At 36.3% G+C, this 288358-nt stretch overlaps 1 protein-coding gene and 1 non-coding gene across 3 annotated transcripts; one reads left to right on the forward strand and one right to left on the reverse strand.

Moving 5' to 3' along the window:
- Positions 1 to 48720: 48720 nt before the first annotated feature.
- On the reverse strand, positions 48721 to 207891 carry KCNJ3 (potassium inwardly rectifying channel subfamily J member 3). 2 transcript variants are annotated; one of them, XM_060152863.1, is made up of 3 exons: positions 207190 to 207891; positions 196525 to 196741; positions 48721 to 52030 (listed from the first exon to the last, which is right to left on the reverse strand). In XM_060152863.1, exons 1-3 carry the CDS (start codon positions 207889 to 207891, stop codon positions 51444 to 51446), a joined length of 1506 nt encoding a protein of 501 aa, XP_060008846.1. In that variant the 3' UTR covers positions 48721 to 51443. The 2 variants fall into 2 exon arrangements, with proteins under 2 accessions (XP_060008846.1, XP_060008847.1); XM_060152864.1 differs by lacking the exon at positions 48721 to 52030 and adding an exon at positions 87346 to 87390.
- A 76983-nt stretch (positions 207892 to 284874) lies between these two features.
- On the forward strand, positions 284875 to 285007 carry LOC132522487 (small nucleolar RNA SNORA72). Its single transcript, XR_009541231.1, has one exon. It is a non-coding gene; the product is annotated as a small nucleolar RNA SNORA72 (small nucleolar RNA).
- Positions 285008 to 288358: the final 3351 nt, after the last annotated feature.

Here is a 288358-nt window from a genome sequence, read left to right on the forward strand (position 1 = left end):
TATAGTTGTTATAAAATATTGGCTATATTCCCCGTGTTGTACAACATATCCTTGTAGCTTATTTTATACCTATTGGTTTGTACCTCTTATTCCCCTACACCTCTGTTAACCCTCCTCCCTTCCCTCTCTCCACTGGTAACCACTAGTTTGTTCTCTATATCTGTAGGTCTGCTTCTTTTTTGTTATATTCACTAGTTTGCTATGTTTTTTAGATTCCACATATAAGTGATATCATACAGTATTTGTCCTCCTCTGTCTGACTTATTTCACTTAGCATAATGCCCTCCAAATCCATCCATGTTGCTGCAAATGGCAGAATTTCATTCTTTTTAATGGCTGAATAGAATTCCATTTTATACATATATATATATATATATATATATATACCACATCTTTACCCATTCATCAGTTGATGGACACTTAGGTTGTGTCTGTATCTTTGCAAATCATGCTGCTATGGACATTGAGATGCATGTGTCTTTTCAAATTAGTGGGGTTTTTTGTTTGTTTGTTTGTTTCAGATATATACCCAGGAGTGGAATTGCTGGATCACATTTTCGTTTTTAGTTTTTTGAGAAACCTCCATACTGTGGAGGTTGGAAAAGACAAATTACATTCCAACCAACAGTGTACAAGGTTTCCCGTTTCTCCACACCCTCACCATTTCTCGTTTGTGTTGTTTTTGATGATGGCCATTCTGACAAGTGTGAGGCAAAGGCAGCAGAGCTTATCTTCAGGAGCCCCACAGGGCTGGGGGAAACGAAGACATGCCTCTTAAAGGACGCACACAAAATCTCACATTCATGGAGACCCAGGGCAAAAGCAGTAATTTGATAGGAGCCTGGGTCAGACCTACCTGCGGGTCTTGCAGGGTCTCCTGGAGAGGCAAGGGGCTGGCTGCAGCTCGCGTTGGGGACATACACACAGGCGGCCGCCTCACTTGGGAGCTCGTTTCAGCTGAGACACTGGAGCAGCCGCCATCGTGGGCGCCTCCTTGTCGCTCATTAGCACCGAGACCTAGCCCTGTCCAACAGCCTGTAGGGCCAGTGCTGAAATGCCTCAGGCCGAATAACCAGTAGGGTGGGAATACAGCCCCACCCACCAGCAGACAGGCTGCCTAAAGACTTCCTGAGACCACGGCTGCCTCTAGACACGCCCCTAGACACAGCCCTGTCCACCAGAGAGCCAAGACCCAGCTCCACCCGCCAGTGGGCAGGCACCAGCCCTTCCTGACAGGTATCCTGTACAAGCCTCTAGACCAGCCTCAGCTACTAGGAGGCCGGCACCAGATGCAAGAAAACCACAATCTTGCAGCCTGCAGATCTAACCACAGAAGGTCAGGCCCTATCCTGGGACCAGCTGGGCCCAGGCCTTGCCCACTAGCAGGCCAATGCAAGCGTTAGGACACCTGGGACCCCAAACCCAACTGTCAGAAATTGGTGTCCCCACCAGCAATCTGATACCAGCTTTTGATCTTTGGGCTCTGCAGCCAGACTCCAGGATCCTGCTCTGCCTGCCAGGAGTAACCTCAGGACTTGGCTTCACCCACCTGCGGGCGGGCAACAGGCCCAGAGGCTTCTGAACCCTGACTCCACCCACTAGTGAGCCAGCACCAGCTCCAGGGGCCCATGGGCTCCTGCAGACAGCTGCCTTGTGATCAGGCCCTGCTAACCAGCAGCCAGCAGCATAGGCACAAAGTGGAGATAGGCAATCTTCCCAAGAAAGATATTAACTTCTAATACATCGAAGTATCTCTTTCTGAAATAAAATGTGTAATATATGTTATAAAATAACAACTCCAACAATAAATGTATTTTTTAGTTCACTATGGCACAGAGAACACATAGGGTTCAATCAAAGAATAGAGGAGTGTACTACAAAAGCCTGTTATCAGATAAACAGAGTCTCAGTGTTTATTGACAAGGAGAGGCATGGGTAAATTAGAGGGCATGCAGGAAAGGAGGAATGAGATTTGAAATTTCTCATGTTTTATAAAGACATTAGGGTTTTGATCCTAATACTTTAGAAGATTGATTTGGGTAGAAGTTTCTCTCCATTGTATCACATCATAATATTAAATGACTGCAAGGGCCATACAGCGTATCAAAAACATTTGGATTAGGCTAGGTATTAAATAATACAAAGTGCTAATCCTTTGCATAAAGACTTTCACATCTGTTATCTGCACTTAGATTCATAGTCAGCCCACTGAACATGAACTAGGGGGTCATTTTATATAGCAATATGGAAAAAATAGTTCATTTAAATAAATAATAATAACAATAAGAAGGAATACTCATATAATACTAATTTATATCAAGTACTACTCTAAGATCTTTTCTATACGTTGACAAATTCAATTTGTAAAATAACCTACAAAGTAGATACTCTTTTATCCCCATTTTAGAGATGAGCACAGAGCAGATGAGTAATTGGTCCCAGGTCACATAGCTATTAAGTAGTGTAGTCAGGATTGGATTAGAACCCATACAGCCTGGTTCAAAGGTCCAATTCCATTTATATTGATCTGTACTCATTGATTTTGACTTTATAATAGTTTTCCCTTCAAATAATTAATGAGTTGTCCTTTTTTAAAAAATTCTTAATTTAAATAAAATTTTATTTATGTCTGACCCTTACCAATTTTTTCTTAGAGACTCAGTAGCAGAACCAAAACATGATCGCTAAGACTTGTATTCCTTAAGTGTAACTTGATATCACAAATGAAATCACTAGAATGTAGGCAGCCACCTCTGTTCAAAAGACAGATCTACTGAACTTAATAAAATATGTTTCTGTATTATCATACATCTTCTTGTTAAATATCAAATTATCTTTAATTTTATAAAACCAATTGTAGGCAAATAATAGCTTAACTTCAAATTATAATGTTAAGAAAAGGAAAAAAAGAAAGCAGAAGATTATGATACAGATATTTCAGCAAAACAGATTATTTATATAACACTATCTCTTCTATGTCTCAATTAAGTGCCCCACTTATGATGTGTGTGATTAGATATTTAAGCAATGAAAACTGATTATGGAAATGCAGTGCTTCCTCATACCTGTCAGAACGTAACCATTCAAGATTCATAGGCAATATCTGAGTTTATATCTTTATTCTATATTTAATTTTTTTGGATTTTTGCTTAATTTATCCCATATTTGCCTTTTCCCCACCTTAGTACAGAGTTATAGTGAGAGCTAACAGCACCTTGAGCAGCTGATGATAGAATAGCTCAAGCTGCTTTTTGATCTCTGATTAGTATAGGATCCCTAGATGAGAAATTAAATTAGATTTAGACTAAAAGAAATTGTATTCTAGGTAAATAAAAGCTTACACTATACCACAATATTGCAACCTGTCTATACCTCGGAAAACAGAAGAACTAGAAACAATTCCAAATGACCAATAAGTTGAGAATTTACCATTTGTTAGTTAAAATTACCAGAGAATTGTACTTTGTACTCAAGAGACTTTGTGCTAAATATAGTAGCTGTGAATATCAAATCAAGTAAAGGTGCATTGCTTATTTATATTTGGACCCATCAACTGGCAAAGGATTACATGTGATCCATCATCATTTAAAACCATTGTTTTATTATATAAGTTTCAGGTTTACAGCATTAAAATTCAACATCTGTACACACTACAAAATGATCACCACTCCAAGTCCAGTTACCAAATCATTTTAAGTGTTAGAAAATCAATGGTATTTTTATCATATTGAAATGCAACGTCTGTCTAATTCTAAAAAGAGGCAGTCATACACCTGTAAGTGTTTAAACTGATAGTGTTTACTGGTCTATAATGAGGCTGTGCAAATAGAAAATGTCACCTGTGATAAAAAATTCATATTAGTTGAAATATAAGAAAACATTCTATGTTGGTGAGAATGATTAAATTTGAAATACTGGGGTGACTATGAAATGTGAATTCTCTATCCATTTTGCAACCCGTATTATCCCTAATTTTGACTTTTTGTCTAACTGGGAAAATTAGAGTTTCTATCATTTTTTAAATTTCTGACAGTTTTCTATAGGACAAATATGCGAATTTCATAGTAATTTAAGTACATATCAGCAATGTTTATAAAAACAAAAAATTAAAACTCAATTCAGAAAAATCTGTTTTTTGGATACTCTTTGACAGAATCCAGGTCTTTTGATTTTTGGGGTTTTTTTGGGGTTTTTTTTGCGGTACGCGGGCCTCTCACTGCTGTGGCCTCCCGGATGCGCAGGCTCAGCAGCCATAGCTCACGGGACCAGCCGCTCTGCGGCATGTGGGATCTTCCCAGACCGGGGCACGAACCCGTGTCCCCTACATCGACAGGTGGACTCTCAACCACTGCGCCACCAGGGGAGACCCACGGTTTTGTTTTTGTCCACAAGCCAACCAATTAGAAATAATTACATGATGATCTTAGGGATAACTGGATTCCTCCTTGGAACATTGTTATTCTTTTTTCATATTTCTTAGTTATAAGCTCCGTGCCTCCAGGATTTTTAAAACTCGGTATTTTAATGATCGTGGATTAAAACCACAGCTATTTGGCACACAGAGAAGGTTTAATGCATTGCAGGAGGTACCATCAGCATGAACAGCATGGGTGAGCTTTATTAAAGTACTTTTGCCACCCTTTGCCTATAAAACTCAAGCTATTTTTAAACATTAGGCCTAATGTAGGTTGCTTTCTAGAAGTGGAATTCTTTGCAAAATTGCACCGTGCAAGTCTCTGCCCTGGGCATGTCAATGGATTTAAAACAAACAAACAAAAGAAATAGGAACAACAACAACGAAAAAACCCTCTTATTGTTTTAAACATTCTAATATTCTTCCTGTCTATATTTTCCATTTTTTCATAAACATATGTTGCTGCATTTAAATGGAGACAAATTATATTTTTAAAAAACGTGTTACTAAATTACGTGCTTTTGTCCTGCAGCATGTGTTCGATCCAAGCTTCATACAATTTTTCAGTTTTAGCTTACATCTGGTATTCTACATTTGATAACCCCATTTTGCCATAATTAAGTCTGGTTTTAGGAGATTCTTAAAAAGTTAGGTGATAGCACTAGATAATAAACAGATTGGACCCAAGTGATTTATGATCAACTTTTAGATTGATCTGGTTCTTGAAGTCAGATTGAGTCTTACATGTTCATCAGACTGAAATTATCCTGAATTTACCACGTTAGCTTTCTATATGGTATAGATTCTCACAGCATTAAAGAAGCAGGTTGTTCTTTAACGTTGTACATTTTCTGATAAAGCTTTTGGATGGGTGCTTAATGTAGGATATGGGAAAAAAAGTAAGGAAATAGAAAATCAGAGAAAGAGGACTAATTGTGTCAATTCACCTTTCTATCTACCTTTATATAGAGTTCACGGAGCATGAAATGAGGGGGTGTCTGATTTGTCCTTGTGGATACCTGCTGGAAAGCATTGTGTATTCAAGGATTGATTTTTGAATTTGCAGTAAAGAGGTTAAAAAGGAAGAACTGAAATAAAATGGTAGCATGAGGCACTTAGATAAAATTTAAAGAAGAATTTTACAATCATATTTAAGTAAGTTTTTAACTTTGTAAAGCTGAAAGGTAAATTACTAATCCACATCTCTCCCAGCCTAACCAAAGAAGATGGGAGTGCAGAGTATTAGAAAATCTATTGCCAAGAACAAGTGGGGTTTGGAAGCAGTCTGTCGGCCTATGCTCTAGAACAAAGAACCTACGGCGTAACAGAACTGAGATGCAATGGGAAGCATTGGCCTCAGGTTAGTAGATTCTGTCTAAAGTTTCCCCACTTCCTTGGTTCAAATATCATAATCTGTATGCTGTTCAAAGAACAAGAGCCCTTCCACGTTTTTTCTCTTGTCATTTACCTTATTTCCTAGTGCGGGACCGTATTCTGATATTTTTCATCTTTATTGGGACATTCCTGTAATCAACACAAACTTAAATTTGGTTCTAAATAATGCTGTCCAAATGCTGAAATGATACAACATTTTCCCTTTACCCAACCCTGAACTCTTACCTATAAAAGTGGTTCCTCTAAATGCCTGAAGCCAACCTGTTTGGAATTTTTGGTTTCCTTTTTTGTTTTTAGTTTCCCTTATCCTTTTGGATCTTAGTTTCCTTCCAGAACAGAAGAGGTCACCTGTCCCACTCTGGTGTTTCTCCTTTTCCTTTTGCTTACTTTTCCCTCAAGTCACCATTCCCCTGTGGATTTTCAGTACTCTGTGTCTGACACCAGCCTACCTACAGTGAGAAACAGTAATTATGAAATCTTATTGTGATTATTTTCTTTTCCTGGGAGGTTATTAAAGGATAGTGATCTTACATTTGTGCCTTCTCATCAATAAAAAAGCAACAAGCCTCTACTGGTCAGTTCTATATGAAGAATAAAAGAGTATGCTTTTTTTTATTCTTAGTCTCCCTAAGCAAGATAAAGTAGTAAGCTAACAATAATTGGAAACCCAACACTACTCTTAGGTGTAAAATAATAGCGAGAATTAAGTCCGCTTCCTGGGGTAAGCTGGTAAGAAGGAATAGGGGGAAAGAATACTGTGTAATTACTGATTTGCCATCCCAGGAACACTAATCATAGTACATATGTTACCTGTTTACATGATATCTTGAGGCCTGACCCAACCTTTTTGACTTTTCCTAGAAGAGTGGTATTGGAAAATTTCCAGTGCCATTTACACATAATTGAAAGAGTCCAGATGTTGAATCCAGCATTAACATATTAATTATTTAAAAATTTTTATTGGAGTAGAGTTGCTTTACAATGTTGTGATAGTTTCTGCTGTACAGCAAAGTGAATCAGCTATACGTATACATATATCCCCTATTTTTTTTTTTTTTTTTTTTTGCGGTACGCGGGCCTCTCCCGTTGCGGAGCACAGGCTCCGGATGCGCAGGCTCAGTGGCCATGGCTCACAGGCCTAGCTGCTCCGCAGCATGTGGGATCTTCCTGGACCGGGGCACGAAGCCGTGTCCCCCGCATCGGCAGGCGGACTCTCAACCACTGCACCACCAGGGAAGCCCTATCCCCTATTTTTAAAATTTCCTTCCCATTTAGGTCACCACAGATCATGGAATAGAGTTCCTTGTGCTATACAGTAGGTTCTCATTTAGTCGTCTGTTTTATACATGGTAGTGTATATATGTCAATCCCAATTTCCCAATCCCTCCCACCCTCCCAAAGGTATGGTAGCCATACCTTTGTCCTCTACATCTATGTCTCTATTTCTGCCTTGCAAATAAGTTCATCTGTATCATTTTTCTAGATTCCACATATAAGTGATATTGTACAATATTTGTTTTTCTCTTTCTGGCTTACTTCACTCTGTATGACAGGGTCTAGGTCCATCCACGTCTCTGCAAATGGCACAATTTCATTCCTTTTTATGGCTGAGTAATATTCCATTATATATATATACCACATCTTCTTTATCCATTCCTCTGTTGATGGACATTTAGGTTCCTTCCATGTCTTGGCTATGGTAAATAGTACTGCAGTGAGCATTGGGGTGCATGTATATTTTTGAATTATGGTTTCCTAAAGGTATATGCCCAAAAGCGGGATTGCTGGGTCATATGCCAGTTCTAATTTTAGTTTTTTAAGGAACTTCCATATTGTTCTCCATAGTGACTGTACCAATTTACATTCTCACCAACAATGTAGGGGGTTCCCTTTTCTCCACACCCTCACCAGCATATATTGTTTACAGATTTTTTGATGATGGCCATTCTGACCACTGTCAGGTGATAATAATTAGTGTTGTTGATTATCTTTTCATGTGTTTGTTGACCACTGTATGTCTTCTTTGGAGAAATGTCTATTTAGGTCTTCTGCCCATTTTTGGATTGCGTTCCTTGTTTTTTTTGATATTGAGATGCATGAGCTGTTTGTATATTTTGGAAATTAATCCCTTGTCAGTTGGTTCGTTTGCAAATATTTTCTCCCATTCTGAGGGTTGTCTTTTTGTTTTGTTTATGGTTTCTTTTGCTGTGCAAAAGTTTTTAAGAGTAATTAGGTCCTATTGTTTTATTTTTGTTTTTATTTTCATTACTCTAGGAGGTGGGTCAAAAAAGATCTTGCTGCAATTTATGTCAGAGTGTTCTGCCTATGTTTTCCTCTAAGAGTTTTATAGTGTCTGACCTTACATTTAGGTCTTTAATCCATTTTGAGTTTATTTTTGTGTATGGTGTTAGGGAGTATTCTAATTTCATTCTTTTACATGTAGCTGTCCAGTTTTCCCAGCACCACTTATTGAAGAGACTGTCTTTTTTCCATTGTATATTCTTGCCTCCTTTGTCATAGATTAGGTGACCATAGGTGTGTGGCTTTACCTCTGGGCTGTCTGTCGTGTTGCATTGATCTATATTTCTGTTTTTGTGCCAGTACCATACTGTCTTGATTACTCTAGCTTTATAGTATAGTCTGAAGTCAGGGAGCCTGGTTCCTCCAGCTCCATTTTTCTTTCTCAAGATTGTTTTGGCTATTTTGGGGTCTTTGTGTTTCCATATAAATTGTAAATTTTTTTGTTCTAATTCTGTGAAAAATGTCCTTGGTAATTTGCTAGGGATTACATTGAATCTGTAGATTGCTTTGGGTAGTGTAGTCATTTGCACAATATTGATTCTTCCAATCCAAGAACATGGTATATCTTTCTATCTCTTTGTGTCATCTTTGATTTCTTTCATCAGCATCTTATAATTTTCTGAATACAGCTCTTTCTCCTCCTTAGTTAGGTTTATTCCTAGGTATTTTTTTCTTTTTGTTGCCGTGGTGAACGGGATTGTTTTCTTAATTTCTCTTTCTGATCTTTCACTGTTAGTGTATAGGAATGCAAGAGATTTCTGTGCATTAATTTTGTATCCTGCAACTTTACCAAATTCATTGATTAGCTCTAGTAGTTTTCTGGTGACCTCTTTAGGATTTTCTGTGTATAGAATCCATATTCATTTAGAAGAATATGGGACCATAGAGACAGCTGAGCAAAGTTACAATTTTCATGAATTTCTTTTGTAGGTGGCAGACTGTGCAAATGCACTGCCCTCTTTTCAGCCACAAAACCTTCTTAAAAGTACACAGAAGGAATAAATTCATAACAGCAAAGAGAGTGAATAGGAGTGACTATTATAGAATAGGATTTTTTAAACTTCTAGAAAATATAAACCAGAAGCTACTGCATGGATGCTAAAGAGGTAGGGCCATGTGACTGTTGGTGAGAACCCAGCAGAGGATCAAGGTTCTAAAATTAGCATGTATATGCAGTGAAATGAAGGTCTGTCTATGAATTAACTGGATTACTCAGGGACAGTGACATTAGAATGAAATTGAATGTGAGCATGCTAGTGATGAACGATATTTGCCTAAGCAAAATATTAAAGTTATCCTCAAATTTCACAGCCAAAGTATAGACATAGATTTAACTGTGATCAAGGCTATAATGTAACATTAATTACCTTGACAATGTAAGCTTAAAAAGAATAAAGATAGTATATGGAAAGGGGGAAGAAAAGGGAAAGAATTTTAGAGACACTATCATTCTCATATTCAAAACAAGGATGTCAATAAATACTTCAAAGTGACTAAAAGAATACATAAAAATGCAATTATAATATTTAAAGTTAAGTAAGCAATAAGTACCAATAAAATAATCATATAACTATCAAACACTGAGAAGATGAGAGGGCAAAGAAAGAGGAGGTAAAATGAGATAAATCATTAGCTTTATAAGAGCAGTCAAGAAGTATTGCCTGAAGTTGATGAAATAAAAAAATTAACATAAAAATGGTTCTGAAGAACCTAGGGGCAGGATAGGAATAAAGATGCAGACATGGAGAATGGACTTGAGGACATGGGGAGGGGTAAGTGTGAGCTGGGACGAAGTGAGAGAGTGGCATGGACTTATATATACTGCCAAATGTAAAATAGATAGCTAGTGGGAAGCAGCAGCATAGCACAGAGAGATCAGCTCAGTGCTTTGTGACCACCTAGAAGAGTGGGATAGGAAGGGTGGGAGGGAGACACAAGAGGGAGGAGATATGGGGATGTATGTATATGTATAGCTGATTCACTTTGTTATACAGCAGAAACTAACACACCATTGTAAAGCAATTATACTCCAGTAAAGATATTTTAAAAATTAACATTAAACAGCATTATCTATAAATATGGAAGAAATCACTGAAAGAAACTAAAACACAAAGACTGTTAGAATTTTGCCTCAGGATAGGAGCACTGCAGTTGGAAAAGGTGGTCTTAAAGACATGATCTTAACCACAAACTCTTCTAGAATATTTGGTTGATATTCATTACATTTATTATGACAAACTAACAAAATCAGATTTATTTAACTCCTAATTTAGGTTTGACTCTAACATTTATTCTTCCTAAGCCACAGTTTTCTCAGGTCAAAATGAGCTAATGAAGGTAAACTGCTTAGCATGATGCCTCTTATCTAAAAAATAAAACATTTTTCATTAATATGGTTCTTCCCTTTATTAACATCATTTTCATTTTCTTGGGTGGCAAAGTGGTTGGTAGAGAGGAAGAAAATAAGTAATAAACGATGTGGTTATATATTCACATTATCATAACTAGTAAACCAGAACTCACTACTAGAAATAAATCCCAGATATTGGAAACCTGCGAACAGGAAAGTTCCTGCTATCTTGTGTAAGACTTGTGTAAGAATCTACACGACTGTACTCTATAAGCAGGCTGTTCTCGGATTTCTCTCTCTATCATTAACACCATCACAGAGTTTTGAGTTGTCCTAGGCAGATATATGAGCTGGAAGTAAGCATTAACACAGTGGTTGTGAAGGGTTATCACACCTCCATTACTGTCTAACTTGTTAAGCATGGAGAGGACTCAAGCCATTCTGATTCATTTAATATAAATTTTATGCAACCTACTAACAGGAAATGATATTTTCAATACTGCTTCAAATTTTTACTTGAAGTGCTTTCCATTTATTAGAAAAAAGAACTTCCGGTTTTTTAATGCATTGTTGTATTTAAGTGTAGGAGGTTTTGAATGGAGATGACATTAATTATAAGTAAGGCTAATTTAACAGATGGATAATAATGAGATACACTGAATCACCAACTGAGAGAAAAATACACACTTGAAGAATGATGATAACTATTCACTGGTAATTTGTAGGTTATGTGTCTAATATTTTCAATAATCAGCTTTAGAATACTAGTATCTTTATTAGGCAGTGTATCTGTATTAGGTAGTTATATATATGTGTGTATAAAATGTGAGTTATGCTTATAGAGTAGCCCCTCCTTATCTGTGGTTTTGCTTTCGTGGTTTCAGTTATCTGTGGTCAATTATGGTCTGAAAATATCAATTGGAAAATTCCAGAAATAAACAATTTGTAAGTTTTAAATTGAAGGCCAGGCCTTTCTGAATAGCACAATAAGATCTCATGCTGTCCTGCTCCTTCTGCCTGGGACCTGAATCATCCCTTTGCCCAGTGCATCCTGCCCATTAGTCACTTAGTAGTCATCTCGGTTATCAGGTCAACTATTCTGATATCTCAGTGCTTGTGTTCAAGGAACCCTTATTTTCCTTAATAATGACCCCAAAGTGCAAAAGTAGTAATGTTGGCAATTCAGATATGCTAAAGAAAGCAATAAAGTGCTTCCTTTAAGTGAAAAGATGAAAGTTCTCTACTTGAAAAGGAAAGGAAAATAATCATACACTGAGGTGGCTAAGATCTATGATAAGAAGAAATCTATCTGTGAAATTGTGAAGAAGAAAAAAGAAATTCATGCTAGAAGATGGTGGAGTAAGAAAATCCTAGGCTTGTCTCCTCCCACAGACACACCAAAATTACAACTACTTGTAAAGCAACTATCTGTGAGAATAAGCTGAAGACTAGCAGAAAAGATTTTTTGAAACCGAGGGTAAAAAGAAAAAGCCACATTGAGATGTTTAGGAGCAGTGGCAACATGGTCTCACTGGGACCCACACCCCTGGTGCTATGAACCACAGGCAGGAGGGGTGCATAGCCTCAAAGGTCCTCCCTGGACAGTGAGGGCTCTGAATCTGACATCAGGCTCCCCACCTTGGGGACCTGCACTGGGAAGGTGAACCACCATATGTCTGACTTTGAAAGCCAGCAGGGCTTACATCTGGGAGACCTGGAGGGCTGTAGGAAATGATGAATTTGCACTTGAAGTTCGCATGCAAAAACTCACTTGCTCCAACCCCCAGTACAGAAGCAGCAGATAACAAAGTTCCTGGGTCATACGTGAAGGTGCACACATATAATGGAAAATTTTCAGCCTGAAAAGGGAAGGAAATTCTGATACATGCTACAACATGAATGAATCCTGTTACATTAAATAGTAAGACACTATACTAAGTGATATAAGTCATTCAGAAAAGGACAAATATCATATGATTCCACTTTATAAGGTGCTTAGAATAGCCAAATTCACAGAGATGATTCAAGTAGAACAATGGTGGCTAGGGGCTGGGGAAAAGGAGAGTGACACTTTATTGTTTAATGATTATGAAGTTTCAGTTTGGGAAGATGAAACGTTCTGAAGATGGGTGGTGGTGATAGTTGCACAACAATGTGAATGTGCTTAATGTCACTGAATTATACTCTTAAATTTTAAAAATGGTATATTGTACATTATGTATGGTTATGCATCATTAATTTACCATAATTTTAAAAATTAAATGAAAAATTGAAAAACAAACCTGTTTAGAGGGTATCTAAACATGTATCAAATCAAAGGAATTTTTCTGAGATGATTATTTCTTAAAATATGACATTTTAATTATGGAGAGGGATTTGCTATTGCTCTAAACAATCATCAATATTGTAGTTCGCACAAAATGGAAAATATGTTGCAAGACATCCAAAAAGGAGTTGAAATTGACTTTCTCAGAAGCTATTCTTATTTTAAAATGTTTTGCATTTATTGGCATATAAGTCATTAAAGCTGTGGAAGAAACGCTCCAAATGCGGAGTCCAAAAAATAAATTTTAGATAGAAAAGCATAGCAAATGCATAATCTGGTACAGACAATTATAACTCTCAGAACTCCAAATTTCTAGAATGAATGTTTGTATCTTTTCTCTCTGCTGGGATTCAGCCTGAGGCCCTGAAGGACATTAAAACTTTTTTTCCTTTCTGAACACTCCTCTGTTTTATAATCAAAAAATATTTATTCTGGGCTTCCCTGGTGGCGCAGTGGTTGAGAGTCCGCCTGCCGATGCGAGGGACACGGGTTCGTGCCCCGGTCCAGGAAGATCCCACATGCCGCGGAGAGGCTGGGCCCGTGAGCCATGGCCGCTGAGCCTGCGTGTCCGGAGCCTGTGCTCCGCGACGGGAGAGGCCACAACAGTGAGAGGCCCGCATATCGCAAAAAAAAAAAATTATTCTGCTATATAGCATTTATTTTAAAACTTTTATAACGTATATCTGGATAAAACAAAGCTACCTTTCTTTTCTAGTACATTATGACATCTCTCAAAACAAATGATCAAACTTATAAACTTGTTCACCTAAACAACAGTGAACCATGTTTTTGTGAAATCCACTTTATTGAGGTATAAATTGCATTATACAAATTGAATCCGTTTTGAGTTGACAGTTCAAGAGTTTTGTCAAATGCATATACCTTTTAACCACTAACATAAGCAAGATATAGGAGATTTCTATCCCCTAAAATCTTTCCCCAACCCTGCCCAATTAATTCTAACCCCCTACTGTGGCCCTGGCAACAACTGATCTCCTTTTTATAACCATAGATGAAATTGTATAACATGTTCTGTTTGGTGTTGAGCTCCTAAAAGTAGAGAACTTTCTGGAAGAAGAAGAGATGTGGCAGAAGGGGAAGTCAGGGATATTTGAAGCACCAGAAGGACTTGACTTGCTGTTCTGAGGATGGAGGGGCTCAACATTACATCAATGCAGATGGCTTTAAAGAGCTGAGAGAGGCCCCTAGCTGTCAGAGGACAAGGGAACGAGTATGTCAGCCCTACAGCCACAAGAAACTGAACTGTGCCAATGACATGAATGAGCTTAGAAGATTCTCCCTCAGACAAGAAGAGCCCAGGGAGCCAACACTTTGATTTTCTCCTTGTGTGGCCAAGAGCAGAGGAATCAGTAATGCTCACCTGGGCTTCTAACCTACACATCTATAAGCTAACATGTGTGTTTAAGCCACAAAGTTTGCGGTAATTTGTTACAGCAACAGTAGAAAACAAGTACAACATGTAAAGCAAAAAGAAGAGAAATAATGATAATTGTAGGAATAATTAAAATAGGAAAGGACAAAAAAAAGAAATAACAAAAAAATGGAAAAACAAGCTTCTTTGAAAACACTCATGAAAGAGAAAAAATTAAAGTGAGACTGACTTAGAAAACAAGAAACCTACATACTCTTAGAAACATGAAAATAAAATGCTAAAAACTTAGACTAATAGATATCTAGATTTATTCAAAATTATTATATTTAAGAAGGTGGTTTGGGCATAAGTTTAGAAAAACAAATAATTAGAACATGAGTCAAAAATAGACACAAACATATACAGTGACATGTTTTATGACCAAAGAAATACCACAATTTAGTGGAGAAACAATAGTCTTTATCAAAAAATGGTGCTCAGTCAATTATATATCTATTAAAAAAAGAAAACAGAGCAAAACTTTGACCATTATCTCAAACCATGCATAAAAGTTAATTAGAGATGGATCTTAGACCTAAATGTTGATAATAAAACAGTAGCTTGCTAGAAGAAAACCTAGGGCAATAAATTCATAACCTTGGGATAGTAATGATTTTTTAAACAAGACACAGGAAGTAGTAACCATAAAAGAAAAACAATTTAAATAGCCTCTGTTCATCAAATGATAATAATAAGAGAATAAGAAGGAAAATCAGAATTGCAATAATATATTTGAATAAAATATATCCATAAAATTATTCAGCATGCATGGAAAAATATGTGCAACATCATTAGTCATCAAGGAAGTTCAAAGTAAAACCAAGAGATCATTATACTCCATCACAAAACTATAATTAAAAGGGCTAATGATACCAGATGTATGCCAAGGAAGAACATCTAGAACTCTTGTACATTTCTGGCAGGAGTTTAAATTGATATAAACACTAGAAAATTGGGTGTATATATATATATAAATTTATCATCATACATTTATGACTAGTGTATATGTCATTCTTCAATAAAAAGTTAAAAAGTAATGCTTGAGATAGACATAGTTATATGTAGTTATAAGAAAGTATTATAAACTACATTACAAAAATAAATTTGAAAAATAAAGAATTACTTCCTTAATCTAAATTGTGCATTTTAAAAACTGAATCAAGAGGATATTTTTCTCAATGCAATTAATTAGCAAAAGAAATTTAGGAGGTTTAAGGATTGAAAGAAAAAAAAACTAATTATTCATAGATGTTAGATTTTTAAACACAGAAAAATTCAAAAACAAAAAAAAATCATGAAAATTCATGAGAAATTCAGCAATATCATCAGTTATAAAATTTATATAAAATTAATATATTTTATATACCAGGAACAAGTTAACATAATTTTTAAAATCCTACTCTAAATACCTAAATTACTATAACATATCTATAAATAAGGAAATCAAATGTCCAACATCTAAATGTATAAATTAATAAAGCTTTATTAAAAGGCATGAAAGAAAGTAAAGAATGAGAAATACAACATTTTATGGAAAAATTCAACACTTTGGAGATAATAATTCTCTCCAAATTACTCATAAATTTAACGTAGCTCCAAAAGATATACCAGCAGGGTTTTTCATAAAACTTACCAAGCTATCTAAAAGGCATATAAAGAAATGCAAGAGTAGCCAAGACAATTTTAAAAAGTAATAAGTAACAGGAACTTGTCCATCATATTTCAAAATTTATCAACTAATTAAAACAATGTGGTTTCAGAGTAGTGTTAGCCAAGTATATAGTTGTGCTACAAAATAGAGAGACTAGTAAAAGACACACAAAAAATTCATGGCAATGTGGCATAAACACACCTCTGAATATTTTGGAAGGTGATTTTGGCAGAATGCTATGCATCAGCAAGGAAAGGACACACTCTTCCTATAAATGATACTAGGACAACTGGTTCTCCATATGGAGAATGATAAATTAGATACCTACCTCATACCATACTCAAAAATAAGTTCCAGATGGGTTAAATACCTATACATAAAAAGCAAAACATTGCAACATTTACAAGAAAATAAGTAAAAGCATCTTTGTGACATCAATGCAGGAAGATTTTTTTTTAAAAAAAAAAAGGACAAAATTATCCCTATAAAGTTAAAGGAAATCTACAGTCAGAAAAATATTTGCAATGCATATAACTAATGTAATTTTGGTAGTCATTCTCCTTGTGGAAACACAACATGTACACAAGAAGAGCTGTAAAGAATGCTAGGTGCAGCATTGTTTGAAATAGTGAAAAGAAGTGAAACTTGGAAATAATATAAACACATATATATTGATACATATATGTGTATATACACGTATGTACACATATGTATACATTTTCATGGTGCCAAGTTTAAATACAGTTTTATTTAAGACATTGCATTTTCCACTTAGAATAGACTGATTAAGATGCAATGCTATTTGTTACAAATTTGGGTCCTTCAGTGTTTTATTGTGTGGAACAATGTTAAATCTATGCTAAGGTTGACTTAACTCTTCAGTGGTGGGCCCAGAGGAGGCCACACCAGATTGAAGAACTCCACCACCGGGGAAGTCCCCTGGCCTGCCTCCTGTCCTCTGGAGTTTGGTAATGATGGAATTGCAGACTTTCTAGCTCTTTCTGCAACTGTTCAGATTCTTCCTTCTCTGGAGTCTGATTCTTTTCAAGCCAGTTGATGATTTCATTACACTTATCAAGAATTTTTGTTTGTCCTCATTGTTGATCTTGTCTTGAAGTTTTTCATCTTCAACAGCTGCTTTCATGCATAAGATTCAAGCAAATTCTTGGAAAACAATTTTTCCTGCTGCTTTTAATCTTTAGCTTTGTACTTCTCAGCTTCCTCGACCATATCCTCGGTATCTTTCTTGCTTTTATATGTATACATGTATATATATATATATATATATATATATATATATATATATGTATATGTATTCTACTTGTTGAAGTACATATAGGATAAACACACACATACATATATATATATAATTGATATATATATATGTGATAAAACCATAAACTGTAAGACTATTTGAATTAACTAATCTGATTTTTATAATACTCATGATCTAAAAGAATACTTACTAAATACATAGCAAAAGGGCAACAGAACTGTGGAGAAAAAAAATAGATTTAAAATTTATGCATAATGTTCTACTTTCATGAAAAAATTGAAGCAAAATTATATATTAACATTTGACAAATATTAGTGGGGCATACATGGATTCAGTTATATTTTATTCTGTATTTTATTACTATTGTTATTATTAATTTTCAAAGTATCAAAATAAGAATACTTTGTGTCAGGCTGCATCTCATAATTGATGCCCCTTTACCTATTTAATTTGATAGTTTCTATTTGAATCAACAGCTACATATAAAGGGTCTATTCTGTGCAAATTTATTTGCAAAGAGTAAGCATTACATATAAAATATTATCTTCATTCTCAAGCAATACTACATCATTATAAGTGATAAGTGTCATGAACTATGAAATATAAATGTATGACATGAAATGCAATGATATATGAATATGAAATATAAATGTAATAGGGCAGAAGAAACTGACACAAGTGAAGGCAATATAAATGTGCACAAATTTGTAATCTCAAATAAGCCTCAAAAATCAAAGAATTTGAAAAGAGCAATCAAGTGCATTACAAGAAAAGGAAACTAGATAAGTCAGCAAAGTGAACATTACTAGGGTCTATTTAACGAGGAGCTTCATTTAAAAGGAACAGATTTTGTATTCTGGAGCAAAGTGAGAGATAACCAGGGATTTAAAAGATGGTATTAGATGTTCATGGGTCTTGAAACTTGTCAGAGACATTAGTAGCTGATGTGTATATATTTCCTGGTTTCAACAAATTTAATCTCTCTTTATAATTAGACTTTATTTGATTGGTCCCACAATGGGGGTGGTTCCAGAGAGGCTGAATTCTGGTATCAACTTATTGTTGTCCAGAAGCTTCATCGTCAGATACAGGCTAGTTCAGAATGAGAACGAGGATGATGCTTCTACCCTTTAATAATATAAATCCTGCCTAACTTTCTACTCCCCAAATCTGTTTCCCATTAGAAATACAGATCTGCATCTCAGTGGAAGTTTAATAATTTCCTGATTAAAGGAGCCAGAGATTATTCCAAAACAGCACAACGTGGTTGAGTTGGTCAGAGTGTGTTTTATCTCCTGATCTTTCCTTTCTCCTGGACTTTTATGAGTTTATATCTGATTTGGACATTCCCCAGGTCTTCAGAAGTTCTCCCACATAGTCTTCCCTAATTCCCTCACTCCCCACCCTCTTGCTGGTTTATACTAGGAATGAACTTTTTTTCTTTTCATATAACTATGACTCTATATCTTCCAAGGACAGTTATAGATGCTTTTACTCTGAAACCAGACTGCCTGGGTTGGAATATGAGTTCTGTTAGTATCCATACAACCTCTGGCAATTTACTACATTCTTAAATTCTCGGTTTCCTCGTTATAATAAAAGATCTATCTCATAGGGTTTTTTCTGAACATTAAGTAAATTAATACCTGTTAAGCGCTTATAATAGACACTGGCACATGGTAAGTGCTCAGAATAATTAACTGTTTGCCCATCTGATATTTCTTTTACATTTCTTCCGGTAACCTCCTCTTATTTGTTTGCTCAACCTGATCTGAATATTTATGTATAGTATGCCTGCAGATTAATGCAAAATAGAAAGGTAATTTTAAATTAAATTTGGTTTCAGAATATCCATTTCTTAAATAAGCATTTTGTTCCTTAAATTTTAGAGTAAGAGTTGTTAGAAAGCTCTCTACTCCTTGTGTTGCATTAATTGAAAAGGGATTCTAAAATTAGAAAGCACTGCGTAATTAACTGTAAGAATTCTAATAATGAAATAACGCAAATATTGACTTACAAATTTAAATAATAAAAATATAGAGCATTGGGCTTCCCTGGTGGCGCAGTGGTTGAGAGTCTGCCTGCCGATGCAGGGGACACGGGTTCGAGCCCTGGTTCAGGAAGATCCCACATGCCGCAGAGCAACTGGGCCCAACTACTGAGCCTGCGCGTCTGGAGCCTGTGCTCCACAACGAGAGGCTGCGACAGTGAGAGGCCCACGCACCGCGATGAAGAGTGGCCCCCGTTTGCTGCAACTGGAGAAAGCCCTCGCACAGAAACGAAGACCCAACACAGTCAAAAATAAATAAATTAATTAATTAATTAATTTTAAAAAATAGAGAGAGCATTACCACCTCCAAAGCATTTATTATACCACTGATTTTTCATCATATTATTTTAATCCTTGACAATAATCAAATGTCCTCAGTTATAATGATATCTGTCATATTGCGAGTTCCCAAAGGATGGAAAATAGACTATCTCATTTTAGAATTCTCTGCCCTCTGAAATGCTATTGGGGATTGGCCATAATCATAAGAAACAAAGAAGGCTATATGAAATCTATTAATCAGAAACACCTACCCAAATTTTATAAGCACTATGGTTATTTTAATTTAATGCATCTTAAGTCATGTTTCTTGGAGTATAATTTACATAAAGTAAATATCACCTTTTTTAAAGCATGTGGTTCGATGAGTTTTGCCAAATGAATATACTACTGAAACCACATCATAATCAAGATACATTTTCATCACCTCAAACTTCCATCATGAACTTTGTACTCATTCCCTCCACCTATCCCAAATCCCTGGAAACCACTGATCTAATTTCTGTCTTTATAGTTCTGTCTTTTCCACAATGTCTTATAAATGCTATCATAAAGTATGTAGCCTTATAAATGATTTCTTTCACTTAGCCTAATGCTTTAGTGATTCATCCATATTGTGACATATATCAGTAATTCATTCCTTTTGATTATTGAGAAGTATTCCATTGTATAGAAAAACCACATTTGTTTATCCATTGCATGTTGGTAGTCATTTGGATTGTTGCCAGTTTTGGCAATTATGAATGAAACTGCTATAGCTATTTGTGTACAGGTCTTAATGTAGATATAAGTTTTCATTTCTCTTGGGTAAATACCTAGAAGTGGCATTGTTGGTTCATATGTTGTGTATAGTTAAATTTATAAGAAACTGCCAAACTGTTTTTCAACGTGCTGTACCATACTGTTTTCCCAAAACAATGTAGGAGAGTTCCAGTTGCTCTGCATCTTCACCGGGATTTGGAATTATCAGTTTTTCTAAATTTAAACATTACAGCAGATGTGTAGAATTATCTCATCATGAGTTTAATTTGCATTTCCTTCATGACTAATTATGCTGATCATCTTTTCATGAGTTTATTTCCTATGCATATATGCTCTTTTGTTCACATCTTTAGCTCTGTAATTTGTTGGGGTGTTTTCATTTTTATTATTGAGTTGTAAGAGCTCTTCATATAGTTTGGATAAAAGTCCTTTAACAGATATGTGTTTTGCAAGTATTTTCTGCCATTCCACTGGCAGAAAATATTTTTTTACAGTGTTTTCTGAAGAGCAGACATTTAAAATTTTGATAAAGTTTAATTTATTAGCTTTTTCTTTATGGTTCATGTTCTTTTTGTTCTAAGAAATATTTGCCTAACCTAAGGTACAAAAACTGTTACAGTTTTGTGTTTTACCTTTAGATCTATGTCTTCAAGTTAATTTTGTATATAATGTGATGTAAAAGTAAAAATTGACTTTTTGCATATGGAAGTTCATTTATTACAGCACCCTTTGTTCAAAAGACTATTCTTTTTCCTTTTGAATTAATTTGACCCCATTGTCAAAAATCAATAAACTTATATATGTGGGTATATTTCTGGACTCTGTTATGTTTCACTGATACATAGTCTTTCCTTTTCTAAAACAACACTGCCTTGAACTCTCTCAGCTTTTTTTTTCTGAAATGTTTTCATTTACAGCAAGTCTTGGGATTTAATATTCTGTGTTCTCCAATTTATTTGTTAGTTTTTAAATTTGCTTTGGGCATTCTGGTGTTGTCCATATAAATTTTATAATTGAATGGTCAATTTCTACAAAAAAAATTCAGGAAATTGGTTGAGAGTGCACTGATTCTATAGATCATTTTGGAAAGAATTCGATATCTAAACACTATTTTCTTCCAGTCCCCAATCATGGTACATATTTGCATTTACTTAGGCCTTCTTTAATTTATCTCCACAATATTTTGCAGGTTTTAGTGTAGAAATCTCTAAATCTTCCATCTTCTCTATATTATTATAAGAAGTATTGTTTAATTTCAATTCCCAATGTCTCATTGTAGTCTTCAAATAAAAAATCTTATATTTTCCTGTCCAAGCATGATGTCCCTGGGTAGGTGGGGGATGGAGGTTAATGCACAAAAGGAGAGACTATAGCTAACTTCATAGAGAATCTATTTATAAAGGCAAAATTAAAAACTAATGATATATGAAGCCCATTATAATTTTCTATTATCTTTTATAAGTCTACTTTAACAATGAACTCAAGATGGAAACTATAACAGTTTACATACTGGTCTTAGTTATCCTTCTGTGACAAAAGGTCAAAAATGGTCAGCAGTGGTAGGTTATTATACCAAAATTTTTTTTAAGTCTACATTATTTCTCATTCAAATATAAGGCTTTAAGATGTGAATAATATCACATTTGTATTCTAGCATTTTAACAAGTAATAACATGTTTTTGAAGAATCCTCTTCCATATTTAGAAATTGATAATGAAACACCCTAAAAAATAAAAGTAATGCAAAAATTATGCAATAATCTGCCAGAACTTTGAGATAAAATTCTCATCAATCTAGGTGTGAAATAAAGTTAATTGAATAAACATCATTTAAGAGTTATAAAAATAGCTGTCCAGTTTTCCCAGCACCACTTATTGAAGAGGCTGTTTTTTCTCCATTGCATATTCTTGCCTCTTTTATCAAAACTAAGGTGACCATATGTCAGTGGGTTTATCCCTGGGCTTTCTATCCGGTTCCATTGATCTATATTTCTGTTTTTGTGCCAGTACCATACTGTCTTGATTACTGTAGCTTTGTAGTATAGTCTGAAGTCCAGGAGCCTGATTTTTCTTTCTCAAGATTGCTTTGGCTATTTGGGGTCTTTTGTGTTTCCATACAAATTATGAAATTTTTTGTTCTAGTTCTGTGAAAAATGCCAGTGGTAGTTTGATAGGGATTGCATCTGTAGATTGCTTTGGGTAGTAGAATCATTTTCACAATGTTGATTCTTCCAATCCAAGAACATGGTATATCTTTCCATCTCTTTGTATCATCTTTAATTTCTTTCATCAGTGTCTTATATTTTTCTGCAGCCAGACACTATAAAACTCTTAGACGATAATATAGGCAGAACACTCTATGACATAAATGACAGCAAGATCCTTTTTGACCCACCTTCTAGAGAAATGGAAATAAAAACAAAAATAAACAAATGGGACCTAATGAAACTGCAAAGCTTTTGCAAAGCAAAGAAAACCATAAACAAGACCAAAAGACAACCCTCAGAATGGGAGAAAATATTTGCAAATGAAGCAACTGACAAAGGATTAATCTCCAAAACATATAAGCAACTCATGTAGCTCAATATCAAAAAAACAAACAACCCAATACAAAAATGGGCAGAAGACCTAAATAGACATTTCTCCAAAGAAGATATACAGATTGCCAACAAACACATGACAGAATGCTCAACATCACTAATAATTAGAGAAATGCAAATCAAAACTACAATGAGGTATCACCTCACACCGGTCAGAATGGCTGTCATCAAAAAATCTACAAACCATAAATGCTGGAGAGGGTGTGGAGAAAAGGGAACCCTCCTGCACTGTTGGTGGGAGTGTAAATTGATACAGGCACTACGGAGAACAGTACGGAGGTTCCTTAAAAAACTAAATTAGAACTACCATACGACCCAGCAATCCCACTACTGGGCATATATCCTGAGAAAACCATAATTCCAAAAGAGTCATGTACCACAACGTTCATTGCAGCTCTATTTACAATAGCCAGGACATGGAAGCAACCTCAGTGTCCATTAACAGATGAATGGATAAAGAAGATGTGGTACATATATACAATGGAATATTTCTCAGCCATAAAAAGAAATGAAACTGGGTTATTTGTAGTGAGGTGGATGGACCCAGAGTCTGTCATACAGAGTGAAATAAGGCAGAAAGAGAAAAACAAATACTGTGTGCTAACACATATATATGGAATCTAAAAAAAAAAAAAAAAGGTCCTGAAGAACCTAGGGGCAGGACAGGAATAAAGACAGTGATGTAGAGAATGGACTTGAGGACATGGGGAATGGGAAGGGTTAACTGATACAAAGTGAGAGCATGGCATGGACATATATACACTACCAAATGTAAAATAGATAGTGGGAAGCAGCCACATAGCACAGGGAGATCCTCTCGGTGCTTTGTGACCACCTAGAGGGGTGGGATAGGGAGGGTGGGAGGGAGGGAGATGCAAGAGGGAAGAGATATGGGGATATATGTATATGTATAGCTGATTGATTTTGTTACAAAGCAGAAACTAACACACCATTGTATAGCAATTATACTCCAGTAAAGATGTTAAGAAAAAAAGAGATAAAAATGTTGCCTCATAAAATAAAGATTGAGTTCAGTGGAAATATCCTACTATATATTAGTGTCAATAATTACATATTTGACCTTTCACAATATACATTTTTTGTCCATCTAAATACAAACATTTGGCTAATCTATATTTCTGAGGTCTTGGGGTATTATAATTTTATTTTCTGGCCCATATGACTCCACACTATTTTCAACTGAATGAGAAAATTACCTAAACTGTTCTGAAAGCTAAGATATGATTATGTTTTTATTAATACTTTTGTTTTGATTGAGGATGCTAGAGTTGTAAATCTAAATGTCATAAAGAAAATAGAAGGACAAAATTATGAAAGAAATATGAACAGATATTTCACTAAAGGGACTATAAGTTGGCAAAAAGAACATGAAAAAAGTTTGACATCATTAGCCATTAGGGAATGAAACCCTCAATGAGATATCACTACACACCTATCACGATGACTAAAATTTTAAAAATAATGAGAAAAACAAATGCTGGCAAGGATAAATAGTGACAAAAACAAATGCTAGCGGGAAATTCTAGATAACTTATACACTACCGGTAGAAATGTAAAAGAATACAGATAGTCTGGAACACAGTTTAGCGGTTTCTTAAAAACTAAACACGCAACTACTGTAACTGTGTTGCATTCACACATGGAATATCATTTAACAATAAAAAATAACAAACTTTTGATACATGCAGTGAGTTGAATAAATTTCCAAACAACTGTGGATGAGAAACCCAATCCCGAAAGGTTACATATTCTATATTTCTATTGCTATAACATTTTTGTGATAACAAAATTATAGAACTGGAGAACAGATCAGTAGTCACCAAGAGTCAGGGACAGAGTGGACATATAAGGATGTGGTGTAGCTCTGAAAGGTCAGCATGAGGGATCCTTGTGGTAATGGAAATGTTCTGCATCTCAACTATGTCAATGAACTCTATCTTATGCACTTGAAAATACAGTAGTAACATCCATTTATTGAAAAAATATATGTATATTTCAAGTATAAATTGAACAAGTGTAAATCTTATTGATCTGCAAAGACATTTGCCACGTGGATTTTTTACACTGTTTTTGTAAAGAGAGATGTTACTATTATATCATGCTTAAAGTGTTAATTTGTATGTGGCATTATTAATGTTATTAATAGTATCATTTATGTTAACAACAACCATTCAGTTTTTGCATTTATTTTTCCCAACTACTATTACTAATATCAATGTTTCTTTGATGAATATTCCTATCCATATTTATTCATGCTTTCTTCCATATTTTTTGTGAGATATATTCTCACAGGAAAATTGCTTAGGGGTTAAGTATGTTCTAATTTTTGAAATATACTGCAAAATTGCCATCCAGTAAAGTTTGTCATAGAACCTTCCCATCAAAAGTATGTGAATGTTTCCATGTATCCAGTATTAGTAGACCTTGAGGAGTGGCTACTAGCCAGGAAACTCACTTTGACAAACCCAGTGTAAAATTGCTAGCCATTATTGTGATAGAGACTAAGGGTATTCAAGTGATGAGAACTTTTTCAAGTTTGAATAACACAGAGTGAAGCAGAAAGATGGAAAGAGGGAATTTGCACTGCTTAAACACCTAAGAAAGAATTCAAGCCAAAATGGTGTAAAGTTAATGTAGTTTATGGACAGGTTGCTTTCTGGAAACAACAAATGATTACATTGCTTCAGATAAGTTAATATAACAAAAAAATCATCTGTGTGTTATTGTCTCAAATTAGCAATGTGTTACATATTTCAGCCTATAGTTTTGGGGAACATAATTCTGATGAGTTTAATTTTAGTGCCAAGTGATTCAGCCGCCAGGTTACATTGACCATGTCCCAATTCATTCCTCCTAGAGCTTCTCTACATGGAGCCATTGGGCTTATGTCCTGCTTTGCTCCACATTAGATCCGAGGTGTTTTCTGAAAGCAAAGAGATTTTGAAAGGGACAGACTTACTGTAGCTCAGCAGATCCCAGTGAAGACAGAAAGACACCAACAGAAGCTCACTAGCTTCAAAAAATATCATCAAGAAAAAGGCTTTAATTCTTCAAATGTAGTAGACAACTTATTGATAAACAATCTAGAGTTTGTTATTCTTTATTTTGGACGGATATAGCAGTTTTAGTGGCTCAATCGCATACAAATTATTTAGATAATCCTAGAAAATAAATTTTAAACATAGAAGTTGCCTTTATATCATTACACTTCGAAAAATAGTTTCACGGAATAGAGGGTGACATGCAGCTCACAAAGTTGTAAACACAGTCAGGTAGCCCTGGAATGTAATCCTGACTGAAACCATCCTTTTGCAGCTATGACATTAACAATCTATCACCTCTTTAATCTTTCTTTTCCTTATCTATAAAAGTCAAAAGAAAACCTGCCTTGCAGGGTTTCTGTGGTAATTATAGATAATGTTATATATGGTGCCTGACACAAGAAAGCTAATAAATAACTATTATTTACAGTGTCTATCATAAAGTTGGTCCTTACAGGTGATATCACCTAACAAGCTGAATTATTATTATGTACTGCATTATCTATGTCTGCCCACTAAACTGTAAGTTCCCTGAGTACAGAAACCATGTCTTATCTCTGTGCCCTATTATCTAACACATGGTTGTTACTCCGTAAATGTTTCCTGGGATCAAGGGGAAAATGCCTCAAATTCCTAAAACCACCTTAATATCAGGTGCAGGGATTACCATAATCAATTTAAGGATATGAATAAAATGTTTCTATGAGTAAGGTAGCCCATATAGATTTTATGTAATTTGATTTACCACTAGTATAATAGTTTTATAAAGCCAATCAATGTATCCAAAAAAAAAACCAAAGTTCAATTTTTATCACCCATTCTTATATGTAATTATTAATATCTTGGAACCTTACAGCCAGGGTTTGATAAATGTTTCCGAATTTAATTGCATATGTGTAGCCAAATCTACCCCAACACTTTAATAATTTCCTGAACCACTTTTAATGTATCACGAAGAAGCTAAACTGTATATTAAAAATCATAAAAGGAACATATTTTAAAACTCTATATATTATAAGATAATGGAGAAAAAATGATTGAGTATTGAGAATCACAGGTGAGAAATCAACCTTGACCTCCCTGTATTTCTCTCTGATGATGACATAATGTAGATGCAATACTGTTGACTAGCGAACTGATGCCAGTTGTAGTTACTTCATATGAACATGCCTAAATGCTATCAGTATCTTTGCTTACTATTTTTTATTATGTATTTATTATATTATATATGGTACATGTTATAACATAATACATTATTTGTTGCATTAATATTATATAATATTAAACTATTTTATATAATGCCAATTAAATATACATTTTTCTCATTACTATTGTATACTGTCTACTATTCACTTGCCTAAATAATCAGCACAGACCCACAAAGTATGAAAGTTTTGAGAACTTTCTGACCCTCATTTACTTTTTTATGAGTTTTAATTTACTCATCGCTTCTTCTATCACTTCATTCCTAACTTTTCACAGTACATGTGTGTATCTATTTGCATAGTCTCTAGCCTATCTGACCCTGCTCCCCACCTCCAGTAAAGTCTCTGCTCTTCATGAAGCAGGGCTCTCACAGTGCTGTCTTACAGACCTAAATCCTAAATGTGCCATATGGTTTATACTTCCAAGGTTCTGCTATAAAGATATATTTCAATGTGATGATTAATGTGATGAACTGTATTAATATGTTCTTAGGTAGAAATGGCAGGTGACAGTCCTCCTTGTGTAGGTCATTCCTATGCAGTTTTGAAGTGACCTTGTAGAGTAAAGGTCATCCACATTGCCGAGCGTTTCAGGCTATAAGGCAAGTGAAGTTAGAACCTCATGTCAGTTTCACCATCTATTCAACAGCATTTAGCTAGAAACACAGAAGCGGTTCTTTCCTCATATTTCCACATTCACAGCACCCAGACAATCATGAAGTTGAGACCATTCTCCCACTTACGTATTTCTTAAATCCCTTGTCTTCTATCCCACTAGCTTCCCTCTAACCAAGGAACTCATCATCATACTTTGCCTGAACACCCAATAGCTGCCTCACTGGTTCCTGGTACCTGAGTCCTTCTGTCATCACGTCTGTCAGGGAGACATCATGTAAATCACATCATTTTCACGCCTTTGTTCAAACTTCTTCAATGGTTCTCTTCACCTGAAAGAGAAATTTTCACATTTACTACATGGCATGCAGGGCCTTTGTCATTTGGCCCCCTTGCCCACCACTACCACCCCCAAGCTTTACGCTACAGGAATTTATAATTCTTTGCAGTCTCCAAAGCACAATTCCCATTTGCATTACCATCTTTGCATTTGCTGTTCTTTTCTCAGAAATACTCAACCTGACTTACTTATGGAAAAAATCTTACTCTTCTTTCAAGTCTTAGGTTACTGTTGCCTGTTCTGTGACACTCTATGTTGCTCTTACAAATCAACCTAATATCTTCTTCGATTATTTTCCCACCTCTTCTCATACATTATTCTCATTATTATTAGTGTCTTTATAATTTTTAATTTGCATACCTATCTAATAAACTGCATACTTTTTTGAGGACGGGGATTAATTATTGTCATCACTGTGCTCCTAGACACTAGCATAGTCATAGTACATATTAGGAGCTCAATAAATATTTGTTGAGTATATGAGTGCATGAAGGCCCTGGACTACCGCTCACATCCTAATTGCATGTACTAATGGCTAGCTCATTGCCTAATCAGCCCATACGATATTTTTCAAGACCCAGGGATCCAAGGGAAAAGTTAAAGTAGAAAAAAAGAAACATGGTCACTGTTAGTGACTAAATCATATTGCTGTGCTATAGAAACAATATTACCTAATATGTATCATTCAACATTTTCTAATATATAATATTTTTAATATTTAATATTGTCTAATGCTTTTATTCTGGGAAAGTTTCTAAAATATTTACATTCACATAGGTTAACTCAATTAATCTATAAGTGCTATAATTAGCTCCATTTTATAGATGGGGACTTGAGGGAATATTTCGTAGTTTGCCCGAGATCTTACAGAAGGTAAATGAAGAAGCAAGGATTCAAATCCAGGCAATGTAGCTTTAGAGATCTATCCCAATCACGTCACTATATCACTTTATAATTGGATGTAGTGTCACAAGATTTTGAGTCAGCTTGTTTCTAGGCCTGTCTGATGAACATTTGGTGAGTCCACTAGGAGTTATTTGCAAGACAGATTTTTTTTTTAACCTAAAAAAAGAATTAGAGAAAAGATTTCTGTGCTGAAGATAGCATAGTGCTGTCTTGGATAATAATTCCCCGGCAGGGGCAAGGAACCTGTGCCTGAGGGCTTAAGGAGACACAAACTCTAGGCTGAAAATAAAAAACTGTTTTCACACCAGGCACAAGGCATAAAGAGCTCTCAGATCTCCAGATGAGAAATCATGAGGGATTAACATTTATCTCACTTCTGCATAGAGCACAGCATGGATCTGGCCTGTAGTGCTATAGGACTGGGCTTCTAAAACTTTAATGCACTTGGATACACCTGTGGCATTGTTAACATACAGGGAAGGTTATTCACAAAATAACATGCGAAACAACGTACAAACCCCAAATGATCTACTTGAGTCTTTGAGTTGATTTTGACTTCCAGTGTTATTCAGAAACAACTGTGGGAAGTGGAAAGTTTTCCTTAAATCGTAAGTAAAATTTTGACAGTTTACATTTTCATGGCAATTTTGAACTACCAGTTGTGACCTCTGATAAACTAATTCTGACTTGAACCCCTCTCTCCATGAGCACTTGCTTTCTGCTTTACAACACTAACCTAGACAGGCAACTAAATCACTTTTGCTCATTTTTTCCCCAACTGTTGCATCCGAAGTTTTTAATGCATGGGAAATTTTAGTGAATATTTTGAGTGGTGAACAACTTTTATATGTCAGAAAAGCTTGCATGTCCAGTTATCCTTAAAAGATCTTTGGCCTCATCATAAGTGGGCATTTTTCTCTGGCCATCCTTCCCCAGAAACCCAGCCTTATGTGTCTTGTTGCCTGACTACTTCCCTTCCCACACTCCAATTTCTCCCTGCTTACAGCAAACTCCAAATTCCTTATTAGTGTTTTATGAATAACAGTATGGTTATTACTTTGTTTTGTACAGAACAAGGCATCAAAGGCCTAGACTTCCCCTCCCAGGGCAGTCACTCAAAGTACCCTTCCCAAATTAGAAACAATAAGTAAATTTTTAAAAATTCCTTCTTCATGGATTCTCTTGTGACAATAGTTAAAATAAATTTTTTACCCAAATAATAAAGAATATGCATTCTTTATTGTCAAACGTATGCATAGTACAAATCCATGTGTGTCACTAGGGTTTGCAAAGAAGAATCCCACTGGCTCTCATTATTTACAAAGAAATTGTCTCTCACCAAGGCTTTAAAATCAGTTTGATTAATTTGTTTTTTAATTGATTGATCTTAGCATTTTAAATAAAAAATTTAATTATTATATTTACATATATATTATCAAGTATATTTAATTTACTTGAATAAAATAATGTAACCACATACCAAATTGTTTTTATTTTCAGACAGTATTTTTCTTTTTTTCTTCAGTTTTGTTTTATTCCTCTTTATTCTTCTTCTTCACCCTATATTTCAGCCCTTATTTCCACCCTACTTGTTAATGAATGTCTTCCGGTACTATTCGTTGGAATGGAATGGAAACATAAATATAATAGAACCATATACTCGTATACATATGCAGAAGAAGGGAGACCAGTCATCTTCTCATTCAGATACATCCAGGGAATACCTCTGTATAATCTCATATAGCTATAATTAAATCATTTTAGTGACTTTTATATTCGACATTAAAATTTATAAATGAGCAGAAAAGTGAAAATCTATTGAATGACGCTTTTCCAAAAGCAATGAATTCATTCCCAAGTAATCAGCAAAAGCAATCAGTAAAACCAGACCTTTTAGAAACTTAAAACTATTTCATAAAAGCCAACATGCAAATCATTAAGATAACTACAGAATTGTGTCTTAAAGGATCTCACCATACTTTGTGGACTAACAACCAAAAATTAAAATTGTTGGTAACTGCTAAATTTAGTAGTAGAAGGCAATTATGTTTTCTCTTGGACAGAAGCATTGATTTAGAGATCAAAGTGTTTACAACTATGTTGTGAACTATATATTTGGAAGACTCATTATGCTTTTCTCTTCTTTTTTCTTTTTCTTTTTCTTTTTTTTTTTTGTGGTACGTGGGCCTCTCACTGTTGTGGCCTCTCCCATTGTGGAGCACAGGCTCCGGACACGCAGGCTCAGCGGCCATGGCTCACGGGCCCAGCCGCTCCGCAACATGTGGGATCTTCCCGGACCAGGGCACGAACCCGTGTCCCCTTGCATCGGCAGGCGGACCCCCAACCACTGTGCCACCAGTGAAGCCCTTCTCTTCTTTTTAATTGACATTACAAGGTGAAGCTAATCTTTCTTTTGCTAATCAAAAATCATAAATACTCTTCTTACAGTTACAGCATTATTACAACGTCATAATGAGTCACAGGCATCATAAATTGAATGCAGAATGGTTTAATAAAAAAAGTCCTCTGCATGCTAGCCGTTATTAATAAGTCAGTAGGCACAGTGCCAATTAACCTCCATGACCTAAATGGAAAAGGAATACAGGTTACTTTTGGCTGTTAGAACAATGGAAAAGACTACGCTAACATGTCAGTCCATAGGATGATTATAGGAGGGAAAAAGGAAGATTTTTTGAAAAAACACATCAAATTTGCCAGAGTCGAATCACAATTAATACATGTGTTTGTATGAAACTGTTTAAATAATGGCCATCTCATGAGCAGGAAAAAATGTTTCTGTTCCCTCTTTCACAGCAGTAACTCAATATTAGGAGAATAATACAGAAATTCACCATGGTTAGGAAAAAACTGTCTGATTTTATATCTCAATGCCTAGTTCTGAAATCTCCTGATATCAAATTTTTGCACAGAGCACATTAGTGTTCTGTGTGTTGGGATGCCGGAAAGTAAACTGCACTGCAACAGAGGTCTTTACCAGAATCTCTTGTTCTAAATCTCAGCTTGGTCCTTGGCTTTCTTTTCACAGTAGGAAAAAGCACTAATAGTGCTATCTTAGCCTCAGAGGACGGATGAGACACACTAATCATTTGCTATTTATCCCTTGGGTTTCTTGCTAATAGATGCTCTGTAGTGCTGAGACCCTAACCTATGGTAACATCTTTCATTTCAAAGATGGAGTCAACAATAATAGTCTGGAGATAATAAGAGATATGAGGACAGGAGAAATGTAGAATAGGTGTAGTGAACAATATGTATTTGTATGTAATAATTATGACCCTGGGCAATTATACAGAAGAAGTACATCCAATGAAAGTTAGGTAAATTTACAAGGCAAACAAACATGAGGTTAATAAAGCTATTTAATCACACCAAATTTACATCTGACCTTTGTCATTTATCCAAAGCAATATAGTAAAATGCTCTAATCACTATTTCTGTTTTATTTTCAGCTCTGGTTATGCAACTTAATATATTTCTTATACTGTATTTTCATGTCTGACAGAGTACACATTTTTCTCAGTTTATTGACATTGTGGTATTCCATATGGTTTATCCTCAATTTTTTTGGTTGCTTGGGACAGTCTTTTTGCTTGTTTGTTTTTTTACTTTCATGCAGTACACTGTATTGTGTTCCTTGCTAAAAGATTTTTAAAAAAGCTTTTTTTTCTTCATATATATTTCCAGGGTGTAGACTCAAACATAAAAATGCACAGTCTAAGTTGATTTTTGGTTTTATAACTCATTAATTCATTGTTATAGTTTAATAAGAATTTATTTGAATTTAAAAATTATTTTAATTTGCATTTCTTCCAATAATAGAAAGATTATCTGTGCTCATGTGATTATTTAGTTAGTAAATTCATCACATGAACACAGATACATAACACTGTATGCCTGTGTTAAATTATTCATCCACTTTGAAAACTTGCTAATTTTAAAGTTACAATAATCTAGACGGTCTGGTCATATCATAAGAATAGAGAAGTAGATCAATAGAACAGGTTTGATAATACAAAAATAAACCCTTACATTTGTGGTACATTGATTTTTCACAAAGGTGTCAAATCATTTTGGAAGGGAAAAGATGAACTTTTCAACAAAACGTCCTGGAACAATAAGATATACACATGCAGATATTTATATGTATCTCACACCACACACAAACATTAGCTTAAAATGCCTGACAGATTTAAATGCAAGAGTTAAAACTATAAACATATCATAAGAAAACAGAAGAAAATGTTCATGACTTTGATTAGTCAAAGATTTCTAAAATGTGATGCTAAAAGCATGATCCACTAAAAAATACGATAGGGCTTCCCTGGTGGCTCAGTGGTTGAGAGTCCGCCTGCCGATGCAGGGGACACGGGTTCGTGCCCCGGTCCAGGAAGATCCCACATGCCGCGGAGCGACTGGGCCCGTGAGCCATGGCCGCTGAGCCTGCGCGTCCGGAGCCTGTGCTCCACAACGGGAGAGGCCACAACAGAGAGAGGCCCGCATACCGCAAAAAAAAAAAAAAAAAACCCGATAAATTGGACTTCATAAAAACTAAAAAGTTTATTTCTAAGGACACCATTAAGAAAATGAAAAACAAAAGGGAAAATAATTATAATTCAGATATGGTAAAACTATTTGTATCTTATATATACAATTACAATTTGACCCAATAAAAATTAATAAAATCTTAAAATTGATATTTCATCAAATATATACTTAGCCACTAAGCGCTATGAGAAAATGCTCAATGTCATTAGTTATTAGGGAAATGTAAGTTAAACCACAATAAAATATCACTTTATGCCCTCTAGGATAATATATACTCAAACAGACAGTAGTAAGTGTGGTAAGGATATGGAGAAATGGGAACCCTCACACCTTGCTAGTGGAACTGTCAAATGGTGGACCCAATTTGAAAAACTGGTAATTCTCAAAATATTGAGCATAAATTTACACACAAACCAGCAAATTCACTTCTGGGATTCTTCCCAAAAGAAATGAAAACACAGGACCACAAAAAGATTTGTATGAGAATGTTTATTGCAGTATTATTCATGATACAGTAGCCAAAAACTGGAAGCAGCCTAAATGTTCATCAACAGAGTAATGGATAAACACAAGGTGATATAGCTGTACAATGGAATATTATTAATCAGCAATAGAAAAGAAGAAACTACTGATGTACCATGCAACAACATGGATGACCCTCTAAAGTATTATGCTAAGTGGGTGAATTCAGACACAAAAGACTATATTTTTTATGATTCTATATATATGAAATATTCAGAAAAAGGCAAATCTCTAAGAGACAGAAAGGAGATTAGTGACCGCCTGCAGGTGGGGTTTGGAAAAAATAGTGACTGCAAAGGGGAGATCTTTGAGGATAATGGAAAGATTCTAAAATTGGATCAAGTGACTCTTGCACAGCTTTGTGGATTTACTAAAAGTCATTGCTTGAGTGTTTAGAATGAGTGAATTTCATGTAAACTGCACTTAAACCAAAAGGGTTAAAAACCAAATTTCATGTGAACCCCAAAGCATTGCCATTGAATTCAGTGCAGAAACACAAAGTGTTTTGTGTGATATCATGAGTTAGTGATTGTAGCATAATCATGACTATGCATGACTTAAATGAATCATGCGTGTCTTAAATGAATCACACGTGTCTCTGTACTTTTTAGAGATTAATACCTGTATATGACTTTGCTCTCCAAAAATTCTGTACCTATTAAAACTTTGTTTTCTGTCTATGTTTACTAATACTCGCTTGAGGCTTATTTCAAGAAATATATTTTGGTGGCCTGGCAAGTTGGATTCGGAAGTGGGAGGAGAAACTGAAAATTTGGAGATAGGCCAGAGTCAGTTCACTGAGGACTGTGTTACCATGGAAAGGAATTTGAATTAATATATTAATTTGTCTACAAAGAATTTTAACTGCTAGAGCTACTCTTTCACTGAACATCAGTTTTATGTATCCTTTTCTTCCTATCATATATCTCTAAGGTAATAATTTAAAAGGACATAGAAAAAGAAATTACAATTATTGGAAGTTACCAAGAAAGATCTGCTTATAATATGCATATCTGGGAAATACCACATAAAATACATTTGTATTTCTGTATGACATTGGACAGACTTTTTTAGAATACCCATTAGTGCATTCAGAGTGATGCATCTTCTCAAGAGATGTATTGTTATCTATTTGGTGATTTAGACTTTGGCTTTGAAAAATCAGATAAAGGTCTAATGAAATATACTGAAAAAAATGATGCATACTAAACTGAGTTATCAAAATATAGAGAGAATTGTCCATTATGGGTAGTATTGTTTACAGCCCCCTTTCTTTTATCTTCTGTGCAATTTTTTAAGGAGGCAGTTCTTAGATGTCTTATCTTCCAGGTATCATCTTTCCAACTTGGTATATTACATATAAATGGTAGTTATCTATAAACCCTATCTACCTACCTATCTATATATTGTGCTTTTAGAACAACAAGAGGCCTACCCACATATACTTGTGAGTGTTTTTTTTTAAATTATTGTGATTGCTTTAGCTTAAGATCTTGGTGTTGACAGAAAATGTCCTACTAAAAATGAAATGTGTTAGGTAAAGTATTTGGTCTTTGGCAACCAATAACTCTTTACCATTGAGTAGTGTATTTGTTTATCAGGAGGCCATAGTTAAAGATACAGAGAGACAGTAAACTTAAAGGACAACATCAGCTCGAAAGAACCACAATTTGATACCCCCCATCTTCCTTTTATGGTGTCCAAAGTTGAAATACACTTATAAACCCAATCTGTTTCTAAGTTTCAACAAAGACCATAAAGATTGTAGCTTGGATCAATGGAAGGGTCAATTAAAACAAAATGCAAGATTTTTGCCTGTCCCCTCCTAATCACAAGGACATCACTTCTGGTAAAGACAGGGAAAATTTCTTTTATTAAAACAGTGGCAAAGTTAAAAATGTTGTTTTAGATGTAGTATTAAGATTATGCTGATCACTTAAAACAATCTGGAGTGTCTCATTCTCTATTCTCTGAAATTGCTTAATATTTAAATAAATTATTTCAAGACTGTTTGATAGAATTTATTAGAGAAACCATCCATCCATGGAGTTTTCTTTGTCTTAAGACTTTAATTTACTGGGACTTCCCTGGTGGTCCAGTTGGTAAGACGCTGCACTCCCAATGCAGGGGGCCTGGGAACTAGATCTCACATGCATGCCACAACTATGAGTTCACACACCACAACTAAGAGTCCACATGCTGAAACTAAGAAGTCCACATGCTGCAACTAAGAGTCTGCAGGCCACAACTAAAGATCCCATGTGCTGCAACGAAGATCCCTTGTGCCACAACTAACACCCAGCACAGCCCAAACAAATAAATATTAAAAAAACTTTAATTTACTGATTCATTTTCTATAATGATTATAGATTTATAATTTCTGTACATTTCTATGTCAATTTTGGCAACTGAAATATTTTCTAGAAAAAATTTCCATTTCATCTAAATCTTCAAAGGCATCAAAATAACGGTTCATAATTTCCTTTTCTTATCTTTTTATTAACTGCAGCATCTGAAGTGATACTCACCTCTTTATTCCTGATATTGTTTTGGTACCTACTTTTCCTTCTTGATCAATTTTGCAAGAGGTTGTCAAATTTTTAAATTTGCTAATAATCACTAATTTTTATTTGCTTTATGATTCATTAATTCTTGCTATTTTCTTGATTATTTTATTCATCTGATTTTCTTTGCTTTTATTATGCTCTTTTTAAATAGCTAACTTCTTGAGAGATATTCTTAGCTCATTAATTTTAATTACTTTCCTCTTCTAATATTTTCATGCACTTAAGGTATTAAATTCTCTTTTGCTTTAACTGCATTCTTAAATATAATCTATTCCCCATTACAATTTCTTCTATGAATGATGGACAATTTGAAGTGCTTTCTTAATTTTTAAACATATAAAAACTTCTGGTTTATATATGATAATCTCAATAGATGCAGAAAAAGCCTTCGACAAAATTCAACACCGATATGATAAAATCCCTCCAGAAAGTGGCACAGAGGGAACTTACCTCAACATAATAAAGGCCATATATGACGAACCCACAGCCAACAGCATTCTCAATGGTGAAAAATTGAAAGAATTTCCATTAAGATCAGGAACAAAACAAGTTTGCCCAATCTCACCACTAGTATTCAACATAGTTTTGGAAGTTTTAGCCAGAGCAATCAGAGATGAAAAGAAATAAAAGCATTTCAAATAGGAAAAGAAGAAGTAAAACTGTCATTGTTTGCAGATGACATGATGCTACTATACATAGAGAATCCTAAGATGTCACGAGAAAACTACTAGGGCTAATCAATGAATTTGGTAAAGTAGCAGGATACAAAATTAATGCACAGAAATCTCTTGCATTCCCATACACTAATGATGAAAAATCTAAAAGATAAATTAAGGAAACACTCCTATTTACCATTGTAACATAAAGAATAAAATACCTAGGAATAAATCTACCTAAGGAGACAAAAAACCGTATGCAGAAAACTATAAGACACTGATGAAAGAAATTAAAGATGATACAAACAGATGAAGACATATACCATGTTCTTGGATTGGAAGAATCAATAACGTGAAAATGACTATCGTACCCAAAGCAATCTACAGATTCAGTGCACTCCCTATCAAACGACCAATGATATTTTTCACAGAACTAGAACAAAAAATTGCACAATTTGTATGGAAACACAAAAGACCCCAAATAGCCAAAGCAATCTTGAGATAGAAAAACAGAGCTGGAGGAATCAGGCTCCCTGACTTCAGACTATACTACAAAGCTACAGTAATCAAGACAGTATGGTACTGGAACAAAAATAGAAATGTAGTTCAATGAAATAGGATAGAAAGCCCAGAGATAAACCCACACACATATGGTCACCTTATCTTTAATAAAGTAGGCAAGAATATACAATGGAGAAAAGACAGCCTCTTCAATAAGTGGTACTGGGAGAACTGGACAGCTACATGTAAAAGAATGAAATTTGTACACTCCCTAATACCATACACAAAAATAAACTCAAAATGGATTAAAGACCTAAATGTAAGGTCAGACACTATAAAACTCTTAGAGGAAAACATAGGTAGAACACTCTATGACATAAATCACAACAAGATCCTTTTTGGCCCACCTCCTAGAGAAATGGAAATACAAACAAAAATAAACAAATGGGACCTAATGAATCTTAAAAGTTTTGCACAGCAAAGGAAACCATAAACAAGACAAAAAAAACACCCTCAGAATGGGAGAAAATATTTGCAAATGATGCAACTGACAAAGGATTAATCTCCATATTATACAAGCAGCTCAAGCAGCTCAATATCAAAAAAACAAACAACCCAATGCAAAAATGGGTGGAATACCTAAATAAACATGTCTCCCAGGAAGATATACAGATTGACAACAAACCCATGAAAGGATGCTCAATGTCACTAATCATTAGAGAAATGCAAATCAAAACTAAAATTAGGTATCACCACTCACCAGTCAGAATGACCACCATCAAAAAATCTACAAACAATAAATGCTGGGGAGGTTGTGGAGAAAAAGGGAATCCTCCTACTCTGTTAGTGGGAATGTTAATTGATATAGCCACTATGGCGAACAGTATGGAGGTTCCTTAAAAATCTAAAAATAGAATTACCATATGACCCAGCAATCCCACTACTGGGCATATACCCTGAGAAAACCATAACTCAAAAAGAGTCATGCACCACAGTGTTCATTGCAGTACTATTTACAATAGCCAGGACATGGAAGCAACCTAAGTGCCCATTGACAGATGAATGGATAAAGAAGATGTGGCACATATATACAACGGAACATTACTCAGCCATTAAAAAGTAACAAAATTGAGTTATTTGTAGTGAGGTGGATGGACGTAGAATCTGTCATACAGAGTGAAGTAAGTCAGAAAGAGAAAAAGAAATACTGTATGCTAACACATATATATGGAATCTAAAAAAAAAAAAAGGTTCTGAAGAACCTAGGGGCAGGACAGCAATAAAGACGTAGAGGTAGAGAATGGACTTGAGTATACGGGGAGGGGGAAGGGTAAGCTGGGACGAAATGAGAGCATGGCATGGACATATACACTACCAAATGTAAAATAGATAGCTAGTAGGAAGTAGCTGCATAGCATAGGGAGATCAGCTCGGTGCTTTGTGACTACCTGGAAGGAGGGTGGGAGGGAGACACAAGAGGGAGAAGATATAGGGATATAAGTATACATATAGCTGATTCACTTTGTTATACAGCAGAAACTAACACAACAATGTAAAACAATTATATTCCAATAAAGATGTTAAAAAAAAAAAAGTTCAGTGGGCATGTATCTAAAACTTTCTGAGGATAGTTGGAACAGTAATTGCACACCCAGTACCATAGTCCTGGAAGAGAATGTGATGTAATTCAATACCAATATGTCCTCACTGGCATAGGAGTAACTTCTATCTGGAAGATGAATATGGAACAAAAAATGGTTCTACACTTTGGCAAATAAGGGGTCACCTGTTTCCTGTAAAGAGTTAATGACAATCAAGTCACAGTATGTGGCAATCTATTCAAACCATTCAGTTTGTTTACATGGAGGCCTGGTGCAGACGAGAGTCACTGAATTTTCTGCATTAGAACTAGTTTCCTCTTCTAGACTCAACTAAAATTATTCTATGACCTGAGTGTCTCATTCACAGATAAATACAAAAATAGTCCTCCTCTTGTCTTAAAAAATTATGAATATTTTATAATTCTTCTACAACTTGCGTATTTATTTTGAAATCATTTATATATGTGAATGCAAACAGCTAAAATAATTATTGTAGTCTCTTTCCTCCCTCTCAAACAAAGAGTATTATTTCTACATTTCAAACTTTCTGGGAATGTGTATAAATATATGTACACCAAAATATATCAGGTCATTTATTATTTTTAAACTATGATCTAGTTATTTTTAATGCACTGAATAGGTATGAATTCTAACACTAATTAAAGCAAGTACTTGGAATAGTGATCAGAGATTCAGATGTTTTTAAACTACTTTGAGATGGAGTTTGGCTGACTTGCTTTCTTATCTTCAGGTTTCTCACTATTGTTTCCCGTTTGGTTTTGGCCAAGTCAGCTACCAGTAAACATACTGAATACTCAGATAGTTCAGGAATGAATTTCTTCCAAGAAAGCACACTAAGTTGAAGAATTATTCTGAAAGAAAATGAAAGATAAACCTTTAATTAAAATTAAATCTATCTTAGTATGGCAAAAAAAATGTCTGCCATGCTTATTTCACTTTTCACTATATATAAATTAAGCCAGGGTTATATGGTGAAACCAAGTGGAGGTTGGCATTTGTCTAACCCAACCAAGATACTCAGAGAATACACTGTATCTGTGCCCATCATTCCAGATATTGATTAGGGAGGTCAATTCAATTTTATTGAAATTTCAAATGATCTATATGATTTGGGGGACACCAAGATATATACCATTGATTGGCTTTGTTTTTATTTCTCTTTCCCTAGATGTGGTAAAAGCTATAAATTAAAATTGTAAAGCAGCAACTCTGTTTTGTATCTTATCAAAGCTCACACCGTTCCAGGGATGTGGTCTACATTGGTGGGTCACTATGCTGAATCCCAAGGTTGAATGAAAGGGTCAATGCAAGAACATTTATTTCTTTGAGTGGTGTCTAACAACAATCAAGATTTTATTTCTCTGCAAATAATTATCGGAAAAAGACATTTTGTTGCATAAATTCTAAATCCTAGTGATTTAACCAGTGAATCTTTAATTATTAAATTTTAAATAATGGAAAGTCTATAATATTATTCCAGACTACTCAAATTTATGTGCCGACACCAGATATTGCTTTTTCTGAAAGTCCGTCTTGGATTAGAGATGAAAGGAGTTCTTCCTCTAAAACACATAGCTGATACAAAAATGACCTCTTGATTAGCAAGCTGCCAATATTAAAACTGTTATATTGTTTTAATATTTGCTTCTTCAGAGTTTGAATTTTACCATCTTTCTTTAAATCAAGTTAATGCTCTTAAATGTATCAAGTGAATGAAAGAGAGGAAATACACTTTCAAATAACACTTTCCTTTGGGGACCAGTTCAGGTAATTTGGAGTGCTTAATTGCAATGGTTGAGAAAAGAGACAATGTTGTGAAAGTATAATGAGAGCTAAAAAGATCTGAAATTGTTGGTTGTTCTTTGGGGAATTTCTAGCGTTTTCCTTTTCAGATAAGGGGAACTACATAAAATGATTTTCTTTTTTTCCCCCTACTTGCCAGGAGTGAAATATTACTTCAGTTATAGTATTTAAATTAACTTTACAGTAAGAATATTTTTTTTGTTTTTTTTTCTCATCTCTCTGTGTATTCAGTCTTACTTATATTCTCCTATAACATTTTGCAAGCCTCATAAATTCTGAGGGATGTAAGCTGTAAATAAAGTATAATGAAAAATATATTGATTCCAATGAAATAAAAATTGTGGAGTTTATTTATTTATCCCTTGTGTATATTGGAAGAATGAACTTTTTAAAATACATATCTGATTCCATCATCCTTTCAAAATCTTTAAAAGTTGTCTTCCACATAAAAACCCAACTATTTTTTGAGGGCTATAATGTCTTTTATGAATGGGTCCCTACTTACCTTTCTGATTATCTCCTATATTAATGTACTCCATGATCTAATGCACCCCATGATCATACCCCATGTTCTAGTCTTTCTGAGCTACTTATATTTGCAACACATGTTTTCCAAACTCTACGAATCTATAACACTGCTTCCTTTACTTCTCCTTTTCATTATCTATGTAATTTCTCCAAATCTCTGAAAATACAATCCCAGTAACCTTTCCTGCAAAATGCTTTTCAAGATCCTTCCACCCTCTTTAACCCCACCCCAATCCCACACCTGATATGAATTGGATCACTTTCTTCCTCAGTGTGCCCGTAGTATCCTATGCAGTTATGCTTCAAAACATTCAGAAGTATATTTTCATTAACAGTCATTTCTAACAAGTTTGAAAAGCTTTTATTACCTTCTGTAACTCTAGTGTATATCATAACACCTACAACATAGTAGGCACACAAAATTGACCAAACAAGTGTTTATTGATTTGAAGCTTTTAAGATGATGGGTCTCTGTGGACGTGGCAACCCTGAAGTTAATTTCAAACTGGATGAGTGCCCAGAAAGTTCATGTCAATGGACAACAGGTGGTACAGATTCTGCATAAGGTAAAATTGATTCCATCATCCTCAAGTAAGAGCTCCCTTATATAAAAGGCATGCTTGACAATTTGGAAAATATTAATATAAGGTATTGGGAAAAGAAACAAGATAAAATATATAACCAGTGACTAAAAAATAACTTATGGATTCAGAATACATTATTGGTATAAATACTGGTCATTCGCAGTTAGTGCTCCATTCCAACTGTACCAACATTTGATTCTCATCCAAGAGGGAAACTACCTGCTTCAAGACTAACTGTAATGTATACTTCTCCATGCAAACTTTTTTTTGTCCTCCAACTTAATCATCAATAATTATTTTATCCACTAACTAGCCTAAGATTTATCATTAATCTTACTTTCTTTAAGAAACTGTATATTTTATCACAGAATAGATCTCAATTTACCAAATATCTGCCACTTAATGTTTTCTTTACTGTTAAATATCAACTCTGTAAGTCATCAAGAATGGAAAGTGTCTGACATTAAACATGAGTCAACTTAGTCAAAAAACCACAGGTGGATGAGAGAGTTCATTCACATGTCCAAATCTAGATATTTTAAGAAAAATTCTGAATAATGTGAAATACAAATCTCAGAATGTAATGTAATATAGTTTCATACTATAAATCTTACATACAGGGAAAGTGAGAGCCAGTGAAGTCAAACCTATACAAAAATACAAGTCTATAATATAATTAATTGTCTTATTCTGTTAGGGGAAACACTGACTGAAACCGCCTGCCCTGGCCAGGCAAAGACAGTAACAATTTGCATGAGTTATCTTACAACAGAGATTGAACTAACAAGGACTAACAAGCCACCACCAACCACAAGAATACGGGAAAGGTCAAAAGGAGAAAGGAGACGCTAGTCCACATGTCCTACCAACACCCCAGAATCCTCCTCGCTGGAATCCATCTTGGCTGAGTGATTGCATGCACCACCAGAAGGTACCCTGAGTCATAATGATTGGCCAGAGACAATCCGGAAACTAATCCCATCACCATTAAACCCGAGACTGCAAACCACACAGCAGAGCAGTTCTGAGTTCCCTTACCCTGCTGCTTTCCGCCTGGGTGCTCCTTCCCAATAACGTCTCTTGCTTTGTGAGCATGTGTGTCTCCTTGGACAGTTCATTTCCGAGTGTTAGACAAGAGCCCACTCTTGGGCCCCCCTTCCTGCAACAATTCTGTGCACAATTTTCCTTTTAATACAAATAGCTTATGAAACCAAGAAGTCACTTCATCAGTGTAAGAGGGAGAAGAGATAAAAGTTGATGATAAAAACCAATCATTTATTTAGGAAGCTTTAACAAAAAAGGAAGCCATATATCTCATAGACTTTACAAGTCTTTATCACTGTAAGTCCATATCATTGTAATAATGGAATACTGGGTAGAAGACAGGTTATCAACTTTGATTTATAAAAATAAAACTTCATCTACGTGACATTTTCTGATTTCCCCTTCTCATTCAGTCAGCCACTGAAACGTAAACCTTGATCAAAATACCAACTCCCATGGGCCCATCCAATGTCTCTGCATACAGTTCATTGTTCTTTTGGTTAAAATACAATGGAATTTATTTTCTAAAGTTAATTTCTAGGTCACAAGCTTTCGTACATTTTAAGTGTCTATGTGGCACATATTTTTCTGCCAACAAATACTGACACTAGCTTTTAAGTTATGTACTGAAATTTAAATCCACCTTTGATATTTTTAAAGACCAAACCATAGGACGCTAACCAAGAAAAGTAGACTTGATGTACAAGCTTAGATTCAGGACATTGAAGTTATGGACGTTATTTTCAATCTATTTAATGAAACATTGCTTTGTTGTTTTATTTTGTTTGTTTTTTCCACTTCTGTGATGAACTGGAAAATAAAGCCTGGTCAGACATTTTCTCACAACTAGGACAAAAATAGACTCCTAAGAGAATAATTAAATAATGTCTTGTTAAATACGTTTCTTCACAAGGAAGGACGTCATTAATGAAAATAAACGCTGCCCCTATTTTTAAATATACTTAGATATGGGGGAAAATATTTTGTTGAAACTACATTCTTTTTATATAAAGGGGGATAAGTAAGAAAGATTAGTGAGATAGAATAACAGTCCCCAATGAAATCCACATCATAATCTCTGGAACCTGTGAATATGTTACCTTGCTTGGCAAAAGGGACTGGCATATGTGATTACGTTAAGGACAGATATAGGAAGATTCTTTTAGATCATTTATGTGAGCCCAGTGTAATCACAATGGTCCTTAAAAGTGGAGGCAGAAGGTAGAAGAGTCAGAAGAAGATATGACTATGAAAGAAAGGCACAAAGAGATGCAACTTTCTCGGCTTTGATGATGCAAGGAGAGGGCAATGAGCCAAAGAATATGGATGGCCTCTAGAAATTGAAAATATCAAGGAAATGAATTCTCTTCTAGAGCCTCCAGATAGAATTGCAGCCCTAGTAACGTACTGATTTTTAGCCCAGTGAGACCCATGTCAAACTTCTAGCTACAGGCTGTGGGATTATACATTCGTGTTATTTATGGTCCAAATTTGTGGTAATTGATTATAACAGTGATAGAAAACTAATACAGTTAAGCTGGCCTGTCTTCTCAAAATGGTAGATTAAATATAAGTATTTACTACTGCTACTTCCTGAAACTATTGAAACAATAGTAGAGGAATTTTAAAGGCATAGCAGGGAAAAAAGGTCAGGAAAGGAGACAGTAGCAAGAAGAACTCCTGAAAGTTTGTTTAATAAGCAGACTTTCCTTTGTTTTAATCAACTCAACTGGTCCTCAGAACAATGGCGGCCAGGTACCTCCTCTGTAGGAAGGTGATTAAAAGAGTCTTATCTTGGCAATGTCATTGACCTTAAAGAAGAAACCTAAAGATACTATCAATAACTTCCATAAATAGTCCTACCATGTCACTGAAAAGTGAAGACTACGTATGCTTGGACATACTGCATACAATTGCACAGAGCCTCAATAATCTTTTTAGTTGCCTCCATAGAAAATAAATTCAAAATCATATGTATTAAAAGATATTAGAAACAGAATGAAGGTAGAAGAAACATTTAAAACACACTATCAAAAATTTGAGAGAGCTAAAATCCTTCACTTATGATACAAGAAAAAGACCCTTTAAAAAAGGAAACCTTTAGAGAACAACAAAAAGTTCTTGAAAATTAAGACTACTCTATGAGAAATGAACATCTTGGAAGATAAGTGAAATCAAATAGATGGATATAAATGAAAGTCATAGATGATAAAATTAAGAAAATCTCCAAGAAAATAGAGAAAAGATACAAAGAGATAAATAAAAGAGGAAATGAGAATATTAGAAAATCATTCCAAGAGTTCTGACATCCAAATAATGAAAATTCCAGAAAGAAGGACAGAGGAAGATGGAAGGGAGTAAATAAAGGAAAAAAAACTTAAGAAAATTTTCCTGATGGGCATGAGTTTCCAGATTGAAAGCACATGGCAAAAGATTAAAATGGATGCACACTTAGGCAGAAATTTTGAAATTTTAGAACACCAGGGAAGATTAGAATATCCTATAAGTTTTAAGGGGAGAAATCAGTTTCACATAAGGGATTAAAACTTAATAGCATCAGACATCTCAATAGCAACACTGGAAACTAGGAGAAAAAGGAAAAATGTTGTTGAAATTCAGAAGGAACGCCATTTCTACACTAGTCCAGACTCTTAATATTAATTATTAGGGAAGAATTAATTTATTTAAAGAAATCAAGGTTTCAAAAAGTTTACTACCAGGTTTTTTTTTCCCCCTGAGAAACTCCTGGAAAATGTGCTTTATCAAAACCAAGGATTAGGGACTTCCCTGGTGGTCCAATGGTTAAGACTCCACGCTACCACTGTAGAGGGCACGGGTTCGATCCCTGGTAGTGAACTAACATCCCACATGCCGTGCAGCATGGCCAAAAAAGCAAAAAAAAGAAAAAGGAAAACCAAGGAGTAAACCAAGAAAACTGCATATTTACCATGAAACAGGGTTTCTATACCTAGAAAGAGGTGAATGGAATCCCCATGATGATGATAAAAGGAGATCCCAAGACAACAGCTATAAATTGAGAGAAATTTACAAAATTGAGCAGATCAGGATGCTTTGGTAGGGATTTCGTCAAGAAGAGAAAACTGTTCCAATATTTTATGTGTTTGAAGAATTAACAGGAAAGTATTTATAATCGGAAAGGACACTGTGGCTAAATTAGTGATAAGTACATGTATAAATAAGCAAAGAAAAAATGACTATCAACTCTAGGGAGGAAAAGGCTGTGAGGGTGAGTAAAATGATCAAAACATATGGGCTCAAATGCAGTAGAACTTAAAACACTGATAATTAACCTAATTAAAAATATGAAAACAATATAACAATATTGGGAATTTAGGGTAGGGTGTATGTAGTAGAGGTATGGTGGGCAGCAAGTTTTAGAAATAGAACCAGATCTTCATCTACCACTGTGTAAAGTAAACAGAAAATGCCCCCAAATGGAAAATCCAGAAGAAGCAATTGCATATCAGTAGAACCACCAAAGAGCGCAGAGACTACTCAGGTTTGTGGATTCTCTAAACAACCTGTCTGAGAATCAGTTTCTTCAAGTGTAAAATGGGGATAATCTCTACGATGTAGAGCTGTTGTGAAGATGCAAATACTATGTGCAAATCAGCATGCAAGTGATTGACTCGTGGAGCTGGGAAAGGATAAGCAAGAGTTATATTGGATACTGATCTTAGTAAGCAATGAGAAGAGATAATGGACCCTACCATATCTTTTGTTCATTGATCCTACACAGCCTGAATATTCAGAAACAGCCATGATTTGAAGAAAACTTTTCAGGTAAAAAAAATCATGATTTGGAAAAAAAATCTACTGGATGAGGAGGATCATCCTTTTTGAACTCCTCTAGGTCAGAAGCTACGGGAACTTGGCTTTGCAGATTAATTCTGTGAGGTGTCAGAGAGTTGGACATATGACATATTGAACTCATCTGATCTAAAATTAGGAAAACACTTTTTCTTTGAAACACTGTCAGAAAAAGTAACTGAGCGCTTTTCTAAAAGGTGATTTGATATTTAAACAAAATCAGGAAAACAGTGTATTTGTCTGCTTTACTTACTGTGGCTTTTGAGACTCAGGTTCAGCAAAGGGTAACATGGTCATGAAGCTTCCTCCAAGAAATGCAGGTCTCAAATAATCTGTATTATTAAATTCAGGTTCCATATTGCTGAAGCATCTCACCAGTAAGGAGCCAAAATAAAAGTAACCCTCAAGGAATGACTTATAATGATTTAAGTTTTCAATCATTTAATCATTGATTTTTAGGAGTTAAAAGTCTTATGATAAACCAAATCAAGTAATGTGAGTAATTAACTCTTGGGAAGTAGAAAAATGATGAGCACGCTACAGAAATTTAACCCAATCATATTTTGAAAGTTTAATACAGTTTTTATAAAACTGAACTTGCAGTATTGATTACATAAGTTTCTGCTTTTGTAACCTAAATGACCTTGTACATTTAAATAATAATAAAATGCATGCTGGACAATGCAATTAGTTTGATGCTAATCTGAATATGTACAACAGAACTCAAGCACATACTCGGAATAGAGCTCACAGATGTGCTGTGCAGTCACACTGAACTCTCTTCATGGTATGAAATGGTAGAAACTTTCATTCAAATAGAATGTAAGCCACCTTCCCCAGAATCTCACTTTTCCTCCCAGAGAAATCATCCATTATGGTTCCATTCTATTTCCACAAAGTGGCTCTTGAGTACTGAGACAACTAAATATTTTTCAGAATATTTAATGCCATATATGGATGAATTTAAAACAGCATAAGAATTTCTTCAGAAATAATCAATAATAAAATATCCTTATTTTTAGTTTAATATATATTTACAAAAGCATATTCACATATTTATGAGGATATTTAAATTGAAAATAGGCATTATCAAAATAATTGTGTTTTTTTAATTTACATCATTTTGATAAACAGAATGAAATATTTTACCATGACAGGAGCTATACCATGAAAATCCCATTAAAAGGGACTAGTTTCTAGTTAAGTTGAATTATTCAGTTCAATGAACACATTAGATTTTGCTTTTTTTTTTTTTTTCAGTCACCACACTGGTGGGCTGAAAATTATCTTGACTTAAGTTGACTTTTACTCCCTTTGATGTGAGCTCTTACAAATTCCTGAAATGGAAACACCAGAGGTTTATTTTTTATTCAGTCAATAAAATGCATAACTTTTCACTGCTAGGAAAACATGTCATGTACAGATTGAACAAATGTTACAGGAAATCACTTTGATGAGAAGTCCTACAGGCTAAAATATATGAAACTGAGATGACTTTGCTTGGAATGACCAGTGTCAAAAAAATCAGCAAAATGAGAAGAAAAAGCAATTCTTTATTTTTATCCAAATATATCAGACTTCATAATTTAGTTTCAACAAAAACGTAGAGTCACCATATATCATCCAAACCAGGACATTATAAGAGTGAAAGGGAGTATTAGTAATAATTACACAGGTACAACAGGTATAAACTGGAACTCTCCTGGGTAAACCGGGACCTATGATCAACTTAGCAATAGGGGTTAAACTGCAATTACATGCAGAAATCATACCTTTCCCATACATATGTGGGAAAGTTAAAGGAACAGCATTCACTAAGAAAAATTTGACAACAGTGGTTCTTTCTCATCATTCAGGTCTTTGTTCAAAGATCACCCCCTCCCTAAGCCAGTCACCTCTTCTAAAATAATCAATTCTTATTTCACCCAGTCATTTTCCATCACGTTACCGTTTTCCTTCCCTTAACTGATATTTTGACTCTGAAATTGTGTCATTTGTTTTTTGTCTCCCCTCCCCCCACTCCTACTGATATGTGTTTGAATGGGCAGTGACCTCCTCTGACTTAGTCATATCCAAATCTACAGGAGCTAAAAATGCCTAGAACATTAAAGACATGCAAAAATTTTGTTGAATGAATGAATGAATATATTTGGAGAGTTTATTTTTGGTCTCATAATCCTCTTGGTGCCAAAAACAAATTAAAATGACTCTCTAAATTAAATTATGGCTCTGTTTAGTTTTAAGTGGTTGGACTAAATGATCTGTGCAGTCTCTTCCACTGATAATAAATATACTGTGACCCCTGGGTCCCCTTCTCTCTCTGCTACTATTTCATTTCCTGTATCCAGTAAATAAGAAAGTTTGGGGGTAAGGGTTAGGGCAACCAGCTCTATTCACAGTGGTTGGATGCTCAAGGTTGATCATTTTGCCAGTAACAATTCCCTGGTATATGTTTGCACCTGCAGAATTTGGTTGATACAGAGGTAGCCAGAAGGTATTATTGTAGTCAATGATAGAATTGTTGATGTAATAAATTTCCAATACGAAAATCATCACAGGATTGCTAAAAACAATGGGAAATGGTAGGAGCCCAAACCAGCTGTTAAGGATTTACAATTTATAAGGAGAAGTAGATTAATTCTGGACAGACTTAGATTGCAATACCCCAAAAAGCTTTATAGGAAAATCCATGATATTCTGACAAGAAGCACTTGTAAATTTTCATTAAAATCTCTGCATTTCAAATCTTTATTTTTCATGTGTTCTTCTGAGGAACAGTTTTGATTCCTACTAATGAGTCATAAATATCAAACCTTTGGGTTCAAAAAATAGTACTGCTAAAATTATTTTGGTGGGCCAGAGATCCAAGACACCAATAAATTGAGTGTTTACCGAAACAAAACAAAACAAAAAACTCACATGGGTAAAATATCTTCAAGTTATCTGATTTTAAATTCTCTCAGGTATATACAAAACATTCCTTCGGAATTGAGTGACAGGCAAGGGATGAAATAGGTTCCCCAGGTGAGGAAAAGAGTCTGTCCTGCTATAACAAGTGCCACAAACAGGAGAATGGCATAAAAAGAGACTCAATGAGACATACAGATTTTACACATAAATACCTATCATCTGTTTCATTGTATTGTTTTATCTCCTCAAAGATAAATTACTGATTTTTAAAATGACAAAAGTTTGAGAAAAAGAGTGAAAATGTTACCAATTGACTCAGTTTGAAACAGGGACCATTAATTATGTAATTTCACACAGATTCCAATATATTCAATATAACTTCGCTACTGACTATTACAGTGATTCAACATTTGTTCAGAGCTCATATTTGTATTAGATCGTACGTAAAAGAGATTTCCAGACTTTAATCAGTCCAGGAAAGGACCAACTCTCAAAATGGCAATATTTATTTTTTCCCAGTACTAGCAACTTTTAAAAATCATAAGAAATTGTCAGCGTATTAGTATGCTTCAAAATTTACAAGTTAAACATATAATGGTTATATTTTTGCAGGGCCATAAGTAGCACAGACTTGTGTGACTCCCTCGTATAAAGAACAACTGAAAACCTTCCAGGACCTTAAACAGCAGAAAACATTAAATCAGATTTTAAAATGACAAATAATTTAAGGCTAAAATATTTGGTATTAATAATTAATGCCAGAAGCCTTCCTAGCCTAATAAAGTAAACATGCACAAGAACTACAACTTTGAACAAAACATCACAATTTTATCAGATATATGTATGTACGTGTGTGTGTATGTGTATGTATATATATGTACATATATGTGTGTGTATATATAAAACTATGTGTACACACACACACACATATATATATATAGTTTTATCACCCTGAAAGCTATCAATTCATGTTTGGCTTAATACGTATGTTAGAAATGTTGTGCAGGGTACTACCCCTTTAAATATATATATATACATTTTCCATAATATACAATATAAATATACCATATATAAATCATGCCATAAAACTAAATGTAAAATTTGCACATTATTGCATGCTTGATGTGATAATACATGCCCATTAATAAGAACTTCCTTCTGATGTCCTCCCTTCACAACTTTATCTTTTGCACATTAGCAATACTTGAAAAGGAAGGTTCTCAAATATGTATATATGACTGGGGGAAAAATGTACCTTTCAGATTCCTTAAAGAGGATTACCTCATCAGCCAAATATTGGACTATTACCAAATCAAACAGTAAATAATGCCTGAAGGGGTGTTTGGTTATGTGAATCTATCAGAGTTCATTTTTCTTAGTTTTGCCGGAAGATTCCCTTCCATCCTGGCTGCTCCTCCGGCCATCTTTTGAAGCTTTGGTGGCAAATCAGCCACTGACTGGCTCATGGGATCAGACAACATTTTGGTGGTTTTAGATACCAGTTTTTCTTCTGAGTTGCCAGGTACTGAACTTATTCGTTGAAGTTTCATGGGCAAATCACCCAAGCTGTAGGCTTTTTCAGAAGTTGTAGAACTCATTCTCAAGAGTTTTTTGGGAAAGTCTTCTCTTCCAGTAATTTTCTGCAGCTTAGATGGAAGTTTGGTACTAATGTCATCTAGTCCATCTAAGCATTCCACAGAATTATGTCTTTCTTTGCTGTTAGTTATGGCTGGTGCTATTAAAGGGGACGACATAAGAAGCATTTCCTCCTGTTCTTTCACACTGTAAGGTGGCGTGGGGACTTCAAATGTTGCATGGAACTGGGAGTAATCAACTTTAAAGAATCCTTCTTCTAAGGAAATTACAGGGAAAAAACGGTGGCCCCAAAGAACTTCATCTTCAGTGTATGATGTTCGAGCTTGACAAGTCATCCCTGAAAGCAAAAAGGAAGTCCTTGATAAATTATGCATAGTAGAAGCACATGTTAAGGCATTTTGAACTAAGGAATTCATTTTGCTTGTTAACTTAAGAAGGATACTTAACTGCGTATCACTTTCCTCTTCTGTAGAGTAAAATATAAAAAGCAACACCTGTCTTACAGTACTGCTGTGAGCATGAAATAAAATTACACGTACAGAAATGTAAAACGAGCCAAAATAGTTGGCATTTATAAATGAAAGCAAAGATAACCATCCCAAGTATTTGTTAAATGAATAAAAGTTGAAAATATTTCTATGTTGTATAATGTAAAGTCATTGTAGAGATTCCCTTCTTCTGGACCTTTAGGGCCAGAATGAACTTTTGTTCAAGTTTCAGAAACCCTATGCTAAAATCAGTAATCTGGGCCACTGTGATGTTGCAAGTTCTATTCCTGCTATACAAATTTCTGAAACTGGATGCTGGATATAAGATGTGAAATGCTGCCATTTATATATTATGTTCCTTGGATATCATTTATCTTATGCTACTCTGATTAACTCAATTCTGTTCTCATTAATCATATGTTAAGACTAAGTTACGCTTAAATCAGTCAGCCTCTGAATATTCCTTTGACTGGAAATATATGAATAAATTAAAGCCATATATTACCTTTCAGTTTTATATTAGTCAAAAGGTACAATTTTCTATAAGTTGCAAAAGTCATTACTGTCCTCTACCTTTACTATCAGACATCTATTAAAGGTTATTAAAATGTAAAATAATAGATGAATTTAAAAAATGCATCTTTCCAATAGTTAAGTATAATTTAAACAAGTAATGACAGTCTTTCTTCTTTCATCTCTATTCTCCCTTTGTCACTTTATAAATAATTTCTACTGTGTTTAAGCCTGGTATAGTTTGGATACAGAGATATTCTGTATTTTTTCCTCTGACTAGCAATCACACATGCAATACTTAGAATTAGAAATAAACTGCATAATTCAAAAACCATACTGAAGATAAATTAAATCCTTCACTGAATCATTCCAAAATCTTACCTTATAATTATTATCAGTTCTATATTACCAGGGAATCAGTTGTTATGATATATATATTGTCTTTTTCCAGACAGCTTTTAAAGAAATTTATGTAGAAAATAAATGCCCATCTCAGGCACTATGTTAGGTGCTCTCTCTCCATATTATTTCTAATCATCAATACCATCTTGATAAGAAAATATTTTTATGTCTGTTTTAAAGACAAAGAGTATAATGCTCAGAGAGTTTAAATCTCTTGCCCTTCCTGACACACAGATCTAGGAAGTTGTAGAGAAAAGTTGGTATTATTCTAACTTCTGTTTTTGTTGTTGTTTTTACTTTGCCATGATGTCTCTATTATTTTAGTTGGGAACCTGATTCTAAACAACTTATCAATCTCACTGTCATGGTGGAAATCTGACAGCGACCCAATACTAGTCTTCATAATCATTATCATATCAGGAGTAGCACCCAGAAATATTTATATGTGAAGATAACAAAATTAGACTAAAAAGTGATTTGTACATTTTATAGACATGCACACAGTATCATTCTGTATTTTCAAACAGATTTCTAGTTTCTGACAATATTTCATGAGAAAAAATTATAGAACATCACTTATTTAGAGAAGATAAAAAGTATATTTCCCAATATATTTACTTGGTTTTATTTTGAGATGTTTAAATATTAAGCAAACTACCTGGAATAAAGAACAAATATTGATGTTTTTATCCATTAGTATATGAAACAATAAAATGAGTAAGTACCCTTTATTGTTTACTTGAATAAGTACCCTTTAATTTCTCTCCAAGAGCAATCACTCTCATGAATTCCTTATGTATACTTGCCAGTTCAGGGTATTAATTTATATAAATTTATGAAAAAGGATCACTATAAATGCATGTATATATTAAGAGCTGAAGTAAATTAACATTATGAACTTTGTTCATTTATTTCTAACAACAGTAGATTACATATTGAAACAAAATTTGATTCCTATCACATTCTTAGCCCATATTTAGTGACTTTTTTCTTTACATTAAGAAAGGACTATGAAATTAAAAATAAAAATTCTGTCCCCATTATTTATCATTATAATGTACTGTGTTGCTGATCCCCAATGCCTACCCTGAGCTGTTTCATATGTAGTTATCAGAAGTCATAGAGAAGAACTAGAGAACCTTAAATGAAGGGAAAAAAATGGGGGAAATAAAATCTTGTAAAATTTTTACTTTGAGGAAACAGGATATTGATAATTAAGGTACTATGACATCTACAATGGAAACAGGTATTTCAAATGTTTGTTCATGTAAAAATACCTGTAAGCATTATTACTAAAATGCCAGTGGATAATTCTGACTGAAAAGGAAGGTAGGGATTTTATTCTACTATATGAAATTGACTTTACTTCCTTTCATAGCAAACTAATACTGGTGAGGCAACATTTTTATATAATTGAAAAATATATAAATTAGGCTTCCTATTACACTACTAAACAGCTTGTAAAAATCACTTAAAGCTCTCTGAGCCTCAGTTTACTCTTCTACATAGTAAGGATAACAATATCCTCTTACAAAGCTGTTGAGAGTTTGAGATAAGTGAAGTGTACAAAACAGTGTTTGGTATCAGGCAATGCTTCATCATAACTGCTTTTCTTTTTATCATTCTGTGGGTGATCATTTGCATTTCCTGTTTTCCCTGGAAATTAGTGATAATGTATTCATATAAGCGGAGAATTTTGACATATTAGTAATTTGTCCCATATTAGTAATATAGGATATTAAACTTAAAAATTGCTAGGTATCACATAGCAATTTTCTTTTGAAATGGTCAACTAAACATTCAAAATATTTCAAAACTACAGAAGAAGATACATTACTCATCTTCTAACTTTTTAGGGTTTCTCAACATTTTCCACCTAATTATCTAGAATAGCTGGGAAGACTAAGTATGGAAACTTGGGGTGTATTAAAAAGGCCTCGGCAAGGTGAGTGACTACAGTCCGCTATAATACTTTGGTAATGAAGAACATTTGCCAGCACTTTAACCTTTGTTTGTTCTTCTACTGTTCCTTTTACACTTTCATTAAAAGTAGGTACACAACTATCAGACATTTCCAATTCAACAACATCATCGTTTTAAAATCTGATTTCACCTCAGAATATTAATGTGCAATCAACATATGGATAATGATATGGAAACATTATTAATTGTATAACAGGAAGATCTCTATGATGGTCAATCTGCAGTTTAGACAATGTGCTAAAATAAGATGTAATTGAGAAACTACTTCTTTTTACAAGTTATCCCAAAAAAGTAACACCCAAAATGGTGTTGAAAATATAGAATACAGACTTCAATTGAGAAGATTTAAAGTAAATATAATTGTTTTCTAAGAACATGAATATATTACAGTATTCTTCCTTCTAGAATGCTTTATCTTATGATACTACTTACTCTAAGCCAAATTATTTAAAATAATCCATGCTTAGATTCATAATTACAAATGCCATTTGAATCAAAATAAATGCAGGTAAAAAGATACTATATGATTGCACCTCCTAACTGGCAATGTGACTGTTTGCATGTTTTAACCAGATTCCAGGCTTTAACAAATGTGATGAAAATCAACACGAGCTCATCTCTGTGGGAACTGGCAAAGCAACAGATGCTGCTTTAACTGGAAATAGCTGGGACTTTTGAATCCTTAGATGAAAAACATTTTGCGAAAAAATGACTTATCCTGTGCCTTGATTCATGGACAAAGAAACTATATGTTGTTGTTTAATTTATTCCAAAGTAGTGTTTCAATTTAAAATGATAGAGGCAATGTAGTCTAATCTCTTTATTTTTGACTTTTCTCTTTCCTGATTCTGCCTTTACATCGTTAAGTTCATCTCCCTAACTTAATTGAACATTAATTCAAATAAGAAGTATGAAAGCTTTTTGAGTGAAAATGTCAAACTGAATTGTTATTTTGACAAGTCCTTAATTAAACTTTCAGAATACCTCTAACTCAGTTGTTTTCTATTGTTTCTTCTGAACAGAGATGGTGCATATGTCACCTACGTGAGATGAGCACAAGATGGTTAAATGCAGTATAACTACAGGCCAAGGGGAATGTCTGGATGCTGCGACACAGAAAATACCAAGCAATCGATAACTTCTGCACAGCAGAGGCTTTATCTAAAGCTTACTCAGTATGGAAGTTGCTGAGGGCGTGTGGGGGGGTGGGAAGTTCTCCAATCACATGGTGGCTGTAGCTGCACTTTATCATGTGTGCACTAAACAAAAAGGAAAATAAAAGCAAATCTCCTTCAAACGAGCCGTGTTGTAATAATAATAATAGGTAACATCACTATAGGGCTTACTATGTGCCAACTATCTTTCTAAGCACTTTTTGGAATCTTCACAACTGTCTGAGGAAGGCATGTGAACCCCAGCTCCACCACTAATTAATACATGATCTTTAAAAAAACTACCAAATCTCTTAATCCTCAATTTCATCATCTGTAAAATTAAGGACCCCCCCTACTGATTTCACCTGAATATTCTGAGAATTAAGTGAAATTATTTAATAGATATATATACAATTAAGTTATATATGTAACTTACATATGTAATTTTATATATATATATATATATATATATATATATATACACATTGCTTGTACAATAAAAATTGGTCATTTTCATCCATAAGTCCCTAAATACAGGCTACATAACTCTACAAATTTCATTTATACACATACGTACACACAACTGAAATATTTAGCCAAGTAATAATATCTTAAATCTGTCCCCTTTGTCTATTTTTTTCTTTGAATTGGCAGTGGTCTTTGTAACTGAATTGACTACTAGCTTAACATGCACAGCATGGGCTATATCACAAAGTAATTTCCTAGTCCACCCTATGCACTGCTCTGAGGATTACTGAATAAGATCTGTAGCTGTGACTTCCCTAAAGCACTTCCAAAATTTCACCCATCCCCCTAGATGTAATAACTGTAAGGTTCACTTGGCATTCTCTGCATGCTCTCTATTGTGTTGCACTGAGCTGAACCCAAATTTAAACTATAAACTTTTTGAGGAAGCACACGATGTTTGGGACTTTTTTATCTTGTTTACAAAATACAAAGACCCCATGTACACTGCTGTTCAATAATACTAAGGTCATGGCACCAGGCTCTTCTGGGATATTGGTTGAAAAGCTAACTAAGAATACATAAATGGCTACCAGAAACTGCAGTTTTCAAAGAAATGGAATCTCTTCACTTTCAAAGTTCAACATATTTTGCTCAGACAGACTTTTAGTGAGGAGTAGAAGTTTCTGGCATACATTCAACCCAATATTATCCTCTATTATTTACAAGCATTTGGTCTTACAATGTGTTCTCAGACATCAGTTTGCTATTATTCCCTAAGCTAGGTCAAAGAAATCTAAAAAACTAAAAATAAAAACAAGAAGAAAAAGCCAATTATATTTGTTAGAAAATAGTTTAAAAAAAGAAAATAAAGTGTCAATAAGAAATTTAGCAATAAATGTTTCAAATGTACTACTTTAGGTTACTGAGTTCCCAGAAGAACAAAAGAAAAGAAAATAGACTTTTAACCATGACCAACAGAACAAAATGTTAGATTCCCAGAAAGGACTATAAGTGCAGGTGCTAAGGGTCAATGGCAGATGGACAATATGACAGGGAATTCATTATCATACTGCTGAAAATATATTTAAGAGAATCAAGGTAATATTAAGCAAAAGAACATGGGTTTTGAATATAAATGAGATTGTTGCTGTTTTAACCGTACATTATTAGTAAGACCTTAGGCATATTATTTCAATGATCTGAACTTTGTTTACTAAAAAATATCAATAGTAATAAGGGATAATAACATATTTATAAGGCTATCATGATTATAAATAATACCTACTTAATGGGTCTACCATATATCTAAAATAATAAAGGTTCAATAAGTGGTAGCTATTATCAATTATTATTATTATTGGGGTTCCAGCTAGTTAAAAGGTCATTTTAGATATATTTCAATTCTTTAGTGATCACTTTCTTTCTTAGAATCAACTCAAGGCAAATGAAATAATTCTCATCTTGTTAGTTTCTATTAACTTGATATAGACCATGTTGTCTATATTTATCTGGAGTATGAGGAAAGGCCTATATTACACACATAATGAACTGAGTCAATTCTAGCACTGTCAACCTGGCCTGCCCTGCACAAGTGTGACTAACTTTACAGTAGCAACTATTTCCCTCAAAATACAATTAACTTCTCTACTTTGTTGACAAGGCACTATCTTCAGCTCTCCACTCTCACTTCATACAGAAGCATTGCAGAATTTACCCAGCACACTTTCAAATGATTGTAACTCCCTTACCCTAACTGTAGAAGTGTTCCACTCTTGCTTATCTTTTCCTCTCTTCCTTCATGGTACCTATTAAAACATACTTTCTTGCATTGACAATGACAGAAACAAAACAAAGCTACCAAAATCCATTCATGCTATTGTTTTCTCCTGGTAAGATATGATTTTTAGCTTCCAAAGCATCTTAATGGTATAGGTATAATGTAACCTAATTACTGTTGGGAAATATCCTACATTATAAAAGGTATTTTTCAAAGGGAAAATGTAATAAATTTCTAGCTTAAAAGAAAACAGAACATCTTTCAGATAATGCTGGAATTTAATCATTTTGGTGAACATTATTCCTAGTCATTGGGAAGAAAAACTTTTGATATATTATCTGAAGCAATACCACCTGTCAACTTTAAAAAATTATTGCACACAAATTACAGCAATTAAATGCTTAGATTAATCCATTTTAAAAGATATTCTTGGGCTTCCCTGGTGGCGCAGTGGTTGAGAGTTCACCTGCTGACGTGGGGGACACTGGTTCGTGCCCCGGTCTGGGAGGATCCCACATGCCGCAGAGTGGCTGGGCCCGTAAACCATGGTCACCGAGCCTGCGCGTCCGGAGCCTGTGCTCCGCAACGGGAGAGGCCACAACAGAGAGAGGCCCGCGTACAGCAAAAAAAAAAAAAAAAAAAAAAAAAAAAAAAAAGATATTCTTAAAACTTTACTTTAAAAGGTCACTCAGAACCACTTTCTATAATGTATGGGACTCAATTGTTTGTGTTCCCTTAGAATTCATAGGTTGAATTTTCACCCTAAACCCTAATGTGATGATATTAGGCGGTGGAGCTTAGTAACTTTTGAATATGTGATATTTAAACTAAATAAATAAAATTTAGTCAAGAAATAAAAAACAAACCCCACAGTTACTAGCATGTCTTCCTAGTTCCTTCAAAATCTAGCTCTAAGTTATCACTATAGTTTTAGCTCTTTAAAAACCTTAACAACAATAACTACAACACAGCAAAATATATATGCCAGATCCTAAGTGTTTTCTATATGTATTATCGTATAATTCTCCCCACCACTCTATGAAGTGTGTACTATTCTTTTTTCATATGACAGACAATGATACTGAGGTATCAGGAGGGGGAAGTAGCTTCTCCAATGTCACATGACAAAGGATGGTAAATCCAGAGCCAGTTTTTTTAACCTCTATTCTATTCTGCTCCAATTTTCTTAAATGGATGACGTTCCTATTAGTAAGTACTGTTTTCCATATATATTACTTGGTTTATGCTATTTCAACTGCTTAAAATGTCCTCTTCCATCTCTCTACCTGTTGACATAATTCCTCATATTCAAAGCTCAGATCAAAGTGTCATTAATTCTATGAAGTCTTTCCCGATTTTTCTATTTTATTGTCTTTTAAATGTGTCTTATTGTCATGCACGTATGCACAGGCACACACATCAATATTCCCTGACCACTAGGTGTTGTAAATATCTCAATGATATACATAATTGACTTCAATCAGTGACAATACTTAACATTTATTAACATGTTAAACATCTCCTTTCTGCCAGGCACTCTTCTAGGTGCTGAATTACCAGGTGCTATGGCAATGGACTGAAGGATCAACCTCTAGACCTCCATGTTTAAACCTAGTCCTGAAAAATGAGTAGTAGTTTACCACATAGTCCACATCTACCATGTGAGAAAAACACATTCTGGGGTGGGGAAAGACTTGTGCACACATCCGGTTGTGTAAGGGCACAACCAGTTGTACTTGAATTTAGGATACAGTTCCTGTTTGTTCATTCATTACGGTTACATACAAATATCACATTAGAATAAGCTTCTTAGGAGAACTCTTATCCACCTTGGCATCGCTAGTATCCAACATGGTGCCAGGTATTAGATGCTCAATGCTTTCTTGGGGAGAGACAGTAGAAGGAATGGAGGAAGAGGAAAAATGGGAAGGTTAAAATGGCAGTGCAGGAAAAGTCAACTTTTTGAATGAATCAGAGCTCCCATACCCATTAGTAATTTATTCACCACCAGTAGAGATTGTCACCAACAAAAAAAGAAGGGATATAATTATTAATGAAATAGATATATGTCAATCTTGATTTTTTCTTTGCTTTTAAGGTGATGATCTATTAATTAATTCAACACATGAACTCAAAAATTGACTTTGAAACATCTATACTAAGAGCTTCTTATTTTAATTAGTAAAGTAGGGAGGGAAGAATATTAAAATATATATAATCACTGTATAGAATATGAATGATTCTTGCACAAAGAAGCAAGACACGCTTGCTAATAATAAATCACACTCAGTGATAACCAGTCTGTTATCCACTGAAACCACTGTTTTCTCCTTACATTTTTTTGAAATTGTACACTGACAGATGTACAACCAGATATATTTACTAGAAGTTAGATTTATCTGCATTTAACCGTTAAACCATACGATAATTAAATTACTTGAATATTTTGATACACTTGAATACCTGACCTCTAGTTAAATCTAAAGTTTTGAGGAAACTATCCCTTATGCAACTATAACTGATCACCTTAGAAAATGGAGCAAATCCATTTTTACCTGACAATTGAAAACTTATTTTCCCCTTAATTCATGAGACTGACTTTTTATATAGGTTGCTATATCTTTTTCAATCACAAACTATATCTATTTTTTTAACATCTTCTTTGGCAGAAATTCAAATACATTTTGTCTGCTTGCAGGCTTAGAACAGAGCCTGAATAAATATTTGCAATTCAGCAGTTGTTCTGGTTCTATGCTTTTCAGTAAAAAGTCAGAGAATTTTGCTTGTAATTTTGCCGTTACGTTATTTACAAAGACTAAATGAAAAATAAAGTCCCTATAATTTTATGGGAACTATTACTGAGTGGCTTTTATTTTAGGTATGAAAAATGCCATATCACAGTAATAATCACAAAATATATGACATTTTAGCACATGTATTTTAAAGGAAAATGATTGGGTTGAACATGTATGTACAAGTCTTCTGAAAGAATTAATTTTTCTGCCAGGACATAAACAGGTATTTCAAAGTCAAAATATTAAAAGTTTCAAAACAATGAGATATCACCTCACACAGGTCAGAATGGTCATCATCACAAAATCTACAAACAATAAATGCTGGAGAGGGTGTGGAGAAAAGGGAACACTCTTGCACTGTTGTTGGGAATGTAAATTGGTACAGCCACCATGGAGATGAGTATGGAGGTTCCTTAAAAAACTAAAAATAGAGCTATCATATGACCCAGCAATCCCACTCCTAGGCATATATCTGGAGAAAACCATAATTCAAAAAGATTCATGGACCCCAATGTTCACTGCAGCACTGTTTACAACAGCTAGGACATGGAAGCAACCTAAATGTCCATCGACAAAGGAATGGAGAAAGAAGATGTGGTACATATATACAATGGCATATTACTCAGCCATAGAAAGGAACAGAATAGTTTCTCATTTGCGAGACATGGATGGACCTAGAGACTGTCATACGGCATGAAGTAAGTCAGAAAGAGAAAAACAAATATCGTATAATATTGCTTATAAGTGGAATCTAGAAAAATGGTACAGATGAACTTACTGGCAAAGCAGAAATAGAGTCACAGTTGTAGAGAACAAACATAAGGATACCAGTGGGGGAAGTAGCAGGGGAGGATGAATTGGGAGGTTAGGATTGACATATATATACTACTATGTATAAAATAGATAACTAATGAGAACCTACTATTTAGCACAGGGAACCCCAACTCAGTGATCTGTTGTGACCTAAATGGGAAGGAAATCTAAAAAAGAGTGGATATATGTATACATAGAACTGATTCACTTTACTGTATGGTAGAAACTAACACAACATTGTAAAGCAACTATACTCTAATAAAAATGAAAACAAACAAAAAATGTTTCCCTAAACTACATAGTTTCTCATCTCCTTGGACAGTACTTTAAATTATTTGAATTAAACAAAATAAAATCACTTAAAGTAAAAGTCAACGATATAAAAATGCTGAGGAAAATAGCATATGAGATGCAAATAGTAACTTCCTTAAAATTGACATTTCAGAAAGGAAGTGATAACAAAACTCAGTAAGTTTATGCTAACATATAGTTCAACTCCTAAGACAGCCTAGATTTTTTCCCCAGGTTTTAAGTAAAAAATGATCTGTCTACAGCATTCTGTTAAGGTATCCAAGATCTGGAGGCAAAATTCTCAACTGGCCTGGTGACCTTGTGGGGAAATTTTATTGTATATATGTTTGCAGAAAGTTTTGACATTTATGAACAGAATTATTTATATCATATAAAAGATGCTAAGATATATAATACATAAAACTGTCTAATATTCAAAGGCTTGTTAATATTACAAGGGTCTAAATTAGGACGTAATAACCAAGGTCTAAATAAGGAAGGGAAAGAGAAAGGAGAGAAGGCAAGTGAATTAATCCACTTGGAATATTAAGACTCAAGCTCTCTGGCCAGAGGCCCACTTAGGAATCATAAGATAGAATTAATAATTGGTAAAGAAGAGGTTCATTTTGTGACTGTACATACCCACAGGTATCAATTTTTGTATAAGTCATAATTAGAAACTACTTTCTTATATATTCTACCTATTTTAATAGACTTGCAGCTACTGATGTTCATCCTTAGATACATCACTTTTTGAACAACAAAAACAAGGATCAGAAAATAACATCATGCAGTTATTTTATTTCAAGTAATATTTTATTCTTCCTGATAAACATTCTCAAAGTTAAACAAGGTTATATTTCATTCGATTGACCTGAAAAATATATGAAATGTGTATGATATTAACATAAAGGTATCCAAAATTATTCTAAGACTTTTATTCACTAATTTATGTCTTTAACAAAACTTCCATAGGAAAAACGATATAAATTTGTCTGCATTTAGGGGATGAGTCAAGAATAATAGAAATCTTTTAAACAAAATCAAAAGGAAGAATATTGGTGCTATTGATTTAAAAAAATGGGAAAGGAAGCTGATTGGTGGGATGAGGTGTGGGCAGTAAATTTTGTTTCAGACATGTTATTATGATGTAATGTAGAGAGTCTATAACAATATCCTCTAAAATTTATGTACATATATTCTAGAGTCTATGCTAAAATATTTAAATGAATTATTTTATTTTCAAAATCCCTGTGAAGTAGTTACTATCTCATTTTCAACTAATAAACCTGCACCTAATAAAAATGGGGGTGGTAAAAGATCTGAATAAACACTTCATCAAAGAAGATATACAGATGGTAATTAATCATATGAAAAGATACTCCACATTGTATGCTGTTAGGGAACTGAAAAGTAAAATAACAAAGAGATACCACTACACACCTATTAGAATGGCCAAAATCTGGAACACTGACAACAGCAAATGCTGGTGAGGATGTGGAGCAACCAGAAGTCTCAGTCACTGCTGATGGCAATGCAAAATGGTACCACCACTTTGGAAGTCGGTTTGGTAGCTTCTTAAAAACTAAACACACTCTTACCCTATGATCCAGCAATCAGGTTCTTTGGTATTTTCCCAAATGAGTTGAAAATTTATGTCCACAAAAAATCTGCACACAAATGTTTATCGCAATTTTATTCATAATTGCCAAGGCTTGGAAGCAACCTAAATGTCCTTCAGTAGGTAAATGGATAAACAAACTGGTGTGTATCTACACAAAGGAATACTATTCAGTGATAAAAATAAATGAGCTATCAAGCCACAAAAAGACATGGAGTAAACTTAAATGCATATTACTAAGTGAAAATAAGCAAATCTGAAAAGGCTACATACTTTATGATTCCAACTATATGACATTATGGAAAAGGTAATGATGGAGTGAGTGAAAAGATTAATCAATACAGCGTTTTGGGATGAACAGCTGATACACCAGGGATTTTTAGGGCAGTAAAACTATTCTGTATGATGTCTTTATATACTTGTCAAAACTTAGAATGCACAACACAAAAGGTGAACCCTAATGTAAACTATGGATGTAGGCTGACAAGGATGTGTCAATGTCGGTACATTGATTGTAAGTGATGAAGCCAGATTACTTCTGTTTTGGGAATTAACTTTTTCACACCTCAGGAGCCCTTATCTATGCTTATATGCTACATTTCAACCATTTCAGTATGCCTTAAAGATGAACCTAGGTACCATGATGCATATGGTGGGAAAAAAAAAAAAAAACTATTGACAGAGATGTACTACCAAATCTGTTTTCTTTAATAATTTCTAAATTTTGATTATTAGAATCCATAAAGGGGTCTTAAACACTTAAAAAATGTTTAAAACATTACTTTTAAGAGTGGAATGAAAAATCACATAATTAAACACCCTATTTTGTTGTTCTTAAATTTGTATATTCTAAACACCCTGCTCACCACATTAGGCAATACCTAGCCTATTCACATAAGTGTAAGTGGGCACATCTCTCTTACTGTGACTGTATTTTATCTCCACAAAATGAATGGATGCAAGAAATAGGTATGTCTTCTATGTAGACTAAGCTAATTTTCAAAACCTAAGTTTAATGCCAAAGTTTCCTCAAACAAAGATATAGTTATGTAATCATTCTTTAAAAAATATAAACAAAATTTCCCCTCTGTAATTTTAAAACATCATTATTGCTTATACCCTCTACAGGGGCTCCATTCCCTCTGATACTGACAGCTCCTAGTTATTTTAGGCTGTTCTCATGCTCTTTTTAATCTACTTCTTCCCTTAATCAATACATATACTCTTTTCTTTTTTTTTTTTCATATACTCTTTTCTTAATCTTCCTTCAGACATGAATTCTTTAAGTGCATATAATATCTAATAAACAGTGGAAGAAGTAGAACTTATTATAAAGTATTTATCATATACATTCTAAGTCTAGGACTGTTATGAAAATATTCTAGGATCTTAATGAAGAAATGTTCCTATGACCATAAGAGAGAGGAAAATGTACATAGACTATTTTTCAAGAGAAACGGAAAGTAAACATTCAAAGCCTCAATATGCCAGAGGTGGATTTAAGATGATACTTATGCAGCTTAAGCATCAAGGACTTTCACTAGCACAAGCCCTTTTCACTTTCATACACTTGGTTTCATAATGTTGTATTCTTTCTTCTTTAAAAAGACCTCCCCAAATGATGCAAGCACCCATCCCTGCCTAGATTTGCACCCACAAAGCGCTATAACATGCAGTCAAAGCAAGGCTCAGTGACAGAGACTGCATGCATAATCAAAAAGATTTGCCATTACTTTGGTGCAATTGTTTTATAATTTATCTGTTCTTAATATTTATTAACTTTGGAAGGAAATTACACATGCATACCTTTTATAGGCATGCCCTATTTCACCTCGAGTACACATCTTATCCGTACAAATTGCCCACTGAACACTGTCCTTCATCTGACATCATGTTTCCCCAGCCCAAAGCTAGTGCAGAAAACAGCCTTCCACAGCACCTGGCCATTAGCCTGAGGTCTCTTCCTCACAATTTCCATTCTTTGATTTCATGGAGAACCCAATAGATGTTTGTTATTAGTACTACTATTATTATCAAGATTTTAATATTAATTTTCAAGAACCAAGATCTTATTATACAAAACTATTTTTATAGTGAAAGGTTAAACTCTTTCATTTCCTTGGAATGCTGAAAAACCTCTACCTGATAAGAAGTAGCTGGTGTTTTATATTGAGGGAAATTTGTACATATCACCTGAAAAAAATGTGTAGCTCCACTCAGTGGGGGGTAATTGATGTGTATTATTCAGAGGTTGTGACACTGTCTGGCAGCGTTTTGTAGAAATCACCTTGACTGCTCCGTGGAGAAAATATCTGATCAGGGCAAGACTAAAACAAGTAGACCAGTTGGGAAGCTGTGTTAAAAGACAATGGCTGTGGAGATAGATTGAAAAGGCATTTAGGAGGCAAATTTAACAAGACTTGAAAACCGATTGGATTTAGAAGGTGAGAAAGACTGGAGACCACAATTTCATATTGTTAGAATGACGAAGATGGATGGACATACCATGAAATTTTACTTGTACTTCTCATAGGAAAGCGAAGATAAAAATAGTAAATTAAATCATACCCTTTTATTTTCTGAACTTTCTGATTAAATTTGTCTGACAGTTTTGTACCATCATGCCTGCCAACTTAGAGTCCTAGCAGCCAGTAGCATGAGAAAAATAATCATCCTCATCTAACCATGTGCCATTAAACTAAGAACAATTACTTCCAACTAAACTGTCTCTCCATTCTGCTAAGCTCAAAGGAAATGTTATGACTGAAATGTCTCCTCAAACCTCAAGTTTCTATATCTAGCATTAATTTCATTAATTATAGCTTCTTTGTTTTACTCCCGATCTGCTGACAAAGCACCAGCTGGGTCTCAGCCAACTAATTAGATTAAATACATTGAGTTTGAAATACATGAAGTGCATCTTAATGCAATTGTTTTTCCAAGGCTCCTTTCCGAACAAACAGGTATCAATAATCTTATAGTGATTTGGTGATGTTAAAATATAGCTTTGATGGAAGCCATTAACTTTCCTGTAATCAATAGAAATGTGTTGGAATACAGCCACGATTCACTGTTCCTTTTCCAGGAATATGAGAGCAAAATAGGCAAAGAAAACATGTACTTTATTAAGAACTCTGACAAAGAATTATGTCTACAGTAAGCTGAACAATCTTATTAGACTGAATAGCACAATTAAAGAAACTCAGAATAATTTGAGTTAGACAGGCCATAGGAAACATAATCTAAACACTACTTTATGTCAAAGAGGAAAATTGAGATACAGGAGCAACTGCCTGTAAAGGTGCCAGCCTCACCTATTTTCATTTATAACATGATTCAATTTATAGATGATTTCAACACTAGAAAAGTGAAATGGGAATGTGAGCTCAATGACCACCTAATCTGAACACAATCTAAAACAAAGCTTTGCTTTAAAATGAAGAGAGCTGTGATCTTATCTGCGTCATCCAGATTAATTCCATTCTCAGTATAGGTTTAATTACATTCTGAGTTACCTCTTATTAATTAACAGTTCTGGTTGTTAATAGAATATGTGAGGGGAACAGCCATCTGTCTCTCTCTTTACTGCCATCTTAAAATAATGTTTGTGTTTTAAACCTTGGTATACCTCTTCCGAGGTCCCATCAGCTACTTTCAACTAGGGCAAGGAGGCAAATAACAGAACCAGGATGGTATGGTGGGTGGTATAGAGGGTTTTTTAAAGTTTATTACTTTAGACCTAAATATTACATAAAATCTATTATATGTAAGACAGCATAGTTGGCATGACACATTTTTTAATACCGTGAATTGGTTAAGTAAATTCTACTTTCCACTGTCTTTTGTTTGAAAAATTCAAACTAAATATTTTATCCCTAAATCTATCTATCTAGCAATATAGAGCAAAAGTTCTTGATCTTGAAAGGATATAAGATTTTACATATCCAAAGACATGGACAAAAAGAGAGAGTAATAAGAGATTTTCCACCTCTGCTAGAGGCAGCACCATTCAAGGGAGCAGCTTGGGAGTGAAGCCTATGTCCTAACCTTGTGCTTCAAGCTAGAATAGAATAGCTCTGTTTTAACTGAACCAAGAGTCCATCTGAACTGCTGTTCTCATTGTCATTCCATGTTGACATTACTCAACCCTGATGGTACTAAAGAAGAATCTGATTACTTCAAATTCTTCAACCGGTCTTCCCAAATCAATACCCAGAAATGCCAGCACTCCTCCCTCATCCAGCAAACTGATGATCTTAAACATACTGGAAACTTTTAATTCAAACTTCCTTTCTTTCAGCATTTGAGAATCTACCCTACTCTACCTTGGTTGTTCTTGCATGTGGGAAGTGGGCAGGGCTGAAGTCACTGGGAGTTCTACTAGGCTACCTAAAGATTTTGATATCTATTAAAACATTTGGGTAGGTTTTCCAAGGTTCAGGTGCATGAGGTTTTCAGAGGGTGGCTCTTGTCAATGAAACCTACACACCCAGTGATCATGTGAAAAGCATGCTTTAAAATTTTTAAATGCATATGCTAACAGATAAGTAGTAGAAATTTTGAAAACAGAGTCATTCTGTTCTGGCCGTTTATTTAATCTTCTAGGACTTAATTTTAACACAACTAGAATGCAAATGTCAAACTCATGTCATCTATTTCATATGAAGGTTAATAGAGTATAGAAATGCACTCAAAAATGTGTTCTTGAATCTAACATATTGTTAGACTGTACTAACATATTACATGTTAGTGTGCATATATATATACATATGTTTTGTTATATATATAACAGAATATTATATATATAATATGGATATGGTATATATAACATACTAACATACTATTAGTCTTCTGACAGTCTGCTTATATTTTCTAAAATCTGAATTACAGAAAAAATATTGTCCTCTCCAGAATCTGATTATTAGAATCATTAATAGTGACATCAGAGAACAAGACTGCTTATTATGTTTATCATGAACTGTATGCCTTATAAAGTGCATTTATATTTATAAATGTCTTAAAATCTACTAGATTGGAATATATTACACTGGATATAGCATCTATATTAAAAACCTAATTATGGGGCTTCCTTGGTGGCACAGTGGTTGAGAGTCCGCCTGCCGATGCAGGGGACACGGGTTCGTGCCCCGGTCCGGGAAGATCTCACATGCCGCGGAGCGGCTGGGCCCGTGAGCCATGGCCGCTGAGCCTGCGCGTCCGGAGCCTGTGCTCCTCAATGGGAGGGGCCGCAACGGTGAGAGGCCCGCGTACCGCCAAAAAAAAAAAAAAAAAAAAAACGAAAAAACAACTAATTACGCATGAAATCTTTTAAATGTACCTGTTTAAATAAAATTGATAATTTTGTGAACATATGAAAGCAGCTATACATTTCCGTCTTCAATTTGTTTACTCCTCCCCATTGAACCTCTGTCCTCCAAATATCATTATCCTGTGAGACACCTAGAGGTTTAGCGCCTGCTATAAATTGTATTTCAAGTAGGGGTCATCACTGGAAAGGGGCAATGGTCTCTTCATACTTGACAAGCAGAGAGAGTCATCAGCGTGAGCAGCCTATTTAGTAGAATATCTGTTAAGCTGACTTAGGAAAAATATCACCTTTCAAAAGTCTTAAGGGAAATTTCTCAGTTAGAGCACTGAGCCACAGAAAAGTGATAGATTTTATCAACACACAAGTCAACAGGAATGAGGGGCTCTTCTGAGAACTTCTTTAATTGAAGTATAAAAGAAATGTATATCACTAGCCAAAAAACTAAGCCAAAAAGCAGCTCAGGTCTAGAACACTTTGCTTGGAGGAGTTAGGTTTTTCTCAGTAAATCAAGGAGGATATAAATTAATTAAAAGCTATGCTTACATTACACGATCAGAATGTGGAATAAAGGCAGATTTATTAAGTTGGAAGGAGTGAAAGATTTGATTTGGCAAAAGGTTATAATCTTAGAGAACAGAACGTACCAGTAATAAAGGGAAATGGAGATCTTGGAGGCTCAGGTACACACACATAAAACGAATGGAGATTTACACATTCTAACCTGTTCTTGAAAACGAAACTGTACAAGATGACCAGGGGCCCCTAAACCATGTATGCTGTTTTTGAGCAGTAATTACAAATGTACGCAAATTTAGTAAGTTATTCTGTTGCATGAAGTGTATCTGCTTTACATTAAAATGAAATTGCAGAAAATATCCCCCTAAACAAACACACACTTACACATATACAAATACATGTACAGGTAGGATTATCTTCAAAATAAAATGTCCAGTCAAAATATGCATAACAGAATTGGTACTCTCTGGACTCATCGTGCAGCATTTTCAGAGCAAGTCATGTTGCCGGAACACATAATACCTAATCTAAATACCCTGATTATTGAAGTGCTCTTGTCAAAGAGAAAAAACTGTTCAAAAGTATCTACATGTATCTATTTCTAGTTCAATACAAAATTAACTTTAACATCTCTTATCTCTGAAAAGCAAAGGTTAGTGACAATCCTTAAATTATGTGTGGAAACAGTTTTTTATCTGTGTGGGAAAGTTGTATCCACATTAAATTAAATTAGCAAAACTCCATGAACTGACGTTGTAAATGAATATCTTCATCAAATTCCCTTTTATATAAATAAAAAGAAAATAATATAGGGTTAAAAACTCTATAAATATTTTATAAGTATCAGAAAATTTTCAGATGCTAATAACATTTTAGGAAAAAAATCTGTTGTTGGTCAAATGCTATGTCCTCTGAACTACTCTTTAGGGACATTTTCACATACCTCACTGGGCAAAGACTATCCCTTATTCGTCTGTACCCTTGGTAATGATCAGGTGAGTCTAGTTGCATTTTTGGCCCTCAAAAAACAATTCATGGATCTTGAGTACCCAAGTGACCAAGGATGATATGGGGAAGTGAGTCAGACCCTCAGTCAGTCTCTCTTTCTCTCTTACTCTCCCCTCTAATTTAAATATGTACCATGCCTTCCCTATAAGGCCAAAAAATAAGAGAGAAGTATTACTGAGAACGTTTTCAACAAAACAAATGGTGAGTGAGTTCATGTTAGGTAATTTTACCACTGATCTTTAACTATTAAAATTTCTGTCCCAGCCCTGTATTCTTGGTTGAGTGTGAATGTACAATTAAGCTCGTTTGTGATAGATGATGGCTAATGAAAAATCTTGCAGGGTCCTTGGGGCCCCAAGTCTTCATTCCCATGACTAACTCCTCAAGATTGCAACTTGCTACTTAACATTTCTCATATTTTAGTTATGTCATTAATACACTTATTCAAGCATTTAGGTATTGACCATTGTACTAGGCACTGAATACAAATCGATCAATAAAAGAGGTTTGATTCCCCACTCTAGTTGATATAAGAGTATAATAAAGAATATATTTCTAAATACAACATTTCAATAAAATGTGATAATTTCCCTCTAGGAAATTCTGGAACACAAAGCTGAGGCACCCACCCAGGTCAGGGAAAGAAGGTCTCCAATGGTAGAGGGTATACAGAGGGATGATAATGAAAAGGTAAATTAGGAGGAAGATTATTCCAAGCCAAGTGATAGGAAAACTAGAGTGCCCAAAGGGGAAGCCAGAAAACACAACGAATGTATTGAAGAAAACCAGTTACGGACAAACACAGACTATTAAAAATAAGGAAGCAATGATGACATACCAAATAAGTAGGTAGTAACCAGGTCATAGGCATGAAACCATACTAAGCAGATTGAACTTTAAGGGAAACACATAAGCACTGAAGAATTTTAAATGTGTCACATACCTAGCAGGTGATCACTTCCCTTTCAGAATTGTTTGATTTCCCTTTCAAAAGTCTCCCTTAAGTAGATTGCACAGGACTGTTAGCACCAAATAATCCACATGACTATTTTCCCTTAAAGGGGTTTCACGTGTGGTTTACTACAGCCCTTTCAAGAAGACTCTATTACAGTCATTAGTTTACAGTAGTTGCTTTGGCCTGCATCCCCTGGAAGGTTAACTATAAACATGTTTTTGATATAAGCCATTTTCTAGTTCACAATTCCTCATCTGGTTTTCTTGTGGCTGGATTCTGCTTTCTGATTTCCATACATGAAAATGCATATTTATGATCTGTGTCATAAAATTTAAAAATATACAGTTTCCTGGGCTTCCCTGGTGGCTCAGTGGTTGAGAGTCGGCCTGGCAAGGCAGGGTACACGGGTTCGAGCCCTGGTCTGGGAGGATCCCACATGCCGCGGAGCAACTTAGCCCGTGAGCCCAACTACTGAGCCTGTGTGTCTGGAGCCTGTGCTCTGCAACAAGAGAGGCCGCGACAGTGAGAGACCCACGCACCGCAATGATGAGTGGCCCCCACTTGCCACAACTAGAGAAAGCCCTCGCACAGAAACGAAGACCCAACACAGCCAAAAATAAATAAGTTAATTAATTAATTAAATATATATATATATACAGTTTCCCTATATTTTAAAATGCATTTAAATATTTCTAAATAGAAGGAACACCACTGTAAGCAAGAGGTATATCTTAAGTTCTTTATAGATTGTTCACTGGTTTTATTTCAGTGATAGACCCACAATGAACCTTGACTTTTAAATAGTTTTGAAACGACTAAAATCTGGTGCAGTGTGACTTTGATATCTATTACATTAGGCATTCAAATCTTTGTTAAAAATGAAGGCTGGGGCTTCCCTGGTGGCGCAGTGGTTGAGAGCCTGCCTGCCAATGCAGGGGACACGGGTTCGTGCCCCGGTCCGGGAAGATCCCACATGCCACGGAGCAGCTAGGCCCGTGAGCCATGGCCACTGAGCCTGCGCATCTGGAGCCTGTGCTCTGCAACGGGAGAGGCCACAACAGTGAGAGGCCCACGTACCGCAAAAAAAAAAAAAAAAAAAAAAAAAGAAGGCTGATATTTAATATTTAAGGAGATTGGCATGAGTATTTCAAGAAATAATTTTATTAATTAATATATTCAACCTTTATATTTAATTAATTCATATATTAATAATTAATATAAGATAACTTAAGACCAAATAAACTTTTCTCAAATTCACATTCCTTTAAAACCAAAGCAAAGAGGCCAAATACTGCACACCAAAAATCCACTCGTTCATTCTACAATTATGTGAGTGCTTCCTTTGTGCCAAATACTAAAGGTCATCAGACCAGAGATAAATAAATAACACAAAACCCCTAATTCAATGGACATCACAGCCTTATATAGAAGCAAAATTATAAACAAATAGCTCACAAAAAAGCAATATGAATAAAGTAAGAAATATATGTACACATATTGAGATAACAGAAAAGAAAGTAATTAATATTGGTCTTTGTGGGTGAGATCAGAAACACCATTCAAGAAGAGAGACATATAGAAATTCCCTGGTGGTCCAGTGGTTAGGACTCCATGCTTTCACTGATGAGGGGGTGGGTTTAATCCCTGGTCAAGGAACTAAGATCCCTCATGCCATGCAACGTGGCCAAAAAAAAAAGGAGAGACATATGAACTGAGCTTAAAATATATGGAAAACTTATATGATTGAGAGGGGCAATATAAGACAAGGAATGGATATGATATATTCAAGGTTTAATGAAAGCAGTAAAATTAGAGACAGGTGATTACATGCGAGAGACAAAGGCATTAGGATCTATGAGATTACCATATGTTAGGTCCTTGAAAAGTATCTGTTGATTGAGGGGAAAAAAGAAAAGGTTGAATAAATAAAATCATGAATTATTACTGGACTTCATTCACTGACTAGATATGGGAAGTCTCTATGGTATCTCAGTCCACTTTACTTCACCCTGGCCTTTGTTTTTTATTCCCCTTCAATGTTCTAATTCTATATCAACATTAACTGTTCCTCGTTGTATCACTGTCTTTTTATCTTTCAGTTATTATTCATAAAATTACATTAGTGTACAGTAGGAAATGGATAAAAGAAAACTCAATGTTGCATATGCCTGATTTATATGGCATACTTTCTATTAGTGCTGTATCAATATTATTTTGCAATATAAATTGTGAAGCATCATCTGTTAAAGTTCCAAGCTATCAAAAAAATGGATATAACAGTATCATGTACTTCATTAAAATAATATCCTTCATGTTAGACAAAATCCCAAACTTCAATATTTTCACAAAATATTCAATGCTAAATTTAACTTATAGACTCAGCTACTGCTTAGTCAAGCTAAAAGCATTTATAATAAAGTACTATGAACTGTTTTTCTACTACACCAGATTTTTTTATCCTACTCTTTATGGGTATGCTGTACACTCAAATGCTGATGTTTTTAGAAAAGATATTTTTGCTATACTAATTTGAGCAATTAAAATATAGTTTTAACAATATCTTATTAGCATATTAATTAAAATAATGATTCATTTACTTGTGGCAATTAGAACCTTACTTTTGTAATCTAATAGGTATACTCTGTTCCCATGGAAACATAGTATCCATCATTACAATACAATGTTCGGAAACTGTGCTACATGGAGTTTCAACTACAGTGGCTAAACTGGTTACAGTTCATCTTGTCAACGAAGCAAAGGCAAATGGAAAGAGACTGGTTTTCTGGATAACAATAAACGGACAGATTGTCTTGGGTCCAATTCTTCTAGTATATGTCACACTCAATATTTCATTCTGTCAATGACAGAAATTGAATAAAACATATTTAAATGTTATCCTAGGTCAGTTAGAGCTGCTGAAATGGCCCAGTGGTTCAAGATAATTATAAGGCATAGAGATTGGAGATGAAAGTAGTATGCATACCTTCTTTAGTATTGTAGTGTTAATTTCACATAGTAAAAAAAGTAACAGACTTACTCCACCTCAGATATTTAAAAACCTGCTCAATTTCATTTGTAAACATCCACAGAGATCATGCTCCAAACTTAAATACTGGAGTCAGAAAAATATTACACTGCACCTGGTTTTTAATGTTTTTGTGGAGAACATCATTAACTTTGATAAGTGGACTGTAGGTAGTGAGGAGTAACAGTGGCATGCTGAGGTGTTCTAAGTCCATAGACTAAAAAGTAGCATGATGGCAGTCTTTGGTGTAGTTCTGCCAGAGAGATGCACACTTATTTGAAAAAATCAGTGCATTCTTGTTTTCTTTCTTGGAAAGGTTTTGGTGCAAGCGTTTCCATCCAATGACTGAGGCTGGTTTTCCTTTCTTGAAATCAGAAAGCCATCCCTAGAAAGGAGGAATATAAAACTAATGGAATTTTGTTTAAAGTACTCTGCAGACAATGATTTGTAGATAACTTGATTTTGAAAGGATACAGGAAAATATTCCTTTTAAATATGTTCAACATTTAAACCATTACAGTAGATTACTTTCTAATAGTCAATTGCCCAGTAATTGTACAATAGTCAACTGTCCATGAAAATAGTGCACTTCAAGGGGATAGTGTCCATGTTTTTGACTCATGTGTCCAATATCATTTTAACCCACAAAGAACTTGGGTATTTTGAAGAATTTTCACATTCCAGGTCTTGGAAAAGAAATGCACAAGATGAAACTCTGATTTCTTGTGCTGAAAAACAAGAAAACTGTCAAACTCTAATCGAAGGAGGACCATCAAGATGGCAGAGGAGTAAGACGTTGAGATCACCTTCCTACCAACAAATACATCAAAAATACATCTCCATGTAGAACAGCTCCTACAGAACACCTGCTGAATGCTGGAAGAAGACCTCAGAATTCCCAAAAGGCAAGAAACTCTCCATGTACTTGGGGTCCTGATGCTCTGGCGGGTGTCAGGCCTAAGACTCCGAGGTGGGAGAGCAGAGTTCAGGACACTGGACCACCAGAGACCTTCCAGCCCCACATAATATCAATCAGCGAGAGCTCTCCCAGAGATCTCCATCTCAACACTAAGACCTAGCTCCACTCAACAACCAGCAAGCTCCAGTGCAGGATACCCCATGCAAAGCAACTAGTAAGACAGGAACATAACCCCACCCATTAGTAGAGAGGCTGCCTGAAATCATAATAAGTTCACAGACACCCCAAAACACAACACTGGACGTGGTCCTGCCCACCAGAAAGAAAAGATCCAGCCTCATCACCAGAACACAGGCACCAGTCCCCTCCACCAGGAAGCCTACACAACCCACTGAACCAACTTTACCATCTGGGGGCAGAAACCAAAAACAACGGGAACTACAAACTTGCAGCCTGCAAAAACGAGACCCCAAATACAGTAAGTTAAGCAAAATGAGAAGACAGAGAAATACCCAGTAGATGAAGGACCAAAGAAAAACCCACCAGACCAAACAAATAAAGAGGAAATAGTCAGTCTACTTGAAAAAGAATTCAGAGTAATGATAGTAAAGATGATCCAAAATCTTCAAAATAGAATGCAGAAAATACAAGAAATATTTAATAAGGACCTAGAAGAACTAAAGAGCAAACAAACAATGATGAACAACACAATAAATGAAATTAAAACTTCTCTAGAAGCAATCAAAAACAGAATAATTGAGTCAGAAGAACAGATAAATGACCTGGAAAATAAAATACTGGAAATAACTACCACAGCAGAATAAAGAAAAAAGAAGGAAAAGAATTGAGAACAGTCTCCAAGACCACTGGGACAGTATTAAATGCACCAACATTCGAATTACAGGGGTCCCAGAAGAAGAGGAGAAAAAGAAAGGGACTGAGGAAATATTTGAAGAGATTATAGTTGAAAACTTCCGTATTATGGGAAAGGAAATAGGGAGTCAAGTCCAGGAAGTGCAGAGACTCATATGCAAGGTAAATCCAAGGAGAAACATGCAAAGACATATATTAATCAAACTAACAAAAATTAAATACAAAGAAAAAATACTGAAAGAAGAAAGGGACAAGCAAAAAATAACATACAGGAGAATCCCCATAAGGTTAACAGCTGACCTTTCAGCAGAAACTCTGCAAGCCAGAAAGGAGTGGCAGGACATAATTAACATGATGAAAGGGAAAAACCTGCAAACAAGATTACTCTAGGCAACAAGAATCTCATTCAGATTCGACGGACAAATTAAAAACTTTACAGACAAGCAAAGCTAAGAGAATTCAACACCACCAAAACAGCTTTACAACAAATGCTAAAGGAATTTCTCTAGGCAGGAAACCCAAGAGAAGGAAAACACCTACAATAACAAACCCAAAACAATTAATAAAATGGTAATAGGAACATACATATCGATAATTATCTTAAATGTAAATGGATTAAATGTTCCAACCAAAAGACATAGATTGGCTGAATGGATAGAAAAACAAGACCCATATATATGCTGTCTACAAGAGACCACTTCAGGCCTAGGGAAACATACAGACTGAAAGGGAGGGGATGGAAAAAGATATTCCATGCAAATGGAAATCAAAAGAAAACTGGAGTAGCAATTCTCATATCAGACAAAATAGACTTTAAAACAAAAACTACTACTACAGACAAATAAGGACACTACATAATGATCAAGGGATCAACCCAAGACGGTATAACAATTGTAAATATTTCTACACCCAACATAGGAGCACCTCAATACATAAGGCAAATGCTAACAGCCAAGAAGGGGAAATCGACAGTAAACACAATAATAGTAGGGAACTTTAACACCCTACTTTCACCAATGGACAGATCAACCAAAATAAAAATAAATGAGGAAACAAAAGCTCTAAATGATACATTAAACAAGATGGATTTAATTGATATTTATAGGACATTCTGTCCAAAAACAACAGAATACACTTTCTTCTCAAGTGCTCATGGAACATTCTCCAGGATAGATCATATCTTGGGTCAAAATCCAGCCTTGGTAAATTTAGGAAAATAGAAATCGCATCAAGTATCTTTTCCAACCACAACGTTATGAGACTAGATACCAATTACAGGAAAAAAATCGGTAAAAAAATACAAACACATGGAGGCTAAACAATACACTACTAAATAACCAAGAGATCACTGAAGAAATCAAAGAGGAAATCAAAAACTACATAGAAACAAATGACAATGAAAACACGACAACCCAGAACCTATGGGATGCAGCAAAATCAGTTCTAAGAGGGAAGTTTATAGCAATACAATCCTACCTCAAGAAACAAGAAACATCTCAAGTAAGCAAGCTAACCTTACACCTAAAGCAATTAGAGAAAGAAGAACAAAAAAACCCCAAAGTTAGCAGAAGGAAAGAAGTCATAAAGATCAGATTAGAAATCATGAAAAAGAAATGAAGGAAACAATAGCAAAGATCAATAAAAATAAAAGCTGGTTCTTTGAGAAGATAAACAAAATTGATAAACCATTAGCAAGACTCATCACGAAAAAAAGGGAGAAGACTCAAATCAACAGAAATAGAACTGAAAAAGAAGTAACAACTGACACTGCAGAAATACAAAGGATCATGAGAGATTACTACAAGCAACTATATGCCAATAAAATGGACAACCTGGAAGAAATGGACAGATTCTTAGAAAAGTACAACCTTATAAGACTGAACAAGGAAGAAATAGAAAATATAAACAGACCAATTTCAGACAAACACTGAAATTGAAACTGTGATTTAAAATCTTCCAACATACAAAAGCCAAGGACCAGATGACTTCACAGGTGAATTCTATCCAACATTTAGAAAAGAGCTAACACCTATCCTTCTCAAAATCTTGCATGATATAGCACAGGGAGGAACACTCCCAAAGTCACTCTATGAGGCCACTATCACCATGATACCAAAACCAGATAGAGATGTCGAAAAGAAAGAAAACTACAGGCCAATATCACTGATGAACATAGATGCAAAAATCCTCAACAAAACACTAGCACACAGAATCCAACAGCACATTAAAAGGATCATGCACAATGATCTAGTGGAGTTTATCCCAGGAATGCAAGGATTCTTCAATCTATGCAAATCAACCAATGTGACACACCATATTAACAAATTGAAGGAGAAAAATCATACGATCATCTCAATAGATGTAGAAAAACCTTTTGACAAAATTCAACACCCATTTATGATAAAAAGAACTCTCCATAAAGTAGGCACAGAGGGAACCTACCTCAACATAATAAAGGCCATATATGACAAACCCACAGCCAACATCATTCTTAATGGTGAAAAACTGAAACCATTTCCACTAAGATCAGAAACAAGACCACTAATATTCAACATAGTTTTGGAAGTTTTAGCCATAGCAATCAGAGAAGAAAAAGAAATAAAAAGAATCCGAATGGGAAAAGAAAAAGTAAAATTGTCACTGTTTGTAGATGTCATGATACTATACATAGAGAATCCTAAAGATGCTACCAGAAAACTACTAGAGCTAATCAATGGATTTGGTAAAGTAGCAGGATACAAAATTAATGTCCAGAAATCTCTTGCATTCCTATACACTAATGATGAAAACTCTGAAAGAGAAATTAAGGAAGCACTCCGATTTACCTCTTCAACAAAAAGAACAAAATACCTAGGAATAAGCCTACCTAAGGAGACAAAAGACCTGTATGCAGAAAACTATAAGACACTGATGAAAGAAATTAAAGATGATACAAACAGATGGAGAGATATACCATGTTCTTGGATTGGAAGAATCAACACTGTGAAAATGACTATACTACCCAAAGCAATCTACAGATTCAGTGCAATGCCTAACAAACTACCAATGGCATTTTTCACAGAACTAGAACAAAAAAATTTCATAATTTGTATGGAAACACAAAAGACCCCGAATAACCAAAGCAATCTTGAAAAAGGAAAATGGAGCTGGAGGAATCATGCTCCCTGACTTCAGACTGTACTACAAACCTACAGTAATCAAGACAGTATGGTATGGGCACAAAAACAGAAATATAGATCAATCGAACAGCATAGAAAGCCCAGAGATAAAGCTACACACATATGGTCACCTTACGTTTGATAATGGAAGCAAGAATATACAGTGGAGAAAAGACAGCCTCTTTAATAAGCGGTGCTGGGAACACTGGACAGCTACATTTAAAACAATGAAATTAGAACACTCCCTAATACCATACACAAAAATAAATGCAAGATGGATTAAAGACCTAAATGTAAGGCCAGACACTATAAAACTCTTGAAGGAAAACATAGGCAGAACACTCTATGATATAAATTACAGCAAGATCCTTTTTGACCCACCTCCTAGAGAAATGGAAATAAAAACAAAAATAAACAAATGGGACCTAATGAAACTTCAAAGCTTTTGCACAGCAAGGGAAACCATAAACAAGACGAAAAGACAACCCTCAGAATGGGAGAAAATAATTGCAAATGAAGCAACTGACAAAGGATTAATCTTCAAATTATACAAGCAGCTCATGCAGCTCAATATCAAGAAAACAAACAAGCTAATCCAAAAATGGGCAGAAGACCTAAACAGACATTTCTCCAAAGAAGATATACAGATTGCCAACCAACACATGAAAGGATGCTCAACATCACTAATCATTAGAGAATTGCAAATCAAAACTACAATGAGGTATCACCTCACACCAGTCAGAATGGCCATCATCAGAAAATCTACAAACAGTAAATGCTGGAGAGGGTATGGTGAAAAAGGATCCCTCCTACACTGTTGGTGGGAGTGTAAATTGATACAGCCACTATGGAGAACAGTATGGAGGTTCCTTAAAAAACTACAAATAGAACTACTATATGACCCAGCAATCCCACTACTGGGCATATACCCTGAGAAAACCATAACTCAAAATAGTCATGTTCCACAATGTGCATTACAGCTCTATTCGCAATAGCCAGGACATGGAACCAACCTAAGTGCCCATTGACAGATGAATGGATAAAGAAGATGTGGCACATATATTCAATGGAATATTACTCAGCCATAAAAAGAAACGAAATTGAGTTATTTGTAGTGAGGTGGAATGACCTACAATGTGTCATACACAGTGAAGTAGTCAGAATGAGAAAAACAAATACTGTATGCTAACACATATATATGGAATCTAAAAAAACTGGTTCTGAAGAACCCTGGGGCAGGACAGGAATAAAGACGCAGATGTAGAGAATGGACTTGAGGACAGGGGGAGGAGGAAGGGTAAGCTGGGATGAAGTAAGAGAGTGACATTGACGTATACACACTACTCAATGTAAAATAGATGGCTAATGGGAAGCAGCCGGATAGCACAAGGAGATCAGCTCGGTGATTTGTGACCACCAAGAGGGAGGGTGGAAGGGAGACGCAAGAGGGAGGGGATATGGGGATGTAAGTATACGTATAGCTGATTCACTTTGTTCTACAGCAGAAACTAACAGAACAATGTAAAGCAATTATACTCCAATAAAGATATTTTTTAAAAAAATCTAATGGAAGTGTGTAAAAAGACCACAGGAACCAGGTTGATAGGGTTAGTACCAATAAGAGATGGGTAATTACAGCATGAAAAAGAATAATTAGTACAATTAATAGAAACACTGAATGTACAAAAATCCATGAATTCATAATAATACTTAAAAACATATCTATCTATATAAATAGATATAGACAGATGCAGATATAAAGAGAGACAAAGTGTTCAAACGAACAAAATAAAAGAGAAAAAATAAAATTTCTCATTTTCATTGGAGGTAGCTGAAGCACCAACCCTTTACTATAAAAAATTGGTAATTAAATGGAAAATTTAAATTCAGGGTGTTTTGGAATGAATTGTGTCCCCTCAAAATTCATAAACTGAAGGCCTAGGACCCCATACCTTAGAATGTGACTGTATTACAAGACAGGGCTTTTAAAGAGGTAAAGAAGGTTAAATGAAGTCATCAGCGTGGGGCTCTAAGCCAATAGGACTAGTGTTCTTATAAGAAGAGAAAGAGAAACCAGATGTGCAAGAGCACAAAGAAAAGGTCATGTGAGGACATTGTGAGAAGACTGCCATTTGCAAACCAGGGAGACAGTGCTCAGGAGAAACCAAACCTGCTGACATCTAGGTCTTGGACTTGCAACCTCCAGAACTGTGACAAAAAAAAAAAAAATTAAGAGTGTTTTTAAGCCACTGAGTGCATGGTAATAATTTGTTATGGCAGCTCTAGCCAACTAATACACAAGGTAACTAAAAAACTCTAGTCATTAAGGGCAAATTTGTCTTTACAGTATCATTCCAGATATCAAATTATAAAAGAAACTACAAAATTAGAAAATTACCATGATTTTGCAACCCCAGGTGAAATAATGATTCAGGAAATGATCGTCAGTGGATACTAAAGTCATGAGAAAAGTTGATGGGGAAATTTACAATAGAAAAACCTGGCTGGGACCACCTGCATTCCTCAACCTATCTCCGTCACTAAAGTGGAACAAGCAGACGTTATGTGTGCCCTGATGTAATATGACATTAAGTACACAGCAGTAGCTTTGAAATATTTTTGTCAAAAAGATAAACCTAAATTGAATTAATTTTTTGACCTTCATTTCCAGTTCTCAGAAAATACACTAGATGCAGGTCTATATTCAGTAAGACCATGAGGGAGCATTCAGACAAGCTCAGAAATGTAGGACATTCTGCCCATCAATTGTTTTGGTTGTTTTACTTAGTTGACTGGGGGTAAGGGAGTGGGAGATTGGGCTGTATATATAAGGGACCCTTTGGCTTCTGAGGTTGAGGGGAAAGACATCAGTGAAAAACTGGTAAAATTCAAATGAAGTGTATAGTTTTTACCAATACTAACTTCTTTCCTTGGATCATTAAACTATGGTTATGTAAGATGGTAACATTAGAGAAAGGTGAGTGAAAGCTATTCTGCAACTTTCTGTAATATTTTGCAATGTTTCAATAACTAAAATTATTTCAAATTTGAAAGTGAAAAAAAAAAGAGACAATAAATGCAAAGTGCACAGTGTATTCGGCTCCTAATTTGAACATATCACCTGCAAAGGGATATTTTTAAAGACAATCTGGGAAATTCAAATATGAATTCATTATTAGATATACTTAATTTTTTAGGTATGATAATGGTATTATGAACGTAGAAGAACAAATTATTTTGGGAAAAAAAAAAACAAATATAAAGGACTTTCCTGGTGGTCCAGTGGTTAAGACTCCACGCTTCCACTGCAGGGTGCACGGGTTTGATCCCTAGTCAGGGAAGTTCCACATGCCAAATGGTGTGCCCAAAAAACAAATAAATAAAAAAAATAAATAAAATAATAATAATATAAAGGGGAATTCCGTGGTGGCTCAGTGGTTAAGAATCCGCCTGCCAATGCAGGGGACATGGGTTCGATCCCTGGTCCAGGAAGATCCCACATGCCACAGAGCAACTAAGCCCATGTGCCACAACTACTTAAACCTGAGCACTCTAGGGCCTGCGTGCTGCAATTACTGAAGCCTGTGCACCTAGAGCCCGTGCTCCGCAACAAGAGAAGCCACCGCAATGAGAAGCCCTTTCACTGCAACGAAGAGTAGCCCCCGCTCGCCACAACTAGAGAAAGCCTGCGCTCAGTAAAGAAGACCCAACGCAGCCAAAAATAAATTAAAAAACAAACAAACAAACAAAAAATACAGAAGTATTTAGAGATAAATGTTATGATGTCAAGGATTTGACTTTAAAATTCTACAGGAAGGAAAATTAGCACTGATTATGTTTCACTGATATTGGTTGAATCTGGGGATGGGTATATCGGAGTTCATTATAACATCCTTTCCACATCTGTGTTTGTTTTTAAAAAGTTTATATTCTTTAACTTTTGCTTGGTCATACAACCAGAACAGATTTCTGGGCTCATTCTCAGCCCCGTTCCACATCGTTCCCTGGCTGTTTGTTGTTGAGTGCCCCAACTGCTTCATGACCAGTGAGGGCTGCCTGGCAGTCTCTGTGCCCACTATGAGGACTGCAGGAGAATCTCACAAGGTAATAAAAAAAAGCTTTTGCAACTAAAATGCAAGTGCTATGGGATTTTTATTATATTAGCACACTACTGACAAACAAAATGTCAGATGCATCCATCATGTTGGTTGGGCTGACAAACAAAATACCTCATACTGGGTGACTTAAACAACAGAAATTTATTTTCTCAAAATTCTGGAGACTGGAAGTCCTAGATCGAGGCACCAGACAATTCAGTTCCTGGGGAGAGATCTCTTCCTGGCTTGCAAACGGCTACCTCCTCAATAAGGGCTCTTGTGTCCTTTCCTCTGAGTGTACGGCAGCAGGGGAGGGGGGGCTTGGAGAGAGAGAGAGAGAGAGAGAGAGAGAGATGGGGGGAGGGAGGGAGAAAGGTGTCTCTCTTCCTCTTCTTATGAAGCCAACAGTCCTACTGGATTAGGGTCCATCCCTCATGACTTCATTTAACCTTAATTACCTCTTAAAGGTCCTATCTCCAAATATAGTCACCTTGGGGTTTAGGGCTTCAACAAATGAATTTAGGGGCCGCAATTCAGTCCACAGCACATGTCAGTGGAATATTTGTTCTAACTCTCCCTCCACCACCAAGGGTGAGGGGACGAACATCTCTGAATGACCAAGCATGGCTCAGTATTTTAATATACGAACATGGAGGAAGAGACAATTACATAAAAATGATTATTTCAGTATCTAACAGACATATTAAATAATAGAACTACTTAGTTGATGAATAAATATGACTTTGGCTGACCAAGTTTTACCTTTCATAAGTTTTCTTGTTGCCCATGTTCTGAATCCCAATTGGATAAATGTAACACTTATTTGAGATGTGGTCTGTATATAAAGTATAGAAACAACCAGACAATAAAACAAAGGTTAAAATAAGACAATAGCATGAAATTAAAGGGGAAAGATTTAGCAATTAAGAAGCACTTCTAACAATGAAATCTATTAGAGCAGGGAAAGTTCTCCTGGGGGAAGTATAGAAGGCTTATGGGCCAAGTCATTTCAAATAGACTAGACAAAATAATCAAAAACGGCGTTAAGAGAACAGTCCCTCAAGAGAAAGATGGGGTGGGAGGTTGATTAGATAATGTAATAGAGCTGTCACATCTTTAAATGTCCATGATTCTAAAATTCTATATGACTTTTAGACAGTTTGATCACCCAGTAGAGACTTTAATTTCATATTTTATGGCATATTTAATAGGTGAACTGCAGTGATCATGCAAGCTTGGCCTGGCTTGCTCTCTGGGGCTTGGACTTTTGGCACTGCAATAACTACAGCTCTAACATAAACCTCAATGAAACCAATAATTACTAAGTAATCCCTGTGCAGAATTTCCATCAGACATCTAAGGCTCATAGCAGCACTGTTAATGTAGAATTATTGAAATTTAAATCAGAAGTGTTTATCCAACAGTGTGATGAGACAAAGTGACTTGAGACTGCTTATCATGATTAAGGCAGCAGATTGCAGGTTATTATTAGGATGATAAAGGAACATGAAATAAATGGGAAGAAAAACAAACGTGGGTTCTTATTATCTGCGGGAAGAAAAAGATTGTATCTTGAATTCAATTAATGCACTAAAATGATTGTGGCATCCTCTTGTTTTCTCACATTAGTCACGTCTATAACTGAGGACCTGCATGGATATGACATAATGCCTCAGGGCCAAATGACTTGCCAGGAGAACAAAAACAAAGTCCTGAGCTGTTTAAAACCTCTCACAAGGCTTTGTCTTTTAGATATGAAACTATTATTAGTGACGAAAGTAAAAGTCAATGAGAAATTGCAATAAGGATAAAGGACTAACTCACTTTAAATCCATATTTCAGAATATATCTATAGAATAATTATCCACACTTATATGAAAACGTCATCCCATGGAAATTTGTTTTTCCAAGACTTCCATAAACTGAAAGTTTAATGGTAAGTTATTTACTATAACATTTGCTGATGTATTCATAATTTTCTATTACTTTATAACCCAAAGTTATAAAGAATACTGCTGCTGGTCAATCAATACATACCTATTTATATTTATTAACTAGCACACATATAACTTATTACAGTCAATTTTTAGTTTTTATATTCTCAACAGTTCACATATCTTTAATAATATTTGTGGATGTGCTTTGTTTCCCCAACTCAAATATGACTTCCTTTGGCTTAGGAATCTCATTTATCCAAACACCACCTTGTGTGATTAGATAGATAGATAGGTAGACAGACAGATGGATATAGAGGTATAGAGGCATAAATATATGTATATGTAACTATGTATCTATAGTTGTATCTATAGCTACATATAGATAGCAGGCTTCAAAATGTAACACACAAGAAAAGTTAAAAACGAGTCAAAACCAAAAACAACTACGATTTCTTTTCTTTTGAGTCAGTGATAATCATACTGTAGTGTGAAAAATTTTTTAAATGTACAACTTTTTAAAACCTTTGATTAAGTCCCACAATCAAGAGTCCGTTTTGCATAGCATTATGTACAGCAATTTTTTCTCATTTACTGTAGCTTTTATATCTTTTTGTTTGATTATGTTAACTAATTTACTCCCTTACATTAAAAATATTCTGAATTTCTCCTAAAGGATTCCTTAATTATTTCAATTATAAACAACTTCGAGAATCTACTATGTGCCAGGCAAAGGAACACCCTCATGAAATACATATTCTAATGGGAAGAGAGACAAAAGATAAATAATTGAATAACATCATGCTAGGCAATGATAAGCTCTTTGAGGAATAATAAAGCAGTGTGATAGAGTATGCATCCATATGTCGGGTGTCAAGAAACACCTTCCCTGATGGACAGATGTATAAATAAAGTGAGCAAAGGGAACCAGCAAAATATCTGGCAGAACAGGGGTTCAACAAAAGGACAGCAAATGCAAAGGCCCTGGGTGGGTGTAAAGTTGGCAAGTATAAACAACAGTAAGGGGTCCTGTATGACTGAAGGGCAGAGTGTGAGGCTGTGAATGTTAAGAGTGAAGTCAGGGAGTCTGCTCATGTGGACCTTGTAGAATGAAGGGAGGAGACCAGGATATGAGGAAGACAGGAAGGGGATCTGTCCCCAGTCAAACCACATGAGTGCTTCAAATATGCCTACATGTAAGTACACATAAGGTCAAAACTGGGTTGACTTATACATTTTCCACCTATTCAGCATTGACTCTTTCTGGTGAACAAGGGCATGTATAATAAACCTATAAATCAATTACAAAGAAGGACACTGTTGAAAGCTGACTCTACAATCAATATTAATGTCTCATGCAGTTTTAGAAAGCAAAAAGAGGACATAAAGAACTGAATAAAATGCAGAACCTATTTGCTATTCAATTATTAATACAAGTCTTTGGAACAGAATTAGCTGTTGATATTTTAAAAATTCCTGAGTACTCTCTATAGCAGAATTAATAACCATGTATGTTTACCTTATTAGGACTGAGTTTAATTCAAAACATATATTGAAGAAGCTAAGAAGAACTTCTTCCTTAAGGAGAAAAAAGAAGGATACAGAAAACTAATTATATTGAAATATAGCTTTAAAGGAAATGTTTATATTGAATACAAGTCAAACAAATTAGGCAACTTTACTCTCCTATCTGCCTAACTCCTGGGGGCCACAGCAGCTATTCCTGCACTTTCAACATGCCATAAATACACCAGCCTTGCTTCTGTGGAAGTCATGGTGCTTACTTCAACTGTCTTACCTATTTATGGCTGTGATCTTTTCCAGAATTGCTTTCTGGCTCTAAAAGTATTTTGTTAAATTACCAGTTTACAATAAATCCTTTTGTTACCACTGTATTCCTAGGATTTACAAAGATCTTAAAATGGTCCTGGGTGGTCACCTTTCACAATAATGCACCTAACATCACTGATTGTATATTTTCACCCAAAGGCCCTGGAAGGCATTTCTACTGAGATAATTATAAAAGAAATAGACCGAAAAGTGAGCAAAAATAATTTTATCAGCTTACTATATTGATTTCCTCCTTTAACATACTTTATTTTTATATTCTACAAATCACCATGGCTTACACAATTATTACCCCTGTACATTATATTAAGCATGATATATTCGAAAGCTTTGTAATTCATAAAATGACATTTGTCCCCTAGGAATGGAGCTATGTCATCTATGTCAAAAGTCACACAATTAAGTAAAAACCAAGAGAAATCACTCAATTTAGTTAAAAAAGAAAAGCTACTCTTTAAAAAATGTGTGCATCAGGTAATAATATTGGCAGATGTTTTGAGGAAGTAATGACAGGATAGAAGAGAATGTGTGAAGACTGGAATCAGTGACACCATTTAGTTAAAGAGAAATGTAGTAACTGCACAGTGAGTGGCAACTGTGTAGACAGCACAACCAGTTGATCAGTATACACATCTTTAAAGCTACAAGTTGTGACTATTTATCTGGGGCATGTAAACCCAATTTTGAAACACACTATTATAAGGATAATGCATTTGTCTCTGACACAGTCGGGGTATAATGCGTAGTTCTTTATATGTGAGGAAGATACCAGTTGACACCATCAGAGTTTGTAACTCAAAATCTCCTCCACTCTTAACATTTTGTCCTTAGGGCAAAAAGGTTGCATTTATAAGATCAATCACAAGAGTTACGCATTTCAGTTTCTATAGTGAAATTTGTTTTAACTTACTGGATGATGTCAACATCTAATACATGTTATTTCATATTTTGCTGAGAAAATTATAAAACTGACCCCAAATAATAACAAATGTATCTTGAACAGTGGCATATTACCATATCTATCTAAAGTTATGCTTTATCAGAATTCACCAAAGTAAGCCAACACATGTAAGAAAAAGGGGGAAAAAATGACTTAAATTCAGATCCTAATAGAAGTAAATTCTGGCAAATAGACTGTGGAAAGAATCAGACAATGGAAAGGTGACTCTGATTCATGATTCCAGAAACAAGTGGAGCCGCTCTTAGAGGACCATGAATATCATGCTCTCCAAGAAGAAACTTCATGGGCAGTGGGTTCCTGTCAGCTACTCTTCAAGTAAGGCTTGTGGTTTGCACTTGGAAAAGACCGCTGTGCCAGGCAGAGAGAAACTGGGGCATGGCTGAAAGCTGGTTACTAATGAGGGCACACAGACTAGTGAAAACACAAAACAAAAAACATGGGACAGCAGCCCCTGATGATGACTAAGTATACAAAAGAAACTCTAGCCATCTGAAACAATGCTTAGGGGTGTGAAATCCAGCTACTTACTCTCTGTGTAACCTGGGTTAGTAAGTTAACTTCAATTCCTTACTAACGTCAATTCCTGCATCTGAAAAACAGGAATGTCGGTAATAATACTTAGCTTGTGGATACTGCCCGAATTAACGGAGACATTGAGTGAAAAGCAGTAACATATATGAGATACACAGGAAGTGCTCAATAAATGTTAGTTTTGATCACTATTATTGATAATGTCCATAATATGTGTAATGAAGCTTTTATTGCCCCTTTTCCAGCTTCATTCACTATGTCATATGTTAGGCAATCTGACATATGACATAGCAAAATAAAGTGTAGACAAGCTAATGTCTCTTCACCTGGGTTTGGGAGAACCAAATTAATCAAAACAAACTTTTGTAGAGCCCACATCAACTCCCAGAATTGTACTGTGCCTATAAGAACGAGAAAATAGAAAGATCTGTCAATGTTTAAAAAGATTCTTTAGTCTGAAAAAAGGGGGTTACCCTGGAGACTCAGAATCACTGTCTTACCATGAAACCAATATCCTACAAGAAATATGAAACAACTTTAGAAAGTTTCTAATTTTCCTTAACGGAACTCAAAATATTCTGCAGCTTTTACAATAGAATGGTCATAATACACTAGGAAAGCTTGGATTGAGATTTTTTTTTAAGATTTCTTTAAAATTAAAAAAATACATATGCATATATAGAAACACATATATATGTATATATATATATTAATTTTTGTCCTTATGCTTCTTTTTCAACTAACAAATAGGATACTTTCATTATCTTCCACACTGTGGCAAGGCAGTCTGTCAAAATTTGCTTGATTATATAAGTGCCTGTTTGATTCTACTGAGCTTTTGATTACAACTGCATTCATTTTAGAGATCAATTTAAGTAAAGTTTTACTTAAATTCTAAAATTGGTTCTTCTCATCGAGGGTGATGACATTCAAATTTTCTTTTGTTTAATAATCAGTCTAAGGAATAAATAAATGCTACTCAATTATTTTTGTAATGCTCTTAGAATAGGTCCTAAATTTTTTTTCAAGTTGATTCAAGGTATTTTGTATTTTTCATAAAGTAAATCGTTTTCCTCTTACAGAATTTTCTATCTAGTTGTCACCAGCAGGAAATGCTGCTAAGTGAGACTTTTCCCTTTGCCCATCAATTGACACCTAGGGAACAATCTAAAACCCAAGGAGGTTTTTAGCATTTTTTTAAATTTTTATTTTAAACAGAATTTCAAGTAACAGGGACCAAACCCTTCCTCCAGGCTTATTAAGTGTGGCAGAATTGGATGAAATACCACCAGTTTATGTTACACACCTGCAATTCTCCTTCTCCTATCCTTTTTCACTGACAGCTCAAAGCACACTGAAAATTGCTTCTTTCCTGGACATTTCTGAAACTTGAAGTCTTGCTGGAGCAACTCATGGTGATGGGACAAGAAGGGACAAAATGTGTGTGTGGGGGATGTCATGGTTAGCTGATAGGGGCCAAGCTGCTGCTCTCCAAGGAAGTGATGCTGGGGCTTGAAACAATGTTGAAAACTATTCCCAAACACTCCTATCTTTCCTGAGGAACTACTTCATTAGCAGAGGCTCCCAAAGCATAAAAGCATAAGGAACCACTTTAGAGGCATCACTCTCTCATCCCTATCACATTTCATACAAGCTGTCTTTTTTTTTTTTCAGGTTCATTTGATATTTTCTTGTTTTAATATATATTTTAATAGACGTATAGTTGATTTACAATGTTGTATTAGGGACCTAATTAAATTTAAAAGCTTTTGCACGGTAAAGGAAACTAAACAAAACAAAAAGACAACCTACAGAATGGGAGAAAATATTTGCAAACAATGTGACTGACAAGGGATTAATCTCCAAAATATATGTACAAATATATACAAGTAGCTCATACAGCTCAATATCAAACAAACAAAAAAAGAAGAAAGAAAAAAGTCAGCCCAATCAAAAAGCTGAGCAGAAGATCTAAATAGACATTTCTCCAAAGAAGACATACAGTTGGCCAAAAGGCACATGAAAAGATGCTCAACTTCGCTAATTATAAGAGAAATTCAAATCAAACTACAATGAGGTATCACCTCACACAGGTCAGAATGTCCATCATCAAAAAGTCCACAACCTATCATTTAACACCTGCCATGTCTCCTATCTTTCTTTTGACCATGCATTTCAGATTTAGGTGTCCCCAAAAGACTCTTTGTCTTTCCCCACGGCCTTTCCCCACTCAGGTCCCTCACCTGAATCCAGGTGTCAATCAGAGTATACCTGGGTTTAAGTGAGTCTTTTACACTGTGCTTAGAGTACTGCTTGGAACATAGTAAATATACAGTTAAATTAATAAATACATAAAGGTTGAAAGGAAGTTATCCAGGCTTTATTCCACACAGGAAAAAACCTAGTCATCCTATTTCTGCTCTGGACAAGAGAATGCAAGAGACATCATAATAATAAACTCTAAAATAAGCTTTAACTTGGAATAGCGGAAGGACCACACATGACGACTGGCAAATAAAATGCCTTTATTCTGATAAAATTTTATAAGAGAGTGAGTACCAGAGCACTTGCCAGGAAAGTAAGTTTTATGTATTTATCTATTATAGTTTCTTTTTACAGATCTAATTAATAGCTTACTCACAACTGAGCTCAAATTAATATTTAAATTACATTTCCATCTAGTTAATTTTGGTTTGATTTTTATTTTTTTTTCACATGAACTTTATATTTTTGAACATTTTTCAAATAGTAAACCAACTGTTACAGTACCATTTAATGATTTTTTAAAAATAAATACTGATTTGAGATGCTAAGTTTAAGATACGCTGAATCTATTTCTGGGTCTTCTGCTCTGATTAACTTTTCTTTCTGTTCCTATGATAGTATTATTTTAAGAACATAATCTCTTAATTTCATAAATTGCTTTAATAATTAGCCCTTAATTTAGCCTATCCAGTAGGACATGTTTTTAAATGTGCTCTTGTCTTGCCAGTTTTTCTTACTCTTTAACCTTAATGTAGAGAACAAGTCTTAATCACCTTTAACCATATTTAGTGCCCTGTACATATATATGTGGTATGGAACTAAATTTTGGAAAAATATAAGTAAATAACATAAAAATGTAAGTTAAATAAATATGCATATATATAATACACATTTTTTCAATGATGTGAAATTTCATATTCATTATGTGAAATAGGTAATGTTATTTCTTTATGAAGATTCATACAAAGGTATAAAAACTTGTATAAACTAGGTATGTAATACTAGTTCTTTGAATATCAGGTAAAGATAAAATATTTTATTCTAGGAAGTATGTTTATTATCAATCTATATTAGCACACAGTCAAGAAGGCTATGGGTTTCAGTTTAAAGTTAATTTTTAAAAAAGACAGTGGGGGACTTTCAAGATGGCAGAGGAGTAAGACGTGGAGATCACCTTCCTCCCCACAAATACATCAAAACTACATCTACATGTGGAACAACTCTTACAGAACATCTACTGAATGCTGGCAGAAGACCTCAGACTTCCCAAAAGGCAAGAAACTCCCCACGTACCTGGGTAGGGCAAAAGAAAAAAGAAAAAACAGAGACAAAAGAATAGGGATGGAACCTGCACCTCTGGGAGGGAGCTGTGAAGGAGGAAAAGTTTGCACACACTAGGAAGCCCCTTCATTGGTGGAGACAGGGGTGGGAGGCGGGGAGAAGCTTTGGAGCTGCGGAGGAGAGCGCAGCAACAGGGGTGCAGAGGGCAAAGCGGAGAGATTCCTGCACAGAGGATCAGGGCCGACCAGCACTCACCAGCCCGAGAGGCTTCTCTGCTCACCCGCCGGGGTGGGCGGGAGCTGGGAGCTGAGGCTCGGGCTTTGGAGGTCAGACCCCAGGGAGAGGACTGGGGTTGGCTGCGTGAACACAGGCTGAAGGGGGCTAGTGCGCCAGAGCTAGCCAGGAGGGAGTCCAGGAAAAAGTCTGGAGCTGCCGAAGAGGCAAGAGACCAATGTATCGCGAGGAGAGGATTCAGAGCACCACCTAAACGAGCTCCAGAGATGCGCATGAGCCGCGGCTATCAGTGCTGGAGACCAGAGAGAGGCATGAAACACTAAGACTGCTGCTGCAGCCACCAAGAGGCCTGTGTGCAAGTACAGGTCACTCTCCACACCTCCTCACCCAGGAGTCTGTGCAGCCCACCACTGCCAGTGTCCCGTGATCCAGGGACAACTTCCCTGGGAGAACACATGGCACACCTCAGGCTGTTGCAACGTCACGCCGGCCTCTGCCTCTGCAGGCTCGCCCCGCATTCCGTACCCATCACTCCCCGCGACCTGAGGCAGAGCCCCCTAATCAGCCGCTTCTTTAAACCCCTCCTGTCTGAGCGAACAGCAGACGCCAGAGGGCGACCTGCATGTAGAGGCAGGGCTAACACCAAAGCAGAACCCCAGGAGCTGTGCAAAGAAAGAAAGAAAGGGATATTTCTCCCAGCAGCCTCAGGAGCAGCAGATTAAATCTCCACAATCAACTTGATGTACCCTGCATCTGTGGAATACCTGAATATACAACAAATCATCCCAAAAATGAGGTGGTGGACTTTGGGAGCAACTGTAGAATTGGGGTTTGCTTTCTGTATCTAATTTGTTTCTGGTATTATGTTTATCATAGTTTAGTATTTAGAGCTTATTGTCATTGGTTGATTTGTTTGATTTGGTTGCTCTCTTCCTTTATTTTTAATATATATATATATTTTTTTTTCCTTTTTCTCTTTTTGTGAGTGAGTATGTGTATGCTTCTTTGTGTGATTTTGTCTGTATAGGTTTGCTTTTACCACTTGTCCTAGGTTTCTGTCTGTCCGTTTTTATTTTATTTTATTTTATTTATTTTCTTAGTATAGTTTTTAGCAATTGATATTATCGCTGGATTTGTTTATTGGTTTCCTTGCTCTCTTATTTCCTTTCTTTTTTATTACTTTTTTAATGTTAATAATTTTTTTAATTTTTCATTTAAAAACTTTATTTTATTTTATTTATTCTTTCTTTCTTTTTCTCCCTTTTCTTCTGAGTCATGTGGCTGACAGGGTCTTGGTGCTCTGGCCGGGTGTGAGGCCTGAGCCTCTGAGGTGGGAGAGCTGAGTTCAGGACAGTGGACCACCAGAGACCTCCCAACCCCACATAATATCAATCGGTGAGAGTTCTCCCAGAGATCTCTGTCTCAACGCTAAGACCCAGCTACATTCAATGACCAGTGGGCTCCAGTGCTGGACAACCCATGCCAAACAACTAGCAAGACAGGGACACAGCCACACCAATTAGCAGAGGGGCTGCCTAAAATCATAATAAGTTCACAGACACCTCAAAACACACTGCCAGACATGGTCCTGCAACCAAAAAGACAATATCCAGCCTCATCCACCAGAACACAGGCACCAGTCCCCTCCACCAGGAAGCCTACGCAACCCACTGAACCAACCTTACCCACTGGGGACAGACACCAAAAACAATGGGAATACGAACCTGCAGCCTGTGAAAAGGAAATTCCAAACACAGTAAGTTAAGCAAAATGAGAAGACAGAGAAATACGCTGCAAATGAAGGAGCAAGGTAAAAACCCACCAGATCAAACAAATGAAGAGGAAATAGGCAGTCTACCTGAAAAAGAATTCAGAGTAACGATAGAAGAGATGATCCAAAATCTTGGAAATAGAATGGGGAAAATACAAGAAACGTTTAACAAGGACCTGGAAGAACTAGAGAGCAAACAAACAATGATGAACAACAAAATAAATGAAATGTAAATTTCTCAAGAAGGAATCAATAGCACAATAACTGAGGCACAAGAACATAAGTGACCTGGAAGATAAAATAGTGGAAATAACTACTGCAGAGCAGAATAAAGAAAAAAGAATGAAAAGACTTGAGGACAGTCTCAGAGAGCTCTGGGAAAACATTAAACGCACCAACATTCGAATTATATGGGTCCCAGAAGAAGAGAAAAAGAAAGGGTCTGAGAAAATATTTGAAGAGATTATAGTTGAAAACTTCCCTATTATGGGAAAGGAAATAGTCAAGTCCAGGAAGCGCAGAGAGTCCAATACAGAATAAATCCAAGGAGAAACATGCCAAGACATATATTAATCAAACTATCAAAAATTAAATACAAAGAAAAAATATTAAAAGCAACAAGGGAAAAGCAACAAATAACACACAGGGGAATCCCCATAAGGATAAGAGCTGATCTTTCAGCAGAAACTCTGCAAGCCAGAAGGGAGTGGCAGGACATATTTAAAGTGATGAAAGGGAAAAACCTACAACCAAGATTACTCTACCCAACAAGGATCTCATTCAGATTCGACAGAGAAATTAAAACCTTTACAGACAAGCAAAAGCTAAGAGAATTCAGAACCACCAAACCAGCTTTACAACCAATACTAAAGGAACTTCTCTAGGTAGGAAACATAAGAGAAGGAAAAGACCTACAATAACAAACCCAAAACAATTAAGAAAATTATAATAGGAATATATATATTGATAATTACCTTAAATGTAAATGGATTAAATGCTCCAAACAAAAGACATAGACTGGCTGAATGTATACAAAAACAAGATCCATATATATGATGTCTACAAGAGACCCACTTCAGACTTAGGGACACATACAGACTGAAAGTGAGGGGATGGAAAAAGATATTCCATGCAAATGGAAATCAGAAGAAAGCTGGAGTAGCAATTCTCATACCAGACAAAATAGACTTTAAAATACACTATTACAACAGACGAAGAAGGACACTACATAATGATCAAGGGATCAATTCAAGAAGAAGATATAAAAACTAAATATTTATGCACCCAACATAGGAGCACCTCAATACATAAGGCAAATGCTAACAGCTATAAAAGGGGAAACTGACAGTAACACAATAATAGTAGGAGACTTTAACACCCCATGTTCACCAATGGCTATATCATCCAAAATGAAAATAAATAAGGAAACACGAGCTTTAAATGACACATTAAACAAGATGAACTTAATTGATTTTTATAGCACATTCCATCCAAAAACAACAGAATACACTTTTTTCTCAAGTGCTCATGGAACATTCTCCAGGATAGAACATATCTTCAGTCATGAAACAAGCCTTGGTAAATTTAAGAAAACTGAAATCATATCAAGTGTCTTTTCCAACTACAACATTATGAGACTAGATATCAATTTCAGGAGGAAAAAAATCTGTAAAAAACAAAAACACGTGGAGGCTAAACAATATGTTACTAAATAATCAAGAGATGACTGAAGAAATCAAAAGGAAAATCAAAAAACACCTAGGTCAAATGGCAATGAAAACATGACAACACAAAACCTATGGGATGCAGCAAAAGCCGGTCTAAGAGGGAAGTTAGAGCAATACAATCCTACCTCAAGAAACAAGAAACACCTCAAATAAGCAACCTAATCTTACACATAAGACAATTAGAGAAAGAAGAAAAAAAAAACAAACACAAGTTAACAGAAGGAAAGAAGTCATAAAGATCAGATCAGGAATAAATGACAAAGACATGAAGAAAATGAAAGCAAAGATCAATAAAATTAAAAGCTGGTTCTTTGAGAAGGTAAACAAAATTGATAAACCATAATCCAGACTCATCATGAAAAAAAGGGAGAAGACTCAAATCAATAGAATTAGAAATGAAAAAGGAGAAGTAACAACTGACACTGCAGAAATACAAAGGATCATGAGAGATTACTACAAGCAACTAGATGTCAATAACATGGACAACCTGGAAGAAATGGAGAAATTCTTAGAAAAGCTTAACCTTCCAAGACTGAACCAGGAAGAAATAGAAAATATGAACAGACCAATCACAAGCACTGAAATTGAAACTGTGATTAAAAATCTTCCAACAAACAAAAGCCTAGGCAGATGGTTTCACAGGCAAATTCTCTCAAACATTTAGAGAAGAGCTAACACCTATCCTTCTCAAACTCTTCCAAAATAGAGCAGAGGGAGGAACACTCCCAAACTCAATCTATGAGACCACCATCACCCTGATACCAAAACCAGACAGACATGTCACAAAAAAAGAAAACTACAGGCCAATGTCACTGATGAACATAGATGCAAAAATCCTCAACAAAATGCTAGCAAACAGAATCCAATGGCACATTAAACGGAGCATACACCATGATCAAGTGGGGTTTATCCCAGGAATGCAAGGATTCTTCAATCTATCCAAATCAATCAATGTGATACACCATATTAACAAATTGAAGAATAAAAACCGTATGATCATCTCAATCGATGCAGAAAAAGCTTTCGACAAAATTCAACACCCATTTATGATAAAAACTATCCAGAAAGTAGGCATAGAGGGAACCTACCTAAACATAATAAAGGCCATATATGACAAGCCCACAGCCAACATCATTCTCAATGGTGAAAAACTGAAACCATTTCCACTAATACCAAAAACAAGACAAGGTTGCCAACTCTCACCACTATTATTCAACATAGTTTTGGAAGTTTTAGCCACAGCAATCAGAGAAGAAAAAGAAATAAAAGGAATCCAAGATGGAAAAGAAGTAACTGTCAGTGTTTGTAGATGACATGATACTATACATAGAGAATCCTAAAGATGCTACCAGAAAACTACTAGGACTAATCAATGAATTTGATAAAGTAGCAGGATATCAATGAGTTTGATAAAGTAGCAGGATACTAGGACTAATCAATGAATTTGATAAAGTTAATGCACAGAAATCTCTTGCATTTCTATACACTAATTATGAAAAATCTGTAATAGAAATTAAGGAAGCACTCCCATTTACCATTGCAACAAAAAAAATAAAATACCTAGGAATAAACCTACCTAAGGAGACAAAAGACCTGTATGCAGAAAACTATAAGACACTGATGAAAGAAATGAAAGATGACACAAACAGATGGAGAGATATACCATGTTCTTGGATTGGAAGAATCAACCTTGTGAAAATGACTATACTACCCAATGCAATCTACAGGTTCAATTCAATCCCTATCAAACTACCAATGATATTTTTCACAGAACTAGAACAAAAATTTTCACTATTTGTATGGAAACACAAAAGACCCCAAATAGCCAAAGCCATCATGAGAAAGGAAAACAGAGCTGGCGGAATCAGGCTCCCTGATTTCAGACTATACTGAAGCTACAGTAATGAAGACAGTACGGTACTGGCAAAAAAACAGAAATGTAGATCAATGGAACAGGATAGGAAGCCCATAGATAAACCCACACACATCTGGTCACTTTATCTTTGATAAAGGAGGCAAGAATATTTAATGGAGAAAAGACAGCCTCTTCAGTAAGTGGTGCTGGGAAAACTGGACAGCTACTGTAGAAGAATGAAATTTGAACACTCCCTAACACCATGCAAATAAATAAACTCAAAATGGATTAAAGACCTAAATGTAAGGCCAGGCACTATATTACTCTTAGAGGAAAACATAGGCAGAACACTCTATGACATAAATCACAACAAGATCCTTTTTGACCCACCTCTTGGAGAAATGGAAATAAAAACAAACAAATGGGACCTAATGAAACTTAAAAGTTTTGCACAGCAAAAGAAACCATAAATAAGACGAAAAGCCAACCCTCAGAATGGGAGAAAATATTCACAAATGAAGCAACTGACAAAGGATTATCTCCAAAATATACAAGCAGCTCATGCAGCTCGATATCAAAAGAACAAGCAAACCAATCCAAAAATGGGCAGAAGACCTAAATAGACATTTCCCCAAAGAAGATATACAGATTGCCAAGAAACACATGAAAGGATGCTCAACATCACTAATATTAGGGAAATGCAAATCAAAACTGCAATGAGGTATCACCTCACACAGGTCAGAATGGCCATCACCAAAAAATCTACAAACAGTAAATGCTGGAGAGGGTGTGGAGAAAAGGGAACCTTCTTGCACTGTTGGTGGGAATATAAATTGATATAGCCACTATGGAGAACAGTATGGAGGTCCCTTAAAAACTAAAAATAGAACTACCATATGACCCAGCAATTCCACTACTGAACATATACCCTGAGAAAACCATAATTCAGAAAGAGTCATGTACCACAGTGTTCATTGCAGCTCTATTTACAATAGCCAGGACATGGAAGCAACCTAAGTGTCCATCAACAGATGAATGGATAAAGAAGATGTGGCACATATATACAATGGAATATTACTCAGCCATAAAAAGAAACGAAATTGAGTTATTTGTAGTGAGGTGGATGGACCTAGAATCTGTCATACAGAGTGAAGTAAGTCAGAAAGAGAAAAACAAATACTGTATGCTAACATATATATATGGAATCTAAAAAAAAAAAAAAGGTTCTGAAGAACCTGGGGGCTGGACAGGAATAAAGACACAGAGGTAGCGAGTGGACTTGAGGACACAGGGAGGGGGAAGGGTAAGCTGGGACAAAGTGAGAGAGTGGCATGGACATATATACACTACCAAATGTAAAATAGATAGCTAGTGGGAAGCAGCCGCATAGCACAGGGAGATCAGCTCGGTGCTCTGTGACCACCTAGAGGGCTGGGATAGGGAGGGTGGGAAGGAGACGCAAGAGGGAGGATATATGGGGATGTATGTATACATATAGCTGGTTCACTTTGTTATACAGCAGAAATTAACACAGTATTGTAAAGCAATTATACTCCAATAAAGATTTAAAAGAAAAAAAAGAAAGACACCATTGACCTCTCTGCTTCTGATAGAAAAGTGGTGAATAAAAGAAAAACCCCAAGCCAAAGCTTTCTATGGTAGATGTTGCTGAAACAAAAACCTGAGTACTCTGTTGATCCAATGTTACTTATTCTCAGCCTTGTATGCATGTTTCTGATAATTGCTTTTGTAGACAATTCACTTTGCCTCTCAATTTGGCAATTAACCTGATTATCTTATGTAATTTGCTTACTGTGTAGTCTAGCGCTGTTTAGGCGATATCATTCCCCCCTTTTCCCAGTTTTCTGCCTATTGAAATGAAGTCCTCATCGATCTGAGATATTGGGGAAATCCCTCTCACCCGGTCTTACTTATCTGACCGGGAAGATCAGAAGAAAGAACCGGGTGACTTATCAGGAGTTGAAGGTTTTCGTCCTGCTGCCCTTCCTCTGCTATGTGGTAAGATGCCCACTCTGGGCAGGGCTGCCTGCAGTGCCTAGAGATGGTGAAATAAGCTGATGGGGGAGCGTGAAGCAACTACTATTCCAATCTGCTTAGCCAACCCCAGCTACATCACTGTGACCTATGAAACTAAACTGTGTCATGTGTTTAGCTTTCCAGACAACTTATCTACCTACTTCTGACAATGATACAACATTTGCCACAAAAACTGCCCAGCATTAAGCCAGCAGTCCATGTATTTGATGGACATTTCACGCTTCTCGTCATCCTTAAATGGTATTGTCATTAAGAAGTGGCGTGGATTTTGAAAAACTACTCTGAAGAAGGTTGGGTTTTTTTTCTTTTTTTCTTTTTTTGCGGTACGCGGGCCTCTCACTGTTGTGGCCTCTCCCGCTGCGGAGGACAGGCTCCGGACGCGCAGGCTCAGCGGCCATGGCTCACGGGCCCAGCCGCTCCACGGCATGTGGTATCTTCCCGGACCTGGGCATGAGCCCGTGTCCCCTGCATCGGCAGGCGGACTCTCAACCACTGCACCACCACGGAAGCCCCTGAAAAAGATTTTTGATTGCACCTCCCTCACCTTCTTCTGATCCACACACCTTAGTAAAGGCAGTTTACTAAATATGGCAGTTTTCCCAAATAGTTCATCTTTTCTTGGTCATCTCTTGGGTAACGATGAGGACCACAGGGTTGAGGAGCTATAGAGACCTCTTTTTGAAACTTTCAGATCCCGTCGTACCATTCCTGCCCACAGTGCTTATTTTTCTCCTCTAATAACAGCCTCAGGCCAGCTTGGCAGGTAATTTCTGAGTGGCAGCCTGGCCAAAATGTGGCCTATGGAATTCAAACTTAATTCTGGTTCAGCCACCTGAATTCTTTTGTTGGGTTGCTATGGTCCTCAGGTCATAAAGATAATAATCACTAGGTTGAATACACTGATGTCTGAGTCCATGACAGAGACCCATGTGAGGCAAGGGGGGGTGTTATTAATGCATCTGAAACCCTCTTCCATCTGACACTCTGGATGAAAGGTCTGGATGCATGGAGAGGATGGTTAGAGGAAAGGTGAATTTATAGTTACTGGAACAAGATATGCTGATTTTATAGGAGTACAGGGAGAGTAACAATGCCAACATCTGGGGAGGGATCACGTTAGAACTCAGGAGGTTCAGAGCAGGGAGGGACATTAATGATCTTTCGCCTTTACAAGCCATTCTGGAGCCTTCGTCACAAAAAAAGAAAAACAGCCTTACACTCTCCCAAAGGGTAGTAAGCTGCTTACATGTAAATGACTCCTAGATCTGCCATTCCCCATGAAATGGTGGTGACCCTGACTTGATCTCCAGGTTCTATAACTTTAGAGAGAAGTCAATCAGAAGCATGAGAAGGTGGTCCCAGCTCCTGCAGCTCCCAGGCAAAATGCCTTTCAGCACCTCTAAGTGTCTCCCCACCTCCATTCCCATCTCTCTCACTAGGTTATTCCACGGGATGGATGAGTGCCACCTACCTGGTACATGGTTTAGAAAAATACTATAGGTCAGACTGACTGCCTTCAGACAATCCTTCTGAAGACACAGGCTGAACTAGAATTGGGGAACTTAAGATTTACCAGCTGGCCAGGAGGCCACGTTGGAAATACTGTTACCCTGTGTCCCCTGACTGACGTAGAGCATACTTGGGGTGAACAAGCATTGCAATTAACACCTTCCTTCCAGGGGCACCATGTTTGCCTCTGGGACTGTACTAGTTCTGTGGAAGCCAGACATTAACTTGTCTGTAAATTGCTTTGACTTGTACCTTACGAGTGGTCATAAGAGCCCTTCAAGTGTTTAAGGAAACACTACCAGTGGATCATGTAGTTCTCAGATGACTGTGGAGATTTATTGGGAATGGGACACCCTTAGTTACATGGGAAGCTCCCAGGAGGGATGAATGACTGACTTCTGGTACATTTACTCATTGGGTAGTTATCCCTACAATAGGAGCCATCCAATTAGGAAAAGTGGTAAGAAATGTGTCCCTAACTTTAGATGAAGTCATCAATGATACTACTTTGAACATAGAAGGCAGTTAGGTCAGTTTCAACTCACTGGCCAAGACTGTTATGGAAGATTGTTCTACAAATCCTTCTTTCAGACCAAGGTGGAACAGGTGAAATCCTTAATACACCTCTGTACCTGGAGTAATTCCTCTGAAAAAAAGAAAGGTTAATGCAGAGACTTAAAGAGAAAGTTGTGTGCCTTTCTAAAGTATATATATATATACTCTGGTTTTTATGGAATTTGTTCAGCTGGCTGAGTCTGGGACGACCCTGGGGGTCATGTTTGAGGTCAATACTGCAGGTTGGCTCCATGCCGCTGCTTGGAGTCCTGGCTTTAATTAAATGTTCTATGAGACAAATGGAACTAATATAGGTCTAGTCTCTTGATCAGATTAACCAGAGTGGCCCACAGGGTGAAATATTCATGTAAAAATTTGAATACAGATAAGAAAGTGTAGGGTTAAAGGGTATTTTGAGGGGAGAGGCAGTGTGCCAGGACTCTGAGCATCCCTGCATGTTCTCGCTGAGTGTGCCAAATGCAGAATTTATCCATCTCCTGATATGGAGCAGTTTTTCTAGTTAGTCACAGAAGCCACTAAGTAGGCCAAGTCCACCAGACTGTGACAACCACGTAGCCGCTTGCTCTCCAGTGGAAGAGGGATCTGCTTTTCTTCCATGTGCTGTGATATTTTCTGCTTGCTCAAAAAGTACTTGTCCCTGGGTTCCTCAGCTGTGAAACAAACCCACTGCATGTGCAGCATCTCTCTGGGCCCACTGCATGGCCCTAATGGGACATGGGAGGCATGGGGGACAGACAAATATGCCGATGCTCATGCCGCTTTCTGTGCCATGTGTAATAAGGTCCATTGTCTCCAATTGAGGAGTCTTGTGCCTTCTGCCAGCACGCATGTAATGGTGGTCAGCTGTCTTGTTAGCTTGCAAATAGGGTAAAATCAAGTTTCAGAACCTTCACAGTTCTTGAGAGAAACAACATTATTTTGAATGGGATATAACTGTATTCTATTTAAACATCTCTTCATTGTCTTCCAAAAAAATAACCTGAATATGTCCTTATAATTCATAAAAGGCACACTAGCTATAAGGTAGCTGGACTAGAATTTGACCCACAAATATGGACACAGAACACATTTTTAACTACTTTCCTGTATTTCCTTGTATGTTAATGTAGTTTAAAAACATTGGAATATTTTGCATTTTATTTAGTAAATTTCCCATGTCTGCATTATGTAATCCTGTTTATAGCTCATTAAACATCAACTTTTTCAAAGTCCTATTTTCTAAACTGGTAATCACTTTATTTAAATTTGACAAATATTATCATCATTCTCTTTAATTTGTATATGATATATAAACTTTTTTAAAACACACTATGTAACTGCAACATGCCCATGTTTCATATCACGTTCTGTCATTTGAATAAAGCAAACAGTTAAAAGGAGTTTGATTCACTATTAAAAATATTTATATTACAGTCCTTTCATTGCAAAGCTCCGGAAATCTAGATACCAAGAGTTTACAAAGTAAAAATACACTCTTTCAGTTACTTCTTACAATTTGTAATTCATAGGATGAGGCCACTTTGAAATTATCCCTGTACTACCATTGACAAATTAATCAAGAAGAGAAAAAGACAAATTTAAAATCATTTCAAAGTGTTATTGATATGTTTTCTGAAGCAGAAAAAGAAAAAAATACAGATACTTACAGATACCCTATTTTGAGTACAAAATAAGTCATCTTCATAAGACTTCTACTTCATCTTAGCCCAAGGTTCTTCTAATCCTTCCAGGTTTCTGCTCCTATCCAGCCACTTACACCATTTCAACAACAGAGCCACCACAGACTGACGGCACCACCTCAGGAACGCAGGAGGAAATTATTTTGCCCCAAATGTCCATCACTTCCTTTCAGTCCTCTCTTTAGTCTGTTATGTCAGGGTTTGTACAAAATACTGCACATTCAGCCCTATTTTTAAAAGTCTTTTCCCAGGTATTAAATCCACCTCTTTTGTACACATACCTATAGATTATGACTTTTCACATGCATGCATGTTCCAATTGCTGAAGGGACTTCCTAGGAAAATTGTTTGTTCTTCTCAGGACTCCTTTCATTAGTACTTCAAAAAAGGTCCCTCTTTGGGGCTGCCCTGGCGGTGCAGTGGTTGAGAGTCCGCCTGCCGATGCAGGGGACACGGGTTCGTGCCCCGGTCCGGGAAGATCCCACATGCCGCGGAGCAGCTGGGCCCGTGAGCCATGGCCACTGAGCCTGCGCATCTGGAGCCTGTGCTCTGCAACAGGAGAGGCCACAACAGTGAGAGGCCCGCGTACCACAAAAAAAAAAAAAAAAAAAAGTCCCTCTTTGGAGTTTTATATAGCTCCATCTAACTCTTTATTTCCTCTGTCAATAGTTGCTTTTTGTCAAATTTAAATAAAAGTTATTTCTTATCCTCATGTTTTGAAGTCTGATTTGGAAATGAACTTTTGGAAGAGAATCCATTTGCAATTTGGGAACTGCCTAAAATTTTATATTAAAATATAGAAAAACTCAAATGATGTAATAATGGAAAACTGATAATGCGTGATTATTTTTTATTATAGCCTATTTATGCTTAATGTTAAAACAGGTTAGGCCAGGATCAAATGGCTTCACAGGCAAATTCGATCAAACATTTAAAGAAGAGTTAACACCTATCCTTCTCAAACTCTTCCAAAATATTGTAGAGGAAGGAACACTCCCAATTTCATTCTACAAGGCCACCATAACCCTGATACTAAAACCAGACGAAGATATCACAAAAAATTACAGGCCAATATCACTGATGAATATAGATGCAAAAATCCTAAACAAAATACTAGCAAATAGGATCCAACAACACATTAAAAGGATCATACACCATGATCAAGGAATGCAAGGATTCTTCAATCTATCCAAATCAATCAATGTGATACACCATATTAACAAAATGAAGAATAAAAACCATATGATCATCTCAATAGATGCAGAAAAAGTTTTTTGATGAAATTCAACACCCACTTATAAAAACTCTCCAGAAAGTGGGCATAGAGGGAACCTACCTCAACATGATAAAGACCATGCATGACAAACCCACAGCAAACATCATTCTCAATGGTGAAAAACTGAAAGCATTTCCTCTAAGATCAGGAACAAGACAAGGATGTCCCCTCTTGCCACTATTATTCAACATAGTTTTGGAAGTCCTCGCCAAAGCAATTGGAGAAGAAAAAGAAATAAAAGGAATCCAAAATGGAAAAGAAGTAAAATGTCACTGTTTGCATGTGACATGATACTATACATAGAAAATCCTAAAGATGTTCCCAGAAAACTCTAGAGCTCATCAAAGAATTTGGTAAAGTTGCAGGATGCAAAGTTAATGCACAGAAATCTCTTGTATTCTTCTACACTAGCAACGAAAGATCTGTAAGAGAAATTAAGGAAACAATCCCATTTACCATCGCAACAAAAAGAATAAAATACCTAGAAATAAACCTACCTAAGGAGGCAAAGGACCTGTACTCAGAAAACTATGATACTGATGAAAGAACTGAAAGATGACACAAACATATGGAGAGATATAGCATGTTCTTGGATTGGAAGAATCAATATTGTGAAAATGACTATACTACCCAAAGCAATCTACATATTCAATGCAATCCCTATCAAATTACCAATGGCATTTTTCACAGAACTAGAACAAAAAATTTTACAATTTGTATGGAAACACAAAAGATCCTGAATAGTCAAAGCAGTCTTGAGGGAAAAAAATGGAGCTGGAGGAATCAGACTCCCTGACTTCAGACTATACTACAAAGGTACAGTCATCAAAACAGTATGGTACTGGCACCAAAACAGAAATATAGATCAATGGAACAAGATAGAAAGTCCAGAGATAAGCCCATGCACCTGTGGTCACCTAATCTATGACAAAGGAGGCAAGAATACACAATGGAGAAAAGACAGTCTCTTCAATATGTGGTGCTAGGGAAACTGGACAGCTACACGTAAAAGAATGAAATTAGAACACTCTCTAACACCGTACACAAAAACAAACTCAAAATGGATTAAAGACCTAAATGTAAGGCTGGATACTATAAAATTGTTAGAGGAAAACATAGGCAGAACACTCTATAACATAAATTATAGCAGGATATTTTTTGATCCACCTCCTAGAGTAATGAAAATAAAAACAAAAATAAACAAATGGGATTAATTAAACTTAAAAGCTTTTGCATGGCAAAGGAAGTCATAAACAAAACAAAAAGACAACCCTCAGAATGGGAGAAAATATTTGCAAATGAAGCAACTGACAAGGGATTAATCTCCAAAATATACAAGCAGCTCATGCAGCTCAATATCAAAAAAAAACAAACAATCCAATCAAAAAACGGGCAGAAGACCTAAATAGACATTTCTCCAAAGAAGACATACAGATGGCCAACAAACACATGAAAAGATGCTCAACATCACTAATTATTAGAGAAATGCAAATCAAAACTACAATAAGGTATCACCTCACACCGGTCAAAATGGCCATCATCAAAAAATCTAGAAACAATAAATGCTGGAGAGGGAGTGGAGAAAAGGGAACCTCAAACATTTAAATTGGTACCACCACTATGGAGAACAGTATGGAGCATTCTTTAAAAAGTTAAAAATAGAGCTACCATATGACCTAGCAATCCCACTCCTCGGCATATACCTGGAGAAAACCAAAATTTGAAAAGATACATGCACCCCAATATTCATTTCAGCACTATTTAAAATACCCAGGACATGGAAGCAATCTAAATATCCATCAACAGAGGAATGGGTAAAGAAGATGTGGTACATATATACAATGGAATACTATTCAGCCATAAAAAGAACAAAATAATGCCATTTATAGCAACATGGATGGATCTAGAGATTGTCATACTGAGTGAAGTAAGTCAGACACAGAAAGGCAAATATCATGATATCGCTTATATGTGGAATCTACAAAAAGGGTACAAATGAACTTGTTTACAAAACAGAAATAGAGTCACAGATGTAGAAGACAAACTTATGGTTACCAGGGAATAAGGGGCGGGGGAGGGATAAATTAGGATATTGGGATTGACATATATACACTACTATATATAAAGTATATAACTAATAAGAAGCTACTGTATAGCACAGGGAACTCTACTCAATACTCTGTAATGGCCTATATGGGAAAATAATCTACAAAAAGAGTGGATATATGTATATTTATAACTGATTCACCTTGCTGTACACCTGAAACTAACACACCATTATAAATCAACTATACTCCAATTAAAAAAAACAACAACATGTTAAGAACATGTCAAACGTTGGCACGCATTCCTCCAATTGGGAACATGGTTTTGAGTGTAACTTATCCAGATTTCAACCTCAACACCATTGTTGTTTAGTATGTGCACATGGATAAACTCTTCCATTCTCTCCCTCTGGAATTATTCATCAGTAAAATGTGGATAACATCTACTTTACAGGGATGGATGCTACGTAAATAGCACCTTGCATGGTACCTGGCACTTACTCGTCACAGCGGAGAATATTTGAGCTATTATTATCTCATGAGAAATTCAGCAGAAAATTTATCATGAGAATATGGTGGGATATGATTTCTCCTTCATCCTCAGTTACTTGACCACTTCTCTACGTTACAATAATGTGAAATATCTGCTAGAAAATCTGGAAATACAGAATTTTTGCAAATAAGGACAATGGAGGAAATAAAGAAAAGCCTGTGTGACTGACGAGCAAAGCACATGACATGATATCAGAAATAGCTCTGCAGTAAATTTACTGATTAGATTTTTAGCTAAAACTTGCACTTGTCTGTTAAGTTGAAACCCTTATAACTATTTTCTTAAAGGTATCCCACAAGCCTGTATACAGTCAGAATCCAATTTAATGTTCACTAACTATCTTTAGTGCCACATGATGTGTTGTGCTATTTTTCATGTATCATCGTTCACTGCATCTGAAAAACTACTCTTTGGAGTAGGTATTATTTTCATTATTTTATAAATAAAACCAATGCTCAAAAAATAAAATGTTTTGAGAAAAATCCTAGCTAATAAAATTCTAGCCCTCTAAATTTTTAAATAGCCCTAATAACCCCGAAATAAATCTTTCTTAGAAATATAAAAGCTTTAAAAAATACTTTAATATAGAATGCATTGAAATACTAAGATACTATCACAACTTTTAGATTTTGTAATCTTTCTTGTGTTCTTTTTAATTTTTCCTGCAATTCAAAAATAATATTTAAAATAGAATAATTTTAGTAATAAGAACAGCATTATTATTCATCTACAAGGTAATCAGCATTATTTACTAATTTTGTATTATACTTCAGCTCAAATGTCACTATTAATTTGACTACATTTCCTTTTCATGCCACAATACATCTATTTCTATAGGCATCTTGTTAACGAGATGCTCTAATTAACCATTTTCACTCTGATTTCAAATACATGACAGAGGATAAAAAAAGTCAGCACACCCCCATGTGAAAGTACACATTTTAGTAGCCAGAATTTAAATCCTAGGTTTTTGAAGTTATGATTAAGGAGATACAATAATTTAGTTCAAGGATGAAGGATAAAATCATAATTAAGAACCTGTGATCCAGATCTTCTAAGTTTTTCTCTGAAGCTCTCTGCTCAGAAACACTTTGGAGATACACAGCTCCAAACTGGCAATAGTAACTGAAAGTATGTATGAGATAACAGAACCAAGTCACAGCAGGGACCAGAACACCAGGCAGCACAACTCTGCTCCCTCCCCCCGGCCATACTGAATCATGTCTCCCCACATGGCGACTCTTCTTCTGTCCCCACCAGAACTTTCTATAGACAAAAAGACTACAGGCACAGTACAGCTGAAGAGTTGTTGTCAAAAACAAAAAACAAAACCCCTTTTAAAACCCTGATAACATCACATAATGGGTAGCAGGTTCTTTCTTCAAAGACACATATAAACATTTACACATTGGCCCTGACTGAAATACAGTCAGAATCAAATAGTCAGAGCAGGATCAAATTCCAAAGCAGCAGCATACACATCCAAACCACATTCATACATACTAAGAAGATGGGGCTAAGTTTAATTTTCGAGGTTCTGCTTTGTTTTAATTCTAGGTATAATACGAAAGGGGGAATATTGCAGGAGCCTGGGAAAACTGAGATAGGTAAACACAAAAGCTAACAACTGATGTATGTGTTGTTCTCTTTTAAAGTTGAGTAAACAGAAACAATAAATAAAAACTCTGTTATCTATATATAATCGTTAAAATTAAGAATAAATTTGCTAACACTTAGAGTTAGTTAGTGTTCCTCTTACTAAATTCTCACTATTTGCTAATTATTCTTTAAAATATTTAACATATATCCATTCATTTAATCCTAACGACAACCCTCTATAGTCAGTGGCATTCTATTTCTATCTTATAGATCCGGATAATGAAGCCAAGTAAGTTACCAAGTTAAGGTAAGTGACTTGTCCTTGGTCATGCAGTGAACACAAGTGGGCAAAAGTGGGATTTAAACTCAGGCATGTGGCAGAGTACACAGGCTTAACATTCACTTTATCTTCTACATTTGAGGCTTTAAAGAAAGTGAGAATGTCTACAACAGATTCTAAAAACACTACTGGCTGCCTCCTCCAAGTCATGTGGGATACAGATAGGCAGGAGGCTCTTGGGGACAGGAAGGTCATGGGAGCTTGCTCCTCTGACAGGGATGATACCAAGTGTCCTGCTTTGCACAGCCATCTTTTAATTAGGCTTTTATATTTTTTTAAACTTAAAACATAGTCTACACAACAAGCCAAAACTTCCTCTAAAGGCACTATGGAAAAGCACTACAGTAAAACAAAAAATATAGTTTTTAAATAGGATTCAAATATACTTTTGAAAATAATTGTTTGGTATTATCAAAGAGTATCAAGCTCTGTGAAACAAGAAAATCGGCCACAAGGAGAAGACAAGCTAAGTTGAGCAAGATATTATAAAAGAAGTTGGCAGAAATAAGGGGAAAATGCAAAATATCCTAAATACTAAAGCTCAATTAAAATCCATATCGAAGGCAATAAAAAGCAGAATTAGGAGAACCTACTGTATAGCACAGGGAACTCTACTCAGTGCTCTGCGGTGACCTAATGGGAAGGAAATTCAAAAAAGAGGGGATATATGTATACGTATATTTGATTCACTTTCATATACAGCAGAAACTAACACAACATTGTAAAGCAATTATACTCCAATAAAGATGTTTAAAAAATTAATTTTAAAAATAAAAACAAATTTAAAAAAACCTAAATTTTAAAAAAGAGCAGAAATAAAAACTGAAAATTAGTGATGTAGAGGAAAAACATAAGTATGCTGAACATAAAGAAGAAAGTCACTGAAAAAAAAGCTACAGTAAATATAATAGATATGAGGGAAGTAGAATGGTGGCGGGGGGGCCAACCTGAACCTATAGATCAAAATAAGTCACTGAACACTAGACAAACATAACACAAATGAAGGAATATGTACATATTTTCTTGACCTGTTTTTGAGTTTCAATGAAAGCAAGCTTTTTACTGTAGAGCCCAGATATTTGCACTGCTAATCCCCCTGCCACTTTCAAGACTTGGTACAAATGTCACCTTTTTGTTGACTCTGTCTTGACTATCTTATTGAAAATTACAACCTACTTCCTACATGATCCCACTCTGCTCTGTTTTTATTTATGCTTAGTGCTTAGCACATACTAATGTACAATATAATTTCTTATATATTATGACCAGAATATAGGCTTCATGAGGGATTGGAATTTTTTGTGCTATTCAGTGATAAGTCCCAAGAACAGAGAACAGTGCCTGACACATATTATGTATCAATTAAGTGTTAGCTTTATTAAGGAGTAAAATGCCCAGGAAGGGGTCAGAGGGCAGGACACATACACAGAAATATCAGGTCCCAAGAACCTACACTTGGAGAAGAACCAGAAAAGTGGCTGGCATGGTAGATGGGAGTCAAATAATGAGGAAGAGGATTTTATTCTAAGAATTCTGGAGACAGTTCTAGAGACAATAGGATTTACATGTTGAGTTGTCCAAGGTAAAAGAAGAGTGGATGTTTGAATCCAACAAGCAGAGTCTGGGAAACATCTAGGACCTGACCACATTATTGGCTTCTCTATCCATCCCCTTCTTCTATGCCACCCTCCCACAAATTTGTAAAATCATACATAGAATCCTCAAAGACGCCAATCTTATGTATTCAGCCCTCTTTTTCTCCCAGCCCAGCGTACACTTATGCATGCACACATGCATTCACCACACACACAGTCTGTTTCTCAGCCACAGCAATCCTGCTCACCACACACCAAATTTAAGACACATGGTTAAACTTTGAAGGTTCCTAGACAAAAGTTCCAACACTTTAATTATGTGAACTCTTCCCAAATACATCTAAAATTCAGGGCAATCTCAACAAGGTTTTTTTTGTTTTTGTGGGTTTTTTTTTTTCTTTTTTGTAGAACTTTTCAAGTTGATTCTAAAGTCCATCTGGAAGAAAAAACTGTGTAAGAACAGCCAAGATATTTCTGGAAAAATTAGAGTAATAAGGAAGGCTAGCCTTTCTTGATATCAAAACATACAAAAGGTTGCAGTGACTAATATAGTATGGTTTCAGTGCAGAAATAAGTCAATGAAAAACAATAAAGCCCATGAATATTGGAAGCTAAGCATTAAGATAAATGAACTATGACATTTGTTGCAACTTCATTTAATGTTAAAAAAAAGTAGAGACAACCTAAATGTTCAACCTAAGGGAGATGGTTAAATAAATCATCATACATACCATAAAATATGGTATATAGGGAAGAATGCCCACAATATATCTTTCAGGAAAAAAAAGCAAGTTATAGTATGATATTAATGGACATGTATATATGTATGCATGTGCATATATATATACATAGATACATACATATAAAATATGTTCCCATTTTTATAAAATAGTAACACTAAAACAGGAACAATAACAAAAATAAATGTATTTGCATTGTATGCATGGACATGGCTAAAAACACCAGAGAACACACTAAACTGTGAACAGTGAGGTTTGGGAAAGAGCGACTTCACTTTTTATTTTACAGAGTTCTGTGTTACTGGAAATTTTAAACAAAGGACATATTTCATGTTTTACTTTTGTAATTAAACGTATATCTGTACATGTATCATGGTATCAAATTTCAGGCTTTTTGAAGAATATCCATTATCTAATTTAAGTCTCACATCAACTTTGTGAAACACTATCACACATGTTAATATTCAATTTTACAAAATGAGTGAAGAAGTCAGAAGATGCTCCATAGGGTGTAATGGGAATGCTTAGGCACCGGAAAAGTGACAGCTGCCTGTATATGCCAAGCAGCTAGAACATTAGGTGATGCATAGTATGCCTCAGTAGGTGCTCAATGACACAAATAAGAGACAGATTATATTTATAGGCCAGTAGTCTAAACATCTAGTTTGAGGCTTTTCCTTCTCCTACACCCTGAGCAGGTGAGCCCTTTCTAGACACTCCAGAACAGGCTATGTGCCTTTTGGTCATCAGTGTAAATCTGGTTCGAGAATGGGTCTAGAGTAGACTCAGCCAGCTATAGCCACAGATCCTGAAGAAGTATTCTGAAAAGATTTTCTATCTTTTTTTTTTTTTTTTTTTTTTGCGGTACGCGGGCCTCTCACTGTTGTGGCCTCTCCTGTTGCAGAGCACAGGCTCCGGACGCGCAGGCTCAGCGGCCAGGCTCACGGGCCCAGCTGCTCCACGGCATGTGGGATCCTCCCGGACTGGGGCACGAACCCGTGTCCCCTGGATCGGCAGGCAGACCCTCAACCACTGCGCCACCAGGGAAGCCCAAGACTTTTCTATCTTTAAAGGAATAGTTTACACCATTGAATTTATTGTTCCTCCTAATAAATATATTTGATGACTCTTAAGTACCCTTCCAAATTTTAAGTAGTAACAGCAAAAAAACTAACAAAGTATTCAGTTGATAACCCAGGTAACCTACTTTAAATGGTGTCTGCACAGAGCCATTCAACTCTGCTATATAGTATCTTTTTTCATAATTACTATCACAAATTATTATTTCATAATTATTATTATAATCTTTTAACACATGATTTTAATTCAGTGACTCAAAAATGAGTGAGCAACACAGACTTCCATATTAGCTTTTCAAATATTAAATACTTTGCCTGCATTTGATGGAAAAACACGACCCAGGAACAGCAACTGAGTAAGGACCAAAAGGTGTCACTTCATTGAACAAGGTGGCTACTGTTTAAAAGACACAAAATAAGTAATTATGTCAACGTATCAGTGAATCACTGGGAGAAAATAATAAAGGCAGCTAACTGCGATACTTAAACATTGTCTAGACAACAATAATTGGAAAAATTGCATTTTTTTCCCTTTTGCATGAAGATACTCTGCAGGATATCTTAGATCCACAGAAATCCACAGTTCTATTGAGTATCTACCTGGTTTGGCATCTTTTCTTTTCTTACTGTATATCCTGAGTGCCATTCCTAAAATGAGTCTCTTTTTTGTAAATCTTCTACTTAGAAGATAGACTTCAATTACTTCAGATAACCTCACACGATTATGTAATTCAGCACTATGTCACAATCTTTGTTCAGACACTCAGCATAGTTTGCTGTTTAATCCATAACCCATGGTATGCAAGTGATAGTAGAAGAAATGCCAATGAAAAATTCTGCAGTTTAGTAGAAAATAATAATGGTCCAGGGTTTTGTGAATTAGTCTGCAAGGATATTCCAAAGGATGCCCTTCCCCTAGAATTTGAGTTACTGACATTCACACTCCAATGGGGAAATCTAATTCCTCAAAATCCAATTTCCCAGGTAGAAATCCAATTATTTAAGTCTTTCCTTACTCTGTAATGATGCTTTGGGCTCCACACTGATTTAACAGGGAGGATAAAAAGAAAATCACCTCACAAAGAAATGCAAAAATAAAACACCAGGGTTTCTTTTATTACTCCAAAAAAAGGTCTGCTTTTCAAGAGTCTAAAGAACAAAAATACCAATCATAACCTATTTCATCTAGACAGGTAGCAAATCAATATTATAAAGCACTTAAAAGACTTTTAGCCTACTAGATTGGCTCTGGAATACTAAATAAAAATGCCCTTAAGAAGCTAAAAGACTTGAAAATTTTTAAATAGGAAAAAAGTTATACATGAAGATAATAAAAAAAGGAAACAAATTGAGTTTTGGCATTTAAAGTTTCTGAAACATTTATAAAAAGAAGTATAATAAAGAATATTATTATATTAGAATAGTGAAATAGCCATAGGGAATTAATTTTAAGTGTTGATTGCCCACTAAACGAGAAGCAATACATATATATATATATATATATATATATACACACACACACACATACACACACACACATACTCACTATACACACACTCACTATACACATACATGTATATATGAACACATAGTATGTAATATTCATATATACAATAGGCAGTAAAATATAATTTCAGCTTCAAAGAGACAGTTTGACTTGATTTTTATTTTCCTAATTTGAGATTATAGATTTATGATCTCCAATTTTATAAAACACTCATTTTCCTCTAAAACTGTAGAAAATATATAATTGTACACCAAGCCAATTAAAGGAGGAATGAGAAAGTCAACATAATAGGCTTCCTTAGGCATAGAACATATGAAGAAAAAAATTAACAAAATTGAAACAGGTTATGCATAGATGAAATCAGCATATATTTTTCAATATTATAAATCTGAATATAATCTAGTAAAGTTACACGATGTCAACCAAAGTTACTTACTGTAGAGCATTGATTTGTGACAAGGGACATGCATGTTTCTGTTCAACTATGCATACTCATTTGCTAAAGTTAAAATATAGGCTTCATAGAGAAAAGAAAATTATGGTTGTTCAAAAAGTAGATTCTTCAAAATGGTAGTTTCAATCAGATTATTCCCAAATACTTGCAAATGTTACTAAAATGATAGCCTTCCTTGATGAAGTGTCCTGTGTAACATTTCTCCCTTAGTATTACAGACCTGTATCCCTGGCTTACTGTGAGTTTCCTGATGGCTGCAACATTGTTTTATACTCATTTTTATATACCATTACACAGTGGCTAGCATGCAGTTTGGGAATTAGGAAAGAAAACAATACATTGCAATCATTCTTTGATAGGGAAAGTGCTAGGCTTTTTAAAATGGATAGCAACACTTCATCATTCATTTGTATTTACTGAACACCTACTACATGCTGAGTATTGTGTACATATTTATGTCAACAGAACTAGGCACAAAATTACCTTTGAAAAGAATGAGAATTCAGAAGATTTATTTATTATTCAACAATATTTAGTGCTTCACATAAGTGGAAATATTCATCAAAAGTAATGATTACACTTGTTCATAAATGAGATCCAGTATGACTTTGAGGGCAAGATGCCACTTGGCAGGTTAATCCCCTTTGCTGGGGAAATGAAAAAAGAGAATGTAGCTGTGAGTGCTCTTCTAGATATATTTATTCCTGGATCACTTTTTTTCCTCCACTCAGTTGTACTGCAACATATTGCACACTGCTTTAACTTGGAACAAGCACCAACTTCAAAATTCAATTTGGAGAACCTTAAAAATAGACTGAACATATCATGACAAATCAAACGTTTTGAAATAACACTGTTGGCAAGGTGGCTTTTACTTAAAATTGAAAATGTTAACATTTTGCAAGAAGGTGAATTATTTTTCTTGGCAGATATGTTTTAAAGAACATTGAAAGGAAATACTGAATAAGAACAAAAGTTTCTAAAGTAAAATCAGTTCTCTTAAAGGAAATAAAAACATCAAAGAGAAATGACAACAAAATATATATTCTCTCCTATTTGACAAAAACAACTCAATCCGAACAATAGCTTCCTATCAATAAAGCAACAGAAGTTCTTACTTAGTGGCCCAAGATATAAATTTATATATAATCTGATTCTCCCAATTAGATTTGAACTGTCAGCTCCCAATTCAGCAAAACCAAACTTTCCTCATAGATAAGCTTGGAGGCATTTCCAGACACCTCCACCTTACACTGCTGGAAGAGAACACAAGAGTCCCTGAAAATAGCAAGGCACTTGCTTCATGAAAAAAAAAAAAAAAAGAATTACTATAATGTCAAGGCTCAGAATCTGCAGTATGACTGCCTAGAGGCATTAAATCCAATTACCTATGTTCAAATCATGGCTATTTCTTGTGGTACTATTCACTCATTTATTCATTCAACCAACAAATATTTGTTAAATGCCAGGCTCCTTGTACTAGCTGCTGAGCTTACAGACATATGTACTAAAGGTTAGTCACCAGTTTCTGGAAACTTAAATCCCAGCCCAGCTTCTGTGTGTGTGTGTGTGTGTGTGTGTGTGCGTGTGTGTGTGTGTGTGTGTGTATTTAAAAGAACTATCCAATAGCCAATACTTGGCAAACCTAAAATTTGAGAAGCTTAAGATGATAAATATTGTATGATGCAATGCTCTCATTCAGAAGATTTCTGTTTATAGGTTTTAAATGACAGATACTGCTTTTTGAAATAACTTTAGAAAACTTTATGCATGTAAGGAATATAATAAAGATTGAGGATCGTGTAGTCATGGTAAAGTCTCGCAATCACATTTTTCTGAATTTTTGTGGTATAGTATAGTCCTAGAAATCATGATTTTAAAAAGATGTGAAAAGGCAGAGCACTCGAGCACCGCAGTGTTCCTCTTTTTCATCTGCTCAGATATATGCGTACGGTTTCCAGCTTTCACCATAAATTGATGAGCGTGTGCCTGGAAGGCACAATCCTGATGGATTTTATGCAGTTGCCTTTGATTACTCAAAACGATTCAATGTCATCAGTGGATGTTTTCCACGGAGCAAAAAGAAGTGGTGAAAAGCAGACTGCAGGTATTGAACTGCCTCAAAGAGAGGGGAAAACACAACGCAAGCTCACCAATATAATTCTTATGATGTGACTTGCATTTTTCATTAGCTCACTTATTTCCCCAAGAACTTGCAGTCTTTTACTTTCAACAGCCATGATATGAATCCTTAGAAACTATACTATATTCTGAGGAAAGAAAAAATTGAGTCAGCCCGGTGCCTAAGTTTAAACTGACCATTTTAAGAAGCACTTTCCAATGCTCTATTTAGTACAACTCTGGGTTTTCATTTCCAATAAAATTTCATTTTATTTTTAATTCCCTTCTGAAAAATTATGCTAGGAGTTTGTGATAAAGAGTTCCTTTATCTTTTTCCTATTCCGTGATTTTGTTTAAAATCATAAATGGCAACTTTGTTCAGAAGACCTTTCTCTATTCAAATGGGTTGAAGTATGGTTGACAGCACGATAAACTAAGTTAATATTTTAAGATAGAACAGTCATGTCTAAAAACACACAAATAACTAAAGGAGAAATAAATAAACAAGGTCAATCATTCTGTGAGGCCACAAGACCTCTATCTTTGCCCTCGGCTATGATCAAAATACAGAATGGTTTTTCAGGCCAATACAATCACTTATCTGTGATAGACTGATTTAAACAAAATCTGCATTGCATAGAATTGCATAAAATTGCATAGAATTTTACACTACTTAAATAAGTGTGATTAAGTGCTAAAAGCAGGAGAATTCACACTGAAATAACTATATGAGCTCATAAGTTAGCCTGTCACAGCTCCATGGATTCTCACAGAAGACACAGGACTCCTGGATCGAGGACAATTAACTTTATTACTCACAGCAAAATCAGTAGCCAAAGTTTGAGCATCGGTGCTCTAGTTCCCTGAGCCCTAAATTCCACAAGGTAACCGAGAGGTCTATGAGGAGTTGTAAGTGCAGTGGGACATGCCATCAGAGAGGAACTCTGAGCTCAGGGAATCCTCTGCTCTTACATGCAAGCAGGAGGTGAGTTTCTGCTCTGCCCAGAGGGAGACCAAGTCTAGTTCAGGACTAAGTGATGCACTCCTAGGATGCATTTCCCTACTTTTCAGAATCAGCAGCTGCATAAACAATCCTGAGAAGGGGCATAGGTAAAGGATGGTTTGGCACATTCTGCAACACATGTAAGACGTCAAGTGGACCACGGTGGACTGCTGTGCAACAGATCTGAAAATTGATTTGTATGTACCTACAGTTGGGAAGCCCTATAAACAAAAAATGAAAAACAAACAAACAAACAAACTCATAGAAAAAGAGGTTACGAAAGTGGGGGGGTGAAGGGAGGGGAAGTGGAGAAAGGTAATCAAAAGGTACAAACTTCTAGCTATAAGATAAATAAGTACTAGGGATGTAATGTGTAACATGGTAAATATTATTAACACTGCTGTATGTTATATATGAAAGTTGTGAAGAGAGGAAATCCTAAGAGTTCTCATCACAAGGAAAAAAGGGTTTTCTATTTTTTTATTTTGTATCTATACAAGATGATGTTCTCTAAACTCACTGTAAAAAATCATTTCATGAAGTTTTGTAAATCAAATCATTATGCTGCACACCTTACACTTATAGAGTGCCGAATGTCAATTACACCTCAATAAAATAGAGGAAAAAGAAAGAAAATATTTTAGATTGAGAAATCTAAAATACATAACAAGCCAATACCAAAAAAAAAGTTCAAGAAAAAACTGTCCACTTCTAATTCCACTTTGCCTTCTGAAGAAGCTGCATAAGGACTGGAGCTTTTATTTGCTTTTTAGATTAATTTAATCTCAGGGAGTAACACAGAACCTGGCCCGTAATTGCAGGTTTCGATATTTTTAATGTATTTTTCTCGAATGAATAAATAAATTCTGTTTGCCAGTGCATTTGTCCCATTCTATTAGGCATCTTGCTGATTAACCATTTTGATCTGGTGTACTTCCGGCTTGAATCACCATCCTTGGCTGTGAAAAAATGTGACTTGTTCTTGTCAGATAATACTAAAGGCTTTCTGGTCTCTGCTTGGATGCCCTGGTTCCCAGACCCCTGCTTTAACTCTCCTGCCTTTATCTCCCTCAGAGCTTTTAGATCAGGAGTTTATTTCTGTTCTCTACAGTTGTACTTCCTTACTTCCTATTCTACCAGCTCTGACACCTGTCCATATTGGTTAAAAGAGCAGATTTCTTGGTCAGAGTCTAGTTTCAAAATCTGATTTAGTTAATCACTAGCTGTATGAACTCAGACAGGTCTTGTAATCTCTCTTCGACTCACATTATTTAAAATGATAATAATATAATACACCTCATGAAAATTAAATGAGGTAAAGCATGTGTCAACAGTTCGCTGAACAGGATGGACTCAGAAAGTTCAACGAGCAATAAGAAACTTTACGTTTTTAACATTATAGCTTTCCAAAATAAACTTTGTATGCCCCTTTCCTCCTCTTCCCTGGACAGAAATTGGGGCACATACTTTTGATTTTTAACCACTTTCAGAAGTTAATTAACAAGCAGTTCTTATATTACATATTTTAAACTACTAAAACTTTAATCTTAACCAATTAAAACTGCAATACTGCCCTAGATCAGGCACAACTAATAATTTCCAGAGGCCGACAGTGGAGGCGGGACTTCCCTTTTTTTTTTGGTATTCTTCCCTGTGTTTTCCCCTCCTCCTTTAAGTTCCACCTCCTCCTAGCCTCTTATCACTTGACATCTTCTGACTCCCCAGACTGAAGAAGGTGAGGAGAAACAAGAGGATAAGTTCAAAGTCTTATTTAACTAAGGCTGTCGAAATCCAAATACTAGTCATCTCTATTGGGGTACTTTTCTGATTTAGTCAAAGATCACCCTCTTACCCTGCTGGGGTCCTCCCACTATCCCATTCCGAGGCAGAAGGAGCAAAAACTCCCTAGCAGAACCCTCCGGACTCTTACTCAACTCCTGCTGTACATTTCAGAGAGCTTTTCTCTGCTAGGACCACCACCTTTGGAGGCATATAGATTTGAAAACATATGGCTTCTAATTGGAAACTCATCCCCTCAAACACCAGAATCTTAGTAATCAAAAAGAAGGAAACACTCTTAAATTTTATGATTACCCTTATAAAGCTGTTTGAGTTTTCTGAAGGGGGGGCAACTTTCTGCAAAGTACATAACCTCACAACAAAATTACAGTGAGAAATGAAAGACAAACGAAATAGCTAAATGTTAGTGTATCTATCATCCTGCCTCGCTAATCATTCATTTGGGAAGCCTCAGAGTAATTTAAGAGTGTCCATTTCAGGACGAGTATTAACAGGAATAATGAAAGCAAATGGAGGAGATAATTGAAGTTCATCCAACAATATAATTAGGAAAACATCAAAAGTGTCAGAAGAAGGTACAAGTTATGTTTGGTGTCTGTTGCTCTATTTCCCTAGTAATTTGGTTGTCAAAGTTAGATTCACTAAAGTTCAGGTTTGTTCCATACATGACTGTATTACCTGTGAAGGCAAAATAGGATATCTTTTTAGTTCTTTGTATTACTTTGTGTAATTTGGTCAACCTGTCTTGAAAGTTGTGCTATTTTTGGACTTTTGTCAGAATACTATCTGCTATCTATCTGTTCATGAAAGGGAGCCAAGATCATGCCCCATGATTACAGTGGTATTTATGAAACAGATCAGTTGCCTTCCCCTTTTCCTACATGTAGTAAAACAGCTGCTTGTTATTGAACAGATTGGAACTTGATTTCTCTGAATTTCTAAAATATTAGGATGTATTATTAATAATATTCTTACTAGAGAACTCTGATCACATTAGTATTCATTTTATTTACTTAAATTTTGCTTCAAATGCTCTCTGTCACAAATCTTTATTCTCTCCATCACACTGCCTTTAAATTTTTTTCTTCTATCTACCTATTTATTTTGAATATCCAAAGCCTTTCCTGTTTGGGCTCTTCAGTGTCGAAATTACACATTTCTGCACAGAATGTCAACAAAGATTTTAGATTCTAGAGGACAATGTGGAATACCTGGGTAAATATACATATCCATAATGCTGAGAACAGAGGATAAAGAAAATTATTTTCTCTATGTATGTTTTATGGCTAATTCTTCATTTTGTCAGGAAGAGTTTATGTTTTAATAAAATAATGATACCTAACCTTTGAATGGTGTTTTGTATATTTCAAGGCTTTTTTGAATGCATTATCTCAACAATCAGAGCAGGCTTCTATCCCTATTCAAGTCTATTACGATCATAACACGTAGAGTTAGTATTTTCCAAAGAAAGTAATTCTAGTTTCCAAGATCCCTTTGCTCCTCTTTTCCAATAAAGCCTTTCGTAAAGCAAACTCACACAATTCAGATTCCTAGATAAAGTAAATATGTATCCTTAGTGTTTTCCTCATATAAGAGCCCCATGATATTCCAACAAACAAAGTAAATTCAAAGAAATAGTGGGTTTAATTTCCTCTGGGGCCAATGAGTTCTTCACTTTAGCCTGATTACTATTAGGCCCTAGGTACACGGTAACTTCTGGGCTTGCTGGTTAGAAAGAAATCTAATATTCAGAAATCCTTGTGCTTTTTCTTATTGCAATATTATACAACTAAGAAAAAGTCTCAAGCTCTTTATGTCAAAGCTAAAGCTAGAAGTCCCAGCAGTGAGATTTTAACAATTTTGTTTTCATTTTTTATATTATTCTATTTTACTTTTTAAGTAAATTTTAAAAATCATGTTTGAAAAAAGAATTGGTGTTTGAGGAGGTAAGCAACAGTTGTCTGGAAAATTTATGTATGCACAAATCCTTATTCTCTAATAATGTTGAAATGAATAATGATGTGCTTAAAGTATAAAGATTTCAAGAATATAGCAGGTTACCTTCTCCAAAATTATTTATCACTTTCACACTTGAGAGAATCACTTCAACTGAAGGATGCTCCTCGTATGTCTTAACTTGCTGTTTTTACTCATATAGAGTATACTTCCCAGTCTGATTTTATCAGAGTTAAGGGTATTTGAGTGTATCTACTCCAGGAGATAGTCTGAAATTGTATCTTTGCATTTCCTAGAGCTGCAAACACAGTACTTTTCACATAATGAGTACTTAATAAACATTTTAAAAACTGAATTGAAACCAAAGACAAAAAATGTACCATTTTCCACATAAGTAATATATTTTACAAAACGTAAAATAATCTCTGAGCCTTCAGCTAATTAAGGGTTATGAACACAATATAACACAGGACAACCAATAATAGCAAAAGTTAACATTCACATCAACAAATATTTGACGAATCACGAATCACTCTAAATCAAGAGAAGATAACATAGTTTTGTTTAAAACCCTCTTATTCACACCAAGGCAAATTTTGGATAACATGTTTTCTCCAGGATTTCCCCATTTTTCATGGAGCATGCCACCTCACTTTTTGAAAATTATCCTTTCAAATATGTTTGACTAGTTGTTCTCCTACTTGAGTTAAAAAATGTCTCAAACTCACCTAGAGATATCTTTTCCTCAATCTTACAGACTATAGCAATACTAATATCAGAAAACATAAATATATTTTAAATTAATATTTTAAAAATAAGAAGAACATGTAGCCATGCAAAACACTTGTCTATTATAAATGTCACCAACCTCCTCAAATTTTCCCATCAATATTTATATAAAAGACTACGTTTGCTAGCAGACAAGCTGTGGAATCAAAGGAATAAGAGAAAATGGCAAAACATCCATTTAGATGCAAGAAGAATTTATACAGTACATTGCTTCTTCTGTAAAATGAGAAGACTGCCATTTTTCTCAATTGTAGCAGTACAGCACCACAATTCAAATTCTAGAATACCAGCAGTCTGTGGTGTACACCAGGACCACTCATGAGTTCATATTTAAGTAACCCATATCCACCCAAAAGCAACTGAATACAATAATTTGTAGTTTCTTTATTATATCTTCTCAATATTTCTGTTCTGCCTGGTACACATTTTGTATGAACTATATTCATGTAGATTGTACTTACCTTATTTATCAGTAAAGAATATAGATATGTGATATGTGTGTGTTTCTTCTTACTCTCTCTGATTGGCCTCCTTTACTGTATCTTAAATATTGGTTATCTTCAAGGTTCTTCTCATCTCACTTTCATGCATTTCATGGCAATATCAGCCACTCTCTTTTTTAAATTTCTTAACTTTCCAAACTGAAGAAATGGTGTGGACAAATGCCTAAGTCTTTTCCTGAACATTCTTCCCTCCACTCAAGGAGTTTTTTGACCAATTAACACAAGTATACTTTGGATTATATTACAAGGAAGGGTAAGATTACAGTCATGAACATCTTTGAATCTCATTTAGTTGGAAAGCACCGTGGAATGATAGTTGGAATACTTGAGATGACCACCAAAGGATATATGGCTTCTCAAAAGGCAGATAGAAGAAGTTGTTTTCCACTTAGAGGGAAAATCATGGGGAAAAAAATATGAATGCAGAAGGACACAGTGTAAGTTCAAGGAACCTGAGAAATACAGGTTGAATAGTGGGGAAAGTATGCCACACTTATCTACATCTAAATCCACCCAGATATGGCTTTTGTATCTATTAAATTGCTCGTCATGAGAATTGGACTTGGGGAAGTTTGAGAAAACTGAAAGAATAAGAAGAGGTAAATAGGGACTTCCCTGGTGGCAAAATGGTTAAGAATCAGCCTGCCAATGCAGGGGACATGGGTTCGATCCCTGGTCCGGGAAGGTCCCACGTGCCACGGAGCAACTAAGCTCATGTGCCGCAACTACTGAGCTGGTGCTCTAGAGCCCCTGAGCCACAATTACTGAGCCTGCATGCCACAACTACTGAAGCCTGTGCACCTAGAGCCCGTGCTACGCAACGAGAAGCCACTGCAATGAGAAGCCCGTGCACCTCAAGGGAGAGTAGCCCCCATTCACCACAACTAGAGAAAGCCTGTGCACAGAAACGAAGACCCAACGCAGCCAAAAATAAATAAAATAAAACAAATAAATTTATATATAAAAAAAAGAAGAGGTAAATAAACACCTCTGTAATGCTTGGAGCAGTCACATTCATATCTTGCTCCTAGTTCCCTAGGGTTTCTAAGCAGCATCCAATGGTTGCTGTGGTGGGGAAAGGGGAAAGGCAAAAGGAGGGAAGAACAAACAAGGTTGACTCAATCCCTGGTGCGGAGCAGTTCCATAAAGATATGTTGAAATTCTACTGAAGTTTTATTCAAAAAGACAGTGAAAAGGGCAAATAAGAGAAAAAAGTATTCTGAAAATCAATTCTTTTTCCAGAAAGAATGCTGGGAGAAAGAGCCATTAGTGAATGGAGGAGCTGGAAAAACAACAAGAGGAAGACAATGCAATGTCAGTAACATTTCATGTTACAGAAAATGCAAGGAGAATGAAATGGAACCTTAATTCCAAAACAGAATACAAAAAAATGTTTCCTTCATGTTCCAAGTATGGAAATCTTTTTCATCTCAATATATTTTTTAACTGTTTTTAAATTGACATACATTCTCTAGAGTGGCAGAAAAGACATTTATTTGAAGACTCAAAAAAAAAAAAAAGCCAAGCAATATCACCAGTTGTTCCCACTTGATATCTCGAGTCCTCTAAGTTGTATAGTAAACTAAATTTGAAAATAACAAATGAATATTCTCTGGTTTATATTTGCAAACATAACTATTAAATCTTCTGCTTCCCTTGTAACATATGCATTATACTTGATATACCATGGCTAATTCATCCTTGGTTTGCTCTTCATTAAAAATAATACACTTTCCCACCAGCAGTGCAAAAGAATGGACTTGAGGATATGGGGAGGGGGAAGGGTAAGCTGTGACAAAGTGAGAGAGTGGCATGGACATATATACACCACCAAACGTAAGGTAGATAGCTAGTGGGAAGCAGCCGCATAGCACAGGGAGACCAGCTCGGTGCTTTGTGACCGCCTGGAGGGGTGGGATAGGGAGGGTGGGAGGGAGACGCAAGAGAGAGGAGATATGGGAACATATGTATATGTATGACTGATTCACTTTGTTGTAAAGCAGAAACTAACACACCATTGTAAAGCAATTATACTCCAATAAAGATGTAAATAATAATAATAATACACTTTATAATTCAGCTTTTAGAAAATACTGTGCTAAACAAAGGAGTATATATATTTTCCCGTTTCATTCACTTGACTAAAATGAAACTCTTTTTATGATAATACCTTTATTAATGATGCACAGCAATCTTGATGCCATCAGAAAAGGTTTTGATTTGTTTTGTTTGGGCCAGTGTAATAAATAACAGAGGAATCTTGAAAATATATCTGCACCTCAATGGTACAAAATACAACAGCATTGAGTACTAAGAAACAATTTGACTGACTGGAAGTAACACGGGGAATGACATTTCATTCCTCATATAAATGGTGTCCAATAACCAATTGTTAGTTTTGTAGCTTTGGTGGATAACATCATTGATCCAAAAAACATTCCTCATGTCTACTAATACCCCATAAATGAGTAAAATATCTATAACTTTGAGTAATTTTTTTTCAGAAAGGGCCTTTAGTGTCCCTAAGTTCCCAAGGGTCTATAGAAGGAAAATTTTATAACTTTCTCACATCAGTTCTTAAAGTGAGGGGATAAAAAGTAAACACAATTTTCTAACTAGTGGTCATTTCAGTTCTAAATATATGGAGTCAAAACTCTATTTCAAAAGTTTCCATCATATTTTTAAAATAAGTTCATTCTGAGTGAGCACAGCGATTATATTATAGTCAATCCATTTCCTTAGAAGATGACATTCATATCACAACAGGTAATCCTAAAAGACAGATACCCATCAATTTCAAGATTGAAACTTTGAAAGGAGATGGTGACATTTCAAAGTTGGTCCAGACATTTAGTCATTAGTCTTAAATTCATTTGCCCTAAATATGATTCTTAAAGGCTGAATTGCATTTTTTTATATAAATAATTCATGTGCTGAAGCCCTAACTCCCAGTACCTCAGGATGTGACTACATATGGAGATAGGCACTTTAAATACGTAATTAAGTAAAATGAGGTCATTAGGGTGGGCCCTACTCCAATCCGACTGAAGAGGAAATTCAGACACAGAGACCAAGGATGAGCAGAGACAGATGAAATACTATGTGAGGACACAGTGAGAAAGTGGCCATCTGCAAACCAAGGAGAAAGACCTCAGAAGAAACTAAACCTGCCAACAGCTGGATCTTGGACGTCTAGTCTACAGAACGGTTAGAAAATAAATTCCTTTTGTTTAAGCTACCCAGTCTGTGGTATTTTGTTATGGCAGCCGTAGTAAACGAATACAATGATTTTACCACACATCTTTACCATTTACATGAAACTGCACATTTTATTTAATCATCAAATATTCTCTATGAGAGAACAGTTGATAGCAACATTTGGAGTAGGTTTCACTTACATAACTTTGACTTGTATTATCTGCTCTTAGCACACTTGGGTCACAGTCCAGGAAAGCTCTCCCACACCTAGTCCTCCTCTTCTCCCTCCTCCCCACCACCAGCAATTATTCCAACGGCAACAAAATCTCACTAGTGTGTTGTAGGCACTATTCTAAATGCTTTACATACTGAATCACTTCATTCTTGTGGTTCCACAGTTACTGTGATCATTTTATTAACTGGGAAGTAGACACAGGGAGGTAGGTAACTTGGTCAAAGGCACAAATCCAGGCAGCCCAACTGGGACTTTTTTTTGTTTTTTTTTGCGGTACGCGGGCCTCTCACTGTTGTGACCTCTCCTGCGGCGGAGTACAGGCCCCGGACACGCAGGCTCAGCGGCCATGGCTCACGGGCCCAGCCGCTCCGCGGCATGTGGGATCTTCCCGGACCGGGGCACGAACCCATGTCCCCTGCATCGGCAGGCGTACTCTCAACCACTGCACCACCAGGGAAGCCCGACTGGGACTATTTTTGACACCATAGGGTTTAAAAATAGCACTCTGCCTTTTAGAAAGTGAAGTTGTCTTCCATTTTGGCTTTATTATAAAAGCCAAATCTTTTATAAAAGTCATATCTGTTTTCTACTCAAAAGTTCTTTTTTTTTCTTTTATATAATGTCAATAACTTTTTGGTTCAGATAGATAAGCTAAATATAAATTTTGTCCAGTTTAGAAGTGGTCATAAATAATATTTGTGTGATAAGTGAGAACTTGTAAATATTAAACATTGTTTGAAAATCCTTGGTAACATTACCAATTGGAAAACCAAATTACCCTTGCCACAGTTATTGCTATATGATTAAAGTAATACCTTAAAATGCCTTAAAATTTAATGAGGTATATTATGAACTTCCAACTTTATCTCCCATAAAGAAAAAAATTTTTAAAAATGGATTTTAATTTAAAGTTTATAAAATGGAAAGAGTACCAAACTCTTCCATCATTTGTTCATATATCCAAGTTGAATTTCATTATGATATGTGTTTGAGAAATAGCTTACTGCACCAAATCCAATAAAAGAGTAGTAATCCAAATACACTCCCAGGCTGTAGCATACATAGAATTTAAACTAGGCATTTAAAAAATAGAATAATTGAAATAGTTACTAATGAGTTTCTTGTATGGAAAAGAAACACTGTGTCTTATAGTTCAGAAACCTAGAGTAGGGGCTTCCCTGGTGGCACAGTGGTTGACAGTCCACCTGCCGATGCAGGGGACACGGGTTCGTGCCCCGGTCCGGGAAGATCCCACATGCCGCGGAGCGGCTGGGCCCGTGAGCCATGGCCGCTGAGCCTGCGGGTCCAGAGCCTGTGCTCCGCAAAGAGAGAGGCCACAACAGTGAGAGGCCCACCTACCGCAAAAAAAAAAAAAAAAAGAAAAGAAAAAGAAAAGAAAAGAAACCTAGAGTATAAGCTTACCCGAGTTCAAATATGACTCCACCACTTTGTAGCTGTGAGATCTTGGGCAAGTTATTTAACCTCTTTGTTCCTCATTTTCCTCTGCTCTACAGGGATAATCTAGTGTCTACAGAGTTTTTATGATGATTTAACAAGTTAACATTTATAAGTCACTTAAAACTGTGATTTAGTCATGGTATCTTCTATATGTTTTTTAAAGACATAGAAATATTATAATTTTGTGGTTAATCCAGGAAGTTAGTGGTGGCAGAAACACATGTACTGAGAGCTGTTCTCTTACTGTGTCATGAAAAACCGTATTCCTATGTTTCCTTGTTTCTGTCTGATTCCAAGTGAAACAAAAAGTCCAAAAAACAAGGAACAGATCTGTGAACATTACTTAAAAAAAATCTGAAATCATGCAAAATGCACTGGGGGATGCAGATAAAAATCTTTTAATGTCTGTGCCTATTCCAACGCTCTTGAAATCCAAGCCATTTTTGTTGCTCCAAAGTCGCCTCCGAGTGTTTCTTCACCAAAACATGCTGAAAGTACTCTTTCATGATTTAAATGTGGAGCTCTTCATTCAAAAGGCATATGAAATTTTGGCTGAAGTAATGTAAGTTTAACCCTTATTCTCATTTTGTATTTTCACACACCCTGGTCAACTGAGAAAGGAAACAAAATAAACGGAAATACCTTGTAGTGACTGATCTGAGTAGAAGACTGTAAGAAACTATCTCTCTCCAAATCTTTCACTGAGGCAGATTGCAAGGGAACATTTTATTAGTTCCCATGCATGGCACCAGACAGGCAGTTGGGGACATAGTTTTATTAGCAGATAGTTTATCATGTCATTTTGCCTCCATTTTCAGATCTGTAAAATGCATGCTGGAGGTGAAAGTGTGTGTGTGTGTGTGTGTGTGTGTGTGTGTGTGTGTGTGGTGTGTGTGCACGGGCATTGTAGACATATGAATACTTATGCTATGTTTCACAACAGTTTAAAATGGATGTTTCACCCATTTTCAATCGCATGGAGAGTAAATAATTATGGCTAACATTTGTCTAGCACTTACCATGAGCCAATCACTGTCCTGAGTATCTTAAATATATTAATTCATTTAATCCTTTCAACATCCTTCTCAGATAAGCACTGTTACTATCGCTATTTTACACATAAGGAAACTGAGGCATAGAAAGGATAAGGAACTTGCCCAGAATTACATGGTAAGCAGATAGCAGAACCACATTTAACCAGGTATTCTGGCCCCATAGTTCTTCTTCTCAAGCACTATGGTGCTTCTTTAAACTACCTCATCAGATAACACTAACCAATAATCACTATGCACATGAGCAAGAAGAAGCTCCTAAGATATCACAAATTAAACAATAATTTGCTTAATTCAATTTCACTGACAGGCCAAATAATCACAAGAACAGCTTAAAAGGCACAAAGAATTATGTATCCATTTGAGAACATTTCACAGAACTCGAAACCACTGAACGTTCTGCCCAGCAGTACACACCGGTTCACCATTGTGAGCCTGACCCAATAAAACACTGAATAAAAGCAATTGAATTCATTAAGTCTCTACTGAGCTACCACTAAGTATAAGGTAGGCAAAGTGGGAGAAATAAACAGTCACAGATGAGTTGCACACTTAGATCATTCATCTCTATATGTAGATATAGCTACAGTAAATAAATTATGATACAGTTCAGACAAGTAAGAAGTATCCAAATATCTATTTTTTCCTTTAAGATCTATTTTTATCTTATTATATCTTCAGTAGCCAAGAAGCAAGCCAATCAGAAGCCAAGACCTTGAATGCTATGGAATTCTATCATTTCAGTAATTAAAATGCATATTACTTAAGTACAAATTTCTAAAGAGTCCTCGTGGCTAATTCTTGCATCTGTATCTTTGTTTTATTATTGTGTTGCTTCTTTTTTTCTCTAGACTGTTTTTACTGTCAACAAAAGACTAAAATTCAAAGGTTTTTGATGTTTTACTACTAATGTAACACTTGTAATCTGCATGTAAATAACTGAGCACAAGATTGTAGGGAAAAAGTTACAGTCATAAGGCTCATTGATTTTCCAGGGTGAATTAATTTCTTAGTGCTGCTATAACAATTTACCACAAATTTAGTAGTCTAAAACAAATTTATTACCTTACAGTTATATAAACCAGAAATCTGAAATGGGTCTCTCTGGGATAAAATCAAGGTATCGTCTGGGCTGCATGCCTTTCTGGAAGCCGTAGAGGAAATTAATTTCCTTGATTTTTTCCATCTTCTAAAAACTACCTTAATTCCTGGGCTCATGGCCCCCTTCCGTCTTCAAAGCCAGCAATGGTTATTTGAGTCCTTCTCACATTTCATCACCCTGACACTGACTCTTCTGATTTTCTTCTCCACATTTAAGGACCTCTGTGAATACACTGCACCGCCTCAAATAACTCAAGATACTCTCCCTAATTTATTTATTTATTTGGGGGGAGGGTAAAAGGAAGGATAGCTTTATTGAGGAAGCCGGCAATCCTGGGGCTAGCTTCTAAATAGATGTGCATAACATATATGAATAATACTTATGGATAAATCAAGAACATCACAACCACAAACCTCCTGTAGCCCACACCTGAGAGACTGTGCAAGCTGGAACTCAGGTGTCTCTCACTGGACCCATCCCCTCTCCCTCCAGCTAACCCACTTCAGCAATAATCAGGTTCTTCTACTCCGTCCCCACTTCTGTTGCCTTGATCTGAAGCCCATCTTCTTTTTGCTCTCCCTGTTCACTGTTACCAGTCTTTTCCTCTTCTAACATCCTTCCCACTGATGACAGTCAGTTCCTATGACGTTAATCCTATTACATCCCCTCTGACTAAAATAGTTCTCCATCACCTACGGGATAAAACTAAGTCATTTGAGAAAGTAATCTGCCTCAGTATCCAGCAGTCAAATCACTTGACACACAACCCTCTCTCTCACAACATATACACATACACATGTGCACATGCGCACACACACACGCGCGCACGTGCACACACCTTTCCATATTGAAATACTTATTGTGCACATTTGCCAGACCGTCTCCTACCTTTGTACCTTTTTTCCCTTTCATAAAAATCCCTTCTTTGTGTGCCTCAAAAACTCCTTTTAGTAATTCGGTTCAAATATTTCCTCGTGAGTAAATTCCTCCCTGGCCTTTCCAAGTAGGATTTTCCTTTTCTGTATCCCCTTACATAACAGCATAATTACTCTATTAGTGAGATTATCACATTATGCTGGGATATGTGTTCCCACATTTCTCTCTCTCTCTCTCTCTCTCTCATACACACACACACATGCACACACACGCACTCCTCTTGCCTCTTCTCCTCTCTTCCGCTCTCTCTCATTTCTCTTCCTCTCTGGAATTTGATCCCTTCAAGAGCAAGAATGGTACAACTATCACTTTTCAATCTATTCAACATGTAACTGGAGCTTTTGGTGGCACTTAATAAATATTGATGAAATAAAAGTAACATTATAATAATAACTATCACTTTCCAACATCCTTCACCATGCAGAGCTATAAAAAGTATCAGGTCACTGGCAGTGAATGGGAAAGTGGGGCATAGTGAAATAGAAACAAAAGATAAAGAGAATTTGTCAAAGTGACAGAAAAGAGGAAGATAACTTATGACTTTCACAGGATTGTTGACAGTTGTCTGGCTTGCACTGGGTCAGTAATTTTTGACGGCAGACAAAGTCAACTCATGCCCCAACTGCATCTTCCCAATTTGATGATGATGATGGTGCTTGTGTGTGTGTGTGTGTGTGTGTGTGTGTGAAAATTGGTTGAAAAGACTTCTGGAAAAATTTCTTTGGAACATTTAGAAACTGAGTGATTGGTATGTGTGATGTCATTTTAAAATAAAACATCAGAACATAATTCCACTCTTCTGAAAATCTAATTTTTTTAATGTGGAAGGATTTTCTCCTATTTATTGCCAATGGATTACTACAAAACAAAAATATACAAGACAAAAAATAATAAAAGTTTAATAATCTTGTGGAACATTGTTAAACATTTAATACTGTCATCTCTTTCCAGTATTATCAGCATTGAACTATATCTTCAGTGAGACTAGGATATTAATTCAATATAATCAAGAATAATTTTGTAAAGTACTTATCTGTCCTTACTGAATCATATTGTAGAGATATGATCACCTAATTGAAAGAATGTTTCCTGTATTAGGTATGGAAAAAACATGTTTTACTAAATATTATGGTTGAAAATTACCATGAAATGTCTGAAATCTTCAGTTTCAAATACACTAAATTTAATTAAATAGTTTATAAATTAATTCCTTAATTATATGTATGTCAATATATTCTGTGCACTTCTTTATCATGACCAACAGTGAGCAACTGCCTTTATTCAAGTTCCTTCCCCATCTATTCTCTAAACTTCCAGGCAGAGAGGGAGGATGAGAAAGAAAAACATGAGAGAGTTGAAGGGAAGAAGGCCTAAGAATTCCTTTCTCCTGTTCCATTTAAAAATGCTCATAGAAATTTTTTTTCAGTTTGCAGTTTGCTATGAACTGCAAAACAAAATAAGAAAAAAGCAAGCTCAGCATTTTGAAGAGAATTTTCGTCTATCTCATAGACAAGTCAAGTGTACCTAAACTCCATTGTCTCCCTCCCTCCTGGTACTTTTCCCATCTCCCCAGGTTGCCCTGGTTTAAACTCTTCTCCTTTCAATGTTCTATGCAATTACTTATGCCCAGTCATTTAGCAGAAAAGTTCTATACAATTCCAAAGGGACACATACTGAATTCCCTTGATTCTAAAATGAATGTTGTGTTACATAATGACATTAATAAAATGTATTTTAATTCAATTAGTATATTTAATAAAATCTTATTATGTGATTATTTTTAATGTTTACTTATAAAATATGCTATAAATTCAATCTTGAATTTTTTAGCAGTAGTAACTTTTAGGAAAGAAAAAAAATGAAGAATTTATGTATTTAGGAAACATCCAACATAGAAAAAGATAGACACCCAATTCTGTGAAGCAAACAGCCCTGTAATACAGGAATATGATACAAATAACATAGATGAGTGGTTTAGCAAAAACTCTTCTACAAAATACTGGTTGCTGAATAACAAAATAAACTGACCAAGCTTTTTTGAAATTATTTTTTAAAATTTCACCCAACAGGCAAGACACTGTTCTGTGATATTCAATAAGTATTATAAAGAAGGCAATTCTTTTATCTTAGAAGAAATAAAATTTAGCAAAAATAAAATTCAATGAGAGAGGTTAAAAAAGAGTAATAGCTGCATGGGATGTTCATTTGAATTTAATAACAAAAAAGTGCCTGATTATTATATTGTCATTATAAATGCTAAAAATAAGTGACATCCTTAAAAGCTAATCATGGTTTCGAAAAATTACTTTGCATTTGCTTTTGCTAACATGTTTAGAATTCTAAGTTCTAATTACAGAATTGCTTCAACACATTACTTATAAAATTGGTAATTTTAAGCAGGGTACTTGGTTTCCATCAACTGTTAATTATAGTGTTCCCACCTGATTTCACCATTTCATCAAAATATTTGCCCCTTTATTACTACAGTTAGTTTTTTATAATAATGGAAGCACATAATGCTTTAAAAAATAAATATTTCTCCATGAATGATTAATTTAAATAATTAAATCCTAAAATAAGTCAAAGATGTTGCAGGGAGTTATAATATTAGTCATTTGTGAATATAAAACTCTAAACCAATCAATTCTCTTACTTTGAATGTTTATATTATTGGGGTATAATAAAGATTGTACTGTATATAAATATTTGATACAAAATATTAAATTTACTCATCTGACCATAAACTACTTCAAGTTAAAACACTGAAGAAATGCAAATGGATAAGTATAGCCTTCTTTATCCAAGTGTTGTTAAGTCAGTGTTGGAGATGAAATGAAGCAGAGTTTACAGACATGGATATTAGTTTCCATCTGAGGGAACTAGTTCTACTCTAAAACATTTCCTTTAAAGCATTTGTCCTGGACCAGTGAGTTTTTTTTGGTTTTTTTGAGGATATGTGTCATTCCAGAAATTATGTGCTTGAAAGCAAATTATGATTGGCAAATGATAGAAGGTATACTTGGAAATAATTAGAATATTAAAGTTTAGTGTCCAAAATTTTTTCATTTAATAAAATCGGAGACCAATATCCATCCTTGGCCAACTTAATGTGACAAAACTACATTTGATGACGTTTTTTGCAGCTCACTGGGATGCCATAATTGGAAATATGAACTCTTAGGAAAGGACAGAGTTAAAGAAAACCCTCTAGCAATTATGCATTGGTGGTATTAACAGTTGTATAGTAAGTATAAAAATAGCTGAAGACTAATGAATTTGTATCTAAAAAATTATTCTCTGACAAAGTATTAAAGAAATAATGTAACATCTCATAATGACTACACAAATGTTTTTAGCAAGCATAATTTACATATTAAGATATGCTCTCAAGTATGAATATTAGACATTCAGTCACTTTAATAACCCTTTAAAACTTTTAAAAGTGCATAAAAGAAAAATATGCAACCCAAAAGGGCAAGGTCTGAATTATTAAAATAACATGAAAATACTAGTGATACCACATCAGAAACAAAAGGTGTTAACTGAAACATGACTTCACATAACTCTTAGCTCAACGGCTCTTGACATGTGGGAGAGAAATGAATTTGGCAGCACCACGGATCTGCTCAAAACCAAAAAGTATTCCAAAGAAACTCTGGAGCACAAAATCTCTCCCCAAACTCTAGGTACCTAATATTCTAATGCTTCCATTAGACTACTCCCGAACTCCTATTTTAAGAATCACACTTAGCTAACTACCTAGTACAATGGCCCATGATCCAAAAATATGCCAGATTTAACAACCATCCCTCAGACACACTCTTAAAATTCATCTTTTGGTGCTAATCTCAGCAGTTATCAGAACAGAAAGCAATCCCATGGTGTCATGCTTAGAAGAAATTCAGTAAATTATTCAAGGAGGTGCTTATGTATTGAAAGCAAAGACTACATTAAAATAAGTATAAATCAATTAATATAAATTAAAAGTTAATTTCAATTGTTAAAATATGTCATTTACCCCATATTGAATATAACTTTGAACCCAGAACCTCTTAGTCCCCATGTTTACTTCACTTTACTGCTTTGTCTCAATCTGTTCACTGGAATTTGCCACCGGACTTCCTAAAGGCCGATGATCTGTATATCAAAAAGCACTAACTATCCAATGATTTTCACAGGAATGATAATAAAGTAAATTTAAACTTGGAAATATTATTTTAACACAATACTGAGTTAGTATAAGTGTTTTCGAAAAAGAAATTTCAACACATTTGGTTAACTGCACAGTCGAATAATTATAACTTTCTGAGCTTTTTTAGACACCGAGATTGGTAAAGGCAAGAAGGCTTGAAAAGACTGCCACTGCCATTTCTGATCCGAACTACAAGAAATGGCCTCTGAAAACAGAAATCTAAGGATAATAATTCAGAATGATTCTCAGCTTTCGCATTGCTCTGATTTTCTGAGGTAAAGTTTAAAATCAATCAAATATTTTAGACGTGTTTTTACTTGCCAAAGTACACTTTCTTTTCCACCAATTAAGGGAAAGTAACAAGGAAAGTAAAAGGTTAAGATTACCATTCATCATCATACCGTCAAAAACCATATTTCAAGAACAAAAGCAACTGTTAACGTAGATTTTATATTACCGTGTTTCAACCATTCCAAATTCCAAGATGCATTTTTAATACCCATGAATTGTACATTACAGTTTTCTTTATTCCAGGAGTATGCAACAAATTAAAAAATAACTGAGATAAGAAAGAAATTGTTACCATAGTCATTCTCAGCTTTTATCTCTGTTCTCTCTCTTTTTTCAATGTACTATCCCAGGGAGAAAATAAATGTAAGGAGATGGGGATAGGGGAATGAGACTGATCCACTGAGTATATTATTTGGTATATAAAATACGAAAACATTCCTGCATCTTTGCAAACAATTTTAAAATCCTTTATCTCTGTTTAGATTTCTCCCTAAATTCAAGTTTTCATTACAGATGATTGGTTAATGTCAATGTTGGCTTATGACCTCACTCAAAACCAGTCATCTTTCTCAGTGTCAGTTTATGTATTTCCAGCATCCTGACACAGATTTTCTTTCATTTCCAGCTTGGTATCTGTTTCCCAGCACACATGGGCTAAATGTCCACAACCCTATGTGGTTTCTCTTATTAATCCCAAACATAAACAAGAGTCATTCAAACTAGTATATTATTCCTGATACTTTGTAACAAGTCACCCTTTGTGTGAAGCCACCACTAATTTTGTGCTCCAAGTTCTTTATTTCGTAACTTGTATAACCCACCTTGCTAGTATCAATTTATCCCGTAATGATTAGAGGACTCCACCACCTGACCTCAGTGTAAGGCTATGGTCTTGCCATCAATCAATGGCATTGTCTAGTACCTAGAGTCTACTTTCCTCTTGAAAAGTGTTTGTTTCTTTTCCACTGGACTCTCAGAACACTGTGACCATGTTGGATACAGCTGACACCAACTGTAATGGAGAACAACGGCTTGATAAATGGCCCAAGGTATAACGGGTTCTACCTTTTGGAATACACTACCTCTCAATTCTCAGAGTTAGGTCTGTCCTATTCTGCCTCCTTACCTTTATCTTTCCAGCTATCTGACCCCAGTAACTTTAAACTTTCATATAGATTCCTTCTTATTGCTATCAAGTTAGCTTTCCACAGCCTCATTCCACATTCATCAAGCAATCTCTCAATATTTTTATCTAGTACTTTCATAACTTCATTTCTTATATTTGATATGTTTGCAATTTACCTCATGTATGTGAGCTATAGATTCAAATTTATTTTTTTTCCAGACGACCATTTACTTATCCCAGCATCATTTATCAAAAGCCCTGTATCATTTATTAAAAAGCCCTGTTTGTGTGCGTGTGTGTGTAATAGACTAAATGCTTTTTTTTTCTTTTTTCATCTTCTGAACAAATTACTTTTAATGAATAACCTTTAAAATTTATCTTCATGAGGCTTATTGTTTATGAAAGGAAATTTAACATTTATTTTATCACAAATTTATCACATCAACCAAATTCTGCTGACACCTTCCAAAGTATGGTTTCAGTATTTTGCTCTAAGGGAGCTGTCATCCAGAGACTAGAGTAGGGAAAAGCAAAACTCCTTCTAATAAACTAGATAATGAAAATTACAGGATCTTTATGATTCCTAACCTAACCCTAATTAACTACCTCCCCAATATTTCAAAACACTAACAAGAACAATATTTTAAAATTAATCAGTCGTGAAATGAATAAAGTAACAAAACACAACCCCCTTAAATCAGAAAATCATCTAATTAGAAATGGTACAAAATAATCACGATACAATAATTCATCCTTAAAACACTGCAGGCAAGAAAGAGATAAAGAAAAAAATTAAAAAACAGAGGCAAAAAAAATCCTATTTCTCAGTTCCTTCAATCTGCTATATACACTGCTTCCAGTTTCCAAGAGCTGTGCTGGAGCAGAATATAGGACTAGGAAGATTTCACCAACATGAATTCTACTCATCTTTCCAAGAAGTCTCAGTGACACAAATTCTTAACTAATTTGTTTGGTGCACAATATCTAGAATTTCAAAGAAGACTGTTGAGACAGATGTGAAATGCAAAGATATGAACTAATGGAGAGTTTATGAGAAAGCGTAAAAATATTATATTTTTGTAAATATGTTTAATACTGAGAATTGTAAATTATTGAATTTCCTCAAAGTATGGAACTCAATTCAAAATTTCATCTCTCATTGTAGTACTTTTCCAGAGCTAGTGATAATATAAGTCTGTAGACATAATCACAATTAAAATTTTCTTTTAAAAGACTTCAATTTATTACTGAAAATGTATATATTATTATTTCATATTATTCCTCTATTGGCATTAAAACTACCAATAGAGGAATAATATGACTAAGCAAAGTTTATTAATAGTTTCAGGATTCATAAAGCTTCCCTTCCACCCATATCTGCAGTAATTCATATAACCACAGAATGTTGGGATTGGTATATAGAATCTATTACAAATGGAAAGAATGTCCAAGCAATTAAATAGGATTTGGATTTTCAGCTAAAATAAATTTGCTTTAATTATAATGACATTTATGCAATCTATGGCACAATTTAGTAAAAGTTATTGAAAAAGCAAAAGCAAGGAGATTTGGAGTTTAATTAAAAGTGACAGTTAAGGCCCATTCCAAATAACTTCCTACAAGAACCTTACCTAGTACAGCCAAGATATTAATAACCTACGAGTAGCTTAGTAACCCTCTGGTAGATACAATGATAAGGTCTAACACATACTTAAGATAATAGCTCAGTTTCAGCATTAACAGACAGTCCCTATGAAAATGAAAACTATAAATAAGAATGGATTATTTTCACTAAAACTTCTACTTTGAGTAACTTAGAAAATCCTCTAAAACCAATCTCATTTTCTTTGAGGATTGAGCTTTAGCATAATGGCAGAAGAAAATTTGCAGCTCATATCCATCTTAAGTTTCTTACCACATATTCTTTTACAAGTCATAATGATGTATCATGTCAGAAATATATTATAGTCTGACCCTTTAAAGTACGTTACTGTTTATATAAGGAACTAGAAACTGGTGTCAATTTTTTTAAAAAGTGTTTAGAATGAAAATGGTTAAATTGGCAAATGCAGAGATTTCCACACTTTCTTTCTTCATTGTTCCCTTCCTGCTTCAGTAATTTTTTCATTACCCTTTTATCCAAAAGAAATATCTACTTATGCTGTTCATTAAATAGTTAAATACAAACAACTTACTCATTATTTACGTCCTTAATAACTTGGTAGGCATTTGAAAAACTAGTAACATAAATCAAAAGAAAAATAGCATTTTATTTCATTCCTAAATAACCACAGGTACTTACTCTTGGCACGTGCACACCTGTTTGGCACCATATCTCAAATCCGGTAATCACTTTGAACATCACTACCTCCATTTTCTGTTCCACACTAACCTTCCTTCTGGTAATAGCTTTATATCACAGCACTGTCGAAAACCTACCCTTCACAAAGATATGACATCATCAAAAGTAATGTAATGCAGTCTAACGTTAAAACTGAACTAAGCTGAGCTAGTCGTTTGCAGGGTTTATGGCAAATGTTACTGTATTTTCCTTGAAAATGTAAAATATTCCACAGCCCCTGTGAGTTCAGTGGGGTACCTTGGCACATGGTTTGGGAACCACAGGGCTAAGGATGAATATAATCACAATAACAAAACTCAATGTTGGCACTCTAGGGATCACAAAGAATCATTCATTTCAGGGGATTCCCTGGCGGTCCAGTGGTTAAGATTTGGCACTTTCACTGCCATGGGCCCGGGGTTCAATCCCCAGTCGGGGAACTAATAGCCTATAAGCCATGCGGCCAAAAAAAAAAAAAAAAAAAAAACACTGAAAACAAACAAACAACAAAAAAAGAATCATTCATTTAAAAACTATTTATTTTATGCAGTAAGAAATGAACATCAAAGATCATTAAGGTGACAAATGCATATTGAGTGCCTGCCATATGCGGGCAGCAGCATGAGGCACTAGGAATATGGTGCAGAACCAGGCAGAAAAAGGCACTTCCTTCCTGGAGTTTACATTCTAGCAAAAACAACTAATGCAAAATATCTAAATAAATATTCATGATGTCATTTTATTTGTGGTAAGTGCTACAAAGGAAACTGACAAATAGCATAGGCTGATTTGAGAATAGATAAGGGTGGAGGGAGTCATGTTACTTTAAGGGATCCAAGAAGTCCTCCTTAAAAGAAGTAACAGTTGCAGTAAGCACTAAAGCAGTGAGTCTCAACGGAAAGTGAGTTTGCTCCCCATGGGACATCTGGCAAAGCTTGAAAACATTTTGGTTGTCATGACTGGGAGGGACGCGGCAGGCGCTCTAGTGGGTAGATGCCAGAGATGCCGCAAACATCCTACAATGCATAGCACAGCCTGCATACACCACCACCCGGACAAAGAATTATCTGACCCCAAATGTTCACGATGCTGAGAAGTTTTTAAATAGGTATGTATGTGGGTGTGTGTTTGGGGTCAGCGGGGATCAGTGGGCATCCCAGGAAAAGGGAACAGCACGTGCAGACTCCTAAATAGTAAGAATATAGTGCATCCACTGAACCAAGAGAGGGCTCGTATAGATGGAGGCTAGTGTAAACAATTGCAAATTCTCAAAATTCGCTCAAGAAAGGTAGGGGAAAATGTGATCAAAAAGGCTATTCTGTCTGAATAATCCTTAGGGTAAAAGGAAGAAGAGATTAGTGGCTGTAATTTTAATTATTCAAGGAAATGCCAGGCTGTGTGTAGTATTCAACTTTTCCTTCTGCTGTAAAATGTGACACAGCGAGGAAAATAAGTTATCTACACAAAGGCCTACACAGTGATTAAATGGCTGTATCATGGCTTGTGTTGGTCTCTGAGCAGCTGTGAGATTCTACAGTTGATCAAGCATAACTTGGTCAAACCAAAAAACCTAAAGGGACAAAGAAAGGAGGGCATTTTATGATCAGAAATGCTTTCACCCTTTAGCTTCCATTTTAAATGATTACTTTCATTACTTTTAACACTGGTATTTCTTTTATCCCAGAATATAATTGATATAGTTACAGTATTTTCATACTTAATTTGGTGATGTAGTAAGCTGACAACAGAAACTGATGCCACAACTGAGTACAGAGAGACTCGTTGTTTAAACGACGGCTTTGGATAATCCAGGTGGGATCCCCATACACCAGCTATAAAGTCAGACAGAGGCTATGATAAGCAGAATACACTCTTTAAAAAGTCCTCCTAATACGAGCAGCTGCACAACAGCGAAGAGAAAGAGAAAGGATGTGGTTTTCTATTAAACATCTAGTTTGTATGTGATAGGTTTAGAGCTAAATCTTCTCACTTGTTTATATTCAGCTTCTCAAATATCCTCATGTTAAGGCAGAGAAAACTGAGGCCATACAAGAAGTCACCTGTCCAAATCAGACTAGATTCATTCTGGTCATGGCATAAAAAAGAAATTAGAAAGGCACTGTATAACATATTTAACCTTTTAATAACCAGGTGAAAATCTCACAAAATTGATTGCCAGAAGTGTAAATCCCAAAGTTACTAATATAAATGTACTGGACTAGGTATTTTCATTACTTTATTTTATCATCATAACAGTTTTGGAAAGCTTTGGAATTGTCCTCGTGTTACAGATGAAGAAACTGAGGCTTGGAGAATTAAATAACCTGCCTGAGCAGATAATTCAAGGTAGAATGGGGAATTCTCTGCACTTTCAGCAGACCATCTGCAGGGAGCCCTTTCCCACCCCTCCCCAACCCATTTCCTCCAAAGCTTCCCAGCCTTCTCAATAACCAGTGGAGGTTACCTACAATATTTTTCAAGTCAATATGAAGTTTAATATGACAGCCACAGTTAGAAAGGATCTCATCCATTTTGATTTTCAATTTGTTTTCTGTTTTTGATACTATTTCCCAATGTGCAGGCCTCCAGGATTAGAGACCCTCTTACCATATCCCTCTGTGTTATCTCTTGACTGTTTATATACAAAATCCTATTCGTTTCTGCCAACAACCCTTGGAAATAGGAAATATTATCAATCCTGCTGCACACAAAAATGGAAACCAAGTTCCCAGGAGGTGAACTGGTTTTGCTGGGGACACTTTTGTAAATAAATAACTGTCAGGTCTTCAAACATCTAGTCCGGATCTCACTTACAACAAGTAACTGCTTCCCTCATCTTCAACCAGTCTTAAAATGCTGGCCCACTCTCTGGGGGGCATGTGGATACATCACCTATATACACTTGGTAAGACTGAATGAACCTCTAGATCAATCTCACCAAAATAAAAAACTTTTTCTTTTTTTTTTTTGGCAGTACGCGGGGCTCTCACTGCTGTGGCCTCTCCCGTTGCGGAGCACTGGCTCCAGACGCGCAGGCTCAGCGGCCATGGCTCACGGGCCCAGCCGCTCCGCGGCATGTGGGATCTTCCCAGACCGGGGCACGAACCCGTGTCCTCTGCATCGGCAGGCGGACTCTCAGCCACTGCGCCACCAGGGAAGCCCAATAAAAAACTTTTAAAAGTAGATACAGCATTTGTTACTTGATACATAATATTAAAGGTATTTTCTTCCTCACACTGAATCAGATCAGAGCCTTGCAAAGCAATTTCTTCAAAAGGCATATTTGTTTCCTATTTCTGCTGTAACAAATTACCACTAACTTAGTGGTTTAAACACAAATTTATTATGTTACATGTCTGGAGGTCACAAATATAAAACCAAGGAATTGGTAGGACTGAGTTCCTTCTAGAGGCTCTAGGAGAGAATCCATTCTTTGCCTTTTCCAGCCTCCAGAAGCTGCCCACATGCCTTGGTTTGTGGCCACATCAACCTAGTCTCCTTCCATCAGTACAACTCTTTCTCTACCTCCTACCTTCCTCTTTAAACTATAAGAACCCTTTAAGTGACATTGGGTCCATCTGGCTAATCCACGATCATCTCCCCATCTCAAAATCCTTAATTTATACATCTGCAAAGCCCCTTTTGATGTGTAAGGTAATATATTCACATGTTTGGGGGATTATGACATGGACATATTTGAGGGGCCACTTTTCTGCCTACCACAAAAGGTAAATTTTAAAAAGCAAGTATAATAAATAACCATATTTTACATAATTCTCACAAGCTCTGAGGCAGTTATTTTAAGAAGTTTAAAAAAACCTAATCTGATTCATATTTAATGGTAAAATCTAGACGCACTCCTTTCAAAGTACAGAATAGTAATAAAGTCAAAGGATATCATCTATTTTATTCAGTATACATGAGTGTCCTAAAAAGCATAATAAAACAAGAAAAATATTGAAAACATATAAGGATGGGAATATTATGAAGATTATGAGTCTCTCCAAATAAATATTATGAAAATTTCAAATATCCCCAAATAAATCTAAAAGTCCAATGAAATTCCAATCAGCATTCCAGAGAGTCTTTTTCCAGAAACTGATAAGCTGATGTAAGTTTTCAACACATACAGTGAAGTTAAAAAAAAAAGCAAGTAGCAAATTTACTTGCATTTTAAATATCAACAGAATAATCAAAATTTGTTTTTATGGATGCATACAGATATGATGAAAATAAAAACCTGTGCATGGTATTGATATATGTCATTTCAGAATAGTAATTTCCTTGGGGAAAGGAGAATGTGGAAAGAAAAATGTAGTTAGGTCTTAGTGATTTGTGTTTTTAAAACACAAAATTTCAAACAAACATTTCAAAATGTAAACAATTGTTAAGATTGGATAGTGGACACACAAATGTTTCTTCTTACCCATATGTTTGAAATATTTTATAAGTAAAATTAAATTGAAATAGAACCAATATGAAGAAGGCCCTTAAAGTATATTGCAAAAGGAACCAGCTCAAATGGCAAATCAATGGACTTTTAGAACCACATTGATATCAGAAGTGCAACATCCTTCTGGTACCTCTGAAAGTCAGTCATCTTAGTCCAAACACTAGACTGGGGTGCAGTTCAACTGTACAAAGGACTAAAATTGACATTAGTGTCCCAGCACTGTGAGTTTGTTCCAAAATTCAGCCTAATTCCACACAAATCTGGGCTTTACAGCCACGAGACTCACTCTGGGTTGGCTACAGACAAGAATGTTATAAAAGAGCATTTAATGGAACGATGAGGAGCACCATCTGTTCGTGAGTCAGCAAAACCAGGGAATTTCCATCATCTATTTTAATTCTTTGCTTATGAGCCTTGTTTTACTGCTGTCAGAGGCCTCTAGACAAACTCAGTCCAATCAACAGTGTAAGCTGCAAACTTAAAATCACTTAGCATAATGCCCTGAAGAAAAGGCTAAAAAAAGAGCTGTCAAGACAATCTAGAAGTACCCTTTTCTTTAAAACTGGATTTTTGAGCAGTTAAAATGTCCTCTTATATATTCAGCTTATTATTTAATCCAATTAAGAGAATCGGCATTTGTTTCATGGCAAAAAAGAAGCTTTTCCCTTTGTCACATCTCACCTGTTGTCCAAGATTGCAATCCCTCCAGGGACACCCAACAGTACTAAGCAAATGTACTTGGTTAGAAATAGCTCGGACATCACTACCTTGTGTGCTTTATGTCTTTAATTTGTATTCAATTGCATTTCAAATACTACCACTTCTCTGGAAGTCAAACTTGATATAAATTCTGAACAATGTTGCTGACCAAGTGCCATCCTCCCCACACTAAAATAATTCTGAAATTCTGAAGGATTCCCCACCAACATCCCTGCAAAAGCACTCTACTTAGATGTAGGGAATAACTGTCAAAAGATTCTCTATTGTCAAGAGATTTACAAAAATGCCTCAAATTAAGGAAACTTACTTAGTCAAGATTATATTCAATAAGCTTGAAATGTTGAGCATTTCTCCAACTTTAAGGGGAGAATTTTTAAGGATACCATCAAAATTGGAGATTAAAACTAAGCTTGCAAAATAGAGTGAAGTATCCAAATCTTTCTTCTATTTCATACTACTTAATAAGATCTCATGTGAAGAGGGAAAAAAAGCCAAAATGTGCACATTTGTAAGTTGGGAGATACAGAGACGAATATAAGAAGAGAAAAAGGGCAGAGTTTACTTGGTTGGGTGAAAATTGTATTTTAAGCTCCTATTCCTACTTTTGATAGTTTAGAGGCACTATTTCTGATAAAGGAACAGCCTGAACCAGATGTCGCAATACTAAACCTTCTTCCCTCAAAATATTCACTTCACTTGTTATACCGCTCTGCTGCTCACAAATACAAAATCAGCAGCTTTCCTTAGTTGCTCATCCAGAAAGTAAGAGCCAAAAAGAAAAAAAAATGAGGAATGGAAAGAACATTCTGTTGCATTCAAATATGTTGACTTATATTCTTCATTTGTAATATTTTATCTATTAATATGTTGTATTTCACTCTAAAAAAACTCATACTTGCTGTGAAAATATTTATATAATGCCTTGTCATTTAAAAGTACCTTTTAAATTCATTATTAATGTGTTTCTAGTGGCCGATGAAGTCATCATCATTTTTCTTTTTACTTATTTAATTTTCAAGGATAGAGAAGCCTAGAATTGTTAAGTTTTATAACTTTTCCAAGATCATATAGTTCCCCAGTAAATCTCAGAGAAAATCCTCTCACATATATCTTGGGCTCTTTCTACTATAAATTTCTTAGAATTTACAAATTTTAACAAATTCTTTTGTCCTAAATATTAAATTAAAATGAAAATAAAGGTATTTGTTCTCTTATACCACATAGCATATTTAATAAAAAATGGCACTATGAACATAGAACCTTCTACAGAAGCAGTTTTATAGAAATCTAATGTATGGATTTCTAATACATAAAAATATGAATTTATTCAATATTCACTGAATTATCAAACATGAGTCACAACTACACTAGAGGATATCAGCTCTTGAGTACACAGTACAGTGTTGTTTTGACAAATAAAATAATATGAATATAAAATGCTTAAGATAGAACTTTAAATATAGGAGGTGACTAAAATATATGATAATTGCTACAATCACCATCATTATTATTTATATTCATAGATAATAGCTAACTCCCTTTGGTACTGGTATCAAGTCCCATTGTATGTACACAAAATGAAGAATATAAGAAACTTGTAGAACAGAGGCACCATCTATATCTAAACATGAAATTCTCATTGACCTGAAGTGAGGAAGACAGAGATTAGATTCTAGGATTGATCAAATACTGATAATAAGGAGGCATGTACCATGTATGCTATTTATATAAAGATATAAACTGTCTGGAAATCCAGGAACCATAATGTAAAACTGCTGAAGACCATCAGAATAAAAGTAAAAAGTGAAGGTCCTCAAAGTGACATCTTTAGAGGCAGATGGTGTAGAAGAACAATAGCACACTTAAAACATAACAGAATTGGTGACAGAATCTTCCAGATATCTATAGCTATATTAATTATCTCCAATTCACAGATGAAGAAACTCTAGGAAAGTTTAATTAACTTATCTGATATCAAAAAGCTAGTAGAAGCCAGAGGCAAACTCCAAACCCAAACTGTCCAATCTATCTCACTAACCTTTAGATTAAATTATGTTATATTTTTTACATTTCTTTTGTGTAATTTCATTTCTATGTAAACTTAAAAGCAATAAAGAACATGTTAGTCTGGATTCAATACCAAACTATAAGGGAAAGCAGTTTTCTGTGGAAAAATAACACAAGTGAGAACATTAGGATGAAATGACTACCTCTGCCTTCAGGTTTTATGAACATAAAATGTTGACTACGGAGAGAAACAATCTAATATACTCCACCAAAAATTAAAATTATTTGAATTTGAGTAATTTTTGTGGCCACAAATATTCACAGGGAGTCTTAATCTTTTTTGGTATGAATTGCTTAGGCAGAATAATGTTTGTAAATGCATAAAATATCAGATTAAATAAAATATTCAAATAATATTTAGCATCAAAACTCTAAAAAGAAAACCTATGTGACAAAATTTGCCATACAAAAACTAGGCAACATTCTGAATTAAATGAAAAATCCAGAATCAATAATCTAAGCTTTCATCTCAAAAGCTAGGAAAATATGGTAACCCAACTCAACAAGAAATAGAAAAAAGGTAAAAAGAATGTTAATAAGAAGTCAATGACAAAAGTGGCAAATGTTAATAAGAAGTCAATGACAAAAGTGGCAGACCTTTATTGAGGGAACCTCAATAAAGTCAAAAGTTTATCTTTTGAAAATCTTTTAAAGTGTTGATAAATCTCATGCAAGACTGATGAATTAAAAATGGAGAAAATACATCTTACCAGTTATAGGAATGAAAAGAGAGGCATCATTATAGATGTTGCAGATATTACAAAGATAATGCTTGTAATACTTGCATCAATAAATTTGACAACTTAGAATAAATAAACAAATAATTGACAAAATTGATACAAGAAAAAGTAGAAAGTCTGCATAGTGCTATACCTGATAAAGAAATTACACTTGCAACCTAAGTTTCCTTCAATGGATAAAGGGATTAAGAAAATGTGGTAGATAGATAGATAGATAGATATCGAGAGAGAGAGAGATGGGAAGAAAGAAATGATGCAACCAACAAGGGCTTAGTTTCCAAAATATACAAACAGCTCATACAATTCAACAACAAAAAAACAAGCAACCCGATCGAAAAATGGGCAGAAGATCTAAATAGAACTTTTTCCAAAGAAGACATACAGATCGCCAAAAAGCACATGAAAAGATGCTCAACATCGCTAACTATTAGAGAAATGCAAATCAAAACTACAGTGAGGTACCACCTCACACCAGTCAGAATGGCCATCATTAAAAAATCTACAAATAACAAATGCTGGAGAGGGTGTGGAGAAAAGGGAACACTCCCTACACTGTTGGTGGAAATGTAAGTTGGTGCAGCCACTATGGAAAACAGTATGGAGGTTCCTCAGAAAACTAAAAATAGAATTACCATATGATCCAGCAATCCCACTCCTAGACATATATCCAGACAAAACTATAATTCAAGAAGATACATGCACCACGATATTCATAGCAGCACTATTCACGATAGCCAAGACATGGAAACAACCTAAATGTCCATTGACAGATGAATGGATAAAGAAGATGTGGTACATATATACAATGGAATACTACTCAGTCATAAAAAAAGAATGAAATAATGCCATTTGCAGCAACATAGATACAACTAGAGATAATCATACTAAGTGAAGTTAGTCAGAAAGAGAAAGACAAATACCGTATGATATCACTTATATGTGGAATCTAAAATATGGCACAAATGAACGTATCTACAAAGCAGAAACAGACTCACAGACATAGAGGACAAGACTTATGGTTGCCAAGAGAGAGGCGAGGTGGGGAAGGACAGACTGGGAGTTTGGGGTTAGTAGATGCAAACTATTAAATATAGAATGGATAAACAACAAAGTCCTACTGCATAGCACAGGGAACTATTGAATATATTCAATATCCTGGGATAAACCATAATGGAAAAGAATAATTAAAAAATGTATATATGTGTATAACTGAATCACTTTACTGTACAGAAAAAATTAACACAATATTTTAAATCAATAATACTTCAATAAAAAATAAATTAAAAAAGAAAAGGAAGGGCTTCCCTGGTGGTGCAGTGGTTGAGAGTCCACCTGCTGATGGAGGGGACACAGGTTCATGCCGCGGTCTGGGAAGATCCCACATGCCGCGGAGCAGCTAGGCCCGTGAGCCATGCCACTGAGAAAAAGATATAATGGAATACTAGTCAGCTTTAAAAAAGAAGAAAACCCTGCCATTTGCAACAACATGAATGAACCTGGAGGGCATTATGCTGAATGAAATAAGCTGATTTCACAGAAACAGAGAATAGAACAGTGGTTGCCAGGGGCTGGAGAAGGAGGAAATAGGGTGATATAGGTCAAAGGGTATACATTTTTAATTACAAGAGGAATAAATCCTGACGATCTAATGTACAGCATGGTGACCATAGTTAATAATATGGTATTGTACACCTGAGAGTTTCTGAGAGTAGATCTTAAGCATTCCAACCATGAAAAAAGGTTAATAACTATGTTAACTATGTGAGGTGATGCGTGTGTTAATTATCTTGGTCCTGGTAAACATTCCACAATGTATACATATATCAAATCAACACAGTGTACAATTTAAATACATCCAATTATATTTGTGAATTATTCCTCAAAAGATTAAGATAGCAACACTGCTTCAATAAAAACTCCAGACCCAGATAACTTCACTAGTGAATTATATTGAACATTTAAGGCAGAAATAATATCAATGTTAAACAAATTCTTTCAGACAGAGAAAAGGTCTTCCCAACTGGTTTCATAAAGCTGGTATAACCCCATAAACCAACTTGCCAAGGGATGGATGGATATTAAATACGTATATATATATATATATATATATACACTATATATATATACATGAAAAGTCCTAAGTAAATTCTAAATCAAATTTGTCATTATATAAAAAGGATAGTATATCACATATTGAAGTATTTATTGAAGGAAAGTTTTATTCAAGGTTTACTGAAGGAATGCTAGGTTGATTAAACACCCAATAATCAATGTGACTTAGACATCAATGGAGTAAATGAAAACAATGACTATTCAGTAGATGCAGGAATAGTATTTGATAGAAGTCAACACTTATTCTTGACACAAACTAGAAATAGAAGGAAACTTTGCAATTTTTCTATTAATCTAACACTATTCTAAAATAAAAAGTTTGTTTAAAAAATATATTAGTGGAAAGACTAGTAAAATTCAAATTAGGTATGTAGTAAGGAATTATTGAGTTAATGTTTTTTCTGGTTCTCACAATTATACTATAGTTATAAAAGATATTAACATAAAGAGAAGCTAGATGATGTGTAAGTGGGAATTCCCTATATTATTTATGTAACTTTTCTGTAAATATAAAATTATCTCAAAATAATGTTTCTTAAAAGAAAGGATAAAACAAATTTCATGGATAAATAAGCAGCTATGTATCATAGTATTGACATAAATATATTAAAATTTTTTTCGAAATATCATCTGAACGATGTTTAAAATCTGTCAATATATTAATGCCAAAATTTTTCCTCTCCCCCACCCCACCCTTTCAGTAGCCTCTGGAAGCCTTTTCCACCTCCATTTTTTCAAGGTTTTCAGATACACTATGTTTTCAAAATGCCATTTTAAAATTGTGAGTAAAAGGCATTCACATGGTTAAAACAAAACAAAGAAAAAAAAATGTCTCCCTGGAAATTAAAATTTGGGTGGAAGACAAGGTATTTATGCTCCAGTGCTGAGATCCAGAACTAATACTACAATGAAGATGATATCTTACCATCCTAAATCCAAGTAAAGGCAACAATAAATAAAGAAATAACAAATGAAATAAAGGAGACATTTTCACTAATGTTAGTGTCAACAAAATTTTAATAAGCCAGCTTGCTATTTCTAAGTGGCTTCAAGTCAATCAGAAATTCTGCTATTAATAAACATTACATAAATAAACATTTATGGGGCATCTAACTAATATAACCTGTATTGAAAGCATGGGGAGCTGTCATATTATTGGCCTTTGACCTCAAAATTATAGTTTTAGCAGACCATTACAAAGAATATTTCAATAGCTCAAAAAGGCTTGCTACAAAAACAATGGTCATTATATTATAATTCACTAGACAAAATTTGTGTGCAATAAGACAGGATTAAGGACTTCATCTGAGGTCAATAACAGTACTAATCAAATAGGATTGCTGTTTTAGGACAATAACTGGTACATAAGAACTGTTTAATATTACTTCTATTAAACTGTCTCATATACTGATTAGTTACATCTATTAAATGTTTTAGACATTATAATTTGTCATATTTCATGTATGTTTTCTTTACGACTGCCATTCATCTTTTAACTCTATTCATGATGTTTTTTGTTACAAAAGTTTTAATATGCATCTAGTCACATTTACAACAGCTTCCTTTACTTATTACACTTCTATATCCTTACATCCAATAGTTTCAATAGAATCCCAAACTTCCTAACACTTCATGTCTTACTAGAACAATTAGTATCCCAATTTTACAGTTGAGGAGACCAAGGTATTTAGAGGTACAAAGGTTTATACAGGATCTTACAAAGAGTAACTATTTCAGAAATGTTTGGACCTAACAAGCAATATGTGTTTGAAGAACTTTAGGAACTTAAAAAGAGTAAGTATTCAGGAAAGGCTACTGGTTAGCCATTACCATGATCACCATTATTATCATCAAATGAAGTTTCATAATATTTCCTATTCCTGCAGTTAAGGATACGCCAAATAGATAATTTTTAGTAAACTAATATTTTACATCATAGAGTTTAGTTTTAACTAGAAACATCTCTCTCCATTTCTTTAAGTTTTTTATATCTTTCTATAAAGCTTCATACTTTTTGTGTATCTTCCACCTTTCTTAAATTTATTCATATGTATTTTGCAGTGTGTGTGGTAGTTTATATTGTTATTATGAATGGATTTGATTTTCCATCACATTTCTTCATTGGTCATTGGTGTTGTAAAGGAAAACTACGTTTTTTGTTGTATTAATTTTTTAATGATAATAGTATATTTTAAAAGAAAAGTAATCTCAGTTTGAGTACACCAATATGTTGTTTCTGTATTCAAGATTATATTTTGTTCTGCACTCAAGATAACACCATGCAATTTTGTTTGCATGGATAGTTATAAGAAGGAATTAATTGAAATGAAAGAAACTATATTTCTTTAAATGTATTAAAAGCAATTTTAATAGATGTTACAGGCTGAACTGTGTCCCCCCAAAATTCATACGTTGAAGCCCTAATTAACTCCCAACACTTCAGAATGTGACTATATTTTCAGATAGCTTTTAAATGAGTAATTACATTGAAAAGAGATCACATATGGGCCCTGCTCCAATATGACTTATGTCATAAAAAGAAGAGATACTAGAGGCAGACACGGAAGGAAACCAAGTAAAGACACAGGGAGAAGATGCCCATCTACAAGCCAAGGTCTAACCCAGCTGAGACCTTGATCTTGGTCTTCTAGCCACTAGAAGTGTGAGAAAATAAATTTCTGTTCTTTCAGCCACCCAGTCTGCAGTACTTTCTGAGGCAGCTCTAGCGAACTAATGAAATAGAAGCAAACAATTAAGTCTTTTATTTTTTTCTGGAAAATATAATTCTATGATTTTACTACATATTATGAGAACTCATTTTAGTCTTTCAACCTTTTACAGTGAAATGTAACAAATACATAGAAAGGAGTACACAATAAAGATGTACAGTAAGTACCCTACATACGAACGGGTTCCATTCTGAGAGCACACTCGTTAAGTCCAATTTGTTCGTAAGTCCAACAAAGTTAGCCTAGGTACCCAACTAACACAATCGATTATGTAGTACTGTACTGTAATAGGTTTATAATACTTTTCACACAAATAATACATAAAAAACAAACACAAAAATAAAGAAAACATTTTTAATCTTACTGTACGGTACCTTGAAAAGTACAGTAGGACAGTACAACAGCTGGCATACAGGGGCTGGCATCGAGTGAACAGGCAAGAAGAATTACTGACTGGAGGGAAAGGAGGTGGGAGACAGTAGAGCTGAAGGATCGTCAGCAATAGGAGACGGGAGGGCAAGCTGCACGTAACAATGTACGCCAGACACCTGAACTAACTTACATGACTGGACATGTGAACGCATGTTCACATCTTTGAAAGTTAGCAACTTGAAGGTTCATATGTAGGGGACTTACTGTACACTGTAGCTCAATGGATGCAAATCACATAAGGTATGTTCTTTGTATGGAAAGCAATTAAGATAGATATTAATAACAAAGTTTAAATTGAAATGCCACATATTTGGGAAAATTATGAAATGAATTCTAAATACCCTAGCTTAAAAATGGTTAGAAAATAGAAAATATTTTTATATTTAATGAAAAACTACCTTATCCAAATTTGTGAAATAAAGCTAAAGCTTTCCTTAGAGAGGAATTTGTATCTTAGAGGGAAATGTGTAACATATATCTGAAAAGAAAAACGACTGGAAGTCAGCAGGCTAAACTTCTATCTCAAAAAAATAGAAAAATAAAAATTCATCAGAGCCTTATAATTTTAAAGCAATATGGATGGTAAAGAGTTTGTGCCATTATAATGATCGTATATGAAGCTCAATTTGCCAAGTTCCAAATACGAATTTTCAAAGTTTATTTGAAGAAAAATAATTCCTTATCACTGAAGGCAAAGGTGAAAAACACTCATTTCTCACTAGAAAATAAAGGCAATTATGAATTTTTTTTGTCATTCTAGCTACACAGCTTATATATCTTAGCATTCTACTCATGATCTATGAAGAGTTGCAATGAAGAGAAAACTAGCAAAGGCCTATGACTAATAACAAATCCACAAAGGTAAATCAAAGCCATGTCTTTAATTAGTTCTATCTTGTGATAAAGTTGTATAAGAGGCAGAAGCATCCACGGGATTGAGGATAAATTGATAATGTAGTGTTTTCACCATTGTTGCTTACGTGTTTGTTTGTCTATTTATTTATGCCAGGCTGACATGAAACAATGGAATTAGACCACAGTTCAGAACCTATTCCAATAAATGGTATAATTTCAAGGTAAGAATTCCCAGAAAGTCACATATAAGGAATTCTAATCAGTTTTGGAATATGTCACCATTGTATTAAGTGAAAACAAAAGGTTAAGTTTTTTAAAGTTCCATAATTTACACATTTGTTTTGTCTGAAAGTTTGTTCAGTATAGATATTTTAATTATATTAGCAATAATTAGTATTACAATACTATTATGAATTAGCAAAGCTTATAACCAAACCCTATAGATATTGAAGCTAAGAGGCTTTGTTAATTAATCACCTGATTAATTATAGCAGCATAATATAATTGTGCTCAAATAAAATATAAAGAAGGTCTTTACATGGCTCTTTTCCATTTATATGCTGAACATATTTATATAGGTCTACTGTTAAACATTATTCAAAGGGAGAAATATGAGAAAAAGATAACTTCTGAAAATGTAGCATCTTAATTGGATGTTAAGAGTTTTGAGTCTATAAAAAGGTAGTTGAGTGAATATTTATTTAGTGGCTAACATATACTCATCACCGTACTCTCAGAAATAATCTGTTCCCATTTTAGATGAGAGAAATAAGTATTAGAGAAGTTATGTTTCTTTACCACGATCATAACACTAAGCAAAAAAACCAAAAACAAACAAACAAAAACAGTACTCAACGACAGTTTAAAATACAGAAAAGCAAATGATAAAATATCTTGGGTTACAACCCTCTGAGATGAGTTACATTCTTGTAGAGTTCAACAGTTTGGGGTTATGTTTATGCAACATTATGACAATCAGATGCAACCAAAGATTATTTTACTTGTTTGTCCACAGCATACTCGCAGAACATTGACACTGACAGAAAACTGGGGAACCATCCTGAGAGTTGGCAAGCTAACTACCTTCATGAACCATGATAAAGCAGATCTCCTGAAACTTTTGAGCAAGTCCAACTTTTCCATGGACGTACAGATGAGCCTGCTACAAATGTAGATATCTGAGAAAACTTTAACTTTGGGGGGGTCATTTGCTATCAACTAAACAGATTTAAAAGGTCTTTTACTTGTCAGTGAATCTGTTGTTTAGTGGTGAGTGGCTAAATTCCTAAACGATAATTTATACAAAATTAATAGCTTCTATAAGAACAGATTGACTTGTATGTTGACACGAATTCATCCCACCATTGCCCATTCCAACCCAAAATAAAAGCAGTGATTCCCTTTATGTAGTGCATCTGGTAACTTTTAAAAATGAAATGAAAATGACTCCTGCTAATGTTGAATAATGAAAATATTAATAGTTCTCCTTGCAATGAGTCTGGTTAGCTGAAACCTGTGCAGTGCTTTGCAAGCTACTTCATTTTTCAACACTGAGCTACGGAAAAGTCAAGCAGCTAACAGAGAATTGTTAATATGTCCATATCTGTAGTATACTTACCAAATGTCTTATCTCCTAAAATCATATGAAACAATTTGTGTTTCCCAGTATATCAGTCTTCACACTGAAAGTTATAGTTAAAAGAAAAATTTGAATTTGATCACTGCTTCCTGAGCACGTAAATCATTACTTATTCTATTTTCATCTGAATAAAGAAAAGTATAGGTTTCTAAGAAATTTGTTAATCAATGTAGTTTTCAATGTACTCATATTTCTTCTAAACTAGATCTTACAACTGAATGAGTTTGGTTCCAATATATAAGACAAAGGGCACCAGTCATCCTAGAAATGTCACATAGAATTGCTTCCTCACTTGCTCTCACTGGATAATATCATACACCTCAACAATTGGAAAGGAAAAACTAGCCTCTACCATAGAACCCACGTATAATTTTCGACTTTTCAGTTCTTAAAGGGGACTATCAAGGTGAGCTATCACACCTCTAAGATGCCAACACATCTTTTAATTTTTACAGAAGTTTTATTTGAAAGGCTACTGTACCTCCAGCACATGAAAGAGAAAAAAGAAAAAGAAAACAGGCAATCAATCAATTTTAATTTGATTTTAAAATAGGAGTCACTTTTTAAAAAATATTGTTTAAATAGGCATATGTGCAATAGGTGTGAATTTGGTTCATGAACTCAAGTGGAAGAAAAGTCAAGATATTATTTTTTTAAATCAAAACAATCTTATATGGTTTATTTCTTCTTGTCACAAAAGAGTGACAGAAAATTCTAACTTACTTCTGTATTATATTTTGGGGTGGGACGTGGTAGAGGCAAGGACCCTTAATGATCTCTAGGGATTTACCAGAGTCCCAGGGAGACATATTTTATCCAGAAAACTTGAAGAAGAACTTTAAGTTTAGTGTGAACTGGTCACTGTGGGGATGTTCCCTAACCAAGCCCGTGTGTTCATTGAAGATGAGCTGCTTTCCTGCCTTGGGCACTGGAATCTCTCACCTTATTTCCCAAAGTCACAGTCCTTGGTATTTGGCTCCCAGTAGCCAAATATCACTCCATCAAACATCTGGCCTTCCTCTGGGGTTCCATAGGGTTCTGGGCTCAAAGTTTTACCATTTCTAAGACCTATAGCTTTAAGCCCATTTCTCTTGAGAAATTACCTTCATGTTGGGTTATTTACCCTTTTCAAATTCAAGCAACAGTCTCTTCTATCTTGTATCTGGAACAGGCATGAGATTGCAAGACTGTTTACTTGTAGTGAGGGTAGATGGGGGGTAGTGTAAGGAGAGCTCAGACTTTTAAGAACATTAATGTGGTGACTTACCACCCCACTTTACCCCCCTACTTCACCCCCCACTTTCCCACAATAGGGATAGAAAACAGATTAGATTAATTCTTCCCTAATGGGACCACAGCAACAACAATAAAAAAAATCCTGGACACTAAGTTTCTTCTTATGAATATACCTTGTTGCATAAATTTTATTTTAAAAAAAAGATAAAAAGTGAAGTAGAACACTAATTGAATTTTCTCAATTTCCCCCTCAATAACTCTTTAGCCTTACAACTCTTCTATTTTGCAAATCATTCTAAAAGAACTAGAGAATATAGCCTTAATCACAATGATAAATGAGTAAAAGGAATAATTGTTAACAGCTCAAAAGGTATACATTTTATGACAAGTGTAATACTGACTTCTCAAGAGAGGCATTTTTTTAAATTTATTTATTTTATTAATTTATTTTTGGCTGCATTGGGTCTTTGTTGCTGTGTGTGGACTTTCTCTAGTTGCGGCGAGCAGGGGCTACTCTTTGTTGCAGTGTGTGGGCTTCTCACTGTGGTGGCCTCCTGTTGCAGAGCACGGACTCTAGGCACGTGGACTCAGTAGCTGTGGCTTGCGGGCTCTAGAGCACAGGCTCAGTAGTTGTGGCACACGGGCTTAGTTGCTCCACAGCATGTGGGATCTTCCCGGATCAGGGCTCAAACCCACGTGCCCTGCGTTGGCAGGCAGATTCTTAACCACTGTGCCACCAGGGAAGCCCAAGAGAGGCATTATTTTCAATTCACTTCTTACTTAATAGACTATAAAGTACAACTCTAAAGTGGTTTATGCAATGAAAAAGTACTGCAAGTTTGGTATGTACCGCCTGCTGCACAAGAGTAATGTTCTGGGGCTTCCCTGATCTTTCAATAGCAACAGCCGGAAGTAGTTTCCTTGCTAGAAGCTCTTACTGTCATTTTACAACAGGCAGACTAGATTTTATTTCTATGATCTGAGTAGTGTGCTGTTATTCTCATTTAGATAAAAACACTGTCCAGGGCTTCCCTGGTGGCGCAGTGGTTGAGAGTCCGCCTGCCGATGCAGGGGACACGGGTTCGTGCCCTGGTCCGGGAAGATCCCACATGCCGCGGAGCAGCTAGGCCCGTGAGCCATGGCCGCTGAGCCTGCGCGTCCAGAGCTTGTGCTCCGCAACGGGAGAGGCCATAACGGTGAGAGGTCCAGGTACCGCAAAAAAAAAAAAAAAAAAAAAAAAAAAAAACACTGTCCATATAATTGCAATGTAATAAGTTAGGAAATACATTTCACAAATGATTTTCCAGGAAGTTATAACAAGAAATATCTGAGAGAAGAGTTTGGTGCTTATGAATTTCCTATGTCACTTCAGCCATCTTTATGAACTTTTTGTGCTCACTGTCATTCCTTTTCAAAATAATAAATTTCAAATAAATATATATTATATGTGTGTATGTATATCCTTACCACCAGTATGATAATGAGGATAATATCATTACATGTTTTTATAATTTTAGTATATGTTTGTCTAAGAATCAAAAATTTCATAAATTTCTCTAGGAGGGAACCAGCTAATAGATTATATGATATACATTTTATAAATAAAGTAATTAAAGTTCAGAGGGACTTCCACTTCCGGGAATATATAGTGAATATACTTATCCCTGTTTCTCCAGTTAAGTACAAGTAAACTCCATGGACATTATATATAAAGCAAACACAAGACAACTGAAAAAGAAAAAGGCAAAATGGCAGTGGATCTCAGGGCCCAAGGAAAGACAAGGTAATTAATTCACTGGGTTTCCTTTTTACTTCATATATACCCCAGACTTGGAACAAAAGAACTCACAACCAAGAAACACCAATGGGCACAGATATGAAAAGCCCCAACAAAAGCTTGCTCCCTCTAGCCAAAGGAAAAGAAAAAGGATAGCCCAGCAAGATGGAAAGCTGTTAGGCAATAATCTTACTCCAGTCAAACACCACAGAAAAAACTTTAGCACTACCTTCACCCCTGTTCTGTCAGTGGAGACCACATGGGAGCCTGGACTTCTATACCCAGCTGGCAGTAACAAAGTATCCCCCTCACTCCCATGCTGTTATGGTAGTGTAAGAGGAGGCCTATTAGAGAGACAGAACTTTTACCAGTAACCATGTCACACCCCTCCACCTATACAGTCAGTGGAGGCCACCTGGGGAGAAGTAAGGTGGCTTTGCTGCACCTCCCAGCCTGCAAGGTATCAGTGGAGGCCTAGTAGGGGGCCAGAATTCCCACTCCTGCCCATCAGTAAGGAGGAGACTCCAATGTCAATGGAGGCTTAGTGAGAACCTAGATTTCTACTCATACTTTACCTTCCCCCATCCAAGCAGTGTCAGAGGAAGCCACCTAAACTAGAGGTTCAGAGACCCGTAAAATGTCTATTTGTCACTACAAGAAACAGAAAGGTCTCAAACTGAATGACAAAAGGCAACCAATAGATATCAAACCAAGATGACAAAGATGTTGGAATTATCTGAGAAAACACTGAGAGCAGACATCCTAAAAATGCTTTAGTGAGCAAGTGTAAAGACACTTGAAACAAATTGAAAAGACAGTCTCAGCAAACAAGTAGAAGACATAAAGATGAACAAAATGGAAATTTTAGAAGTATAAAACACAACAACTGAAATGAAAATTACCAGGGACAGAGAAGGACATTAATTAATGATAAAAGAACCAATCCACCAAGAAGTTATAACAACCCTAAATGTGTATGTACCCAAACAGCATAGATGAAAAATATGTGAAACAAAATTTGACAGAAATGAAAGGAGAAGTACACAAATTGACAACTATAGTTGGAAACTCAAAAGTCCCTTTTTGTACCATTGATAGAACAATTACACAGAAAACTAGAAAGGATACAGAACAAGTTGAGACATCAGCCACCAACAGGAGCTAATCAACATTTATAAAATATTCCACTAATGAACAACAGAATATTCATTCATTTCCAGTACCCACTGAACCTGTAACAAGATATATCCAAACATTGACAACCAAACAACACACTTCTAAATAATTCATGGGTCAAGAAGAAATCTCAGGGGAAATCAAAAAAGCACACTGAACTTCATGAAAACGAAAATACAACATATCTAAATTAGCTCAATACAGACAAAGCAACACTAGCGGGAAATGTATAGCACTAAATGCATACATTAGCATAGAGGAAAGGCCTCCAATGAATACTCTAAAACCTTACCTCAAGAACCTAGAAAAAGAAAAGCAAAATAAGTGCAAAGAAGCCAAAAGGAAGGAAATAATAAAGATAAGAGCGTAAACGATGAAAATAAAAAGAGCTAAAAAAAAATCAATGTTGCAAACAGCTGTTTTTTTGAAACAATCAACAAAATCAACAAACCTTTATCAAAGGTCTAACAAAAAAAGAAGGAAGGTAAACATAACAAACATCAGTAATGAAACAAGAGCTATCACTACAGACCCTGTAGACATTAGAAGTTTAATAAGAAAATATTATGAACAATTCTACACACAAAAGTTTGACAACTTGGATAAAATGAACTAATTCCTTAAAAAAACACAAACTAGCAAAATACAGTATGAAATGGAAAATATGAATAGCCTTGTAACTATGAAGAATTTAATTCCTAATTAAAAATTCTCAAAATAGAAATCTTCAGGCTGGTTTCACTGGAGAATTCTACCAAACATTTAAGAGGAATTAACACCAATTCTACATAATCCCTTCCAAAAAAATAGAAGAGGAAGGAAGGACTCTCAAATTCATTTTATGAAGCAAGTATTACTCTATACCAAAACAAATACAGTACAAAAAATAAAAGCCACAGGTCAATATCCCTCATGAACATAGATGCCAAAATCTCTAACAAATATAAGCAAATAGAGTTCAGCAACATATAAAAATAATTATAAACCATGACCAAGTGAGGTTTATTCCAGAGATGCATAGCTGGTTCAATATTTAAAAATCAGTTAATATAATCTACCACATTAGCCCATTAAAAGAGAAAAATCACTGCATCATATCAATTGATGCCAAAAAATACTTGACAAAGTTTAACACTCATTCATAATAAAAACACTCAGAAAATAGGAATTAAAGGGGGAAATTCTTCAACTTTATAAAGAATATCTGCAAAAATTATAGGTAATACTATATTTAATGTTAATAACTGAATGCTGCTCTTTAAAATAGAGAATATGGCAAGAATGTCCATACCAATAACTCATAATCAACATAGCACTGGAAGTTCAAGCCTGTGCAATTATACAAGAAAATAAAATAAATGGCATTCACATCAGAAAGAAATTTAACTGTGCTTTTTCATAGATGACATGATTTTCTATGTAGAAAATTTCAGAAACTCTACAAAAAACATATCAATAAAAATTCTCCTAGAATTAATAAGTGAGTTCAGCAAGGTTATAGGTATGTCTTAGTCCATTCAGGCTGCTATAACAGAATTATCTTAGAATGGGTGGCTTATAAACAAACAGTTCTAGAAGCTGGGAAGTCCAAGATTAAGGCACCAGCAAATTTGTTGTCTGGTGAGTGTCTTCTTCCTGGCTCAAAGATGGCCATTTTACCTGTGTCTTCACAAGGGAGCTCTCTAGGGTCTCTTTTATATGAACACGATTTCTGTTCATGAAGGTTCCACCTTCATGACTGAATCAAATCAAAGGCTCTCTCTCCAAATACCATCACACTGAGGATTAGATTTCGATATATGAGTTGAGGGGGAGGGGGAGGACATCAAATATGCAGTCTATATCAAGGTAGAATATAAATATTTTAAAAATCTGTTTTATTTCTATATACTAGAAATGAACACATAGACACAATTTAAAAAGTATAATGCCATTCACAATCAATAAAAAAGGAAATACTTAGGAGTAAATCTAACAAAACACATACAGGATTTGTGTCCTGAAAAGCTATAAAATGCTGAGTGTATAAATCAAAGAATATCTACATAATGGGGAGACATATATTGTTCCTGAGTTGGCAGATAGTAAAGATGCCAATTCTCCCCAAATTGATCTATAGGTTTAAAGCAATTTGTATCAAAATCTCAGCAAGATGTTTTATAGACATAAGATTACTCTAAAATTTATATGGAAAGGCAAAGGAACTAGAATAGCTAAGCAACTTTGAAAAAGAATAGGGTGGGAAGAATCTATCTACCTGATTTTGTGACTTATTATAAAGCTATAGAAATAAGACTATTTGGTTTTGTCAAAGAAATAGACACATATATCACCGGAATTGATTAGAGAATCAAAAAACAGATCCACACAAGTATGCCTAACTGATTTTTTTTAACATCTTTATTGGAGTATAATTGCTTTACAATGTTGTGTTAGTTTCTGCTGTATAACAAAGTGAATCAGCTATATGTATACATATATCCCCATATCCCCTCCTTCTTGTGCCTCCCTCCCAACCTCCGTATCCTGCCCCTCTAGGTTTTTGATAAAGGTACAAAAGCAATTAAATGGAGGAAAGATGGCACTTTCAACAAATAGTGCTAGAGCAATTCAACATTCATTGGCATACATGGAAAAATGAACCTTGATCTTACACCTTATATAAAAATTAACTCGAAATTGATCACAGACTTACATGTAAAATGTAAAATTAAAAAACTATTAGAAAAAAATAGGAGACATTCTTTGGGACCTAGGGCCGGGGAAAGAGTTCTTATACTTCACTCCAAAAGCACAGTTCATAAAGGGGAAAGTTGATAAGTTGGACCTCATTCAAATTAAAAATTTTTTCCCTCTGAAAGATCCTGTGAAGATGATAAAAAGTCTACAGACTGGGTGAGAATTTTTGCAAACCACATAATCAACAAAAGACTAACGTCTAGAATATATAAAGAACTTTCAAAATTCAACATGAGCAATCCATGTAGTAGTGATGGAAATATTCTGTATCTTGACTGTTCCAATGTCACTATCTTGGTTGTGATACTGTACTGTAGTTTTACAAAAGGCTACCATTAGGGGAAATGAGGTAAAATGGTACATGGGATCTGTGTTACTTCTTAACAAGTACATGTGAATCTACAATGATCTCAAAATAAAAAGTTTAATTTAAAAAATTAAGGCTCAAAAATGTTAACTGGTTCTGAAATTGGCAAGAAAGATGCCCTAGCTGTTTCTTCTGAGTCACTCTGCCTGAGTTAATCAGACTTAAAATATAGTCATTCCTCAGTATCCACAGGTAATTGGTTCCAGGACCTCTGTAGATACCAAAATCTGAGAGGTTTCTCAATTCCCTTTTATAAAATGGGTAGTATTTGCATATAACTTACCTACATCCTCCCATATACTTTAAATCATCTCTAGAGTACCTATAATACCTGATACAGTGTAAATGTTATGTAAATAGTTATAAATACAATGTAAATGCCATGGAAATAGTTGCCAGTGAGTGGCAACATTTTGCTTTTTGGAACTTTCTGAAATTTTCTTTTAATATTTTCAATCCATGGTTGAATCTGTAGATGTGGAACCTGTGGATATGGTGGGCCAACTGTATAGCACAGAACCTAAACAAAAGCTTGAAATGAGAGAAGTAATCAGGAAGAAGGGCTGATGATTCTAAAACCGGCAGATCAATCAAGAGAAGAAGTCAAGTCAGAAGCAAGATCAAGAATAGGAGATCTCAGTCAAAAAGTAAAAGCAAAATGTTGTTTCCTGCCTAGACTATGGGAAAGCCAGAAAGCAGAACATTTGGAAACAGAAAATTACCTGGGAGTTTCAAATACTTGGCTACCTTGCTCTTGATGGTACATAACTTACTTCACTTTTCACTGGTTCAAAGGTTAATTCCTACGTAACAACTACCTCTCTCCCTCCAGGGACCAGTCTGGTTCAGAAATCAATTAAGAGGGACTTCCCTGGTGGCGTAGTGGTTAAGAATCCACCTGCCAATGCAGGGGACACGGGTTTGAGCCCTGATCCAGGAAGATCCCACATGCCGCAGAGCAACTAAGCCCATGTGCCACAACCACTGAGCCTGTGCTCTACAGCCTGCAAGCCACAACTACAAAAGCCTGCGCACCCAGAGCCCGTGCTCCGCAACAAAGAGAAGCCACCATAATGAGAAGCCCACACACTGCAACAAAGAGTAGCCCCCGCTCACCACAACTAGAGAAAGGCTGCAGGCAGCAACGAAGACCCAGTGTAGCCAAAAAAAAAAAAAAAAAAAAAATATCAATTAATGAACATTTATGCAGAGCCTACCAGAAATATTTAGCACTTGGGAAAGTCATTGCATAAAATCTGTCCTGAAGGATTTAAAAATGTAATAACAATACAAGTGCAAAATAGTTTATTATAAGTAATACCATTAATGAACATTAAGTTCAAGAGTACATAGGTTTGCAGGATAGCACATTGAGTTGTTCCACCACTTATGAGCTATGTACCTTTGCACAAACTTTTGAATTTCTTTGAGGTTCTCAGCTTCTCCATTAATAAAATTAGAATATTTTAAACATACAGTGGTTTTATAAGGATCAAATGAGGTGACAGACGTTGATTACTTGTACAAAAGTCAATAAAAATCAAGTCTACATGTAAATCTCATGTCCCAAGTCTACATTATAGAAGGAAAAGATCATCAGGTTAGAAGATATTTGACTAAAGCTTATCTTCTTGTATTCTGCAATTTAAATTGCCTTACAATCTTAAAAAATAAACAACTACATTCATCACATTTCCATCTTAAAATATAATGGTGTGCTTTTTGAAACCAGTAAATCTGCTTTCTTTTTTTTTTGTACCTATGAAAGGCAGGAGTTTGCCCAGATCCACATCTTTTAGACTCATCCTGATTGAACCTGAAATACATACTGGACTTCCTAATGGAAATATCAAATAGAACTCCATTACAAATTTGAACAAGAAATTTATGGAGAAAATGATCCTTATGAGGCATGTCATAATTGTAGGGCAATTGACTGAGTCCTTGATTTTTCCTAACTCTAAGCTCAATACTATAAAGAACCAAAGAGGTATTCATGTTAATTTCTAAGCCCTTTTATTGGCACACTTACTCTATTATATATTTATTTATGGTATTTAGATTCATTGTTAAAAAGTCAAGATACTTTTATTGTCATATACAAAAGCCTATATTTGTAGATATATACATTTTATAGATCACTTTAGCAAAAGTGAAACTATTCTAAAAATATATATATAAATAACTGTTAAGTGGCAGCCTGGATGGGAGGGGAGTCTGGGACAGAATGGATACATGCATATGTATGGCTGAATCGCTTTGCTGTGCACCTGAAACTATAACAACATTGTTAATCAGCTATACTCCAATATAAAATAAAAAGTTAAAAAAACCCTGTAAGGTATAATTATAAATATTTAGTGCACACAGAAAGTTTGTTTCATGACAAAACAATACAAATAAAATATTCCAATCTGTAATGTGAATATAATCAGATACTTTTCATCAAAGCAAGGTTATTTTAGAAAACATAAGACATCTAAATACACTATCTTGCAATATATACGTAGATGTCTTTATTTTTTCCTTAGAAACCTACATAATCTGAAATCAGTAATTCAAAGCCAGCCTTTTGTGATTTTAATTTTAAAAAACTTTAAAGTAAGTTAAATAGAACCCACAGGTGACATATATGCAGCATGTCTTATGAGTAGCAAATCTCAATTCCACAATTATATTATGTATTCATCTTTATTTTATTTGTTGTTGATATCAAGATAGCTATTCACCATTATTCTCAAAGAGTCATTTGCATAGCATGTTATCTCCCTCCCATCCCTCACTCTGTCTCTCTCTGTCTCTCTACTGTGCCAATTATTTGTCAATTTTCTTGCCCATTTAAACAATCAGGTTGGGGGTTCAGTGTTCTCTTCTACTTTGGGACTGGAGAGGTTTAATTAACAAATTTCTGTTTTACTCTCTAACCATTTGATTTACCTCTGTAGCTTTATTTCATTGTTCTTTTCTTTTTTTTTTTTTTTCCTGGGGTGTGTGGGCCTCTCACTGTTGTGGCCTCTCCCACTGCGGTGCACAGGTTCCTGACGCGCAGACCCAGCAGCCATGGCTCACGGGCCCAGCTGCTCCGCAGCACGTGGGATCCTCCCACACCGGGGCACGAACCAGTGTCCCCTGAATTGGCAGGCGGACTCTCAACCACTGCGCCACCAGGAAAGCCCTGTTCTTTTCTATTTTAAGTTGAATTCATTATGCCTTTTTTTATTTGCTAATAGGTACTATTAAGACTATAAATTTGCACACCACACAGGATTTAATTTGTGGAATTCTTGGTCATTTTGAATCAAATAGTCTGTAAATTTAGCTTGAATTATTTGAACTCAAATTTCATAAAGTAAATTGTTGCTTGTTTGATTTTTACATTTTCTAAACTTTTTAAATTTCCTGAGCTATAGATTGGGGTTAGTCAGGTAAAGAATATATCTTTTGCTATGAATTTTTATTTTTATTTCATGGTACCAAGAAATGTGGCCAAATGAGCATCAATTTTGGAAATATTTTGCAACTTTCTCCATAGCCTAATGTATGTTTAATGTTTGCAAATATTCTATAAATCTATAAAAGTTATTCTCTTGGGCTTCCCTGGTGGCGCAGTGGTTGAGAGTACGCCTGCCGATGCAGGGGACACGGGTTCGTGCTCCGGTCCGGGAAGATCCCACATGCCATGGAGCGGCTAGGCCCGTCAGCCATGGCCGCTGAGGCTGCATGTCCGGAGCCTGTGCTCTGCAATGGGAGAGGCCACAACAGTGAGAGGCCCGCGTACCGCAAAAAAAATAAATAAAAGTTATTCTCAGTAGGGTACCGTGGTCACTTTACAATACATATAATAAACTGAATTTGCTAATCTTCTTGAATAATATCTTCTATATATTACTTAGTTTTGCTGTTGTTTGATGTATTACTTTTGACAGAAATATGGTATCATTGTAGATTTGTCAAATTGCCCTTGTATTTTATAATTCATTTTTATTATTTTGTATTTGTTTTTGAGTCTCTTATATGTATTACCCAAAAGGTTTAAGCCCTATCTTCTGATGGACTGCTACGTTTAACAATTGTTTTTCTATTTGGTGCATTAGTCTCTAAATAATATATTACTTGATTTTTTAAAAATCATTGAGTTCATTTTACCTGGTACATCTTTGTCTATTCATTTGCTATAATAGCTTCATCTCCCTAACTGACTTCTCTTTGTCATTTTAAGCATCTCAGAGCTGTGTCATCTAAATTTAAGAGCCCCTTTCAAACAGGAAAAGCACCTCTGGTTTAGCAGTGTGGAGTCCTGAGGCTTCGATGGGCTTTGCCTGGCTCTTCTCTCAGTCCATACCCACATCATCTTTCCCTCAGCCCCACAGGAGAAAATTCTCACTTAACCTAAACAACTGTTCTCCCAGATTTATTGAGGTTACAAACACTGAAGCCAAGCAGAGGGGCAGAGGGGCCCACATGGACCACCTCTTCAGCAAACTGTCTTCAAGTATCCCTGTCTATCAGCCTCCCTAAGGGGAAGATTTTTGTGAGGTCCATAGGCAGCAATGTCTCTTTGCTCTGAAACAAATTTCAGTTTCGATATTTCTGTTCTGAATTTCTCTCCTCTGATTCCTCCCTTACTCCATTTCATTTGTTTTACGCACTTTAGAAATACATCAAAATGGCTTATTTACTGATTGTATCCTTTCCTGCTTCCCAGGATTCTTATATGGACTCACTTTTTTGCACATACATTTTTCTGTCATTTCCATGAAATTTGGACTAAACTCATGTTAAACCTGCCATCTGAAACCTCAAGTCAATATTCTAAGTTTTGTTTCCAGCTATGATTTTCCATATAGATATTGGGAATATTTTTTGCTCAAATTTTCATCCAGTTCTACCTGCTTCCACAGATTTGAATGAAGAAATGAGCATGTCCCAATATCAATAAAACAATTCTTATAATTTGTAACACAATCAATTCCTTGTCACCCATTTAAAGAAGACCAAAAAAAAAAAAAAAAGTCTAAGGTTGTAGGTGAGCAAAACTTTCCATTAAAATACAATACTGAACAATGTTATAGCAAAGCTAAACAGAATATATTTTTATTTCTATACAGGATAGTTTGAATTAAACTTATCAAACAAATGTGGCACAAAAGGGGTTTATACAGTAACCTGGAGATAATTAAGCAGTGCAGCATACTGGTCACCAGCACATGGTCTAGAGGCAGACCGCAAGGGCTCCTATCTCAAAGGTACCATTGGTTAGCTGTGTGGCTTTAGGGTTAACCTCTCTGACAATTACTTTCATCATCTGTAAAATGTGAAAACAGTGTCTCCCTAATAAGATAAGAGGTTTAAATAATATATGAAACACATAAAATAAGAACTAGGCTATAATAAGTGCTCAATAAATATTTCTTAAGATTATTAAAATATGTTTCTCAAAAAGTATAGAGGTAGCACTGACCAGAAATACAGACCATATATCCTCTCAACTTTAATTATTCCAGTTATAAGATTCTCTGGAAAGCTATGTCATAGTGAGTAAAATATTGTTATTAGGTACTCAGTACAAAAGCTCAAGAAAAATGACTGAACTCTTTGTCTTGGTCTTATTTGCAATTTGTCTTACTTTCTGTCTGGTAAAAAGCAGAGCCAGAACTGGTAGATTTGGTCAGTTCAAAATTTGTTGTTGATTTCATATCTTATGCCACAGTAAAATGATTTTATACTGATTTTATATGAGAAACTTCTCAGTTTTTGATTACATAAAACTTAAACCAAAAAAAAAAAAAAAAACTATGAAGGAGATTAAAGAGTCAGTGCTAAAGCAGACTCAAGCAAAAACTCACCATCTGTAGCAGGAGGACTTCTTAAAACCCAGGGGTGTCTTCTTACCCAACTGTCAACACCAGGAATTACGCCAAGGGGACAGATGCTAAAATTGGAAAGTCTCATCTAGGGCATGACATCAGAGCTCTACAATTTCTCTCTAAAAAAGCATCAGTAATCACAACGGCATCAAAGTATTAAGGAGAAAACAAAAGCACCCTCCCTAATGAAGAATGGCTTCCATTAAATAGTTATACTACTAAAATTCTATTAACAAAAATGAACATATTGGTTTGTGGGATGGGAAGTAAAATCTGTATTGAACTAGTTTCCAAGAGACCAGGAGGTATTTTTTTAATCATTGGCAACAACAGGGAACATATGATCAATCAGGAAAATAATAATAGCAGAAGCCATGCTAAAAATAGTTTCCAGTGACAGTGCAGAGTTGAAGAAAAACAATAAAGAAATCTCTCCTGCTGTTTTAACAATACAGAGACAGAGACCTGATAATGAGAACTGATAACTCAAAGACAGCAGTCAGAATTAAAAATGAAAAACAATCTATAATTAATACCATTACATGGGGAATTTATGATCCAGAAACACAGAAAGCCTTCAGTAAAACCTATTTCAAGCTTACTCAAGTATTGTTGAACCTGGATTTTTACTCCCTTTAGATTTTCACTTCTATCAGAGGAGGAATTTGGCTTTTAAGATTTCATAATCTTCAGCTGTTTGACAACCAAGCTGAATCTGAAACTGTACTTGCTGACTGGGGCTTTAGTTTCTAAAGCAGAGCTCGCAAACTCAAAGAGTGTCAAGCAGGTAACACGAATGAGTGAGGTCAACAGTCGGAGGACTGTGGGAAACTGGAGAGAGAGTGACCCAGGGACAGAGAATGGCTGCTATTCAGCTTGGCACAATAAAGCAAGCCTGGTATTGTTGAATCTCATTTTTCAAGAAAAATTTTGAAAATCCATACTTCTATTTGAATCTCCAAGTTATATAAGTGTTTTTAAAAAAAAAAAAAAAAAGAAATATCAAGCATTATTTTAAAACTATGGGCATCATATACATCAATAAACTAAATCCAGCACACAGATTGCCAGATGGTAATCTCTAGAAAGGTCTCCATTTTAAGTAAACCTCATAAATGTAAAGAAAACTGTTTTGTTTGTTTTGCTTTGTTTGGGAAGTATGACGATATAGCCATGCAAGCTGAAAATCATATGACTTTTTACATGAAGATAAAGCCCTGTGATTTGCAAATTCTGTTCAGTTTTTGTAAGTAAAAGATCTAAGCTGGGTAAGAAAAACTGGATTATAAAGCTTTATTCAGCACCCCAATATCAGAAGTAATTCTAGATTCTCTAGAAATGAAAGGAAAAATGACAAAAATCTAGCTCTTATTTTATTTCTAAAAGGTAAAAGAACAATATAAATTTCTACTTGTGTTTTAGGTGACAAGAAGCACTAAAGTAACCCAGACCGGTTATTAGCTTATTCAGTGTTTCAGAGGAAAATAAAATCATTAATAAGGACTGTGTTTTAAGGAGATAGGAGCTACTAAAGACAGCTCTATAAAAGACTCAAATAAATAAATCCTCTTTTCTCTTTAAATATATGAGTAAAAACAAACACCACCAATAAAAATAATCCAAAGAAAAGAGTTAATAAAAGAAGTACCATAGGTGAACATTTTGTCAACTTCAAATTTTACTTCCCTCCAGGAAACCCTTAGTATCCACTTTTATTTCATTTCATTCTAAGGCAAATTGATAAGCAGATTTTCTTCCCATCAGTCAGTCTTTCCATTTCTACACTTCACTGCTTCTCATTTCTATTTACAGAGAAGAAAACTCACATACATGCCTATAAGACACAATACCATATTAGTCAGTTGCCAAACGCAAATGAAAATACTGAATTATTTCCCCAATGTCAAGATAAAGGCAGAAAGAACATATTTGTCAAAGGATACACTGAAGATTATATCTTGAAGTATTAGCCTGAGTACTCTTCAGTATATTTTTATGCGCATTCTCCCCTAAGACTGAAATACGAGGTCCCGTGAATTAAGAGGTTTTCCACTCTGGCCGGTGAGAACAAGAACTCTCCCTGGCCATTTGTGATTTCTGGTTACTGGTCCCTCTAATCTTTTTCAGTGGTTCTTTCCCTCACCGGGGGTAGTTTCCCCATGCACATGAGCCTGAAGACAGTAGACCTCAGCAGATCTCCAAAGGTCTGTCTCTGTGCAGCTCTCTCCTCTGGAATATTCTTCCACTTTCATCTGTCTGGGCTCCCAGCTCCTTCCCTTCCCTCAGGGAAACCCCCAGGCCCCACCTGGTGCCCTCTCCCTGCACTGCAGTCTGGAAGCTGTGCAGGCATTAAGCAGGGGCAGTCGTGGGCTCACCTCGTTTGTTTTTTGTCTCTCAGGGATCACTGCCTTTCCTTGTCTGATATCCAATGTCCTGACAACTGTTGTCTAATACAGTGCATTCCCTTTTTAGATGATTCAGGCAGGATAGTATACTTCGTCTCTGTCACTCTGTTTGCATAGAAATTTTGGGGTTTTTTTCTTTCATATGTATAATTTTAAGAGTAAGAGTCTGATCTTTCCTCCCCACATTCATTACTCTTTACAGTTTCTATTCCCTTGTTAAATACACGCATTGTAAACCCTCAGAATTAGTAAGTGGTACTAGCATAAGTTAAACAAGCATGGCTACAAGCAGAATCCAATGTTAGGTCTTTCTGTTTTGTTCTGTTGCTTTTTTTTTTTTTTTTTTTTTTTGCTGTACACGGGCCTCTCACTGCTGTGGCCTCTCCCGTTGCAGAGCACAGGCTCCGGACGCACAGGCTAAGCGGCCATGGCTCACGGGCCGGCTGGCGGACTCTCAACCACTGCGCCACCAGGGAAGCCCTGTTTTGTTGCTTTTTACTTAGGACCAGTGACTCCCTGCCACTTTCTCCCACTCTAAAAAGGCAAGATACGCTGGCAGGAAGGTAATGGCTTTGAGTGTCTCTTAGTTTTGAAACAGGCTCTGGTTCTAGACATTAAAATGACCTGCATCAAGAGCTGCAATAATTAACTTTATGAGTTATTATACCAACAAATGAATGACAAGTTCAGGAAAACTCTATATAGTTTACAGCAACAAGAGAGAAAGAGAAAGGCACATAGGAAAGAGAAACTGCAAGAATGATTCAGAAGACACTGCAAATTTCCAAAAAATAATGCCACGTACATTGTACACACTGCCCTAGGACATTTATGGGGACACAGTAGCCTTCTCCTAACAGTCAAGAATTATAACTTAAAATTCATAATTGAGCTTATTATATATTTTATTGTATCAAATTAAAAGGATAGAGCTAAAATTCTAACCAGAATACCCTTCTGTGAAACAGTCCAGGAACTGTCACTCAAAATCAAAATTTCTCAGTTTTCTTTTGCTTCTCTTAAAAGATATTATGGAGGAAAATGTGAAAGATACACAAACAGTGACTTTTTTCAGAAAGTTTGACTATTCTGAAGGAAATAAATATTAAAATGATAAATAAATGAAGCCATCTATGATAATATATAAAGACAAACTAAATTCTCAGAGCAATTAGCAATGTGTCTACATATGCCAAGTTCTGCTTTTAAAATGGATTTCTTAACATTCAAAGATATTTTGTACTTACATCAATAATTCAAGCAAATTTAATTAACTATATCCCCGATGGAAACAAAATAATGTAGGATTTTACTAAGCATATTTCCAGGGTTTCCCTTCATGCTTGGAGAAAAGCTGCCACATAATTATGTCTCCTCTTACCCTGTAAGGCTGATTGCCTTACAGTCTCTGGTGGTTTGTGTCAATAGGAACACAGATTAAGATATTCATTCCCGTGACCTGGAGACAGGCCCACAATGGGGTGCAAAGTCCGGAGAGCTAAAGCCAATGCTATTACTTGACTGAACATAAACGGAACCTGCTTATTGAACAACCTGAATTTGATGTGAACAGGAGAAAAAAGCTTCCTTTTACTCTATTTTCTGCCTTTTAGTTCACTCTGTTGGATCCTGATTCTTCAAAGAATGACAACATCTCAACTTTCAGGGAGAGAACAGTCCCTTTATTGATCATTACAATTCACTTTTACTACTAAATGGCTCAGTCTTGTCTAAAATCAAACTTCAATGTCAAATTTAATTTTTGTTACTCCAAATCAGCAGGGGCATGTGGTCTGGTCCTTCACTCTCTCCATCGCCTCCCTCACCCTCTTTCCATCCGCTGGTTCTGCAAAATTGGAAAGGCCAGTGGGAGTAGTGATTAGAAGCAGAGGACTGAAACACTGACACCTCTCTAGCTCCGTCTCGTTTAACACAAGCTGGTTGTCCTGTTCTCCATTCTAGCAATCATTAGTTGCTGGTTCTTTCATAGGAGGTGTGTGTGTGTGTGTGTGTGTGTGTGTGTGTGTGTGTGTGTGTGTGTGTGTGTGTGTGTGTGTGTGTGTGTAGGCACTTCACAATTTCTTATAATTGGTGTTTCACTAATTCACACTGCCTTTGTGTGGGGTCAGGGGCGGTGAAGGGGACTGTAATTCCAGACCATGGGGAATCAATCATCCCAGATTTTCTTAACTCCCTCCAGCAAAAAGCCCTCTTGGGCAGGATTCCCTCAGGGGAGATGAAGCCCAGCCACTTCCTTTGGTATGCAGTGAGCTTTTGGCAAACTAAGGCATGCTTGCCAGGCAAAATTCAAGATACATTAGCCTTTTTCAGTCATGCAGAACTCTGTCATCTCAAGCATCGCCAGTAAATTTTCATGAATTTCCATGAATTTAGAAAATGGGAAGCAAATATTAGTTTATATAAGAGGTGGATTTATCATAAACATAAGGTAGTTTAATCTCAGGGCCCTTTGGATGGGATCTTTCCAAATCTCTGAAAAGGGCTTTAGCAATATAGTCATGTAGTCAAATAGTTTGTAAATTTTGCAAAAGTAAATTTGCACAAAATTTTGATCTTCTCCAAGCACTCTCTGTGTTCACTTATGCTCACCAAACTTGAAGACAAACTCACGTCAACTTCTAATAGGAACTCTCACTAGGATCTCTCCTCTAATCTTCTATGCCATAGGGATGAAGAAGCGCCCCAGGACAAAAAACTCTCCAGTAGACTGACATACTCTACATTAACACATCTCAACAATAGCCTACCAAATGAAAGTTGGGAATAAGGGTTAATAGTCACCAATTTTGCTATCTTTTTAAAAGTCCTACATAAGCATATCTAGCACTACCTTATAATGTAAGGCACTTATCACTTAGGAATTTCAGCTTTGGAACTTTGGCCTTAAAATGCAAGGCAATATGGAAATTTCATGTAATTCTCTATTATTGTAAGCATGTACCTGAGACAATGCAGGCTTGCATTGCATCCCTTACTCAGGCTGTTTCTGTCATCCAAAAGACAGTCTCAACTTAAAACTGGTGAAAATATTCAGGCGGACTCATTTAGTTTCTATTTTATTTTATTTTCCTGCGGGGGACGACATTTTTTTCTCTGTAAGGGAAAATGGAAAGAAAGCTGACCCTTCACTGAAATGTGTAGCATATCTCAATGAAAAGCAGAATACTGAAGATTAATTTTATAGAAGGTAAGAATCTATGCTTTTTAAATTTAAATGTATAATTAATATAGAGTAAGAAAGAATCATTTGAGAATTAGGTTTAAGCATACACAGCCAATTCAGTGACAGTTATACTACAGTAACTTAAAAAAAGGTAAAAAAAATGGAATCTGCTAGGGTCAGAATCTGTTTCAATACTCAGTGGGTTCTTACCATAGGTTAACTGGCTGGTTTAGTCTCTAAGTCTGTGTAAGGAAAGTAGATTTTGAGAAACAAAATGTCTACATATCAATAGGTTAAACCAAAAATCAATACTAAAGCTTTTATTTGTTTGCTTTTTCTAATGTTGTGGCGGGCAGACTTAGCCTCTGTTTCCTAGAAATGCACTAAACATCTGAATTATTTTCCACTTTTAAAAAAAATCACTGATAAAAGCTAAATGTGATTCTGTACTTTCCATCCTTGATTAATCCCTGGTACTTTCAAGTGATCTGTAAATAATACATGCTTTTGAATGATATCTGGCCAGACTGTTCTTAGCAGGCTCAGAGCTACACACTGAATTTTGATGGGAGTTAGTGAAATAATGCAAAGGAGGCAGAAATGAACAGCTAATGAGCTACTTGAGTTGCCAGACTGGCACTGCGTCCAAGGAAAACTTCAAACCAAGTGGTGATACAAAAGGGAAAAAAATGATTAGAGCCACAAATCTGTTTGAATCCTGTTCCAAAATATGACCCTGTAAGATGCTTTTATGTTTCTAAAGAGTCCACTGAAGTCTGCAATTGTCTTTCATTTATCTAAACACCAGTGGCTAAGAAATGTATGGCCTGCCATGAAGAAAAGGAAGTAAGGGTTGAGAAAGAGAAAGTCCATAAATACTATGTTAATTCGGAAACAATGACAAATTCCATAGCAACAAAATTGTCCTGGGATATCTAGGACATTTCAGAATTTCAAATACAAACAAATGCAGAATAAGACACGGCAGAAAAATTCACTTTCTACCAAGCTTTATCTCTACAAGCAGTCTCATAATGGCAGGAAAAAAAAATAAACACAAAGTGTAGTACTAGCACCTTTTAACCTATTAAGTAGGTATCTTGGCTCACCTCACAGGGTTTAAGTGGAGACTTTGACATGTAAAGGGCAAGATTTTCATTCTAACTTTTAAAAATTTATTTCATCGAAGAAATTATGCACTGCTCAAAATATTCAATTTCTAAAATTCTTCCAGTGGGACAAGAGAGTTGGAGGAGGTTTTGACCAATGCAATGGAGAGAGAATCTCCTAGGAAATGTCTTTTCCTAAAAACAATGTAAAAGTCTCTCTAGGAGTAAGCTCTGTTATCCTTCCCTCTTCCCTCCTCTTTCTGCTTTTAACGCTGAAATAATGTCTAAAAAATGAGGCAGCCAGGAGATTGGTTCAAGATGGCAGAGTAGAAGGACTTGGGCTCACTCCCTCTTGCAAGAGCACCAGAATCACAACTAACTACCGAAAAGTCATTGACAGGAAGACACTGGAACACACCAGAAAATATACCCCACATGCAAAGACAAAGGAGAAGCCTCAGTGAGATGGTAGGAGGGGCGCAATCACAATAAAATCAAATCCCATAAGCTCTGGGTGGGTGGCTCACAAACTGGAGAACACTTATACCACAGAAGTCCACCCACTGGAGTGAAGGTTCTGAGCCCCACGTCAGGCTTCCCAACCTGGGGGTCCGGCAACAGGAGGAGGAATTCCTAGAGAATGAGACTTTGAAGCCTAGTGGGATTTGATTGCAGGACTTCTACAGGACTGGGGGAAACAGAGACTCCACTCTTGGAGTGCACACACAAAGTAGTGTGTGCATCAGCACCCAGGGGAAGGAGCAGTGACCCCACAGGAGACTGAACCAAACCTATCTGCTAGTGATGGGGGGGTTCTCCTGCAGAGGCAGGGGGTGGCTGTGGCTCACCACATGGACAGGAACACTGGCAGCGGGGGTTCTGGAGGGTGCTCTTTGGATTCTCTGGGTTATCCTTCTCAGAGTCTGCCATTGGCCCCACCAGGGAGCCTGTGGCCTCCAGTGCTGAGTTGCCTCAGGCCAAACAACCAACAGGGAGGGAATTCAGCCCCACCCATCAGCAGACAAGTGGATTAAAGTGTTACTGAGCTCTGCCCACAAGAGCAACACCCAGCTCTAACTACCACCAGTCTCTCCCATCAGAAAACGTGCACAAGCCTCTTAGAAAGCCTCATCCACCAGAGGGCAGACAGCAGAAGCAAGAAGAACTACAATCTTGCAGAGTGTGGAATAAAAACCACATTCACAGAAAGACAGACAAAATGAAAAGACAGAGGACTATGTACCAGATGAAGGAACAAGATAAAACCCCAGAAAAACAACTAAATGAAGTGGAGATAGGCAACCTTCCAGAAAAAGAATTCAGAATAATGATAGTGAAGATGATCCAGGACCTCAGAAAAAAAATGGAGGCAAAGATTGAGACGATGCAAGAAATGTTTAACGAAGACCTAGAAGAATTAAAGAACAAAACCTAGAAGAATTAAAGGACAAACAAACAGAGATGAACAATACAATAACTGAAATAAAAAATACACTAGAAGGAATCAATAGCAGAATAACTGAGGCAGAACGGATAAGTGATCTGGAAGACAGAATGGTGAAATTCACTGTCACAAATCAGAATAAAGAAAAAAGAATGAAAAGAAATGAAGACAGCCTAAGAGACCTCTGGGACAACATTAAATGCACCAAAAACTCACGTTATAGGGGTCCCAGAAGGAGAAGAGAGAGAGAAAGGACCTGAGAAAATATCTGATGAGATTATACTCAAGAACTTCCCTAACATGGGAAAGGAAATATCTACCCAAGTCCAGGAAATCAGAGAGTCCCAGGCAAGATAAACCCAAGGAGAAAAACGCCAAGACACATAATAATCAAATTGACAAAAATTAAAGACAAAGAAAAATTATTGAAAGCAGCAAGGGAAAAATGACAAATAACCTACAAGAGAACTCCCATAAGGTTAAGAGCTGATTTCTCAGCAGAAATTCTACAAGCCAGAAGGGAGTGGCATGATATACTTAAAGTGATGAAAGGGAAGAACCAACAACCAAGATTACTCTACCTGGCAAGGATCTCATTCAGATTCGATGGAGAAATCAAAAGCTTTACAGACAAGCGAAAGCTAAGAGAATTCAACACCACCAAACCAGCTCTACAACAAATGCTAAAGGAACTTCTCTAAGTGGGAAACACAAGAGAAGAAAAGGACCTACAAAAACAAACCCAAAACAATTAAAAAAATGGTCACAGGAACATACATACCGATAATTACCTTAAACGTGAATGGATTAAATGCTCCAACCAAAACACAGGCTTGCTGAATGGATACAAGAACAAGACCCATATATATGCTGTCTACAAGAGACCCACTTCAGACCTAGGGACACATACAGACTGAAAGTGAGGGGATGGAAAAAGATATTTCATGCAAATGGAAATCAAAAGAAAGCTAGAGGAGCAATACTCATATCAGATAAAATAGACTTTAAAATAAAGAATGTTACAAGAGACAAGGAAGGACAGTACATAATGATCAAGGGATCAATCCACGAAGAAGTTATAACAATTATAAATATATATGCACCCAATATAGAAGCACCACAATGCATAAGGTAACTGCTAACAGCTATAAAAGAGGAAATCGACAGTAACACAATAATACTGGGGGACGTTAACACCTCACTTACACCAATGGACAGAGCATCCAAAATGAAAATAAATAAGGAAACACAAGCTTTAAATGACACAACAGTCCAGATAGATTTAATTGATATTTATAGGACATTCCATCCAAAAACAGCAGATTACACTTTCTTCTCAAGTGCACACGGAACATTCTTCAGGATAGATCATATCTTAGGTCACAAGTCAAGCCTCAGTAAATTTAAGAAAATTAAAATCATATCAAGCATCTTTTTTGACCACAACACTAGGAGATTAGAAATCAATTACAGGTAAAAAAAAAGAAAAGAAACACGAACACATGGAGGCTAAACAATACGTTACTAAAAAACGAAGAGATCACTTAAAAAATCAAAGAGGAAATCAAAACATACCTAGAGACAAATGACAATGAAAACACGATGATCCAAAACCTATGGGATGCAGCAAAAGCAGTTCTAAGAGGGACGTTTATAGCTATACAAGCCTACCTCAAGAAACAAGAAAAATCTCAAATAAACAATCTAACCTTACACCTAAAGGAAGTAGAGGAAGAAGAAAAAACAAAACCCGAAGTTAGCAGAAGGAAAGAAATCATAAAGATCAGAGCAGAGATAAATGAAATAGAAACAAAGAAAGCAATAGCAAAGATCATAAAACTAAAAGCTGGATCTTTGAGAAGATAAACAAAATTGATAAACCATTAGACAGACTCATCAGGAAAAAGAGGGAGAGGACTCAAATCAATAAAATTAGAAATGAAAAAGGACAATGGACACCTCAGAAATACAAAGCATCCTAAGAGACTACTACAATCAATTCTATGCCAATAAAATGGACAACCTGGAAGAAATGGACAAGTTCTTAGAAAAATATAACCTTCCAAGACTGAACCACGAAGGAATAGAAAATATGAACAGACCATTCACAAGTAATGAAATTGAAACTATGATTAAAAATCTTCCAACAAACAAAAGTCCAGGACCAGATGGCTTCACATGTTTGAATGTTTGAATTGTATCAAACATTTAGAGAAGAGCTAACACCCATCCTTCTCAAACTCTTCCAAAATATTTAGGAGGAAGGAACACTCCCAAACTCAATCTATGAGGCCACCATCACCCTGATACCAAAGCCAGACAGAGATACTACAGAAAAAGACAATTACAGACCAATATCACTGATGAATACAGATGCAAAAATTTTCAACAAAACACTAGCAAACAGAATCCAACAAGACATTGAAAGGATCATACACCATGATCAAGTGGGGTTTATCCCAGGGATGCAAGGATTTTTCAATATATGCAAATCAATCAATGTGATACACCATATTAACAAATTGAAGAAGAAAAACCATATGATCATCTCAATAGATACAGAAAAAGCTTTTGACAAAATTCAACACCCATTTATGACAAAAACTCTCTGGAACGTGGGCATAGAGGGAACCTACCTCAACATAGTAAAGGCCATATATGACAAACCCTCAGCAAACATCATTCTCAATGGTGAAAAACTGAAGGCATTTGCTCTAAGATCAGGAAAAAGACAAGGATGTCCACTCTCACTCTATTATTCAACAGAGTTTTGGAAATCCTAGCCACGGCAATCAGAGAAGAAAAAGAAATAAAATGAATACAAATTGTAAAAGAAGAAGTAAAACTGTCACTGTTTGCAGATGACATGATATTATACATAGAGAATCCTAAAGATGCCACCAGAAAACTACTAGAGCTAATCAATGAATTTGGTAAAGTTGCAGGATACAAAATTAATGCACAGAAATCTCTTGCATTCCTATACACTAATGATGAAAAATCTGAAAGATAAATTAAGGAAACACTCCCATTTATCATTGCAACAAAAAGAATAAATTACCTAGGAATAAACCTACCTAGGGAGAAAAAAGATCTGTGTGCAGAAAACTATAAGACACTGGTGAAAGAAATTAAAGATGATACTAACAGATGGAGAGATATACCATGTTCTTGGATTGGAAGAATCAATATTGTGAAAATGACTATACTACCCAAAGCAATCTACAGATTCAATGCAATCCCTATCAAATTACCAATGGAATTTTTTACAGAACTAGAACAAAAAATCTTAAAATTTGTATGGAGACACAAAAGATCCCGAATAGCCAAAGCAGTCTTGAGGGAAAAAAGCGGAGCTGGAGGAATCAGGCTCCCTGACTTCAGACTATACTACAAAGCTACAGTAATCAAGACAATATGGTACTGGCACAAGAACAGAAATATAGATCAATGGAACAAGATAGAAAGCCCAGAGATAAACCCATTCACCTATGGTCAGCTAATCTATGACAAAGGAGGCAAGGATATACAATGGAGAAAAAGTCTCTTCAATAAGTGGTGCTGGGAAAACTGGACAGCTACATGTAAAAGAATGAAATTAGAACACTCCCTAACACCATACACAAAAGTAAACTCAAAATGGATTAGAGACCTAAATGTAAGACCAGACACTATAAACTTCTTAGAGGAAAACACAGGAAGAACATTCTTTGACATAAATCACAGCAAGGTATTTTTTGATCCACCTCCTAGAGTAATGGAAATAAAAACAAAAATAAACAAATAGGAACTAATGAAACTTCAAAGCTTTTGCACAGCAAAGGAAACCATACACAAGATGAAAACACAACCCTCAGAATGGGAGAAAATATTTGCAAACTAATCAGTGGACAAAGGATTAATCTCCAAAATATATAAACAGCTCATGCAGCTCAATATTAAAAAATCAAACAACCCAATCCAAAAATGGGCAGAAGAGCTAAACAGACATTTCTCCAAGGAAGACATACAGATGGCCAAGAAGCACATGAAAAGTTGCTCAACATCACTAATTATTAGAGAAATGCAAATCAATACTACCATGAGGTATCACCTCACACCAGTTAGAATGGGCATCATCAGAAAATCTACAAACAACAAATGCTGGAGAGGGTGTGGAGAAAAGGGAACCCTCTTGTACTGTTGGTGAGAATGTAAATTGATACAGCCACTATGGAGAAGAGTATGGAGGTTCTTTAAAAAGCTAAAAATAGAATTACCATATGATCCAGCAATCCCACTACTGGACATATATCCAGAAAAAAAACATAATTCAAAAAGACACATGTACCCCAATGTTCACTGCAGCACTCTTTACAATAACCAGGTCATGGAAGCAACCTAAATGCCCATCGACAGATGAATGGATAAAGAAGATATGGTACATATATACAATGGAATATTACTCAGCCATAAAAAGGAACGAAATTGGGTCATTTGTTGAGACATGGATGGACCTAGAGACTGTCATACAGAGTGAAGTAAGTCAGAAAGAGAAAAACAAATATCGTATATTAACGCATATACATGGAACCTAGAAAAATGGTACAGATGAACCAGTTTGCAGGGCAGAAATTGAGACACAGATGAAGAGAACAAACGTATGGACACCAAGGGGGGAAAGCGGCGTGGGGTGGGGGTGGTGGTGTGATGAACTGGGAGACTGGGATTGACATGTATACACTGATGTGTATAAAACTGACGACTAATAAGAACCTGCTGTATAAAACAATTAATTAAATAAAATTCAAAAAAAAACACAGTAAAAATCTTGAAGATTTCATTTTTTAAAAAATCAAAAGGCTTTAGTTGATATTATCAGTGAAGTTTTATTTCTTGAAGGAGATTTTTTGAATGTCTAAGAAAATTATTTTTGAAATATGAACCATTAAGTTGCAGGATAATCTCCCAAGGGAAACACTAAAAGTCCAGATGAGTCATAAAAACTCTTTCAGAGTTAAGTAATACTTCTTCACATCTCAGCTCTACATTAAAGGTAGATATGTAGGATAAAAATAAAATGTAACATTTTACTTTATAAATAATGTAAAGTGAAACATTACATTTATAACACTAGAATAGAATTTACTTTCACCCATTACATCAGACTTTATTTGCCCAGACAGTTAAGATCATTTTCCAATTTGAAACTACACTGTATTGAGGCATGGCAAAGTTACCACGTACAGGCAAAAACCCATTCCTAGGGCACATGACTGCTGGTACAATTCCAAGAAATGAAAGGTGTCAGTGAAGGCATTTTTCAACAGGTTATTTTCTACTCTCACTTTTGCTTGCAGAGTGAAAACCACTGCATGAGCAGGAAATGTATAACAACTTGAAGTTCAGTGTGGCAACACAATGAAAGAAAATCCTTGACCCCAAGGAAAAATGGACTTATCTATACCTATTTTCCCTTAGATCAATTTAAAATGTATTTTACTCAAAAAATAGGGCAGAATTTATCTATACCTAGCACTCACTGAACTAAGTTATCCTTATAATAGCAAAGGTCAAAATATTATAATAATAATAGCAGCTTTTGGTTAATCTTAAGTGTTCTCATCAGAAAGCACATTTATACAAACACACACATCAACATTTTGTAAGTTCAGGTACTCATAGTATCTTCTTAGTTAGATATTGTCACTAATAGACTAATCTCCATAACTACAAAAATTGTCATTTTTATCTTCACACAAAGCTTTCATCTCATTTTAACATATATCAAATTTCTGAGATTTTATTTTTCTTCACAGAGTCATAATTTTATTTCTTAAGGAATTCTGAAAGATAGTTGGGGTGTTATTCAAAAGCACTCTCTAGAACTTAATTTTAAATTATAGAGTACAAATATATAACTGAATGAATTCAATATCTTCACAGATTTCTTCTAAAAAAGGTTTTTAAATTCCAATTCTAATTTGACACTTTATTTTTTATACCACACTGTAGTGGATCTTTAAAAGATCATGTTGAAGACAAACTCATTCTATGTATCTATATTTTTTTAAAGAATAAATTTTTGCAACAAATTTTGATTGAAAATAATAATTTAGGACCGTTTATTTTAACTAAAGTATTGAGCATATCTCATCTGATTTACAAAATTTACATATCGTATTGATGTAAAGCATTTTTCAAAAGCTAAAGAAATCCAAACCATATCCATTTTACTTATCTTTCTTCTCCCAGGAGGTACAAAATGAACATAGAAAACAATGAAATGAGAAAGACAATGTTATATACACTACTGTTATTTATTTTACATACTATTATCCAGAGACCTTAGGTACAAATCTGATCATAGCGCTCTCCTGCTCTAAAACCTGTTATACCTTCTTTTTTGCCCAATAAATTGAAGCTCTGTCCCTCAGGCCTATCCACGATCTCCCAATACATTTCCAGCCTTACCTTTTGGGCTTATTCCGCTTCGTACATCTCACTCTTTAGTCAAAATCTGAATTTAGAAACTCTTCTGCTACATAGTCCCTGCATTCTGCACCCCCAGGTCTGCAGCTGCTTCATCTTGTGTCTTCTCCTTCATCTTCAGGCATCAAATTTCATCAAGGGCAACATGAAATTTTACATACTTCAAGTTTTCAACAAATCTTTTCCAATATCCTAGCCAAAAGTGGATGCTTCTTCAAACTTCCCCTAGCAACAGATTATCACTTTTCATCTGAATTACTGCTCTAACACCCTAACTGATCAACCCATCTCTAGTTTTTCCTGTTTAATATTTTTTATAAGGTCAGCCAGAGTGATTTATTTTTCCTTAAAATGCAGTTATGATCATGTCATCCTTCTGCTTAAAAGTCATCTGTGGCTCCTCATTACTCATAACAATTCAGGGCAAAAACATAAATGACTAAAACTGCTACATTTTCCAGCCTTTATTCTTCCGCTGCTATCTCCTGAAACTCCTTTATTTCTCCATTACCCTACATATATTCTATCTCTAACCATGTGAATATCATTCAGTACCTTAAACAAAGCAAGTTTTCTGTTTCTGTTACACTTGAGGTCTCTTCCAACTTTGTTCACTCTTCCAATAATACTCTTTCCACCCCTCTTGGCCTAGCTAACTCCCTTATCCTTTCTAACCATAGGTTGTGGTCTTTACACATCTCCCACTAACATGGTTTATTTCCCAATTTACATTACTCCCACTGCCTGGGTAAGTGTTATCTCTCACTGGATCATGAGTTTTGCTGGCTGCGGCCCTCAGACTTTCTTATTCATCACTGTGTACCCAGTGCCTGGAACACTGCTTGAAATACAGAGGTTGCTTAATATATAGTTGTCAAAAAATATGATGATCTCAATAACTACCAGTTGTATCGTATTTAGCCAAAAAAAGGATTTTGCAATGTTGTTTAAGACCAGGCCTATTTATAAGGCATATCTCTCTTTTTTTTTTTTTGCGGTACGCGGGCCTCTCACTGTTGTGGCCTCTCCCGTTGCGGAGCACAGGCTCCGGACGCGCAGGCTCAGCGGCCGTGGCTCACGGGCCCAGCCGCTCTGCGGCATGTGGGATCTTCCCGGACCAGGGCACGAACCCATGTACCCTGCATCAGCAGGCGGACTCTCAACCACTGCGCCACCAGGGAAGCCCAAGCATATATCTCTTGACTGGCCTTCCCCTCTACTCAGCTAGGCAACTAGCTGATCTGATCTAAAATTTAAACTCTGGTAATAGGGAGAAAATCCTTGACATGTTTCAAAAAAATATAATCTCCATCATTATAAATTATTTTGAAGAAGGTAAGCAAGAATTGCATTTAGATAAGTGAATCATTGTTGGTGATGAGAAGAATGCCACAGTGAGTCAAAGTGCAAAAATATATTCCAGACTCTTCCACCAACTGGTTCTGAAAAGATGGGCAAGTTGTTTTACCTCACTGAATCAGAGTTTCCATTTCCGATTTAACTAGATTATCACTAAGGTGCACTTTATCTTTATAATACTATCATTCCAATTCTACTATTTAATTAGGTGACAGCTAAGTTTTAAAAATCATAAATGTGCCTTTTTTTTCTTCCTCTCAACTTTCTCTGGTTCTGATAATATTATGGCTTCTTGTGTAAAGAAAAGGAAGAAATATGTTTCTTTGAAGCTGAAAATAGCATATTAGATTTAACCAAGCATATCCAAGCCAGGGAAGACATCATATTGGGCAGATATGATTAAATGATCAGTTCAAATAAGGTACAGTATTTTAACTGATATCTGTAGTACTGGTCTAGTAGAACCTGGAGTATAGGAGGGCACTCTGTAAATGTTAGGTCCCTTCTTTAGTAAGGTTTTAGACACATTTAAAAGATAAGCAAAATTCAGCTTGTTAGACTGAATTTAAACAATAGTAAATAACTGAATAAAAAGCAATAGACCATCAGTGTATTGCATAAGAGAGACATTGAAAGTTCAAGACCAAAGTCTGTCCTTGATTTTAGCAAATTGGCCTTAAAAACTTAAGGCTCTGAAACGTTTTGATAAGGGATTATGGTGAGTCACTACCATTTTGTAATTTACAGGCTATAAAATGTTAAACCCTTAACTAAATGAAGAGAATAATCCAAATAAGCTTAACAAACCTTTGCATTTAATGTATACAAATTAAAATGGAGGGTAATGAAGCATATTTGAAAAGAGCCACTGGGAGAAATGTAGTGCAAAGCAAAACCAGAAAGAAACAGATAACACATGTTAAAACATTTTTGGAACCGATAATGCTAATCTGAATAAATACACACATACAAAGAGGCTACATCATTTTCTCTCTGTATTCTCTAAGTAGTGCTGCCAAATACGGAAGGATTGGAGCCATTTCTGGGGAACTGCTGAATCAGGAGCATGAGTCAGAAAGTAAACCCTTAGCACCGAAAAAGTACTAAAAAAAAGTGCTGGGAGCTTATACACAGACATACACTCAGTTCCTAAGGTCGAAACGTTCTATAATCATCAAAGCACCCTGCGCTCTTCACTTCCCAAAGTTATCCCCTCATATTATGTGTATTTGGAAGAAAGTTCTCCTCTCATGGACTCGGATTTTACCTGTATCTAAATGTTGAGATATGCTACAGAGTTGTAGATATGCTACATGTGCCTAAATAGGGCTTTGAAAACTAACATTAGGACATTTTCCAACTTAAATGACAAGAAATCTAAAATAAAAATAAAATTAAACAAAATAAAATAAAAGGCCTAAATTAAATTAAAAATTATTTACAGGTGTACGAAAAGTTTGCTTGACAGTAATTTAGGAAGACTAAGATGCTCTTTCGTCAAAAGCCTTTAAGATCTTAATCATCCCTCTGAAATAGTCTAGACATCACTCTTCCTTGAACTAGGCAGCAGGAATGATCATAACTAGAGCTACTTTCAGGCTCATGAGTATATTTTTGGCACAAGACATTCAGCAAATACACCCCACCTATAACCAACACAATGTAGGTTACAAAGGTAAGTCATCCTTGGACAACAAAGAATTAATCGTCTTCCTTCCTCCCCTGCCCCATGCTGAGAGCTTCTCAATCTTGTAATGGCACTTTGTTACCATCATTAATAAATATTAAAATGACACAGTTTATAAAATAACTTCATATATTTTTATTTTATTCAACATTCATTTTCAACTGCAACAATAACAATGGCAGCCATGACTTCCCACTTGAATTGCAGTTCTGAGCTCTCCTCTATGAGCTGAATGGGTCACTGATCTTAGCTCTTTTTCAAATAGAGCCTAGAACAAAGTAGTAACTAATCAAAGTGAAGCAATGCAAAGTGGGTCTAGAATCCTTACTTGTCAAGATAAACTCACTCTATCTGGATCTCAAATCTTACTCATTATCCATTTCCTATTAAAAGCATATTTCTCTTTAATCTCTGCAATCTCCACAATACTTACCCCAGAAAACAAAGCCCTCAAATAGTTTAGCTTTAATGACTAATAGCCTGCATTAGTCTTAGTGTAAAATTATGAAAAAAATTGTCCTTCTGAACTTTGCAGTAAGCATAATGATAATCCCTCTATGAAACGGTAAATACATGCATGCAGTGTTCTGGTCAAATCCATGTGTAGTGATTTCAATGATCAGAATTCTCTCCAGCAGTGAGTGGCACTAACATCCTTGTTTGGTATTTATATTACATCTTCACACAATGTTCCACAATAGCTATCACATCTTGTTCTTCCTTATCATGATGAATAGCAATGCATTTTAATCCATACTCTTGATTTTCACCGTTTTCCACCCACATTAATTTGCATTTGGCTACATTGATCAGCACAGTCTGAATCGACACAAAGCTTTATCTCTTTAACAGTTAAATCAGTGAATTTGGGGTAAAGCAGATTGCTCTCCATAATGTGGGTGGGCTTCATCCACTCATTCGAAGCCTGAATAGAACAAAAGAGTGTCCTTGCTGAACAACAGAGAATTCTCCAGAAGAATGCTTTCGGACTTCATCTGTACCATCAGCTCTCCTGCGTATCAAGCCTGCTGGCCCACACTACAGATTTTGGACTCACCAGCCTCCATAATTGTATAGGCCAATTATTTATAATATATACACATTCTAAAAAAAAAAACAAGCTTCATCTCTGAAGACTTCAGAAATTTAAAGAGCTATGTTCTCTTTCATTTTTACCACATGCCAATATGCTAAATTAGTCCAAAATATTTCTGCTGAGTAGTTAATTCAATAAATATTAGTGGCTTCACTAGCTGAAATTGAGTAGTTCTCAAACTTTAATGTTCTTAATAAGAATCATCTGGGTGCCTATCACAAATGCAAATTTCCTGATTCACAAACATCAGATATTTGAACACTGTAAGTCTAGGCAAAGGCTCCAAAGTCAGCATTTTAATAAGCTTCCCATGGGATTCCAATGCAGGTAGTACCAGGACTTCACCTTGAAAATCTCTGAAAATTACTTAGTTAATGTCTAAACTATGAAGTTCTGTGTCACTGGACCATGCCACATCTTAACCAAAACTGCTTTCCCCAATTACAATCCCACTTGCTTACATTTAACAATTAGCTTGATTATCTACAAGGTTTGCTGACTTCTTTTATCATATCTGCCATAGGCAAGATTGTGACAAATATAGTGTCAACCCTCCCCAACTCACCTCATCCCCAGTAATTTACCCATACCACCCTCCGGCACAACAAATGAGAAACTTCATTCTAAAATGCTAAGGACTGTATTAATTAAATATTCTATACAAGATAGCAGTGAAAATAATAGAGAAAATAACATGTGAAAATATTCTTTTTATGTATTTTTGAGGCTTCAATGTTGAATGTGGAAAGTGGAAAACAGTGGAGTAACTCCAATCATAAGTTTGAAAAGACCTATTCCATTACCAATGAAGCAAACTTCTCCATTAAATTGAAGTAGATATCTAGGAAGGCTTAACTAACATTCCTGACTGCTAAATTGGGTGACTAACCATCCCAGTTTGCTCAGAGTTCCTGGTTTAACACTGAAAGACTCATGCCCCAGAAAACCTTTCAGTTTCAGGTCAATGGAGATAGTTGGTCATCCTACTTCATGCCTCAATATTTAGGCATTCATTTTTTAAAGTCCCTGGAAAAACGTCTATAACAGCTATCAAAAGAAAATGATAAACTAGGATTTTATTTAGGAATTGTTCATTAAAAATTGCCTTATATAGAAAAACTATGTTTCTCAAAAATTTGAGTTTTATTTTGACTCAAATTATTGAAAAGGTATCTCTAAAAGAGAAAAGAAAACACAATTAAGAAATAATAAATATTTAAAAATATATATAATCATAGAAGTTACTTGGAGGAGGGTAGTTTGGGTTCCAATATATAGTGATCCACGGGTCATGGACTTTTACTTGATAAGGTAAGTTTTCTGAAACACCAGCAATTACTTTAAAAGGTAATAGCAATCTGGGCAGGAATAGGGAAACCAGAGAAGTAAACAAGACATCCCTGATTTAGGTCCTGACTACAACAGATACAAGGAGCTCACAGGCTAATGATTCAGAACCTGCAATAAGGAAGGATGAATAAAATTTCCAATGGTCAGGAGAGAGCTAGCTCATTTGCAGTAACACTAGGGGTTTGCCAGATCACTATCTTCTGAAGGATCATTAAAGTGTAATGATTAATTACAGCTCATAAAGCCAAATATTGTAGAATCATTCATAGAGGAAAATTGTAGGCACATCTCAATTATTCACAAGCTGAGCTTCTGCTCTGTGATTTACTCATTAGGAAATTTCCAACTGTTTTTTGCACTAGTCAGGAGAAGAGTTAGTGGCTTGTTCGTGCTGTTTTATTTATTTTTCCCAATTTATCTTTTTGTTTCTCTGGGTGTCTCAGCTTCTTCTAAGTAGGGAGCGGAACTTCAATGGGAAGGATCTCGGAGCACTTTTCCCATTCTTGTTTAATTATAAGCAACTATTTTGGAACCAGAGGCCTTTTTCATTATTTTCAACAGTCACATAGTTGCCTGAGTCAGACGATTTCATGCAGGACCCAATTATCTCTGGTCTGGCCTACCGTAACAGCTAACACCTGGTCTGTCTCCAGTCTCAGCCCCACTCAATCCATCCTCCACCTGCAGCCAGAGGGATCTCTGAATCTTACAAATACAATCATGGCATTCTCCTGCTTCAAGTCCTTCAAGGGCTTTATCGCTTATAGGATTAGGTTCAAACCATGCCTCAAGGATAGGCTCATCTCCAGCCAATTCCCCTCCGCCTGTCCTCTACTCAGACCATACCAAACGGTTTGACTCCTCTAACAAAATGAATTCTCATTTGCCGTTCCTTGGGCCAGAATGCCCAGCTCTCCTTACCCTCTGTATGACCTTCTCCTTCACCTTCCTGTCTCACCTCATGCTGTGTCCTCTGTCGGGGGGCAGGGGGCTTTCTCAGACTCCTTAAGAACAAATCCATCCGGGACCACTACTCTAGGCCTATACTGTAGCGTGACATAACATCTGTTTGACCACATATTGCTAACACTCAATTTAGCTCAACTTCTTTCTCCCTTTGGACTGTGGACTTCCTCCTTAATCATCTTTGTACTATCTTACACCTACTATAACATGGATAATCAACAAGCATTTGTTGATCAATTTCCTATAAGAAAACAATTTATGACTCAGAAATCAAGCTTATAAAAAGAGAGCAACTCTATTAAAATCAGTTAAAAATAACAACAAACAGATCAGAAGTGTTTACTGGTAACTACTACTTTCTGCAACCTAGGATATACATTAAAAAAAAAATACAGCCTCAAAACAAAGTCCTCAGTCAATCTTGGCAGTTTACAGTTTATCTGGAGATGTAATAAAGCACATAAGAGATGAATGTGAAAAAATTATACATGTATATATAAAGAAATTATTTTAATAATAGTAGACAGACTACTAGGGACAGGGTTTTTCAAAATAGTGTGCTAATTATACAAGCAATTTATGCAAGCAATAAATTGGAAGCAAAATGAGCATTAGTGACTGAGAATTCAGAAAATAAAATTCATAGCCAATAGATACCATAATTTCAACCTTGCTAGTAATCAAAAAGAATAAAATAATGTCAAATAGACAAAAATGAAACCAATTATAATATCCATTGTTGGCAAGGGTATGAGGAAATAGGCACCTTCATAGCCAATTGTAAATTGGTACCAACTTTCTGTATAACAACCCTGAAATAGATATTAAAAACCAACAGATGTATATGTCCCTTTACCTAGGAATTCCATCTTTAGGAATTTATATAAAATAGTAAAGTTGGTGGTAAATAAATTAAAACTATGGACTATAGAGTATTTATCTCATTAAAAAGGAAATGCCTAAAAATTCCAGACAGGAGATAGGTAATAAAAATTAAGATAGATACATAATTGGCATACAATAAAGCCATTAAGATGAATGGTGTAGAACTGTAATTTGACATGAAAGATGTTAAAACATATTATACAATAAAGCAAGTTATAAAACAGTACGTGTAGCATAATATAACAATATATCTGAATACAGACACCTGAAAGGTTAATGACCAATACATTAACTGTATAGTAGCTGAAAATAAGAGTAAGGTTTTTATTTTGCATATTTGTATTTTTTCTATAATAAGCATGTATTTAATAGCCCCTTCATAGTAAAACACAGTATTTTAAATAAGTGATTAAAGGAAAGCACATGGACTAAAGTGCCCAGGGAAGACTGAACAAATATGGCAGTTCTTATGCCATGTAAGAGAAGACAGAAATGCTATCCTAGGTAGTGAATCCTAGGTAGTGAAAATGGTATTATTGCAGACATGGGAATCAACAGTGAGCACGAGTGTATGGACATTACAGTAACCAGGGCAACCTAATTGTCTCAGGAAGGAACACATGCATTTTGACTGGCAGTCATTAGGGATTTTTGAGCACAGGTATATCATGATAGTAGTGTTGTAAGCACATTCACCAGGCAAACATTCAATAGTGCACAATCTGCATGTAAGCAGATACTAAATCCATTCCTGAGACAACTACTGTGATTTAGAAGTACTATTATGTGAACTCTCAGAGGAAGAGTTGAATTACAGAGACACCACTAACAGAGAGCAGAAGCCAGGTACCTGCTCCCTTGGAGCATTTACAATTGCTCAACCTCTACCTGAAATCCCCTTCAAAGCAAAGGGATTTGTTTTACTCAAGATACTGTGCTTGGGCTTAAATGTCACCTTCTCATTGCAGCCTACTCTGACTTCCCTACACTCCCAAACCCTCTTGCCTTGCTTTACTTTTTTTCCATAGCACTTATTTTCTAACACTCTAAATGAGGCACTTCGTCATTTTGCTGTCTGATTTCCATATATGATTATAAATACCCACAAGAACAGGAATTGTGTCTTGTTAACTAATGTGTCCCCAGGGTCTAGAATACTGTTTAGCCTGTAATAGGTGCTCAACAAATATTGTGGAATGAACAACTTAATTGGGTATAAAAAAGAAAGGAAAGGGGAGGAGGCCTTCGACAAAAGAGCCATGATTAATAGGGACAAACGTTCCAGATGAGGATGTAATTTGAGGGTAAGATGATTACTTGGTATTTACACAAGTTGACTCTGAATTAAAATAGTGACATCCGAGTGGACAAATGTCCTGGAAATTGATGGCATATATAAAGCCACAGCAGGTGGGAGATTTCATAGCTTGAGATAAAAGAAATAATGAACTTGTGCATACTTTGTGGGTTCATTTTTTAAAATCGAGTATCTAGATTCAAGAAGAAAGAAGTCAAGGGCAGAGATCCAGGAAAAATTTATAAGAAGAGGGAGCCATGCAGGGTATAAGGAACACCTGGAAAATAAAAATTAGAAGAAACAGAAAAAGAGGGAGAGGGAAAATGTGGTGTCTCTGAATCCCAGAATGAACCTTGAGTATAAAGGAATAAATAACCGGATTACGTTTTTCATGAAGAAAGACCTGGACACGTTTGAGAACAAAGAGAGTCAAAGAGATTTTAGGTATTAGGTATAGTAAGTATTGGCGCTTGAGTCACAGGTAATAAACATGACGATAAAGCAGGTGCATTTGGAGAAGAATAAAGACATTTTCCTCACAGACACCAGCAAAGAAAAAGGGGATATAACCATGAGAAAAGGATAAGGAGAGTAAAAAAAATGTATACAAATTGAAGTGTCACATTCTTTTCAATAAACTAGGTGGAGAGTAGTAGGCCCAGGAAGGGACAGGACAGCTGGGACTGGGGGCATGGAAGGAGAGAAAAGGTCTAAAATAGATCCCATGGGGAGAGAGCCTGGGAGTGCAGAAAAGACAATTAAGAAGACTGCCAAATAGCAGCAGAGAGCAGATTGAAGTTTGAAAGCATCGGGTTCTAATGAGCCAAATCTGCAATGCTGTTTGCCTCTAGCAGTGTTCTCCCTCCCGGGAGAATCAGCAAAGAGAGCAACAGTTAGAGGTAACCTATGTTTAGAAATTTGCTACGTGAGCCGAGAAGCAAAGGTTATTCATGAAGAGGCAAATGTTGTGTTCCTTGTTGGAAGTGAAAGTCCAACTCATTGGAAGCAAAGAAGGCAACAATCCCTGAACGTGATCACTGAGGAGTATTTCCAAGGAAGTGGGGAAAGTAATTATTGTGAGTCCTGAGCTGGAAGCTGAAACTTTCAAGGAAATGAGAAATCTTCTAATTTTTCATCTCTCTCCTCACCACCACTACCACTCCTGCTGAGACTACAGGAAGGGAAGAAGCAAAAACTAAATGAGATCAGAAGATTCTCATCAGAGGACCGCAGCAAAGTGAGCAATTATGTGCCTGTCTTGGGGGCTGGGGACTGTGTAGGTAGTACTGTTAATAACGGAAAAGTGGTAACGGTCTAAAGTTTTATGCATTCCCTAGGCATTGGGGTCACTGGGTTTTAAATAAACTACATGCAATCCACTAGAGGAAAAAAATGTGTGTTTTATTTTGTTATATAGAGTCTGAGATTACTAAATTATTACTCTAGCATTTAAATGCAGGCTTTGCTTTTGAATCGAATCCCAGCACTCGCTGTTGATGCGATGCAATCATCTGTAAGGCAGAGGTGCACCCACACCCCACCCCCAACCTCTCAGACTCCTCCTCACCCCACCCTCCACATTGTTCACTCTGCTCTAACCACCACCACCTTCTTTTAGTTCCTGGAATCAATCAGGCTGATTCCTGACTCAGGACCCTTGTACCAGCTGTTTCTCAGCCTCTGCTGTGTTCTCCCTCCAGACAGGCCCAGGAGGTCCTTCTTGACAGGCAGGTCTCTGCTTAGGTGCCACCTTCTCAGAGAGACCTTTCCTAACCATCAACCTAACCCTGGGATGCACTCTTTTTTCCATAACCTTGTTTTGTTTTGGTTTTTATTCCTGACACATTATTATGTGATAATACCTTGCTTATTTATTTTTTTGTTTTGTTTCGCAGTCTTCCTCCTCCAGTTAGAATATAACTTTCATAAGGAAAGGGATTCTGCCTGTCTTGGTCACCACTATATTGCCAGTATTTCAAATATTTCCAAGCACACAGCATACATTCAGTTATGTCTAGTGAATGAATGAATGATTTAAAAACTTGGTGTTTTAATGTTAAATATGATGGAAAGTTACATTGTTAACATTTAGTCACAAGCCTGTATAACAAAAAACACTGGAGCCAAAATAGTATTATTGATGTCTCAAAACATCACAAAAGATCATATTTGTCTTATTCCAAGCAATAAATATTGTGAGAAAGTATTGTGAATGGGAGGATAAAGGAGGAAACATCCTGAAAAATGAATCTAAATAAATCTCAGTATAACTTTAAATGATCATATGGACATAAGAATGTTTATGTTATTTTTACCAGACTCAGGGAGGTCTGAAAATATAGACAGATTTTTCAGAGTTTGAATAATGTGTGATTTAATCAGTTAGGGCATATACACAAACAAAATGTCAGATACATTTTCCACAAAATAAATTCTAAAAATTATTCATAATGTTTTTGCTGTTATTCTTGCTATACTAAATCTAGAAAACAGGCTTAGTTAAGAGGTTAAGAGGAGGCAGGCTTTAATCTTTTCTCCATAAAAGGCAATCTCTAAATAAGAAATTCAGTCTCCAGTCAAGTTTTCACATTTTCTGTGGAAAGTAGTCTCTGCCAGTTCATAATTAAAAAAAAAAAAAAGAGAGAGAGAGGGCAGAAAATGGTAAAATGAAATCTACAGTCCTAATGAATAATTTAATGTTACGAAACTCCAAATGACTTTATGTAGAATATCATTTACTAACAATGATCCTCTGAAATCTGATGAAGACACATCAGTTAAGTCAAGAATACATAGGTGTATTTTAAAAACAACTTGATTCAATATTCCCTTAAGATGCCTATGTAGAAGTCAAAAATCAACAAAATATATAATGAATAAGGAAGCCTCAGACAAATCCAAATTGAGAGACATTCTACAAAATACCTGGCCTGTACTCTTCAAGTACATCAAGGTCAAGAACACAAAGTAAGGTTGAAGAACTATTTCATCATGAGACTGAGAAGACAAGTAAACAAATGAGGGCATAATCCTTAAATTGATGAGCCAGGGAAAAAGGGCTATGATGGAAACTACTAGGACAACTGATAAAATGAGAAGGTAGACTATGAGCTAAATAATAGTACTGTATCATTGTTTAATATCCTGATTTTTTTCTTAATTGCACTGTGATTTTGTAGAAAAATTTTCCCATTCTTAAGAAATACACACTAACCAGAGATAAGTAGGAAAAATGGTTGGATGGATGGATGGATGGATAGATAGATAGATAGATAGATAGAACTAGTGAAAGATTTCTAAGACTGTCAAGTGAAACAGAAACTTTACTCATGACAGTGATTAGAATAATAATAAGCAATTAATAAACTATAACCAGCTGTGTCAAAGATAGAACCATATGCTTTAAAAATAAATCAGTAAAAAATCTGCTGTTTAAGCTCTAACAATGTATTTTTACTTCAATAAACGAGACAAATAAAAACTAAAATTTAAATGTAAAGATTTCTTGAACTAGAAGCCTTTATAAATTGGTTTCATTATTTATCAATATATGATATTTTAGAAATATACTATGACATCAATTCAATTTTAAGTTCAAAAACTGGAGAATTTAAACCATGAAATTGTCCACAGAAATCAAATCCCAGATATAGATTGATGAATTAAGTCTTTACTCACTGTTCTCAAAAACCTTAAATTTAAACTGAAGCACTAATGATAATAAAATAATAGTAATACAACAGGTCGCTTCAAAGTGATTATTATATCATTCTCCTTTTAGAGAGATGAGAAAAAAAGTTTACGGAGATTAAGTATCTTGCCCAAATTTCAAATCGGTGTTATGTAACAGATGTATAAGATTACAGTGGCTTGCCTCCCCCTGCCCCTTGGACAAAGCTTTATATCAAGATGGGAGATTCTTTCATTATGTAATGTCTCCCACCTTGATATAAGGCTTGAATGTATCCATGCTATTGCCGATGTTACTTTCAATGCTATAGTTTATACATAATAACTAGCACTTTAAGATTATTAGAATGATATTGGTAGAAAAAAATTAAAAGCTAAATTATTTCTTGCTCTCTCACTACCTGTAGCAAGGGTAAAACTCAAGATAGATAGATATAATTATGTAAATATTCCATTATTAGTCTCAAGCATCCAGCAGGTTCCAAACCAACTGGCAATGCTTAGGCCCCAAATAATATACTCTGATTTATTGTTTCTTTCCTTTGCCAACCTTATTCTCCTCAGACAGTAGCAAACTGTGGGTATTGCAGCATAGCAACGCTATATCACATCTTAAGAAGTAACATACAGCACATAGCTATACCAAAGCCGAAAAGGAAAATTTCTTTTCAAAAAATTTTTGGTCAAGGTTCAGCTGGGGAAATCTACTGACCCACTTTGAAATTAAAATATTACTTTAGTGTGGTTCGCGCCCACCCGCGGGCGCGCACAGCGCGCGCGCGCGCGCACACACACACACACACACACGGAATTTTCCACTGAGGTTGCATATAGTAGCATATTAAAGCTCTGTCAATGACACCCGAATCACCATCCCTAAGGCAAGAATACGCATGCTGAGTTCAGGTTGCTCACTAATTACCCTGAATTTATTTTAACCTTAAATCTTCTAAAAAATATATGATTATAGGAAATCCAAGTCTGCAGTTAAACTAGAACATCATAATCATTTCTAGGAGTCATCTCAGTTTCCTTTTCTTTCTTTTTTTGCAGTAAGTATTTCTGAGTTAACATTACAAATGCAATCATCATAACAGTAAATCTTCATTTTCAAAGCAGTATCAACTTAATGTTACAAAGAAATAACAGACAAGTCATTACTTTCATTATTGCGAGCTGAGACGTTTAGCCCAAACCATGATAGGTATTGTGCATATAATGTAATGTTATTATGGAATAAAGAAACGTCATGATATATCTATGTTTTTACTCACCAGTTGTTTCCACAATGCCTTCTAGGATGACGACAATCTCGAACTGTTCAGTTTGCATGCTTCGCTGGGATAGGTCATAAAAGGGGCTTTTGGCATCAATCACGTGGCAAATCGTGAGGGGGGAAACAAGAAAAAGTTGATCTGCCCCTGTACTAAAACCTACATCCAGTTCAAGTTGATCAAGGGGAAGGAACTCACCCTCAGGTGTCTGCCGAGACTAGACAAGCACACAGAAAAAGAGAAGAAATCACCACTTGTACTGAAATTTGCAAGGCAGCCCAACAGTAATTTACATCATTGCCAACATTCTGCACTATCAATCATCTGCAACAAAATCCAAACAAATCATTATGCAGCTATGTTCTAGCAAATGGGCCGAAATCCCACATAGCTCATGCGGAACATACATGCATTATTTATAATACACGACTTACTATAATTACCAGTCCCTAACTCATGAGCTTTGGAGAAATGCCTGGTCCAACAATGGCTGTTAACACAAACTGTGGAACTAAGTGTATATGTGCTACTGCTTGACATAAATCACTAAATGATAATGCACTACACGCCAGATGTTTTTTCCTCCCAAAGCAAATAAGTAGGCAATTCTTACGGAGTTTGTTAAAGCTAAAAAAGGTTGATCATAATTTAAAAACAGATTTATTGCATTATTACAAAGCAAACATAATAATTTATTTTTCCAGGACCTTTGAAAAGTAACAAATAGATAGAAACTAGAATAGAATAGTGAAGATGTTATCATATTGAATAATGTTATGTACACAACAGCTCACATAATAAAGGTAGATGCTGTTAACTAGTGGCTTTCGAACTACTAGTAATAAACTGCATTAAAGTTATTTCTCTATTTATTTTATAAATTGTAAAATTAGTCAAACTTTGTGCTCAACTGAATTTCTTTAAATCAAAATGCAGTTTAAAAACTCTGTATTAGACAAACCTGTAGTTTACTAAAACTTTCATATGGCAGTGGCACTCAGTATCAGTATAAATCACTGTAAAGCTTAATTCAACAAACTGCATGCTAAAAAAAATTAAATACGATTATTAACAATTAGCAAACCATGAAAATAAACTTATCTTTCTTTTCTATTCATTTTTCATATATGTTGCTCATAAGGATCATGATAAGCAAATATTTATATGATGATGCTGATAAAATAAAAGCTGGGTTAAAAAAATCAGGGTGGAGGGAGGCTTGCTGCTGGTTGAATGGGGTTTGGAAGAATCCAATATATTTTAAGAGACTCTTTGCAAAGCAAATTTAATAAACAAAACAGACTCTGCAACACTGGTCTGTCCAATGAATCGGTAGACTGAAGACAAAATCCTTACTTTCAGAGTTCCCGGAAAGACACTGGCTTTGTAAACGAGCCTGAAAATACTGAAAAATACGGTTTAGTAAGCTGTTCTCCACAGCAAAACAAAACCAGGAGTTCCAAGTTGGTGGCAAATTGTTACCGCAGCAATTGCAGAGTCTCAAAAGCAGAACTAGTCAATTAGAGAGGCTACTTTGTAATTAGTGATACTCAGGAGTTTTATTTGTGTAGAAAAAAAGTCCAATGAAAATATTGAGACTATTTTTCTTCTCTGCCTTATGACTAGTTGATTAAAAATTTAAAAAGAAGAAGAAAATGATTACTGACAAGAAAAAAAAAAACATGGAAAAACCTGATGGTGCAAAAATAAAAACAGCAGCTCTAACAACCAATGTTGGAGAAAACTAGTCATTTCTAAGCCAGTAGAATTCATTTAGCTTTCTATATATATTCTCAAATTGGTAAAATACAGATGAGACCAGCATCTTTGCAAATACACAGTTGTATAACATGTATTGATTAATGTAACAAAATAAAAGTCAAACACGAAACAAAAATAAATAAAAACAAAAAATCCTGGGTCATTGTTCTCTCACCTACTAAGAAACAGGTGCTATATAAACACAAGGTGGTATTCTGACATTTATAATTAATGATCAGAATTTGGGTCATTTTACCAACTATTCTAAGCTCTGCTTTTTCTGCATGAAATAAAAATATTCACAAACATAATTTTTAAACTCAGTTTCCCATTTATTTTAAAATAATTTCCCCCAAAGAAGATATATTTTTCTAATTTTTATATACATACGCCAAGGCTAAAATTCATCTCCCTTACTTATATATTTGTTATTTATACTTGCACCTCATTCTTAGAGTAGCCATTAGCTTCTATATTCTCTGCTCATTCAATAACCCATGAAAAAGAAGTGGCCTAGAAACAGATAGGCTATCAGGAGAATGCCAACCTAGAATAAGAAATATTTTATTTTTAGCAAAGCAGTTAATTCATATGTAGGTAACTGAGACTTAAATATGCATGAATCTGTTCCATTAACGTCCATAACGTTCCAGATTCCACGTTATCTTTCGATTTTAAAAATGTGTTCCATATACTCAAAATTATGCCTATACCCCTTCCCAAATGCTTTATATCCTATCCAAGTCTTGGCAGAAACAAAGTTGACAACTGCACCTATTTTGTGATACTATGGGGAAAATAATACTTCATTTCTTTGAAAGATGTTTTCCACACTTACATCTTTTTTCCGATAAGTGAAATTCCCTACTTATTCACTAAAAATTATTTTCCAGTGGATAAATTTAATCTTACTTTAAATGACACTGAGGTACTACATACATCCACAATTTTATCTTTCACGTCTTCTTCCTTTTTGTTAGGCCAACAGATATTTCAACTATCAATATGCTTACCTCCCTGATTTTTGTTTGCTTCTCTGACTCTGTAATAGACTGGGAAGCCTATTACTCACTGTGAATTAAAGAGAAAGCTTTTCTGTTTAGAGGAGGAAAGGGTGTTTGGCAGGTGCCTGGAGCACTGGAATTGTTTGAAGTCTGAGCTCCTGGGCAGAGCAAGGTTATCTTATCAATACTCAGGCAAATAGGATGTCCCAGAACCTGACATATCTCTACCAAATACATTTGCAGAAGCATGCACATTTTACTCTAGGTTTACAAGGAATTCTAATCTAGGCTTTTCTAATTCTGGGGCAATTCCAGAGATTTTTCTGGAGCAAGGGGGGAAAAGAAGCATATGTAAGTTATACTCTCTCAACTGGTATAAGTGGAGTTAGAGAACTTTTGTTCAAGGAACTGTAACACATACATAAAAGATACAAAGGAAAAAGAGGAGTTATGGATGTGCCTTTATAAAATTAAACTGTGATCTGTACCTTGAGTATGTAATAAATCAGTAGCAATGATATTTCATCCATTTCTAGTTCTCTTATTTAGATACCAATTACCATATTTCACCCAGAAATTTTGATAATAGGCATAAAAAATGTAGGTAAAAACCAATTTAACCTTTATTTATTATGTCATCTTAAGAATTATGATAAAAGAAGAAATCTTTCATTAGTAGAGCAGTTTGTCCCTGGTCTACATTATCTCCTCTTGTTCTATAAGCCTCCTAATTCCAAAAGGGAACACAGAACCATGACCTTTTCCTGGATAATATGTAAATAGATACAGTCGAGATCAACAACAATTCTAAACAATTGCTTAAGGTGAAGAGTGATACAATAAATTATTAAAATTTCTAAGGCTGACTTTACTTGATGAAATAATCATTTAAAATCTTGAAACTATTGAATAAATAAGTGGGGAAAAGGTGGAAGGGAAAACAGTTCATGGAAAATTGGTAATTCTTAAAAATTTAGAACATAATTTGAAAACACTAGCACTTGAGAATAACTTAACATACAACTTTTATTATCAATTGTATGAAATATTTTGGGGAAGGAAATAAAGATTTTTCTGCCATTTTAAAGACTTTCTGGTTGGTTGCATTATAGGAAATTCTGAGAGTTAAGACAAAACTCAAGTAACTCTAAGGCATAAAGTTTGTTTAAATTTAGTGTCCAAAAACATTATAAGTAGAACCTCCTGGATTTTTTGAAATGATTGTGTGCAATTTAGATTTTGGCAATAATTTCTAAGTTATTCTTTGTAATAAAAATATTGCTATTGAAATGTAGTATTTCTATTACACACACTTTAATTATATGCCACATGGATATATGTCTAGAACTTAAGGTTTGTGCCTCATTTTATAGTTACATGTACTAATTTCAAAGAAGCAGCTAATGTCAAATGACTTTGAACTCCCTGAGAGTCCAAAAAGGCCTGCAAGATAATAAATTACAACTTCTGACTACAGGTGGAAAGGGACTCAAAAGTCACAGATGCCTAGAAGGGATTATTATCATCATGTACTTTACAGACAGACAGCTTTCTTATTACAGATAAAGGACTGTAGCGTATGTATCCAAAGACAAAGACACATACACACACACACACACACACACACACACACACACACACACACCCCGCTCTGGATACACATTTAGAACTGCCCTTGGCATAAGGAGATCCACATTTCGCCATCCTCCTTCTGGGATATTTGTGATCAGTTGCCCACATTCATTCAGCAGGGACACACTTCACCAATACAATCAATCTCTTTGCTGCCTTTCTCCCATCTCTCCAACTCATTATTGTGTTCTAATTATAGCCATTGTGCTCTTTCCTAGCTCGGAGGGAAGCTAGGGGAATTTAAAAAAAAAAAAATTTAATCTCTAACATCTGACTCTTGAGATGTACTTCTATAATATTCTAAGGCTTGATCCACCCCCCACCACCACCACCACTTTTCACACGTACCTACTGGAAAAGGTAATGAGGGCCAGTGGTCCAGAAAGGAAAACATAGTTGAAGACAGAGAGGGCAGCCCTTCTTGCCTACCACCTCCCCACCATTTTATCTGTAATGTCACTTCTCCTCTTTAAATGTGCAGTGTGTGTGTGTGTGTGTGTGTGTGTGTGTGTGTGTGTGTGTTGAATATATGCTGAAGTCAGAAATAAAATTACATGCAATGAGGTCAGAGTACTACATGGAATCTAAAATTTGGAAATGAGCCAAAAGCAGGTACCAGTATAAAGAACAACAATGCCTTGTGACTCAAAGCATTTCTGGCAATGATTTTGGGACTCAGACCAAAATTAAAGTCAGGTAGAAGAAAGTGTGGACCTAGAATTTCATCTGGACTGTCTACAGTTGTACATTTCTTTTGACTTCTTATAAATTTATTTATTTTATTTATTTATTTTTGGCTGCTTTGGGTCTTCGTTGCTGTACACGGGCTTTCTCTAGTTGCGGCGAGCGGGGGCTACTCCTCGGTGCGGTGCATGGGCTTCTCGTTGCAGTGGCTTCTCTTGTTGCAGAGCATGAGCTCTAGACACGCAGGCTTCAGTAGTTGTGGCACGCGGGCTCAGTAATTGTGGCTCATGGGCTCTAGAGTGCAGGCTCAGTAGTTGTGGTGCATGGGCTTAGTTGCTCTACGGCATGTGGGATCGTCCTGGACCAGGGCTTGAACCTGTGTCCCCTGCATTGGCAGGAGGATTCTTAACCACTGCGCCACCAGGGAACTCCCCTCTTTTGACTCCTTAAGTTTGAAATTCCATCAATACACAGGCGGAAAAAAATATGACCAACATCAAGGCTAAAATAAAGATTTTTAATGCTAAGCCAATTATCCCATAAAAATATGTTCACTTTTATGAAAAGAAAGTAACTTATAGATGGAATGTAATTTATCCTGTAATAAATTTTGTGAGGCTTCTATACTATTTAAATGAAAGAACAGCTTTATAATTCCTTGAGGACTTTTTATGGAATTTATAATAATAACTGTGGACAGGATTTGTAACCCTACTTGCACATTCCCCTCCTACTCAGCAAACAAACACCCTCAAATCCATCAAGTGCTTTTTCCTGCTTCTCTTCATCATTTGTTCTTACCTACTACTGTTTATTTTTGGGTCTTTATGTCCCTATTTCTGTTCACACTGTATTCCCCTGAGCACAAGCCACCCTGTCCTTTTCAGGAACCATATTAAAAATAAAAAAACAAACAAAACAACATATTACTACTATTTAAAAGAAGAATAGTAATTATAGTCTTTAAAAAGAACCCAAGTTCTATACCTATTACAGAATTACTGTACTTGTGTCAGAGAAGGCAAAGCTAGACTCCATAGAAACTGTACTTTCTTTTTTAAAGACATAATAAACCCACCTAAAAACACTCACTGACCATTATAAGATCTAGCCCCAAGAGTTCTGGGGTACTCAGTCTTAGACTCCTTGAATCTTTTTACTAACCACTTGTACGATGTTCAGAAGAAGAGTTTTTTAATAGATATTCACTTGTGAATTAATTTTTTAAAGGAGATAACTAATGATCTCAAGATTAAAACTAAAGTGCAAATTGACCAAGACCAATTGGAGAAAAGAGTCAGTCATACAGAATAGGGTCATATAGAGTCAAAACCATAATTGCATTAAAGTGCAAGGTATGGAATGAAGGCAAACTAATAAATATATGAAAAAAATCAGGAATCAAGTGGTCCAGGAATCACTGTGGTTAAAAGATTAACAAAATATTAAGATATATGAAAAAAACGATGAGCTTGTTAGTTTTGCAGATGCAATTTTGTTTTTTATTGCATCTGCACTGGATCACATTCATATGAGGAAACTAGATAGCATTCAATTCTGAGTATGCATATAAATGGAGAATAGAAAAGATGAGTATAAAAATAATGTATGTGATATATTAGAAGATAACTGGGCATCATTACCTTTCATTAGGTGAAAGTTAAGGGTTGCATAGCTGACATCCTAGGAAAGGAAGATGATGACTATATGCCATGAATAAAAATATGAAGATATAAAATTATACTTCCATGAGAAAAATTTAACCTTACCTCTTAATTTCAAAATATATGTCTAACAATAACTGATTTTATGTTTACTTTATGTAAATAAGGTTTGACTGAGTGTCTACATATATATATATATACACACACATATGTATACATGTAACTGGGATGGTTTTTGGATAATAAGTGTGCAAATTCTTGAATAATGCATCAAAAAGTTTAAATCTTTCCCTAATAAGATGGAAGTCTAGGCCAGTCAACCATTAGTATTAGATTTGTAGGAAAGAGTGAGATTTCCAAATCCTTTAAACCCAACACTGAATTACAGGGTCCAATGTATCAACCATTAGTCTCAACTCCTTAATCCAAGCATTTTTATTAAAATTTTAAACTGGATGTCATATTAACTTAACATGACCTTGCTATTCATTAGTTCCTATATTTTAGGTTAAAAAAATTAAATTCAAATAAAACGTCTTCATGGGGATGAAAAGAGGAAAAGAGAAAGAACATTCATCTTAAAAGAGCTTTCTAGAGCTATATTCATAATAACATTATAAATTTTAAAGAATAACTTCCAATTATATTCTTAAATTTTTATTTAATCTGCTTTCTTTTTTTCTAAGTTAAAAAAGGACTGATTGCTCCAAGCATAAAGTTGGAAGATCTATAATTAAATATTGAAATAAATTTCAGTATTTGCAAGCTTGGAAGATGGGAATAGAGTTGAAATAAAATTTGCTTTCATATAAGTTAACAACAATTAAAAATTAGAGAAGTTATAAGAGAAAAACTTCCATCAAGACACAGAATTCAAAAAAAAAAATGCACAGAAAACTTCACAGTAGCCAGGATTAGAAAGTCATATGCATGTTCTTATTTTTCTATTCTTTACAAGAATAGAAGTGCTTTAAATCATCAAATATAATTCTTATAGTAATACTGATAAATAAGCTTTTAGTCAGCAAATAAGAAAACAGCAATAGAAAAATATAAATGAAATTAAATTAGGTAATAGGAAGAACTCATATAGACTGTAATTACTATTATTAAATATTATGGTTTTGTTGCCTTAAAATTCTATGTATTTCTCTGTATTAAAGATACATAAATTTTACATTTAAAATGTCAAACATGAGTTAAGAGAAGAAACTGAATATGTGTAATAATATTTAGTAAGGATGTATAAGACCAATATCAAAATATTACTACTTTAAGATCTTGGTATAGCTTCTCTTTAAAAATATAACTGGCTGTTTTGGATCACTTCATCTCAGTCCCTAAAAGAAAATGAGAGTCACTTATTAAAGGCAAATCTTCCCTCTGATTTTGCCGAATGTTATTAGTTTCCTAATAAAACATGGCTCCTTTTAAATGAAGTCTAAGGAAATGACAAGAGCTATGAGAATTCATTTTAATCACCATGGCTACAGGACAAATCAACTTCAAGCAAACTACAGTAACTGGTTGGATGAAGAGCTGCCACTGATCAACCCTCTCCCCTCACAAAAAAAGCAGGACAGAATTTCACCATAATTTTGTTTAAATATAAATTGACTCCACATGCCAATTATTTTTACTTTTAGCACTGACATCTTCCCAACAAATCAAAAGTAAAAAATTTTATAAGAACATTATACATATTGTTTTAATTAGATGTTTTTATCACCTTGTGTTAATATAGCACCTTGCTCCAAGTTTGCCAACAGTAGAAATCTTTTTTTTTGTTTGATCAGGACACTCCTTGTGGTATATGTGATACTTGCATAAAAATCACTATCAGTGTCCTGAACCACTGTAGACACTGGGTGCTTCAGATTCACTACAACTTTGTAAAAAAACAAAAACAAAAACAAGAACCTACTGTGTAGATTAATTCTAATTATTTCTGATTTTGTTAAAATAAAATTTGATAGTCTAAAAACATCTAAATATGTTTCCTCAAAAAGATATTTGTTTTAATAAACGTATTTATATGTTTGAAAAACTAGAGAACAGCAATAACTGACCTTTAAAGTCTAATTTTAAGTTTCCAATACACCAATCAAGATGATAAACTACTCTTCAGTAACAATCTCAAAGTGACACATGAACATGGATTCCACGACAGAGACTTTTGCACTACATTTACAAAGTGTTGCTGGTAGGCCTAACCTAAAAAGAGAGTTATATATCTTGTTCTATTCATAGAAATAGGCACATACAACAAACACCCCTGCAACAAACATGTCTACAACATGTTTAGCCTGATCCAAACAACTCAGTTCAAATGTGGTCCATAGCATGATACTAAGTTAAATTAAAAAAAAATTACATGCAGCCCATTGGAGTTAATTAAAAAGAATATGATCTACTCAAATTATGTATTCACCATTATCTTAATTAACATATACAGCAGAACCAGGTTGAAAATTTTCCAGTAAGCTATACACAATTAGTTTGTTTAACTGTCTGTAGCATAGTAAATATGCATATGATGTGGAGTGACAGGACAACTGAGCTGCTTTAAGTCCAACACTATACTGAGCAAGATGGTCAAGAATAATTAGGGTAAGACCTTGTAAATGAGTAATGAAAATGACACAAGAGACAAATTTTTTTTAAAGCACATTGGACCACTTTTAACTACCATATAAACTGAGGCTGTGTAAAACGATAGAGGACCTGTAGAGTAAAATTGAAATCTCAAAGGCAAAATCTCAACTTAAATATTTCAGGTTTTCATTTTATTAATGCTAAGTTCTGAATGGGGCTATGGTTCTTCCATGCAATCTCAGATAAATTTTTAAGACTGTATTGAGGTCATCTTTTCAATTTATGAACATTTGAAAACTAAGGCAAATCCCTCAAAAAGATGGATTGTAAAGAACACATAGAGAACTGGGCTCATATCCCTCATTCCTAGACTCTAATTGGATGAGTGATTAGAGTGGGCTTCTCTTCTTGTTTGTAGTGGTGCCCTCTAACGACTAGATGGACCTTGCTTTAATAATCACTCCATGAGCAATTTCTTTTAGCATTTACACTGCTGATGGTAGGAAGCAATCTTATTTAATGGATGCTGAAAAGCTTCAAGTGAAATCTGTAATTGACAAAGGCTTCATACAAACAGGCAATTAAGAATAAAATTAATAAGAGACTCTACAGGAAAAGCACTCACGCTTTCACAGAATATTTCTCTAGGAAAATATTTGGTAAAAATAAAACTTGAAAACAACCAGGTGTTGTTTTTCCACTTTATAAACTGCTTCTCTGGTCTGTGTACTTGTTAAAAAAGATGACCACAGATAGAGTTAGAATAAATGTTCTTGGGTCTGAAGGAATAATCCACCTGCTAAATACTACCAGGGGGAAAAAAAGAAATTAAAAAAAAAAGAAAGAAAGAAAAGCCCTAAGTGAAAATTAAAGCAATTTCAGCACCTTTTTCTTCAAACTAAAAGCTGTTCAGTTTTAATACTTCAAGTTTACTGGAGTAGCCTATTGACAACAACTCAAAAGCTCTCCAAAGAGCAAAGCAGCAAGGGTAGGAAGGAGAATAGGGCACTCGTGTACCTCAGAGGTCCAGGAGCCAACACCACTCCGCTGGCGTTACTAGTCCAGAAAGTGACACAAATACATCCGACGAATATAAATAAGAATAAAATAAAATAAATAAGAGCACGAGAGTGGGTGGGAAAAGAACAGAACTGTCAGTTGTACTCTCTTTGCCCAGTCCTCCACGCCCTCCCCAGCTCCCAAACAAGGAAGTTTACCTGTGGCTTTAGGCAAGCCTAGGAGCCTGAGGGTGGCTCTCAGGTGAGTTAATTCCCAGGTTTGAGGGCTGGCGGTCGCCAGGTGGGGAGGGGGCGGGTAGCACTTACTTTGAGCAGCTTACAGCGTATCTGCGCGGAGACCATATGGCTGTTGCGCAGGTTGCCCACTCGGAACATGAGCGTGAGTTTTCCGTCCCTCATAGAGATCACCGCGTGCTCGCTAAACATCAGGGTCTCCGCGCGCTTCTTGGGCTGGGACATCTTGATGAACATGCAGCCTATGAGGAAGGCGTCCACGATGGAGCCGAGAATGGACTGGAAGAGGAAGAGGATGATGCCCTCGGGGCACTTGTCGGTGATGTAGCGGTAGCCATAGCCGATGGTGGCCTCGGTCTCGATGAAGAAGAGGAAGGCCGAAGGGAAGTTATAGACGTTGGCCACGCAGGGCGTGTAGTTGCCGACGTGGGCTTTGTTCAGGTCGCCCCGAGTGTAGGCAATCACCCACCACATGGACGCCATGAAGAGCCAGGCCACGGTGTAGGTGAGAATGAAGATGAAGAGGTTCCAGCGCCACTTGAGGTCCACCAGGGTGGTGAAGAGGTCCGAGAGGTAGCGGCTCGTCTCACTGCCCAGGTTGCCGTGCTGGACATTGCACCGGCCGTTCTTGTCCACGAACCGCTGTCGCTTCTTCTTGGGCACAAGCTGCTGCTGCGGGCCCTGGCCCGGCCCCTGGGGCTGCAAGCCCGAGCCGCTGGACGAGGTGGTCACTACCTGGTAATCGTCCCCAAATTTCCTTCGGAGTGCAGACATAATACGGAGGGGCGAGCCAGATTCAAACGCGAAGCGAAGGCGCAGGAGCCGAGCGCTGCAAACCAGCACCAATGAGGAGGTGGGAGCGGGAGAGAAAGGGGGGACGAACGCCTGCGTGCCCGGGGCGGGGGGCGCACCCGGCAGGTAGCTGCGGTCTCTGCCCCCCGCAGACGCCTCTCCTCCCCTGGGACGGAGGCTTTCTCTCCACGCTGAGTCTTAAAACAAAAAAAGTGTTCTCCCACACTCAAGGCAGGAGGGCTGCAAGGACCAGGAACCCGAGCGCAAATGTGCCCCCAAGCTTTTCGAGGCCTCTCTTTTCTTCCCTCACCACCGGCATCCCGGGGGTCCCCTCTCGCCTTCCCACAGCCCTCCTGACTCTCCTGCAGCGCTCCCAAATTGACAGTTTTGAGACTGATGGCCAACTCGCCGGGCTGCCGAAGCGGCGCTACCTGCTCGGACCAGACCCTCCCCCCCTCCCCGCCGCTTCCCGATCGCCCGCCCTGCGGGACGGCTCCCGGCTCCCTCCGGCGCTCCCGCCTCCTATCTTTTGGCCCAAATCCCGCCCAAAGGCATGTCTGCCGGGCACGGGTACAGCAGCCCCTACCCACGCCCTCCGGGCTCAGAGTCCCCGCTCCGGACTCCGGAGACGCGTCCGCCTGCCGTCCGCGGGCCGCTGAGTTTCCGCGGGCGCCACCGGGGCCCTCAGGCCGCCCCCGAGCGCTGCAGAGACGCGGCGGTGCGCTAAAGCCGAGCACTCACCCAAGGCGAGAGCGCAGGAGGCGGCGCGGCCGGCGGCAGCGGCAGCCTGGCCTCGCACTCTGCCCTGAAGGCGGTTTTCCTCGCCCCTACTTTTCCTGGGGCACCACGACGGGCGCCAACGCCGGTCCCCCAAGCTCCGCACCTTCCTGAGGGCACCGCGCTGCCCCCCACCAGAAGGATCCTGGCGCGCCGGGCACAGAACGACTTGGGAGCGGGACTCGGGGGTTCCTTGGCGCCGTGCTCTCCCAGCAGGCGACAACGGTGCAGCTGTAGGGGGTTTGAGCCTCGGGATGCGGGTCAGACTCTCAGGTGAAATACCAGCTCCGCTCCAGCTTTTCCTCTGCTTCACGGTTCCTGCCTTGTCCTCTCCCCTCCTCGGTCCCCCGCTCCCTGTCCGCGTCTCTGTGGCCCCGGTTAGATGAAGCGAGGCTCGAGCAGGGGGCGGCGGGAGAGCGGTGTGTGTGTGTTGGTGCTTGTGATCCGCTGCAGAGCCGCGCTAGCCCCGCCTGTCCCTGCCTTCCTCCACTGTTTCACCAGCCTGAATTGCACCTCCGCGCCTCAGTTGAGCCTGCAGTGTCTGGCAGCTCAGGAAAAAGCGAGCCCCTCCAATGAGAAGCGACTCTAAATCTGCTCCCAAAGGAACTCTCCTTCCTCGCCCCCCTGCCTCAGGCAGAAAGCCCCCAGCAAGCAGCAAATGTGCTCTTTGAAAGGAGAGAAGTACGATATGCCTCTCTAACTAGGGCTCTCGTGTAAACGGATGCCTGGGTTTGAGGATGCATCATAAACAGGGATCCCGACTGGCTTCGAGATAAGCCTGTTCAGAACTCAGAGTTGCAAGTAGCAGAGGGGGCTCAAGATGGGAACAGAAAGGAGGGGAGGCACTCCTAGGAAAGCTCACGGTCCTCCCTGAAAATGGCTATTGGAAAGACTTGGAATGTCCGGAGTTAATGTGTGGCTGTAATTGAGGGAACAAGGCTGGATTGTAATGGCCCAGGCCTGGCAGTTAACTTAATGGAGGGGCAAAGTGCAGAAACAGCTAATACAGTGCCCATGCGTAAACATCAGTGTATTTACCACATTTCATGTTTGTTCTAAGATGCTATGGTCTCTTATGGCATATTCCATTCAGTCCAAACACATAAAACTGAATTTGTTGGAAAATTATCAAATCATGGGGTTATGAAAGCAAGGGGCTGCTGTAGGACTCCCAGGCAAAGGAAAATAAGTACATAATCATTCTGCCAATTCGCTGCCAATAGGTGCTCCCTTCTAATTCTCTATCTCTAAACCTTAGTGCAGGTAAGCCCTGTACCTTGTCAGCCATAAATAGAGGACTCTTTCACTTTGGTTAAAACGCCTATCCTGGGTTACAGACATCTCCTGCGGGCTCTCTGATAAGAGGTCAGTGACTGTGATTCTTTAGGATTACATAAGAAGGGAAAGTGACACTGTGGGAAGCAGAAACTGCTCTGGGCCTGGATCATAAGACCTGGTTGAGTTCTGGCCCTGCCATTTACAAACTGTGTGACCCTGAGCAAGTTGCTAAACATCTTTGACCCCCAGCTTTCTACTCTGAAAAATTGGGAGTTTGAACATTTTGCCAAAGTTGGTACATGAAAAAGAGAATGAATGTGGTTTTATTAACTCCTTTTGCTGCAAAGGATGTCATAGACTGGGCTGTAAAATTGCAACAAGGCCAAGAGATGAGGAATGAGTGTTTGGAGTTGGCCCCAAGTTGGGAACTAACACATATTCTCCTCTTATCTCTGACTACTCTCCCCCTAATCATGATGCCTTTGTCAGGCTGGCTTCTTTTAATTCCTGAAACCCACTGAGGCATACTCGCCATCCTTGGACCTTTGCCTATCTGTGTTCTCTTTCTGGAACGTTCTTGCCCTGGCACTCCACGTTGCTGGCTTCTTCAGTCATTCAGCTCAGCCTGAATGCGTCCTCCTAAAGGAGCCCCTTCACTAGCTTTCCAGGTACCCCCTACCATATCATCTTAGTTCATCTTCATGACACTTCTTTTTCTAGCCACTATTTTCTTCAACAGAGTCCTGGAATATAAGAGCAAGGACCTTGTCTCCAACACCTAGAACACTACCTGTCACATACCAGGTCCACAATAAGTATTTGCTGGATCAATCACACATACCCATATACATATGTCACTAGAAACTCCACATGCATTGAGTAATGCAGAATTAAAAGTCATCACTAAATCAGGTCACTTAAATAATTTAATATAAAAGAGCATATAAATTAAAACAAAGTAATCCTTCCTGTGCTTGTTAGCTTTAGAACTGATATTCTATCAGGTGCCAAATCCTTTTGACTGCCCCACTGCAATATCTCTCTTTTAAAAATGGTACTAACTTTCTTCAAATCCCCATTTCATTTTAGACCCAAAGTCAGATGATGTTCTTGCGTTTAGTCTTCTACTCCTTCAAACCGTCCTAGGTAGTATTACTAGATCTGTCTCCTTAGAATCGTATATGTTTAGCAGTGGCATGGAAACTGAAGAGCTCTCTGATAGTTTCATTTAATTATTTCATTTCCAAGCTTTTAAACATTCCCACTTTTTAAAAAAACACTTTTCTATTGAAAACCTTTGCCATTTTCCAACAACTAAATTTATAAACAAATAATTTTATATTTCAAGAGACATGGTCTGGTCTAGAGGCTAGAAGGGGGAAATAACTTGCTGACTGTCACAGACTTAATAAGTGGAAACTTTGAGATCTGAACCCAAGATAATGAATCTCCAGAACCTAGTTGTTCTGCTATCTCTTCCCAGGTGCCTAGAAAGGAGTCTAGGATTCTTGCTCCGTAGCCAGGGTCTCCCTCCACTCCACCACGTTTCTCATACAGGTTGAGATCTAAGGTCCACCAGAATATAGCCTAACCTATCTTTCCAAAATTATCTCCTACCTTCCCTTTAATGTGGGCTCTGATCCAGCCAACTTTGATTGTTAACAATTCCCCAAACATTAACTGCATTTGCTCGACTGCAGTCCTGTCACTTAAGGATCCTTTCTCTATCCCTACAAAGTCCAAATTACCATCTCTAATGTACACACAAGAGAAGGGAAAAATTCCTTCAGCTTTTACTTCAAGTGCTATCTCCCCCCCCTTTACCTTATCCTCCCACTAGCCGTGTAATCCATCCCTTCTCTGAATTCTCATTCCCCTAGATTTGCAATGTGGTTTTTACTTTCTAGCCTGTATTTGAGCTCAGAATTTACCAAGATTTCCCCTATAAAATAGTAAGCACCCTGAGCATCCACGTATTACTATTTTGATACCATCTAGCACTCCAGCTACCCAACCTTGCCTTGCACATGATAAATATTTAATACGTTTTTAGAGAGAACTAAAATTTACTGAGCCTACTTTAACGTGCCAGGCAACTTACTTGGAGCTTTGCAGTTAGTATTTCCATGACATAGCTAGCAAGATGGTAGAGCAGGGATTCCAAAACATGTCTGCCCATTTTCAAGGTCTCTGTTCTTTGAGAGAAAGAGTATTGCCTGATAAAAGATTTTTCAGGATGCCATCATGTCACACTTTAAACGTGACTGAGCCTTTGGCCTATTTGTGACCTTGAGTCCAACTCCTTGAAAATGTTTAAAGATGAACCAAACGCATCTTCCTCTGTCAGGACAGCTGCTTCCATGATGAGGTTCTGGATGGCAGCCAGCCCCATGGTGCTGAGGCCAGGCGGGATGTGTAGGGAATGGATGACAGAAGGCCACCTAATCAGGTGCTGTCTGATGAACTGAAGTGAAACACTGTGAAGAGAATGGGTCAAAGGGAGGAGAGGCGCACAATTTCAGCCAAGGCCACAAAGCCAGAACAACCTGGAAAATAGAACTACAGAATACACAATACACATTTGGAGTCCAACATTTAAAGATAGGGTGGTAGATTGTAAACAAACTACCAAGCAGTTCTTGGCTGGGGTGGTGGCAGGGTGGAGGGGAGATCAAAGCTATATTTAACAACAAACTCAGTTCTAAACAAGCTGCATATTTATTCTTCCCAGAAATGTTTCTGGCAATGTCTTATTTGCTGTGTCCAAAATTAGTAATAACACAAATAACTGTAACTTTAAAAATGAAGGATATGATTCTGTGTTTTAATACTGAAAAAGCATGACTTTGCACATACACTCACCCTATTATATAACAGAACAGTGTGCAGAAAAGAGTAGACTTAATGTAAAAGAAAAAAACCTCTGCCCCTGAGAAGTCCAAATTCTAAAAATGACTTAATCTGCCAACAGTGAAAAAAGCAAACCTTTGAACATCTCAGCATACCTGGAGTCCATCTCCTCGTCATTCACTTATTGCCACTGTGACTCCCACCATGAAATAGTCCACATGGCCAGAAATATTAATTACTCCTGGGTGAAAATGGTATTATATTTAATACTCCTTTACTCCTAATCCTACCATTCTCCAAAGTCCGGTGAAGAGATGGGCAGGCTTGGGATCTGAAGGTCTTACGCTTCAAAAGGTGACACATTCCCATTACCACCATAAGCTCTGCTATATCTGGGAAGAGGTCACTCTTTGAAATTCTGTATGCAATTTTGGGCAATAGAATGGTGTTCCTTTTTTTTTTCCAACCCTCCTAAAAAAAGATACCGAAGTTATTTTCTCTCTTGCCAAAAAAAGAAGGAAAAGAAATGAAAGGGAGAAATCAGTTTGAGATTTGATTGCGCAGATTTGAGAACAGAGGCATTGCCATACCATAGCAGATGACTCATCCAGCCCTTCATCTTGGCTCCAAACTCTGGCCTCCGCCCGAGGATTCAGAGAAAGGCAAAATGCCATTGTCACTTGGAGACCATTTATTTAGCAAGGTTTTCCTGACTTAAACCCTCTCTTTACTCCAAAGCTATACATGGGAATACTCTGGTTTATGAAAGAATAAGGACTTTAAAAAAGTCTTCCAGAACTCGAGGTCTGTTAGAAAAGAAATAATTGTTTAACAGACTCAAAGATTTGTTGGAAGGGTGTGAAGGAAAAAATAATTTCCTTTCTTTATTGTGTCAGTTGAAGTTATATCAATACTTCAGAGGATTTCTCCCCTGAGAATACGGATGAAGTCCCAGATGTCAAAATATGTACAAGAATCCTACTTAGTTCAATACAATACACATTTAATGTGCATAGACCATGTGCCTAGTGCCATGCCAAGGGTTGTGCAGGTCAGAAATGATGACAACATAATGCCAACAAATATGTTAACAACAACAGTAATAGTAAGTAATACAATGTGGTAAGCATCTAAAGGAAGAAGATTGTTTTATTAACGTTCAGAAGAACAAGTCTCTTTAAGAAGTATTGTTCCAGCGAAGGTGAATTTTCCAAACCTATCAAACTGGAATCACCTAACATTTTTAAAGCATTAAATTCCCTCTGTCCAAATGACTTTATTTTAGAAATCTGAAGATAGAATTTTAATAAGATTTCTAGGAGGTAACATTTCTACATAATTGGAATAAGATAAGAAATAAATTATATTCATAGAAAGTTACAAACACTAAAATATTGTAAGAAAAAATACAAACAGTAGCATTTTGAAGGTGATAGAGTAAATTTTTCACACGAACCTTCTGTGCTAGGGGATACAAACAAGATTGTAATTATTTTTCACTACTGGAAACTAAAAATGCAACTTTTGTAATTTTCATTAAACTGTTAGAATGACAGATTGTGCCGGTACAGTTCATCTGGGACGCAGATACCAAGACAAAGCCGGGAAGGCAGAAGGTTTCTTAGGGGTAACCCCTAAGATAAAACGGGAAGGGACAGGACGAAGCAGAAGGAGCCTTTAGGCTGTGATGCTGATCTGACACTAATGAAAAGAGAGGAGAGAAAACAGAATTGAATAGAGAGACACTCAGACTATTATGCAAATTTGCCAACGGGGAGCAAAAGTTGGCCATTGGAACAGTACAGTGTTGAGCATAGATGGCTGTGTCCTCCTAGGCTTGCTGAGCTGTCATTGGCTGAGGGCTGCCCTCAGGAAAACATGACTTTGGCTGAAATCTGTATCAGACTGGGAAAGGTGCCGTAGCTGGAGGCCAACCCATGCCATGCACTCCTTCCAGCTGAAGGCAGGTTTTTCTTGAAGGGAGATCAAATGGCAAACATCCAAGGCTGCCAGTCAGAGAAGTGGACTTTATCAGGGTCTTTTCAGAAGTTTTGTTACAAATATCCAGAAATACTAGTATAATCTAACCAACTGTTTATGACTGTGTGCGTAAATCTTCAGTTTTGTCCTGGTACAATGACACGAATCTCTCTTTTTTGCGGGGGCAGGGGGTGGGTAGTAATAGCCCATGGCCATGTTGATCTTGGCTTCATTTATAGTCTTCTAGAGGGTAGAAATATATATGTGTGTGTGTGTGTGTGTGTGTGTGTGTGTATATATATATATATATATATATATATATATATATATATATATATAAAACTTCTTTTAGCATCTTCCAAGACTGAGGCGGCTTGACAGAGAGAGAGAGAGACAGGAGTCATGGAACAGTTGGGCATAGGACAGGAGAAGAGAGTAAAAGAGAAGTTATGAAAGATCCTAGATGATCAAGAGATTGACAACAGAAATCAAGCAACTTTTCACAGCAGGAGTCCCAGGTTAGAAAGAAGAGTAGAACAACATACAGAATTTTCTGAACTCCGATTGTCCTGTTTATAGTTTTTCAGTTGTGCATTGGAATCACCTCGGGACTGCACCCCAATAATTTTATCAGATTCTCTGGGCATAGGGCCCAGGCATCAGTATTTTTCAAAAACTCCCTTAGTGGTTCTGACAACACAGCTAGGATTGGGAAACACTAATTTTGGGAACTGCATACCTATTAGTGCAGGAGCGTCCCTGGGAAATGTCACGCATGTAAGTATCATCAATCTTTCTCCCCCACTCAGAGGCCCCATTCTTTGGCACCAAAGAGAGACAGTTGAGATTAGGACCCCCTTGTCCCCTATACTCTCACAAATCTGCAGAGCCCAACACGTGTAGATCTGAATGCAAGCAGACAGGAGGATCTTGCCCTCCTTGGAAAAGCACCTGGGCAAAGCAGGATGCAGTGTGGGTTGACTGCGGTTTCATCCAGTTCCTACCACCCACACTCATAAATAATGAACATGAATGGAAGGGTCTGGGGCCAAATGGTCTTAAGCCCATTAATGTTTTAAGTTTTTTCATTAATAATGTTTCTACAGCTTTCTGCGAATGTGGGTGTGAATGTAAAAATTCTGTCTTTAAAATCTTCCTTCGCCACTATTTATCATACTTTCATGAATTAAAAACGAAACTGGGAAAGGGAGGGAGGGAGGAAGAAAGAAAAGGAGGGAAGAAGAAAGAGCACAAAAATTAAAACTCTCACAAAGATTACTGATTAACCAGTGGCAGAGCACATCACCCATGAACCTGTGTGGCCACGTCGGCTGACAGCCAAGCTGGGATAGGCAGAGCTGGACATCTGCTTTATATTATGTGATTATTTGGAGAGGAGCGAGTGAAGAAGAATTACAGAAGTAAAGACAACAACCGCTAGAAACTAGAATGTCCTTTTCATACACACTTATTTCTAGAATCCCTCCCAGTTTTTACTCAGGGAAAACTCTCAATACTTTTCATTTAGCTTTGTGTTCACTCAATAAAATGACAGCGTAAACTCACCCATGTTAGTGATGACCCAGTCTTGCAGAGATCATCTTCATATTCCCCATAAGATAACAGAAGAGGCCCTGGGGATTAGTAAAGTCCAGGGGTAGATTAGGGTTGCATTAAAACTCTCCATTTCCCTGTTATGTGGTTCCTCTTTCAACTTACAAAGTGGGTGCTTCAGCAATTCAAATTTCCGGTTAAGGTAGCAATTATTGTTCAAAACTGATCTGAAAGTAAAAGTTGTATCTAATTTATTCATAGAGAGCTGCTACCTATTTATTGTGAACTCACAGATTATACTGTGGCTCTAGAAACATCTTGGCATTGAAGTAATAATTAAATGTAATGATTCACCAAAGCTACTCTTTTTCCCCTCTCTCATCTCTAGCTGCTAATTGGAAAGTCTCTTCTCCAAAAAAAGAGCTTAGGTGATTGACAAAATTTTTTAATTAGTAGATTTCTCTATAGGGAGAGTGGATGGGTATTAGCAATCTATTGTGCATACAATATAAAGAAGATGCCTGCTGTTCAACAGTTACACCTCTGTATTGTTTTTGGTTTGCATCAAGGTGAAAAATCAAAGAAAGAAATTAAACATGCTGTGAAATGACCAAATAATGAATTAACTTCCCATGCACATAGAAATAAAGTTCTTTCAGCAGTAGTTTTTAGCAAAATCAAATAATAAGGATTAACAATTAGAGAAGGGGAGAAAGAGAAGATGGAAGAGGGAGGTCACAGTCCAGTTCTAGCCATCAGTAAAGTGCATATTATTTTTTGCATTCTGTGAGGCTAAAGTTGCTGCTGATGAAATGTCCTCACATATTCTGTCAATGTCAGTATGCAAACATCACTAAATAAACCCTTGTGTCAAAATGTCACATAGTGATTATTTATGCTTCTTGACAATACCAATGAATGACAAGGCTGCCTCTATAGCTGTGAAAGTTTGCATACCAGCTGTTAGAGGTAACATAGATGAAGGACAATGTAGTCAGCAGAATTCATTTAAACGGTGCCATTAAATTAGCTATGTTACCAGTGGCCAACACAGCACACACTACTGTGATTCTCCTGAAAGAAAAATATCGACTAAACATCTTAATGCAAAGCATTTAATAATTAAAATGCCTTTCTGAACCCCTACTATCAAGTAGATAGTCATACTGAAAGAGAAGTGTCATTTATTTTTCTCCTTTATTTGCACATTGTTTCAAAATGTTTCTTCTTCTGAAATTGAATATGAAGCCCGCATATTTAGAGGAGACTGCAATCACTAATGAAGTTTGGATAACACAAAACAAACCCAAATGACACAGTGATAAAGTCTTTGCAATATATACACAAAGTGACTAAGATATCCAGCCCCTTTGTTCCTGAATCCCCATATTATCTCCTGTTCCAACACTACTCAGCGAGATAAAAGGTAGATCAGTGGGACAAAAACATATACTGTGAAAATACTTTATTAAATCAATCAGTAGGTGATTATAAATCTGTCATCATACATTTTAAATATTAAAAAATAATTAAAAGGTATTGTTTTCTTAGGGATACCAAACTACTAACATTTCCCTCTATTAAGCATCCTGATGCTTACTGATACATTGGATGCTCAAAAGACAATTCAAAGTTACCTAAATCGCTAGGCTTTTCAGGGTCTTGACTAAGACCTCTGCCCTTGCCCCTAATTGTTGGAATATGAATCTTCACTTTGAAATTTCTGGCTTTGTGACCTTGGCAAGTTACTAACCTCCCTGTTCTTGGCTTTTCTCATTGTTAAAATGAAATAGATATAGCTTCTACCTCACTGAGGTACTGTGATGTGAGAATTAAATGACAATCTACATACAGCAAAGAGTCTAATATCTGGCACAAAATATTTTCAAATTCAGTGAAAAACAAATTCAAAGATTGTCTTTAAATGAAAAAAAAATCGACATGGAGAACTTCTAATTTGCTATTAGCTTACAGATGATTTTACAGCCCTTCCCTGGTGGCTCAGTGGTTAAGAATCTGCTTGCCAATGTAGGGGACATGGGTTCGAGCCCTGGTCCGGGAAGATTCCACATGCTGCGGAGCAACTAAGCCTGTGCACCACAACTACTGAACCTGTGCTCTAGAGCCCACGAGCCACCACTGAGGCCACGTGCCACAACAGAAATATTATGAAATTAAAGCAATAACTAAACTCAAAAGATTTCTAATATATTGACCCTCCTTTATAATAACATTGTGGGTCACAAGTTACAAACTCTGTTTTCTCAACTCAACAAAAATGAGTGTGCCTACTTTCATTCCCTACTCGCTCCCATTTTCTTGCTTCTCTGTCAATGTTGGCTGTATCTGAAGTTACCCTACACTGGCTCTGCTATTTGTGTTCTAATAGGTGCTTTCATTCACTCTTATTCAGGATACCTTTGCCTACTGATGGGAGGAAAAATCCACCGACCATCTCATTCCACCACCACCACTTCCCAAGTCCTTGCCTCTATATAAGAAAAGAATTGGCTTCTTAACAATCCAACAAAAATATAGCCCCCACTCACTCTCCACAACAACAAAACTCCTGCTGGAAGCAAAGCAAATGAAAACCTTCCTTAAATTATTCCTGTAACAAAATGGTGAAAGAATTATTCACCAGAACACTTTTTGTGAAGTGAAAGTGTTTGAGCGGCCTCTGAGACATGTGAAAGTAGATGGAACTGTTTCAAGGTCAGGCCTCAAGAGGTGGTTGTTAGTCCTGAGAGGCAGGAAGGAGGACAAGAGAAAGAAAGAAAGAGTTGAGAGAGGCCTCAGCACTGGGATGGGGGACCTGTCACTCTAGGAGGTATCATTCCTCCCCATGACAGTCTTCAAACTTCACAAAGTTCACCGGTATGATGATAGTTTTTGAAGCCAATGAAGTGCCTGGAATTCATACTCCCCTTGATATAAGGCAAAACCAAGGTGGTCCTTGCAGTTGCAAGAGCTGAAAGGCGAAAAGATGCAGGAAGAAACAACCCCTAAAATCAGAGAAATCTCTTTGAGGGCTTTGGATTGGGTAAAACCATAAGGTTCAAATCAAGTTGGAATAGTTCTGTGAAGGGTAACGAGGCTCCAAAATGACCCTCGGTTTATAATCCTGATTTTGTTTCTCAGGTTTATTGAAAACATTTTCCTCACTAAGTCAAAGAGATCGGCGGCTGCACCAAATCAGCTTTATCACCATTAACCTTTCATTGTGTTCTGTGTGGGTTACAAAATGACACAAGTGAGAAGAGAGCATTTTGAAATTCAGAGATTGGAGCTGGGTAGGGGGGCTAGGCTATTAAAATAATTGTGCAGGGGCTTCCCTGGTGGTGCAGTGGTTAAGAATCCTCCTGCCAATGAAGGGGACACAGATTCGAGCCCTGGTCCGGGAAGATCCCACATGCCATGGAGTAGCTAAGCCTGTGTGCCACAACTACTGGGCCTGCGCTCTAGAGCCTGCGAGCCACAACTACTGAGCTCGCGTGCCACAACTACTGAAGCCCGCGCACCTAGAGCCCATGCTCTGCAACAAGAGAAGCCACCGCAATGAGAAGCCCACGCATCTCAAGGAAGAGTAGCCTCCCCTTGCCTCAACTAGAGAAAACCCGCGCGCAGCAACAAAGACCCAATGCGGCCAAAAATAAATAAATCCTTAAAAAATAAATAAGTAAATAAAATAACTGAAAATATCTAGAAACGCTAGCAGAGTATTTCAAATATTGACTTTAGAAAGTAAACCCACCCAACATAAGAATGAACAAATTGGTGCTATTTAAAGGCAAAATAGCTGTACTATAAAAAGTGACACTGATACTTCAATTCTACATGTCTTTCAAACAGTATGAAAAGCTGTAACTTCAGGGTCTACCCCAAAGAAAAGCAAAAACTTGTAGCAGTGATTAAAATATATATATATACGATTTCCTAAGAAACATCTTAATACAGACATTATAACGCAAGGGAATTTTATTTTCAAAAGCCAGGACACCTGTAAGTAATAAATTAGTTTCATGAAACTGTCACAATGAGTTTGTGGAAAGAAGAAAAATTTATATTGTTTTCTAAAATTGCATAGTATTCATCATCTATTTGCAATAAGGTATGATTGGCTGCACTAACACCACGGTTACTTTGAATAGTTTCTAACGCTAAATAACTCATGACCCTATGTACCGTCTAGAACTGTAATTGAAAGTGGGGAAGAATAAAAGTCTTAGAACTCCTTCTTAAAAGAAAACTTACGAGGAAGGAAAAATAAAAGAGGTAAAAGCAGAGCTACTCCTGTTGAAGCTGGGTCGGGGCACAGAACCTCATCAACACAGACCTTTCCTCCTTTCTCATGGTGGTCCGCAGGAAAGCTGAGAAACTACAGCACTCTGAGAGGTGTAGTCCATCCTCCTTGACTCTGGAATTTAAGAGACAGAATGGAAGGGAGGCAAGGGGAAGGAGAGATGCCAACTTCACCCCAAGCTGTGTCCACTTCTGGGATTCTCTGACGTTTTTGGAATAAGGAGGCTGAGCTGATGAAAGTGAATTCCTTGAAGGACTTAAAAGCCTCATGAAAGGAAGTTCTTTCCTTCCAAGGGAAGAAGGAATGAGGCTGAGAAGCTAGTACTGTAACAAAGCCTTAGTCATAGTGGGATGAGCAATTCTGCTGTAGGTTATCTGTCACACAAAATATCTCTTATCCAGGCACTAATGGTCTAATATAATGCATGAGTCTTACAAATATGCAGGTGTGGGGAAGGACTGATGGGATTCTAAATTTAAAAGAATAAGCTGTTTCATTAAGAACTCTGTGGGGAAAAAAAAAATGTTGAGTATAAACAGCATGTTTTGGTACCCTTGTGGAACAGTCTTAACACTGCAGGAGAGAGCTAATATGAAAAAGCTTGGTTTCTAAACATTAGGGTATCCAAAAAATGCCTAGCCTGGCTGCTGTGAGATGGAGTAATCTTGATCTCAGTTTCAGAATAGAGGTTGTCACAGCTGGAGAGTAAAATGCCCAATAGAGGCAGCTCCATGTGCCATTCCTCAGGCGGGACCCAAGAAGTGACAAGTTGATAGCACACACAGGTTCCTCCTCTGTATGGAACCTTCCATTTCCTGAGAGGAGACAGAGCAGGAAAAATAAAACAAAAATAAGCCTATATTACTTGACCAGACCTAGACTTATACCTCAACAACAGCAAGTGACCACCAGAAGATTCCCATCAAAAATGTGATGGATGGTGGAAGTTGCATTAGTTGGAAAAGAAAATGCTAGGATCAAGTAGCAACAAAAAAGAGGTAATCTACAGACAAGGAGATTGCATAACCTTTACTCTTTCAAGTTTTAAGAAAATAATTGGTCAAATTCTTTCTCTACTCATTTATACACTCTGTCTTTGCCCCTCCTGGAGTATTCCAATCATTCTGATTGGAATATTCCAATCATTGTGCTAAGTAGAGCTCAGCGGCCCTCTGGAGCTCACATGTAATAGGTACATTTCAGTGTGATTGCCTTACAAGAGATCAGACGTGTGGATTTCCCTTCTTTCTTCTTTAGTGTGAAAAGCCAGTGCTACATTACAAGACAGGAGGTTACTGTGGCATCACTGAGGATAACGTTGCTGAGAAAGGTAACCCATCTTGGAATCACTGAGAATTGCTTTCCTTATGCACAGAGGAGGCCATAGCCTTAGTTTGGTAAAGATTGTGGTCCCATGTGGTTGAGAGAGAATGCAACAGAAGCCACGTGTTCTGTGTCCACGAGGTGGCAGGAAGCTGATTTCTACCCTGATCCAGTGCTCATGGGACTACAGATTTGTCTTCCTCAGAGGTAGACAGATATAGGATTAGAAAATCTTAGTCACCAGAACTGGAACCTTGGGTAGAGAAAACAGTCTCCTAGGTGTGCTCCAGAGGCAACTCTCAGGTGCTGGTTCAGGCAGGCAGTGCCTCACCTTGAGCCACCTTGGTCCCCCTCAGCAGCTCTAAGGTGCCCTACTACTGGCATCCACCACAGTCTGAGCCTCACTGTCTTGTTCATGAAGTGACAGAGAACTAAAAGGGCTTGAACCTCAGGCCATTAGCCTCTTTGATTGAAGACGTCCTCTTTTAAAGATGTTCTGAGTGTTCCTTTTGAGAATCTTCAGAATTTCCCTGCTGATGCCCCCCGATTGCAGATGGACTGTGCTGGCTGCCTTGAGTTCCTTCCTCAGCTTCCTGCCTCGGGAGTACCTCTCTTTTCTCTTTTGCTTTCCAAGCAGGAGCACCCTTGGGAGACTTTTCAAAATGGTCCACAGCCAGTTCCACTCCCCACAGATACTTTGCAGCTCGCTCCCAGGGAGAGGCCTCTTACCTCGTTGCCTCAGCTGCCTTATCCAAGCAAAGCCGTTCGTTCCACTTTCCAGATGTGACTCGGGTTCTTGTTCCAGGGTCCCTCAAGCTCCAGGGAATCTATGTCAAGCTTTACAAAATATTCTCTTGAAAATCCTACCATCTGGCTTTATCTTTTACTTTTTTCCCTCATGGGAAATTGTGAGGAGGACACACAATAATCTGTCAACTCTTTAAAAAGCTGTCTCGCTACAGCCCTTTAAACGGCAGGTGAAATACTGTTGACTGAACCAGTTTCATAATCTCTGAGCATGTCTCAAAGAGGTCTGGCACTTTATTTCAGAAATGTAGGGACCTGGTAACTACTGCGTTGTTCATGACTTTCCAGGCTCCTGACAAATGATGCACAGCTGTAACTTTGATAACATTTCACACGGATCACATGGCACAGTGATCACATTATACACTGATAACATTAGGCATCAATGGAAAGAAGTAAAAACATTTGGAAAATAAAGGATACTGTGAAGATAACTGGTAAATCTCATACCAAAATACGCTACATAACTATAATAAATAAGCTAAAGAGATACCAACTGGACACATTATATACCCAGAAGCCACCTAAAAATCTATTATATCATAAAAGAATTCCAAACCAGCGAAGCAGCAACAGGTTCTTAATAAATGTTGTTGTTGTTGTTATTGTTGAGGAATGTCTTAGCTCAGGGTCAGTGGAAAGTAGATTCAGAGGCAAAGGCTTATGCGATACCCCTACATAAGGGAATCTAATCCCAGATAGCAAGAGTGAAGGAAAGGAGGATGAGGCCAGGAAGGGGGAAAGCCAATAGAGGATGCAAGGATGAGTTGACTGACTGCTCCACCTTTAAAGCCCATTTTCTAAGAGGTAGTATGGACAATGGCTTCTCATGAGGCAGAAAAATTGATCTCTAGCTGCCCCCTCCTCCCATCCATTATTGGTTAGTCAAGGATGTGCCCCAAAGAGATTAATTACTCCTGTTCCCCCAACATGCCCACATGTGTGCACATGCACGCACACACACACACAGCCTGTTTACACATATTTTGACATCAAATAGAAATGCCTCTACATCACTACTCTTCAATAAGGAAGTCTTAGGGCAAGAGGCAGAAGGCCTGTGTTGTGAAGTTGGTCATAGTCTACCCCCAGTTAGTCCTGGCTATAGATACTGGGGCTGGAACAAGTGAAACAGGTGAGACAGAAAGGTTGAGGCAGAACTATTTTGATGTAGTGCATACCTGAAACCAAAAAAAAATTACTTTTGTGTGGAAGGCAGGTATCAACTTACACCTATATGCCACATTTTACCCCAAAATAAATGCCAGTAGATTGAAGAATATAGAAAATGAAAATATCAAATAGAAGGTGATGTTGATGCATATTCATCGCTAAAGAAGAGCTTCTTAGCACACTGGGAATGGAGGAGGCTGCAAAGAAAAGAATGTTAAGGGAAGTCCAAATTCTGTGCAGCACTGAGGGATGCATTGATGTATTTTTCAAAGCCCTTTCCTTCCCTGTAATTCAAAATACTACCCATTCCTTGTTCTCCTTCAGTGTCATTGAATTGCATTCTCTTGGTCTTCTCCGAGAGCTTTCACCCATTAGTTTGTACTATACATGTTAGGTTTGCCAGATCCCTGTCTTGTTTCTGTTTCTCCCTCACTCTGTGCTCTCTGAATGTTCTTGTCGACATTCTCAAATGCAATTATCTGTAGGTCGATGACTTCCAGATCTACTCTGTCAACCCTGATCTCTTTTGAGTTCCATATGAATACTTCTGCCACGTTGTTGCTTTACAAGTACATCAAACTTTGTGGGTTCAAATCTGAAATCAGTACCCCTTTCCCAGGATGCATCAGTGCTCCTTCTTCTGTTTTGAGTACCATCCCTGCCATGCCCTAAGATGGAAATCTTAGAGTCATCATTGACTCCTTTCTTCCCCATATTCAACACATCAGCTTCTCTTGTCAGTTCTTTCTCAGAATGTCTCTTGGGTCTGGCTTGTCTTGTCTAATTCCACTGCAACTGCCTTAATTCAGAAATTTAGAATCACTCATCTGAAATATTGCAATAGCTTCCCATCTGTTCTTTCTCTCACTAGGCTCTCTTACTATAGTACCTCCACCAAATTCCTGCCAAGTGATCTTCCTGAAAGCATTTTTAATTGATCATGTCCCTATCCTGTTTTAAAACCTCCCTTGTTCCCACTTCTCACAGAAGGATTATGTTTTTTTAAAACAATATTTTTAACCTCGTTTACCTAGAAGACAAATATATAATCCTCAACTCCTTGTACCTCACTGTTCAGGCATCTATTAAACATCTACATCATAGTTTTGCAATTTATCCATTTATGTTTCTGGAAATTCTAAAATGTGCCTTCCCTCAGAATAAGAACTCGATATCATTCATATTTGTATGCCCTAGAGCATAAGCTATTGCCTAGAACAGAGTAGGATCTCAAAAATGGTTATTATTGAATGAATACTTAAAGACAGGAACTGATAAATTAGCATCTTCCAAAATATGTTTCAGAAGTATGTTAAATACTGTTATATAAAAATATGCTTTTGTAGATAAACCAGTTTGGGACATTTTAGAAAAACAAATGAAATAATTTTTTAACTGGACTGGTTCTCACAATCACTAATATTCTTTAATGTACATAATAAATCTTAAAAAGCAATGTAGTATAAAAATATTCACTGCACTTTTTGCTACCAAACCAATTTTTGAAATGAGTTGCCTTCTAAGGAAATTATTTTGAAAATGCTTTTATAGGCAGGTTCACTAATTCATTGTAAGAATATAATAAAGACAGGTTCATCTCATGTACATCGTTATTCATTGGAAGAATATATAGTATGACCCAAAGGTTATACAGTTTTCTTTAAATTTAAACTATTCTGCAAGGCAGGTAAAAGCAACTTAGGGCAAGGTTACTTTTCCAATGCCATTCCAAGCAAATATTATGTATGATTTCCTATTCCTGAGAACAACAACGGTAATAAAGTCATATTTTTTTCTTGGATTGTATTCATATCCTTCACAAAAATGTTGGCCCTTGAGAGCTCAGGGTAATGCTGACAGTGGAAAGCAAGCACATTGGTCATTACTGTGTACATAGCAAAGCAAACAATCCAAGGAAATAGTAAGAAATACTTTTTGATTAGGGTATTACAGAAGAAACACAAATTATTCTCAAATTTTACTAGGTAGAAAATGATTTGCTGAGTTAGTAAAAGAGGCAACTTCCGACTCCATCAACCTGTACTGGCACTCAGGAATCTGCCCTTTAACAAGTTTTCCTCGTAATTCTCATGCAAATAGTCCAGAATTAACAGATAACACTTTTACATACCCTGCCTTCACTTATAACAATCTATGAAAAGGCTACACAAAAGAAAGTTGAACAAACAGGGTGTGATGGTTAGTTTCATGGGTCAAATTGGCTGGGCCACGGTGCCCAGATAGTTGGTCCAACATTATTCTGAATGTTTCTGTGAGGATGTTTCTGACTGAGATTTACATTTAAATCAGTGGACTCTAAGTAAAGCAGATTGCCTGCTATAATGTGGGTGACCTTATCCAATCAGCTGATGACTTGCCTAGAACAAAAGTCTGACCTCCCCACTCCCAACTGAGCAAGAGGAAATCCTCCAGCACACTGCCTTCAGACTTCATCTGCAACAACACCTCTTCCTGGGTCACCAGAAGGCTGCCTTTGGACTTGAACTACAGGTCTCCTTGGTCTTTAACCTGCTAGCCTCTCCCGTCAAATTTTGGACTTAAGTCTCCACAATTACAGGAGATAGCTGAGATAGCTCCGATAGATAGATAGATACATAGATAGATCCAATCCTATTGGTTCTGTTTTTCAGAAGAACTCTGACTAATACACAGGGGAAACCATGTCAGCATTTGTCCAATAACTCTACTCCCAACATTTCCCAAGCTGGGTGATAGAATTCCTGTTGATTGGTTTGCCAGAACTCTGTAATCTTCTGGGAACTTCCACCCCATTTATTCCTCTACCTGTCTACTCCAGCCAGCATGTCTGGTTAAACCAACCGAACTCTGTCCCTAGGACATCAGAAATAAAATTGAGAGAGTGAAATCAATCTCCCTAGGGGTACCTGAAATATTCTAAAAGAATCCGTCCCAGATATTTATAATATGAAGCCAGGACTGAGAACCACTGATATAAGTCTTATGTGCAATGTCAAGGCCAGTGGTTTTATTTGTTTTTCATTCTAGGAGTCATGGAAGCCACTCAATGCTTTTAAATAAGAGGGTGTCCTTATCAGGTTTGAGCATTTTTTCTTTATATACTCATGCTGACAGCTGGGACAGAATGAATTGGGTAGGGAGGGAAAAGTGTGAATATAAGAAGATTAAGTGACTTGGGTGAGGAAAATACCAGTGAAGAATAAAAAGTTGATGGATTCAAGGTACATTAAGAGATAAAACTGACAGGAAATTATCAATTGATTGTCTGGGTGTGGGTGAAGAGTGAGGGAGTGAGGGGTGACTCCTGGGTTTCTACAAGCAGTAGATGGTAACAAGATTCTGCCATTTACTAAATAGGAAACAATGTAAGAGGATCAAGTTTTTAATTCCATCTTGGGCATTTGAGTTTTAAATGCAAAAAGTTGAGTATGTATATCTAGAATACAGAAATAAATTTGGGAATAATTGTCATACTGACAAGCTCAGCACTCTCTCTTTTTTGACAACACATTGGTTCTAGGGACTATGAATTATTACAGAGATGAGAAAGGGGCTGAATTAAAAAGAAAGTATAAAAGTTTGCAGTAAGAATTTTTTAAACTTATTTAAAGTATGGTCAATATGTGCTTCTCTTAACTATGCTTAAGATACTGCATTGCCTGTTCTGAGAAGGAGAAAAAAAAAAAGAGATCAATAGTTTCCAAATGATCCTTTAAAGCAGTTTTATTTTTCTGTTCTCTGGCTTAGAACTTAAGGGAAGACTCAGTTAAGAAGCAGTTTCTAGTAGCAGTTAAAGTCAATGGAAATCCAGTTCTAATCATTTCAATAAATCTTTCTTTGATTTTTATTTTAGCTATTAACAGATCTACATATGCCAATATTATTTATTCTTGATGTTAGAGAAATATGTCTAAATGTTGTCTGACCTACGAAGGGGATTGATTTTCTTGGTTCCAGGGTTTTACTTCCACGGTGAATCTGAAAACAGTGACTATGGCCTCAGGAAACTATAGGTGACTAGAGAAAAGTACTTACTAAAATTTTTCCAGAAGTTACCAGCAGTGCCTCTCTGAGAAAAATTGAGTTTTCTAACAAAATGATCCTTCTCTTAAGGCTTGGCAGATCTCAAGTGTGGGCCCTGTAATTACTCATCTCTAAAACTGGCAGAGCTGTGAATGCAGACAAACAATTGGTGGATGGCAGTCAAAGACATGATGGGTTTTTTTCAGCAAACATTCTCGCAAACGATGAAAGATACCTGACAGATCATTGACATTGAAGCAACAGATGAAAAATAAAATAAGTTGGTTATATAGGTATAGGAGAAATAATTTATAATTAGTAGATGGATTTATTTGTTCTTCGTGATGATAAAGCTTAAGTGTGTTTAATAAACCATCTATTTAAAAAACAGCAACTTATACTTACTGATTGTAGTAGAAAAGTTCAGACCAATAGTGAAAGACCAGCAGTGAAGGAGATGGAAGAGACCTCACACTCACAAATATCAAGCCGTTTGACATCCGTTTTACCGCTAGAGTTGCATGGTTTAAATAATAAATCTTTCTTAAATCTTAAAAATCCACTGCAACTACTCAAGGGTTCCCTGCGGAAGAAGCTAATCAGGCTGTCATTTAACCAGGACTCACAGGTTAGGGACAGTAGGTGGCAGCCCATCTTATCGGCTGGGGGTGCAGTGATTGGCAGAAGCCCATGACATAGCATTTGTTAAATATTTTGACTACCTCTCCTGGGCCTACCTGAAGCCACTATTTGCTAAAACCTGGAGGAATAGCTACACCTAATCAAAGAGACGTGGTTAATCCAAAATGATATGTGGTGTGAAAAGCATTCCTATTTGGCTTTGAAATGTATTTTTGTACTAACATTTGAATGTGTGTCTGATGTTCTGAGAAATGACTTCAAAGAGATTAATGAAGCCATACTGTGAAGACCTGACTCAAGAGAGCCGGGAAATGGTCCAGCTTTCTCTTCATTCTGCTTCCCTGCCGAATTCCTCTTTGACTCCCACTCTCTGACACCACAAGGAATAGCTCAAATGTCGTTTAGAATCATGTCAGTCCATATAGAAAGGAGAGATGAGCGTGTGAGTACCACAGACTTTTTTTTGCAGCAGGTAATGCAGATTTAAAAAAAAAATAACTATATTTGTGGATTATGTCTTCAGTATGCATTTTCTTTTTATCCTAATTCTTTCCAACAGTCTCTGGTTCTTACTTAGAGATCCCAGTGTTTCCAGGGAAATTGGCTCCCCTCCCAGCTTCAGGTATGGGTAATGGGACCTGGGCATCCTCCAAGCTTCAGGCGCGGAAATGTGACCTTGACACAGTACATCCCATTCTCTTCGCCACAGTCATGGGGTTCAGACCTGAATATTCATTCTAAACTGACACAATAATGGTAAACCTCAGGATTGTTGAAGTGTTGCAACTGGGCTCCCTTCCTTAGATGATTTCGTGTATAGATGTGAGGCCTAAATCTGCTGCAGTCATTTTAATAAAGTCATCATGAGGAAAAACCAATATATAAAGATGGACAGAGCTGAAAGACACAGAGCTGGATCCCTCATGACATTACAAACCTCAGGATAAAGCCAATCCTGAGCCTGCCCTTCCCCTTCCAGCAATAAATCTACTCAACTAAAATGTTCCTTTATTTATTAAGCCAATTAAAGTGGAGTTTTCTGTTACTTGCAATTCCAGGCCTTCTAATTAAAACAGTAAGTCAACAAACAGGTAATTAAGCTGATTAGGAACTGTCAATTATGTTAAAATATAAATGTTGCCAATGAATATAAAGCAGAATTCCACCACGGATAATCACAAGTCGATACACACATTCACTTCTCTCTCCACACACACACAAACACACACACACATGCCACCAATCTATGTTATCTGCTATATTTTAATTCATTCGAGCTGTATATTTTCACAGAATACATGACAAGAAGACAAAACTAACGTCTATGTTATGAGTTAAGATTCACTTGATCCTGGGAGGACAGCCTGTATGAAAGCGGAAATATCTCAGATATTGGGATATTCAGCCTCAAAAGTTCTAGTAACTTATGCTTTTGTGCTTAAGAGGTAAATTAAATCTTTTTGTACAAAGAAGTATACAAATTTTGATTAGAAGAAAGATAGCCACAAACGGCATTATCAATGAATGAAAATAAATCAAATGCCATAAATGAGACTTATCTTTATATAATCGTATTACTCAAAATGGCAAGCCATCGTTGTCAATATTTTGAAATATTCAGAAGAGGCTTATGTCCTTTATAGGTATTTCTTTGTTATATTCTTTAAGTAATAACCATTTTCTTGTATATGTTAGAACGAAGGGCAAAAAGAAGTCAGCAGTCAGCAAAATTAATGAAGTGAAAAAAATGCTGTCTTTTTTTGGAATATGATGGTAAGTATAAATATATAATGAATCTTTCCTCCCAAATTTTGCTACAACAGTTTCTTTGACCTATGACCCAGGGGTTGCAGAAAGACACATTCACCAGATAAAATGTTGCCAATATTACTGGGTATCTGCATAGAAGTAATTAAAATATTAATAAAGAGAGTGTCACGATGGAAGGTTGTGTTGCTGTTATTCAGAGCCCACATCGAGGTAATTGCTTTCGCTACAAAAATTCTCGGAGCTGCTTCATTAGCCTTGCCTTGTAGTCAGAACAACTGCAGCGAGGCTGTTCCTAAAAGTGCTCACACATGCTGCCAGAGTAATGGCTTACGCCAAGCACTGTGCATTCTGCTGAGATGTGTGGGTCCGACTGACAGGCTCATCCTTGACAGCAACTGGGAAACAGGAATTATGACACAATAGAAAGATAAATCCATCGCAGCCACAGGAGCCAAAGAGAAAGGCAGAAAGACAAAGGTCAGTGACGGTTCAGGCGATTTGGGTGACTTCAGTGGCAGACATATAAAATTGAGTTATCAACTGAATTCTGAAATTCAGCAGAATCTGAGAGATTTCAAGGACAGTCAAGAACAAATTCGAAATCGGTGCTGGGTATGAAAGAGTTCTAAAGAAAGAAGTTGTGCTTACTCTATAACTAAGCAAGGGAATAAATGGTCTTACCTATACTGTCCTGACTTCCTATAATTTAAAAAAAAATAGGAACTTATTACACCATATTTTATACTATCATGTCAATTGTATATTGACAATCAAAGAAATTGTATAATATTCACGGGGGGTTTTTAGTACATGGGAATGAGGTATCTCCCTCTTCATCCTAGCCACGTATTTATAAATTAAAAAAACACACAAAAGATTGTGATTATTGAGTTAAACTATAGATGCAATTTATAGAGGACTAAAGCAGAAAAACACAAAGCAGTTTTACGTCATCATTTTAGCTTCAACATCATCATCATTATCAGGATCAGCACTGTCATCATCATAAGACAAAATGACTATCAGACGCTGAACTAGATTCTGTAACTTGTAAATATTAACATACCTAATGTGAGACAATGTTATCAAGAGGTAGATTTCTTTGCTGTGAAGGTAGAGGAAAAATAAGCCAAATGGGCAACTGTTGACATGCCAACAATGCTCCATAATAGGATCACAGGTTCTATATAACAGATACATCCAAGAGGAGGGAAGGCTGTATTCTATTCCTGGCTTGATAACACTGGCCATAGATATTGCAACTAACTCTCTGTTTTCTAACTTCATGGTCACCCAGTAATTTTTTATAATAATTTGGCCTCATGTAAAATTTCTTGAGCAGTAGATAAAATTATTGTTATCATTGATTATTAGTCATTTGACATTCAGGTTTTTATGCATCAGCTCCTTTTAGCGTATTTAACAGGAAACTGTCCCCCACAATCCTGTGATCTCTAAATTTAATTTATTTCTAATCCTGAGAGAAGGAGGAACAGACCTTGCAATGAGGAGACCCATCTAGCATCAAGACATCCTTCCCAAGTAGCATCCCATTCTCTTCCTCTGTGCCTTTGGTTTTCTGACTTTCTTTACTCTTCCCTCCCATTTACCAAAGGAAAAATGATCATTAAGGATGGTTTTGTCATATTTGCTAATTCACAATAACTAAAGAAAATTATTATTTTCTAGCAAGATGTGAGTAAGCAGCAAAGGAGACTAGGAAAGTGCAGATAATAATTCAAAGGAAGATATTTGATAAGTAAAAATTTCCACAGTTATAATAGTAATTTGAAATACTAGAAAAATTCACAAAACATATGTTAATATAAATCTTTTGAAAACCGATCTATGAGTAGATTTCAAGTATCTTAAGGGTGTCTGCAGACTTTAAACTGGAAGTTCAGTTACTCAGATAGCATTCCAAGGAGTAATTCTGCAGCAGAAACAAGGTTCATATACAAACATGTTCATTGCTTATACTGCTTACAACCTAACAAAACGGGTCAAACCCAGTGACCTAAAATAAGAAATATCTAAGTAAAAAATGGTGTATCTATTGGATGGACTATGTTCACTAAGATATTGGAATGACACAGAAAATATTTACATTAGTTTTATTGTTGAGTAAAAGGACGAAAAATATACTAAAATATTAATAACACTGGTCTTTGGATAATACAATTATGGGTGTTTTTAACGTTTATTTTTCCTTTTCATATTTTCAAAATTTTTATTAATAAACTTGATGGCTTCATAATGAAAAATTGCTTCCGATTGATTCAATATTTAAAAACACTTGTTGGTAGAAGAAATGGAAATTGTCACTACAGACAAATCGACTTATGTATAAGAACAACATCTCTCTCAGATTTATTTGAAGCATTTTTAATCTTTGAGTCGAACAGAGCTCTTTCATTTTTTTATTCACTTATCCACTGAATATTTATAGAGCACTTACTGTATATCTGGTGCAAAGATATGCTCTGGGAATGCAATGAAAACTAGACCTTATTCTTATCCTCAAGATGTTTCTAGTTTGTATCACAGATGCTACTGTAATAGTCAATTAAAATAGAGTGCAGTATGGACTTGATAACATGGAAAAACATGGAGGGCAGCTACCCCAGTCAGGAACAGTTCCCCAGAGGAGGAGACCCTATGCTAAATCTTGATAACTAAAACTTATTGAAGGCTTATAATGAGTCAAATAATGTTCTCTTTTCATATATTAACTTATTAAGTATAACAATCCTAGGATGTTAATGTTGATATGAATTTTATCATGCAGATACATACAGATGAGAAAACTAAAGCAGAGACAGGTCATACAGGTAATTAGCGACAGAACTGGGATTTGAATGTACAAAGTCTAACATCAGAGTCCCTCATCTTAGCCACTACACTCATTTGTCAAACATGGTGTGGTTAAGAAAGAGTAAACAAAGAGAGAAGCAGGTGAAATGACAAACAGGTGAGAAAACCCAGGAACACAGCAGGTTGGGGAGCTGGACTGCAGAGCACTAGTTGAGGGCGATGGGAGGGAGGTTGAAAAGGCAGCAGTCATCAAGTTACCATAGACCCTTTGCGCCATGCTCAAGAGATTGAAATTTATCTTGAATGGATGGGAGAACAGTTCAAAAGTGTTTTCCCAAAAATGCCACGATCAAATGCATTTCGGAAAGGTCACTCTTTTGAGTGAGAATAATGGATTCGAGGAAATATAGAAGCAGAGAGGGGGTGAGATAGAAGGATTTATGATCCAAACTATTTACATTGACTCATTATCAGGTAATTGTCTTCTAATGTTTGATGATTTGTCATGATTAGAGTTTGGAATCTAACTAATGTCATATCATTTAGATAATAAGTAATTGAGTATAGTGATTATGATGATTACCCTCTCTAAAACTGGACAGAAAAATAATAATAAAATATTCATTTCATAGATTCAGAGCATTTTTTAAATTGGCTATCTTTCCATAGTGCTTAAACAGTTGTAAGTGACTGAGTGAGGAAAAGAAGAGGTAAGCTGTCAATTTGCTCTGTCCAAATGAATTCTGTTCTTATCCCATGTCCAGACATATTTATTCACATTCTCTTTTTTTAATCCAAAAACTAAGGAAAGGGTAGTATTGGAACTTTGGAAAACAGGAATGATGAAGTCATACCAAAATCTAAAATTATTATTTTTATTCTTTTGGTTCGTGTGTCTTTCCTTAATGTAAGAGCAGCCCCAATGTTTCCTATATGTTAAAAAAGATTGTCTTCAATGCAACATTTATAGATAAGTACCAGAAAAGTCCTCTTTCAAAAAATATCTATTCTTCAATCCTGTTTTGTTATTTTCCTGAAATTTTCACATTAAAAGATTCACCTGTTGATGTCAAGTATTGATCTAGCTTTTTTTTTCTAACATCTTTATTGGAGTATAATGGCTTTATATTGTTCTGTTAGTTTCTGCTGTACAACAAAGTGAATCACCTGTACATATACTTATATCCCTATATCTCCTCTCTCTTGCGTCTCCCTTCCACCCTCCCTCTTGGTGGTCACAAAGCACTGAGCTGATCTCCCTGTGCTATGAGGCTGCTTCCCACTAGCTATCTATTTTACATTTGGTAGTGTGTATATGTCCATGCCACTCTCTCACTTCGTCCCAGCTTACCCTTCCTCCTCCCCATGTCCTCAAGTCCATTCTCTATGTCTGCGTCTTTATTCCTGTCCTGCCCCTAGGTTTTTAGAATCAGTTTTTTTTTTTTAAGATTCCATTATATATGTGTTAGCATACGGTATTTGTTTTTTGCTTTCTGACATACTGCATTCTGTATGACACACTCTAGGTCCATCCACCACACTACAAATAACTCAATTTCATTTCTTTTTATGGCTGAGAAATATTCCATTGTATATATGTGCCACATCTTTATCCATTCATCTGTTAATGGACACTGAGGTTGCTTCCATGTCCTGGCTATTGTAAATAGTGCTGCAATGAACATTGTGGTACATGACTCTTTTTGAATTATGGTTTTCTCAGGGTATATGCCCAGTAGTGGGAATGCTGAGTCGTATGGTAGTTCTATTTTTAGATTTTTAAGGAACTGGCATACTGTTCTCCATAGTGGCTGTATCAATTTACATTCCCACCAAGAGTGCAAGAGGGTACCCTTTTCTCCACACCCTTTCCAGCATTTAATTTTTGTAGATTTTTTGATGATGGCCATTCTGACTGGTGTGAGGTGATACCTCATTGTAGTTTTGATTTGAATTTCTCTCATGATTAGTGATGTTGAGCATCCTTTCATGTGTTTGTTGGCAATCTGTATATCTTCTTTGGAGAAATGTCTATTTAGGTCTTACGCCCACTTTTGGATTGGGTTGTTTGTTTTTTGATATTGAGCTGCATGAGCTGCTTGTAAATCTTGCAGATTAATCCTTTGTCAGTTGCTTCATTTGCAAATATTTTCTCCCATTCTGAGGGTTGTCTTTTCATCTTGTTTATGGTTTCCTTTGCTGTGCAAAAGCTTTTAAGATTCATTAGGTCCCATTTGTTTACTTTTGTTTTTATTTCCATTTCTCTAGGAGGTTGATCAAAAAGGATCCTGATGTGATTTATGTCAGTGTCATGCCTATGTTTTCCTCTGAGAGTAATATAGTGCCTGGTCTTACATTTAGGTCTTTAATCCATTTTGAGTTTATTTTTTTGCATGGTGTTATGGAGTGTTCAAATTTCATTCTTTTCCATGTAGCTGTCCAGTTTTCCCAGCACCACTAATTGAAGAGGCTGCCTTTTCTCCATTGCATATTTCTCCATTGCATATTTATATGATAAAAACCCTCCCGAAAGTACGTATAGAGGGATCTCACCTCAATATAATAAGTGCCATATATGTTCTCAATGGTGAAAAACTGAAACCAGTTTCACTAAGATCAGGAACAAGACAAGGTTGCCCACTCTCACCACTATTATTCAACAGAGTTGGAATGAGAACATGACCATATGTGTGTGGGTTTATCTCTGGGCTTTCTAGCCTGTTCCATTGACCTACATTTCTATTTTTGTGCCAGTACCACACTGTCTTCATTACTGTAGCTTTGTAGTATAGTCTGAAGTCAGGGAGCCTGATTCCGCCAGCTCCGTTTTTCTTTCTCAAGATTGCTTTGGCTATTTGGGGTCTTTTGTGTTTCCATACAAATTGTGAAATATTTTGTTCTAGTTCTGTGAAAATGCCTTGGTACTTTGATAGGGATTGCATTGAATCTGTAGATTGCTTTGGGTAGTATTGTCATTTTCACAATGTTGATTCTTCCAATCCAGGAACCTGGTATATCTCCATCTGTTTGTATCATCTTTAATTTCTTTAATCAGGGTCTTATAGTTTTCTGCATACAGATCTTTTGTCTCCTTAGGTAGGTTTATTCCTAGCTATATTATTCTTTTCCTTGCAATGATAAATGGAAGTGCTTCCTGAATTTCTCTTTCAGATTTTTCATCATTAGTGTATAGGAATGCAATCGATTTCTGTGCATTAATTTTGTATCCTGCTACTTTAGCACATTCATTGATTACTCCTAGTAGTTTTCTGGTAGCATCTGTAGGATTCTCTATGTATAGTATCATGTCATCTGCAAACAGTGACAGTTTTACTTATTCTTTTCCAATTTGGATTCCTTTTATTTCTTTTTCTTCTCTGACTGATGTGGCTAAAACTTCCAAAACTCTGTTGAATAATAGTGGTGAGAGTGGGCAACCTTGTCTTGTTCCTGATCTTAGTGAAACTGGTTTCAGTTTTTCACCATTGAGAACAACGTTGCCTGTGGGTTTCTCATATATGGCCCTTATTATATTGAGGTGAGATCCCTCTATACCTACTTTCGGGAGGGTTTTTATCATAAATTGGTGTTGAATTGTAGTGAAACCTTTTCCTGCAACTATTGAGATGATCAAATGGTTTTTCTCCTTCAGTTTGTTAATATGGTTATCACATTGATTGATTTGCCTATATTGAAGAACCCTTGCATTCCTGGGATAAACCACAGTTGATCATGGTGCATGATACTTTTAATATGCTGTTGGATTTAGCTTGCTAGTATTTTGTCGAGGATTTTTGCATCTATGTTCATCAGTGATATTGGCCTGTAGTTTTCTTTCTTTGTGACATCCTTGTCTGGTTTTGGTATCAGGGTGATGGTGGCCTCATAGGATGATTTTGGCAGTGTTCCTCCCTCTGCTATATTTTGGAAGAGTTTGAGAAGGATAGGTTTTAGCTCTTCTCTAAATGTTTGATAAAATTCGCCTGTGAAGCCATCTGGTTCTGGGCTTTTGCTTGTTGGAAGATTTGTAATCACAGTCTCAATTTTAGTGCTTGTGATTGTTTATATTTTCTATTTCTTTCTGGTTCAGTCTTGGCAGGTTGTGCATTTTTAAGAATTTGTCCATTTCTTCCAGGTAGTCCATTTTATTGGCATATAGCTGCTTGTGCTAATCTCTCATGATCCTTTGTATTTCTGTGGTGTCAGTTGTTACTTCTCCTTTTTCATTTCTAATTTTACTGATTTGGGTCTTCTCCCTTTTTTTCTTCATGAGTTTGGCTAATGGTTTACCAAATTTTTTTATCTTCTCAAAGAACCAGCTTTTAGTTTTATTGATCTTTGGTGTTGTTTCCTTCATTTATTTTTCATTTATTTTTCATTTGATCTTTATGATTTCTTTCCTTCTGCTAGCTTTAGGTTTTTTTTGTTCTTCTTTCTCTAATTGCTTTAGGTGTAAGGTTAGGTTGTTTATTTGAGATTTCTTGTTTCTTGAGATAGGACTGTATTGCTATAAACTTCCCTCTTAGAACTGCTTTTGCTGCATCCTATAGGTTTTGTGTTGTCATGTTTTCATTGTCATTTGTTTCTAGGTATTTTTTGATTTCTTCAGTGATCTCTTGGTTATTTAGTAGTGTATTTTTTAGGCTGCATTTGTTTATATTTTTTACAAAATTTTTCCTGCAATTGATAGCTAGTCTCATAGCATTGTGGTCAGAAAAGATACTTGATACGATTCAAATTTTCTTAAATTTACCAAAGCTTGATTTGTGACCCAAGATATGATCTATCCTGGGAAATGTTCCATGAGCACTTGAGAAGAAAGTGTATGCTGTTGTTTTTGGATGGAATGTCCTATAAATATCAATTCAGTCCATCTTGTGTAATGTATCATTTAATGTTTGTGTTCCCTTATTAATTTTCCTTTTGGATGATCTGTCTGTTGGTGAAAGTGGGGTATTAAAGTCGCCTATTATGATTGTATTACTGTCGATTTCCCCTTTTATGGCTGTAAGTATTTGCCTTATATATTGAAGTGCTCCTATGTTAGGTGCATAAATATTTACAATTATTATATCTTCTCCTTGGATTGATCCCTTGATCATTATGTAGTGTCCTTCTTTGCCTCTTGTAACATTCTTTATGTTAAAGTCTATTGTGTCTGATATGAGAATTACAACTCCAGCTTTCTTTTGATTTCCATTTGCATGGAATATCTTTTTCCATCCCCTCACTTTCAGTCTGTATGTGTCCCTTGGTCTGAAGTGGGTCTCTTGTTGACAGCATATATATGGGTCTTGTTTTTGTATCCATTCAGCCAGTCTATGTCTTTTGGTTGGAGTATTTAATCCATTTACATTTAAGGTAGTTATCGATATGTATATTCCTATTACCATTTTCTTAATTGTTTTGGGTTTGTTATTGTAGGTCTTTTCCTTCTCTTGTGTTTCCTGCCTAGAGAAGTTCCTTTAGCATTTCTGGTAAAGCTGGTTTGGTGGTGCTGAAGTCTCGTAGCTTTTGCTTGTCTTTAAATATTTTAATTTCTCTGTTTAATCTGAATGAGATCCTTGCTGAGTAGAGTAATCTTGGGTGTACGTTGTTCCCTTTCATCACTTTAGATATGTCCTGCCACTTCCTTCTGGCTTGCACAGTTTCTGTTGAAAGATCAACTGTTAACCTTATGGGGATTCCCTTGTATGTTATTTGTTGTTTTTCCCTTCTTGCTTTTAATATTTTTTTCTTTGTATTTAATTTTTGATAGTTTGATTAATATGTGTCTTGGCATGCTTCTCCTTGGATTTATCCTGTATGGGACTCTCTGGTCTTCCTGGACTTGATTGACTCTTTCCTTTCAAATATTAGGGAAGTTTTCAACTATAATTTTTTCAAATGTTCTCTCAGTCCCTTTCTTTTTCTCTTCCTCTTCTGGGAGCCCTATAATTCGAATGTTGCTGTGTTTAATGTTGTCCCAGAGGTCTCTGAGGCTGTCCTCAATTCTTTTCATTCTTTTTTCTTTATTCTGCTCTGCAGTAGTTATGTCCACTATTTATCTTCCAGGTCGCTTATCCATTCTTCTGCCTCATTTATACTGTTATTGATTTTTTAATTTCATTTATTTTTTTAATAGGGAATTTTTAATTTCATTTATTATGTTGTTCATCATTTTTTTGTTTGCTCTTTAGGTCTTCTAGGTCCTTGTTAAACATTTGTTATATCTTCTCCATTCTATTTCCAAGATTTTGGATCATCTTTACTGTCATACTCTGAATTCTTTTTCAGTTAGACTGCCTATTTCCTCTTCATTTGTTTGTTCTGGTGGGTTTTTACCTTGTTCCTTCATCTGCATTGTGTTTCTCTGTCTTCTTATTTTGCTTAACTTACTGTGTTTGGGGTCTCTTTTTTGCAGGCTGCAGGTTCGTTGTTCCCATTGTTTTTGGTGTCTGCCCCCAGTGGCTAAGGTTGGTTCACTGGCTTTTGTGGGCTTCCTGTTGGAGGGGACTGGTGCCTGTGTTCTGGTGGATGAGGCTGGATCTTGTCTTTCTGGTGGGCAGGACCACGTCTGGTGGTGTGTTTTGGGGTGTCTGTGACCTTATTATGATTTTAGGCAGCCTCTCTGCTAATGGGTGGGGACTGTGTTCCTGTCTTTCTAGTTGTTTGGCATAGGGTGTCCAGCACTGTAGTGTGCTGGCCATTTAGTGGAGCTGGGTCTTAGTGTTGAGATGGAGATCTCTGGGAGGGCTTTCACCGTTTGGTATTACGTTTGATATTACTGATTTTTTTAGTAATATCAGTAAATTTTTTAGTAATATCATTATTACTAATTTTTAAGTAATAAATATTTAGTTTGATATTACTAATTTGATATTACTAGTCCACTGGGAGGCCTCTGGTGGACCAGTGTCCTGAACTCTGCTCTTCCACCTCAGAGGCACAGGGCTGACACCCGGCTGGATCACCAAGACCCTGTCAGCCACATGGCTCAGAAGTAAAGGGAGAAAAAAAGAAAGAGAGAAAGAATAAAATAAAATAAATGTATTAAAAATAAAAAAGTTATTAAAAATTCAAAAATTAAAAAGTAATTAAAAAAAAGAAAGAAGAGAGCAACCAAACCAAAAAAAAAAAAAATCCACCAATGATAACAAGCACTAAAAACTATACAGATAAATTTTTTTTTTAAAAAACGGACAGACAGAGCCCTAGGACAAATGGTAAAATAAACGCTATACAGACAAAATCATATAAATCCACTGCCTCAATTTTGGGATGATTCCTTATCTATTCAGGTATCCCAGAGATGCAGGGTACATCACGTTGATTGTGGAGATTTAATCCCCTGCTCCTGAGGCTGCTGGGAGAGATTTCCCTTTCTCTTCTTTTTTCGCACAGCTCCTGGTTTTCAGCTTTGGATTTGGCCCCGCCTCTGAGTGTAGGTCATCTGAGGGCGTCTGTTCTTCGCTCAGATAGAACAGGGTTAAAGGAGCAGCTTCTTACAGGGCTATGGCTCACTCAGGCCAGGGGAAGGGAGGGGCACGGAGTGCAGGGTAAGCCTGCGGCGGCAGAGGCCGGGGGGACGTTGCACCAGCCTGAGGCGCGCCATGCATTCTCCCGGGGAAGTTGTCCCTGGATCACGGGACCCTGGCAGTGGCGGGCTGCACAGGCTCCCCGGAAGGGAGGTGTGGATAGTGACATGTGCTCGCACACAGGCTTCTTGGTGGCGGCAGCAGCAGCCTTAGCGTCTCATGCCCATCTCTAGGGTCCGCGCTGATAGCTGCGGCTCGCGCCCATCTCTGGAGCTCATTTAGGCCGTGCTCTGAATCCCCTCTCCTCACGCACCCAGAAACAATGGTCTCTTGACTCTTAGGCAGTTCCAGACTTTTTCCTGGACTCCCTCCTGGCTAGCTGTGGCACACTAGCCCCTTCAGGCTGTGTTCACGCAGCCAACTCCAGTCTTCTCCTTGGGATCTGACCTCCGAAGCCTGAGCCTCAGCTCCCAGCTCCCACCCGTCCCAGCGGGTGAGCAGACAAGCCTCTCGGGCTGGTGAGTGCTGGTCGGCACCGATCTTCTGTGCAGGAATCTCTTCACTTTGCCCTCTGCACCCCTTTTGCTGTGCTCTCCTCCGTGGCTCCGAAGCTTCCCCCTTCCGCCACATGCAGTCTCCGCCCGCGAAGGGCCTTCCTAGTGTGTAGAAACTTTTCCTCCTTCACAGCTCCCTCCCAGAGGGGCAGGTGCCGTCCCTATTCTTTTGTCTCTGTTTTTTCTTTTCTCTTTTGCCCTACCCAGGTATGTGGGGAGTTTCTTGCCTTTTGGGAAGTCTGAGGTCTTCTGCCAGCATTCAGTAGGTGTTCTGTAGGAGTTGTTCCACATGTAGATGTATTTCTGATGTATCTGTGGGGAGGAAGGTGATCTCTGCGTCTTACTCCTCCACCATCTTGAAGGTCCTCTCTGATCTAGCTATTTTACAATAAAATATTCTTACAAAAGTAGGTTTCAAACCTTTCTCTTTGGTAGCCCAGTGCACTATTAAAACAAGCATTAATGGCATTTGAAATACAAAAGTAAAAACAGAGCTATGCTTGTTGAAGCAGCCTCAGGGAACGAGGAACCCAGAACACTAAGCTAAAATAGCAAATTTAGTATACTATTGTCTTAAAGAATGTAATGTTTTCCAGTGAATAAGTTCAGCAATTCATTTTCTGCAAAGGTTACAAAAATGCTAAGTGTAGCTGAATTAGAAAGGCAACAGAAAATGAGATGTCTTTGGAACAGAGGCTAGTACTAATTGGCCCTTTCTGAATCTTTTTTCCTGAGAATGCTTTTTTTTTTCTATGGCTCAGCTATGGTTATAGTAAGTATATTAACAGAACTTATTTATTTTCCCACTTTTCTGCTTTTCCTAGAATCATTTTATCAATGTTCCCAGTTTTTCACCCAACCATGTGACGGTTTATCTCCAAGAAGTACATTTTCACACACAGACTTATTTAAAATTATATAATATTATATCTTGCACAAATAAATGTTTCAAATGGATCTAGTGCTTGTTAAATGCCTAGGTGGCACTGGAGTATGTACTTACACTAAGAAATTAACAGCCACCACTTCATTGACTGATTTGGAAATTATCTACTCAATTATGTCATGCAGCCATTCCCAGATGTTCGTTAGTTATTGCTTATTCAGAGGATTGGCTATATTGGTGTTCATATATTTTTAGGTTTATTAGAGTGTGAACATATACTGTAATTACACGATGCAGATGAACCACCATCTGCAGATATTTCTCCTCCTCTCAAGGACTTTCAGATCAAACTGAGTCATATTCCACTGATGAGTTTCCCCTGGATTAAAGCTTTACAGCACTGTAAATGACAATAATTATGGAGCTGAAAATATAATGTTTCTTTGGACTAGAAACTTCCTTTTCTGTCCTTTCATGCTTTTAAAATAGCTTCTAAAATAAACCACGTCTTGTGTGATATGTTAATAAGCCCTTTGGGGCAACATTATTAAATATGTTTTAAATAGACTATCATTGATAAATAAGCAATTTACTTTTAGGTCACAATTTAGAGACCAAAATAGCAACTTAAATATTCAATGATGATTCTTAAACATGTATCTTTATCCAATTAGTCACCTTGTCTTCCTCATCCTATCTAAGTTGTGGTATGCATATTTATGGATATTTTGAGAAAATACTTATGGGAAAAGTCTACAGTTAGAGGGGTTCTCTAGAAGCTGTCCAGGTATTCCTACCACAGCCTAACATCACAAATTGGACATTCAAATCCTATCAGCAAATTTTGCTTGTAAAAAATGATTTACAGGATTATTTGAAATAGAGGTATTTTTTAAAATTGTGTTTTCCTTTTTCTGTGGATTATCCACTCAGAAATATATTATTTTAATACTATGGAGCAAAAGATTATGACTTTGTACAGTCTCTTGGAGAATACTAGCTTTCTTTTTGAATTATAACAAATGAATAGGCTTTGGGAAGTTCATTCACAGACCTGTAAAACCAGTATATCCTGTTTGAAAGATCTCTCCTCAATCTCAATGTTACATTATTCAACACATATTTATTGCATGTCTAAAATGGGCAGAACTCTATTGTATATTTGATAGATCCAGATAAAAACAACAACATGGTTTTGATGTCCTTCTTATTAACTAATGGGAGCAGATAGATGTAAAACTATCCAACTCTAGTAATAAGAATGAAGTTGATACCAGAATATAGGCTCAAGCAATGTTCTGGAAGAAAAACAATGAGTAGAAAGGATTAATTCTGGTTGGGATTTCTCAGCTATCTGTCTGCCAAGTATTTCCCTTCTTGTCTTCTAGATCAGCTCTCTAAATATTTATATTCTTTTCTATCATTTTTTTTTTATTGGGGTAGAGTTGTTTTATAATTCTGTGTTAGTTTCTACTGTACAGCAAGGTGAAGTAGAGTTCCCTGTGCTACACAGCAGGTTCTTATAAGATGTAAGTTGTAGAAGACCCCAGTCTTGAAATCAGTAGGCCAACAAATAAATGACAAGCTACTCAGCATGTGCACAGAGATGCAAATTAAAGCAAAAATAATATCGCATAAAGAAACAGAAAAAAAGATTGATAAGTTTTGATGAAGGTGTGGAGAGTGAGTATATGTTCTCGTGAATATCCAATGATTTAACACATCAAGAACACTGCATTTTCATAAATCAGGTACTTGCACATGAGGGTGTCTTTTTAGATTCTATTTTGTTCCATTGGCCATTTGTCCCCATCCCCCTACACACACACACACACACACACACACACACTTGCACCAAAACCACATTTACTTAATTACTGTAACTTTATAGTATGTCTTTCATCCTAGTTGTATAAGTCTTCCAGTTTTGTTGTTCTTTTTAAGAATTGCATTAGCTATTCTTGACTTTTGGATTTCCATATTAATTTTAGAATTTCCACCCAACTCTAGAAGAAGTTAGCATTGAGCTTCTAAAGGTCCCCTGAGTGGGATTTTGTACAAAGTTCTTGCAAGGAATGTGGAAGGAGGGAAATGCTTTGATTAGGGGAGATGGACAAGGTAGATCATGGAGAGAATGAGCACTTCCCCAAGACTGGGCAGAAAAGCAAATGGAATGGCTGCAGGCCCACAGTCCTTGTTGGCAAGGAGGGCTGCTGTCAGGGGTGTTTCTAACCCTTCTATAGGAAAGTGTCCAAGAAACAAGGGTAGACTGCAGGGCTGAACCTCAGCATGAAGTGGCAGAGAAGTGACATTATAGGTAAAAAGTAAATGGAGCAGGGACCCAGCAAATATCTTTGATTTCTGCCTCACAGAGGCCCAGAAGTCCTGGGTGATCATAGAGGGATGGAAACAAGCACAAGAGGTGAAGAAGTTGAATTTCCAGCCTCCCGACTGGGGAGCAGAGTAAATCTGTCTCACAGGGAAAGAAAAAAAAAAAAAAAAAAGACATGTGATGTTGTAAAATTAATTATTTATATAACTTAATTGCAATAAAAATAAAATCCTTATGTTCCAAGTGTGGAATTAGGTTGACTATCAAAGTCTGCCTAGGATGTACTTTGCCAAAGCAGTTTAGGATTAGATGTAAATGACTCTATTCTCCCAGAAAGGGAGAAAAGAAATCGGTAGCTAGAAGAAAACATGAAAACTGTTTCAGAGTTCAAGTTATTTAGATAAGTTTCTTGAATTCTTCAGTCACATATTTAGCCTAATTCCTAATCACTTCAAACATCATCTACTGTAATAGCCTGGCCTCGCATGTGAATGTAGTTCCTGCTAAATGTCCCTAAATATGTGCACACATATATACCTGGAAATCTTTACTCTGCAGAACTTTCCCAATCACCTCTCAAATGAAATCAATCCTACCTGCTACCTTCAAGACTCATCATTTTTTGGTTACCTTTCCAAAAGTATTTATCTCCCACCACAATCCTTTTCATCCTTTTTTGGGAATGCTGGAATATTCAGAGATATCACTGAGTTGTATATATGATCACTTTTAGGAGGAGAGAATGAAAGTGGAAGAGGGAGGTGGTAGGCTGCTGAGGCTGGGAAGAGCAGTGGGTTGCTGAGAATGACAAACAAGTAGGATTTGACACAAGAGTGGTATTTTATCCTCCAATTTTGGTTACATGGGGTTATCAGGGAAAAAAAATGCAATGGGACCAGCAACATTATCACAGATACAGTGTTTAATAGATCAAAAGAGGAAAAATGTTCTTAGGGTGAACATGGGCAAAGAATAAAGGACAGGAGTCAAAGTCTCAGTTTCAGTATTCAATTACACATAAGAATAGGGCAAAGGCAGAAGTAGAGCAAAGGGACTTCAGCAATAAACAGATCTGTGATCCTCAGAGCTTGTTTTTAGTCAGAGTGGTACCATGTTGTGTAATTGTGTTTTTCATTATAAGCATTAGAATGCATCGTCAGTACCTTGATCTTGGATTTGCCTTCCACTGGTTCTTCCTCACTGTAGAAATCTTCAGAGAAGACGGGGCCAAATTCAGAGGGGTATCTGGTTAGCAAGCCCAAAATTCCTACTCCACTCACACAATTGATATCCTTATTGTCTGCTTAAGACATTGCTGTTCTTTTTCTCCCAATTAGCCTATTAGACCTTTGAGACTAAAGGTCCCCCCAAAATTCTAAAGTATCATTTCACTGTAAAAAATTTTTTAGATAATTTCCTTTGTCTTCTTCCATTTGTTGATGAGCCTGAAACCTTGAAATCCTATAGCACAAATCAGAGTCTGACTTCTGCTCCTTGATTTGATTCACTCTGTTAGTAAATCTAAGGTTTATTCAAGCCAGTAATTTTTTCCTTTTTTCCTACTCTCGCCCATCTTGGTAATTTCTTAGCAATATTTATATTAATATTCATGAGAAGGTGCATAGAATTTGAAATTCAGATCAAATATATGTGTCGAATTGTAGCAGAGCTAGTAAAGTTTGTGCATAAAAGAAGGTTTTTACATGACTGAAATAAAGGCATTGGATTTTCCAGAGTGTATTTTGTCATTTGTTATAATTTTGTCCCACTTTACCAAAGATATTCAAATATAAAACTCATGATATTAATATTTGCTAAGCTTTTCTCTTAAACTCATTAGTCTTCATATTTGCATTCTCATTATGATGAATGCAATGTATTGAATGTAGTAGGAGCCCATTAAATATTTGTTAATCTAATGAGTGACAAATGAATGTGTATTCAAATTGAATCTGCCTCAGAACAAGACTACAAGTCTACCAACATTCTAAAATACTAACTGGTTAATTCACTTAGGATGACTCTAACTGAAAATAATGCCCCCTGATTTAATATCTGTTTTATCCTCTCTGACAAACTTTATAGCCACTGTTTTATCCAAGACCACTGTCTCAGTGCATTTGGGCTGCTATAACAAAACACCATAAACTGGACAGATTATACACAATAGAAATTTATTTCTTGCCGTTCTGGAGGCTAGGAAGTCCAATATCAAGGTACCTGCTGATTCAGTGTCTGGTGACAGCCTGCTTCCTAGAGTTTTCTCACCATGTACTGACATGGTAGAAGGGGTGAAGGAGCTCTCTAGGGCCTCTTTTATAAAGAAACTAATTCAGTCATGAGGACTCTGCTCTCATGACCTAATCACCTCCCAAAGACTCTACCTCCTAATACTATCACCTTGGGAGTTAAGATTTCAACATAATAATTTTGGTGGGGGATATAAACATGCAGTCAATAACAACCACCATGTTATGCTCATTTAAATTTAATAGGTAGCATTTAAAATGGGGAATAGTATACATTCCTAGCAACAAAGAGTTTGTATCTGGAAGATTCGTGGTCTGGTAAAACCTTAATTCTATGGCAGCCAGAAGGCAAAGCCTTAGAACCCTCAAAAATCTCTGAAGTAAATACAAAGGTAGCAAATGCTTAAGGATCTTCTAGGAATGACCCAGAAATAAGGTAGATTATTGAACAGATTCCCTGATTCATCCCATCCACGCTTTTTTTATCTTGGGAACTGGAACAAAATGTTGTTAGCCAGAGTGGTAGGAAGATAAAACATTATTTATCCAAGTTTATATTTTAATGGTTAAGTGCATATGCTCTGGAATATGGCAGAGAGGAAAATGGAGTCCTAGATCTGCTACTTACTAGCATGTAAACTTGTTTGGTCTATAACAAAATACCACCAAAGGGGTGGCTTAAATAACAGAGTTATAGTTCTCACAGTTCTGGAGACTGGAAGTCCAAGGTCAAGGTGTCAGAAGATTTGGAGTCACGGAGGGGCTCTTTCCCTGGATTGCAGGTGGCTGCCTTCTCACCGTGTCCTCACATGGTTTCTCCCCAGTGTGTGCTCCTAGAGAGAGAGATCTTGTGTCTCTTCCTTTTCTTATAAGAACACTAATCTCATCATGAGCTTCCCAACCTCAAACTTTATTTAAACCTAACTACCCCCCAAAGGTCCCACCTCCAATACCATCACTTTGGGGATTAGAGTTTTAACATATTATTTTGGGGGTACACAAGCATTCAGTTCATAATAAAACTTGAGCAGCGTAGTTAATCTTTCTATGTTTTAGTTGTCTTATCTGAAAATCAGGACAATGGTAGTAACTATCATATGACTTTTATATTAAATAAGATAATGTATATAAAGTATGTATCATCTCCATACATTTTGGCATAATCTACATATTAGCTATTAAAACTATTATTTATTAATCATTTACTAGCTTGTCTTTTACCTTCTGTGAGACCACTGTTCAGCTGGTATCCTTTTAATGTTATCTGCAGCTGTAGTAAATGGTTTTATTTTAACTATTTGTAAAATAAGAAAGTGTCTCTCTGTACCTATTCCTGTTCATTTCTCTAGATAGGTAGATGATACATGGATAGATAAATAGACAGAATTTCTCTATTGAAAAATCCATATTTATAATGCCATTTAACATCCACATGCAAGATGTCATTCTTTTATTTTTATTCCAACATTAAAAAAGTACCAAGTACCAAGAAAAATTTCTGTGCATCGTAGTTTGAACACTGTCTTCGGATAGTCTTTTTTTTGCACTTCTTGACACCAAAAGATAGCTTTTGCCTCACTTTTTAATCTCAAAAGAATATTCTGCTCCCAGAATATTAAGAATGGGTAAGGGAACAACAGTGAGTGGCAAGTGCTTGCTTGTATATAATTTTAAAAGTCAATAAGGCAATCTGAATTTTTTATGTCTGCTATAATTACATGATGGGCTCAGTGTATCAGAATAATCTAAGTTCTATACCTTCCTGGATGAAAACGTGAGGTTCACTAGCCCAGAGGTAAGCCACACTAAAACTTATATTTGGAATACAGAGGCATTTTAGGGAATGACTGAATCAAGTAAAAGGTTGGATTGCTCAATCATGTCTATAAGGGGAGGCTATTTGATGAGAAATCATATTCAGAAAAATAGTCCTTAGAGGAAGAAAGGGAAATTTCAAAAATTATGCCTAAGGCACAGTTGTCATTTTACATTCCAGTTTTCTTGTGAAGGTGAAAGAAAACTTTTTAAGTGTTACCAGTTTTGTTTCATGGCTCTTGGACCTGTTGGCCTAAACACCCTTCACTGTCAAATATTATGTCAGCATCACATTGTGGCAAAAGTGGCCAAATGCAGAACAATATTGAAAAAAAAAGAACAATCAAACAATGTTATAACTACTCAAGCCACAATAGCTCTCAGCACTTTTTTTGTATTTTTATATAAAAAAATTAATCAATGGTGAATTACTTCCTCTTTAATTGCTTTAGAAAAATCATAATGAATTTTTCAAAGTTATACAAATTGAAGATTGAAATATCAACTAAAAAAAATAGGCGCGTTAAATTTGCTTCTATTCCTTCCTAGTTTAAATTATAACTTCTGAGGAAGAAATTCTACAAATCTCCTATAGAGCCTTACCACAAAATTTATTGAGTACCGAGTCTGGTACCATGTCCTAATTCAAGTTACAAAGTCAAAAAACCAAAACAAACAGAAAACTGTGTGTGAGAGAGAGAAATTCTCAGTCTGCATTTGTGAGGGCGAATGGTGGTTATGCAGAATGGTCTAGGGCCTTTAAACAGGGAAAGGGATGGGGGAGGGAAGCTTTGAGAGTTTCTTACACTTTTCTTTCTATACCTATAACTCTAAGCCTTCTTTGAATCCACTTCCTTATCTATTAATTATGTGGTCAGTACATAATCATCCCACCTAATTCACTGAATTATTGTGGTAATCAATTTATGTGCAAAAGTATTTTGTGTCAATATAATACATTCAATATTACGTCATACTATAACTGTTTAAAAGAGTGTTAGGTTGAGTATAAGAGTTTCCAAAGGTTTTACATCAGGAATGTCTCATATGAATTCTGGTTTCGTATATAACTAAGTTGATCATCTGGTATCTTGTTTTTGTAGCAGCAGCACAGTAACATGGGAAATGCCACAACTATGGAAGAATTAAGACTTACTTATTTTAAAATTGCAACTTCAACGCATTATATGACTCCAGGCAAATTATATAATTCTTTAGCCTTAGTTTCTTTATCCAAATAATAGAAATAACAGCATTCACCCATAGGTTAAATATACTCAAGGAAATGCCTAGTTTACCGCAAAGCTGTTGCTAATAAATACTGGTTGTAACCAATGATCTATTGAATAAAGCCTTAGTTACTTTGTGAAAACACATAAAAGTCTCTTTCTTGGCTAATATGCTCATTCTTCTTCCAAATTCTAAATAGGGGAGCAAATTGGAAAAAGAAAAACTTAGAGAAAATAAACACTTCACACCTGATAATTCTAACATGAGGTTGAAAATAATGGCCTTTTATTCTGTCACCTCAACTGTGAAATAAAGGCTTATACCTTAAAATACTAACTGTTAGGGAACACAGTTTTAGAACTCTACCTTTTCTCCACTCTGTTTTATCTTCACATGTTTGAGGAAGGAAAAATAATCTTAAATCTCTAAGTATGACTTAAGGGTCATAGAATCTTGGCAAGAAGTAAAATCACCATGCTAAGTACCATTTTGTATATACTCCAGTTAATTAACTCTAAATTTTAAAAACTATAAAAATGAGTAACTGGGCTTCCCTGGTGGCGCAGTGGTTGATGGTCCGCCTGCCGGTGCAGGGGGCGCGGGTTCGTGCCCCGGCCCGGGGGGGATCCCGCGTGCCGCGGAGCGGCTGGGCCCATGGGCCATGGCCGCTGGGCCTGAGCGTCCGGAGCCTGTGTTCTGCAGGGGGTGAGGCCGCAGCAGTGAGAGGCCCGCGTGCCGCAAAAAAAAAAAAAAAAAATGAGTAACTAAATAAAGGGCCCTCTTTTTTAAATGATCAATACACTAAAACTCTAAATTTTGAAAACTATAAAACACTGTATTTATAGAATAAGTATTTTAAGTTAAAACAGTGTTTTATTTTACGATACTCCAAAATAAAAATTAGGTTAAAGATAAACTACCAAAAAATAGAAGAGAATTACTTCAGATCCACATTTATGAGCACTTTTTGTAATTTAGTAATCTTTGGAACTCTGTATAACAGTGTTTGGGAAAGAAAACCCTACCAGAAAGATAACTATGATTACTAAGCTGTGTTTTCTATTATTCAGAGCTCTCCAAAAATTCTCCTGCTGGAATGACATTTGCACGGTTACTGTACCCAAAAGCATTTCTCCTTTCAAAAGCTCAGCAAATATATAAACACATATATATATTTTTACAAATCCAAAAAATAAAAATAAAAAACCTCATTGCCTATAAATTGTAAGCTTATAATATATATCCTAATATGAACATCATACATAGTTAATAATAGGAAATGCTTTTAAAATATTTCAACTGTATATCTAAGTTCAGTTTTGAATTTAAACTCAGTTTCAAAACAGAGCAATGTATTTTACCAATAGCAATCGCTGAAATAACTTATTTATGTAATTAATATTATAAATCACATTAAAATTAGAATACTAAAATAAAAAGTAGCTGTAAAATTTATATAAATGCTCTATTATTTACTCAAGATTAAGCTCAGAATAAATCAGATGTGTACATTCATAAACGTGTTGTTTGATTAGGCTTGTTTTAAATTCCCTCTCACAAGAATGAAGGGATATTTTCCTGAAAATATGTTAGAGTTACAGGTTGAGCTTCAGAAGGCAGAACGGGAATCAACTGGTATCCATAACTGGGAGACAGCTTTAAGCTCAGTAGGAGACAGTTTCTAACAATTAGAACTCTCTGCCCTAGGATGTAGTGACTTGGGAGAATTCACCAGAAGACTGAACTATCTTTTAAGGATGATCAATTGAGATCAGTGTAGGTAATAGTGCCAGTCCTCTAAAAGGATTTTTCTGTGCACATTTTCACTGACCAAACTGAAAACAAAGTTGGGCTAGACTAATTGTCAGGAGAGGAAGATTAGTTTAAAAGCAATAAGAGACTCTTCTTTTTAATTAAAATAATAATCTATCAAAAGTAATATTATTAGGAAAAAATTCATGAAAATGCAACTATTTTGGATATTGCAAATAGCTGTATAATCCTTTCCTACCTGCTAACATTTTATAGAGTTGCATTAAGTATATTTTATTTTGATTTTTCTCGGTTAATGTATTACAAATATATTTGTAAGATTTTATCTACTCTTTACAAAAGCTGATATGCAATGAAAATAAAAAAGTATTATGAAGATGGAGAGGATGAGTGAATCTATCAGTTGAGTGCTTCTTACATGTCAGGCACTATTGGAAGTCTTATGGGGTAGTTATCTTATTTAATCCTCACATCCATTCACAGGGTTATTTAGGCAAAGAGAGTTTAAATATTTTCTCAAGCATAGAGCTATTATGTGATGTAACCAGGTCTTACCGGCTGTTATACAGTAATTTTCTAAATAATGATAACTTAACTATAGAGACCTAATAGAGGCAATTATCCATTAGAATCTTAATGTAGACATTTCTGTGTAAGAATAGGAATGCAGACATTTCTATATAACCCTATACTCTTTCAAATAGAAGTAAAAGACAGTAATCTTCTTTCTCTTTTGATCTTCAACTTGACATGTAGGAATTAGTAGTTTGGTATTCCTAGGAAAACCTCTAGAGCCAAGTTCTAAGAGTGCCTAAATGGACCTAGAACTTTCCCAGAGTGGAAGGAATAGTATTACGTGTCATAAAATTTCAAAATTTCACAAGAATATGGCAAGATTCTGTACTGAAAACTACAAGGGTAAATATCCCTGAAGGGGCAAAATGAGGTGCAATGGAGAACTTAGTTCTTATTTGTCTCCAGATGGTACAAATTACAAGTTACAGGCTGGTTTTGTTTTATTATTATGATAGCGAAAAGGAACTAAACTAGAACAACAGTTTCCAGATGTTGCAATGGAAGAATTTTTCAGAAGGTATAGAAGTCTCAGCACTTTCTCCAATGTAGCTGTCAAGCTTCTTGGAGATAATATCTGCAATGTTTTTCTTTATCTTCAATAGGATATACTCGGAATTCCATGGACCAAAAGTACAGAAGAGGATTCTTCCTAATTAGTTGGCTTGTTAAAAGAGTAAGAAAGAAAAAGGAAATTTGTTTGCAAACAATTAGGACCACTATAATTTTACTTAAGTCTGTTCATTATCTTCCTAATGCATTTAAACTATTCATATTATGGAGTAATGCCTGGAAGATTTCCGTAATTTGCTTCCGCAGAAAAAGAAAGTGTCTGGAAAGCTTTCTTTCTGAGGCCAGAATTCCTCCAGTTTCAAGGTTTCTTTTCTTTACTATCTCCTTTCATAGCATTTGGCCTCACAACTGGCCGTGAATTAAATCCACAACTCCAAAATTTATTCCCAGCTTCTGGGTTGTGGACAATTCCTTTGACTTGTTCTGACCCACCCTCCTGTGGATTCCTGCCTTGCCTTGAGAAGAAAGCACAAGACTGGAAGAGGTAATGAAGAGAGTGAGTGTAGATAGAAGAGAGGCTGCTGAACTCTTATACAGTAGAGTCTTGGTCTGGGAGATGAGGAAGGAGCAAAGCAGACTGTTAAAAGTCAAGAAGGGGTTCTAGAGAAACAAAGGAGATACTGGTCTCAGGTTAAAACATTTATTAATAATGACAAGATCTAGATGAGACATACCCATGAGAGTAAGCAGTGGGTTCATAATGGACATCATCACTAGTGGGAACGAGATGAAGTGTCTAGGAGGTCAGTGTAATGGAAGAACCATGTATATGAATTTTGAAGTATAAGAATTAATGACAATAAGCTAAGAACTTTTCAAAGAATGAGAGAAACTGACCACAGACAACTACAAGTAAAGTATAGGAGTAACAGTTTCAGTAACAAAATAGTAGATAATATGGACAAACTCTACCACTGAGAAGATCTACAAGAGCTGTTCAATGTATTTTGTAAAAAGTATTTAGAAATACTAGAGAACTACCAAAGGAGTGGAGATTTTTGAGCCATGACCAGAGATAGGCAGGAAAACCAAAGAGGAGATGGGATTGCATGTTTCTATAGACCAGAGGTCAGGAAACTATAGCCTATGGGTCAAATCTGGCCTGCTACCTGTTTTTGTAAATTAACTAAAGTTACTTTCATTAGAAAACAGCACATTCATTTGTTTTTATATTGTCAATGGCTGTTTTCTTGTTCCAGTGACAGAGTGGAGTAGTTGTAACAGAGGCCACATGGCCCTCAAAGCCTAAAACATTTGCTATCTGTATCTGTACAGAAAAAAATTTGCCAATCCCTGCTCTAGATACAGGTTTCATGCCAGGAAATAACTGAAATCCTCTTTAGAGGAATATAACATCATTCTCACTTTTAACTTTTTCCTATAATTTTTAAAACACAACTAACTCTCAATCAAAATGAAGAAAATACAAAGGGAGAAAAAAAGCTATGTGAAATGAGTTGTTCCTAGAAGTAGACTCTGAGAAAGTTGAGTAAAAATATTTTTGAAGGGATATGACTCCAGATAACTTTTTCAGAGGAGTGGAGATATAAGAAAGGGAAAAGAAGAAAACTAATAAAGGATGCATTATTGAGCTAATTACCTCTGAGGATAACTGAAGTTCAATCTCCCTAGAGAACTTAAGGAGATATTGTAAAACATGCCTGAGAGTTATCCCAAGCAAAGGATGAGGAAGCTGGAGTTTTTATCCATCAACTTCTAAACAATCATTACATGAATGCTACTTCTGCAGATGTTATCTCTTCAACTTTTCCAGCCTGCACTTTGCTTAGGCCAAGCATGCTCCCATAAGCAAAATTAAACTGAAATGGCAGGGAGGAAGAGATATTGGCAAAAGAGTGCTTGGATCTGAAGAGATAAATGCCTACGACATATGGGCAGGGCACTAACAGGATTTGTTACCTAAGAAGCACATATATTGGTGTTAACAGTCCAATGGATTTAAATATAACTGTATTTAATATGCTGAGGAAACAAAAGACAAGACTTAGAGGTCTGGCAGAAACTTGACCATAAAACATAACCAAATGCAAAGTCCATAACTAACTGAAAAACACATAGCTGAACAATCTCAGAGTATTGGTTTAATACAAAATTAGATACAGCTGAAAAGAGATTTAGTGGACTCGAATGTAGGTCAGAAGGAAATATCCATATTGATAACTGATGTAACAAAAGAATGGAGAATGCAGAAAAAAATATATAAGCTATGAGACTTAATGAAAATGTCTAAATGTAACTAGAGTTTTAGACAGAGAGGAGACATATCACAAGGCTGGAGAAATAAAAAAAAAAGATAAAGCTTATAATTTCTTCAAACTGATGAAAGACATGAAGCCAATAGACTTAAAAAGCAATGAAAACCAGAAGTACAATAAATACAAAGAAAATCAAAATAGTAAGATAATAGTAAAATATCTGAAAACAAATCCAAAGAGAGAATCTTAAAAACAACTGAATAAAAAAGAGACATTGTTTTCAAAGGAGCAACCACAAAAGTGACAGCTGAATTGTCAGCAGATAAAATGGAAGCTAGGATATATGGATTTTCTTAAAACACTGATAGGAAAGAACTTTCAACCTGAAATTCTGCACTCAGAAAATGTATCTTTCAAAAATGAAGACAAATTCTCCATAAGGGAGTAACGGAACTAGAATTTACAACCCTGCTGTAAACCAAAAAAAAAAAAAAAAGGCAAATACATAAATAACTATGTTCAAACATTGGACAACAGACAACAAGCAGTGTGGAAATGTGATCCCTGCTGTAAGGAAAACAAACATAGTGAGCCCTATATTTGCTTCGGTTATCTATATGGAGGCAACTTCTAGAATGCAGAATAGGCAAGGAGAGCCAAAATATAGCTAAGCAATCTTAGCTTGATGCCTTGCAAGGACATATATTGGAGTTTGGAGTACCTGAGGTAGCTAGAATTTGCAGGGCAGAAAACCAGAAAGGAAGTAGCTATGCAAAGAGCTCCAGAAATTTACATTAGGATATTTGGTTTCTATGCTACATAATACATTACCACAAAACTACTGGGTTAAAACTATATGCAATCATTTTCTCACAGCTTCTGTACATAGGACGCTCAGACAAAACTTAGCCAGGTTCTCTGCTTCATTCAGTCACCAGCTGCAATCCAGGTGTCTACTGGCAAAATCCAGAGTCTCAACTGGCGAAAGATCTGCTTTAAATCTTCCTCAGCTTGTCGAATTTCTCTCCTTTTGGCTATAGAACTGAGGGCCCTAGCTTCTTAATGGACATTGGTTAGAGGTTGCCCTTTTGTCCTAGAAGCCACCTTCAATTCCTGCCACATGGCATATTTTTAAAAGCAATTCACAGCATGGCTTTTTCCTTCTTTAAGACCAGTAGAAGAGTGAGTTTCTCCTGTAGTCTGCTCAGAGGGTATCTTGTATAATGTAAAATTGATAGAAGTGAAACCCCAGCATCTTTACCATATTCTAGTGGGGCTAAAAGCAGGTCACATATCCTGCCCACCCTCAAGGAGAGGGAATTATATATGGCATACCACCAAGTGGTAGAGATCAAGGGGGCCACAGCGTGTTCTAGAGTATATGAATAAACATTAATTTGCACATGTATAGAGTGAAAGCTCACAAAGCAGAGTAAACTTGAAAAGAACGGGAAATTATCATGCTACATTTTGTCAAATAATTTCAAGAGATCATATAGTCAGGAGTCATTGAGTCCCCAGAAGTCAGAATAGAGACACATGTTGAACATAAGGGACATTCAGTAGAGATCCAATGCAGGTCACACCTCGATTGTGGATTGAAACCAGCCTTAGAGTAAGGGCTATCCCAGACCCCATTTTAAAAGCTTAAAAGCAAGCCTTAAAAGCATAAGAAGAAATCCAATCAGAAAGACCATATACGTGACTGGACTCAGGTCCTTTCATGGCTTGCTCCAGCATTTTAAAGTTTGCTTGGGTAATAATAATGACATATTGATTTTTCTCTCAGCATGTTTGCTTCATTTTAAATAATTAACTAGCATTAATTACCAGGATCTGCTGGAAATTAGTACTTAGTTGAAGAGTACACCGTTGGGATGAGAGTACCAAAATAGGAGTGATACAAGCAAGGCTCAAGAAATCACTTAATAAATGTAAATGATTCTGTTAAGCATGAGGAAAATGAATTGCTTCTGTGTTTCAACTGAATTAAAAAAGCAGTGAAGGGCTTCCCTGGTGGTGCAGTGGTTAAGAGTCCACCTGCCGATGCAGGGGACACAGGTTCGTGCCCCGGTCTGAGAGGATCCCACATGCCGCTGAGCTGCAGGGCCCGTGAGCCATGGCCGCTGGGCCTGCGCGTCTGGAGCCTGTGCTCCGCAACGGGAGAGGCCACAACAGGGAGAGGTCCGCGTACCACAAAAAAAAAAAAAAAAAAAGGCCGTGAACATTATCATCAAATCATCTTCCCTCTACTAACACCAATTTGCCATGTTCTTTTACCTTTCTTTCCTATTCCTTATTCTCCTCTGCAAACACAAAATTCTATCAGATGCTTCTCTAAAATAAAAACTTAAAATGGAAGTCTAGGAAGTGACAAAAATTTAGGAGAAAAATGTAATGAGACACTATCATTTACCAATGAAATGTTAAAGGCACAGAGAATTCTCTGGATGTAAATAATTAAATAATCATTATAAGAGGGAATTTTCAGAAATTTGTATATGTGTGACATTGCTCTTTATATTGATTATCTCTGATATTATTAAATGTATACCTTCATGTGTTCTAAAACAAACTTTTGAGAGTTCAGAAACACATTGAATGCATATACCCTTTGACCCAGCAATACCAAACCTGGGAATTTACAGAAATATACATATATTCTCACATATATGTGAAATGACTTGATGCATTACCTATAATAGTAAAATATTAGAAATAACCTGATTTCTTAAATAATTTATGTGCGGTTATTAATGGAATACTACGCAGCAATATTAGAAACCTGTATAGTAATTTTAGAAGACTTCCATACAACAACCCTAAATACTAATATTATTCCTATTATACTGGGAAGGAAACAGGCATACAGAAACTAAGCAACATATTCAGAGAGGTTATAGCATTGATATGAGTTGGAGTAGAATTTCGGCAGAGGTATTCTTTGAAAATACCTCTGCCAACTAGGGTAAATGTATGTCCCAGTTTACCTGTAGTACTGATCATTATTACTAGCACTCCTACTCATACTCAAATGTGTCCTGATTTTCATAACAATTTTATGATAACCCTGTATGACATGGTATCTCTCTCTATAAGACAAGAAATGACAAAAATGTACATTCTGCAGATATGTTGTACTGCTTTCCATTTCAATAACTGCTTTCCATTTCAATAACACTTCTGCCATACTAAAATTATACTTTCATTTTCCACCATTATACTTCAATAACCATCCATTTATTCTCATCTGCTAGAGAACATTTTAGATTCTCCACATTTACCAAATTTGGAAGATTTGGCTCATAACAATTACCTCCTGTGTGTTTAAAATCCATTTCTAGGTATTAGTGTGCCCCTTCCCTTCTGCTAATAGCTGCACTGACTTAATACTCTAAAAAAGAACTTTTAGAAATGTGCCTCTTCATAAATATGCTACCAGAAAACTACTAGAGCTAATCAATGAATTTGGTAAAGTAGCAGGATACAAAATTAATGCATTCTTATACAATAATGATGAAAAATCTGAAAGAGAAATTAAGGAAACACTCCCATTTACCATTGCAACAAAAAGAATAAAATACCTAGGAATAAACCTACCTAAGGAGACAAAAGACCTATATGCAGAAAACTATAAGACGCTGATGAAAGAAATTAAAGATGATTCAAATAAATGGAGAGATATACCATGTTCTTGGATCGGAAGAATCAACATTGTGAAAATGACTCTACTACCCAAAGCAATCTACAGACTCAATGCAATCCCTATCAAACTACCAATGGCATTTTTCACAGAACTAGAACAAAAAATTTCACATTTGTATGGAAACACAAAAGACCTCGAATAGCCAAAGCAATCTTGAGAAAGAAAAATGGAGCTAGAGGAATCAGGCTTCCGGACTTCAGACTATACTACAAAACTACAGTAATCAAGACAGTGTGGTACTGGCACAAAAACAGAAATGTAGATAAATGAACAAGATAGAAAGCCCAGAGATAAACCCACGCACATATGGTCACCTTATTTTTGATAAAGGAGGCAAGAATATACAATGGAGAAAAGACAGCCTCTTCAATAAGTGGTGCTGGGAAAACTGGACAGCTACATGGAAAAGAATGAAATTAGAACACTCCTTAACACTATACACAAAAATAAACTCAAAATGGATTAAAGACCTAAATGTAAGGCCAGACACTATAAAACTCTTAGAAGAAAACATAGCAGAACACTCTATGACATAAATCACAGCAAGATCCTTTTTGACCCACCTCCTAGAGAAATGGAAATAAAAACAAAAATAAACAAATGGGACCTAATGAAACTTAAAGGCTTTTGCACAGCAAAGGAAACCATAAACAAGACGAAAAGAGAACCCTCCAAATGGGAGAAAATATTTGCAAATGAAGCAACTGACAAAGGATTAACCTGCAAAATTTACAAGCAGCTCAGCCAGCTCAATATCAAAAAAAAAAAAAATCCAATCCAAAAATGGGCAGAAGACCTAAATAGACATTTCTCCAAAGAAGATATACAGATTGCCAACAAACACATGAAAGGATGCTCAACATCACTAATCATTAGAGAAATGCAAATCAAAAGTACAATGAGGTATCACCTCACACCAGTCAGAATGGCCATCATCAAAAAATCTACAAACAGGGCTTCCCTGGTGGCGCAGTGGTTGACAGTCCGCCTGCCGATGCAGGGGACATGGGTTCCTGCCCCGGACCGGGAAGATCCCACATGCTGCGGAGTGGCTGGGCCCGTGGGCCATGGTCGCTGAGCCTGCGCGTCCAGAGCCTGTGCTCCACAACGGGAGAGGCCACAGTGGTGAGAGGCCCGCATACCACACACACACACAAAAATCTACAAACAATAAATGCTGGAGAGGGTGTGGAGAAAAGGCAACCCTCTTGCACTGTTGGTGGGAATGTAAATTGATACAACCACTATGGAGAACAGTATGGAGGTTCCCTAAAAAACTAAAAATAGAACTACCATATGACTCAGCAAACCCACTACTGGGCATATACCCTGAGAAAACCATAACTCAAAAAGAGTCATGTACCACAATGTTCATTGCAGCACTATTTACAATAGCCAGGACATGGAAGCAACCTAAGTGTCCAATGACAGATGAATGGATAAAGAAGATGTGGCACATATATACAATGGAATATTACTCAGCCATAAAAAAATGCAATTGGGTTATTTGTAGTGAGGTGGATGGACCTAGAGTCTGTCATACAGAATGAAGTATGTCAGAAAGAGGAAAACAAATACTGTACGCGAACACATATATATGGAATCTAAAGGAAAAAAAAGTTTCTGAAGAACCTAGGGGCAGGACAGGAATAAAGACGCAGACTTAGAGAATAGACTTGAGGACACAGGGAGGGGGACGGGTAAGCTGGGACGAAGTGAGAGAGTGGCATGGACTTATATATACTGCCAAATGTAAAACAGATAGCTAGTGGGAAGCAGCTGCATAGCACAGGAAGCTCAGCTCAGGGCTTTGTATCTACCTAGAGGGGTGAGACAGGAAGGTTGGGAAGGAGACACAAGAGGGAGGGGATATGGGGATATATATATATATGTATAGCTGATTCACTTTGTTATAAAGCAGAAACTAACACACCATTGTAAAGCAATCATACTCCAATAAATGTTAAAAAATGTGCATCTTTCATGAAACACGATGAAAAGCTAAATTCATTAATTTGGCCTTTAGATATTATTCTGACATCTAGAGTTAGTCTCTTCTGATGTATACATTGTGACTTTTAGAAATGTTCTTCTTAGGGATACTGTATCCTGATATAGAACAGATATTAACCATATTTTGTAACTACATGCATGTTATTACATGAATGTAAACATTAGGTAAAATAATTTTAAGATATTCGATGCTGAGACATTGGGTCATTCAAAGACTAAATCTAGATATTAGTTTTCTTTTAAGGAACACATCAAAGACTAAAGCATATATGATAATTGGAGTTATATTGTAATGTTGAAGTTGATTCAAGAACATCTTCTCTCTTGCCTCTCATACTATTATCCGTGTGTTTTAACTACTATACCAAAACACTGATTTCTGAAATCCAGTGCATCACTTAGTTATATGAAATAACTTGTATGAAAATTAGTAATTTTGAGACATGCTTATTAATCAAGACTTCTTTATAAATCATAGTACATTGTATATACTTCTCTTCTGCATTTTAATAACAAATTTGATTTTCCTCAGTTATTCTTGCATTGCTAACTTTCAACATTTTTCATCTACATTATGTCTGTGGCAGACAGACTATTGATCTATGTGATACGAAATAATGCAATTTTTCTATTTTCTGTTATTTAAATCCATGTTAAAATACACCTTTTGCATCAGAACTTTTATTGAGAAATGTCATATTTAAGACCTCCTAGATGTATCTACATAGGGTGAAAAAGTGCTAATTTATGAGAACATCTCAAAAAGTATTTATTACTTTTTATAACTTCTCTATTTTCTTTATTCTTGCCATTTGTAACATATTCAAAACTAGAATAAAATAATGCTGTAATTAACCTACCTTGTCTGCCAAATCAGAAAGATAAACATTTGTTTAATATCTTCTAACAGTGGTCAAGAAATGTAACAACTTTCACTTTTATTTTATTTTAACATGATATAATCATTATTAATAATAAATATCTGAAAAGCGAAAATATACATATATATATATATATATATATATATATATACACACTCCATATATATAATGAATAATTGAAGAGTCGATGCCCAGATCCCCAGGTAGCAAATTATAAGACTCTGAGAGGGATAAATTAATAACCTTGATGTTGTAAGACTTCTTTCTCACAGCTTTAAGGAAAAGAAGGAACACATGGTAAAACCCATGTCACTCATGGAAGACAACACGCAAAAGAAGGATCTTGGAAGAATTAGACCACAAAATTGATGTGTGCCTTGTGAAATGAAGGAGTCCTATTGAACATGTTTAATGATATTCACATTTCCTCTTTTCAGATTGTTTTGACAACATACTCCTATATATCTAACTTACTGAGTAATGTATTTTTTAAAGTGTTTGATTTCTTTTTCAACCACCTTCTATATAATGGGGAGCTGGGAGAGGAAAAGCATTAAAAGTAGTCAGTTTCAGACATTTACCTGGTTTAAAAGAGAGGAACATAAACCAAGTACAATCAATTGCATGAACAATGTCCCAATTTTATATAAGTACTATTTCTCTAAAATGTTTCACAAAATTGGCCTCCTGATAGTATCAAAATCCCAGAAGAGCTGGTTATTGCAGCCTGAGCTCCTATCAAGCCAGAAGTAATATAGATGAATTTGTACCAAATTAGTGACATCAATTCAGATTGACAGATTGAAAATATAAAAGTAATTTGGGGAAAGGTATCTTTTTCTTTATAACCCACAGAGGGATTCTAGAGTTTGTAGCTTGCCTTGGTTTTAAGATTTCTTAACTGATAGTTGTCAATAGTCACGATTTTTCAATAGTACAAGCTAGGCTGAATTTGTATTAACTGCAAATTGCATAAGTAGTTCATTTTCAATCACATAAATTATAGGCTGAGTGCAAGGTCGGAATTCCTTTCCAGAATTATCACAGTATATTTTCTGGATTTGACTGAAAAGTCAATTACATTTTATGCTAATAAATAAATAAGATATGAAGCCATTAATACATATCAAATAATATGTTTTTTTAAATCGGTGGTATATAAACTTTTTGGATTATATTTTTTTTAGCTTCCACTGAAAACTACAGAGGAAGTGGAGTTGAGAGTGGTACATGTTCTCACTCAGTGTCCATCTGTGAGGCAGGGCAGTTTATTTATTGTCAGATATCTCTGGGTCAATTGCCCACTGGGGTAGGACGACTACCTGAAATATTCAACACAGAGGTGAGCTGTTTGGTAACTCCATTCACTATTCAGACCCAGGGCAAGTTGAACTAGTAGGAGTCAGGGTTCAATTTCTTGAGGAGAATAATTAGTGAGACCAGGAAGAATTCTGCTCTGAAAGACAGATTGAGGAACACTGCAAGTTTGGGGAACAGAACCTCAAAATAGGGTCTGAACCCTATATGCAGGAAAATTCAGGCTCAGGAACATGAGGGGCTGGCAGCAAACTATCAGAAGAGGCTCTCTCTGAAGGTAGTGGAGCTCAGGAAACGATGTGGGACTTCACAGAGAGCATGAGAATATGAAACTCCAAGTCAAAACTTCATCAAAATGAAACCTGTCTTACATACACTATGCCATAGAGATAATACTGGTAGATGAAATATTAAAGTCTTACCAAAAGCAAGAGAGTTAAGAGGCTAAGAAATCATAAACAGTCAGTGCTTTAAAAGATTTGGTTTGGGAACTGGTAAGAGTTCAAGCCTGTTTGGTGAGGTTTTAGCAAACTTCCTCTACAGGAGAGGGTGAATGCTGATGACTGTCAATTAGCCAGTGTTGGAGATGCTTGGCAGCTAGCGAATGAGCAGTATTACCAAAACCCACCTTTCCTACACCTTCTCAATCACAGGCATTTATGTTCTTTACACAAAAATTCTGTACAAGTCTTTAAGCCAATCCAACTCAAACAGGAACTTTTATCCCTCGACAGAAGATTTAGCATTAGTCTTGGCAGCCATGGGTCTCAAATAAGGGGCTAAGCCATGGAACCTTTGTGCCTAACAAGCAATATCCTTCTCCTAACCTCAGCCTTCTCGGCTTCTTCCTGTTTTGTCAGCTAGAGTTCAGTCCAAACTATCTGAACTCCAGCTCAATAGTTAGAGTACCTGACAACTCCCATAGCTTTCAAACCCCCGTTTCATTTGCCCTTGCCGGATGGGGGTGGTGTGTGATGACAGGAGTGTCAGAGGTGGAAATAGACCCTGATGTTTTGATCTGTGGAATTTTAAGGACTGAGTTTGAGCACTGATTCCACCATATACTACTGATGTGATCCTGTGCAGGGTTGACTATTTCACTGAAGTATTGATAGGGTTAATTGAGACAACCCATACAAAGAATCCAGCAAACTACCTAGGATTAACAAGTAACTGAATCGCTTTGATGCACAGCAGAAATTAACACAACATTGTGAATCAACCATACTTCAATTAAAAAAATTTTTAAGTATTTAGCAAATGTTAGATATCAAGTGCTGCCTGAGATTCTACTCTCAGAAAACTAACCCAATGCTATGATGCTGTTGCCCCACAGATTGTCCTATTTCCTTTCTGTCCTAAAACAGCAACAAAAATAATCATTCCTTAGGAAACATATCTGATCACATATATAAAGTGCACACCAACATGCCTGAATTTTAGTAATTGTAAGTGTGAATTGCCACATTTTGTCTTTTTGAATACCAGTGTGGTAGAGACTGTTGTTTGTTTATCTAGAAACCATTCTCTTTATTTCTCCTTCCTCATATAACCACCATTTTGTTCAGACCCCTCCCAACTCACTCAAGGGAAGCTGACAGCATGTTCAGCTCCAGAGGGGGTCATATTCAGTAGGTCTTAATTATTCCCAGCCAATTATAGGATCCTATACCTCATGTGGGTGAGCCAAAATGGCCTTTCCTGAGTGATTGTTATTTGACCAGAGATGGGCACAGGCTTTACTTGTTTCTATCAATCTGAAGGGAACAGCTTTTAGTTCCATGGTTAAGAGAGTATTTTTAGTCTCTCTCTCTTCCCAAGCATACAACCTAAACTGCTTCTAGCAGCCATTTGGTGCTGATGAGTGAAGCCAGCCTGAGGAAGAGTTTAAAGTTGAAAAATCATCTGACCATATTTGTAAAGTCCAGGAAATGGAATTCTCCCATTTGAGATAATTCTTCTCCTTATTAAGCCAGCCCAAATAAGATTCATGCATTCACTGCATCCAAAAGCATCTCAAACGACAAAAACCATTCTCTGCATTTCTTTTTTTTTTTTTCTTTTCTAATCATTTGAGCAGATCTGATCAGATCAGATCATTCTGATCACAGTCATTTTTCTTTTGTGATCTCCATGCTTCCTTGGTTGATTTCATCCATTGCCAGTGGTTCTAATGACCCTCTATGTATTGATATATTCAAGTCAGAACTCACTACTGAGCGCCAAAATCATATTTCCAAATATAATTAGTTATCTCCTCCTGAGTCACCCACAAGTTTCTCCGAATTAGCATCCTAATCTTATAATTCCCATCTATGTTAGTATGACCTCTTCCTCTATGCATATTCTCATCATTTGTTGTATTGTCATCCACTTAACTTGAAACTTCAAGACTTCATTCTCATTTTCTCTTTCTAGCACCTATCCCAACAGCAGTGCATATTTGTCTTTTCTACTTCCGAAAGTAGCCCTGAATTTATTTCCTCTTTGCCTTCATCGTGTAACTCTGTAGGCAAAGTTCTCCCTCATCTCTCATATGGGGTGTTGCAATCTCCTCTTGTTTGAACTCCCAGCCATGAATTTCTCCTCCTTCCATCTATCCTCGAGATACAAAGTATTATGTTTCTAAATCAAAAAGTGATTTCCTCCTTTTTTCTACAGGAAAATCAAACTGTTCAGCATATCTTCCACAGCTCTTCATGACCAGACCCCACTCCACCTCTCTGGGTTGATTTTCTTCTAGACTTTCTTTCACACATTTCCAGGCTCCAACCTAGAAATGTCTGATGAGGATGTCTCACTTTTCTCCAAGCATGCCATGTTTCCTCTTGATACTGCATAGTTATAAGTGTTTCTTCCTCTGCTTCAAATGTCCTGACCTCATTTCTCTGCCTGGAAAACTATTATTTATTCTCTAACATTCATCTCAGTAATCTCCTAAATATTTATCCTTAGCAGCAACCTAAGCTCTCAGCCCGAATTAATCTCTCCTTGCCCTGTATTCAAAGCATGGTATACAGAACTTCTCATATAGTATTCTCCACATCATGGTATTATTTGTAGCTTGTGAGTCTAGATCTGCTCTTAAACCATTAGCACTTTAATAAAGGGAGAGTGCATGATTCAACCTGGGAATCTCTCAGACTAGTTAACACAGTGTCTGGCATATAATAATGTTTTAATAAAAGTCTATGAAAGGAAAAACAGCAGGATCTCTCAGGGCACCACTTGATGGAGAATGCATGTTTTCTCAGGAAAGGTTAGATTTTGTATCAGTTGTGGTTTGTGCTAACTACACTCATACTCTGTCATCTGTCTATCACCTGGCAATTCTGCTTTACTTTCCAGGTTATCCTCAAGGACAAATAACTTGGAAACTCCTCTTTCAGCCAAAAGCTGAAAAATACATAGCTCGTGTCCTAGATCTAAATGGAAGAATAAAGATAATCATGAATTCATTTCTAATAAACAACCCATCACAGCCTAAAGCTCTTAGAAGTGAAAAATTCATGATATCCACATCTACAAAATGCAATGAGGTTTGAATAAAATCAATAGAGAGGCATAAATTGATATAATGCTTTTTATGTCTTCTGTTACAGCCGTATTGGGGTTTTTTTTTTGCCCAGAGTAAAGCGGTTGTTTTAAGGTAAAGGGAGTGTTTTGCCAGAGCAGGGCAGAGGATGCAGAGCCAAACTTATTTCGACCCAACCACGGATCACTACTCAGGAGCCTTCCTAAAGAACAGTTCACCATATGTGCTGTAACACCTTGTAGGACACAGTGGTACTCTGTTTCCAAGCTTCCTGACACAGATGATGGCCTGCAGCCAAGTATTATGTGCTGTATTTCCAAGTAGCTTTGCAATGGTGCTACATTCTTCTAAAGTGTTGCTTTGCCCTTTCTTGTGTGAAGGTCTTGGCACATGAATCAGGAGGCTTTGCAGGGTTTATGGGAATGTAATTTCTCAGTTTCATGGAGGTCTGGCACATTCATGAATATGATGAAATTCATTAGATTGAAATGGAATCCAAATTGTCATCATGAGTCGATTCTGAATAAAACACATGTTCCCTGATGAATCTATGCTGGAAAAAAGCTGTAAAACAACAGTTTATGTGTGGCATATTTCTGTATTGTAATCACATTTTAAACTTTAGTGAGAAAATCAATTGAGGAAATCTAGAATAAATAGTGCTGGGTTCATCATCATCATCATCATCATTTCTTGAGTGCTTCCTATGTGTTTGAAGGTATTAGTGCATTTAAATATCCCAAGAATCTTATGAAGCAAGGCACTGCTATTACACTCATTTTCGAGAAATTGAATTATGGAGTCTTGGTGTACACAGAGGACCAGGAGGCACCAAAGAAAGAGGTAGACCACTCCAGATTGGTAGGCAGCAGGTTTAATTAGCAAAGGAACTTACATACAAGTCTTGTTTTGGGCAGCCATAAAACAAGTAGATCTCTGCACCTGCCCACCAGAATCTTAAAAGTTTATATAGAGATCTTAACTGGGCTGCCATGTGTATCATCCAGATGGTCTCACCAACATCTTATTCTCTCAAGGCTGCGTCCTTGAAAATGGCTCCTACTGTGGAAATGGTGGGCAAAGCATACATCCCAAACACAGGGACAGGGATAAGTAGCCTCCAACTGCCCTGCCCAGATCCAGCTCGAGGGTCAACTGGTGGTCACATCCTCCAGATTTTTTCCTCAGACAGGTATAAAAGTAACTTTTCCAGAGGTGCACGGGCAGGAAGTAGCAGAACTAGAAATGGAATCCAGATTGTCTTCACAGCCTACATATTTTATCACTATGCAAATTGCCTCTGTTTTAGTATTATCCAAAGAGAAAAATTGACCTTCTGAAAAAGGTGAAAATTGGACTTACACATCCCTGAGGTCAAGATATAGTGCCAATTATAAAATTTACTTTATTTTACCCTTTGATCATGCCATTAGCACTCGTGCATGACCCCGTCTTGAATACTCAGGAGTCATTTACGTGTAAATTACCTTTACCTAACTTTTGTTAATTTAACATGATTTAATCTCTGAATTGTGTATTTGAAAGTAATCCAGAAAATACACAAGAGCAAACATAGCCTGGAAGTTTTAAACAGCTAATTTGAATACTTCCAAAAAATAATAAACAAGTTGTTTAAGGTTATTTTGAAATCCAACAAAAAGCCAACTTAATCAATGTCATGGTCAGGTGGACAATATTTCAAGGTACAAATGAAACTGCAAAGAGTAGCTTTCAGAAGAGAGAGGAGTGGGCTATACAGTCACCCCAAAATGGAGTCTGCAACCTCTTAGGTGCAGTAAAGTCATCCAATTAAAATTACAGTTAATGGATGCAATGACCAACTTGACCCTATTATTACAAGCTGTGAAAAAAGAACTCTGAAAAATAGATTTTCAGCTTAGAAGATATGAATTAAAACACTGCTAGAATATATTCATATCAAGTTGAGAGACCCTTGCCGACTCACTATGAGAGGAAATGCTATCCAATTTTCAACTTCCTACAGGAGCTGAGAAGTAAAACGTGTTCAGAAAGTAGAATGAAATCAATATCGTAGCAACCAAATTAATCTTTTATTAGCAAATAAAAACCATGTATCCTCATCAAATCTCAAAGGCTAAATGGTAAAAATCCCAGGAGCTTAAGATAGAAAACATACCATTAAAGCTTGAAAATCCCATTTATCAGTAAAAACAAGCTTATCTTTAATGCTATCCTTCCATAATTTATCAAGTACAACTTCCACCTTCGGTTAATACATTGGGTAGGCAAAAGCTCTTTATATGAATCACTCTGAGGAGGAAAATGAAATGTTTATAGACTAGAAGGCTCAATGCAAGGAGGAGAGCTTAGAAATGTATTTCCATGTCAACACTGCGTGGAAGGGGAGAAGGCACTCTGGCACAGAAACTCAGCTAGTTCCAGAGAAGACTGAAGGAAATAGAGACAAATTTCAGACCCTAATTCTCTCCCTTTGCTTTAGCTAAACCACCAAAGGAAGCAATCTGGGCTTCTTCCAAAGGAGAGAAAAGGGAAAGAAAAAAATAGATATAGATATAGATATTGACAGTATACAGGTACACAGTATATATACATAATATAAATAATGTGTACAAAATAAACATAAATACACATGTATAGAGTCTTAACTGGCATTTTGGATTTCATGTAAAGACTGCCAAATTCTTCAGCAATCATTTTCAAATTTTATAGGTCCATCGTCATAAATGCAAAATTCAACGTTAAATAGGTTTACACAATAAGAGAAGGCAGTAGAACCCTCTCTGCTGTGATAGCTTGCAGAGGGTAGGAGTCAAGTGTGATGTACTAAACAGAAGTTCTGTGCCCTGACGTCTTAGAGGTTTGATTATGTTGTTAATCAACTTTTCAATGGTATTGTTCGTCAATTTCTTTTTTTTTAACATCTTTATTGGATTAAAATTCCTTTACATGGTATGTTAGTTTCTGCTGTATAACAAAGTGAATCAGCTATACATACACATATATCACCATATCTCCTCCCTCTTGCATCTCCCTCCCACTCTCCCTATCCAACCTCCCTAGGTGGACACAAAGCGCCGAGCTGATCTCCCTGTGCTATGAGGCTGCTTCCAACTAGCTATCTATTTTACATTTGGTAGTGTATATATGTCCATGGCACTCTCTCACTTTGTTCCAGCTTATGCTTCCCTTTCCCCACGTCCTCAAGTGCATTCTCTACTTCTGCGTCTTTATTCCTGTCCTGCCCCTGGGTTCTTCAGAACCTTTTCTTTTTTGATTCTTCTATATGTGCTAGCATATGGTGTTTGTTTTTCTCTTTCTGACTTACTTCACTGACAGACTCTAGGTCCACCCACCTCACTACAAATAATTCAATTTCATTTCTTTTCATGGCTGAGTACTATTCCATTGTATATATGTGCCACATCTTCTTTATCCATTCATCTGTCAATGGACACTTAGGTTTCTTCCATGTCCTGGCTATTGTAAATAGTGCTACAATGAACACTGTGGTGCATGGCACTTTTTTGAATTATGGTTTTCTCGGGGTACATGCTCAGTAGTGGGATTGCTGGGTCATATGGTAGTCCTACTTTTAGTTTTTTAAGGAACCACCATATTATTCTCCATAGTGGCTGTATCAGTTTACATTACCACCAACAGTGAGAGAAGGTTCCCTTTTCTCCAAACCCTCTCCAGCATTTATTGTTTGTAGATTTTTTGATGAAGGCCATTCTGACCAGTGTGAGGTGATATCTCATTGAAGTTTTGATTTGCATTTCTCTAATGACTAGTGATGTTGAGCATTCTTTCATGTGTTTGTTGGCAATCTGTATATCTTCTTTAGAGAAATGTCTATTTAGGTCTTCTGCCCATTTTTGGATTGGGTTTTTTGCTTTTTTGATATTGAACTGCATGAGCTGCTTGTATATTTTGGAGATTAATCCTTTGTCAGTTGCTTCATTTGCAAATATTTTCTCCCATTCTGAAGGTTGCCTTTCCATCTTGTTTATGGTTTCCTTTGCTGTGCAAAAGCTTTTAAGTTTCATTAGGTCCCATTTGTTTGTTTTTATTTCCATTTCTCTAGGAGGTGGGTCAAAAAGGATCTTGCTGTGATTTATGTCATAGAGTGTGCTGCCTATGTTTTCCTCTAAGAGTTTCATAGTGTCTGGCCTTACAATTAGGTCTTTAATCCATTTAGAGTTTATTTTCATGTATGGTGTTAGGGAGTATTCTAATTTCTTTCTTTTCCATGTAGCTGTCCAGTTTTCCCAGCACCACTTATTGAAGAGGCTGTCTTTTCTCCATTGTATATTCTTGCCTCCTTTATCAAAGATAAGGTGACCAGATGTGTGTGGGTTTATCTCTGGGCTTTCTCCTGTTCCATTGATCTATATTTCTGTGTTTGTGCCAGTATCATACTGTCCTGATTACTGTAGCTTTGTAGTATAGTCTGAAGTCCGGGAGCCTGATTCCTCCAGCTGTTTTCTTTTCTCAAGATTGCTTTGGCTATTCGAGGTCTTTTGTGTTTCCATACAAATTGTGAAATTTTTTGTTCTAGTTCTGTGAAAAATGCCAGTGGTAGTTTGATAAGGATTGCACTGAAACTGTAGATTGTTTTGGGTAGTACAGTCATTTTCACAGTGTTGATTCTTCCGATGGAAGAACATGGTATATCTCTCCATCTGTTTGTATCATCTTTAACTTTTCTCATCAGTGTCTTATAGTTTTCTGCAGACAGGTCTTTTGTCTCCTTAGGGAGGTTTATTTCTAGGTATCTTATTCTTTTTGTTGCAATGGTAAATGGGAGTGTTTCTTTAATTTCTCTTTGAGATTTTTCATCATTCATGTATAGGAATGCAAGAGATTGCTGTACATTAATTTTGTATCCTGCTACTTTACCAAATTCATTGATTAGCTCTAGTAGTTTTCTGGTAGCTTCTTTAGGATTCTCTATGTATAGTATCATGTCATCTGCAAACAGTGACAGTTTTACTTATTCTTTTTTGATTTGGATTCCTTTTATTTATTTTTCTTCTCTGATTGCTGTGGCTAAAACTTCCAAAGCTCTGTTAAATAACAGTGCTGAAAGTGGGCAACCTTGTCTTGTTCCTGATCTTAGTGGAACTGGTTTCAGTTTTTCACCATTGAGAACGATGTTGGCTGTGGGTTTCTCATATGTGGCCCTTATAATGGTGAGGTAAGTTCCCTCTATACCTACTTCCGGGAGGGTTTTTATCATAAATCAGTGTTGAATTGTGTTGAAAGCTTTTTCTGCATCTATTGAGATGATCATATGGTTTTTCTCCTTCAATTTGTTAATATGGTTTATCAAATTGATTTGCGTATATTGAAGAACCCTTGCATTCCTGGGATAAACCCCACTTGATCGTGGTGCATTATCCTTTTAATATGCTGTTGGATTCTGTTTGCTAGTATTTTGTTGAGGATTTTTGCACCTATGTTCATCAGTGATGTTGGTCTGTTGTTTTCTATTTTTGTGACATCTTTGTCTGATTTTGGTATCAGGGTGATGGTGGCCTCATAGAATGAGTTTGGGAGTGTTCCTCCCCCTGCTATATTTTGGAAGAGTTTGAGAAGGATAGGTGTTAGCTCTTCTCTAAATGTTTGATAGAATTCGCCTGGGAAGCCATCTGGTCCTGGGCTTTTGTTTGTTGGAAGATATTTAATCACAGTTTCAATTTCAGTGCTTGTGATTGGTCTGTTTATATTTTCTATTTCTTCCTGTTTCAGTCACAGTACGCTATGCTTTTCTAAGAATTTGTCCATGTCTTCCAGGTTGGCCAATTTATTGGCATATGGTTGCTTGTAGTAATCTCTCATGATCCTTTGTATTTCTGCAGTGTCAGTTGTTACTTCCCCTTTTTCATTTCTAATTCTATTGATTTGAGTGTTCTCCCATTTTTTCTTCATGAGTCTGGCTAATGGTTTATCAATTTTGTTTATCTGCTCAAAGAAGCAGCTTTTAGTTTTATTGACCTTTGATACCATATCCTTCATTTCTTTTTCATTTATTTGTCATCTCATCTTTATGATTTCTTTCCTTCTGCTAACTTTGGGGGATTTTTGTTCTTCTTTCTCTAATTGCTTTAGGTGTAAGATTATGCTGTTTATTTGATATGTTTCTTGTTTCTTGAGGTAGGGTTGCATTGCTATCAACTTCCATCTTAGAACTGCTTGTGCTGCATCCCATAGGTTTTGAGTCATTGTGTTTTCATTGTCATTTGTTTCTAGTTTTTTTTTAATTTCCTCTTTGATTTCTTCAATGATCTCTTGGTTATTTAGTGGCATATTGTTTAGTCCCCATGTGTTTGTATTTTTTACAGATTTTTTCTGTAATGAAATCTAGTCTCATAGCATTGTGGTTGGAAAATATACTTGATGTGATTTCAATTTTCTTAAATTTACCAAGGCTTGATTTGTGACCCAAGACATGATCTATCCTGGAGAATGTTCTATGAGCACTTGAGAAGAAAGTGTGTTCTGATGTTTTTGGATGGAATGTCCTATGAATATCAATTAAGTCCATCTCGTTTAATGTATCATTTAAAGCCTGTGTTTCCTTATTTATTTTCATTTCGGATGATCTGTCCATTGGTGAAAGTGCAGTGTTAAAGTCCCCTACTATTATTGTGTTACTGTCGATTTCCACTTTTATGGCTGTTAGCATTTGCCTTATGTATTGCGGTGCTCCTATGTTAGGTGCATAAATATTTACAATTATTCTTTCTTCTTCTTGGATTGATCCCTTGATAATTATGTAGTGTCCTTCTTTGTCTCTGGTAACATTCGTTTTTTTAAAGTCTATTTTTTCTGATATGAGAATTGCTACTCTAGCTTTCTTTTGATTTCCTTTTGCATGGAATATCTTTTCCATCCCCACTTTCAATCCATATGTGTCCCTAGGTCTGAAGTGGGTCTCTTGTAGACAGCATACATATGGGTCTTTTTTTGTATCCCTTAAGCCAGTCTATGTCTTTTGGTTGGAGGATTTAATACATTTACATTTAAGGTAGTTATCCATATATATGTTGCTACTACCATTTTCTAAATTGTTTTGGGTTTGTTATTGTAAGTCTTTTCCTCTCTTGTGTTTCCTGTCTAGAGAAGGTCCTTTAGCATTTCTGGGAAAGCTGGTTTGGTGCTGCTGAATTCTCTCAGCTTTTGCTTGTCTGAAAAGCTTTTGATTTCTCTGTTGAATCTGAATGAGATCCTTGCTGGGTAGAGTAATCTTGGTTGCAGGTTTTTCCCTTTCATCACTTTAAATATGTCCTGCCACTCCCTTCTGGCTTGCAGAGTTTCTGCTGAAAGATCAGCTGCTAACCTTATGGGAATTCCCTTGTATGTTATTTGTTGCTTCTCCCTTCCTGCTTTTAATATTTTTTCTTTGTATTTAATTTTTGATAGTTTGATCAATATGTGTCTTGTCATGTTTCTGCTTGGATTTATCCTGTATGGGACTCTCTGTCCTTCCTGGACTTGATTATTTCCTTTCCCATATTATGGAAGTTTTCAACTATAATCTCTTCAAATATTTTCTCAGTCCCCCTTTTTTTTTTCTCTTCTCCTGGGACCCCTATAATTTGAATGTTGCTGTGTTTAATGTTGTCCCAGAGACCTCTGGGACTGCCCTCAATTCTTTTCATTCTTTTTTCTTTATTCTGCTCTGTGGTAGTTAATTCAACTATTTTATCTTCCAGGTCACTTATCCATTCTTCTACCTCAGTTATTCTGCTATTGATTCTTTCTAGAGAATTTTTTTTTCTTTTTTTTTTTTTTTGCAGTACGCGGGTATCTCACTGTTGTGGCCTATCCCATTGCAGAGCACAGGCTCCGGACGCACAGGCTCAGCGAGTGGTTTCCTCATAACCACTTCTGTATTAGACTTGTATAGATCAAATGCATTAAAAGATATCTGCAGGGAGTAATGTCAGTATCATGGTAGAATGAGACACTCCCTTTGTCTCTCCCCTTCAATCTGCAACCAGTGAATCATCCACAACTCAACAAAGGTGCCTATACTCAATACACCAGGACACTGGAGAATTCCACACATCTTACATCTAAAGGTGGGTAGACTGAAACACATAGAGAAAGTAGAACCAGGGTACAGGGGAACGAGTGATGTTGCAATCCCAGATCCTTAGCTGTGGTGGCTGAACCTACTGCTCCAGAGAACACAGTAGCATCAGGGTAGGCAGCACACAATTCCAACCTCTCAGCCATAGTGATGTCTGTGGCCACAGGGAATGAAGCAGCAGTGGCAGTGGGGCCAGTGACCCTGTCCCTCCAGTGATGGAGCTGCTCATGACTCTTACCACCCTTCTTATCCACAGCAGTGGCACCCACAAATCCAACAATCCCAGACATGACAGAGGCACCCGCTAACCTGGCTCCTCCCTCACCTTCACCCTCCTCTCACGGCAGCAGAGCTTGCAACACAAGAGACCCCAGATATGGCAGAAGGGCTTGCCATCCTTGTACCCCAGGCAGGGATGCCACTGACACTAGCAGCAGAAAGGTACCAATGACCCCAGAGGCACAAGCAGGGACAACAAGGGCACCAGGCAACACCTCTGAGAGAGGTGGTAGAGGGTAGAAAGTGCCAACTCTCGAATATAACCACGGGTAGCTCAGGTAAGAGAAACCAAAAACTTGTACTGTAGCGCCACCTACTGGAAACCAATAGAAAGCTCTTTAATTCTAACCCCCTGAATAGAATGAAGTGGGTAAAAAGAAAGAAGAAAGATAAAAGGCTTGACCTAAGAAGATGTTTGCTACTCCAAATGCACTGGCAGAAGAGCAACTCATCAAACACTATGAAGAATCACTATAACACAGTATCACAAAAATAAAATGGCAATTCTCTAGAAACTAAACTTAAAGTCAATCTAACGAGAATTCAAAATCACTATCATGAAGAACCTCAATGAGCTACAAGAAAACTCAAAAAGGCAGTTCAATGAGATTTGGAATAAAATTCGTGAACAGGAGGAATACTTGACCAGAGATTTAAACTCTAGAAAAGAACCAAACAGAAATTATGGAGCTAAAGAATTCAACAAATGTGATAAAGAATGTGCCAAAAAGCATTTAAAAAAGAGCAGACCATATGGAAGAGAGAATTTGCAAACTTGAAGATAGAAATCTAGAAGTGATACAGGTAGGAGAGGAGAGAAAATTAAGATCTCAAAAAATGACAAAATTCTGTAAGAACTATTGAACTCTTTTAGGAAGGGAAACTTTAGGAAAATGAATATCCCAGAAGGAGAAGGGGTGGGGGGAGAAGGGAGCAGAGAGTTTATTTAAAGAAATAATAGCCCTTCTTATTAGATTGATTGAAATTCTTTACCCATGCCATGAGGAAAAGGAACATGTTAATGTGAATTTCAGTGTGAATAAAGAAAAAGGGGAAATTACATAGGAAGGAAAGTCTATGGAGGAGATAAGTGATGGGTATCAAACTTTGGAGGTGGCCTAATGTGTCCACTAGAATTAGGCACCTGAGAACTGCCATAGGAAGGGAGGAAAGGAAGGAGAGGTCCCCAAACGAAGCAAGGCAGGGGTGATATTTAAGCCAAGCACTGCCTTCTTTATATACTTAACTGGCTTGATTCTGCCAGGTACTTCTTTCACTAGGACCAAAATGTTCAAGACAAAAATGAAATAGCTAAACTCAATGCTGAACTATGTTCAAGTCAATTTTTCTTTAGAATGTAAAAAGCACAAAAATATTGGTAAAGATGTGGACACTGGGCCAAAAATGCAGCTGGGAATAAAAGTGATGAGCATCCTTTTTTGGTGTGGCAATCTCACATGAGCTCTGTGTGTTCCCCTGCTCATGCCTTAAAGATGATCTTCGTGTCCATGCTCCTTGCCAGTCTTTCAGGAGCAACACCTCTCTGTTTTAGGTTTTCCGGAGGTATATTCTGAGTTATGTGAGATGAGACGAGAGATGACCAACGCTAAAATAATCTGCACATTCTCACGGTTTGCTGCTTTCCCTTTTCTCCTTTTCTCTTGGATTTCTTCTTTTTCCAAGAAATAAGAGTCCAACGTATTTCACCTGTATTTCTTCTCCCCCTCCCCCTCCCCAGCCCCCTGGTTCTGTGCATGTATACTGAAGAGGCATTGCTGTGGCAACCTTCTGTGAGGAAGCTTTCAAGCTGCTCTATTACTATATATTAAAGAAGATCATACCAGAGGGAACCATTTTTAAGGTAGAAGAAATTTAACCAAATTTATATCTCAAAATTAAGAGGCACCAGGACTCAGAGTGTAAAAATATTCTGTAAGTGAGTTCCTCATTTATAAATATTATTAGTGTTATTACTCTTTGTATTCATTTTTACCTTGGGTTTGGAAAACCATTTCCATTTTCCCCCTAGAACATACTGCAGATTGGCATCTGGTACAGTTGTTCTTAAGTGTATTCCTCAGTGTGTGCTATAATAAGTGTCTCTCTCTTTAGTCTCTTCGGTTTTCCGTAAATATCAACTCGTAATTTTCCTCTTCCTCCTCTGAGGTCCTATCTATGAAAACAAAACTACCATCTATAGAAGATGGATTGGCTCCTGTTAGATGAATCTGTCCTGTCCAAGAGCGTCATGAACTCAGCACGTTATGAAAAGCTATGATTTCTAAATGTGACTCTCAGGTGGGTATCAAGAGGTAAGGAATATTGGAAGTAAAGTCTAGCCTTCTGTTGTGTCCTTCTTTCCTTCCTTCCTAGCTCAGTTCTCAGGTTTCTAATTCCAATGGACACATTGGGCAGCCTCCAAAATTCGATACCCATCATTTATCTCCTCCCTAGAATTTCCTTTCTATGTAATTTCCCCTTTTTCTTAATTCACACTGAAATTCACATTAACATGTCCCTTTTCCTCAGGGCCCTGGTAAATAATTTCAATCAATCTAATAAACAGGGCTAATGTTCACTAGGATACTATTGGCCTGTTTATGCTAAGCCCTTCATAAATATTATCTCATTCAATACTCACAGCCGTACTATGAAGTGGATACTATCATTTTTTGTTTTTAAGGTGAAGAATTTGAATGTTAAAAGCCTTCCATCCCTTGCATAACAACACACAAATAATATGTGAAAGAGCCAGATTGAACCTGGTTCCCCTGGAGTGTGAGCTCAAGCTTCACGCTCTGGACCATCTCATGCATTGCTTCCAGCTAACTAACCCTGGTGAAGACGTCTGTGACCTGTAATGCCCTAGAGTGTCTTTCTCTTCTTCTGAAAGCTATTTTCTTTTTACAGAGGAATCTGCATCAGTAAAAGAACAGATTATGAAAGAGATTTAAGCTTGAGAAATGTTTGGCGCAATCTCTCAAATTCTACCAAAGTGACTGTCCTTTCCATTTTCACTAGCGTTGCTGTTTGAGCCTCTGCTCTGTTTCTTCCAGGGATAACCTCATATAGAAATGCGAGAATCCGTCTACCTCAGAGTCCAATACTCAGGTACGTAGGTGGCTGAGGCTTTTCTGGGTGACACACTGCTCCCTCCACTGGACTGTGGGAGAAGGAGAAAAACACGCTCAAATCCGAAAGTTTGACATGGTACCTAATTTCTTGTGTAATTTTCTTTATTGACACGACACCTAATTTTATTTACATTTATTGAGAAACTAGGAGAGACAAATAACATCACAAAAAACTCAGGGGCGTGATGGTCCCACAAAGCTGAGAAATAATAAGGGATTCCAATGAAGCTTGTCCCTAGCACAGCTGTGCCTTCTGTGACTAGGTTTTATTTTTTATTTAGGAGGCACAGCAAAGATGTGTTTTTCACACCAACAGGAGAAGCTTCCAATTGTCATCGTGATCTGTTTTAAAGATAGAGCTGGCATCATTATCCTAAATTTCTATTTGAGAACTATAGTCTGTAGACTGCACATGCTTTATCTTTCTGGAAATATTTTACAATCTGGAAAAATATAGACCGAGAAGGTGAAGCAATTTTAACAAAGACAATCTAAGTTTACTACATTCTACACGATTCTGAATTCCATGTAGTGCAAAAATATGGGCAGAGCAGTCACTGAGTCATTCCAAACCTTAAAAATAAATCCAATAACATGGCAAGATTCATGGTTCATTAACCTTACTTATTTATTCATCCATTCATTCAAGAGTCACTTATAAAGTTCTTACTATGTGATGGACTCAGAGTTAGATGCAAGGAAAAATTTTTTATTCTCTCCCAAAAAGCAAGTTCTGAGACTAAGGTTTGGCTTTAAGTTGTTTCTTTGGGAAGCGATCTCAGGAAGCACATGGGTCAGGCAGGAAAGAAGTAAGACAGAAGGGACAGCAGCCGATGAAGTGTGTATAATTAAGTGAGTTACTACTCTGGGTCGCTAGAATTTAATCCTGCTGGCCAATTCTGCAAGGCAGTGTAGAGCACGCGCCTAATATTTTTCCCACCTGTGGGGCAAGAGGGTTGGACTATTTATATACTAGCTTTCTTTTTTTTTTTTTTTTTTTTTTTGCGGTATGCAGGCCTCTCACTGTTGTGGCCTCTCCCGTTGTGGAGCACAGGCTCCGGACGCGCAGGCTCAGCGGCCATGGCTCACGGGCCCAGCCACTCCGCGGCATGTGGGATCCTCCCGGACCGGGGCATGAACCCGTGTCCCCTGCACCGGCAGGCGGACTCTCAACCACTGCGCCACCAGGGAAGCCCTATACTAGTTTTCTTAAGTCATCAGTTGAGGGCTGAGGCCAGGTCAGGGAAAGGGGTGATTAATTCTCTAGGACCTCCATATGAAATGCATATGAGCATAGCAGCACTGCCAATGGAGAAAGCCCAGGCAAAGAGATGTAGGGGTTAGTGAATTAAAATAGTAAGGCCCAGGGGACATGGGCAGGCCACCTGTAAGTCTGCTACAGAACACCAAAGTTGTATGAAGTGAAGTGAAGAGCTCACAGTGAGACATGGAGGTCAGGCATACATGCGGTTGATCTAGGTTAACCTTTGGACTGACCTGAGAAAAGAGCAACATCTTATATCATTTGTGATTAGAGGCAAGGACATAAAGTTGAGAAACAGATAAATTTGCCATTAGAAGTGGAAGCTGTTGATGAATTAAAGAATAAAGGCCTCATCTTCTGATTAAGTAGGGTGTAGATAATCCCCAAGAGTCGAAGGAGAGAGAGTTCAGTGAGAGATGTTCAGGGAATTGGAAAAGGACACAATCAAGGACATTATGCTTTAATCATACATAAGGTCAAAAGATAGAAGAGAACAGAAAAGCAGTTTATAAATATTTTCATCGCCAAACAAGTTTTGGAGTCTCTCAGACCACATGTGTGGAAGTAGGGAGATATTTAATGAAGAGAAAATCACGGATGCACTTTGTGCCTTTCCTAATGTCCTATCAGTTTTGTCTTATGCTCAGCTGATCTCTAAAGAATCTGATTTTACTATCAGTCAGCACTGAGAACACTGATATTACTAACCCACATCAAATCACCCAGTCTCAAAATCTCAACTTATGGAAGTAATATTCATGGGAAGTTGTTTAAGCAAAATGCTTTCCATTCTTTATCCACTTCTATAAGTACTATTTAGACCGCTAGAAAAATGCATGTGTGGATCACATTTTCTTAGGGCTTCTTAGGATAACTTTCACTGAATTATGAATACTTACCATATCTTAAGATCGTTAAAGATCTGAAATAGTCATCGAAAATTTGCTTCTATATTTGTCAAGAATTTATCAATAAATTGTCTATTTTATCATCAAATGTCTGTTTTGAAGGCCCATCTGAAAATTTTTCTTACTTCAACTGAAGAAATGATATGTATCTAATCCTATGATGATAAAATGCTGTAACTTGTTTTACAAATATTACCCTGGCTAAAAGGAACTTGGATACAAACATGAGGCCTGAATTATTTTTATTTTTTTGCATTTACCATATTGGCCATTTGCTGTGTTATTCAGTTATGATTTTCCAACTCTATTTTTATTATCATTTTCATTGGGATTTTTGTGTATGTGGCTGAAAGTCTCATTACAGAAAAGTAAGTATAAATAAATTTTAAAGTGAAAATAATTTTGGGAGCTATGTAATTTTTTTAAAAATCACAAAATATGATTATGCAAAGGGCATAGGACTATATATAGAATAAAGCCACTAATCTTATTTATGTTAACCCCAGGCCATCAAAATCACTGCTCTGTCTTTGCCATCATGTCTTTTTATGCTGATGTGATTTCAGTCTACAGGGAGTCTACAACATAAATATATCTGCATTAGAGCATCACAAAATAGCACATTTTCCACATCTACACACCTAGAAAAGGGACCCAGATTTAGTGAGATTCAATTTGTCACTTTAAGATTATTAATGTATCACGGTTTCAGAAAAATCTCGTGAGGTAGAACCCCAATTCATACAGGCTAAGTAAACTTGCTAGGAACAGAAGGGGTCAATATTCAAACATAGGTCTGTTTGAATTTAGAATATCCTTTCTACCAAAACACTTTATTTTGACATATCTTCCAACTATACAGATAATAATATGTAAAGAAGGAAATAGATGTATTGTGTTAATATCTATTCAATGCCTGGTGGCTATAAGAGTATGAAAAGCCTTGCTATGGCAGTTCTAGTACAGACCATTAATTGCATCACATCACTGACTAGTTTTGTCATATGACATTTTATTCTTATGTGTTTTTAAAGAATAGTTTATACATTTCTACAGGGCTTTTTAAAAGCCATGTATTGGTGCATCATTAAACTTGTGCATGTCTATTTTTTATGGTGATGGCTCCAATAGCAAGGCTGAGGCACCTGAGGAGGAGGGTAACTGAACTGACTCTGCTGGCAGAACTCAAGGCAGAAAGCTGGATGACAATAAAACATACACAATGTTAATATTAAGTGGTCTCAGCAAATTAGCCATGAAAGAAATAGAGTCAATGCATCTCTCCTCTGAAACTTGAGTGTAAAATGATGCTAGCTTTTGGTCTTCTCTAATTTGCACATCTGATGTGAGTGAATCAGTACATTGTCATTTATGCTGAGATTAAAAGTACAGCCACTGACAGATTATCTCATCATAAAAAAACGCTGGTGGCTAAAAGTAAGGGGTTTTGGGCTTCCCTGGTGGCGCAGTGGTTCAGAGTTCGCCTGCCGATGCAGGGGACACAGGTTCGTGCCCCGGTCCGGGAGGATCCCACATGCCCGGAGCGGCTGGGCCCGTGAGCCATGGCCGCTGAGCCTGCGCGTCCGGAGCCTGTGCTCCGCAACGGGAGAGGCCATAATAGTGAGAGGCCCGCGTACCGGAAAAAAAAAAAAAAAAGTAAGAGGTTTCTCCTTTCTATGTTCACTTGATTTCCTCCATCTTTTCACTGACAGCAATAGCAGTTTCACAGGTCATGGGTCGTGCAAAGAAGCATCACTTAAAGTACTTGTCTGTCATTGTTTAGGCAACGATGCCTGAGGAGAATGCTACCTGCTATTACAGTCAAAACCTTGTTAACAAGGTGGATTTTTGCCAAGAGTGAGGCTGAAGTGAGAACTACATCTCAGGTAAGCGGTCACCCACCCAATTATAATTACCAATGGAGTTGTAAAAAATCAAGAAAAATGTCTGACATAGGCACTGTTCTCCAATTTGGTGCTTGAGTTTCTGCACCAGAATGTCCTAATGTTGTTTTTTTTTTTTAATCTAACAAATCAGAATCTCTGGAAGTGACACCCAGAAATCTGCATTTATAACAAGGAAATCAAATATATTAATATTGAAGTTGACTACTATTTCCTCTAGTTATATATCAATATGCCTACTCCAGTTTGACGGGAAAAAATGACTTTTTCCTTATTATTTATCATCAAGTAAAATTGTCACAATGATAAGGATTGTGTATAATGAATGCTTCATTTTCATTTTAGGTAGTCAAAAATTTGAAAAATTCTGAAGTCCAGATCTCAGACCATAAGCTAATTCTCTTTTATTTTCATATTTAAAATACAAGAATTCAAGTAGTTCACATCAAAGTGATAATTACAGAATAATTTTTTAAATTATTACAAACATTTTAGAAAACATAATGACTAAGCCTCTACTACATTTTTCAAGCTAGGGCTAATATTTTAACAAATTAGCCTTGCCTCTCTTTATACCAAAGAGGGTTTTGGTCATTTTTGTGACTGGTTCATCAGAAGACTAACAAGAAAATTCTGCCAACTGATTAACATGGTTATGAATAAACCATATCCTTTAACTGCGGTTTCCTGGATGGCCAATCCTGTCACTTGTTATTTGTAAAGCTCATATAAAAAGAAAACAACCATATACTAAACAACCTAATTTTTTTATGAGATTCAGAGTAAATGATAGTTCTATGAGGTACACTTGATTATTGTCAGCTCCATTTTTGAGGTAAGCAAAATTATGGCATAGAAAAGTTAAGGACTTTGCCCAGGGTCACAAAGATGGTAAGTCAGCAAGTAGCAAGATTCAGACTCAGTCTAAAGCCCATGCTCTTAACGGCTGTCTCAGACTCTTACCTCTGTTAAGAGGTAACAATATAATCATATTTCTAAACCGTTTTCTTGTTATGCAGTTTAGTCTATATCTATCTTTTAATCTGGAAATATTATAGACCTTTTGGAACACATTCCTACCTAGTACAATGATGTTATGACACTTGCATAAACTGTCAAAAAAACCTCTCCCCTTTTTTAACGTTTCCAGAAATAAATTATAGTTTTTATTTGATAATTTATATTTTATCTTTTTCTATAAAGTATCTTCCTTGGTGAGTATAGATAGTAATAACTATACTTATAACACATTTATAGAAATCACAGTAGAATTTATAGCAGTCTAGAGCTAAATAATATACTGTGACGATTATTCTGAATAACTAATTTTGAAGATAAAGATCAGAGAAATTAAATGTTTTGTGTTTGTTTGTTTGCTATGCGATGGACATTAATTAATTTTTGTCTGTGAGGATCCTTGCCTCCTTCCTCATAGCACCTAAATTTCCTGTTAAGGAATTACTTCTGCCCCATTTTGGTCATCTTGCAGGGAGTGAACAGTTGACATTGTGGCTGTCAAAGGTGCCACATCTTGCCTTATGTTGGCCAACAACACCTGGGCTCCACATATGTCACAATCCTGGTCTCCCTTCAAAGGCATTGAATCTTGAGCATCTGAGGCAAGAGTGGGAGAAGATTTAGAGGTGATTTATCCCAGTGGGACAAGGGGGCAGTAGCTGCATATGTCTTTTGTCTTATACCTGCAGCTGTCCCAGATTTGAAACAGTTTCTGTTTTTCTTGCTTTCTAGCCCTTTAGAACAGGTATTAGTTCCAGCCTATTCTTTTCAGTCCCCAAGCCTTACCCAGATCCTTGCAATAAATCAAATTTCACTTAATTAGCTAGAGTTGCTACTTTCTGTTACTTACAACCATGAATCCTAACATACACATCTTGTCTATTCTTTTGTTCCAGGTCACCCAAATAGTAAATGGCTGAAAAACAACTTGAGTGAACCTGACTCTCCTTACTGGAATTCTCATACCCTTTTCAGTAAGTAATTCTGCTTCCCCAAGTATACATAGTACCTTCCACATCCTTCACATTCAAATCTTGCTGTCTGCACTCTTGATATCCAAAATCCTAGAACCAAATAAAGTTACTGATATCTCTTTCTATCCAAATTGTTTATCTAAGTGGTTGTTATTTAAAATAAAAAGACAGGTCTTCCCTGGTGGCGCAGTGGTTCAGAGTCCGCCTGCCGATGTAGGGGACACGGGTTCGTGCCCCCGTCCGGGAAGATCCCACATGCCGCAGAGCGGCTGGGCCCATGAGCCTGCGCGTCCGGAGCCTGTGCTCCGTAACGGGAGAGGCCACAACAGTGAGAGGCCCGCGTACCGCAAAAAATAAAATAAAATAAAAAGACAAATTGATTTGGATAGAAAGGGATACATTGTGGGCAATGAACCTGTTCTACAGCATTAACCAGATTGGGTAGCAAATGGACAGTTACCAAATACATTTTCTGTATGAGGAGCAAAAATCTTATATTAAGACTCAGACTGCAACTGTAGAATTAAAGACTGAAAAATGGAGTGGAAATATAGGGCAATATCCTTTCAAATAGATTTCCTTTCTTTAAGATGTAATCAATATTCTCTAATAAACATTGCACGCAGCTGCCCCTGCCCTAAACTCTCCTGGGAAATTTTCTGATTCATTATGGAAAACTGCCTAAAATATCTGTACCCTCTGATAAGACTCTCCTGAACTATAATTACAAATTGTACTTTAGAAGTTGTTTTCAGGAAAGAAGAACATCAAAATTTTATTTCCTACATGTTAAGATAAAATAATATAACCTAAAGGAGATATCTATTATATGAACAATCAGAGATTGTTTTGACCTGAAAGGGATTGTAGTGACCATCTAGCTCAAAATTCCATATTTATAAATGTGTAAACAGAGGGTCAGGAGGATAAAGTGACTTGTATAAGATGATAGAGGTTCAGGGCAGGCTAAACATTCACTATATTAAGATCATGCATGTGTCCCCAGACCTAGTTCTTTTCTTAGGTCTGGTTGTATAAATGCTGGTGATAAACAAAGTCTGATTTATATGATGCATCTTATGTGGGAAATGTCTGTGACTCTAGGTATCCGATCAACCTTGAGAAATGACAGCACTGTTAGTGTAATAACTTTTGAAGATAACCATTGCTAATTTGATGATTACCAGTTGCCATTAAATGAATTTAAAAATTATTGTGTTTTATTTTCTAGAAAAAAAAAATTAGATGAGAAAGGTTGTTAGTGATCTTTTCTGACTCCCGAGCTAGTGTTTGTCCTATCACACTCTACCTATGATTGACAAAGAAATGAAAGTTTTATTTTGTTCTTGGTCAGTTCTTGGTCATTATAATGTTTCCTTCTCAAACTACATTTGCTAAATTTTACACTTTATAATTCACAATCACATTTTTATTAGGCTCTCTACACTGTCTGTTATTAAATCGTCATGTTTTCAGATGCTTAGGGCTTTGGAATGTCCTATTACACTGGATAACAAGGCCAAAATACAAAGAAGTACTGTGGGCTAATGGAGTCATGGAGCAAAAAAGCCTGAGGTAAGGAGCAATGCAGAAGCAAAGTAAAATAGAAAAGTACTCCAAGCAAAAAACAACTTATCAGGCTTAAGCCTAAAAGAGAATAATGTGGGTTTCTATTTGACAGCGAGAGGCAATGCTTAATGGAAAACATTAAAAGGAAATGGTTTACGGTACTTCGCTTGAGTCTTTACACATAAAAGATGTCACTTGTGTTCAGACAAGTGGAGAAGCCCACGAAGTGGGGAGAAGAGCAGAAAGTCATTCTGAAATAGGGAAGAATAAAATGCCTGGATAAACATTTTATACCTGCAGTAGCTATATTTTAATAATTTAAATCATTTTTCAAGACCCTATTAAGTTAAAATAAATTATTTTTGGCATTCAGAGAAGAAAGATAGATATGAAATCTGGAAAAACTGAAGGAGGAAAAAAAGATTAAAGAAATGGAAGCTCTTTAACTCCCCTCTTCTATCATCAAAACCTTTCAAATAAAGGTTGTTGTTTTAAATACTCTGGACATTGAAGACCCACTTTCGGTATATAGATTGTAAAGCCATACATTTATTACACCAGTGTGAGACTCATCAGAATTTCCTTATGCCTCTACATATATACAGAGCTGGTGATCTCTAGTTGTTTTAATGCTATGTTTCTGTACAAAGAGTTGACATTTGGCATAATCATTATAATATTTATTTTCTGACTGGTGTCACTATACCATAGCTGCTCATCAATTATAGAAAGTAAAGAGATTTTTTCTTAGGTAGCTGGACATCAAACATTAATAGCTTGTAAAGTAGTTACTCCTTGGCTTCCCAGAGATTTCTGACACCATTACCTGTCAGAGTTTCCACTCTTTGCTTCTGTTGAAAACTGAAACTGAAACTACTGCTTCCTGGAGCACCAATCATCATGGTCCTGGGCTCTCAGATTGTACCTTTTGCCCCAGGTCCCAAGAAGAGTTCCTTAGTGGCAGATGAGGCAGCACCTCACAATGACAGCACCCTCTTAAACATATTGTTTCACCTGGTCCTTAAAGAGAAGGAGGTAGGAATGTTTAATTTTGAGATGTGGTATAACCAGTGCATGGTCAAATATCAAATGCCAAGTAGGCAGCAGACTAGAAGATTCTTTTCCAATGAGTGTCCTCTTTGGAATAATCTCTAGAATCTCCATACCTTTGTCAAAATACACTTCTGTTGTTTGAGAGATTCCTCTAAAAAAAATCTACTAGTTCCAGTGGATACAAAGATAAAGTTTAGTTTCTTAGATTAATCAGAAATGGTTCAGAAGATATGACAGGTACACTTTGATGAAAGAGAAGCTTGAAAAATAAATCTACTAATTGGAGGGGCTTCCCTGGTGGTGCAGTGGTTGAGAGTCCGCCTGCTGATGCAGGTGACACGGGTTCGTGCCCCGGTCCGGGAGGATCCCACATGCCGCGGAGCCACTGAGCCTGCGCGCCCAGAGCCTGTGCTCTGCAACGGGAGAGGCCACAACAATGAGAGGCCCACATACTGCAAAAAAAAAAAAAAAAAAAAAAAAATCTACTAATTGGAGAAAATACTTAGATGAGGAAAAAAATATCTGAGCAGTCACAGAACAGCATGAATTCAACAAATTCTAATAGCAAAATGGTTGGCACTGAAAAAGGCGTTGAGCAAGGACCAATATTGAAATTTTCCAATGTTCAGTTCAAATTCCTGAGACTATGTTCCAATAGGTAGCAACCTTGATATCTGGTCCTCTTCACTTTCTCCAAATGAGTGACCAATAGATACTGGAAGCTCCAAGGTTCAGGCAGGTATTAAGGGAGTGTTATCTACCCAGAGATCATACTATGTAATTAACAAATGTCAAAATACTCCAGAAGAAACATCCTTCAGGAATGCTGCAGTGGTGAATACTGTTGGTTGCCTACCTGTAAGACCATCCTCCATGCTCCTCCATCCTTGCAGACAGAACCCTGATTTTGTTCAGGGTTCTGTGTTTCTGAGGAAGATAAGGTCATGTGTTTTTGAGGAAGATAAGTCTAAGCCAATCATGGTGGTCTCATCACTTTTGCCATTATACTCGATTGGCTTAGACAGAGCAAGTATTTCAATTCTGGCCAACCAGATGTGACAGGAAGTCTGGCTGGTAGCACCTAGTAAAGTTTCTCAACTCTTATAAAGGAACACAATACTAGAACCACCAGTTTTTCTGGATGTCTGGAACTGAGAATCTTCTTGAGGCCATGAGTGTAGCCAGTCTAAAAAGACAACTCAGTATGATGAGAATGGCAGTGCAAAAAGATTGAAAGAAGCTGTATTCTTGATGTTTAGCCTCTCAATCAACCTAGTAGTTGCTCTATATTCTGGATTTATGAGATAAATATCTCTCCTTTTAAAAAATAGCGGTGTTGAGTTTTTGTTATTTGTAGCTGAGTACATCTTAATTTTATGTAGTAGCCAGTTTATAGTATTGGTATAGAATTGCAACTCCATACCTTCTTTAGATTGGAATAATTGAAGTAGATGGAAGATAACTAAATTCATGAGTAGAAAATATGAATCAGCAGTAAGTAAAATCTACAGCTGCTTTATGAAGCAGAACCTAAAACAATATGTGAACCTATTGCCTATTAGGAGCAAGGGCTCAGTCAAAATGAATTCACCTTTGAAGGAGACAACAAACATTAAATACACTGACAAAACTAATACGTGGGAGACATGTTTCCAACTCAAAGAGCAAAGCATACTGCACCTTGCTTAAAAAGAGTCCACATTCATGAGGCAAATGGAAAGTCAGTATGATTATAAGAGGATGTGGAGGAATTTCTAGTCTACTAAGTATCAAGAATCAAGA

The sequence above is a fragment of the Lagenorhynchus albirostris genome, chromosome 6 (genome assembly GCF_949774975.1).
Source record: "Lagenorhynchus albirostris chromosome 6, mLagAlb1.1, whole genome shotgun sequence".
Lineage (NCBI taxonomy): Eukaryota > Metazoa > Chordata > Mammalia > Artiodactyla > Delphinidae > Lagenorhynchus > Lagenorhynchus albirostris.

What these genes read in the sequence shown, in the direction of transcription:
- KCNJ3 (XM_060152863.1), bottom strand. Translation starts at nt 207,891, where the DNA reads ATGTCTGCACTCCGAAGGAAATTTGGGGACGATTACCAGGTAGTGACC. An exon ending in TACGCTGTAAGCTGCTCAAA is followed by an intron (nt 196,742 to 207,189) that starts GTAAGTGCTACC and finishes GTGCTTGTCTAG; the next exon opens with TCTCGGCAGACACCTGAGGG. An exon ending in AGGCATTGTGGAAACAACTG is followed by an intron (nt 52,031 to 196,524) that starts GTGAGTAAAAAC and finishes TTTTGCTTTCAG; the next exon opens with GGATGACTTGTCAAGCTCGA.